Here is a 219,699-nt window from a genome sequence, read left to right on the forward strand (position 1 = left end):
TAGGAATAAATCTAACCAAAGAAGTGAATGACCTATACTCTGAAAACTACAAGTCACTCTTAAGAGAAATTAAAGGGGACACTAAGAAATGGAAACTCATCCCATGCTCGTGGCTAGGAAGAATTAATATTGTCAAAATGGCCATCCTGCCCAAAGCAATATACAGATGTGATGCAATCCCTATGAAACTACCAGCAACATTCTTCAATGAACTGGAACAAATAATTCAAAAATTCATATGGAAACACCAAAGACCCCGAATAGCAAAAGCAATCCTGATAAAGAAGAATAATGTAGGGGGGATCTCACTCCCCAATTTCAAGCTCTACTATAAAGCCACAGTAATCAAGACAATTTGGTACTGGCACAGGAACAGAGCCACAGACCAGTGGAACAGACTAGAGACTCCAGACATTAACCCAAACATATATGGTCAATTAATATTTGATAAAGGAGCCATGGATATACAATGGCGAAATGAGAGTCTCTTCAACAGATGGTGCTGGCAAAACTGGACAGCTACATGTAGGGGAATGAAACTGGACCACTGTCTTATCCCATATACAAAGTAAATTCAAAATGGATCAAAGACCTGAATGTAAGCCATGAAACCATTGAACTCGTGGAAAAAAACACAGGCAAAAATCTCTTGGACATAAATATGAGCGACCTCTTCTTGAACATATCTCCCCGGACAAGGAAAACAACAGCAAAAATGAACAAGTGGGACTATATTAAGCTGAAAAGCTTCTGTACAGCAAAAGACACCATCAAGAGAACAAAAAGGAACCCTCCAGTATGGGAGAATATATTCATAAATGACAGATCCGATAAAGGCTTGACGTCCAAAATATATAAAGAGCTCACACGCCTCAACAAACAAAAATCAAATAATCTAATTTAAAAATGGGCAGAGAAACTGAAGACAGTTCTCCAAAAAAGAAATACAGATGGCCAACAGACACATGAAAAGATGCTCCACATCACTAATTATCAGAGAAATGCAAATTAAAACTACAATGAGGTATCACCTCACACCAGTAAGGATGGCTGCCATCCAAAAGACAAACAACAACCAATGTTGGCAAGACTGTGGAGAAAGGGGAACCCTCCTACACTGCTGGTGGGAATGTAAACTAGTTCAACCATTGTGGAAAGCAGTATGGAGGTTCATCAAAATGCTCAAAACAGACTTACCATTTGACCCAGGAATTCCACTCCTAGGAATTTACCCTAAGAACGCAGCAATCAAGTTTGAGAAAGACCAGTGCACCCCTATGTTTATCGCAGCACTATTTACAATAGCCAAGAATTGGAAACAACCTAAATGTCCATCGGTAGATGAATGGATAAAGAAGATGTGGTACATTTACACAATGGAATACTACTCAGCCATAAGAAGAGGGCAAATCCTACCATTTGCAGCAACATGGATGGAGCTAGAGGGTATTATGCTCAGTGAAATAAGCCAGGCCGAGAAAGACAAGTACCAAATGATTTCACTCATATGTGGAGTATAAGAGCAAAGAAAAACTGAAGGAACAAAACAGCAGCAGACTCACAGAACCCAAGAATGAACTGACAGTTACCAAAGGGAAAGGGCCTGGGGAGGATGGGTGGGAAGGGAGGTATAAGGGCGGGGGAAAAAGAAAGGGGGCATTATGATTAGCATGTATAATATGGCAGGGGGTGCATGGGGAGGGCTGTGCAACACAGAGAAGACAAGTAGTGTTTTTTACAGCATCTTACTACGCTGATGGACAGTGACTGTAATGTGGTTTGTGGGTGGGGACTTGGTGAAGGGGGGAGCCTAGTAAACATAATGCTCTTCATGTAATTGTAGATTAATGATACCAAAATGAAAATTAAAAAAAAAGAAGGCAGATTTAAAAAGGGGGACAAAAACAGAGGAGATAGAGGACAAATAACAAGATGGTAGACTTAAGCCCAAAGACATCAACAATCACATTCAGTATAACTGGTCTAAGCACAGCAACTAAAGCTGAAGTTGTCAGACTAGTTTCTTTTTTTGAAAATAAGACCAAGGCTATTACTACATTCAATAGAGTAGCACACATCTTAAAGAGACTTAAGTACAGTTGACCCTTGAACAACACAGGTGTGAACTACATGGTCCACTTAAATGTATATTTTTTTCAATAAATATATTGGAGAATATTTTGGAGATTTGAAATTATTTGAAAATACATTTTCTTTTCTTGAGCTTACCATATTGTAAGAATACAGTATGTAATTGGAGATGATAAAGTGGAGAGAAGTGGATAATACAAACCATGTTAGCCAACTGTTTATGTTATTAGTATTCTAGTCAACAGTAAGCTATCAGCAGTTAGGCTTTGGGGGAACCAAATATTACATAAGGTTTTCAACCGTGCAGGGGGTTGGTACCCAACATCCACGCTGCTCAAGGATCAACTGTATTCTTCTTTTCAGTTAAATCTTCGGATATTTTTCCAAAATAAAATAATTATAAAAACTAATATGCTGTAATAATACTCAAATAACTACTATTTAATAGTAACACACACACACACAAAAAAAAACTATTTAGGAGACATTTTCTAAGTCTGCCATCAAATGTGCCTCCTACTTCAACCTGGCATTCCTCTAAGTTAGTCTTGTGGAAGTCACACCTGGAGAAGCCTAAACTCACTACTGGCAAGGGGTGTACTTAAGGGACCTTTCTTCTTTCACTCCCACCCCACCCCATACATGTAGTTCACCAGGAAACCATATGGCTCATAGCTTTTAACCACAGAAGGCAGCTAAAACAACTAGGCTAAAGAAATCTCTATGTATAGCCTCATATCTGGACCAACTAAGCCATCAGTTCATATAGGATTCTAAATCAACACATCTGTTAGCTAATTAATTTTTTTGAAGAAGCACTTTAAACTAATACAGTATCACTTAAATGACCAACCTGAGCACACAGCTCATTAGCCAAATGGAGGCTACACTTCTGATGAACAGAAGGCAATCGAATCCACTTGCTGTTAGAAAACAAGCAGTGACAATTTTCATTGCACAAAACACCCTAGTAAGAAGTTTATTCTGTCACCAAAAGGGAGATTCAAAAAGCAGGTATCACTTACTAGAACACTACAAAATGTTCAAGATGCAAAGCCTTGACTAGAGTTACTGACATACAACATAAAGAAATGTTCAAAGAACTCTATTTCGGTAGGCTCGAACCCTGTAAGAGCATTATACCACCTTCCAGTTACAAAATAACCTGTAAATATGCAAATAAAAAATGTCTCAGAAATAGATAAAATTACTATGCAACAGTGGCAAGATTTTAGGATTTTCATTTTATTAAAAGTATAGCAACACAATAGCAGTATCATTTGATAAAAGTAGCCTTACTCATATAAATATACACCACTTATGCAGCATGTTTACATTTTAAACTCTTCCCTTGATAATCCATAGCATTATGTAAAGAACACTACTGTATTCATCTATTAAGATTAAGCAGCGTAACACTTAAATCTTAAACTGAACTACCTATACAACTACATAGTATACCCAAATGTAATCATCTGTGGAAATCATGGGATTCTGTAGATTGTTCCCCAATCATTTTTTACCTACTAGTAACCTAAAACTTATAGAACTCAATCTCAACTGAATTTTCAGTATTTTTCATGAATTTGAACTTACTTATATAATATATAGTTAAGAAATTATTTATTTAGCAAATAAAAATTAATCAAGAATGGAGGGAACTATTATTCCATTCCAATCCTGGGAAAATAAATTTTAGCAGCAAAGTATGTTGTTTCTTAAAAGTTGGCAATGTTCAAAATTAAAAGGTTAGCTAGTTACAAATTTGGAGGTTAGGCAACACAATAAAAACCTACTTTTAAAAACAATGTATTAGGAAATGTTATGGTTAGGAAATGTTATGGTTAAACTAACAATTGTAATAAAGTAACTGCTAGAAATTATAAAAGTATCTTGAAATGGAATGGATAGAAATCCAGATATTTAGTCACTTAATCCAACCAAACTGAATCAGGGATCAAAAATCACTAATAGATTTAGCTTTCTTTTTAAAATAATGTATCAATCTTGAGGCAGAATCACCAATATAAGGATATTTAAGAAAGAAAAATTCATCCACAAACCCAAAATTAAATAAGAAAGTCAATTTTACTTTAAAAGATTATTTTATTACATTATTTTTGACTCCTGCTTTCAGAAATATAATTCAGCCTTTTAAGAGCACTAACTTTTGAAATCTGAAAATAAACAATTTTAAATGAATATTACATTAGTAAATAAACACAAGAAAATACTATGTAGGCAGTGAAAGTTTTAAATATTTAAACACATAAGGAACATAATTTCTTTGTGGAAATGGCTCTACTTCATAACCCACCCAGATAAAATCAAATATTAGCTTAATGAAAATATAGTATGTTAAAGTTATTCAATGCATACCTCCAAAAGGATTCATTTGAATTGCTAATTCAACTACTACAGAAATATTTAAATCTAATATTATTTCTAATTGGTTTTTTAAAAACTTTTAAAAGCCTACTACAATATATTTCAATCCTTAAGTTTGAATATTATCTTCAGTTGAGAGCAGATTTGGATAAAGGTTCTTTTTTTCTAATTTTAAGATAAAGATAGTAACATATACACAGGAATGAATGAGGGCCCTGAAAATGACTAATACCACAAAAGAAATTATTTTCTTGATAAAAGAAAATTCATTCTAAATGCCAGTTATTTTTAATTGAGCATGTCAAAATTTAAGTCTATGACACTTCTGCAAATCAAAATAGCATATATATACTGAACCTCTTGAAAAAAGAATTCTAAAACAAAAAAAACATAAGCTGACTGACTAGTGTTTAAAATTAGATTAGATGGAAAATAATAACTAAGGAGACAGTTGCAGAAGTTAAGGATTTGTATTTGTTTTCTCTCTCGAAAACTGGTTAGTTTATGAAGGACCATCTTATAAACCAGTCCGGTGTGCATTACTGAAAAGCAAGAACAAAAGGAACAACAGAATTTGTCTAGAATGATGAACAGCAACGACAATTTAAGGAACAGAGTGTACTCTCTATATAATCAAGCTAAAAAAAGATAATTACAGACAGTACCAAGTGTAAAACAGCTGTCTTCTTGGCCTTAACTCAAGTTTCCCTGACATCTACCTGGGATGAAAAAGAATGGTCTTAAAGAAAAAACAAAATACCTTGAAAGAAAATAGTAAGCAAATGGTAACATTATCAGCTCAAGTAAACAAAGAGAAAATACGTACTTTTTCATACACATACCCCCCAATACCTCTACAACCCTAGAAATCTTTGTTTTCATGAGCCCATTTAAGAAAATATTTTACTTCCTCCAGATCTCTTGTATTACTACTCATGCCCAACTTTTACAAATCAGTGTGTCTCAAGATTAGTATGATTTTTAAAGCCGAATAAATATCACCAGGAAGAAAAGTAATTAGAAGGACTAAATTAAATATGTTAATTACCAACATTAAAAACCATTATTAAAAGATTCCAGAATATAAGAAACATTCAAGCTTTAAATGATTTTTTTCATAGACACCACACACTCACTCTCCATATCAAAACAATTTCTATGCCAACTAAAACAAAAACAGGATGAAACTAAGATGCTGTTTTGCAATGCACAATATTTTCCTCTAAAACACTTAGCTTTATTAGAGAGAAATGGTACTGAAAATAGCAAAGATTCCAACATTTGCTCTAGTCTACTTACATTTCATAAATAAGACAGGTGTTGATGCAGGACACCCACTCTTTCACAATCTTTCATATGCACCCACTCTTCTATCAGAATAAGCTGTTTACCAGCCAACCGTATGTGGTTGAGTGACTAAAATGACCATCTATACTTTACATAGTAAAGCATTTTCAAAAATTTTAATGTACATAGTGACAAAAAGGGGAGGGAAAAAAACACACTAATTCTGAACACATGAAGAGTAAGTAAGCAGCTTTGTGATCAAACCAGGTTTCATTACTTGAAATAGGGGCAATTCTTTGTATGCTTCACCGAACACTTCAGCTTCAATAGTATTAACATTAAAAGAAAACTCAAGTTGAAACCAAGTAACTGATGTGCTACTCAGTTTTTAAATCTATAAGTAACTCTTCCCATGAGGTAAGGCAACTGAGTAATTTGATTGTATTAGATTGTATTAAAGTAATTATACTTGATTTTTAAATAACATGCTAATTAAACAGTATAACTTTTTTGGAAATGTAACAATAATGAAAAGGATTCTGAAAACAATGAATTATGGCTTTGGGGAAAAATATTAGCAATGTTGTCATTTTACTAATTGCATACTTTCTGCAAAAAGTGAGCCTATAAATTACGGATGACCTGTATTTTAAACTCAATTAAACATATCCTTAAACATAAAAAACAAATAACTTGATGTATTCTCCTTTACATGATCTCCTTTGCACATCATTTACGAGACAATGATTGAGAGGTAATAATTAAGGCCACCCAATGTAGACAACTAAGGAGTTGGCTTTAAGTAAAATAAGAACATGCTTCATTTTCAGTTATCACAGTATAGAACTGATGGTCCCAAAACTGCATTGTTGTTTAAGCTCTAAAGTCATTCTTGAAAACAGGAGTTCCCTTCTCATATTAGGTGAACTATGTAAGCTCTTCTGATATACTGCTTGCACACGTCTCTATGGGAGTGAAAGGAATATCCACTTAAGTTCTGTATGAATTGAGAATGACTGGCACATATAAAATTCTAGAAAACAGTACATACCACATTATAGAAGGCACTAAAGCTTCAGCTTGTGCTCCCATAGCCCATTTTGAAAACCCAGTTTTCTTTTTAAAATGGCACATTTGCCATCTATAGCTGACAACACACACTGCAATATTATTCATAATAAACTAGGAAATATAAAGTTAAAGAAGAAATGCTTACTTTGTGGGGAGACCCAATGGTTCTACACACTGAATACTAATACATTATTAGTATTCAACACAGTTGCTCTTCCTTTTGAAAGAGAATGGTAGCATGCATTGTCAGTTGTTTTTAATCCACTTATTTAAGCAATTTTAATCTGTAAAACTATTTTAAAGAAAAACTGTTGTCCTAAACAAAACAAAAAAAACCACAATAGTGAGAACGTAACACAATCACTGTAAAACCTGTGAAGTAAATGTTAAAATTTCTTACATACTCTGCACTTACAAGGGTGTATATATATTTGCACCAATTTCAAGCACATCATCAATCTATATATTGAAATTTTTAAAAAAAAGTAAAACAATACAAAATTCAGTAACTATAATTTTTTTTTTAAGAGCCTCCAATGCTTATCTCCAGTCTGGACAGTTCAAATTTGGACTTTGATGCCCCATTTATTTGTAATGGTTCTTGGCAAAGACTAACAAACCACATGACAAGTATGTCAGCCACCGTGGAAATGCAAGTTCTAAAAGATGAGGAGTTTGGGTTAACATCTGTCATTTTCACGCCTTATTTCCTTACTCAGTAAACAAGATGGCCACAAAGTCACCTAACAACTAGAAAAGCTGTTAGCTCTTATCTTTATACTCAACTGGATTTTTCCTCTGTTTAACATCTTGGTGAGAGAATTAAAAGCTTTGGATTTTATTCCAGCATGTGTTTAGGAGGTGTGTTTGTCAGGTCCTATACTGCTGCTGTTCTGGTAGACAGGTCTTCATTTGGCTGACAACTCCCGTTTTGCTGTACTTTGTTTTCCTCGGTCCTTGGTGCATCCTTGTCATCTACTTCTTTGCCCACATTAGAATCTGGTTCTTTGTTGTGCTCCTTTTCCTACAATGATATTATAGTATGCACTTAATACCTTTCTCAAGAGTTGCCTACTACTGCATCTGTTATGGCTAAAATATTTATCTTTTGTGAATATAACGATATTATCTCCCACTACTTTTCACCTAAATACAATATGAAAACATATCAGTATATCCTTTGTACTTGTGATATAATGATTTATAAGAAATATGTATTTCATCATTCAGATGAACCGAAATATATTTCTCAGATATATTTGGTCTTCAACCACAGCTGCTAAAAAGGCTTCAGAGCCATAAAGATGGGAATGGTATCCTGTTAATGATGAAAGTGACTTGTTGGACCCAACGCAAGGGTAGGGGCTGGTTGCCAGGAGGACCAAGTGATTAGAGGGTGGGAACCCTCAGTCCACCCTATCTTCCTTCCCCCTGAGTCCCCAGCCACTGCGGAGGGGAAAGGGGTTGGAGGTTGAATCAGCCAGTGGCCAATGACTTAGTCGATCATGACTATGCAATAAAGCCTTCATAAAATCCCAAGGAAACAGTGTTTTGGCCTTTTCCCTTTCCCGGAAAGAATCTATGCTTGGGGAACCAGAATGCTTCCACATGCCAAGAAGCTGAGTCCCAAGTTCCACACGAAACTTTACTGGGGACTTCATCCTATTTATTTATTCATTCACCTAGCTTTTGATTCATATCCTTTATCATATCCTTTAATAAACTGGTAAACATATTTCCCTGAGTTCTGTGAGCTCAAACTTGAGAAGAAGGAGGTTGCTGGACCCTCTAATGTGTAGCCAGGTGACCAAATGTACAGGTAACAGCCTAGAGCTTGCCACTGGCATCTGAAGTAGGGGATGGAGGAGTCTGTCTTGCAGAACTGAACCCTTAACCTGTGAAATCTGATGTTATGTCCAGGCAGATAGTGGCAGAATTGAGTTAAATTCCTGGATACCCTGACGGTGTCTGAGAACTGCTTGGTGTTTGTCTATGTGTGATTGGGGAAAACCCCCCACACTGGAAATGGAGTCCAGAAAACCTAGGAGAGTACTTCTTATAAACAATGGACAAGCCATGGAAATTAAATTTGAATGAAACAGATGAAGAAAAATTCTGAGAAAGCGTTCAATAAATGTTGCTGACTGACTTGATAAAGTGGGCAGATCTGCTGAAAGAGTAAAATGGTTCCCAAAGATGCCAGGACAGATTTGTAATCTTGGGTACCAAAGAAGCAAAAATAAGGGAATATGAAAGAGAAGTCACTCTTCCTCCTAGCAAAGCCTGTTCAGTCCAAAGTCTGACCTCAGCTTGAGGGAGAATTAAATGAGAACATGTGGACAGTGCCTGACACACAGTAAATACTCAAGAGATGTTATTACTGTTTCAAGGACGATAACCCTCTATCAGTAAGCGAATAAATTTAAGATGAAAGCTCCAGAACTCATAATTGATACCCAAATATAAATATAGTTACAGGTATAATAAGGAAATTAACATTAATTCACAAGTACTTAAAATATTTGTTGTGGAATTTGGTTTTCTATTAATTATACTAATTTAACAAACCTAGTATATGTACTACAAAACCAAGTAACAGCATCTATTAAAGTTGCTAAAATATACTGAGGAAAATGCCATCTAGTAGAAATTTTAGTATAAATTCAGATATATCTGTTACCCATAAATGGTCTAACAATTCTTATTGTATGCCACTCCTTTATTCTCTAAAATAAGGAATGCAACTGCTTAAATTTTAACTAGCTCTCATCCTTTCAAAAATTTAGTTTAAAAAACTATCCATTTAATAAACAGTAAAGAATTCCAAAAATGTACAAGACACCGTTACCCTCAAGGAACTTTTAAAAAGTCTAAAACTACTTCTATGCAATAAAGAACAGTCTCAATTATTTATTATTCAAAGTCAAAAAACGGAATGACTGTAGCTTACCTTAAGTGAAGTATTGTTCTTCTCCAACTTTTCCTTCCCATCTCTGTCATTAGAACTCTTCCTTGTAGAGGCTGAACGGAATTCCCTCTCTTTTCTTTCACTGATGTGGTCCCTTTCTTTTTCTCTCTTTTTATCTTTCTTATTTCTGCTATAAGAATATTTGACAATGTAAGTAAGTTCTAAAAAATTAAAGACCTACTAAACTGTTGAAAATACTCCTACCTAGACTAATGCATTGCAAATAAGCATGTCAGTAACCTGGTTTGACCAAGTAACATAAATGGGTCCTACAGCCCTACCTATTCTACCCACTACCCCCATTAATGTTTTTTAAATAGCAGAGGCCACCATGTGTTCAGATAAAACACAATTTGGTATTGTCAATTTATTCATTCTGAAAACACTGATGATTTATCTACTATAATTAGGATAAAATAAAACCAATTATAGTGTGTTATAACCCACCTTTTCAAAGCAAAAAATGAGGAAGCAGAAAGGAATGAAAAGAATAAAGAATCAGCTGTGGCTTCCTGGAAGGGCTGAATTACTACTAGCAAAACTTGGAACTTCAAAGAACCTATTATGTCATGTGCCCTCCTTGTTCACCATGAATTAAAGAGCAAAAGTTAAAAGACAGAATGGATAAGTTCCATTTATAGAAAAAACACACCCTTAAAATTAGAGGAAAAAACCATTCATTTTGTATCAGCGTCTAACAGATAGCTTCTACTCAAAGTAGCTCTAACATGGAACTCTAAACTTTTTTCTCCCAATCATGGAGAGTTTAAAAATAAGCACAATGGTTGGTAGAACAAAGACATTAGGTAACAGACCCAAGTACACATCAAAACTTAGTATAACAAAGGGGGCACCTGAAATCACTGGGGAAAAGACAATCTTTTATAAATAAAAGATCTGGAGACAACTGGACTATTATTTGGGAAGTGATAAAACTGAATCTGTATTTCATTCCACATATGTAATACATTCAAATGGATTCGAAACTTAAATTTTTAAAAATGAAATACTAGAAGAAAATGGTGGTTATTTCAGTTCAGTGTGTGATTGGAAAGATTTATGTTTTTTTTCTTGGAATATAGTTTACATACAATATTATATTGGTTTCAGATGAACAACTTAGTGATTCATCAATTATATGAATTATTAAATACCGATGTCAAGTGTAGTTACCATCTGTTAAGAATTTTTCTCAAATTCCAGATTGATAAATTTGCCTATATAAAACTTTTCCAAGGCAAAACCTACCATTAGAGTACATCCAAAAGGGAAATGACAAACCAAGAAAAATATCTGCAACATATTTGTATGTGTATCTTTATATACAACTCTTAAAAGTCAAAGTAACAACCATATCAAATAGAATAAAATTCTTAGAAATAAATTCAACAGAGGCAACAAAATACCTGCTAAAAGAAATAGACAAATAAATGGAAAGACATCCACAGAGATGGATCAAAGACTCACACTGTTAAGATAACAACAGTATCCAAAGTTATTCTACAGATTCAATGCAATCCCTATCAAAATCCTACTGGCAATGTTAGCAAAAATAGAAAAAAACCCATCCTAAAATTCATATGGAATCTTAAGAGACATTAAACAGCCAAAACAACCTTAAAAAAGGAATAAAGGCAGAAGACTCACAATTCCTGATTATAAAGCTTACTGCAAAGTTACAGTAATCAAAGCAGTGTTATTGGTACTAGCATAAGGACATACAAACCAATCTAACAGAATAGAAAAACACTCTCACATATATAGTTCAAGTGATTTTGGACAAGGATTTTTGGTCATTCAATGGGAAAAAGACCACCTTTTCAACACATGGTGCTAGGAAAACCACATATCCACAAGCAGAAGAATGAAGTTGGACCCTTACCTTATACCATATATAAAAATTACCTCAAAATTGATCAAAGACATAAGTGTACAAGCTAAAACTACAGAACTCTTCAAAGAAAACACAGGGGAAAATCTTCATGACACTGGACTTGGCAATGATTTCTTGGATATGACAACAAGTACAAGCACACACAAAAAAATAGATAAATTTGACTTCATCAAAATTAAACATTTGTGCATTAAAGGATACTATTAAGAAGGTGAAAAATCAACCCACAGAATTGGAGAAAAATATTTGTAAACCATTTATCTGGTAAGGGATTAATATGCAGAATATAAAGAATTCCTACAACTTAACAACAAATAACCCTATTAAAAATGGGCAAAAAATGAGTAGACATTTTTCTCCAAAGAAGATATACAAGTGGTTAATAAGCACATGAAAAGATGTTCAACATCACTAATCATGAGAGATATGAAAATCAAAAACACTCACTCAAATGACTACAATCACAGACAGATAATAACTAAGTGTCAGTAAGTATGTGGATAAACTGGAACCATCATACACTGCTAATAGAAATGTAAAATGGCACAGCCACTGTTTTGGAAAACCAGTTTGGCAGTTCTCACAAAACTAGAATGTTACTGTATTACCACTCTTCAGTATATGCCTGTGAGAAATGCAAACATGTGTCCAAACAAAACTTGTACCTGAATGTCCATAGCAACGTTATTCACAACAGTCAAAAAATGGAAACAATACTAAATGTCCATCAATTAATGAATGGATAAATAAAACACAATTTCATTTATACAATGGATAAAAAGGAAATACTGATCCATGCTACAACATGCATGAACCTTGAAAACATTATATGAGTCCAAGAACCAGATACAAAAGACCACACACATAAATGAGTATGTATATGAAATGTCCAGAACAGGCAACTTGAGACAATAGATAGATTAGCAACTGCCAAGAGCTGTGAGGAGTAACTGCTAATGGGTACAGGCTTTCTTTTGAATTGACAAAAAACGTTCTGAAATTAAGTTAGCAATGACGGTTGCACTACAGTGCGAACATACTAAAAAAACCACTGAAATGAAAATTTTAAAGGGTGAAGTTTATAATATGTGTATTATCCTCAGTTTAGAGGTAGGATTGGGTATAGTCACTGAGTATACACAAAGTATGCATGTGTATATATGCATAGCATGCTGTCTTCTGTGAAGGAGAAATTCAAATGTATGTATATGCTTAAGTTTGCAAAAATAAAGTGATCACTTACAGAGGGTGAATGGGAAGTAAGGCGAAAGAAACAGATGGAGTGACAATGTGAATATATTTTTGTCTAATCTGAGTTCACAACTTAGAGAAGTTTTACTTTCATCAGCCAAATACTTTTTTTTTAATATACAAATATGGTCCACCTCTACATCCTATGCTTTCCATTATTCACACCTAAAAACAAATAAACAAAAAGACAAATAAATAGAGGATCCATGCTGGGAAACATGCTCCTTACACTCCAGCAAGGCTTTTTATAAATTTCTATTTTGTACACCTAGAAAACCAACCAAAAAACTATGACCAATCAGTTAGGTAACAGGCTAAAAAAATAAATATACAGAAATCAATAACCTTCCTATGCTCAATCAGATGACATAAGGAAAGACAGACCTCATTTACAAAAGAAACAAAAAAGTAAACCTAGGAATAAACAGAAAAAATCTGTATGAAATAAACACTGAAACATTCCTGAGAAACACTAAGGATGGCCTGAATAAGGAGATATATTGCATTTCTGGATTTGAAGACTCACCATCATAAAGCTTTATTTATTAATAAATCTATTTATCAATTTTCCCCAATTAACAAATTTAATGCAACTGTAACACAAATTGTCAAGATTTTATTTCTAGAACCTCCACAACTGACTCTTACTATATTCAAATGGAAAAACATACAAGAATGGTCAGAAAGCTCAAAGAGCAATGGAGGTGCAGGAGAGAACAGGCCTTACTACACATTAAAAAACAGTATATAATCTGAGTGATTAAAAGCAAGGGGCACTGGTACTCTAATCATAAAACCAATCCAACAGCACAGAAGGCCCAAAAATAAACCCAAACAGAAAAATTTGGTATATGACAAAGGCAACATACCAAATTAGTGTTAGAAAAACTGAATTTTTTCAATTGAAGTATCACTGATATCTTATATTGGTTTCTTGCTCAACAGCAACCAATACTATTAAATCTTCATCCCCACTAGTACAACTACTGTCAACACAGGAAGATATTACAAAATCATCGACTACGTTCTCCATGCTGTATTACTATCTCAATGACCAGCTGATATTGTGAGAATTTTTGTGCCCCTTTATTCCCCTCATTCTCCCACCCCTCCCCCATGGTAACCACCAGTCACTTCTCAGTGTCTATGAATATACTGACATTTTGTTCATCTTGTTTTGTTTTTAGATTCCACATGTAAATGAAATCATATGGTATTCGTTTTTCCCCACCTGGCTTATTTTGCTGAGCATAATACCCTCTAGGTCCATTCATGTTGTCTCAAATGGCAAGATTTCTTTTACATGGCTGAATATTATTCCACTGTGTATATGCACCACATTCTCTTTATCCATTCATCTGTTGATGGATATTTAGTTTGCTTCCATAACTTGGCTATTGTAAATAATGCAGTGATAAACATAGTAATACATGTATATTTGTGGATCAGAGATTTGGGGTTTTTTGGTAAATTCCTAGATGTATTCTATTTTTCATTTTTTGAGGAACCTCCATACTACTTTCCACGGTGGTTATGCCAATTTACATTCCCACCAACTGTGTAGGTGGGTGCCCTTTTCTCCACATCCTCACCAACACTTATATCTTGTCTTTCAGATGGTGACCATTCTAACTGGTGCATGGTGGTGTATCACTGTGGTTCTAATTTGCATTTATTTCCCTGCTAATTAGTGATGTGGAACATCTTTTCATATGCCTGTTGGCTGTTTTTTTCTTCTTTGGAATAAATATATTTCTTATATTGGTTTCTTGCTCAACAGTAACCCATATTATTGGAAATAATAAACTGGAAAAAGCCACTTTTTAATTGGGTTATTTTTCTGGTGTTGAGACATATGAGTTCTTTATACATTTTGGACATTAACCCCTTATCAGATAAATCATTTTACAAACATGTTCTCCCTTACTGTATGTAGGATGCCTTTTTAAATATTTTTATTAAGGTATTATTGATATACACTCTTATGAAGGTTACATATGAAAAACAATGTGGTTACTACATTCACCCATATTATTGAGTTGCCCCCATACCCCATTGCAGTCATTGTCTATCAGTGTAGTAAGATGCCACAGAGACACTATTTGCCTTCTCTGTGCTACACTGTCTTCCCCATGATCCCCCTCACAATATGTGTGCCAATCAGAATATCCCTCAATCCCCTTCTCCCACCCTCGCCACCCCCTTTCCCCAACCCCTCCCCTTTGGTAACCTAACAGCTAGTCCCATCTTGAAGTCTGTTGGTCTGCTGCTGTTTTGTTTGTAGGATGCCTTTTTGTTCTGCTGATGGTGTCCTTCCCTGTACAGAAGATCTTTAGTTTGATGTAGTCCCATTTGTTCATTTTTTGTTTCCCTTGCCCAAGGAGGTATGTCCAGGAAAAAATTGCTCACGCTTATATTCAAGAGATTTTTGCCTATGTTTTCTTCTAAGAGTTTTATGGTTTCATGTCTTACATTTAGGTCTTTGATCCATTTCGACTTTACTTTTGTGTATGGAGTTAGACAGTAATCCAGTTTCATTCTCTTGCATGTAGCTGTCCAGTTTTCCCAACACAGAAAAACTGAGCTTGTAATAAATGGTACTGAAACAATAGAGAGGCAACTGGAAAAATAAAATAAAATGGGACCCATATGCCACATTGTACATTAGGATAAACTCTTTTTGGATCAAAGATTTAAATGTAAAAAACAAAACCATAAGAGTACAAGAAACAATGAGGGAATTCATTATAACCTTTGTTAACTTTGTAACTCAAAATCTAGAAGTCATGAAAGAAAAAAAGAGAAATTAACATAAAAATCAAAACCTTTGTAAAATCAAGTCCATAAACAATTTCTACAAAGAAATGATAAACTAGGATACTTGAAATCACTGAAGAATAATCTCCATAATACAAGAGAGTCCCAGAAAGAAACAAAATCTAGACTTAAAAACCACACTCCAAAGAAAAATGAGCAAAGTATACAGACAATTTACAGAAAAGGAAATACAAATGGCCTTCAAATACATTAAGAGTTGGTCACGTTCACTCTTAAGAAAATGCAACTAAATTACTATATACTGATACCATTTCTCATCTATGAGACAGACAAAAATCGGCAGCTTCTGCTAGCATCATCTGTTGTAGCTGTAGAGAAACAAGTACTCTCATACATAGCTGGTTAAAGTACAAACTGCTGCCAATTCCTAGGGCAATAGTGGAATTCTTTTTCACTACTACAAAAATATTGTAAAAACCTCTGGCCAAAAAATATCATTTTTGGAAGATTTTCCTGCATACTTTACTTGCACACAATAAAATAATTTAAGTCCAAAGCTATGCATTGCAGCATTTGATAATTTACAATAGGAAAATTAAGAAAACCCATTCTAGTGCAGGCTATTTAAATAAAACAAAGTATTGCCATACGATGAGGTCCATGCAATTATAAAAAAGAATGAAGCCACATTCTCACACAAATATGGGAAGATCTTCTGGTAGTTAAGTGACAAAAATAAGTGTACAACAGCATATTTTTTGCTACCTTCTGTGTAAGATGGGAAAAAAATTATATACTCTCATTTTGTATCTGTATACAAAACTAGAAGTCATTACTTACAGGAACAGAATAGATTTGGGTACATTAAGACCTACTGATGTGTAACTTTTTATACTGTTCTGATTTCTAAACCAGGCAATATTTACATATTAGTCATTCAAAAAAGAAAGTTTAAATAACAAATCAAAGAGAATTTTTTTCTCCTGCTACCTCCTTAGTTTTGGCCTTTTAACCTACCTCCTGGGGGATGGAGACCTAGATGATTTCCTTTTTATGGCTTTTGATGTTCTTGGAGATCTGGAAGAACTCCTGCTCCTCCTCCTACGCCTTTCCCTGAAAGTCAAAGATTTGTCATTTAGAAAAACAGCGATTTTCAATAAAAGGCAATTAAAACAAACAAAAGCACAAGAGTCCTTAATGCTCTAAAGTGAACAGTATTCTTTAGAGACCAGTCTAAATTCATGTCCTTTATAAGCATGTTCTACTACTGAATTTTATTGCAGATCAAATTATGAACCATAGATTTTACAGACTCACAAAAACATCTAAGAGTTCATATTAGAAAGAAAGCATAAGGACTTCCTTTTTTATTTGGTTTACTTGAACAATAATTTCTTTAGTAGTAAAAAATACTCATGGACATTTCATTTCTCTCAAGTTAAGTAGGTTCTTCTTCAGCATCTAAAACATGTTTCACTTATCAGATCCTTTGTCACGTATCTAGCTAAAAGCTGCCCCACTGTAGACTAATTTAACAAGTTAACAGATCCTTTCAAGAAACAGAAGATAAGCCGGCTTGCAAAATGTGAACTTTCTAGACCCAGATATTTAGCGTCTCTAAAAAACAATTTACATTAATTCATTATACAGAGAAATTACTTTACCCTCCAACCTCCTACTATTTCATTACTATTGTTTAAATCACTTAAAATTGATTGTAAAAGTTGTTTGGAAAAAAATATAACAATTAAAAGCTGGGATTTAAATATGACAGTAAGAAATAATTTCCAAATAGATTAACAGTGCTTACTATTATTAAAAAGTATTTTGCTTAACCTATTAGCAAATGATGCATACTCAATATTACAAGTGTAATTACATGTGTAAGGGTGGTCAACTTAGAAACAATGAATTTCACGATATCATACTATAGATGTGGTATGAAAATACATTCATTAAATGATTAATGTATCCAATGATCTATCTCACAAGAAGCTCTGATAATTAGTGGCCATTTAGCATAAAGAAGCAAATTCTCTAGAATTCAAGTTCTCCATACTTACCTAAGTAAGTTAATTCTTAGCTAATGAAACATTTTGTCTACACTTTTTTTTTGTATCATTAATCTACAATTACATGAGGAACATTATGTTTCCTAGGCTCCCCACTTCACCAAGTTCCCCCCACAAACCCCATTACAGTCACTGTTCATCAGCGTAGTAAGATGCTATAGAGTCACTACTTGCCTTCTCCGTGTTGCACAGCCTTCCCCATGCCTTCCCCCCACATTATACATGCTAATCGTAATGCCCCCTTTCTTCCCCCCGCTTATCCCTCCCTTCCTACCCATCCACCCCAGTCCCTTTCCCTTTGATAACTGTTAGTCCATTCCTGGGTTCTATGATTTTGCTGCTGTTTTGTTCCTTCAGTTTTCTCTTTGTTCTTACACTCCACATGTGAGTGAAATCATTTGGTACTTGTCTTTCTCTGACTGGCTTATTTCACTGAGCATAATACCCTCTAGCTCCATCCATGTTGTTGCAAATTGTAGGGTTTGTTTTCTTCTTATGGCTGAATAATATTCCATTGTGTATATGTACCACATCTTCTTTATCCATTCATCTACTGATGGACACTTAGGTTGCTTCCATTTCTTGGCTATTGTAAATACTGCTTTGATAAACATAGGGGTGCATCTGTCTTTTTCAAACTGGGATGTTGCATTCTTAGGATAAATTCCTAGAAGTGGAATTCCCACCAGCAGTGTACGAGGGTTCCCCTTTCTCCACAACTTCACCAACATTTGTTGTTGTTTGTCTTTTTGAAGGTGGTAATCCTTACTGGTGTGAGGTGGTATCTCACTGTGGTTTGAATTTGCAATTCTCTGTTGACTAGCGATGTGGAGCATCTTTTCATGTGTCCGTTGGCCATCTGAATTTCTTCTTTGGAGAACCGTCTCTTCAGCTCCTCTGCCAATTTTAAATTAGATTATTTGCTTTTTGTTTGTTCAGGTGTGTGAGCTCTTTATATATTTTGGATGTCAACCCTTAATCGGATCTGTCATTTATGAATATATTCTCCCATACTATAGGATGCCTTTTTTGTTCTATTGATGGTGTCCTTTGCTGTACAGAAGCTTTTCAGCTTGACATAGTCCCACTTATTCATTTTTTATTTTGTTTCCCTTGCCCAGGGAGATATGCTCATGAAGAAGTCACTCATGTTTATGTCCAAGAGATTTTTGCCTATGTTTTTTTCTAAGAGTTTTATGGTTTCATGACTTACATTCAGGTCTTTGATCCATTTCAAATTTACTTTTGTGTATGGGGTTAAACAATGATCCAGTTTCATTCCCTTACATGTAGCTGTCCAGTTTTGCCAACACCAGCTGTTGAAGAGGCTGTCATTTCCCCATTGGATGTCCATGGCTCCTTTATCGTATATTAATCGACCATATATGTTTGGGTTAATGTCTGGAGTCTCTATTCTGTTCCACTTGTCTGTGGGTCTGTCCTTGTGCCAGTACCAAATTGTCTTCATTACTGTAGCTCTGTAGTAGAGCTTGAAGTTGGAGAGCAAGATGCCCCCTACTTTATTCTTCCTTCCCAGGACTGCTTTGGTTATTCAGGATCTTAGGTGGTTCCATATGAATTTTAGAACTATTTGTGGGGAGAGTGGGCATCCCTGTCTTGTTCCCAGTCTTAGAGAAAAAGCTTTCAGCTTCTCGCTATTCGGTTTGATGTTGGCTCTGGGTTTATCATATATGGCCTTTACTATGTTGAGGTACTTGCACTCTATAACCATTTTGTTGAGGGTTTTTATCATGAATGGATGTTGAATTTTGTCAAATGCCTTTCAGCATCTATGGAGATGATCGTGTGATTTTTGTCCTTTTTGTTTATGTGGTGGATGATGTTAAAGGATTTTCTAATGCTGTAACATCCTTGTATCCCTGAGATGAATCCCACTTGATCATGCTGTATGATCTTCTTGATGTATTTTTGAATTCGGTTTGCTAATGTTTTGTTGAGTATTTTTGCATCTATGTTCATCAGGGATATTGGTCTGTAATTTTCTTTTTTGGTGGGGTCTTTGTCTGGTTTTGGTATTAGGGTGATGCTAGACCCATAGAATGAGTTTGGAAGTATTCCCGCCTCTTCTATTTTTTGGAAAACTTTAAGGAGAATGGGTATTATGTCTTCTCTGTATGTCTGATAAAATTCTGCAGTAAATCCATCTGGCCTGGAGGCTTTGCTCTTGGGTAGTTTTTGATTACTGCTTCAATTTCGTTGCAGGTAATTGGTCCGTTTAGATTTTCTGTTTCTTCCTTGGTCAGTCTTGGAATGTTCTATTTTTCTATGAAGTGGTCCATTTCTTCTAGGTTCTCCAGCTTGTTAGAATATAGATTCTCGTTTTCTCTAATGATTCTTTGTATTTCTGTGGGGTCCATCATGATTTTTCCTTTCTCATTTCTGATTCTGTTGATGTGTGTTCATTGATTCTCTTTTTCTCTTAATAAGTCTTACTTATCTATTTTATTTTCTCAAAGAACCAGCTCTTGGTTTCATTGATTTTTTCTAATGTTTGATTCTTCTCAATTTTATTTATTTCTTCTCTGATCTTTTATTATGTCCCTCCTTCTGCTGACTTTAGGCCTCATTTGTTCTTCTTTTTCCAATTTGATAATTGTGACTTTAGACTATTCATTTGGGATCATTCTTTCTTCTTTAAATAGGCCTGGATTGCTATATACTTTCCTCTTAAAACTGCTTTCGCTGCATCCCACAGAAGTTGGGGCTTTGTGTTGTTGTTGTCATTTGTTTCCATATATTGCCTGATCTCTATTTTGATTTGGTCGTTGATCCATTGATTATTTAGGATCATGTTGTTAAGCCTCCATGTGTCTGTGAGCCTTTTTGCTTTCTTTGTACAATTTATTTCTAGTTTTATACACCTTTGTGGTCTGAGAAGTTGACTGGTAGAATTTCAATCTTTTTGAATTTACTGAGGTTCTTTTTGTGGCCTAGTATGTGGTCTATTTTGGAGAATGTTCCATGTGCACTTGAGAAGAATGTATATCCTGTTGCTTTTGGGTGTAGAGTTCTATAGATGTCTATTAGGTCCATCTGTTCTAGTATGTTGTTCAGTGCCTCTGTGTCCTTACTTATTTTCTGTCTGGTGGATCTGTCCTTTGGAGTGAGTGGTGTGTTGAAGTCTCCTAAAATGAATGTATTGCATTCTATCTCCTCCTTTAATTCTGTTAGTATTTGTTTCACATATGTTGGTGCTCCTGTATTGGGTGCATACATATTTATAATGGTTGTATCCTCTTGTTGGTCTGACCCCTTTATCATTATGTAATGTCCTTCCTTATCTCTTGTTACTTTCTTTGTTCTGAAGTCCATTTCATCTAATACTAGTACTGCAACACCTGCTTTTTTCTCCTTGTTGTTTGCATGAAATATCTTTTTCCATCCCTTCACTTTTGGTCTATGTATGTCTTTGGGTTTGTGGTGAATGTCTTGTAAGCAGCATATAGATGGGTCTTGCTTTTTTATCCATTCTATTACTCTGTGTCTTTTGATTGGTGCATTCAGTCCATTTATATTTACGGTGATTATTGAAAGATATGTACTTATTGCCATTGCAGGCTTTAGATTCATGTTTACCAAAGGTTCAAGGTTATCTTCTTTACTATCTTACTGTCTAACTTAACTTACATATTGAGCTATTATAAACACAGTCTGATGATTCTTTATTTCTCTCCCTTCTTATTCCTCCTCCTACATTCTTTATATGCCAGATGTTTTATTTTGTGCTCTTTTGTGTTTCTTTTGACTGCTTTTGTGGGTAGTGGATTTTATTTTTTGCCTTTAGTTAGTATTTGGTTGGTCTGCTTTCTTTGGTGTGATTTTATTTTCTCTGGTGACATCTGTCTAGCCTTAGGAGTGATTCCATCTAGAGCAGTCCCTCTAAAATACCCTGTAGAGGTGGTTTGTGGGAGGCAAATTCCCTCAACTTTTGCTTCTCTGGGAATTGTTTAATCCCTCCTTCATATTTAAATGATAATCGTGCTGGATACAGTATTCTTGGTTCAAGGCCCTTCTGTTTCATTGCATTAAATATATCATGCCATTCTCTTCTGGCCTGTAAGGTTTCTATTGAGAAGTCTGTTGATAGCCTGATGGGTTTTCCTTTGTAGATGACCTTTTTTCTCTCTCTGGCTGCCTTTAATACTCAGTCCTTGTCTTTGGTCTTTGCCATTTTAATTATTATGTGTCTTGATGTTATCTTCCTTAGGTCCCTTCTGTTTAGAGTTCTGTGTGTTTCCGTGGTCTGAGCGACTATTTCCTCCCCCAGTTTGGGGAAGTTTACAGCAATTATTTCTTCAAATACACTTCCTATCCCTTTTTCTCTCTCTTCTTTTTCTTGTACCCTTATAATGTGGATATTGTTCCATTTGGATTGGTCACACAGTTCTCTTAATATTCTTTCATTCCTGGAGATCCTTTTATGTCTCTCTGTGTCAGCTTCTCTGTGTTCCTGCTCTGATTTCTATTCCATTAACCGTCTCTTGCAAGTCATCCAATCTGCTCTTAACTCCTTCCAAAGATTATTTTATTTCTGTATTCTCCCTCCCAACTTTATCCATTAGCTCTTGCATTTTTCTCTGCAGCCCCATCAGCATGGTTATGACCTTTATTTTGAATTCTGTTTCAGGAATATTGGTTAAGTCTATCTCCCCAGGCTCTTTCTCAGGGGTTGTCTCTGTTAGTTTGGTCTGGATCAAATTCTTCTGCCTTTTCATGGCGATAAGAGTTAGTCGTGGGCAGTTGGCGTGTGTGTCAGCTGGGAGAACAAAGTCCATTCCTGCTTGCCGGTCACCTTCTTCTCCTGTGAGAACGGCAACCCTTAGCGGCTTGTGCTGGGCAGCTGTGCGCCAACGGGGCCTCTAATTGTAGCCCAGGCAGTCGCAGAGGCAGCTCTGCGCGGCTGCTGTGGGCGTGGCCGTTCTCAGGCTGCTACTCCGCTATGGAGGGACAGCTTCTGAGGGGGAATGGGCAGGAGGCTGTTTATCACCGTGAAGGGCCTCAGAGCTGCACTGCCACCCAGGGAGTGAGGGCGCCCAGACTTCCCCCAGGATTCCCAGCTGCTGGGCTGAGTGTGCCAGGATGCTTCTGTTCAGCTGTGAGGCTCCTGTCCATTTAAGACTTTCAAAAAGCACTCACTTTTCATTTGTCCCAGGGGCACCAGCTGTGGGAACCCGCTCACAGGTTTTACTGTTCCGTTTCCTAGTATCCAAGGCACAACACACTGTGTGTCCACACTCCCAGTGCGGATGACTAGGGCTGGGTATTTAGCAGTCCTGGGCTCCCACTCCCTCCCTGCTCCGACTCCTCTCCTGCTAGGGAGCTGGGGTAGGTGGCGCACTCGGGTCCCGCCGGGCCGTGGCTTTTATCTTACCCCCTTCGTGAGGCACTGGGTTCTCGCAGGTGTAGATGTAGCCTGGCTGTTGTACTGTAACTTCTGGTCTCTCTTTTAGGAATAGTTGTATTTGTTGTATTTCCAAAAATATATATGGTTTTGGGAGGAGATTTCTGCTGCCCTACTCACACCGCCATCTTTGCTCCTCTTGCACACTTTTTATTTATAAAAAACTAGATGTGAACATATCTCCCCGGGCAAGGGAAACAAAAGCAAAAATGAGTAAGTGGGACTATATCAAGGTGAAAAGCTTCTGTACAGCAAAGGATAGCATCAATAGAACAAAAAGGTACCCTACAGTATGGGAAAATATATTCATAAATGACAGACCCAATAAAGGGCTGACATCCAAAACATATAAAGAGCTCACGCACCTGAACAAAAAGTAAATGATCCAATTAAAAATGGACAGAGGAGCTGAACAGACAGTTCTTTAAAGAAGAAATTCAGATGGCCAACAGACACATGAAAAGATGCTCCACATCGCTAGTCATCAGAGAAATGCAAATTCAAACCACAATGAGATATCACCTCACACCAGTAAGGATGGCCACCATCCAAAAGCCAAACAACAACTAATGTTGGCGAGGTTGTGGAGAAAGGGGAACCCTCCTACACTGCTGGTGGGAATGTGAATTAGTTCAATCATTGTGGAGAGCAGTATGGAGGTTCCTCAAAAAACTAAAAATAGAAATACCATTTGACCCAGCAATTCCACTTCTAGGAATTTACCCTAAGAATGCAGCAGCCCAGTTTGAAAAAGACAGATGCACCCCTATGTTTATCACAGCACTATTTACAATAGCCAAGAAATGGAAGCAACCTAAGTGTCCATCAGTAGATGAATGGATAAAGAAGATGTGGTACATATACACAATGGAATATTATTCAGCCATAAGAAGAAAACAAATCCTACCATTTGCAACATGGATGGAGCTAGAGGGTATTATGCTCAGTGAAATAAGCCAGTCAGAGAAAGACAGGTACCAAATGATCTCACTCACATGTGGAGTATAAGAACAAAGAAAAACTGAAGGAACAAAACAGCAGCAGGATCACAGAACCCAAGAATGGACTAACAGTTACCAAAGGGAAAGGGAATGGGGAGGATGGGTGGGAAGGGAGGGATCAGGGCAAGGAAAAAGAAAGGGGACATTACGATTAGCATGTATAATGTGGCGGGGGGGCATGGGGAGGGCTGTGCAACACAAAGACAAGTAGTGTCTTCTACAGCATCTTACTACACTGACGGACAGTGACTGTAATGGGGTTTGTGCAGGGGACTTGGTGAAGGGAGGAGCCCAGTAAACATAATGTTCTTCATGTAATTATAGATTAATTATAACAAAAAAAATTTAGATAATGCTCAACTGTTGTAAATATTAAATAAGACCAAAAAAACTCAAGAACTTTGAGAACACAAATCAATTACAACTCCAACTAAGGCTCTCTCTTCCATTACCCAATTTTATTTCTAAGACCGCAAATTAAACTTCCTAATGTGGAAATTAGATAAAGATATTCCATTCAGTGTCATCTGTTATAGCTCAGCACAAGAACCAGAAGTAACTTTTTTTAAGAATGAGAACATCAGTGTATCCCACACTCTAAGTTTACACAAAATGGTTCAGCCTTGATCATCAGGAAGAACTATGCACAGATGGACATCTAATAACTACCAGTTGATGATGATGAGAGCTAAAAAGTGAATTCAACTAAACTTAAAAGAAATCAAAAATTATCTGATGGTGTGAAGGGCAGTCACTAAATGATGACAGAAACACAACACAATGTGTGACACACAATTAATAAAACAGCTGTGTAGTAAGGGCACCTCAAATGATATCCACAGCAAATGAAGCTATATTAATTCTTCAGTTTTTAGGTCAATATGCTGAAATATGGCAGTGATCTGTTTATCTTCAGCCCTACTTTATATACTGCTGCTTGGAACTTTATGCTTCTAAGGTAATTTAAACAGGTACCATGTACTGGTTTAGAGAATTCTCAATTAATCTCAATCTCTAAAAGGAAGAGAAAGGGCTACCATACTTCTGATACTGAAGTGCAGAGCAGATGGAAAATCTCTAAGCTTCAGTTTCCTCATGTTTTAAAACCATGACAACAACAGTCTTCTCTCAGGCTTACTGTGAGAACTAAATCAGGTTAGTTATGAAAAATCTGCTGAGGCATAAAATCTTGCACTCAGTAAAGCACTCAGTAAGCTTCTGCAGTTACCTAACCAAAGACTAGAATCTAGTATTAAGAATAAATTATTAAAACATAAAATTTAAGTAGAATATACAAGTTCCTTTGTCTTAGATATTATTTTCTGTGAGAACCATCCTTAAAATTTTATCTTTGAAATTGCCTAAAACTATTTTTTAATATTTTTAAGATATAGCTTAAAACAAATTAGGAACTTCCACTTATTTATAGTCATGGTATCATCTGGAGTCAAGAATATAGGTTTAGAAAATCTTCAAAGGTCCTCATTTGCAGCTGTTAACTATAGCAACCTGCTGCCACCTGGTGGCAACGTACATGTTAATAAACTGCGGGAATAGTTCTAAAAAAAAAGGCAAAACTTCAAAATTGATGAATTGAAAACCAAATTTCAATGTCATGTACTCAGCAAAATTCAGCAGTAAAAATTAACATAGATGATAAAAAGGACTAACACTGCAAAACTTTAGAAATCACTTCCATATTAAAATTTACCACACCATTCCAAATAAACATAGAAGCCTCAGAGGCCAATTCGTCTGTATTAACAAACAAAAACAAAAACAACCTTGCCCCTGCTATCCCACCTACCAAGAAAATTAGCAAAAGCAGCTACCACTGCCACAACCACCAGGTTAAAACAGTGAATTATAAAGGACAATCAGAACTTCTCAAATAATTCTGCCCAATTTTCATCTCTTCCTCCTCCCTCATAAGTTCAATGCTACATATACAGGAATCCTTCTAAAGAAATGTTCACTCTGTAATAACTAAGGGAAATGTCTAATATTACTGTACTGATTCCACTTGTGCACAGTAATCTTCCCCCCACCCCTCAATTAAAGTTTATATTTTCATTTGTCATCAGTCAATCCTTGGTAAAAATTGTAAGCATTATCAAACCTGCTGGAACTACGGGATCTTCTTGATGCATTGTAACTTCTGGGTGGCGTTCTGGGTTTCTTATCCTTCTTTCTTTTCTCATCTGCCTCTTTGGATCTGTCCTTTTCTCGTTCCTTTTCTTTGTCTGGTTCCTTTTCCTTCTCTTTGTCTCGCTCCTTTTCATGCTCTTTTTCCCGCTCTCTCTCTCTGTCCTTTTCCTTGTCTTTATCCCGGTCCTTTTCCCGTTCTTTATCTCGGTCTTTATCTTTGTTTTTACCCCGTTCCTTTTCTTTTTCACGTTCTTTTTCCCTGTCTCTCTCTTTTTCCCTCTCCTTTTCTCTATCTTTTTCTTTCACTTTTTCCTTCTCCTTGATCTTTTCTCGGGTGTCTTTTCTCTTGTCCCTTTAAAAACAAAACAAAAATAAATAAATTCACAACTAAAATAATTCTAACCACCAAAAAGGACCTCCCTCTCTTTCCTCAACAATTATCAACACAAAACAATTTATAATAGCAATAAGACATTACATATAAATTTCTACTTAACTCAGGTTAAGCAGTTTGGAAACCTCAAGAGTCATAATGATTATAATTAGATTCAAATCAATGACTATCAGTTTTAATTGTTACAAAAAAAAAATCAGAAAAAAGTTTAATTCCTCTCACTAAAAATGTTAACCCACAACAGATTTTTAACAAATGAAGCCATGAAAAATTTACCCTTAATTTATCAAAGACTCACCGTGAATGAGAACGACTCCTTGACTTCCGCCTCTCCCTTGATTTAGAGCGTTTTTTATGTGGGCTCTTAGATCTATGCCTATCTTTTTGTCTTGAGCGTGATCTATTATGGGATCTACTCCTGAAGAAAAACAAATTGTTAGAACATCAAAACTTATTCTTAGAATTTCAATTTTTAAAAATTTAAGATGTCTTTCAAATAATAAAATTTTAAAACCTATCCTGACAAATATTTATATTTAAAAATTATGTTATGTAATGTTAGATTATCTGAAATAAATTTATCTATTTCAAACTTTACCAAGTAGTTCACTGTCCAGAACACAGTAACAGAGCTTTCTGTTTATTTTCTGTCAAACTTACGTTGGTATTTTCAGGTATGGCTTTCTTTTGTTAAATATTATAAGCCTCAATTAGGATAGCAGACTTCTCTATGGCCCAAGTTTTTATACCATAAATTACTTTTAACTCTTGATTTGTATGCAATATGACTGCTTGTGGTTATACTTCTTGACAGGGAGTAGTGGTTATTATATAGTTAAATAGTTTCTATAAATGGCTGTGTGCTGTTTGTTTTAACACATATTTTTTTTTAATGCTTAAGGAAGCAAAATACCATAACAGTGCTAGTGTGACAGGAAAATAAATATTACTCATGAGTTAAAGCTAGACATACCCCAATGTGGGATTGGAAAGGCCTTGATTTTACAGCTATAGAAAGAAATCTTTATTACTGAAATTCTAGCAGGAAAAATAACTTATTTCAATTCTGAAATTCTCTAGGTTCCTTTTCCCCATTGAAATTGCTTATATAATGTGATTTTTTTCAAAATGATGTATCTCAGAAGTATTATATTAGAACAAATGCACACAATTTAAATAACAAAGTGATGAGACTCACCAGCTTTGGAATCAGACAATCTGGCTGACACTCAGCTCTGGCACATACTAGCTGTGAGAAGTCTGGCTAGTCATTTAACCTAAACCTGCGTTTCTTATTCTATAAAGTGGAGCAAGAATCACACCTACATATTCTAGTACTACCATGAGCATTAAGTCAGATAATGTATGGAAAATTGCCTAGCAATCTCTGGCACAGAGTAAATGTTTAAAACTCCTTTAACTCTCACCACCATCATCATCAACAATTAACATAAATAAAATCTTTAAATTATATATTTTTTCCAAGAAGGTCCAGTGAACTTCCATAAGTATGCCTTTACATAATGAAAACTCATCTTGATAGTCATGCTTTCATAAATTAAAACAAATACTTATAGAATATATAGTTAAATGCTTATGGTATGCTATTCAAACCAGAAAAATCTCCAAGCAATCCTCAACTAATAATGACACATGTTTTTTAAACACATTTTTCAGTAGTAAAAATTTTGTTTCTAACAGCTAATTTTCAACTGAACCACTGATCTACTCTATGGCTTTAAAAATTATGCATTAATTTTAAACAATATTTTTAATACAAGAAGATAATTCAGTTTGTTAAACTCTTTATCACTAATAACCTAAGAGATACAAGGGTCAAGTAGGTATTAAAGCAAAATTTAGAACATTTTTAATCCATTCACAGACATCAACATATGGGTCATGATTTAAAAGGCCTTTGTTTCTGTGTACTTACTAAAAAGTCTTAGCATTTGTTCTAGTTAACCTTGTTCAAAATACAAATAACAATTTTGTTTTTGTTGAACAGTGCTTCTCCACCTTAATTTAAGCAAAGAAAACTCTGTTTAAAAATTTAAGCATAGCCCTAATAATTGAAAGTTAATAAAGAGCACTGGTTGTTCAGCTTCCACCTTACCTGGTGGGTCCTCAGAGTTTGAAAGTCACTGCCCAAGAGTAATTACTGTATTTTAATTTTGATGTTAAGTATTTTCACATCTCTATCTTATCTGCTAGTTGCCTACTAAGTTCTCTGAATAAGAATGCTAACAGCTTCCTCAAGAGCAAATCTAATCCAACCAAAGATAAAGGTTGAAGTTACCATTGCTGTCTCATTTTAGCATAATGTGCAAAACTACGTTTATAAATTAAGTTACACATAAAGGACAACTTACTGTTATGTTATGTTGCATCAAAGATCATTTGTAAGTCATTTGTTTCCATTAAAATATTATAAAATATCTTATAGTTCCTATGCTGGTGTGGTAACGGTTACTTAACTTTAATAGGCTAATCATAATACTACCTACCTTTTCTAAGACTGTTCCTATATAAAAAACACATTTAAATATTTGGACAAAGTGGAAACACATCTCCCCAGTCCTAACCAAGGTCACAGTGACAAGAAATTCCTTCTTCCCTCCTAATGTAAGAAGGGGAGGGAATAGGGAAGGGAAAGGAAAGGCTCCAGAAGCATCTGAGAATTCTGAGAAGGTAGAAGAGGGTGAGCCTTTAAGAACTAAAGTTCCTGCAAAGCACATTCCTCCAAGTCTAGTGCAGTCAGAACAGAGCTTAGGGTATTCAAATACAAATAGCAGGAAAGGGAAGCCAAGAAACGACTGCCATCCCCCTCCTCTACTGGGTGTGGGGGAAGGGTGTGAGGGGAATTCCTTCCATGCCAATATCCTATGCCAAGATCCTTAAGTCAAATGTTTTTGAGTAAGAGATTTTTTCCCCTTAAACAGAGCTCAACTTCATTTGTTACTTCTTCATGGACTTATTATTAAAGGCTACATGTGTTTCTATATACTATGTACAAAAATAGCATATGCTTATAAAAGGTACATAAGTATACACACACATACATATGTGGGTGTGAGTACACGTATATCTGTGTGTGCCAAGAACAAGTAATTTCTAATGCTACACAGGTAGACCTACATGAAAATACTCCTGTGAATTAGAACAATAATTAACAAATTTCATTCTAGACCAAATAATCCTTCCCCCACTAACCATTTGAAGGGACAATTCCAAATATGCTTAAAATATTAAAAGCAAAAATGTTGAAGTCAGCAGTTAAATCATGTGCCCCAACACACAGAGCATTACAGAGATTATCAAGGAAACAATGCTGTTAATCATTAAGGTTTGTGTTTTTGCAACCTTAGAAAACCACTAAGGTTTTAGATTTGAAGCATGGCTCTTATAATCAACAGAAGATGAGATCCAGGTCACTGGTCCTTTTTTTCCCCTCAGAAAAGAAGTTATCACTCTTCAACTCAATTCTCAATTCAGTATTCTCTGATCTCTTTTACCTTCACCACACCCTGTCAAGCTATAGAAATATTCACATTCCAGTAACATTTCTATGCCACTTTCTGTCTCCAGTCCTGGCTTGCGCTGCACTGTCATATTTCTTGTACATTAAACAACTTTCTTCACTTGGATCTGAACTTGCCTTACTGAAAGGCTTTGGAAGAGGTAAGACAGGAAAACCACTCCAAAACAGATTTTGCAAACTAAGACTAACACAGAAATATGCACCAGTAAAAGCTAGAGTTTACCAAAGTCAAAGACAGTACTTTCCTATCTCACTGTTTCAATCTCCTGGATCATCACAGAAAAAGATTAAACTGAGCTTGCTGATGAGGTCAACATACAGCACATTGGTTCCTTTTTCCCTCCCCTCAAATCTCCTCCTCTAATACTCCCACACCACACTACATGCACAAGTGTACACTTTGCTTTCTCTTCTCTTTAGATGTATGAGTATGTGTAACATGTAATTAAATCCACTATGCACATTTTCACATTTCAAAGACAACAATAAAAATCACTTTAGACATGACACTTAGGGCCTTTCCAGTCAAGATGGTGTTGCTGGTTTACATTTTGAGGCCCTCTTGGTTCCAAACACAACATGACATATTTAAAAAGAAGAAACTAAAAGAAATTACTTGTTCAAAAATAAGATAAACACAAAAAAATGGAGCTTAGGCACGATACAATAGTTGGAACTAAAGCTGCAAGCTACCCCGTGCTTCAGGTCTCAAAGTGGGTGGAAGAGGCCCTTACACCACAGAGTACCAAGGACTTAAAGTGCCCCATTTGACTCACAGTACTGGAAATAGGTAACTACTTGAGACCAAGATGTGGGGTGGTACTCCTCAGCCCTTGAGTAGACTTGAGGGAAAAAAACAAACAAAAAAAAGCTGCAACTTCAACAATATTCTCAGCATCACTACACATGTTCCCATTTCTCAATATGAAGAAAAAAATTTTCCAAGTTCTGCATTAAAGACAGTTTACTAATAAGAAAAATCAGAGTACCTTATGATAGGAAACCAACTTTTAAAACTGAAAATTGCTTGAAATAATAATTACATAAGTATGTAAAATTTCACTCGTAACTACAGTATTACGATTACAATATTTAATTATTGATTTAATAATAACCATACTTTCTGATGAACATTAATGTAATTTCTAAATACTGATATTTAGACAAAAACTCAGAAAATCTTAAAAATACAAAATCGAAAAAACTAAAATATGACAGTAGAAATTCTCACCTGTTTTTTGACTGTGATCTTTTCCTTCTAGAATGGGATTTTGAGCTAGACCTGGATTTTGAACGAGTGTGGGAACGAGATCGACCGCCTTTTCTTTCATTGCTCTTTCCAGACTCTGGGAGGAAAAAACCACTTTGCAGTGTAAGCTCAGAACAATTAAAGATCCCAGTTAATAATCAGGCACAAGTGGAATGTACCACATATAGTGCAAGGGGCCTACTCTCTGTACATCCTCCTCCTGTGCAATTATCCTTCAGAAACATCCAAGAAAGTCATTGCATAAACTCGTTGAGTGCAGCCACCCTGCAGCAGTACATATAAACCAGATGATTATAAACAGCTGTTCGTAATATTTTGTTGCTGCCATAATGTACGATTATAACATGTCTGTAATTCCTGACAGTGATTTAAATCCTTTCTCCATTTACTTTGCTAGAATTGAAGCTTAAATTCTGAGTGCTAATTTAGGAAATTTTCTCAAAAGTAAACCAACTAGACATTTTTAGACTGGATTTTAAATTTTAATTAGCAACACAAGAGTCTGAGTAGGTGTTCCTTTGTTAAAACAGTCTCTGTACTTTTCCTAAATCATGGGTTCTCCTTTCTATTTTTAAAATAAGCTTTGAAGGAAACTGAATCTGCTTAATCATAATATTTTAAATATGTTTATTCTTGGTTTTGCCTTACAATAACATCTATACTTTGCATTACGCAAATCAGTTTTGAGCTCTGATTTTGCTATTAAAATATAACGAACTGATTAAGACAGGCTAATGTGCCTCAACTCGGCATCATGGGAAAAGACACTAAGTAATAATTCTTTGACCTTAGACACTAGAAAGTCACTTACTCTTTCTTGAGTTTCAGTCTTCTTGTTTGTAAAATGGAGAGACTAAACAAGATAATTTCTAAAATTCCTTCCAGTTCTAAGATTCTATGATCTTAAACTATGACCTATATAACAATGCTATGGCCTTACCTGGTTCAATAGCTGCTGAGATAAATGACTGAGCCTCTCGTACTCGCTTCATTACTTCTTCTAACTCCTTAGCTGCAGCCTGAGGTGTCATCTCAGGGGGTTTTACTATTGCATTGTTGGAGTGATTTATTCTAAATTAAAAACATCAGCATATCACAACACACACCATATTTTACAAAACAGGAGACAAATGTTCATGATACACGTATTTATAAATCTGAGGAAATCTCAAAAACACATTAAGAATGATACAGCTAAATACAGATAACAAAAGCAACCTCAAAGCCACGATTAACCTTATTCCCAACTGCCATCATTTCTTACTAAACAAAACGAAAAATAAGGAGGGAAAAAAAAAAGAAAACCTGAAACCTGACTTAACCTGGACAGACCAGGACATGCTTTTCCATACAGCTTAGCATTATAATAAATTAAAACACTGAAACCAATATTGAAATGAATCATTTCTATTCTAATGTTATGATTTTGTTGATAACCTCTGCACCCTAAGACGACGAAGGGGAAGCTGTATATTATGTACACCATTTTAATCTACCCTGGATCACAGGTGACTCACACACATCTTCAAATGTGGGAGGCATCTGATAATTTAATTAGTTAACTGATTATCCTTTAATCAAAGGGATTTATCCTCAATCTTTCTGACCAAGAATCCTGATCAAACTATGTAGCTAAGGAACTACCTATGAAATCAGATTAAACTGATGCCTCAATGATCTACATGAAATAGGATTACTAGTCTTGAATATTTGAAAGGCTACATCAATTTTTCAGTTGGCAAACAGGATGTGGGCAAACCTTAAAACTCAAAAATGTATGATTTAAAATGTGTTTTAATATTATTTTCTTAATATAAAAACTTAGTATTATTTTCTTCCTGGGATTTTTGGATATATATACCAAAGTTCTTATTATTGTGTTACTGTAAATTCAACCCATGTGTTAAACTGTCCATTGGTCTAGTTATAATGCAAAATCAACCTAACTTGATAAAACTTACAGAGAATGACCTGCAATTGTTATGCAGAGTTTGTAAATCATGTTAACATTAAATCAAACCTTATAAAAAATAGAAAGTAAGAGTCTTCAAATACAACTTTAAAAGCTAAAAATGGTATCTCATGTATTTCATTTATACTTAACACAGTCTTCCTTTCCACAAATTGCCAATACTATTAAAAAGAAAAAAAAAGCCTTAATTACATAAAAAAAATGCTTTCAGATTTTTTCAAAATCATTTAAAATTTTTTTGTTTAGGGTTTCTTACTTCAGTGGCCTGTCTCCAAACATAACTCCATTAAAAGCAAGGGCCCTTGGAACAGAATTTTGGTCTGCAAATTCCACAAAAGCAAACCGAGTTGGTTGAGTCTCATCACCTGCCATCCGCACAAACTTCACTTCTCCAACTTGTTTAAAAAATTCAAGCAGTTGATCAGCTGTTGTTGTCTGAAGAAATTAAGAAACACTTTAATAAAGTATATTTTTAAAAAAATCAGGTAAATATTACTTTATCAATCAATATGATTTTTAAGAAGGGGAAAAGAGTAAGAGGTCAGTTCCTTCTTAAATTAGTTACCTGGGAATTCAAATTGCCAACATAGACTGTTCTCCTAATTTCATCAATTTTGGAAGGATCGACATTTCCCATAAGTGGTGGTTGTGGTATCTCTCCAAGTGCTGCCATGTTGGGGTCTAGGGCTGCTGCTGGTATCGCTCCCAAACTGCTAAGGGAAACACCCAACTATAAAAAGAGAGAGAAAACACATACGTATTAGCTCTTAGTATCGAAAATTACCTGAAAAGAACTGGTAACAAAAATGGGAAGAGACTAGGGACTTCTAACTTTGTGCCAGGTATATGTGTGAATTATTCAGAGTGAGGTCACAGTAGTTTTGAATGTAATCAAAAATACAACCTCTTTCTTATCTGGGTATTTTAACTACTTTTAACTTGCCACAATAACAGAGGGTTAATTCTGGGCATTCACAGTAGTTATGTCCCAGAAAGTCGCCACAAGCACCAAATTATTGAATACTGAATCACTGCTCTAGGGAAAATACAGGGCTATGTTCCTGTGAGCCTCTGGTCAACTGATAAATACATCACCTTGTTTTATGTGCATTTCTGTTTAAAGACACCTTTTCAAATATATATTGTTGACATATTAACACTGAACTTAATGACCAGCAGCACTGTCAACTCATGCCTGAATGAACCTTATCTACCACACGTTATCTTCGCTGCAAAGCACAACACAGCCTTTTAGCCCTTAGGAAAACTAGACAGTACTTTAATACTACACCTGGGGACTAATTTAAACAGTGAAATCACCACACACAAAAAAAAACAAGAAGGCATAAAAGTATGAAAAAGGTGGCTCTAAACAAACCACAAGAAGGACAATTTTTACAGCATTAGAACTAAAACAAGAACTCAGAAATATAGAATTCACAAATAATGAGAATCTACTGTGCCTTGGGCATTCAACAAAACTGTATGAGTGCCTAATCGTTAACAAGAATCACAGCACCTCATTCTTGCCGGGTTGTTAATTACTCCTCATATTAACTCTGTAAGACATAAATATTACTATTATGCCAATTACACAGACAAAAAAAAAAGAGAAGTTAAATAATTTTCCCAAAGCTACTCAGCTGTTGAGTAGCAAAGGAGGATCCCATCATACACAGACTAAAACTGAAACAGGGACAAACTTTCCCTAAGAAAAGAAACTAAAATATTAAACCTTTACTTATACAATGGTAGGAAAAGGACAAAAACTTTTTAATGATGTTTCATAACAGTACTAAATTCAGCTTTTAGTTCAATCGTTAAGAAGCATGTTTTTTTCATGTGAACTTAAACTAGAAAAGATGGGAGATCTCATAATTTGAAAATGAAAAATTCTGCCCAATTAATGTAAAGACCCTCCAAGCACAAAAAAATGTAACTTTCATTTCCATTTATACAATTTAAGAAAATTTTGAGTATTGGCTATATAGTTATACTATTGCGTAACTACGAACACTTAACAAACTGTTCAGTAATACTAATTCCTAAAGGTGAAAATATAAGTTTATGAAACTAGTTTCACAAATGCTTGTAGCAGCAGCTGGTGTATGATTTTTCTAAAACATGTCAAATCCTATCTTACCCCTACATTAAAACTCATCAATGGCTTCTAATTCTTTTAGAATAAACTGTACTGCTTTCCATGGCCTAAGAAGCCCTACAGAACAACTGTCCTATCTAGTCCTCCAATCTGAAAACACATACTACCCTCTCCCTCATTCACTGTTCTTCAACCACACAACTGCCATTCGCTACAAGAAAATTTGAACACAAGTTTTTTCCACCTTAGGGCTTATCACTTGGCATTCCTTCTGCCTAGAAAGCTTCAGGCAGATGAATGCTTCAAGCACTGGATCAATCACCCCCTCCAAGATGATTTCTCTGACCTTATATAAAGCCTCATTTACTCTCTTCCATATTACCGTTTTTTTCTTTCATAGTACTTATTATAATATGGGTATCTTGCTTCTTGGTATCTTTTTTTATTACAATTTCTTTATTAAGGTATTATTGATATACATTCTTATGAAGGTTTCACATGAAAAACAATGTAGTTACTACATTCACCCATATTATCGAGTCCTCCCCTATACCCCACTGCAGTCACTGTCCACCAGTGTAGTAAGATGACACAGAGTCACTACTTGTCTTCTCTGTGATACACTGTTTTCCCCACGATTCCCCCCACACCATGTGTACCAATCATAATACCCCTCAATCCCCTTCTCCCTCCCCCACCCTCCCCTTTGGTAACCGCTAGTCCCTTCTTGAAGTTTCTGATTGTTGCTGTTTTGTTCCTTCAGTTTTGCTTTGTTGTTATACTCCACAAATGAGGGAAATCATTTGATAATTGTCTTTCTCTGCCTGGCTTCTCTCTCTTGATATCTTTTATCAAGTCTGATAGACTTGTTGTTCTCTCACCACTGCAAGTTATCATAGTTGCAGAAAACACTTTAGATCAAAATCGATGCAAAATCTGAGTAAAGGCTACCATCCTATGAGCCTATCCTCTCTCCACATTTTGTTTCTGCAACCAGACTCTTTCTCCACTCCTGTCTTTAATGGAATAAGGTACACAGATGATTGAGGGGTATACCTTAAATTTCTTTTTACTGTGTAACAGAATTATTATATAGTAAGCTAAATCACAAATATGGGCCTTATTATTTGTTAGTTTTGAATGGATTTACAGCATTTAACATGCTTTTCCAGGTATTCCCAGTTGTCAATCCCTTGACCTGTAAACTTCTCCACTGGGAGAAATACATACAAATATAAATCTGGAAATGGCTTTTTCAAATCACCCAATCCAACCCCTTTGTTTTTTTAACTTAAAGATCACTCAATTCTCTTTTAGAAAAGTTTCCTGTCTCTCTTCTTTTGGTGTTACCATTCTTCAGTACCGTGCTATTTAACACAGTAGTCACTAATCACAGACGGCTATTTGAGTTTTAATTAAATAAATTAGTGCTCAATAGCCACCCGCTGCTACTGGCTATATACGCAATCGTACAGGCAGACATTTCCATCATAGCAGAAAGTTCTATTGGATGTGGCTGCTTTCTAACAATACAATTACCCTTCTTCAGATTGGCCTATTTTCTAGCCTGGGTCTAGTATTTAGTTGCCCTTTTAGTCTTTGATGGATTAAAGATAATCTGGACTCCAGATACAATACTTTTGCCTCCTGACATACAAACCCTAGCCTCCCTAAGAATGTGACTTTTAAGTAGGAACCTTATGAAAAGGTTTCACCCTTGTCAGAGTGAGCTTTTTCAATGCCAGGAATGTTCTAGGCAGATGAATAAGTATGAAAGTACGTCCAAAAAACAACAAAACAAGTATGGTTGAAGTAGAGTAAGGCAAGGAAACGAGCAGAAAGAAAGGTCAAAGAGGTAACCAGGAGATATCACAATGGGCCAACTTTCCTGTTTTGTAACTGAAATTCTTCTTCATAAATTAAGTCTTACAATAATAGATATATCTACAGCTGAATTAAGAGGAAACCATTTCCCCTCAAAGCAACAAATTAAGTAATAAAAACTCTATATTGTTGCTAAATAAACCCTAGAGTTTTCAAGACAGCAAGACAGTATTTCCCGGAAAAAAGGTGGTGATACAGGAATATGTTAAAATATATCATAATACACCGAAAATATTCCATAATACACAGAAAGCCCAATGATCAAAAATATTCAATTCAGCAGTACTGTCCCACCATGGAATACAATGAGGTTATGCAAAACTTAAGACCTAAAATTTTGCACTTCAAAGTTTCAGAAACCACTTTTAGGACTTGGATAAATTAACTACAATAATAAAGTTTTATTAGTTCACATCCTAATAATCTATCACAAAGCTAGATATACAAATGTACAAAGCCAGATACACAATGTACCTCAAAGTTGGATACAAGTTTTGTATTTTATCTTGGGATTATATCTGAAGAAAAATGACCCTTCATTAAAGTAAGTGCAACCAGAACCTTTTAAATAAAAACCAAGAGCCCGTAACGCTAAAACACTTTTTAACCTCACCTAGAATTAAATAACAGGCATTAAATTATTATTAAATTGCACAGTTAATGAAAAAACATTTTTGCCATGATTTTACCTTGTTATATTTTCTCAGTATCAGACAAATGCTTCTCTGAGATATTTTTTTCACATTACCAAGGCTGTGGATCATTTCATATTTAATGGATTTAGTCCTCATGAGCCAAGAAATAGTTACCTAGACTCGTCAATTCTCCATTCTATCTAAAATGCTGAGTGTCAATAACTGATTTTCTAAATAACAATGTCTTCTAATGAATCCCCAATTGCTTCTGAAGTAACTCAAAAAGGCAATTTTGTTATTCAGCTGTAACATAACATAAAAAAAAAAAAATTAAGTAGACATTATCAATTCTCTCCATTTAAACAAGGATTGAAAGCAAGTAATTTTCTAATCTCTTTATTCAAATGATTACAAGTTGTTAGCCCTTTTAGAAGAGGGCACATGGCACTTACTGTCGTCAAGGGGTTTGGGGTCGGTATGGGAAGCAAGCCTGCACCAGGCATCAGACTCGTCATGGTTGGAGCAGGAGCCAATAAAGAAAGGGCTTTGGATTCCTCTGGAATTTTACCTGCAGAGGCAAGTTCCAAACATTACAGAAAGCAGAAACACCACACAAACTTTACACTATGATCTTACAATTACCCTTGCACTTAAAAAATAATAATAATAAATGAATCTATCTATCAGAACCGTATAAAGAAATAAATAAGAACTTAAGTCTTTCCTTATATCCTGTTCTACTAGGAAAAGTAAAAGTGAGTAAAACTTCAAAGACTAACAATCTCATTAATGGAATATTATTTTAAAAACTGAATAATGTAGACAATTATTTAACACTTTGAGCTATGGGTCACCTGTACTGGAAACTTAATGTTCATGAACCAAACGATATCAAGCATGGACGCTTTCCCAGGACGGTGTTTTCGCGGTGATCGAAAGTTGTGTTACACATGACAACCGTTCGTGTTGGCTGCATCACTAATAGCACACAGAACATCAGATACAGAAAAGAAGAACATTTTTTAAAGTTTAATCCCCAGAAATGGCAAATAACCAAATTAGTCAAAAAAAAGAAAAAGAAAAAACAAATATGTGCGAATTGAAATTTGTTCCTTTACTGACTGTCCCTATCCTGTTACTAAAACTACCTATTTGTGATGCAAACAATTTTGATAATCTTCCAATAGATTCCATTCAAGTAGACTAAAATACAAAAGCCTACTGCACATAATCAGCTTCAATATAAAAGGAAGCCTACAATCCACTCAGTTAATAAGGCATCTCACCAACATCAGAGATGCCTGTAAGAATCCCATTCCAAAGGATATGCCTTGGGAAACACCTAACATTTTGGGGAATGACTAAAAATAGTTCCCTAGTCTCGGGAAACTTTTTAATCCAATGACTTTTAGAATCGATTTATGTATACTTATCTGAAGAGGGGTAGTTAATGCCTCAGTGTCTTGCTTATAAACATCTTAGTTGCCTATTAACAACAACAAAACACTAAAATAATCTTAGATGCTAAGAAGATTCCCTATAACTAAAAATGAAAAAAGCTTACACGTACAACTTTTTAAAAAGAACTACTCATAATTATGTGGTAGCTAACTACACATTTCTATTATGAAATTTTCAAAAGTATGTTAAAACACAGTATACAAGTCAAAGCTAAATAGGAAATAGCATATGGAGTAAATTTAAAGCATCATGCTGAGCTTTACTGGTAAAAATTCTATTTAAAACAACCAGATGTGCAGGGATAAACCTCTAAACATTATCTGAGTATCTCTAAACGTGATGGAATTCAAGATGGATTTTAAAACTTGGTTTAAATTGTTACACCTCATTTATACAAACAGAAAAATTAACATTGTATTAGCTTTAGCAAATGCCTACTTTTTCTAAAGCTTTCCAACATCTATGCCTGTATTATTTTACTCATTTCAAAAACAATGTTATTTTATTATACAGATTTTTTAACATGCATAAATAAAAAGTAGGTAGGCCTTACTGAAGATATCAAATAACAATAATTTAGTTTATATTATTAGTTATTAGTATTAACACATGTATTTGTATACACATATACTATACTATTTGTATTGCTATCAGACCTGTTTTATAATGAGGTATTATTTTGTAAATGTTTGTAAAACCTGAACACATTTTGATAAATCAACTGAGGTCCTGAGAAGCTACCCTATTTTACACACCTAAAAGACTTAAGAGTTCCACTCCAGTAATGTCCCCAATTTAGTATTATCTGCCAACTGAATAAGCAAAGCTATCCATTCAAGACAGTGTAAAAAGACTAAATAAAAAGGGCATTCAACACAGGCCAAAAGTTGAATATACTTACTATTATAAAGTCTTTCAATTTTGGCTTAGAAAAAGTACCAGTAGGTTGTCTGACTCTCATTGCCTCCTACAGTAATAATGAACTATTATATTGAAGTCTAACTGTAAGCACATTTTTCATATTCTAATTACGATTAAAGATACTTTAAGAAAAAAGTTCTGTTGCTTAATTTCCAAGATAGAATTCTATCAAATTTACCCTCCAAATACTATGAGTGTATACAAGTATAAAACAAATAAGCATTTAACATTTTTCCCAAACTATACTCCTCAAAGACAACTGGCAGTAAAAACATCTCTCAGAGTATTAAAGTACTAGTCCTAATCTCTGAATCCATTTAGAAGCTAGTAATCTCTGAAAATTTTTCAACAAAAAATTCAGAGAAACACACACGCAAATATGTATTCAAGTTTCTCAAATATCCATTCCCCGCTAGGCAACTAAAAGTCTTTATTGAGTCAGGAAAATAGTTTATTTTTTTTAATGACTATCATAAAGTGAGAAAGTCTGTTCTTGTCCTCTACCCCCAGATTGTTACTAAGAAATTTACTTTTTTCCTTGATGATTTTGTATGCCTAAAATACTAGGGGGAAGGATGAAAATTAGAAGCTACCAGTTGGTTTTTATGAGAGATGCCAACTTGGAGGAAAAACTAAAAAACTGCTGCCCTGTGATCAAAAAGTGTTCCTAAGACTTATCAGTGGTTTAGGGTTTCAATAATAAAATGTACCTGATCAGTAGATAAAACACAAATTAAGACTCAAACTGCACTTCATAATACTGTATCCTAATTTACTGTGAAAATTTATCTTTAAGATTGAGCTCTGATAATCACCTCCCAATATACTTTGCAGTGCAATGTTATGAACCTTTAATGGAATACCATTTACAAAGAACTGGAAAACCAGTTCACAAGTTAAAGTGAAAGAGATTTAACAAAACAAAAACAAAAACAAAAACAAAAAAAGGGACAAAATAAAGAAAAAGAAATGAAATTAAAGTAAAACAATAAAAAACAGAGACAGGGCGTCCATCTTCTGCGGTTCAGACTCCGATCTCATTTCCCCAATGAAGGTTTCACTTGACGGCAGGTTTAGTGGCATGGCAAACAATGCCTAACTCAGGCAAGTGTAACAGGTCTGCCTTGGCCAGTCTAGTCATCTAATAGTGCACAAATATCACATAGAGAAAACATACAAAACCAAATTAATAATCAAAATCCATCTACCAGAAAATGTGGACATAAAGTTATGACTGATGATTAGGTTGACACCCTTGTTATGTTTGACCTTATCTTTTTCTAAGTGTTAACATTTATAAAAAGAAATCTGAGATGCACTCTACAAAAAGAGGTTATATTTGGACAAATATAATGACAGTATATTGAAATGGCTGTTTTATTAACAATAGCTAACGCTTTATATATATGTGAACATTACATATCAAACATTACTTATACACCTTAGCTTCGTCTCACAATGTCTGCATTACAAAAACAGCAAAGAGGAAATGAAAAAACTGTCTCAAAATTTTTCTATTGTTTTCTCATTTCCTTCATAATGCTGTTCCTATGACATCAGGAAAGAGTGCAATCAGTGAAGTAAACAGAGTGCTTACAGTAACATAGCACATCTCCTTTTGTAGAACTTACTCCACTGCAACTCTTGCCTTTGATATACTTCAAACTCACTTTGCTGTCTTTCTCAGAATTATATGTTTTTACTTTGCTTGCAGGGCATAATCAGCTCACTGACATTCTTCAGGTTCTAAAATTCATCTCTTCTATTTAGTTTAATGAAAAATATATTTTTAATAACAATTATTTATAGGTTAGTATTCTAAAATACTTACATTGTAATAAAAATGTGTAAATTTTCTTGTTCAGAAGTAGTAAAACTGTCTCAAATATTTAAAATATTAAAAAGCTGTCATAATAAATGTGCATTTATTCATCTCTATCAAGTAAGGAACCTCAATATGCCCAAAACCTTGAACATTTACGACACACCATGATCAGGGCTTCTCATATATATAAAAATTCTATGGGAATACAGCAAGGTTCCAATAAAGCAACACTGAAAATTCAAATTCAAGTAATGAGCTAACAAAAGACAAGATCCTGGGCACCTGGTAGCACAATTTTCTGATGTAATTAATATTCCCATTTAATGTTTTCTACTTGATCTCTTTTCTCCCTTGCAGTTCACTTGGTATGGACTGGTATGGCCTAGGTATGCACAACTAAACCATTAAGCTCTTTCTCGCCTTGCTCTACTAATTTGGGCTTATTGTCCCCTTACAGATCAATAGATAAGGATAGACTTAGCATACCATTAACTTTAATCCATTTTTATTCTCCCTTCCTTACTCAAACTCCCAAGCATGGGAAAAACACAAATTTATACGAAAAAAATTCAGAATATCCTCTTCTGGGACTTCAAAAATAACAGAATGGTACTCACTTCATCCAATTGTTATCTTTTTGACATCCCAGAATAGGCATTCTGAAATAAGCATAAAACTTTGAAAGTGCAGCGAACTGTTTATTATATATTATTTTAGTATTAACCTGGTTTCTAAAGCAGATTTTTAAGTACTACATATGAAAGCTCATTAAATCATTTGAGGTAAATCTTTTATGTTGTAAAAGAAGTTACCACCATTCACCAGTGAAAATATATTTTGAAGACATTTAACTTGGAATAACCCAATTCTAAAATCCAGGACATATGCCATAGTCAGCACTATGAACAGAAGTTAATTAACATATCAGAATTGTCAAATTCGGCACAGCCTATTATATGAGTGGCTCTGCAAATATAAATTACAAAAAAATAAGTATTAGTAATAATTAGTTCCTAAAGCAAATTAAGTCATAAAATTTATTCAATAAATTTGGCCTTGTTCCCATCTTCAACAACTATTTACTTGAAGGCGGCTTTGGAAAATAGCTTTCTGTGATTTTTCTTCAATTATTCTAAAATGTACTATCCTCGTGGATGATCATTTTGTCAGGATATCCATAATTACTTTCAATTAAAGTCTGTAATTGTTTTTAGCAAGAACAAAAAGACCCAAAAATGTCAAATAAGTAAATTCCAGTTGCAGAGCAAACTACACTGAATATGAAATAACAGTCTCAGTAACAAGGCAAATGACCTTAAAAGGATACTTTAAATTATGAATATTTTTCGTATAAATATCACTTAACTCCAATTTGACAAAATGAACAGTTTTTATGTAATATCATTAGTATTGTATACACAAAGGGTAAGTGCTTATTTACATATTTAAAATAATTTCCACTACAAATTTAATATATTTTTTAATTTCAGAAAGCTTTCTTTACAAGTTGCAAATTGAGTACAAAGAGCCAAACCAAACCAGGGAAACCAAGTAATTTATGAATTTTTAAAACATTTATCTACAAAATCTCAAATGTACATAAATAATTAACCATTTTAATATATACTATTAGGTAAAAATTATTTCCTTTTCCAAATTTCATTCTACTTACACACACACACACCCATACTGCCTGCCAATTTCTAAGAAAACCAAAGGTAGTAACAGACAGGACAGAGGTTAAAATAATTGGAAAAGAAAAAGTGAGATACCAACCTTCTGCACATGGAACAACTATCAGAGCTCTGTCAATAAAAACCGTGTTAGTTAGATGCTGGGCCACGCCAACACTTGATGGATCACGAAACTTAACATAACATACTTTGGAAGAAAAAGCAAGAGGTGCGTTGCTGCAAGATAAAAAGAAAAACAATTGCACCAATAAACATTTGCTTGGTTTTGTCATTTTCACTTAAAAGTTCTTTCTTTGATCTTCATATAATCTTACACAAACAAGACTTAAGAATTTTTGTTGTGAATGACCAATAGGACATGATACCAAAACAGTCTTTTAATGGTGATTTGTCTGCAAAGACAGAAGACAATCTAGATAGGCCTATTGTGCTATTTGTAAAAACTTGAAATTTAAAATGAATTTTTTTGAAAGTATCAATAGACAATCTTATAATGGTTAAAAATGCACAACACTTAGTTGCACATACGGCTCAACATTTACCCATATCATAAATGAATGAATTCTTAATCTGAGTGAAATATGAAAACACTATTTAACCCAGAGATGGTCAACCAATGCATCATCACTGACAGGCAAAGTCCCTTTACAAAAGTCCCAATCTTCAAGTCTTCAAATTTTGTAACTACTTCCCAACCTTCCTAATGTGATTCCTTGGGTTTCAGAGATCACTAAAAACTTCACAAGTCTTAGAAACAATCAGGCTGCATGAAATTAAAGTTAAGACCTTTGCATACACTAGACTGCTTCAGACAAGGCAGCATTGTGATTTTTCCAGACAAAGATTTGACAGACAAAATTTTACACATTTTATATGCAAAAGAGAATAGACTCCCGTAAATCCTACTAGAGTCAGTTCAATCTAGGAAGACCTATGCTGGAAAGGAAACAGACACAGCATATATGAAAGCACTTTTCCATACTATGAATTCATCTTGTCAGATTCTAAAATGTACTATCCTCATGGATGATCATTTTGTCGGGATGTTCATAATTACTTTCAATTAAAGTCTGTAATTGTTTTTAGCAAGAACAAAAAGACCCAAACTAAATATATATCTAATACATAAATGTATATACAATCCTTTAAAACATCAAATTTTGACATTAAAACAGAAGAGAGATCACTGAAAAAATATCATATATGCCATGTGCAGTATCAATAATTTAGTTTACAAAACGGATCAAAGAAGTCACCATAATCCTAGACCTACTAAATGGCAAAGATGGGACTTCAAAGTTTAATCATCTAAATCAAAATCTCATCATTCAACTCAACCTTAACTATTCAACTATAATCAAGAATTTTAAAGCCATTTTAATGTACCATTAGTAATTCCACAAATATTCATCATTTTAAAAAATTCTTTAAATCTTTCACATATAGCAATAGATCTGTCTTTACAATGGTTAAATATACATATTTATGCTGTTAACCAAACACTGCGGTAATAAAATATATTTGGATTTAGAACTTGAAATTGTTCATATTATTAATAATTGTCAGGTTAATTGAAGTTGCAAAAATAAAAATAAAACTCTCGACCAAACTCCAGAGGGGTGGAAGATGGCGACGTGAGTAGAGCAGCGGAAATCTCCTCCCAAAATCACATATATCTATGAAAATATAACAAAGACAACCCTTCCTAGAATAAAGACCAGAGGACACAGGACAATATCCAGACCACATCCGCACCTGAGAGAACCCAGCGCCTCGCGAAGGGGGTAAGATACAAGCCCCGACCCCGCGAGAGCCGAGCGCCCCTCCCCCCAGCTCCCGGCGGGAGAAGAGCAGGCAGAGCGGGAGGGAGACGGAGCCCAGGACTGCCGAACACCCAGCCCCCGCCATCCGGGCCAGAGTGCAGGGCGCTCGATACTAGGAAAACAGGGCAGCAAGAACAGTGAGCAGGCACTGGAGGCTAGGCGACAGAGGACATAAGAAAAGCACGAGACCATTTTTTTTTTGCTTTTTTGCTGTTTTGTTTTGGCGAGTGCTTTTTGGAAGTCTTAAAGGGATAGGGACCCCAATAGTAGGGAAACAGGGCAGAAAGACCGGTGAGCAGAGGCCTGAGGCTGGCACCGGAAAATAAAGAAAAACGAACAACCACCTTTTTTTTTTTTTTTTTTAATTAAAACCTTTTTTTTTTTTTTAATTTAATAATTTTTTTTTTCGTTTTTTTTTTTCTGGTGGTCGTTGTTTTGTTTTGGCGGGTGCTTTTTGGAAGTCTTAAAGGGGCAGGGTGGGTCACTTAATCCAGAGGTAGGGAATCCAGGATCTCTGGGCACCCTAACCCCTGGGCTGCAGGGAGCAGGGAGGCCCCTTACGGAGATAAATAGCCTCCCAGCAGCTCCTGCTCCAACGCGACTCCACCATTTTGGAGTAGCTGCCCGAGCCAGGCCACGCCCACAGCAACAGCGGAGATTAACTCCATAGCAGCCGGGCAGGAAGCAGAAACCCTGTCTGCGCGCAGCTGCCCAGCACAAGCCCCTAGAGGTCGCTGTTCTCCCAGGAGAGGAGGGCCACAAACCAACAAGAAAGGAAGTCCTTCCAGCCGTCATTCGTCTCAGCTCTGCAGACTATTCCTATCACCATGAAAAGGCAAAGCTACAGGCTGACAAAGATCACAGAGACAACACCAGAGAAGGAGACAGACCGAACCAGTCTTCCTGAAAAAGAATTCAAAATAAGAATCATAAACATGCTGACAGAGATGCAGAGAAATACGCAAGAGAGATGGGATGAAGTCCGGAAGGAGATCACAGATGCCAGAAAGGAGATCGCAGAAATGAAACAAACTCTGGAAGGGTTTATAAGCAGAATGGATAGAATGCAAGAGGCCATTGATGGAATTGAAATCAGAGAAAAGGAACGCATAGAAGCTGACATAGAGAGAGACAAAAGGATCTCCAGGAATGAAACAATATTAAGAGAACTGTGTGACCAATCCAAAAGGAACAATATCCGTATTATAGGGGTCCCAGAAGAAGAAGAGAGAGGAAAAGAGATGGAAAGTATCTTAGAAGAAATAATTGCTGAAAACTTCCCCACACTGGGGGAGGAAGTAATCGAACAGACCACGGAAATACACAGAACCCCCAACAGAAAGGATCCAAGAAGGGCAACACCAAGAAACATTATAATTAAAACGGCAAAGATCAAGGACAAGGAAAGAGTATTAAAGGCAGCTAGAGAGAAAAAGGTCACCTATAAAGGGAAACCCATCAGGCTAACGTCAGATTTCTCAACAGAAACCCTACAGGCCAGAAGAGAATGGCATGATATATTTAATACAATGAAACAGAAGGGCCTTGAAACAAGGATACTGTATCCAGCACGACTATCATTCAAATATGACGGTGGGATTAAACAATTCCCAGACAAACAAAAGCTGAGGGAATTTGCATTCCACAAACCACCTCTACAGAACATCTTACAGGGACTGCTCTAGATGGGAGCACTCCTAGAAAGAGCACAGCACAAAACACCCAACATATGAAGAATCGAGGAGGAGGAACAAGAAGGGAGAGAAGAAAAGAATCCCCAGACAGTGTATATAACAGCTCAATAAGCGAGCTAAGTTAGGCAGTAAGATACTAAAGAGGCTAACCTTGAACCTTTGGTAACCACGAATTTAAAGCCTGCAATGGCAATAAGTACATATCTTTCAATAGTCACCCTAAATGTTAATGGGTTGAATGCACCAATCAAAAGACACATAGTAACAGAATGGATAAAAAAGCAAGACAAATCTATATGCTGCTTACAAGAAACTCACCTCAAACCCAAAGACATGTACAGACTAAAAGTCAAGGGATGGAAAAACGTATTTCAAGCAAACAACAGTGAGAAGAAAGCAGGGGTTGCAGTACTAATATCAGACAAAATAGACTTCAAAACAAAGAAAGTAACAAGAGATAAAGAAGGACACTACATAATGATAAAGGGCTCAGTCAAACAAGAGGATATAACCATTCTAAATATATATGCACCCAACACAGGAGCACCAGCATATGTGAAACAAATACTAACAGAACTAAAGGGGGATATAGACTGCAATGCATTCATTCTAGGAGACTTCAACACACCACTCACCCCAAAGGATAGATCCACTGGGCAGAAAATAAGTAAGGACACGGAAGCACTGAACAACACAGTAGAGCAGATGGACCTAATAGACATCTATAGAACTCTACATCCAAAAGCAGCGGGATATACATTCTTCTCAAGTGCACATGGAACATTCTCCAGAATAGACCACATACTAGGCCACAAAAAGAGCCTCAGAAAATTCCAAAAGATTGAAATCCTACCAACCAACTTTTCAGACCACAAAGGCATAAAACTAGAAATAAACTGTACAAAGAAAGCAAAGAGGCTCACAAATACATGGAGGCTTAACAACACGCTCCTAAATAATCAATGGATCAATGACCAAATCAAAATGGAGATCCAGCAATATATGGAAACAAATGACAACAACAACACTAAGCCCCAACTTCTGTGGGACACAGCAAAAGCAGTCTTAAGAGGAAAGTATATAGCAATCCAAGCATATTTAAAAAAGGAAGAGCAATCCCAAATGAATGGTCTAATGTCACAATTATCGAAATTGGAAAAAGAAGAACAGATGAGGCCTAAGGTCAGCAGAAGGAGGGACATAATAAAGATCAGAGAAGAAATAAATAAAATTGAGAAGAATAAAACAATAGCAAAAATCAATGAAACCAAGAGCTGGTTCTTCGAGAAAATAAACAAAATAGATAAGCCTCTAGCCAGACTTATTAAGAAGAAAAGAGAGTCAACACAAATCAACAGTATCAAAAACGAGAAAGGAAAAATCATGATGGACCCCACGGAAATGCAAAGAATTATTGGAGAATACTATGAAAACCTATATGCTAACAAGCTGGGAAACCTAGGAGAAATGGACAACTTCCTAGAAAAATATAACCTTCCAAGATTGACCCAGGAAGAAACAGAAAATCTAAACAGACCAATTACCAGCAACGAAATTGAAGCGGTAATCCAAAAACTACCAAAGAACAAAACCCCCGGGCCAGATGGATTTACCTCGGAATTTTATCAGACATACAGGGAAGACATAATACCCATTCTCCTTAAAGTTTTCCAAAAAATAGAGGAGGAGGGGATACTCCCAAACTCATTCTATGAAGCTAACATCACCCTAATACCAAAACCAGGCAAAGACCCCACCAAAAAAGAAAACTACAGACCAATATCCCTGATGAACGTAGATGCAAAAATACTCAACAAAATATTAGCAAACCGAATTCAAAAATACATCAAAAGGATCATACACCATGACCAAGTGGGATTCATCCCAGGGATGCAAGGATGGTACAACATTCGAAAGTCCATCAACATCATCCACCACATCAACAAAAAGAAAGACAAAAACCACATGATCATCTCCATAGATGCTGAAAAAGCATTTGACAAAGTTCAACATCCATTCATGTTAAAAACTCTCAGCAAAATGGGAATAGAGGGCAAGTACCTCAACATAATAAAGGCCATCTATGATAAACCCACAGCCAACATTATATTGAACAGCGAGAAGCTGAAAGCATTTCCGCTGAGATCGGGAACTAGACAGGGATGCCCACTCTCTCCACTGTTATTTAACATAGTACTGGAGGTCCTAGCCACGGCAATCAGACAAAATAAAGAAATACAAGGCATCCAGATTGGTAAAGAAGAAGTTAAACTGTCACTATTTGCAGATGACATGATACTGTACATAAAAAACCCTAAAGACTCCACCCCAAAACTACGAGAACTGATATCGGAATACAGCAAAGTTGCAGGATACAAAATCAACACACAGAAATCTGTGGCTTTCCTATATACTAACAATGAACCAACAGAAAGAGAAATCAGGAAAACAACTCCATTCACAATTGCATCAAAAAAAATAAAATACCTAGGAATAAACCTAACCAAAGAAGTGAAAGACTTATACTCTGAAAACTACAAGTCACTCTTAAGAGAAATTAAAGGGGACACTAACAGATGGAAACTCATCCCATGCTCGTGGCTAGGAAGAATTAATATCGTTAAAATGGCCATCCTGCCCAAAGCAATATACAGATGTGATGCAATCCCTATGAAACTACCAGCAACATTCTTCAATGAACTGGAACAAATAATTCAAAAATTCATATGGAAACACCAAAGACCCCGAATAGCCAAAGCAATCCTGAGAAAGAAGAATAAAGTAGGGGGGATCTCACTCCCCAACTTCAAGCTCTACTATAAAGCCATAGTAATCAAGACAATTTGGTACTGGCACAAGAGCAGAGCCACAGACCAATGGAACAGACTAGAGAATCCAGACATTAACCCAGACATATATGGTCAATTAATATTTGATAAAGGAGCCATGGACATACAATGGCGAAATGACAGTCTCTTCAACAGATGGTGCTGGCAAAACTGGACAGCTACATGTAGGAGAATGAAACTGGACCATTGTCTAACCCCATATACAAAAGTAAACTCAAAATGGATCAAAGACCTGAATGTAAGCCATGAAACCATTAAACTCTTGGAAGAAAACATAGGCAAAAACCTCTTAGACATAAACATGAGTGACCTCTTCTTGAACATATCTCCCCGGGCAAGGAAAACAACAGCAAAAATGAGTAAGTGGGACTATATTAAGCTGAAAAGCTTCTGTACAGCAAAAGACACCATCAATAGAACAAGAAGGATCCCTACAGTATGGGAGAATATATTTGAAAATGACACATCCGATAAAGGCTTGACGTCCAGAATATATAAGGAGCTCACACGCCTCAACAAACAAAAAACAAATAACCCAATTAAAAAATGGGCAGAGGAACTGAACAGACAGTTCTCCAAAAAAGAAATACAGATGGCCAACAGACACATGAAAAGATGCTCCACATCGCTAATTATCAGAGAAATGCAAATTAAAACTACAATGAGGTATCACCTCACACCAGTAAGGATGGCTGCCATCCAAAAGGCAAACAACAACAAATGTTGGCGAGGCTGTGGAGAAAGGGGAACCCTCCTACACTGCTGGTGGGAATGTAAGTTAGTTCAACCATTGTGGAAAGCAGTATGGAGGTACATCAAAATGCTCAAAACAGACTTACCATTTGACCGAGGAATTGCACTCCTAGGAATTTACCCTAAGAACGCAGCAGTCCAGTTTGAGAAAGACAGATGCACCCCTATGTTTATTGCAGCACTATTTACAATAGCCAAGAATTGGAAGCAACCTGAATGTCCATCGATAGATGAATGGATAAAGAAGATGTGGTACATATACACAATGGAATACTACTCAGCCATAAGAAAAGGGCAAATCCAACCATTTGCAGCAACATGGATGGAGCTGGAGGGTATTATGCTCAGTGAAACAAGCCAAGCGGAGAAAGAGAAATACCAAATGATTTCACTTATCTGTGGAATATAAGAACAAAGGAAAAACTGAAGGAACAAAACAGCAGCAGAATCACAGAACTCAAGAATGGACTAACAGGTACCAAAGGGAAAGGGACTGGGGAGGATGGGTGGGTAGGGAGGGATAAGGGGGGGAGAAGTAGGGGGGTATTAAGATTAACATGCATGGGGGGTAGGAGAAAAGGGAGGGCTGTACAACACAGAGAAGGCAAGTAGTGATTCTACAACATTTTGCTATGCTGATGGACAGTGACTGTAAAGGGGTTTATAGGGGAGACCTGGTATAGGGGAGAGCCTAGTAAACATAATATTCGTCATGTAAGTGTAGATTAGTGATAGCAAAAAAAAAAAAAAAGGGCAGTTCCTGTGTGGTAACCTCCAACGAGTTCTACACAAGGGTATAAAGGGCATATAAAAGTGTAGGCAAAGGGTCTGTTTGTGTTTATACAGAGGATCAAAGCCTAATTGGGCTACCCCGAAAATGAACTAAGATACGATATGAAAAAGAACTTCCAACATCTGCACTCTCTGGAAGACTCATGCCAGAAGATGATCATCAAAAAACCCCAACAAAGATCCACGCACTGCTCCAGCTGTAGATGCACTCATCCCACCAGTTCCTGGACTTGCCATGGGAATGAGGAAGGAGATATCTAAGCTGGCCTGTGCACACAGTAAAACAACAAATTTGACTGAATCTATACTGTTGGAACTCAACCAAGAATTTGGAGAAGTGCAAATTGTAGCGCTCCAAAGTCTTACAAGTATAGACTATTTACTGTTAAAAGAACATATGGCATGTGAACAGTCCCCAGGAATGGGTTGTTTTAATTTGTCTGATTTCTCTCAGACTGTTCAAGTTCAGTTGGACAATATCCACCATATCATAGATAAGTTTTCACAAATGCCTAAGGTGCCTAACTGGTTTTCTTGGTTTCACTGCAGATGGCTGGTAATTACAGATATGCTTTGGTTATGTAACTATACTCCTATTATGTTAATGTGTGTGCGCAATTTAAGTAGTAGCTTAAAACCTATATATGCTGAAGTTACTCTACAAGAAGATTTGTCAAAGAAATAATCAATCTTCCCATGTTTTCTTCCGCCTGCTACTTTTATAGCTTTTCTTCTTCCTTCCTAATTACAACCCTTAAATAGAATTAGTGCCTCATATCAAATTTACCGAGTATCATAATTCTTCCAAGTGGTAAAGATACCTCAAGACAAATGCTGGGCATAGAAGCCACAGGGCATAAATATGCAAAGAAGTAAAAAGCTAACCTTTTCAAACAGTAAGGCTTCCCTCTCACTTACCAACTTCACATTTCCCTGTATGGCCCCGGAAGATGACTGGTTAGCCAGAGACGGGTAAGATTCCTCAAGGGAGGAACAACCTAAGACTGGCACAGTCGCAGGGGGGCCATCAGGTGAGAAATTGGGGATCAACAGAGGTGAGGCTCAGAACCTCACCCCCCCTGTTCTGAGAGAAATCTTCTGCATACGTGGATGTTTTATTGCCCTGTTCTAGCTTGGATTAACACATAGTCTACAGGCACGCACCTGATCATCTACATGTGCTCTCTTACAACACTAAACTATGTTTTCTACCTTTATCTTGTATCTACCTACCACTTCAGCATTTTATTAAAAATAATAATGAGAGAAATGTGGTATCCACATATAAATCAAGTATAAAAACCAAATGAGTATTCATATTTGAACTGACTGTTTATAGTTCATAATGCATGAGCAAAACCGAAAGTTTCTGTGATGACTGCCCTTGTACTGTTCACTATGTAACTTATTCATTATGTAAGAATTTGTTCTACATGTAAAAACTTGTTTGTTATGCCTCAGAAGATTGGAGACTGACAAAAATTAGGCTTGGGGTGGAATAATGATTGTGCATGATTGTGCATTGAGCATTGACTCCCCTATACAGAATTTTATTGTTGTTAACAACCATTTGATCAATAAATATGAGAGATGCTCTCACAAAAAAAAAAAAAAAAAAAAAAAGAAGGACAGACTTCCAATGGTAAAATAAATTAGTAACCGGGATGTAATCTATAGCATAAGGAATATAGTCAAGATATTGTAACAGCCTGGTAGGGTGATAGCTGGAACCTAGAATTATGTATATGAATGTTCTACCACTGTGTTGTACACTTGAAACTCATGTAATGTAATACTGTGTGTCAACTACCCTTCAATAAAAAATAATTATTTAAAAAAAAAAAAAAAAAAAAGAACATATGGCATGTGAACAGTCCCCAGGAATGGGTTGTTTTAATTTGTCTGATTTCTCTCAGACTGTTCAAGTTCAGTTGGACAATATCCACCATATCATAGATAAGTTTTCACAAATGCCTAAGGTGCCTAACTGGTTTTCTTGGTTTCACTGCAGATGGCTGGTAATTACAGATATGCTTTGGTTATGTAACTATACTCCTATTATGTTAATGTGTGTGCGCAATTTAAGTAGTAGCTTAAAACCTATACATGCTGAAGTTACTCTACAAGAAGATATGTCAAAGAAATAATCAATCTTCCCATGTTTTCTTCCGCCTGCTACTTCTATAGCTTTTCTTCTTCCTTCCTAATTACAACCCTTAAATAGAATTCGTGCCTCATATCAAATTTACCGAGTATCATAATTCTTCCAAGTGGTAAAGATACCTCAAGACAAATGCTGGGCATAGAAGCCACAGGGCATAAATATGCAAAGAAGTAAAAAGCTAATCTTTTCAAACAGTAAGGCTTCCCTCTCACTTACCAACTTCACATTTCCCTGTATAGCCCCGGAAGATGACTGGTTAGCCAGAGACGGGTAAGATTCCTCAAGGGAGGAACAACCTAAGACTGGCACAGTCGCAGGGGGGCCATCAGGTGAGAAATTGGGGATCAACAGAGGTGAGGCTCAGAACCTCACCCCCCCTGTTCTGAGAGAAATCTTCTGCATACGTGGATGTTTTATTGCCCTGGTCTAGCTTGGATTAACACATAGTCTACAGGCACACACCTGATCATCTACATTTGCTCTCTTACAACACTAAACTATGTTTTCTACCTTTATCTTGTATCTACCTACCACTTCAGCATTTTATTAAAAATAATAATAATAGAGAAATGTGGTATCCACATATAAATCAAGTATAAAAACCAAATGAGTATTCATATTTGAACTGACTCTGTTTATAGTTCATAATGCATGAGCAAAACCGAAAGTTTCTGTGATGACTGCCCTTGTACTGTTCACTATGTAACTTATTCATTATGTAAGAATTTGTTCTACATGTAAGAACTTGTTTGTTATGCCTCAGAAGATTGGAGACTGACGAAAATTAGGCTTGGGGTGGATTAATGATTGTGCATTGAGCATTGACTCCCCTATACAGAATTTTATTGTCGTTAACAACCATTTGATCAATAAATATGAGAGATGCCCTCACAAAAAAAAAAAAAAAAAAAAAAAAAAAAAAGGACAGACTTCCAATGGTAAAATAAATAAGTAACCGGGATGTAATGTATAGCATAAGGAATATAGTCAAGATATTGTAACAGCTTGGTAGGGTGATAGCTGGAACCTAGAATTATGTATATAAATGTTTTACCACTGTGTTGTACACTTGAAACTAATGTAATGTAATAGTGTGTGTCAACTACCCTTCAATAAAAAATAATTATTTAAAAAAAAAATAAAAAATAAAAAATAAATAAAACTCTCATTCTCACCCAACCAAACACAATTCACTCCTGTGTAAATCTATCCAATCACAGCTTCAGGTCAGCGCACTTCAACAGTCCTCCACACTCAACATCTAAGTCCAGTACTTTGTATTAGTCACTGAGGTGAAAACGTTCACATCCAGACTTAACTCACTTGACACTACCACACCACCAATTTAGGCCTCTCCTGAGCTCTACACTCCCAGATCCAAGCACCTGCTGGAATATTACACCCTGATGGTCACAGGCCCCACTCCTTATTGAGTCTAAAATTAAATTCATCATCCTCCTTCCTCACCAATCCTGCCCTTTGTCCTATACTTTATATCTCAGTTAAAGATACAATCACACTACCCAAATCAGAAACCTGAGAAGTCACTAATGTGATCTTCATTAGTTCTGTTGACCAAATATTTCCAAATCTGCTCTGGCTAAATGGTAAAATTCCATTTCTTTGTTCCTTGAAGATAGGTGTGGCCACAAAACTTGCTTTGGCCAATTAAATATGGGCAGAATTGACGTGTCACTACTCACTAGCTTTAAGGGTCATTGCTTGGCTCTTTTCCTTTGCCACAGAGACCAACAACCTTCAAGAGATGGGTAACTGATTATTAACTTCATCCCAGGGTGAGTAACCACAATGAGTAGTTTCCCACCCCACCAGTTCACCAGAAGAAATAATCTTTTTTTATCAAACTACTGAGGTTTGGGAGTTTCCATCTTTGACCCTTCTTCACCCAGTTGGTCATTAAATCCTGTAAAGATTGCTTCCCAACTATTTATCATGTTAATTCTTTCATCATTCTCATTATCCATGCCGTAATTCAGGCCCTCATTATTTCTTACCCGGATTACAATAGTTCCTAACCAATCACACTGCCTCCTTATTAATGGTTTAATTAATTAATCTCAACTCTAAATGATTTTCCACAAAGCTGCCAGAGTGATCTTTCTAAACTCTTAAATTTCATCACGTTCACTGCTTAAATTTCTTCAAAGACACCCTTCTGTTCTTGCTTCATCTTAATGCACCCACAAAACCAGTCATAAAAATGTGTATTTCCAGAACCCGTCCTGAGTATGAGGGCCATCTTTGTACCTGTTTCATTTGGCCATGATGGCCTACTCCCTTTTTGAACAACTGTACTTCTCTTCAAGGCTCAGGTTTCCAAATCTTCTGGAAAGCCATTTGAAAATATCAAAGTGATGAGGAGTCCCTCCTATACGTGCTACAAAGACAGTCTATATATACTTTCGGCACAGGCCTTAACAGTTTCCTGATGTGAAACCTTCAACACATCTTGTAAGCTTCTAGCCAAAACTGATGAACCACGTGCCACAAGGGTCCCTTTCACTGGCTAACCAGCAACCTCTAATTTGAGTAGTTTAACTAAATCAACCTGGAACCATCAGATTTCCTCTTGGGCTGTAGAGTCACTGAGAGTCTGGGCTTAGGCCAGATGCCAGATGAGTGAGTCAAAAACAGTTCTGCAAAGAACGTAAGAGCAGATACCAGAAACAAACTGAGTTTTAATAAAGCCTCTGAGAAGAGGCCAACTGTCCCTTTGGAAGCTGATAACCCTTCTGGTTCCCAGTCCCAGTTCCCAGGAGGACTGGCTGTACTGGAGTCTTTATTTTTCAATTTAGGGAAATCTCCATCTTTTTAATAATTATGTCTCTTCTTGAGCTAGATTGGGTAGTACTGTTTCTGTCCCTTGCAACCAAAAATATCTATGATTACAATGAGTAACTAAAGTTCTAGCAACTGTATTAAGTACATTCTCCTCAAAAGTCTGGTAAGCTACCACTGAAACTCTTATTTCCTGAATTGACAGATCCTTTTGTGACAGAATGGACCTACGTAATCACTGTTGAGAACTAAAAATGCACTTCCAAATATCCCTAACTTGAAACCCACATCACTTCAAAAGTAAAACATTCACAGGAAGAGGAAATGTGAGCCTGGTAGGTAGAGCAACTACATATTAAGAGATGACACCAAGACTTTAAAAGTCCAGGAAATGGTTAAAAGAATGACAGTCTGTTCTGAACAGTGTATCAGAGGAGCATGGATACTAAGCTTGGCCACACCACCGCTTTAAGCAATTTTCTTCACCTTCATCTCCAATTACCTTCCTCATAATAGAGTGTAAAGATCAATTTATATTTAACAGACTTTCATTGTGAATATTGTAGGTTAAAATATGATACAGTGGCACGTCTAAATACAGATGATGAATATCTCAGCAAACAAGTGGGTATTTATAAATCAGTTCCCAAATCATATTAGATCTCTCTAGTACATCTAAGATATTACATATATTTACCTTTTTTAATTAAACAGGATTATCATTTTTAAATGTAATTTTAACGTAGTTTTAATTTTTAAAAGGAGTTTACATACTTCACTTGGTCTAAATGCCTGCCTCTGAAGAAAGTAGCAGTATCCAAATGCAGCAGATTTTACTGACCTCATTTGTTCAATCAAGTTTTGTTTTCTTTCTTAAATACACAACTTCATACAATTGTTTTAGAAAAAAGTCAGAATTTCTCACTGGAAAATTCTGGAGAAATCAAAGAACCAACTTTCTGAGCATCAGTTAAATTTCCGGGGCCCTAACTGGTTATTTTGTTTTTCATTAAACAAGGTGACGGTGCTGTACAATTTTTAAAGTCAATGTGGTAATAGTATGTCCAATATTTTATATTAATATACATCATTTGAGGATCTATCAGAAAGGATATAATCCAAAACATGGACAAAGTATGTATAGTTTTGTATATGGAAATATGACACACAATTGTAACCATTTTCTCAGTACAGATCAAGTGGTATTTTGGATGGCAGTATTCTTCCCTATGTAAAATCTTATCAACTACTGACGGCACTGAATACCAGAAAGCACGCCAATCACTGTTGGCAATCAAAAATACACGTTTTCAAATGCTTCTAGCTAAAAGCTACTGACTTATAATACACATACACACACAAAAGCAACCAATATATCCAATGATGAAATTCAAGAACACACAGGACATAAAGTCTTTAAATATTACTATAAATAAAATGCAGCAGTATCAAAAATGCTTACTGCGGGTTGAGTGAAGAAAGTGTATAAATCCTTTGAATATTCTATATTAAAAGTAAATGCATATCAAAAAAACTGGAGGAAAATACATGGAAATGGAGAGAGGTTTTTGTTAAGAGTGGCTGGATCACAGATGGTGTTCTCTATTTCTCATAAAGCGACTATATGGGTTGTATTAAATTTTTTAACTAAATAAACTTAATTAAGCAGGTGACACATCCTTTCTTATTAGTACTTTTGAAGATCACAGAAGTGAAGAAAACCAGCAAACAAAAAGATCAATACAGGTGTTGATGTTACAAATGTGTGTTAGAAATCAGAATGGGATTGCCTTTCAGGAGTCAGTCACTTGAAGGAGGGCATAGAACGTCGGGGGACTCAGATAATTCTGGCATGGGTGCTGGTTACACAGATATATTCACTTTGTGGTAATTCATTGAACTACACACTTAACGATGTACTTTACTGTTCGCACATTATACCAGAATAAAACGGTTACTGAAAAAACTACAAAGATTTCTTACTACTGTAAAAAGGTTTTAATAACGTTACTCATTTGTTGTGTAAAAAGTTGTAACAAAAATTCATCTGGCAGCACAAAAAATGACAAGTAGAATTTTTAACCTTTAGAATGAATGTTTCACTAATATCTAAAGTTTAGAAACTAAAAAGAAACTAAATCACTACCTTATGCCATAGAATTTAAAATCTGAGTTTTCATATTAGCAACTCAATTCCTTAAATGTTAATGAGAAACTTAAACACCACATTATATTAAAGAGATGTATTTTCAAAAGCTAAGATACTCAAAGCTGCATGTCACAGTCAAAGGTGTATACACTGTAAAAGTACTGACAAAAATGTATCACCTGAATCAATTCATGGAGAAACAGTCTATTTAAACCCCGATTATGAGTCATGTTACAAAGCAGACTACAAAACAAGGTATCAATGTCAAAGACATGAAAAGACTTTTTAAAAAGTGACAACGGCTTAAAGAATACAGACAAATGCAATAGTGGTCTCTGATTATATTCTAGATCAGTAAAAGAAAAAAAATTAATAGGTAAATAGGAACATTTCAATAGGAACTACCTGTTACGCATTATCAATGTTAAAATTATTGGATATGTTCATCGTATTGTGGTAATGCAGAACAATGTTCTAAAGAGAGATATATTTGAGTGTTGAGGGATGAATGGACATGGTGTCTGCAATTATTTTCAAAAGGATAGATAGCAAGAGGGAGGGGTGTGTGTGTAGAGGTGCAGAAGAGGAGACAGAGAAACCAACCGTAACCGTGGCAAATGAGAGCAGGTAAAGGGACCACGGGTGTTATTCCTTCAAATGTTCTGTATGCAGGAAGTATTTCAAAATAAAACGCAGAGGAGAAAAACTTAAAAACTAAAATTAACCCAAAACCAAACTTTATCAGTATCTATGCAGTATCAACGCAATACACTTAAACACAAATCTTAAAACAGGTCCACATGCATCACTATGAAATAAACAAAATGTCAAATTAAAAAAAAAAAACTTCTGCAGCTATTATCCATTCCTTCAAAGGATTTTGACACAATTAACAAAATACTGAGGAATTTAAGGTTCTATGCTCTACCTTAAAAAAAAAGAAGAGTGTAAACAACCCTCACAGCCCTTACAAATCTGGTGTGTAGATGGTATCGTACAAGGGAAACTTCACTTCAAAATACACTTACTTAGGAAGTGTCCGCAAACCGAGAATGCCAGTCGAGATCCGGTTAAAAGTATACAGAAAGGGAGAATCCTGCACCGACTAATACTTTTTCTGAAAGGCTTAGGACAGTGTGACCTTCAAGGAGGAAATTTTAATCTGCTGCCAAAAAGGCTAAAAGACGTGATCTTTAACAAGGATGGATTAACCAGGAAGATGCTAAATTTGTGAACACTGCCCTGAGTAACAAATATGGTCCTAATACCATCTTGTCATCAGCCGCAGGCTTTCTCTTCAGCAATAACAGACTGACCCTAAAGGCCCCAAGGGCTGGGCAGGTTCTCGGGCGCGGTCTCTGCGATTTTCACGTTGCAAAAACGCTACCAGGCGTTCGCCATGAGGGCTATTCCGGGCCCACCTGCGGCCATCTTAAGTTCGGGAAGAAAAAAGGGAAGGGGGCGGGCACTAAATACGTGGACCCGGCGGTGACAACGAGTCCGGGAGGCACGAAAAAAGCCACCTCTCTAAATCTTTTGTAAGGGATCTACCCACAAAGTGCAACTAACAAGGTCGCAGGAGCGCGGCGCCCTAATTAAGCACGGGCACTGCGAAGAGGCCGGGGTCACGTGACGCGCTGCGCGCCCCCGTCCGCGCTCCCCCCGAAGCCTCGGCGCCGAGGTCCCCATGGCGCCCGCGCCCCTCCCCCAGCCGAGCTCCAGCACTTACTCCGGGGGGTAGAGCCGCAGCTCCTCGATTTCTCCTAGGAAGGAAAAAAGCGTCCGCATCTGCTCGCTGGTCACCGCCGACGACAGATTCGTCACCTGAATCACCGCAGTCGGGGTGAGGCCGAAGCCTAGGCCCAAACCGAAGCCGCCACCGCTGTTCATCCCGACCCGCTGCCTGCCGCTGCCTCCCGTTCCCCAACGTCTACCACGCGTCAGCGACGGAGCCGGGAAAGCGGAGAACGCGCGGCCGTGAGCGCGCTCCCGCAGGCGAATTCGCAGCGGCGGGCAGGTCTAGCCGCCTAGTTCACAACTCCCCTGCTCCCCGGGCTGCGCGCGCCAGCCGGAAGCGTCGCCCCGGCAACCAGGCGGGTTCGGGGCGGCTGAGGCCCGGAGCTCTCAGGCTCCTGAGGCTGTGGCGGCTGCTGCCCTGCTCCCCACCGAGATTGTTATCGATCCGCCTCCTAACCCCTCGCCCCGCACCCCACTCCCGGCTCCGTCTCGATGAAATTCTTGTGCTCCTGTCAACCCGGGAGACCCAGCTCTTTCCCCTTTAGCTAGAACCCGGGAACCACGAAGCCTGGCCTGCTGGTGCTGGCCTGAGGAGGAGGGGCTTTCGAGCATCAGAGGTAAATTACAGCGCCTCAGTATTTTACACCGGCAGCTCTCCAGAGCCAGCTATGTAAAAAATTGGCCAACCTACTAATTGTGAAAAACTTGGAAAATATTCTACAGAACGCCTAAGTTCAGATTGAATTATGGAAGGAGGTAGTGAGATTGACAGTTGTGCTGTCGTGACTGGTAATTTATCCGCTCATTCCGCAGGTATTAGTGATGCCAGGGTTCTTGTTCACAAAGCCGAAGAACGAGCTTCACAAACACTCAAGGTAGGAGAGCAAGGTACAGGCTTTTATTTAGAAATAAAGTGAGAGGAAAGAGCTCCTGGCTCACGCCAGGAGGGGACAAGAGAGCCCATAGTGGTGCATTGTCTAGGGGTTTTTTTAAGGCAATTGAGGATTTTTTGAGAACATCAAAACAAGGCTTAGGGGTGTGGACTTGTACCACCTGCCCTGTCCTCAAGGTGGGATGGGTCGTAGTCTGATTGCTAGGGCTGACAGCGGAGCCACGGGTTGTGCTGATACCCTTGCAGAACACTCAAACATTCCAGGCCAAGTTGCCCCTGGACTTTTGACCTTTAACTGATCTCACTGAAGATGTCTATATTTTTACCCTAGAGAATTAGTGTGACCTTTGTTAGGCTGGAGAAAGGAAAAACAAGGACATGCAAACAGAACAGAGAGATGCCATAGGGGGAGAACAGACCAGACCCCAAAGTCCATGCCGTATATGGAAAGGGGACAGCTCTCCCTGAATTCCATCCTGATGTGCCAACTAAGACCCGGATGTCAGCCTCCTCCCTCTTGGAAGGAAAAAAGTTTCTAGTTGACTATTATGTCACCTTTAGCCAATCATACCTCTCAACACCCCCTAGGATAGCTTGCCCACTCCTCCCCCTCCTAACCCCTTATAAGTGCCCCACCTCCCTAACCGTGTGTGACTTCTCTGGCCTCTGGCAAGAAGGCCACAGAACCTCACCCGGGGGTATTTAAATAAATTACCTGGCCCTTTGTTGCCTCTCTTTGCCTGCTTATTTTGGCTAGAATTTATCTTACAACCTTTACTTTGCATAATGCTTAGCACAGAGTTTCAGTAGGGACTTCTTTGCCCATTGTTACATTGCTCTGACTAAATATTCCGCCCTGCTTTTCCCGGAGGCCCTCACCCTACTCTGACTACACCCACAGTCCCTGTCTCATTAGTATGTACTGAGTGTTACGTACCAGGCACTGTTAGACAAGGGCTCATAAAAGGCAGGTAAAGGAGGGCCACACAGAACTTGAAACCTAACGAGACAACAGTAGTATGTGAAACTAGGACAGCTAGCTGTTCCCAAAAGGCCATCCACAGAGCCCAGAGGGGCCCTGTTGCGTGAGAGGCGTTGTGTATTTTCCACCATTCTTGTCCACACTGCAACAAAGAATTGAAGGGCAGAGTATAAGTTTTATTTAAAGTTACTTAGAGAAAAAAGTGCAGGCGATCTCAGAGAGAGAAGCGCCCTGAATGGTTGGGGGTGCCCCCTTTTAAGGATTTTTCAGGAATGACAAAGGGCTGGGGGTGCAGACTTGTTAAGTGATCTCTGAATATTTAGAATTAACACAAGAAATTTACTGCTCTGGTCCCCTCTCAGGATAGCAGATTCCTGATTTAGGAACATATCAATTAAGACTGCCTGCCCAGTGCCCCCAAGGTGGGCTGAGTTATTGTCTGTTCGTTGAGTAAATTAATCTTTCTTCTAACTTCCTGGGTATTAAAATGCAATCTTATCTTTTAAGATGGAATCCATCCTTCCTTTTACTATGCTGTTTATGGCTGGGCCAGCATGCTAAATTAGTTGCCCAGGTTGCAAATTACTTGATTAGGACTGAGAGAGAAAAAACAGCATATACGTAAAGTTAAAAAATAAGCTAGGGGGCTCTCTTGTCCCCTCCTGGCGTGAGCCAGGAGCTCTATTCTCTCACTTTATCTCTAAATAAAAGCCTGTACCTTGCTCTCCTACCTTGACTGTTTGTGAAGCTCATTCTTCAACTCCGCGAACAAGAACCCCGGCATCATGACTAAACTTTGGCACTTTAATAACCCCTTTCATCAAAATAAATAAATAAATAAATAAGCTGGGCCTGCGTGATTAACACAATAAAGACATGGGCTATGCTGAAGTACTCTCCTTTATCTAGGGAATATTCAAACATTCCAGGCCAAGTTACTCCTGGCTTTTTGAGCTTTAACTCATTAACTCTGGGTCTTTTTAGTGGGCTTTCCTGGCCTCAATCTTTTTCCACCCCACTCATATTTATTTTCTTGCCTAACAGCCCCAAGGCCCTTTCAGCAAGATCAACACAATTTCCTAATGCTAAGATTTTCCTGACCTTTTTCACTTTGTTGACTTTTGCACTGGTGGTGTAACACTTGATTAAATTGCTGGCATGCTAGCGGGAATCAAGGCAGTGGTGCCGAACTGTACTAATCAGTGGTATTTTGGATTCTTCACCTCCTTGCACTCATAGCATACAAAATGTTAAGATTTTAAAAATAAGCTGGTTTAACTTAAGAATGCCCTTGTCAAAGGAGTAGAAATTATTCTTTTTATTAAATCTTCACCCTAGCATACCTATGTCTTTTCAGTACGTGTGAAGAAATGTTAAATGCTTCTGCAGCATGGTTGTCCCCAGAAAAAGCACTTGTAAGATTGAGTTTTCACACAAAGCTCCAAATTTTGTAAAGGTTGTATACACCATCTTGGGCTTGACAACTTTTCTGTACTTAAGAATTTTCTGCTAAAATTTTATTAACAAATGTTAATATTAACATTTTTTTTTTACATTATAGGATTCGGGAGATCCTTACAATTGAATGAACAACTATTTTCAAAATAACCAATGCATGCTATCAAAAAAATCAAAAAGTGTCATCAAAGTGTAAGATAGGCCCATGGATTTTAATGTGGCAGAATACAGAAAGTTAATTGATACAGTTTCAGATGCAAACCACATTGCAACTGCACTCTAAGAAACTACCATATGTCAAGTTTGGTGTAGTATCAAAGAATAATATCTAGAATTATCTAGAAAGGCTACAAAAATAGTTTTCCTTTCCCACCTTATCTGTATGACACTGGATTTTCTTCAAATGTTTCAACCAAAACATATCACAACAGATTGAATGCACAAAGAGATATGAGGACCAGCTGTCTTCTGTTAAGCCAGACATTAAAGAGATTTGTAAAATAATGATACTCAAATTATTTTCATTTTATCACAAAAATACATCACTTATATTAACATATATCTGCTTTCTGTCTATACACTTGCCTTTTTGGAAAATTATATATCATAACAGTTGTATAACACATAGTCTTTAGTGTCTGGCTTCTATCACTGAATATGTTTTTGAGGCTCATTCATAATAAAGCATGTATCAGTAATTTATTCCTTTTTAGTGCTGAATTGTATACCCTTGTATGAATATTCCAATATTTTGTTGATTTGTACAATAGTTGATGGACATTTGGGTTGTGTCCAGTTTGGGACAATTATAAATAATGCTACTATGAACATTTGTGTACAAGTCTCATTAACTCCTGAGTGGATATTTAGGAGTGAAACTGCTGGCTCATATGGTAAGTATAACGTTTTAAGAAACTGCCAAACTATTTTCCAAAGAGACTTTGCCATTTAACATTTCCACCAGCAATACCTGAGAGTTGCAGTTGCTCCATGTCTTTACCAACACTTAGCAATGTCATCCTTTTTTCTTATAGCCATTCTGGTGGGTGTGTAATGGTGTCTCATCATGGTTTTAGTTTCCATTTCCCTAATGGCTAATACTGTTGAGCAACTTTTCATATATGTATTAGCCATTCATATAGCTTCTCTGATATGTCTATTTAAATATTCAAATCTTTTGTCCTGTCTCTCTTTATAGAGTTGCAAGTGTTCTTATAATTCTGGATACAAATCTGTTATCAGGCATACAACTTTAAAATATTTCTTCCCAATCTGTAGCTTGTCTTTTCATTCATTTTTTAATAGTGTCTTTATAAGTGTTTTTAAGTATAATTGACATAAAATTATATTAGTTTCAGGTGTACAACATAGTGATTTGATAATCATATACATTAAAATTGCTCACTACAGTAAGTGTAGTTACCATCTGTCACCATACAGTTATTACAATATTATTGACTATGTTCCCTACATTGTACTTTTTATCACCATGACCTCTTTATCACCTCACCTATTTCAATGAAGTTCAAATTATCAATGTTTTCTTTCATATATTGTATTTTTATTGTCATCTAAGAAATCTCTGCCTAACCCAAGGTCACAAAAATTTGTCTCCTGTATTATTTCTCTCAGCAGTGCTCTATACTGTTCTTGCATTTCTTTTTTTAAATGTATGCTAAAGTATTTTATTCTTTCTGGTGTTATTGGGAATAGTATTGTTTTCTTAGTTTCATTTTTGGACCATTCTTTGCTAGTATATAGAAATAAAACTATTTTTGTATATTGTTCATGTTTCCAGAGACCTTGATACACTTGTTCTAGTGGCTTTTGTGTTGATTCCTTTGAATTTCTATATAAAGGATCATGCCATCTATTAACAGGAGCAGTAGTTTTCTTTTTTTCCTTCTAATATATATACCTTTAATTAATTTTTTTTCTTACTACACTGACTAGAGCCTCCACTACAATGTTGAATAGAATTAATGAGAAAAGACATCCTTGTCTTATTCCCAATTCTCAGGGGAAGCAATCAGTCATTCACCATTAAATATGAGATTAGCCCTAGGATTTTTAAAAAGACTCTATACCAGAAGAGAAAAGTCCATTATTTCCCTAGATTCTTAATACTTTTCATCATGAATGGATGTTGGAGTTTTCAAATGCTTTTTCTGCATCTATTGAGACAATCATGTGATATTTCTTTTGATGTGTAATCCCTTTGTATGTTGCTAGATTTGCCTTGCAATATTTTGTTAAGTTTTTTCATATTTATTTTCATGAAGGTAATTGATTCATAGTTTTCTTTTTTCATAGTATGTTTATCTGGCTGGATATGGTGTCAGGATCAAACTACTAATAATGCCCAGCCACCCGGTTTCACTTTTGTGGGAGAATAAATTGTACTGCTTGTTTAGGATCCCTCAGCCAGACACTCAACTAAGTTCCTAATAAGGTCCTAACAAAAGTATTTCAAAGTAAGCACGTACACACAATACAATGCTAAGACCAATATAAACAGAGTTGGATTTTTTCTTTTTTTATACATATGTTTTCGTTAATATACAATCTTATGTTGCTTTCAAATGTACACCATAGTGGTGTAACAGTCCCTGGGATCAACTTACATTGTGATTGCAAATTATTCTGTCCCTTTATCTCCTTTCCTCTACTGCCACCCCTGACCTGCCCATCCAGGTCATCCCCCTTGGGATGTCCCATCCCCCTTGGTAACCACTAGTCACTTCTCAGTGTGTATGCATCTACTGTTTTGTTCCTTTTGCTTTGTTTTTATACGCCACAAAAAAGTGAAATCATATAGTATTTGTCTTACTTTGCCTGGCTTATTTCACTGAGCATAATACCCTCTAGCTCTATCCATGTTGCTGCAAATGGCAGGATTTCTTTTCTTTTTATGGCTAAATAATATTCCATTATGTATGTGTACTACATCTTCTTTATCCATTCATCTACTGACGGACACTTAGGTTGCTTCTATATCTTGGCTATTCCAAACAGTGTGGCAATTAATTATCAGGGAAATGCAAATTAAAACCACAATGAGATATCACCTCACACCAGTTAGGATGGCCAACATCAAAAAGACTAGGAAGACAAAACTATTAGATCTAATATCTGAATTCAGCAAAGTTTCAGGATACAAAATTAATACACAGAATACTGTGCATTCTTATACCCTAACAATGAACTAGCAGAGGGAGAAATCAGAAAAACAATTCCATTCACAATTGCATCAAAAAGAATAAAATACCTAGGAATAAACCTAACCAAGGAAGTGAAAGACATATACTCTGAAAACTACAAGACACTCATGAGAAAAATTAAAGAAGATACCGATAAATGGAAACACATCCCATGCTCATGGATAGGAAGAATTAATATTGCCAAAATGGCCATCCTGCCTAAAGCAATCAGATTCAATGCAATTCCTATCAAAATACCAACAGCATTCTTCAATGAACTAGAGAAAATTATTCTAAAATTCATATGTAGCCACAAAAGACCTCGAATAACCAAAGCAATCCTGAGAAGGAAGAATAAAGCTGGGGGGATTATGTTCCCCAACTTCAATCTCTCCTACAAAGCCATGGTAATCAAGACAATTTGGTACTGGCACAAGAACTGAACAATAGACCAATGGAACAGACTAGAGAACCCAACCATATATGATCAATTAATATACAATAAAGGAGCCATGGACATACAATGGGGAAATGACAGCCTCTTCAACAACTGGTGTTGGCAAAACTGGACAGCTACATGCAAGAGAATGAAACTGGATTATTGTTTAACCCCCTACACAAAAGTAAACTAGAAATGGTTCAAAGACCTGAACGTAAGTCATGAAACCATAAAACTCTTAGAAGGCAACATAGGCAAACATCTCCTGAATCTAAGGATGAGCAACTTCTTCCTGAATGCATCTCCTCAAGCAAAAATGAACACATGGGACTGTATCAAACTAAAAAGCTTCTGTATGGCAAAGGACACCATAAACAGAACAAAAAGGCATCCTACAGTACGGCAGAATATATTTGTAAGTGACATATCTAACAAGGGGTTAACATCCAAAATATATAAAGAACTCACACGCCTCAACACCCAAAAAGCAAATAACCCGATTAAAAAATGGCCAGCGGATCTAAAGAGACAATTCTCCAAAGAAGAAATTCAGATGGCCAACAGACATGTGAAAAGATGCTCCACATCACTAATCATCAGGGAAATGCAAATTAAAACCACAATGAGATATCACCTCACACCAGTAAGGATGGACAGCATAGAAAAGACTAAGAATAACAAATGCTGGTGAGGATGCAGAGAAAGAGAACCCTCCTACACTGCTGGTGGGAATGTAAGCTAGTTCAACCATTGTGGAAAACAATATGGAGGTTCCTCGAAAAAGTAAAAATAGAAATACTATCTGACCCATGAATCCCATTTCTTGGAATTTACCCAAAGAATACAAGTTATCAAATTCAAAAAGACATATGCACCCCTATGTTTATCACAGCACTTTTTACAATAGCTAAGATATGGAAGCAACCTAAGTGTCCATCAGTAAATGAATGAATAAAAAAGAGGTGGTATATATACACAATGGAATACTATTAAGCCATAAGAAAGAAACAAATCCTACCATTTGCAACAACATGGATGGGGCTGGAGGATATTATGCTCAGTGAAATAAGCCAGGCAGAGAAAGTCAAGTGCCAAATGATGTCCCTCATTTGTGGAGTATAACAACGAAGCAAAACAGAAGGAACAAAAACAGCAGCAGACCCACAGACTCCAAGAAGGTACTAGCAGTTAACAAAGGGGAGGGGTGTGGGAGGGCGAAGGGGATTGGGGGGTATTATGTTTAGTACACATGGTGTGAGGGGTCACGGGGAAAACAGTGTAGCACAGAGAAGGCAAATAGTGGATCTGTGACATCTTACTATACTGATGGACAGTAGCTACAATGGGGTATGGGTGGGGACTTGATAATATGGGTAAATGTAGTAACCACATTGTTTTTACATGTGAAACCTTCATGAGAGGGTATATCAATAATACCTTAATAAAAAAATTTTTTAATGGAAGATTATGTACAACTATGTATCATTTTCCTACCAATATATCAAGAAATTTTTTTTAAATATTGAAGGAGGAAAGTTGATGTTCTATATATGCTGACACCTGTAAGGTTGCCTGATGCATCAATAAATAATACTTGAAAAACTTAGCCAGCTAAGTCCAATTCATTTTTAAACCATGAATAGGGTGATTAAGGTAGAGATGTTTCTGCCTTTGTTCCTAAAGATAATGAACATGACCTTGGGTTGTGAAGAAACTGAGGATAGAGAGCAGATGGAATTTTTGGCAAAGAGGAGGCAAGTCTGCTTGTTGACAGCAGGAGCTGGCTAATGTTCTGGCATATGGTGCTGATAATACCTCAATCAATTAAAGAAATGCCATCCAGGATTTGCCAGTCAGAAGATATCTTAACTACTTTTCTTAAAGCCAACAACAGCTTCATTATAACCTCCTCTGGAGCCAAGCAGCCAATTTAGGATTCACTTTGACAGCAGGCTGATGTCAGTTTTCATTGCATGTATGTTATTGCCTGGAAATAACTGCTGATGAGAAGTGTTGCTATTTGTATGATGCTATGCCACTAAATGAGCACCACATGCATAAGTGACTCATCATCCACAAATATTAACTGAACTCAAATATGAAGTGCATTAATATGTACAATTAATCTTTTGTTTTAAAAGCAAATTATGCTGCTATTCAGCGTGGGGCTTCCTGTGAATGCCTATATCCTCATGTCATTTATCACTCTCATTTTATACTCTCTCCCTCAGACTAAAACCCTAAGTCATTGTTATGATGGCCTAACAGACCCTACACATACTTCCCTCATAAGTCTGATCTCTTGATTTCTGTCTTTCTGACTCTCCATATGTGGATGAAGTGTATAATTTAATTGTAGGGAAACAAATGGTGCTTTGTACTATGTTCTAACCTACTGTATACCCAGTACACCAGAGTGGATATAAAAGATTCTTCCATCAACAGTTTTAGAATTGAGGCTAAATAATATTCATGATAGTATGAGAAAATACAAGTTCTTACTTAATTATGTGGTATAAACTTTATCAAATAATAGGAAAGTTCAGAGTTCAGAAAAAGCATGATGAGGACTATCTCCTTATATACAGTTCTCATCAGGACAATAATAGGCTGAAAGCCTCCAAATCTTTATCTCTTTCCTACTACTTTCTCCTGATTAATAGGTGGATATTTCAAAATGCTTCAAACTAAGCAAGTGCAAATCAAAATTTATTATTCCAGATTTTAATTAGTGGCATCACCACCTATTCTCCAACTCCAGCCAGAACTTGGAAATCACCCTTAGTTCCTCCTCCTTAACTACCTCCTCACACTTGTCTGCATCTTATTATTCTGGCACTTTCTAAATATGTCCTAGATAGATCCCCTTCTCTAAACTATTTTCAGTACCTTGGGCTGGTGGCAATGTCATCTCTATTCTGGGTTTTACAACAAGCTTCGAACCATGTCATAAATTCTTAGTTTTCTACCCCAGCCACTGCTACCTCATCCATTTTACAAAGAGCAGAATGATCTTTCTAAAGTTCAGATCAAATAATTTATGTCACTCACTACTGCCCTCAGAATAAAATCCTTTGCATGACATCAATGGTCCTGCTTGTTCTACATCATTTCTGGATGACATTCTGGATATTCTCAAGTCTGGAAAGGAGTGGCATGCTTTCCCTATCACCAAATATAACAAGGCCCACTAGAACCAACATTAATCAGGGAGGTCTTATCCAAGGGAGTGGAGTGGGGCCTGGGAGAGAGGCTTGGGATGTGGCTCTAGGCACAAAGCCAAGGCCAGGTTTTAGGCTTTTGGACAGGCTCCACTCCAGCTCTGTTGGGTAGTGTTAGAGGGGTGATGAGAGCAGAAGTAGAAGCTGAACAATGGCTAGTTGTTACAATCTAAGTCGAACAAGGTTAGCTGTTTAAAATAATACACATATATTATCTCACAATTTCTGTTGGTCAGGAGTCCAGGCATGGCTTGGATGGGAACCCTGCTCAGGGCCCCACAGGTTGCAGTCAATGCAGCTGGGCCGCATCCTCATCTGGAATTTGGGTCGTCTTCCAAGCTCGTGCAGGCTGAGAGCAGAATGTAATTCCTTGCAGTCCTGAAGCTGAAGCGGTCAGCTCCAAGATGTTCCCCTCCAGGGCCAGTCCACAGATGGCTCCTTTTTCAAGGTCAATAGGAGAACATCTCTCTTGCTTCAAGTTTTTCCTTTAGAGAAGGCCTGTTGTCTGTCTGCCTGTCTGTCTTTCTGTCTCCCATCTCTCTATCAATATATCTCTTTAATTCTGTAGTAACTCCATTTTATTGTCCCTTCCTCTCTGATACTAGTTGCAAAAAATACATTATGAAGGGGAATTTTTCCTTTTTTTTTTTGAAACTTGCTGAATGGTTGTTATTATCCATTAACTTACCTACTAATCACTATTACTATCTCTATTTCACAGACTGGGAAATGAGGCACAGGCATGTTAAAGAAATTCCCTAAGGTCACACAAGCAGTACTAGCTAAATGGTAGATCTGGAATTCAAGACACCTGGAGACAGGACAGCGGGGAAGCCTGTCTCCTGCTCATAGTGACCCAGAATGAGAAAGGATGCAGGTGGGGGAGGAGCTGGAGACAGGAGTCAACTTTCTCTATCGAGGTAGACATATGGGTGTCAGGAGAGAGGGCACTGATAATGACGGTGTTTCCTATGAAATGTGACTAGATCTCACTGAAGCCTGCCATTCAAACAGGATCTACATGACAAGAGACAGAGAGCTCGTATCTAGCGTGAGACTCTTGTTAAAATGGAGAAACTGTGAATGCCACCCTTTGGAATGAGGGATTGAATGAAAAACAAAACTCAGTGCATTTTTCCAATGACCTAGAAGAAAAAAAGACATATTTGTGGAATGCAAGGAGTTAGAAAGAACAGCAACTTCTTTGACTTGCAGAAAAAGGAGGCTAATAGGTACAAATGATAAATCTCAGTTTACAAAGTTAAATTCAATGGTAAAAAAATGTAATTTTTTTTGTGTGTGTGTGGTAAAAAACACCTAACATGGTGGAGCCAAGATGGCAGCATGAGTAGAGCAGTGGAAATCTCTTCCCCAAACCATATATATTTTTGAAAATACAACAAATACAACTATCCCTAAAAGAGAGACCAGAAGATACAGGACAACAGCCAGGCTACATCCACACCGGCAAGAACCCAGTGCCTCACAAAGGGGGTAAGATACAAGCCGCAGCCCAGCGGGACCAGAGCACCCCTCACCCCAGCTCTCAACGGGAGGAGAGGAGTCGGAGCGGGGAGGGAGAGGGAGCCCAGGACTGCTAAGCACCCAGCCCTAGCCATCTGCACAGGAGTGCAGACACACAGTGTATGCGTGGGGTGCTGGAAACTAGGGAAACAGGACAGTAAGATCTGTGAGCGGGTCCCTGCAGCCGGCGCCCCTGGGACAAAGAAAAGCAGGTGCTTTCTGAAAGTCTTAAAGGGACAGGAACCCCACAGCTGGACGGAAATGTCCCGGGACACTTAGCCCAGCAGCTGGGAATCCCGGAGAACTCCAGGAGCCCTAACCCCTGGGCGGCAGCGCTGCTCGGAGGCCCCTCACAGAGATAAACAGCTTCCCACCTGTTTCCCCTCAGACACAGCTTCGCCATAGTGGAGAAGCAGCCTGAGGCAGTAGGGCAGAGCTTCTTTCACAGCGACTGGGCAAGAATTAGAAACCCTGTCTGCGCACAGCTGCCCAGCACAAGCCGCTAGGGGTCGCTGTTCTCCCAAGAGAGGAAGGCCACAAACCAACAAGAAGGGACGTTCTCTCAGCCAACACACATGCCAGCTCCCCACAAATACCACTATAGCCATGAAAAGGCTAAAGAATTTGATACAGACCAGACTAACCCAGACATCCTCCTCTGACAAGGACTCTGGGGAGATAGACCTAACCAATATCCCTGAAAAAGACTTCAAAATAAAGGTCATACCCATGCTGACGGAGCTGCAGAGAAATATGCAGGAGCTAAGGGATGACGTCTGGAAGGAGATTACATAAATGAAACAATCTCTGGAAGGATTTATAAACAGAATGGATAAGATGCAAGAGGCCATTGATGGAACAGAAACCAGAGAAAAGGAATGCATAGAAGCTTACACAGAGATAGATAAAAGGATCTCCAGGAATGAATCAATATTAAGAGAACTGTGTGACCAATCCAAACAGAACAATATTCGCATTATAGGAGTATCAGAAGAAGAAGAGAGAGAAAAAGGGATAGAAAGTGTATTTGAAGAAATAATTGCTGAAAACTTCACCAAACTGGGGGAGGAAATAATCGTTCAGACCATGTAAGTATACAGAACTACCAACAGAAGGGACCCACGGAGGACAACACCAAGACACATAATAATTAAAATGGCAAAGATCAAGGACAAGGACAGAATTTTAAAGGCAGCTAGAGAGAGGAAAAAGGTCACCTACAAAAGAAAACCCATCAGGCTATCATCAGACTTCTCAGCAGAAACCTTACAGGCCAGAAGAGAATGGCATGATATATTTAATGCAATGAAACAGAAGGGCTTTGAACCAAGAATACTGTATCCAGCACGACTATCACTTAAATATGAAGGAGGGATTAAACAATTCCCAGACAAGCAAAAGTTGAGGGAATTTGCCGCCCACAAACCACCTCTACAGGGTATTTTAGAGAAACTGCTCTAGATGGGAGCACTCCTAAGGCTAAACAGATGTCACTAGAGAAAATAAAATCACAGCAAGGAAAGCAGACCAACCAAATACTAACTAAAGGCAAAAAATAAAATCAACTACCCACAAAAGCAGTTAAAGGAAACACAAAAGACCACAGAATAAAACACTCAACATATAAAGAATGGAGGAGGAGGAATAAGAAGTGATAGAAATAAAGAGTCACCAGACAGTGTTTATAATAGCTCAATAAGCGAGTTAAGTTAGGCAGTAAGATACTAAAAAACACAACCTTCCAAGACTGACCAAGGAAGAAACACAAAATCTAAACAAACCGATAACCAGCAAAGAAATTGAAGCAGTAATCAAAAATCTACCCAGGAACAAAACCTCTGGGCCAGATGGATTTACCTCGGAATTTTATCAGACATACAGAGAATACATAATACCCATTCTCCTTCAAGTTTTCCAAAACATATGAGAGGAGGGAGTACTTCCAAACTCATTCTATGAAGCCAACATTATCCTAATACCGAAACCAGGCAAAGACCCTACCAAAAAAGAAAATTACAGACCAATATCCCTGATGAACGTAGATGCAAAAATACTCAACAAAACATTAGCAAGACAAATTCAAAAATACATCGAAAGGATCATACACCATGACCAAGTGGGATTCATCCCAGGGAAGCAAGGATGGTACAACATTCGAAAATCCATCAACATCATCCACCACATAAACAAAATGAAAGACAAAAACCACATGATCATCTTCATAGATGCTGAAAAAGCATTCGACAAAATTCAACATCCATTCATGATAAAAACTCTCAGCAAAATGGGTATACAGGGCAAGTACCTCAACATAATAAAGGCCATATTTGATAAGCCCACAGCCAACATCATACTGAACAGCAAGAAGCTGAAAGCTTTTCCTCTGAGATCGGGAACAAGACAGGGATGCCAACTCTCCCCACTGTTATTAAACATAGTACTGGAGGTCCTAGCCACAGTAATTAGACAAAACTAAGAAATACAACCAATCCAAATTGGTAAAGAAGAAGATAAGCTGTCACTATTTGCAGATGACATGATATTGTACATAAAAAACCCTAAAGACTCCACTCCAAAACTACTAGAACTGACATTGGAATACAGCAAAGTTGCAGGATACAAAATTAACACACAGAAATCTGTGGCTTTGCTATTCACTAACAATGAACTAATAGAAAGAGAAATCAGGAAAACAATTCCATTCACAATTGCATCAAAAATAACAAAATACCTAGGAATAAATCTAACCAAGGAAGTGAAAGACCTATACCCTGAAAACTATAAGACACTCATAAGAGAAATTAAAGAGGACACTAACAAATGGAAACTCATCCCATGCTCTTGGCCAGGAAGAATTAATATCGTCAAAATGGCCATCCTGCCCAAAGCAATATACAGATTTGATGCAATCCCTATCAAATTACCAACAACATTCTTCAACAAACTGGAACAAACAGTTCAAAAATTCATATGGAAACACCAAAGACCCCAAATAGCCAAGGCAATCCTGAGAAGGAAGAATAAAGTGGGGGGATCTCGCACCCCAACTTCAAGCTCTACTACAAAGCCACAGTAATCAAGACAATTTGGTACTGGCACAAGAACAGAATAGAAACTCCAGACATTAACCCAAATATATATGGTCAATTAATATTCAATAAAGGAGCCATGGACATACAATGGGGAAATGACAGTCTCTTCAACAGATGGTGCTGGCAAAACTGGACAGCTACATGTAAGAGAATGAAACTGGATCACTGTCTAACCCCATACACAAAAGTCAATTCAAAATGGATCAAAGACCTGAATGTAAGTCATGAAACCATAAAACTCTTAGAAAAAAACATAGGCAAAAATCTCTTGGACATAAACATGAGCGACTTCTTCATGAACAGATCTCCCCGGCCAAGGGAAACAAAAGCAAAAATGAACAAGTGGGACTATATCAAGCTGAAAAGCTTCTGTACAGCAAAGGACACCATCAATAGAACAAAAAGGTACACAACAGTATTGGAGAATATATTCATAAATGACAGATCCAATAAAGGGTTGACATCCAAATTATATAGGAAGAGCTCATGCACCTCAACAAACAAAAAGCAAATAACCCAATTAAAAAATGGGCAGAGGAGTTGAACAGACAGTTCACCAAAGAAGAAATTCAGATGGCCAACAGACACATGAAAAGATGCTCCACATAGCTAGTCATCAGAGAAATGCAAATTCAAACCACAATGAGATATCACCTCACACCAGTAAGGATCGCTACCATCCAAAAGACAAACAACAACTAATGTTGGCGAGGTTGTGGAGAAAGGGGAACCCTCCTACACTGCTGGTGGGAATGTAAATTAGTTCAACCATTGTGGAAAGCAGTATGGAGGTCTCTCAGAAAGCCCAAAATAGACATACCATTTGACCCAGGAATTCCACTTCTAGGAATGTACCCTAAGAATGCAGCATCCCAGTTTGAAAAAGACAGATTCACCCCTATGTTTATCACAGTACTATTTACAATAGCCAAGAAATGGAAGCAATCTAAGTGTCCATCAGTAGATGAATGGATAAAGAAGATGTGGTACATATACACAATGGAATATTATTCAGCCACAAGAAGAAAACAAATCCTACCATTTGCAACAACATGGATGGAGCTAGAGGGTATTATGCTCAGTGAAATAAGCCAGGCCGAGAAAGACAAGTACCAAATGATTTCACTCATATGTGGAGTATAAGAGCAAAGAAAAACTGAAGGAACAAAACAGCAGCAGAATCACAGAACCCAAGAATGGACTAACAGTTACCAAAGGGAAAGGGACTGGGGAGGATGGGTGGGAAGGGAGGGATAAGGGGGGTGGGAAGAAAGGGGGTATTACGATTAGCATGTATAATTAGCATGTGGGGGGGCATGGGGAGGGCTGTGTAACACAGGGAAGACAAGCAGTGATTCTACCCTGATGCACAGTGACTGTAATGGGTGTGTGTGGGGGGTACTTGGTGAAGCAGGGAGCCTAGTAAACATAATGTTCTTCATGTAATTGTAGATTAATGATAACAACAACAAAAAAATCCACAAATGAAAAACCTAAAACAAAACAAAAAACACACCTAAGATTACATTTACTACCTTAACAAATTCTAAGTGTATACTTAAGTAGTTATAGTATATATTGTTGTGCAACAACACATCTGTAGAACTTTTCTGTCTTAACACTGAAAAGCTATACCCACTAAACACTAATCACCCCTCCTTTCTCCCTGCAGCCCTTGTTTAACTACCTTTGTATTTTCTGTTTCTATGATTTTGACTACTTTAGATACTTCAAATGAGTGAAATCATATAGTATTTGCCCTTTTGTACTGACTTATTTCTCTTAACAAGATTTTCTTTGGGTTTATCCAGGGTATAGCATGGATTTCCTTCTTTTGAAAGACTACATAGTATTTCATTGTGTATATAGACCACATTTCTCTATCCATTTATTTGTTGAGAGACATTTGGGTTGCTTCCACATCTCACTATTGTGAATAATGCTGTGATGAACACAGGTGTGCAAATATCTCTTGAAAGTCTGCTTTGAATTCTTTTGGGTATATACCCAGAAGTGGGATTGCTGGACCATATAGTAATTCTATTTTTAAATTTTTGAGGAACCTTTCTACTGTTTTCCATAATGGCTGCACCATTTTACATTCCAACCAAGAGTGAAAGAACATTCCAATTTTTCCACAGCTTCACCAAAGCCTATTTTCTGTTCTTGTGATAGTGGCTACCTCGATGTGGGGTAGTATTTCATTGTGGTTTTGATTCACATTTCCCTAATGATTAGTGATGTGGAGCATCTTTTCATGCGCTTATTGGCCATTGTTATGACTTTGTTAAATTAACATTTTTTAAGTGGAGCACAAATAATGAGCTGAATGTATCACAAGAGAAATTGAAATAGAGAAGTTTATTGCTCACAGGTCCCCGAGGAAGTACACTGTATGCTTTGAGCCCACACAGGGAGATCAAGGCAGAATCTGGGGCACAGGTCTTTATTAGGTCTATGGGTGGACTGTTTTGGGGTTCCTGGTCAATGGCTAGATCAGTCAATTCAAATCAATAGTAAACCCTGCAGGGGTCTTACCTAAGGGGCACATAAGGCATACAGGTGCTGAGAGGCAAGCTGACTGTTGATCACAAGTATTGGGGAAGTCATATCAGGAGTTACATTTGCTTGTGACTCTGCAGCTGCCATCAAGGGCATGCACTTGCCAGTGGGGCTAGTGTCAGTTTAAGGTCCCTGTAGATCTCTTGGCTGAATAAAATGGATGCTGAGGCAGCAATACTACAGAGTAGTCTAGCTAAACTTTTGATGGCCATTTGTATATCTTCTTTGGAGAAATGTCTATTCAAGTCCTTTTCCCACTTAAAAAATCAGACTTTTTGTTGTTGGGTTGTAGAAGCTCCTTATATATTCTGGATGTTAACCCCTTGTCAGATATATGATTTAAGATTATTCTTTTCCCTTCTATACATTACTTTTTCACTCTGTTGATTGTTTCCTTTGAGGTACAGAAGTTTTTTAATTTGATGTAGACCCACTATTTCTTATTTTGTTGCCTCTGCTTTCGGTATCATATCCAAGAAATCCTTGCCAAATCTAATACTCTGAAGGTTTTCCCTGTTTTCTCTAGGAGTTTTATGTCTTATATTTAGATATTTAACTAGAGTTAATTGTTGTATATGGTGTAAGGTAAATGGTCCAACTTCATTCTTTAGCATATGATAAAGTTTTCCAACCACCATTTGTTGAAGAAGACATTTTCCCCATGTGTAGTCCTGGCACCTTTGTCAAAAATCATTTGGCTATATATTAAAGTGTTTATTTCTGGGATTTCTACTCTGCTCCACTGGTTTATATATCCATCTTTATGCCAGTGCTGGATAATCTTAATTACTACTACTTGTGGTATGTTTTGAAATCAGGACATCTGAGGCCTCCAGTTTTATTGTTTTGGCTATTTGGGGTCCCTTGGGATTCCACGTGAATTTTAGGAAGACTTTTCCTATTTCTGTGAAAGTGCTTTGATAGGGGCTACATTGAGTCTGTACATTGTTTTGGGTAGTATGGTTATTTTAGCAATATTGCATCTTCCAAGTCACTAGCATGGAGCATTCTTCCATTTATTTGTATTTTCCTGGATTTCTTTCAGCAATGGTTCATGCTTTTCAGTACAGTCTTTCACTCCTTAGTTTATTCCTAAGTATTCCTTTTTGATGCTTCAGTAAATGGTATTGATTTTTTCATCCTAGAACTTTACAGAAATTGTTAGTCATAATAATTTTTGTGTGTGTAGTGTTTAGGGTTATCAATATATTAAGATTGTCATCAGCAGACAGATGTAGTTTTCCTTCTTTTTTAATTTGGATGTGTTTCATACCTTTTTCTTGTCTTATTGCTCTGGCTAGAACTTAAGACTACTATGTTATGAATAGCAGCAGTGAGAATGTGCATCCTTGCCTTGTTCCTGATCTTTAAGGAGATACTTCAGTCTTTCACCATTGAGTAAATTAGCTGTGGGCTTTTCATATATGGCTTTTATTATGTTGGGGTAATTTGCTTCTATTCTTAGTTTGTTGAGTGTTTTTTTTTTTTTAACTCATGAAAGTGTTGAATTTTGTCAAATTCTTTTTCTGCATCTATTAAGATGACCATGTGATTTTGGTCCATGTTGTTAATGTGTTGTATTACCTTATTTTCATATGTTCAACTGTCCCTCATTCCAAGTATAAGTATATCCCTCATCCCACTTGGTTAGAGTGTATAATCCTCAAATATGTTGAATTTGGTTAGCTTTTTTTTTTTAGAATTTTTGTGTCAGTATTGACCAGTGATATTGGTCTGTAGTTTTTTCTTGTTACATGTTTGGTTTTGGCATAAGAGTAATCCTGGCCCCACAGAATCAGTTTGGGAGTATTCTTGCCTCTTCAGTTCTTTGGAAGAGTTTGAGAAGGATTGGCATTAATTCTTCCTTAAATGTTTAGTAGAATTCTTAGTGAAACCATTTCTCCAGTGAAACTGTCTGGTCCTAAGCTTCACTTGGTTGGGATGTTTTTTGATTACTGATGAATTTCCTTACTAGTTATAGGTCTGTTCAAATTTTCTATTTCTACATCATTCAGCCAGTAGGCTGTTTGTTTCTAGAAATTATCTGTTTCTTCTAGGTATCCAATCTGTTTGCGAATAATCCTTCACAACAATATTATCATGTCTCTTCCTGCATTTCTAATTTAAGCTATTTGAGTCTTCTTTTTTAGTCATAGTTTTGTCAATTTTGATTTTTTTAAAAAACCAACTCTTTTCACTGATTTTTTTTGCATTGTTTTTCTATTCTCTATTTTATTTCTCTCTGCTCTAATCTTTACAATTTCCTTCATTCTGCTAACCTTGAGTTTAGTTTCTTCTTCTTTATCTAGTCCCTTTGGTGTAAGGTTAGGTTGTTGATTTGAGAGCTTTCTTATTCTTTAGGGTGTTTACCACTATAAACTTTCCCTTTAATGCTGATTTTGCTGCATCTCCTAAGTTTTCATATGTTGTATTTTTGTTTCCATTTGCCTTTAGATATTTTCTAAATTCCCATTTGATTTCTTCTTTGACCCATTGGTTGTTTAAGAGTACACTGTTTAATTTGCATATATTTGTGGATTTTCCTGTTTTCCTTCTGCTGTTGATTTCTAGTTTGATTCCAGTGTGGTCAGAGAAGGTACTTTATGTGATTTCAGTCTTCTTAAGTTTGTTAAGACCTATTTTGTGGTCTAACATCTGGTCTATCTTGACAACGTTTTATGTGCACTTGAGAAGAATTTGCATTTAGCTGTTTGGTGGGGTGCTCTGTGTGTTAGGTCTGATTACTCCACAGTTGTTATTCAAGTCCTCTGTTTCCTTATTGATCTTCTGTCTGGTTCTATCCATTACTGAAAACAGTCTCCTACTATTATCATTTTGTTATCTATTTCTCCCTTCTATGTATCAATGTTTGCATCACATATTTGGTAGCTCTAATGTTGGGTGCATATCTGTTTATGATGGTTATATCTTCCTAGTGAACTGACCTTTTTATCATTGTATAATGTCTTCTTCTTTTGTGACACTTTTCATCTTAAAGTTTAGTTTCTCTGATATAGGAAGGGCCACCCTTACTCTCTTTAGGTTTCTCTGCAAAGACTATTATTTTGTATTTTTTCACATTCAGTTTAGGTGTGTCCTTAGACCTAAAGTGAGTCTCTTGTAAACACCATATAGTTGAGTCTTGCTTTTATCCATTCAGCCAGCCCATGTCTTTTAACTGCTGCATTAATCAATTCACATTTAAAGTAACTACTGAGGACTTAGTAATGCCATTTTGTTAATGGTTTTCATTATGTTCTGCAGCTTTTTTATCCCTCCTTCCCTTGCTACCTTCTCTTGTGTTTCATTGATTTTTTTTTTTGTACTAACATTTTGATTCCCATCTCTTTTCTCTTTATGTATATAATCCTTAGATATTTTCTTTGTGGTCACCACTGCAATTAAATAAAATATCTTAAAATCACAGTTATCTAAACTAGCACCTTCAATTGTGTATTAAAAACTCCACTTTCTATCTCTGCCCCCCTTAATGTTATTGATGACACAAATAAGCTCTTTATATTGTATAGCCATTAACATAGATTTATAATTGATTCTCATGCTTTTTTTTCAAATTATTTACCAGTGTTTTTACACACCTACATCAAATACTACAGGGTTCTGTATTTGTCTACATATTTACCTTTACCAGGGAGTTTTATATTTTCATATGGTGTTGTGTTGTTTATTGTCCTTTCACTTCAACTCGAAGGACTCTCTTAAGCATTTTTTTGTGAGCAAGTCTGAACTGCCTCAGCTTTTGTTTATCTGGGAAAGTCTTAATTTCTCCTTTGTTTTGAAAGGTAGTGCTTGGTTGGCAGGGTTTTTTTCTTCCCAGTACCCTGAATATATTATCTTGTTCCCTTATAGCTTGGTAAGATTTCAGCTAAGAAATCTTCTGATAATCTAAAGGGAGTCCCTTATATGTAATGGGTCATAATTCTCTTCCTTTCAAAAGTCATTCATTGTCTATATCTTTTGACAGTTTAATGATGATGTGTCTTGGTAAGTGTTTAGATTTATCCTAGTTGAAGTTCTTTGAGCTTCTTGAATTTGTATGTCCATTCCTTTGTTAGTTTGGGAAGTTTTGGGCTACTATTTCTTTTTTTTTTTTTTAAATAATTATTTTTTATTGAAGGGTAGTTGATGCACACTATTACATTACATTAGTTTCAAGTGTACAACACAGTGGTAGAACATTTATATACATAATTCTAGGTTCCAGCTATCACCCTACCAAGCTGTTACAATATCTTGACTATATTCCTTATGCTATACATTACATCCCGGTTACTTATTTATTTTACCATTGGAAGTCTGTCCTTTTTTTTTTTTTTTTTTTGTGAGGGCATCTCTCATATTTATTGATCAAATGGTTGTTAACAACAATAAAATTCTGTATAGGGGAGTCAATGCTCAATGCACAATCATTAATCCACCCCAAGCCTAATTTTCATCAGTCTCCAATCTTCTGAGGCATAACAAACAAGTTCTTACATGTAGAACAAATTCTTACATAATGAATAAGTTACACAGTGAACAGTACAAGGGCAGTCATCACAGAAACTTTCGGTTTTGCTCATGCATTATGAACTCTAAAGAGTCAGTTCAAATATGAATACTCATTTGGTTTTTATACTTGATTTATATGTGGATACCACATTTCTCTCTTTATTATTATTATTTTTAATAAAATGCTGAAGTGGTAGGTAGATACAAGATAAAGGTAGAAAACATAGTTTAGTGTTGTAAGAGAGCAAATGTAGATGATCAGGTGTGTGCCTGTAGACTATGTGTTAATCCAAGCTAGACCAGGGCAATAAAACACCCACGTATGCAGAAGATTTCTCTCAGAACAGGGGGGGTGAGGTTCCGAGCCTCACCTCTGTTGATCCCCAATTTCTCACCTGATGGCCCCCCTGCGACTGTGCCTGTCTTAGGTTGTTCCTCCCTTGAGGAATCTTACCCGTCTCTGGCTAACCAGTCATCTTCCGGGGCCATACAGGGAAATGTGAAGTTGGTAAGTGAGAGAGAAGCCTTATTGTTTGAAAAGGTTAGCTTTTCACTTCTTTGCATATTTATGCCCTGTGGCTTCTATGCCCAGCATTTGTCTTGAGGTATCTTTACCACTTGGAAGAATTATGATACTCGGTAAATTTGATATGAGGCACGAATTCTATTTAAGGGTTGTAATTAGGAAGGAAGAAGAAAAGCTATAGAAGTAGCAGGCGGAAGAAAACATGGGAAGATTGATTATTTCTTTGACATATCTTCTTGTAGAGTAACTTCAGCATGTATAGGTTTTAAGCTACTACTTAAATTGCGCACACACATTAACATAATAGGAGTATAGTTACATAACCAAAGCATATCTGTAATTACCAGCCATCTCCAGTGAAACCAAGAAAACCAGTTAGGCACCTTAGGCATTTGTGAAAACTTATCTATGATATGGTGGATATTGTCCAACTGAACTTGAACAGTCTGAGAGAAATCAGACAAATTAAAACAACCCATTCCTGGGGACTGTTCACATGCCATATGTTCTTTTAACAGTAAATAGTCTGTACTTGTAAGACTTTGGAGCGCTACAATTTGCACTTCTCCAAATTCTTGGTTGAGTTCCAACAGTATAGATCCAGTCAAATTTGTTGTTTTACTGTGTGCACAGGCCAGCTTAGATATCTCCTTCCTCATTCCCATGGCAAGTCCAGGAACTGGTGGGATGAGTGCATCTACAGCTGGAGCAGTGCGTGGATCTTTGTTGGGGTTTTTTGATGATCATCTTCTGGCATGAGTCTTCCAGAGAGTGCAGATGTTGGAAGTTCTTTTTCATATCGTATCTTAGTTCATTTTCGGGGTAGCCCAATTAGGCTTTGATCCTCTGTATAAACACAAACAGACCCTTTGCCTACACTTTTATATGCCCTTTATACCCTTGTGTAGAACTCGTTGGAGGTTACCACACAGGAACTGCCCTTTTTTTTTTTTTTTGCTATCACTAATCTACACTTACATGACGAATATTATGTTTACTAGGCTCTCCCCTATACCAGGTCTCCCCTATAAACCCCTTTACAGTCACTGTCCATCAGCATAGCAAAATGTTGTAGAATCACTACTTGCCTTCTCTGTGTTGTACAGCCCTCCCTTTTCTCCTACCCCCCATGCATGTTAATCTTAATACCCCCCTACTTCTCCCCCCCTTATCCCTCCCTACCCACCCATCCTCCCCAGTCCCTTTCCCTTTGGTACCTGTTAGTCCATTCTTGAGTTCTGTGATTCTGCTGCTGTTTTGTTCCTTCAGTTTTTCCTTTGTTCTTATATTCCACAGATAAGTGAAATCATTTGGTATTTCTCTTTCTCCGCTTGGCTTGTTTCACTGAGCATAATACCCTCCAGCTCCATCCATGTTGCTGCAAATGGTTGGATTTGCCCTTTTCTTATGGCTGAGTAGTATTCCATTGTGTATATGTACCACATCTTCTTTATCCATTCATCTATCGATGGACATTCAGGTTGCTTCCAATTCTTGGCTATTGTAAATAGTGCTGCAATAAACATAGGGGTGCATCTGTCTTTCTCAAACTGGACTGCTGCGTTCTTAGGGTAAATTCCTAGGAGTGCAATTCCTCGGTCAAATGGTAAGTCTGTTTTGAGCATTTTGATGTACCTCCATACTGCTTTCCACAATGGTTGAACTAACTTACATTCCCACCAGCAGTGTAGGAGGGTTCCCCTTTCTCCACAGCCTCGCCAACATTTGTTGTTGTTTGCCTTTTGGATGGCAGCCATCCTTACTGGTGTGAGGTGATACCTCATTGTAGTTTTAATTTGCATTTCTCTGATAATTAGCGATGTGGAGCATCTTTTCATGTGTCTGTTGGCCATCTGTATTTCTTTTTTGGAGAACTGTCTGTTCAGTTCCTCTGCCCATTTTTTAATTGGGTTATTTGTTTTTTGTTTGTTGAGGCGTGTGAGCTCCTTATATATTCTGGACGTCAAGCCTTTATCGGATGTGTCATTTTCAAATATATTCTCCCATACTGTAGGGATCCTTCTTGTTCTATTGATGGTGTCTTTTGCTGTACAGAAGCTTTTCAGCTTAATATAGTCCCACTTACTCATTTTTGCTGTTGTTTTCCTTGCCCGGGGAGATATGTTCAAGAAGAGGTCACTCATGTTTATGTCTAAGAGGTTTTTGCCTATGTTTTCTTCCAAGAGTTTAATGGTTTCATGGCTTACATTCAGGTCTTTGATCCATTTTGAGTTTACTTTTGTATATGGGGTTAGACAATGGTCCAGTTTCATTCTCCTACATGTAGCTGTCCAGTTTTGCCAGCACCATCTGTTGAAGAGACTGTCATTTCGCCATTGTATGTCCATGGCTCCTTTATCAAATATTAATTGACCATATATGTCTGGGTTAATGTCTGGATTCTCTAGTCTGTTCCATTGGTCTGTGGCTCTGCTCTTGTGCCAGTACCAAATTGTCTTGATTACTATGGCTTTATAGTAGAGCTTGAAGTTGGGGAGTGAGATCCCCCCTACTTTATTCTTCTTTCTCAGGATTGCTTTGGCTATTCGGGGTCTTTGGTGTTTCCATATGAATTTTTGAATTATTTGTTCCAGTTCATTGAAGAATGTTGCTGGTAGTTTCATAGGGATTGCATCACATCTGTATATTGCTTTGGGCAGGATGGCCATTTTAACGATATTAATTCTTCCTAGCCACGAGCATGGGATGAGTTTCCATCTGTTAGTGTCCCCTTTAATTTCTCTTAAGAGTGACTTGTAGTTTTCAGAGTATAAGTCTTTCACTTCTTTGGTTAGGTTTATTCCTAGGTATTTTATTTTTTTTGATGCAATTGTGAATGGAGTTGTTTTCCTGATTTCTCTTTCTGTTGGTTCATTGTTAGTATATAGGAAAGCCACAGATTTCTGTGTGTTGATTTTGTATCCTGCAACTTTGCTGTATTCCGATATCAGTTCTCGTAGTTTTGGGGTGGAGTCTTTAGGGTTTTTTATGTACAGTATCATGTCATCTGCAAATAGTGACAGTTTAACTTCTTCTTTACCAATCTGGATGCCTTGTATTTATTTATTTTGTCTGATTGCCGTGGCTAGGACCTCCAGTACTATGTTAAATAACAGTGGAGAGAGTGGGCATCCCTGTCTAGTTCCCGATCTCAGCGGAAATGCTTTCAGCTTCTCGCTGTTCAATATAATGTTGGCTGTGGGTTTATCATAGATGGCCTTTATTATGTTGAGGTACTTGCCCTCTATTCCCATTTTGCTGAGAGTTTTTAACATGAATGGATGTTGAACTTTGTCAAATGCTTTTTCAGCATCTATGGAGATGATCATGTGGTTTTTGTCTTTCTTTTTGTTGATGTGGTGGATGATGTTGATGGACTTTCGAATGTTGTACCATCCTTGCATCCCTGGGATGAATCCCACTTGGTCATGGTGTATGATCCTTTTGATGTATTTTTGAATTCGGTTTGCTAATATTTTGTTGAGTATTTTTGCATCTACGTTCATCAGGGATATTGGTCTGTAGTTTTCTTTTTTGGTGGGGTCTTTGCCTGGTTTTGGTATTAGGGTGATGTTAGCTTCATAGAATGAGTTTGGGAGTATCCCCTCCTCCTCTATTTTTTGGAAAACTTTAAGGAGAATGGGTATTATGTCTTCCCTGTATGTCTGATAAAATTCCGAGGTAAATCCATCTGGCCCGGGGGTTTTGTTCTTTGGTAGTTTTTGGATTACCGCTTCAATTTCGTTGCTGGTAATTGGTCTGTTTAGATTTTCTGTTTCTTCCTGGGTCAATCTTGGAAGGTTATATTTTTCTAGGAAGTTGTCCATTTCTCCTAGGTTTCCCAGCTTGTTAGCATATAGGTTTTCATAGTATTCTCCAATAATTCTTTGCATTTCCGTGGGGTCCATCATGATTTTTCCTTTCTCGTTTCTGATACTGTTGATTTGTGTTGACTCTCTTTTCTTCTTAATAAGTCTGGCTAGAGGCTTATCTATTTTGTTTATTTTCTCGAAGAACCAGCTCTTGGTTTCATTGATTTTTGCTATTGTTTTATTCTTCTCAATTTTATTTATTTCTTCTCTGATCTTTATTATGTCCCTCCTTCTGCTGACCTTAGGCCTCATCTGTTCTTCTTTTTCCAATTTCGATAATTGTGACATTAGACCATTCATTTGGGATTGCTCTTCCTTTTTTAAATATGCTTGGATTGCTATATACTTTCCTCTTAAGACTGCTTTTGCTGTGTCCCACAGAAGTTGGGGCTTAGTGTTGTTGTTGTCATTTGTTTCCATATATTGCTGGATCTCCATTTTGATTTGGTCATTGATCCATTGATTATTTAGGAGCGTGTTGTTAAGCCTCCATGTATTTGTGAGCCTCTTTGCTTTCTTTGTACAGTTTATTTCTAGTTTTATGCCTTTGTGGTCTGAAAAGTTGGTTGGTAGGATTTCAATCTTTTGGAATTTTCTGAGGCTCTTTTTGTGGCCTAGTATGTGGTCTATTCTGGAGAATGTTCCATGTGCACTTGAGAAGAATGTATATCCCGCTGCTTTTGGATGTAGAGTTCTATAGATGTCTATTAGGTCCATCTGCTCTACTGTGTTGTTCAGTGCTTCCGTGTCCTTACTTATTTTCTGCCCAGTGGATCTATCCTTTGGGGTGAGTGGTGTGTTGAAGTCTCCTAGAATGAATGCATTGCAGTCTATATCCCCCTTTAGTTCTGTTAGTATTTGTTTCACATATGCTGGTGCTCCTGTGTTGGGTGCATATATATTTAGAATGGTTATATCCTCTTGTTTGACTGAGCCCTTTATCATTATGTAGTGTCCTTCTTTATCTCTTGTTACTTTCTTTGTTTTGAAGTCTATTTTGTCTGATATTAGTACTGCAACCCCTGCTTTCTTCTCACTGTTGTTTGCTTGAAATATGTTTTTCCATCCCTTGACTTTTAGTCTGTACATGTCTTTGGGTTTGAGGTGAGTTTCTTGTAAGCAGCATATAGATGGGTCTTGCTTTTTTATCCATTCTGTTACTCTGTGTCTTTTGATTGGTGCATTCAACCCATTAACATTTAGGGTGACTATTGAAAGATATGTACTTATTGCCATTGCAGGCTTTAAATTCGTGGTTACCAAAGGTTCAAGGTTAGCCTCTTTAGTATCTTACTGCCTAACTTAGCTCACTTATTGAGCTTTTATATACACTGTCTGGAGATTCTTTTCTTCTCTCCCTTCTTGTTCCTCCTCCTCGATTCTTCATATGTTGGGTGTTTTGTGCTGTGCTCTTTCTAGGAGTGCTCCCATCTAGAGCAGTCCCTGTAAGATGTTCTGCAGAGGTGGTTTGTGGGAAGCAAATTCCCTCAGCTTTTGTTTGTCTGGGAATTGTTTAATCCCACCGTCATATTTGAATGATAGTCGTGCTGGATACAGTATCCTTGGTTCAAGGCCCTTCTGTTTCATTGTATTAAATATATCATGCCATTCTCTTCTGGCCTGTAGGGTTTCTGTTGAGAAATCTGACGTTTGCCTGATGGGTTTCCCTTTATAGGTGACCTTTTTCTCTCTAGCTGCCTTTAACACTCTTTCCTTGTCCTTGATCTTTGCCTTTTTAATTATTATGTGTCTTGGTGTTGCCCTTCTTGGATCCTTTCTGTTGGGGGTTCTGTGTATTTCCGTGGTCTGTTCGATTACTTCCTCCCCCAGTGTGGGGAAGTTTTCAGCAATTATTTTTTCTAAGATACTTTCCATCTCTTTTCCTCTCTCTTCTTCTTCTGGAACCCCTATAATACGGATATTGTTCCTTTTGGATTGGTCACACAGTTCTCTTAATATTGTTTCATTCCTGGAGATCCTTTTGTCTCTCTCTATGTCAGCTTCTATGCGTTCCTGTCCTCTGATTTCAATTCCATCAATGGCCTCTTGCATTCTATCCATTCTGCTTATAAACCCTTCCAGAGTTTGTTTCATTTCTGCGATCTCCTTTCTGGCATCTGTGATCTCCTTCCGGACTTCATCCCATTTCTCTTGTGTATTTCTCTGCATCTCTGTCAGCATGTTTATGATTCTTATTTTGAATTCTTTTTCAGGGAGACTGGTTAGGTCTGTCTCCTTCTCTGGTGTTGTCTCTGTGATCTTTGTCTGCCTGTAGCTTTGCCTTTTCATGGTGATAGGAATAGTCTGCAGAACTGGGACGAGTGACGGCTGGAAGGACTTCCTTTCTTGTTGGTTTGTGGCCCTCCTCTCCTGGGAGAACAGCGACCTCTAGTGGCTTGTGCTGGGCAGCTGCGCGCAGACAGGGTTTCTGCTTCCTGCCCCGCTGCTATGGAGTTAATCTCCGCTGTTGCTGTGGGCGTGGCCTGGCTCGGGCAGCTACTCCAAAATGGTGGAGTCGCGTTGGAGCAGGAGCTGCTGGGAGGCTATTTATCTCCGTAAGGGGCCTCCCTGCTCCCTGCAGCCCAGGGGTTAGGGTGCCCAGAGATCCCGGATTCCCTACCTCTGGATTAAGTGACCCGCCCTGCCCCTTTAAGACTTCCAAAAAGCACCTGCCAAAACAAAACAACGCCCACCAAAAAAAAAAAGAAAAAAATTTTTTTTTAATTAAAAAAAAAAAAAGTTTTTAATTAAAAAAAAAAAAATTGGTCGTTCGTTTTTCTTTATTCTCTGGTGCCAGCCTCAGGCCTCTGCTCACCGGTCTTTCTGCCCTGTTTCCCTAGTATTGGGGTCCCTATCCCTTTAATACTTCCAAAAAGTGCTCGCCAAAACAAAACAGCAAAAAAGCAAAAAAAAAATGGTCGCGCGCTTTTCTTATGTCCTCTGTTGCCCAGCCTCCAGTGCCTGCTCACTGTTCTTGCTGCCCTGTTTTCCTAGTATCGAGCACCCTGCACTCTGGCCCGGATGGCGGGGGCTGGGTGTTCAGCAGCCCTGGGCTCCGTCTCCCTCCCGCTCTGCCTGCTCTTCTCCCGCCGGGAGCTGGGGGGAGGGGCGCTCGGCTCCCGCGGGGCCGGGGCTTGTATCTTACCCCCTTCACGAGGCGCTGGGTTCTCTCAGGTGCGGATGTGGTCTGGATATTGTCCTGTGTCCTCTGGTGTTTATTCTAGGAAGGGTTGTCTTTGTTATATTTTCATAGATATATGTGGTTTTGGGAGGAGATTTCCGCTGCTCTACTCACGCCGCCATCTTCCGCCCCTCCTCCTACTATTTCTTAAAGTAGCTTCTCTGCCCCTTCATGTCTTTCTCCTCCTCTGGCACTCCAATAATGCATATGTTGTCTTGTTTGATGGGATCCTAGACGTCGCTCAGGCTCTCATCATTTTCCTTTTTGTTCCTCTGCCTCGGTAATTTCAAAATCCTGCCTATGAATTTGATGATTCATTTACCTGGTTAAGTATGCTGTTGAGTCCCTCTAGTGAATTTTCCAATTCAATTATTGTATTCTTCAGTTTCAGAATTTGTTTGGTCCTTCCTTTTTCTATCTCTGTTGATACTTTCATTTTGTTCATGTTTTATTTTTCTGATCTATTTTAGTTGTCTATGATCTCCTTTAATTCATTGAGCATCCTTATAATAGTTTTGAATTCTTTGGTAATTCATATATTAATTCTTGAACCATAGGCTTGAACTGTACAAGTCCACTTTTACATGGATTTCTTTCAATAAATATATTGGAAAAGTTTTTGGAGATTCACAACAATTTGAAAAAACATTTTCTTTTCTCTAGCTTACTTTATATTGTAAGAATACGTCTAACATAAGAAATATCTGTTAACTGTTTATGCTATCAGTAAGGCTTCTAGTCAACAGTAGGCTATATCATTAGTAGTTAAGTTTTTGGGAGTCAAAATTTTACATGTAGAGTGGGTGGGGAGGGAGGGAGAAGGGGATTGAAGGGTATCATGTTTAGTACACATGGTGTGGGGGATCACGGGGAGAACAGTGTAGCACAGAGAAGGCAAATAGTGAATCTGTGGCATCTTACTACACTGATGGACAGTGACTGCATTGGGGTATGGGTAGGGACTTGATAGTATGCTTTTTCATGTGAAACCTTCATAAGAGTGTATATCAATAATACCCTAATAAAAATTTTTTAAAAAAGTTTTACATGTATTTTTGACTGCACAGGGGTCAGTGTCCCTAACTGCTGTGTTGTTCAAGGGTCAACTATATCTCTATTTTCTTAGGATTACTTCGTGGAAATTTCATTTTTTCATTTAAATATACAATGCTTCCTGTTTCTCTGCATGTTCCCCCCCCCTTTCTTTTTGCTGTAATGGTTTCATTTTTTAAATTAAGGTATCTATATGCATTCTTATGAAGGTTTCACATGAAAAACAATGTGGGTACTACATCCACCCATATTATCGAGACCCCCCCATACCCCAATGCAGTCACTGTCCATCAGTGTAGTAAGATGCCACAGACACGATTTGCCTTCTCTGTGCTACACTGTCTTCCCCGTGACCCCCCCATACCATGTGTGCCAATCATGATACTCCACAGTCCCCTTCTCCCTCCCTCCCTCCCCACCCACACTCCCCCACCCCTCCCCTTTGGTGACCGCTAGTCCCTTCTTGGAGTTTGTGAGTCTGCTGCTGTTTTGTTCCTTCAGTTTTCTCTGCATGTTTCTTTTTTGGTATTTCATTGTTTGATGATCAGCCACCTCTTTCAGACTTGCAGTCTAGTTTTATACAGGGATGACTTTCTCCACTCAGCCTGGCGAGAGATTCTGGAAACCTCCCAAGTCTTTTCTGTGGATGTATCCTCTCCAGGCTTGTTATCTCTTAATTGAAAAGGTTTGCTGGTTTCTATTCAGGCATTCTCCCTAGTGTCCGTCTGCAATACTGGGATTCTCTGGGGCTACAATAAGTGGTGGTAATGGAGCTCTACTCAGTGTCTATGGCACTACACACTCTGGTGTACATTGAACTTCTTTGTCTTAGAAACCCCCAACCTTGCTCCTCATTCCTATCAGTGCTTGGATTCAGGCAAGACAGAAACCAGTCCCTCAGGCACCCCCTAAGAGTCAGATATTGGACGAGCATTCCACTTCTTTCCCTCCCTAGAGAGTAAATGGAAGTTGGGGGTTTCCTCCCAATCATACTGCACACTATGAAGGGTTCTGACAAGATAAACCACACCAAGCTTTCCTATCAGGATTTGATATGCCTGGCTTTGAACTTCTCTGGGGTGCAGGAACCATTTCAGTGGTTTCTTGATTTTTCACATAGATGTCTGGTCCGTGTATTGTTGAATCTTTGTCTCCATGGAGGAATGAGGATCTAGGGCTTCCTGTTCCATCATTCTGGGCTTGACCCTTTTTTAAAGGTTTTATCTGATCAGATTGGGTCCATACAGGATAATCTCCTTTTTTACTCAAAGTCGACTGATTTTGATTTCATCCTCAAAACCCCTACTGTGAAAATTAATAAAGGGAGACCTCAGTGGCATGGTGTTGGGAGGCCACCAGGGGGAGCTCTCAGGCCTCACCACTGGTCAGTTGCAGACCCAACCAGAAGAGAGGGACATTGAAAGAAAATACTGCTTTAGCTACCACTGTAATACCCAGCATGGACTAAGGATGGGTTTCCTCCTTCTCCTGCAACCACTCAGCCAGTAAGATACTGTCACAACTCAGCCAATGAGAAGCCACTATTTGGAACTCCGTTTACCCCAGTATTTTTTGTTTGTAACAGTCCTTCCCAAACCTGCCCTTTCCTCAATAAAAGTGTGTTCCTCTCCTTTGTTCTTGGAACTTGCCTATAATTTTGCTGTAGCTTAAATGTACTGAATTGCAATTGTCTGCTATTTCCAAATAAGCCTATTTTTGATGGTGAATCAACTTTTATGTTTCTAAGGTTAACTATACATTTGCCATATCCTATTGATTAGAGCAAGCAACAGGTTCCACCTGTACTCAGGAGATGGGGATTACACAAAGATGATACCAATCATGGAGGCCATGTTAGAACTCTGTCAACCACACTAGTCATACTATAGTTGGGAGTGTGGGTGCCTAGAAAGAGGTTATAGTCTGACCTCAAGTGTTTTCAGGAGCTATACTCAATCTTGGCAGAGAAGTCTTCTGGCCCTGCTTGATGGTGAAAATAGGGCTCTTACTCTGAATTCAGTCAGCCTTTACTCTCATTAATTTAGGGTCTGAGAACGTCTAAAGGTACCGAAGGCAGGATATTGTTGTCATCTAATGATCACATTTGAACATCCTGGTGCTCCTGACCCAAGAGCTTCACCCCACTGTTCCCTAAACATTCTGTCTTGAGCCTTTGTTTGGGGAGAATTAGGGATCATGTGTAGTTGCACAGAACAGAAACCCACTCAAATGAGCTTAAGCAAAAGAGGACTTTAGTGTGGTTGTAGAGGAAACTCCCAGAATCTAAGGATATTAATTGGGCTTTATTGGGGACTGAAACCAATAACTGGAAATCTCCTAATCTCTGTGCAATGGTTCCTTCTGGATCTACTTCGTTCTCTTTTTCAGCTTCTCAAAGCTTACAATTGAAAGTGGCTTTGCTACAATAGAAATTTTAGCCCCCACCTTCCATGTTTACACAAGCCCTGTACCTGTTACTATCTAGAATCACTACTCCAATTCCAAATTCTTGAGAAGGGGAATTTAAAAAAAGAGGTACAATCAGATATGACCAAGGAGGTATTGGCTCACCATGTTGCTCTTGTACGAAGTCTCTTATTAGTTCTATAAAAGTTTTGTTAAACACATAAAAAATTTTTTAGGTAATGTAGTGGTGGTAATGATGGGTATCTTCTTTTTCCCGTTTAGTGGGCATGCTTCTACAATTTCACATGCTTTTAAATTTTCCTTTTGATTTCTTCCTTGACCCATTGGTTGGTCCAGAGTGTTGTTTAATGTCCACACATCTTCCAGTAGTTATTAGCTCAGACATATCTATATACAAGACAGAGACAGACTGTGTATCTATGAGATATTTTATGTAAGCCTCATGATATAACCACAAAGCAAAAGCCTACAGGAGAACCTTTTTATACAAAATATAAAAAGAAGGGAATCGAAGCATACCCTATGGAAAATAATCAATTCTAATTCTAGAGGTACTGGAGCAGTGTTTAATCTAGGGCTAATTCTTCCCTATTACTGAGGCAAGACTCTTCTGTGTACCCTAGCTGCTGCCTGTGAATCATGAGGTTTTCCACACTTGCTGATACAAATTGGCATTTTTACTTTGTATGAGCACAGAACACTGTCACCTGCAAGTGTAGGTCACTGTTACTTCAAACCCTTTCAGGTAACTCTTTACCCTGCCCTGAGGACTTTCCTCATGCACTATGATCAGGACTCAGCTGAATTCACAAAGGGGACTTTGTGCAAATCTCTAGAGTTCTCTCTCTGTGCAGCTCTCTTCTCTTCATTGTTCTGCCCTGCGAACTATACCTCGTTTGGTTTCCCTGAACTCTTGGCTCTACCTCCTCAATTTAGGGAGTCCTCTAGGCTTGCCTGGGTTCCTCCTCCATTACATGGCCTGGAAACTCTGGGATAGTAAGCTGGGAACAATCAGAGGGGATTACCTCTTTTTCTTTTCCCCAATCCTCAGGGATCGCCTGATGTCCAGTATTTTGAAAATCATTATTTCACATATTTTGTCTGTTTTTGGCCATTTCAGGAGACAGGACAATCTGTTGTGGTCAGAATAATCAATGCCAACAGATCTACTCTGAAACGTACATGTAAAAATAAAAATCTACATATACCTGAGCCAATTTTGAAAAACAGGAGCAAAGAGGGAAGACTGATCCTGTAAGACGATTCCGTTATCCCCTGGCCACAAACATCAGCAAGAGTTGGAATTCTTGGGCACCAACTCAGACCTGGTTAATTGAAAGCCCTGGGAGTAGGTGACGTCCTCCAGGTGACTCTGATGTGGTAAAGCTTAAAAATCACTTAAAAAAATAGTAAGATATTTAGGGAGTCTTAGTTACGAAAGTAACACAGTACATAAAAGCAGATACAGAAAAATGTTCATGGAAGAGCTTAGATGATGGGTTTTATTACATTTCCAAATTTGCTCAAAGAAAAAAAAGGTACAGACGTAGGAACAGAAAAATAGACTAAAAGAACACTAGAGATCTCAGAAAGTCTGTGTATGCATAGGTACTTGATATAAAACAAAAATTACATTCCAGATCAGCATGAAAAAGTAGGCTTGTTTAGCAGATGATGTAGAGAAAACATGGAGCTTGATCCCAACTTTACATTATGTACAATGGTGAACTCCAGATGGATTAAAATCTGAATATTAATAGTAAATATGTATAGCTAATAGAAGTAAATATGGGGAAAATAGCTTTTTGACTCAGGAATGGGGAAAACTTAAGCAATGAAGCATAAATGATAGAACTGTCTTCATGTTAAACATTTTTTTTAACCATACACAAAGGTAAACACTGTGCACTGTGAGAAGGTATCTGCAATGTCTAAAATGACAAGAGAGTATTATCTGAAATAGACAAGGAGCTCCTCCAAATCAGTCTTGAAAACATCAGAAAAACTGGCGAAGATGAAAATTACTGAATGGTAAACCTTAATAACTAACAAATATATGTACTTATCAGACACACCAGTAATCAGAGAAATGAAATGTAAACCAACATCACAATTCAATGTTATATTTATTGAACATGCAAAAGTTAAAAAGTCACATAAAATTGCAAATTTGGAGGAATGAGAGCCGTGTCTAGCTATTTAAGAGTATAAACTGGTGCAGACCTGTAAGGTACTTTAGCAGTACTTGTGAAATTAATAATGTGTGACCTAGCAATTGTACTTGTTTTTATCCTAGAGAAACTTTGATGCAGGTTCAAAAAAATGACATGAATGAGGATACTCACCCATGTGGTGTTTATGGCAGCAGAGAGGTGAAGTGGGGGCATCGTAGGCACTCATCACTAGAAAAATCGTTAAGTCAAGGGTAGGGGGATTAAACTGTATCTATAAACATCATATGACAAATCTTTAACCTTGCATTTAAATACATAATTCTAAATATGATTTTTCAGCCTATGAACTCCAACTTAGATTTTTCTGTGAGAACTTAAAGTTACTGATTTTGGAGAAAGTTTAATTCTGCTTGTAGAGATCATCTAGAATTTTATATCCAATTCTTTGTTACTACCAATACTAATTAGGCTTACCTTTGCTCTACATGTGGTTTTGGGCTTATTTCTTGGGTCTCAAATCTATTTTTGAGATTTTTTTTGATTTTATATCCCTTAACACATCTTTGAGAGGCTTTGTGGGAGGTTAATTTTGAGACCTTGAATTCCTGAAACTATTTTGCCTTCTGACTTGAATAACATTAGTTTCGGATATATTGCTTTATTGTATCTAAGGTTACCGATGAAAGTTCTGATGTCAATCTGATAAACCTTCAAGTGCGTGTATATAGTTTTTGTTTGGCTATGAATGGACCTATGTTGCACTTCAGCTCTAGGAAATTTTGAGCATGTTTTCCTCTTTCTGTATCCATACCCTCCTTAATCCCTTTGAACTCTTATTGGATCCATGTTGGAACGTGACTTTTCCTGTCTCATTTCACACTTGTTCATTTACATTATTCTTTGGAATGTAAATCTAAAGAGCTCTGACTTGCTTTTTAGATGTATCCTTCCTACTGTTCAGCACAGCTGTTGAAATTAGTGACAAATTACTTTGTTATAAAAATATTTAAATGCTTTCATAAGTTTATGAATTCAATACTCTCACTTATTCCTGAGAAGATAGTTATAAAATACTTAAGATATTGGTGCTTCACTTCATGGTGTTGCTTTTCTTCAAATGTTTAGTAACAGTTCTCACCTTAGTATGAACTTGTCTTGAGAACTGTACTTGCTTACTGCAAACTCCCTGCCCTACTGGTGGGCCAAGGGTTGGATGTGAACGTGGGCAAGCCATGCTTCCTCACAATGGCTATATGTTTTTTTCTGTCACCCAAGCATCCACACTCATTGCTCCTGCTGAGCTGGGTGCCTACCTGTGCACGGCTTGGCATTAAAAAAAAAGTGGCTGTCCTAAATGATTTTTTTTAAAGGTATCATTGATATACAATCTTATGAAGGTTTCACATGAGCAACATTGTGCTAACCAATTTCTTATGATGGCAGTACCCCAACCATTATTTAGGACTCTTTCTTGACTTTTATCCTGTCTCCACTAGCCAAACTCACTTTTCGTGATAGAATTCTCTGGCCTTATCTGCCCTAGGTCTTTAAAGAATTCCTCAAAATTTATCTATCCAGAACATTCCTTTATTTTCCAAACTTGTGGAGATGAAGTAATACTTTTACCTATTAAAGTATCAAATAATCTTTTCTACCACTTCTAGGGTCATGGATGGGATGCAAAGCTGAAGCATGTGCCAGTGTGTAACCCTGAACAACTTGACCTCATGACAGGTAAACCTGCACATTGTTCCTCCTGTTCTTGGGAAAATGAAGGCTCCTTTGAATACTGACCTAAATGTGAAAGATGTTTTAATATCCATTCTGGGATAGCATTAGTTCTGAGTATTAGGTTTTGTCCACCATGAAGATGGAGAGCCTTATAATCATCCATCCTAAAAAGCCATGCTCTGTGCAGTAATTTTTTCAATTATTGTTTTTATTGAATTTCTCCAGTAAAATTTTTAAGTTTCTGAACAAGGAAATTAAATGGGAAGAAAAGAATATTTTAAAAGATCTTTCTTAAGCTGTACTTTGAGGAAAATTGGCTTAAGGGTCAGTTCAGGAAAAATTAGTATGTTAAGTGTGGACAAATAAAAATAGCTTTTTTGCATCATGTGGGGAGAATGTGGAGAGCCTACTGTTACAGCCTGGATTTCTTCCTTTACCTGTGGTGATATGAGCTTCTCATATTACATCTTGAGGTTGAGAGCTGATCAAGAAGCTAGATGGGCCACATGAAATCCCACGGGAGATCGTAACTGTCCCTAGTTATATTTGGAAAGGAAATCCTAACCGCAGCATCATTTTGTTGGCCTATTACCAAACAATGCTATAGAAAGTTTCAGGAGTACCTTCATTTTTCTCTAAAATGAAACCTAAGGAGATTCTACTGAAGTGTTTTCCCTAAATAAGTTTTCTCAGTTTAGAATGGGCTTCGCAGGTGCTTGGATGTTAGGACTGCAGTTTTGGAGACCATAAATTTTAATTTTGCAAAATGCTTCAGATAGAGATAGCATGGTCTTAAAAAGAAGATAGTATTCTCTTAAGTTTTCCACAATTGTGAATGACTGTGCTTAACTATCCTCTGGGCTTAAAACATTCTGCAAAGGTAAGAAAAAATAAAAACACAGCTTTAGATATAAAATGATCTTGACATGAATGCTTAACTAGAAACAGAGGGGCTGAGCTACTAGAAGGTTTGAGTTGGCTGCCTATGTAATCTGGATTGCCTTTGATAAGAAAAGTGGTAACTCATTGCCTTGTACATCATCAGTTACATGTATTCATTAAAGTTTAGATGAAACATAAAATTTTGATTTCAATGCCTGTGATAATAAATGTTTACTATACATTAAGCTAAAATGTTAAGCTGCTAAGAATTCAAACAGAAAGAAATGAAGAAGATACTCTTTCAAATAGATTTGACTGATCAGCAATCTTGAAATAACTGGAAAACATTTCCTGTCTCAAAGGCTTCCTTCAGAAATAAAAAACACTGACTTCAGATAACACCATACTTCCTCCTTACCTAAAATACAAGGGTGTGGATAGCCAAAATAGCTGCATAGCTTTCTATGACAGTTTTCCTCACCCTGAAATTCATGAAAATAAAACCACACAACTTTAAATGGCATTAGTTTATTACCTATTCACTGTGTTACTTCAAACAATCTAGATATATACAAAAACTTTGAATGTTTTATAAATGCTAATTGATGAAAATATTACAGAGCTGCTAGTGGGATTTTCTTTTAAGCCCAACAAATGAATATTTAGAAGTTTAGTTCTGTTTATGGTAATGTTTATGTTAGAATAATTTTTCAAGTATATACATTCTTGAAGTCCAAAGAGGTCAGAAAAATTTACAAAATAATTACATAGGGAATTTGAGAATTTCATGGCTTCAGATGACTGATGATTCTTTAATCTGTGTAAAACTAGTTTGTACAAATAATTCTATAGTGAATAAACATAAAATTTTCCATGGGTTTAAAATTTTAGGGTGGTCAATTTTAAACACTGTTACTAAAAATAAGATAGTTGTGCTTTTTGATGGTTTGCTACATAATACGTTAAATTTAAATAAAGTCAATTATGGGTTTGGCCTTAATTACAAATTATACAATATGTAAACTAAAAATGATTTATCCATTTCCTTAGATGATTTAAAGTATTAATCTTCTATTCACATTTTGCAACTTTATCATCTCAAAAACAAAAAATTCTAATGAAGAATTCTTAATTTTCTAGTATTTTAGAAGAAAACTATGGCTATTAGTTTAAGTGTAAAACTTATTTTGCTATTAGATTTGTTATATCATGAATCATGTTAATCATCTTGGTAACAAACTTTATTATTCAACTTCATGTGTTACAATTATAGTTTTAAAAATTAACCAGAGTAAAATACTAGTGCACATAACACCTGTTGCACTTGTAATAGTTCAAAGTAATATGCAGACAACTAACCTAAGGTTGGATGGCTGATGAATCAGTGATTCTTTGTGGCTTATTTCCTTTTCCAAAATTACAGTCTGTATATCTGATTCAAGGTAAAGTAGTTGAAAAAGTAAAAATTACCCGTATTTTATGTATTCCTTATTAAAAGCAGAATGTGTGAAAAATTGATTAAAACCAATAAAAATGTGAATGTTTTACAATGCCAAAATATTTTAGAATAAAGTATAAATAAAGGAAACACCACGGCTTGTCTTAAAGAAGCTTTTCGTCATTTTTTTTTTGAGATTACAACACACATACAATAAATGAATTTTATCAAAATACAACACATTTCTTCTACTATATCCATAAAAATCAATTCCTATGTAAATAGTACTGAAAAATCAACTAAAATGAGTTAAAATTTACAAAGAGTTGTTAAAGGGTTTCAATCAATACTAATAAAATTATACAGTACAATAATCAATTGATAACATCTTGAAAGAAGTGCAATATTTGAGTTCACATATTTTTAAAAGTACTGCCTATTTACTCTGACTAGCAGGAAAGGAGTGAGTTCAACTCACTTTGCAAAAATAATGTAGACTGCTATTTTTGCTAGTCCTATAAAAGGATTAATTAAAGCATGATTGAATAAGAAAGCATAACAGATTAGGAATTCCAAAATTATATTTCTTAGTAATTAAAAATGAATTGCAATAACTGAATATTGCTCTAATGAAAGGCTCCAGACTAGCCTTGACTAAAAACAGTTACTGGTCTTCTATGGCACTTTTTTCTGGTCCAAATAACCATGCACTAATTCTTACCATTGCATGTTATTCCAATTTTATTTAATTACACAGACAAAACAAAAACAAATAAAATTAATGGTTTGGATAAACAAAATTAATAAACCTCTATCAAACATTCATTACACTAGGAAGGAACAAAGGCAGTTGGCGGTAAAACACTATTACACGGATACACTTAGAAACCCTTTAAAGACTCTGAAGTATCGAGTTCACATTTAATGTTACCTGTAGGAACAGCCCTTTATTTGAACACCTTTACACACTGAGAGGCCTCAAGGACCCATCTCTTTGCTCTACAGCTTTCCACAGCATTCTCTATCACTGTGCCAATTTCATGAACTTGCTTTGGTTTCCTAGCTCCATGCGTACTGTTTCCCTTTACTTTACTTTACCAAGACAATGTGAGGCCAAAAAAATCAAGAGGCTTTCCTAAATCTTCTTACATTTTCTATTATAGCAAAACAAACTTAAAACTGGCCATTTTAGTTTCATTTGCTGCTTAAAGTGAAAATTATAAATTAAGATTAAAATGGAGCACTAATTATAAAAGAGATTCCAAGTACCACCATTTGCAAAAAATCAAGGGACTTCCATTATCACAGAAAATTCATGAACATGCATGGACAGTAGAGTGAAAAATTTCGTGACTAAAAAATTAAAAATTGAATCACCAGTAGCAAATGTATTGTCAATGGCTATGACAACAACAGATCCTGCAGAGCTCATAAAATGCAATTATTGTCTTTATTTCTTAAGACATTACATTTTTATTGCATTATTCTATTAATAAAAACACATTATAACAGACAGCTGTTTCTTCATTCTTTGCTTCCAGATTGTTAGATGAATTAACTGTTTTAATCTGGCCTTGGAAAGTGAACACACCAGCACCACCTTCACCTACTCACTCTTCAATTCAATGTGCACATAGCAAAATCCAACACTTCAAATCTCTTGCCCACATTTAAAAAAAAGTAGTTTTAGCAGAAAAACGTTAATAGTAGTTGAATAAAAATACGGGCATAAAAGCTATGAAACAGACAGCTCTGCCATCTGTCTCTGGGCTACAATCAAGGCTAGAGCCTTGCACAGTTCAGTCATGTGTATGAAATCCAAAAATAAACCTACAATCTATACAAAAACAACATGTTTGTTTTTGTAGCCTTGATTGCTATGTTTAAAAACCTAACGACATGTTTTATATGTTATGAATTCAACAGTCTCCCCTATATACTGTACAGTGGTTCTTTCCCTATGACCACAAGTTCCATTTCATTAATGTACAAATTTGAACATAATTTTTTGAGTTCTTCTTTATTTATATAAAAATAGTCAAAATATTAATTTCCCCCCAAGTATCTTCCAGTAAATCTTGCTGTCTTCCCCCCTCTTTTATCCACAGTTTTTATGAGGAAACCTCTCGTACAATAATGAGTTCTACTGTGTTCTGGAAAGTTTTTAGCAAGGACACTGCTTGTCCGTGTTCAATATTGATAAAACTGTAGCCATTAGCCTAGAAGAAAGAAGAAATACCATTTTAAGAAAAGGATTTCATAGTAATTTATTTGCATTTGTGCATTTAAATTCCGGCCAAGTAGTCCACAAACCTTGCAGAAAATAAGTATCATTTTGGCAATTTAAAACATCTAGACTCCTGGGCCTTACCCCACATCTATGGAAATAAAATCTCTGAAGGTTTTTAGAGATTCTGAAGGGACTCAGAAACCTGTATCTTGCAGACATTTTCAGATGATTCCTATGTAGCAACATGATGTTAGGAAGCACTTCTCTAAGACAGTGTCTGCCATGGTGTGGTGGGTATGTGCTAATGTGCTACTGAGGTCATCACACAGCAAGGGTAGGAGAGACGCAAGACTTCGCCTTCTCATTGCCTTGGACCAACAGATCAAGAACACTAAGCTTCTTGTAATTGAGGCTAAGCATTTATTGAGATCTTATTGTATACTAGACACACAGTTCTAGGTGCTTCACATGAATTAAATCCTTTAGTTCCCACAACACACAAACATTCTTCTTTCATCTTGTTTTAGAGAAGTTTCCTAAACTTAAAATAAAAACATATATTCAAAAATATCAGTATGATTTTCCAAGATAGAAGGTGCAAATACTTTAAACTATGAATGCACTAGAGAGTAGCCTCTAAGAAATGCCACTGTTTTCATCCATAAATATGTGAAGATAAACATAAAATGCATATTTTCAAATCTGGCGTTTAGTAATTCCTTGATGAGGCAGATGAAATATAAAGGAAATAATAGAAAGATGTATCTTAGTTACCTGAATAATTTTATCACCTGGTTGCAGTAATTTTGAAGCTGGTCCTTCAGGCTGTACCCTTGTCACAAAAATACCCTTTAGCAACAACAAACAAGGTAATTATTTAATTGAAAACAGTATAAGTAACACAGTGCCAACCAACAATCTTTCTTTCACAGTATGCAAATATTTTAAACATGGTACGAATTTTTTCCCTGTCTTTTCCGAATAATATTGTGACAACCCAGTATTATTTTGGTCTCTTGTAATTTTGACTTAAAAGTATAGTGATTTCTGTTTAAATTGCTTAAGTTAATTCTATAGATGTGCTGAAAAGTAAAACAATCAATAATCACTTGAAAATGTGAACATTTAAAACTTTTAGTTAAATTTGTTTTCTTCAAACAATTTGAACTGATCACATTTCAAAACAAAAAGCTGAACAATACAGAAGGGAGTCAAAAGATGATGTCTGTCAAGATTTATATAAACATGTTAGATTTTCACTTATGTGTAAGAGGTATTAAATTATTGAATAAAACTTTATGGGTATTTCAAGGATATATAAACAAGACTCACATCATCATCAGGTCTGAATGGGTTTCCTCTTCCCCCAATACCTCCTGATATGCTAAATCCAAGTTCTGGATCCTTTTCAATTCTCACTCGAATCTAAGTTAATATGAAAATAAAATAAACTATTGTTACTATCTCAGAAAAAGCTATATACAAAGATATCCATATTTAAATATTGCTAAATTATGTTCAATCAATCAAATACAAATATGTAAGGTTTCACCTAAAATAAATATTCAGGCAGACAAAATGAAACTATGACATGGAAAATTATGTTAATGAGTTAGTAAAATAAAGGTGCAGCTGGGATTATAAAGCATAGCTCCTAACTTAATCTATCGCTGCCTTGTGAGGACAGGCAACCAATTAATGTTGACCCTATTTTTTAGAAATCATGGATTTTAATGACATAGAGCATACCCACAAAATATGTACTTTATGGTCAGTTTCCATTTGTAAAACACATAAATCACATAGTATTTCTGTCTATCGTATATTTAAGATATTTAACAGATTCCTGGGTGGTTGTTGGATATTAATTCCTCATTTCCTGAATCTGTACACTTCAAAGGAGCTGGGATTAATGATCAATTGAGAATTTTTTATAACTGAACTATGAAAAAAGATTCCAAGAATTAAACTTTTGTTACAAACCACTCCCTTTCCCCAGAGACTAAACCAAAATGACTAAAGCATTGTTTTCTCTACTTAACTTTCTAATATTATTATTTTATCAATAAACTATCAAAATACATGAAGGTATGATTAGTGACTTTTTAAGTACTTCATTAAATTTAATTCTCACAATAGTTCAAATTTCAAACTCTGAGTGCCAAATAACAATAGCAAATCACAGTATGCCATTCAGGTTTAATGGTGGACTACTTATATTCCTGAGGTGTGCCATCAACTGATTTTGGAAAAACAACATATTAGGGGGGAAAAAAATCACGCCCCAAACACTAAATCCTATGTCAATCAGAATAGGGGGATTAGAGTCAAGTTAAACCACAAAGTTTAACACCTTACAAACTTAACATGAAACCAAACCTTTGAATAGATTGGTAAAAACTATGTTCAAATTCCATATGGATTTACTGCTAGCAATCAAAGCATCTACAAAATATATAAAAAGTTTAATCTCACATTTAAAAAAATATTCTTAGTCATTCTTACCTCTTGCCTTGCCAGTTCATGGCCTTGTCTAGGAGAACAATGGGGCTGTGTATATGGAGGCTGGTGGGCCACTTTCAGCATCAAATAATCAATTAGTTGTTCTCTAGAGGGATACCTTGCCACAGATGCCTGAGGAAGGGGGTGATGTATTTGACTATAATTTGCCTGAGGCCTGAGAGGCTGGCCCATCTGTCCATTACTCAAAGGCATCTAAGAAAAACATGAAGTGTCTTGAAATGACTGATAATAATGTCTTATTACAAATATTTGGATTTTCTTCTTAGATTATTACAAAAGCACCAGAGTTTAACATTTTAAATCATACAATATCATGACACTTAAGCTATTTTCTAATTCCACACTTCTAAAAGAAAAAAGCTATCAATGTCTTAATTATAAAACTGCCTGGGTGCTTGCTAATTAATAGTCACTCTTTAAAGGTTTCAAATGAAAATTATATCCACACTTAAAATTACTTGCTTTTCTGTTCAATATTAACAAACCTATCTTTCTAACAGTAATCAAAAGTTAAATTGGTAGGCAATATACCAAAGTTAAAAAATTTATCTAAGTTCATTAAAAGGTTATCTTTTCCCACACTAAATCTCTAACATATACACAAAGATGCATTTGTTGTTTTCTTCAGAGCAAAAGTAATGAATTCTGTGGTGTAATTCTCCTTATCAGTATTTTCTGCCTTTATTCTTTCTTTCCAAATTAACAAGTCAATTTATCTAGGTAGTAGTAAATTCATTTGTTCCCTGTGTGTGTATACCAGACAGCAATAGGGCAATATTTAAACTCTCTAAATATTAATTCCATAGAATATTAAACCACAAAAATTAAACCTTGACATTCTATTTTACTTTTCAGAAGCTACACAAAAAACATGAGATTATTATTTTCTTGTTAAATTGTTTTAATGCCTTTTGTTTTTTAGAGATTGAATCTGAATTTTAGACTTGAAATCACCTTTTTGAATTATGGCTAATAGCTTATTCTGTTAATGTGAGGTATCAATCTGAAAAATAAGAGGTTACATTTATATTATATATAGTTGCATATAAAGAGATTTTTGTGTAGAAGAGTAAATAAATGTCCTTACACTATTCATCATTTAAAGTTTCATTGTTGATTATTAATAAAAAGGTGACCTCATCCACAAGGAAACTACAGAAAAACTGTGAGGAAAATATTTGAGCCCCATTTCCCTAAAATAATCCAAAAGGAGAAAAGTTTGGGAAAAGATTATGGCAATGTTTCAGAACTATATGCTCTTATGTGAACCTTGCTTAAAGGATACAAACAGTTTGGCTTTGGTGAAGATTTTCAATTAAAAAGAAAAAACGGTCTGTTTCCATTGTCTTATACTTGAGAACTTAATTCTGAAGCCTAGAAACATATATGAATGTTTCACAACAGGGTACAACTCTATTACAAATCTTATATTGTTTAGATAGAAGGAGAATAAATCACTGTATTATTCCTCTTTTTAAGAAAAAACGTGGTTTATTACTTGACCACTATAGATGCGAAGCAATTTATCTGCCGGGGTACTGAAACGGTTTGTGCTGTTATTTATTCCAGAGAGGCACAACTCTGTGGAAAGCACACAACCTTTCTCCACGTTTATACCACTTCCTTATCTGTGCAGATTCAATACCTTTCTCCTGGGAGAACTGTCCAGACAGTATTACTGCTGATCCATTCTTAAGTCTCTCTCACTTAGTTATACCTGACATTCTACGTTAATGTTAAACATATCCATGGAATATGTTAAAGTGGCTCAGGAGAATAAAAAGCATAAAGCAAACTCAGTAACCTAAACCACAAAATTGATATTAAAAAGAAAAGTTGGATGAAAGAGCTTAATTAAAAAAGAAAATAAAAACAGAGAAGGGTAAAACAGATACGTATAGACTTATGTTAAATGGCTGGGATCCTATTTTTATGTAACATATAACTATGCTTCATGAATTATATCTGGTTATACTAAGGGATATGGACTTAGTTATGAGAAATGCAGATAAATATTAAAGAAAAAAATTGTATATCTGACAATGGTGATGGAAAATAAACTCTTAATTAGTGATGCCTTAGTTAGAAAAGTATTAAGAATACAACAATCATCTATTCTACCATATACAAAAGTCAAGGTGATTTCTAATTATATTTAAAGTATTTTCAAAACACCATTAGTAACAGAAAAATATCCTTGAGTGAAGAATTTAAGACAGGTTTATCTTAACTCTCTAAAAGGTTTACTATCAGGAATGCCAAAAAAAGTCTCTGACTCAAATGATAACAGAAGAGGGTGATGCTATAGAAATCCAAAAATAACAATAAAATGGCTCTCCAGTGTGGGAAAAAAATATGGAATAAACTGAGAAATAGCAGACTGAAATTCTATTTCATATTTCTCGATTATTTAAAAAGAAACCCTTACAAATTAATGGGGGAAAGTCATCAGAAATTTATTTTAGTGTTAAAGCCTATGATAATATTTCTACTTCAAAAGTCATAAAACATAGTAAGCTCACAGGTTCTCCTTTATTTATTTCCTGAGCACCTACTTTCATCAAGCTGTCTGGAGGAAGATCTCTGTGACTCAGTGTAGCTGATGAGTAGCTCTGCTGTCCTGAGGTGAATATATCATCTTGACAAGGATCTCCACAGGATGTCTGGGGATGCTTCAAATAAGCGGGAAATAAAAAATAAACTAATAAAGATCTTCAAGATATGAAACCAAAATGACGACACCTGAGAGATTAGGAAAAAATATTGCTAGGTAATGGGAAGCTGAAGAACCAAATCAAACATTACCATCATAGCTGCCATCATTACTGGTATCTTCATGATAGATGCTAACTAAACTTACTGTGGTAATCATCCAACAATTCATTACAATGTATACCTTGGACTAATACTATGTTACATGTCAGTTCTATCACAATATAACTGGAAAAAAATGTTAGTACCTTTAACCATCTTACACAGCAAAGTGCTTATTCTTGTAATGTGTGGGAAGTATGTAAGGAAATATACTGTTTAGCTATCTCTTTGTAAAGGCTTTTAATTTACGGTAATACCTTGCTTTTAATACTTGGGAAAAGATTATGGCAATGTTTCAGAACTATATGCTCTTATGTGAACCTTGCTCGAAGGAACAATAAATTAGTTATCAATCAAAGAGTCCCAAATTGTAAGGGCATATAAAATATACTTCTGTTGAACATTACAAAACAATTTTGGTAAAAAAACTAACTGCTGTTCTTTTATCAGCACAGTACTACCCAGGATTTTTAATGATTATAAATGGTTTTATAAAATGATTCATCTTATAAAATAAATGGTCTTATAAAATTTGTTTTCACTTAATTCCACCACACTAATATTATCTCAGTATTTTCAAAAGCACTGGTTTGGTGAAATGCTTTTACAATGAGCTAAAGTTCATATTTTGTATGTCAAATAATACCCTTCTATTAGTTTGCCTCACTGATAGCTTTAGAGGAAAAACACATTCAACCTTTCATTGTCTCTGAATATTTCTTATAAAAACTGTATAGAGCTGACAACACAGATATTCAAACTACATCAGCATGATGAAAAATAATCTGAAATCTACTTCACTATGATATGCCACAGGATACATATAAACCTAAGGGTTTATAATTTAATCTTAGAAACTCTTTTATCTGCAACAGATCGATCATGTGCAGTAAGCTGCTAGTTCAAACTGCAGCTTAGCATTTTTAATGTGGTTTGATCTAAATTTGTGTATTTATGCAATGAATACTTTATTTGCATTCTCGTTTTGAAATGCGGTTTCAAAATGCGTAATTATCAGCTCAGTTCACAGCCTGAAGTTTAAACTACAGCCTGAGTGTACAACTATGGTTTACTTAGTATTTAAAAGAGTAAGTAAATTATGGATGAAAAAGTAAAATGTAATAGACTCAGAGGCTCTGAACCTAACAGTAACAAGCAAAAATTACCTTTCAAGAATTTGGAAAGAACGGTTGTTCAGATGACTATAGTGATTACTCCCTAATAAAAGCCCCTGGTCTTTATTTGTGGCTTCAGATGGAATAGTATGAGAAACACAGGGCTTAACAGCCATCACTCTTCTCTCTCCCTGTTTGAAACTGACAAGTTATAATTGCTGCCACTATACCATGACATAGAAACAAAGTGATGGCAGGTGACAGGAGGCAGAAAATGAGTGATGCCCAGCCAGAGCAAAGCAAATATATGAGATGTCTGCCCTAGAACGTAACAGAGGAAAGCCAGCAGCATATTAAAATTGGGGTGAGAGGGAGAGAAGACACTCAGGAAAAAGCAAAGGACCCAGAAGTACACACAGTCAATATGAAAATACAGCTACGGGGAGGGAATAAACTAAGATTATTAGAGAAGGAACATCTTTTCAGGATGGAAGGAGGGAGACAGAAAGAAATATTTATTTAGAAGTCATGCTACCACCTCAAGTTGTTACAGACAGAAAAATCTTAAAACAGAGCCATGCTAGAATTCTCTTCTTTCTCCTCCTCTGCCATTCTAATCCCCTACCCTTAACTTTAAAAGAATAAACCTTTCTTCTTCACCACTAATGACTATGCGGTAATGTAGGTAAGAAGAGACTTGGGTTTTGCCTTTTCACTGGTACTTCTTGTTATTTCTCCATCCTCATATTTAATCATATTCAGCAAATTATGATTAAACTTAGTTCCAGGTAGTACTTTTTATTTGCCAACCCTAAGTTACTAAAATGACAATTATTCTCCCCCAAAACCTTCTGTGGATTATATATGGCATAACAGTAAAACCTTGAGTTAGAGAGGGCAAGCTAATTCTATTAAGAGAAACCACTGCTAAGAATAATAATTTTTTAAAAACCTCTCAGTTATTCTGATTCCAACAAAACTTGACTACATCCTTAGCTTATGACCAAAGAAACTGAAGAGATAAAGACCCAATTAGCTTTGCAGAAAGCTTTAGAACTAAGCCATGGAAGAACTGGTTGGTAATCAGGGTATCTAACCCACAGTACAAATTTATTTTCTAGAAATGTTAAAACATTAACATGTGGGGTATTTTTTTCTTCTGTGTACTGAAAGTACTGGTCTACTACAGGTACTCACACGAAAAATGTGCCCACCAGAACCTCTTCCGTCTGCAACACTCAAGGCAAGACTGCCTTGGCTGCTATGCAGATCCCTAGAGCTGCCAGAGTGTAAGCTGCTTACAGCAGTAAAAGTGGAATTAAAGGACCTTGACAGCATGCTCTGAATAAAGAGGGGATAGATTTAACAGAGATTAGTGAAGCATGCAAAATTCACAAGACACGTTATGTACATAGACATATACAAAAGTAACCCCAATACCATGTAGAAATACCATTCAACACTGAATTTTTAGTGACACTGAAAGAAGTTGGCACTATTTACCATATGTTTATGTGGCAACATACATATACACATAAATTACACGTAAATCCAGCCACTCACATGTTTAAACACTAGAGAAGAGAGTACAAACATATAGCTGTTTTTATAATGCTATTTCCTTTGCTCCTAATATATCTTACTAGAAGTTCATTGGAAAATAGGAATTGATTTCATACCCAGATGTGTACATATATTGTAATTTAGAGAACAAATTAATTTCACCATAAAGATAAATTTTACCAACAACCAGTTTCTAAGTCAAAATAGATTTCTAGAGTTTGCTTCATTTTACAGAAATTTTCCATTATTAAGTAGAGCTTAAATATACATTAACATAAAATATATTTGTAAAAATTACCTGGCTCTTGGCCACTGCATTTTCTAATATATATATATATGTATGTGTATATATATTCCACATTTCAATAATGTTTTATATTAGGGAAAATTTTAACATTCAGAGTTTTAGGATATGACATATAAAAGATTCCCACTGTTCTATAATTACCAAGAAAAAATAACAACTAGAAATTGCAGATGTAAAAACTTTCCCCATTCATAAAATAAATAGGCATTGAAGATCATTACATTTTAGGAGTGGCACCCTTCTGCTACTTGAACATGAAGAACCACAGATGGAATCCTTCTACAGTGTGAATTTATATGAACTCGTAATTGCTATCCCAGAGCTGCCTGAAAAATTACCTTAATGCCCTGCCTGACTCTTACTGTTTCTGTGTATTTATTCCCAAGATTAACTACTGTTCTTTCATGTGGATGCTTTTAGTCATGCCCCTGAATGTTGAGGATCTGATGGTCAAACTAGAGAAAAGCCACATTTTAAACATGGGTTGTTACTAGGAGATGCAGAAATGCTGTAACAAGCATTTCTGTTTTGCTCTTAGGGAATATATACCCTTTCCAGATAATGAGTTTATCTCTAACACCAAGAAACATTAACATGGCAAAAAATATCTATAAAATTATGAACATGATTCTGATGGCATGGGAGACATCTGAAAAACTTCCCCAGGGATTTCACAATGCCTACCCTACCTTTGGGTAAGTCCCCAAATCAAAAGTTGCTACTTTGCCCATCTGGGAGTTCTGTAATAATACAGAAATAGCTAAGCAATTGAAGCTTACTTGATTTTTAAACCTTATAGTAGTAGCCCCTTTCTTTCCACCTCAACAACACGCTGCACCTGGAACCCAAACAAAATACATCTCACCTAAAAAAATCTCAAAACTTGATTAAAGTAATCAGCAAACACTGAGAGGAGTAAAAGGAGCTGCAGAGGTGCTCGCAGAGATCTTCTATCATCCTCCACCATTTCATCCAGTGCTTCCAGGTTTGGACTCATGTTGCACTGTGTCCTCACAAGACTTCTCTTGATTTCACTGAACTAATTCTCACCTTAAATTACCAGTGGGCTCACCTGGGAAACTACTGTCATGCACTCTACTAACAAATGAATGGCAAATTTCTAAATATATAAGCAGAGGAGCACAATGAACAATGAGTTGGCTGCTATTGTTTTCTCTTTCTGAAGTCCAGGCACGTCTGTCAGATGGGGAAGCAGTGGGAGAAGAGCCATCTGAGGTATCAGCTACACACAATATAACAATAACCGAACTCATCTCTTCCTCCTCTATGTCCAGTAATGGTCAATGACTTTCCCACCCACCAGTTGTTCAAGGCACCAAACTCGGGCTTAATTCCCTTTCCTCAATGATTGATTGATTATAGGAACAGTCCAGTCAGAAGTAAACTCTTACTAAGTCTATTTCAGAACTGTCTCTTGAAATTGTACCCTTGTCTCAATTCTACTGATGCATTTTTTCATTTCATTTACTTTCTGGACCTCTAAACAGTCTCATAACTCAATCAATTTAACTATAGCTTCTTCCTCCTCAAATCCAGTTCCATACTATCACCAGAAGTTTATTTATGAAACAGCTATGCTACTCCTCTGCTTAAATTTCCAAATTCCTTAGAAAACACTCACCTAGTTCAAAAAGCCTCAACAGTATGTACAATTACAGCTGAAACAAAATGGATAAATGAGAATGAATTTTCCTGTCACTTATATATGCTCAGCTATTTAAAGCTGAAAGGACAACATTGAAAACAGCTAACAATTACAGGTGGAGGTTCAGTGGGATTTGATAAAAGACAGTGATCACGTTTTCAGCATTTCTGAAAATTTTAAACTGAATAATTTTCGAAAATAATGACAAACTGAGGTCATACATAGCTATTTTTAAAGACATATGTTTAGTAAACAGGTAAAATAATTCTTGGGTAAAACTGATTGAGAGGTATGAAAGTAAATCTAAAAGAAAGAATATGCCTTATATACTTGGGCCACAGAATTCTGGCACTAACAGTTTTGTAGGACAATCAAAAATTTTTTTAAATTCCTTTAAAAAAGACATGTACACATAAAGTTATGAACTGATCATGAGTCTAAGTTATTTTACCAACCATTTCACAACTACACTAGGGTCATAGACACCTGAGTTCAAATAGGTCGGAACTGCAATCCAGAAAACTCAAGAGTAAATGCCATGCCAGCAACCATCATGTCAGTGACAGTGTTAGTCATGTAACATGGACTGGGAAAATCTTAAGTCAAATATTTACATTTACAATTCATTTCTTGTTATTCTTTTAACTATAGAGTAAACTGCTACTTTTGTACGTACATTTACATAACAATTATTAATAGATGAGAGGAGATCAGAAAATGCTAAATAGGTACACATGTGTATACATGTATTATTTATAAATGTCTGGCACAATCTAAAAGATACACAAACAAACATATAAAGTAAATGTAAGCCCATTAGAACACACTGGGAATAGTAAGAAGGGAAAGAAGTTTATACTACCATCTCAACCCTCCTGAGTCTACACAAGTCTAAGCTTGGAACTCTATTCTCAGTACCAAAGGAAAACTTCTTAGAATATAAGTTTATATTCAGTAATTCAGAATATCTTGTCTCAGCTTATTTAAAAGATAGTACCAAAATTTTTAAGAAAAATAAATTCATTAGAAGGAAAATGAAAATTTCACATTTAATTACCTTTTCTAACTTTTTGGCCTCAATGTGACGTAGTACTTGTTCTCTCCAATCATGAGGAACTTTACTTTTTCCTGGAGGATCTAATAAAGAATGCTCAGAACCAACCCTTGCATTTGGTCTTTTTGAAGGACTAGTCCGTGAATAATTGAAATCACTAACTGACATAGTTCTCTCTGGTATTTCACTAACAGAGGGTCGAGCACTCTGAGGCCTTGATGCATTTGGACCATCAATGCTGTACGTTCGTGCAGAAAGAGGTCTCTGTGATGCTGACATCACTGGAGTTCTTCCTACTGAATGTAACTCTCTGTATGATAAATAATCTCCTTCAGGGACTTGGGCCCGCCTTGTGGGACCTGACTCACTAAGACTGACAGAGGCTGTAGAGGATGTGCTACTTTGTCGCTGAATTGTACTTCGACTAGCTCCAGGAATGAGTCGGTCACTTGGTGAGATGGCCCACATTTCCCCGTGTCTCCCTGGGCCAAGTCTCTGATGTAAATGGTATCCAGTACTAGCTCGAACATTGTTATGGTTAGAGAAATTCATATTGGCAGAATGCTTAGCATAATTGTGATTTTCTGTGCTCTCTGATCTAAGAAGACGCTGAGGAGGAAAACTGACATGATCTATTTGGGAATTTTGCTTGGCATGCCACAAAGAGTCCTGGACTGCAGCACTGTTACTGTACTGGACATTATACTGTGGAGGACCATACATCTGAGGCACAGACTGTGGGCCACTTGTGAGGCCTCTTATTATATTTGGCTCTTCAGGATTATGATTTGAATCAAACTTAAAAACTGCTTTTGTACCTGTTATCAAATCAGAAGATGAAGAAGAACCAGTAAATACTTGCAATGGATGGTCATACAGAAGTGTAGCAGACTTGCTCCTGACTATATTTTTCCCATCAACAGTAGATGTTACTTTAACTGTTGCACTCGGCTGTTGAGGTCCATTATCACTAAGAATGTCATAGATTTTTAGCCCTCCAGTCTCCATATTAGTTATGCTATGAGATTTCACAACAGATCCAATTGGCCCACTTCTCTGGGGAGAGAGATCTTCAGTGCTCTTGGAAATACCCGTATCAACAGAAGAACTGATGTCATGTGGTTCAGTCCTCTTAGGAGACTGTGGAGTGTCCTCAGAATGTCCATTTACCTTATTTACACATTCCAGATTAGGATACTTGTTTCCATTTTCCAAGTGCTCTGCTTCTTCTTTAGCATTAATGTTTAAAAAGTCTGTTCCAAGAACTACACTCTGTGTCCTTGATCTTTCTACTATCTCTGGTTGAAATGTATCATTAGTTACAAGTTTATTAAGATTCATATTGATACGGTCTAATTTGTAAGGTTCATCAGATGTAGTTTTTGAGTCATCACCTTTTTCAATAAGAACTAATCGCTCTTCAACATTCAAATCATATTGAGGTAAGTTAAAATCTTTCTTATCATGAACTTTGAATTTTTCCTCTGTTGAATGGTTTAAAATATCTCCATTCTGTAAAAGGCTGTTAAAATTTTCATCTTCTTGCCTAAAACAAGGATAGTTTTATCACAAACATCATAAAGCCCAGTTTTCTTAGTAATAGGGAATGTTAATAATTAGTTAATGTGTAGGTACACAAAGTTAAAGAGTTATGGGAGTCACAGATGAAAGGCATTTATCAAGTATATAATATTAAGATACTGTAATAGTCAAACAATATAGATTTATACTAAACAGAGATATGTAAAACATACTAATTAAAATTTATAGCTAATCAAGATGAATTTTCATCAATAGCAATCATTTTGTCACAATATAGTTTAGTAGTCTGGATAAACAATGAAAAAATGAACTTATGTATCTTTTTCTACTGCTACATCTTTTTACAAATGTGATAAACATGGAGAGAAAGCCAGTAACATGCATAGTTGAGTAAAGAGCACAGAATTATTTACAAATAATTCTGAAAGGTCACCTTATTAACCAGTTAATCATATTAACTAAGCAGTTATTATTGCCTCAAATAAGGGAATTGTACATAGCAAAGAACAATTGTTTAAGGGTCTACAAAATATGAAGAAAGATCAAAAGAGAAACTAAATCTAACCACATGACTACACTGTATTTGGCAAATAATTGTGTATGTGCTTTTCTAAAATTATAGGAAATGTTATTTTTACTTGTTGACATAAAAAAGTCCTCTTGTATAAATATTTATGTTTCAACAAATATTCCTTTATAACAGTCTTCCTGCTCAGTAACAGATAATGCTCATTATTAGAAATACAACAAAAAGGTGTAGCTATATCCCTTTCTTAGTCCTTATTTCATTTTACAAAAAACATGGTTTATAAAATACTAAACTAGTTCCCAACATTATTAGTAAGATTTTATTATTCAACAGATTAAGTTAATTATGTTAACATCTAAGAAGTTATAAAAATCATTATTTTATCACACATTTCAGCCTCAATTTCAGAAAATAGATATAAATAATCATTATTACAAACAATACATAAAAAATTCAACTTAAATATATCTGGAATTTAAGAACCATTTAACTTGAAAAAACAGTCAACAATATTGGTACAATAAGCTTTGGGTTCAGTAGTAACCCAAATTTTTCTATTAAGCACTCTGGCTGGTAGATATTTACATGAAGGTAAAAGGGCATAGTCTTACTTTAATAGCCAAAATTCTTGAAAGCTCAAGTAAGAAATTTGTTTTAAACTTAAGCTAAGTTCCAGACTATAGGAATTATGCCTTGTTTCACAGAGTTTGATTTACAAAATTCAGCACTAATTGGAAGTACTGGATGTCCTTTAATGGCATCCCCCAAAACCATTTTGCATTTCTAACTCTAAAAATACCCATTTCAATCTGAATCACTCCAGATAGGCTGAAGTAGTGTTACAGAATACTAGAAATATTGTAAAACTGTTCAAGCTTTTAATGAAGAGAATTTTAAATATTTTCTTCCCTATTTAAAAGACTAAAATGGAAATGTATAAAAGTTAAATAAGCTGGTAATAAAATGGGGAGAAATTATATAATGCCTGAACCATTCCTAAAATACTAATTTGTGAAATCCTTTGTTTTAGTCATATACATTTACTTGTCCTACTATCTCTATTTACTGTACAAACAAATTGTTTCATTAAGATGTCCACAAACCTGATTTTGGAATTAATACCAATATGAGTTTGTTTCACTGGAGAGCAGAGTGAGGTATCTTGACTACTATCAGTATTAAGAGAAACTGAGTCAGACATCCGAGATGGAGAAGAACAGTTGCTGTTATTCTGATTGCTATTGTGTGTTACTTCATCTGATAAAGAATCTGTATCCTTTGTATCATCTGAAACAAAAAAACTCAAGCCGTTGATAAAGTTGCCAAGAATATGTGTGAAATACTTTCCAGTGATGACTAATGGCATTTATATTGTCCTGGTTCAATATACAACGTAGGAATTACATAGATAAGAAAGAAGATGACCAGAAGGACTTCTGAAAATTCAGTCCTACCACAAAGATTTTATATCAATTCATTTCAGTGAATATGCTTCTCCATTCATTTACAATTTTAAAAAGTCATAACAGAAAGTATATAGTACAGTTCATAGCCTTGGTAAACTTATCTGGGGAAGAAATTATTTCATACATATGGAATTCTCATCTATTCTGACAATAAATAAGCAATACAGTCAATCAAAAAACAAAAACCAAACAAATCAAGGAATTTTCACAAGGTCAGTTCTCTTCCTATTAAGTCATTTCAAAGAATTACACATAGTGAGCTCTATGTGAAATGGTTTTGTATGTAACAATGTATATAAACAGAAATAAATAATATTCATATTCCATTATAGGCAGGTAGTATAAAAAGTTGTCTATTTTTTAAAGTAGTGATAAAAAGATAATAATCTTTACAACCCTTAGGCTGTTTTTAACTATCTCAATTCTAGCCAAATGACAGAAATAGTATATATAGACATGGTCATAGGAGAGTACATGAATTAAGGATATTTTTGCTCTTCCAAGTATCTTAGAAGCACAGTTCAAGTAGTCAACAGTTTTCAGTTGAAAACACTGGCACACAGGGCTCTGTAACTTCAACTTAGAAGTATTTGGATCTTAAATTCTTATTTTTAATATATTGCTAAAATAGATGGCACTTAAATTCTTTCCTAGCTATATTCCTCTTCTTCCACCTCCTTATCATTTGGCAACTGAGACAATTAGACAATAGCACTTAAAATATTTAATACAATAGCAACTAGTATTTAACAGATATCACTACCATTACTATTATGAAACTCAAGCTATCAAAGGGCCACCTTGACAAAAAGTTTCATTGATGTCATAAAGGCAAAGGCTGGATAAACATTTGGTGGAAATTATTCATGCAGACATGGTCAGGCACTGGTGGGTAGGAGTGAGGGAAGGATAAAAGAAAGGGATAGAGGGCCTTCAAGTTCCCTTTCATTTCTAAGAGTTCCTGAGATTCTATGTTGTATGACAGAATTGCTGAGGTGGACGCTAAGAAAGGCCTGGGATTAGTAAAATAACAAGCATCTACTATACATCAGGTACTGTGCTAGATCTGAGTCTACTCAATCATCTACTACATTTGATACTCACAAAATCCTTAATTAGCCTCACTGTATGTCAAAAAAGATATGCACACATGGATAAAACTAAGTAGCTGAAGGATTACACTGCAAATGAACGGTAGAAATGGAACGATAATTGGGCTTGTCTTCCTATAAAGTCCATGACCTTGTAAGTAAAATTGCATGAAGCAAGAGAAAAAAAATCTATCAAGATATTTCTTTAAGGAGAGATAAGGAATAGACCTTTCAGAAAGGTATGTTTTTAAAATTGTTTCTAAAAAATATTTTAAATAATTTAATGAAATTCCAAAAAAATTGTAACTTCTACTGAGCCCATTTCTCTTAGTGCTTTCCTTTACATCTAACCTTTTTTGTTACTGCTAAGTGCTACCACTTTTGGCTGGTTAATAGAGCTTTCAATTAATGGTGGTCGCATCTCTGCCATTTTCATCTCTTCATCAGAGGAGAGTTCTTCAGATTCCTAATTTAAAGAAAAAAAAAAATTTACAAAAAAAATCTTGATTTCTTCAAATAAATAAATATTGTCATAAAACTTCAAAGAGAAAAGAATATTTAGAACATGTATGAAATCTATTTAACATAGTAACGACTAAAACTAGTATATGATTTAAGTTTTTCAAGATATGGCAATAAAACTATGACAATTATTAACAATATGCCAGTGTCTATGGGATAATTTTCTGTGGCAGGCCTTATTTCAAGTGTATTAATAATTACTATGTGCCTAGCATTACGTCAAGTGCCAGAAAAATAAAAATAAATAAAATCCAATCCCTGCCACTAAAAACTCTGTTTAGTGAGGGTGGCCCCCCAAAAATATCTCCTTCAATCCTCAATTTATTCCAAAGAATCAGAAGTACTCAGGTGTTCTTCCATTAAAATGAATTAATGGCAATTTTTGCCCAATTTGAAGACACTATGTTATTATTTCCCATGAGTTTTTCTTGAATCTTTGGCAATTGTCCCACACTGTCTACCACTGAGTGCTATTATATAGAAAACAAACAAAAGCAACCTGGCAGCCAACAGATATTAAAAGAAAAATTCTGACATTGTATATACTACATGTATATACAAAACTTCAAAGAGATCTGACCTTCTTAGTAGGTTAAATTATTCCAAGTTAACATGATAATAATAAATAAATACGATGAAAATAAATAAAATATCTTAAAAAGTTGTTTTGTACTATGACTTAGATACTTAGAAGTGCCATAATAAAGATATGGACAGCAAAATGTCCATATCCCAAAAAAAAAAAAAAAAAAAGGATCAGCAAACGAATTTAGTAAAAAGGCCAAATAGTAAGCATTTTACACTTGGCCTCCCATATGGTCTGCTTTAACTACTCCATTCTGCCACTGTGGCACAAAAGTAGCCCCAGAAAATACATAAACAAATGACTATGGCTATGTCCTAGTAAAACAGAATTTCATCTAATTTTTCACATATCATGAAATACTCTACTTCAGATTTTTATCCAACTATTTAATAATATAAAAGCTATTAGCTTGCAAGCCATACAAAGACAAGCAGTAGGCCAGATCTGGGCCATTCTAGGCCACAGTTGCCAACCCCTGTTCAATGCCGTAACTACTACAATGGAAAGAGGTAGACTGCTAATCAGTAGAAGAGGAAAAGAACATAAATTCAGTTTAGTCTTGAAGGGCGTGTTAAGCGGGGAATGACATTCTGAGTAAAAGAAAGCATGGAAATAAGAAAAGGTATGTCAAGTCAGCTCCATGAAATAGAGCTCAGGATAAGTAGCAGGAGAGACAGAAAAAGTAGACTGGACTGCATGGTGAAAGGACACACTCTGAGTCCAAACTCAATTAAATAAGTGCTGGTCATTATTACCAGTTGCCAAGCCAGGATCTCACAAGATCAATTTATCTTTTAAAATGGTAACTCTGGAGTACAAAGAGAAAGAGACTGACAGAAAGGAATCTAGCTGTCCTGAAGAAAAAAGACGTATGTCCTGAGGTAATGGCAGTGATGGCTGGTAAGAGAAAAAGAAATTGACAGAAGTTTTGGAATTAATAGGACTTAACAACAGAATGAATGCTAAGAATGAGAGAACAGGAAAAAGATGGGCCAATGGTCTGTCCTGATCTTGTTACTGCAGCATTTAAATTGCTGACCAGACTTTCCCCTTCATGAAATTACATTATACCTGGGCTCCTGGAAACTCCAGTCTCCTAAATCTCCTCCCCACCTTCTTGTCACCTTTGCTCACAACAATTAATCTTCCTGCAGTTAGCTGTAAGTTTTTCCCTTGGATACTGCATTTTCTTTAAAAATTACGTTTAATGTAGATAATTTTCCAATTTATAATCTAGCCTTGATTTCTCTTGTGAGTTAAAGATCCACATTTCCAACTACCCATTAAATATGACTATATGATGGTCTTGTCAGTTGTTCAAATTCCATATATCCAAAAGCAAACTTGTCCTTGTAAGCCTGTTTATTCTCTTAATGCCCCTTTTTCTGTTAGTGGCATCATCATTCCACTCAGGTATGATAATGTGACTATTCCTTCTCCATTCCTTATAATTAGGGATATTCACACAGTACATCCTTAATATTCTTGCAACTAACTTCCAGTCTCCATTTTCCACCATCATTTCAAAAAGCCCTCACTCACACTAGGAGAATTCAGTAGCTGTTGCTAGATAATTTCCAACATACAGCTCTACCACACATAATGCTCTGCTAAAAAGCCTTCAGCGACTTCCCAAAGAGTATAGAACATTAAATCCAAAGTTTTAGCCTGGCTTTCAAGGGCCTCTTAATCAGGTTCCAATCCATGCTACTAATTTTATTTCATACTACTGTCCCTGACATATTCATCAGATGGAACATGAACTTCTCTACATTTTCCAAACACCATTCTTTTGCTATTATTATTCCTTTCATGTTTCATTCAGTTTTCTTATTTTTGCTAATTGAAATACTTCAAGGTAATGGTTAAGTGACTCCTTCATCTTAAATCATTCTTGGTTCTTTGTAGCCAGAAAATATCTCTTTTCTAAATTTTGTAGCACTTAGTATTTTTATTACTTAGAATTTTTCTTACACACTTAGCACTGTCTAACCTTGATTATATATCCATTTATCCATTCTGCCACTCATTGCTCCAAACTCCGTGCCTTACACACAAGAAAATATAATGAATGAGTAATAAGTTCACTGGGATAAACTTAATAATACCCTTTTCACAGACTATATTAGATTCAGTGAATTATAACAGTACACTGCATGATGTGATCCATTTAAAATACCTTCAAAAGTCATGAGATTTTTCTGTAATAAATACTAGCTCACAGGATAACCTTGAAGATAGATTATGTGCTTTGAACATATTTGAATTTTCAGAAATAAAGATGCTGTTATAAACCCACAGTATCACTATTTCTATACACCAATGCTCTCCTCTCTGGTAGAACCTGATATAATGATGGATGCGCTATAATTGTGTGGGGTTCAACATGGTAGACACTGACTAGCAGATATGGTAACTGAGCATTTGAAACATAGCTAGTATAACTGAGAAGCTTGGTTAAATTTTTCATTTTTAAAACTTGTAAATTTAAATTTTACTCAGTAAATTTTTAATTATACTTAATTTAAATAGCCACTTGTAGCTAGTCAGTACAATAATGGACAATATAGTTATCAATCAAAAACACTTAAGAATTTCATTTTTTAAAATTAGTTTTACCATTTGCTACTATCTCCAGCAAAGGTATGAGAGGAATGTTAAAAATGGTATGACCACTTTTGGAAAACCAGCAATCTTCCAAACATTTAAACATAGAGTTACCACATGATCTAGCAATTTTATTCCTAGGTACATACCCAAGAGAGAAGAAAATATACATCCACTCAAAAGCTTGTACTCAAATATTCATAGCAGCCTTATTCATTATAGACAAAAATGTGGAAAAAACCAAAATGTCCATTATTGAAAATTACAATGGAATATTATTCAGACATAAAAATGTATTGAGACATAAAAAAATGGACTGATACAAGAAAGTAAAGATACATGCCATAATATGGATAACACAGAAATTATGTTAAGTAAAGAAACTAGCTGCAAAACCCCATATGCTGAATGATAGCATTAACACGAAATGTCAAGAGTGGCCAAATCTACAGAGGCAGATAAAATAGGTGACTAGTTGCCTATGGCTCAGAGGGATAGAAAGGTGCGGAGTATCAGCTAAGAGTATGGGTTTCCTTTTTAGGGTAATGAAAATGTTCTCAAAGTGATTGCGGTAAAGGTTGCATAACTCCTAGTGTACTAAAAGCCACTGAATTATACCCTTTATTTAAATGGGTGAATTTAAATGAGTATTTGAGTTATAGCTCAATAAAGCTATATTTTTTAAAAGTTAGTTTTTATTGACCCACTAGTAGAAACTGAAAAAGTCTCAAACATTCAAGAAAAAAAAAAAGCTTCACAATTAATGATAAATGCTTAGTCAAATAATTGAAATATACCTACAGCAACCTTTTTCATTTCTGAGTTACAGAAATAAAAGTAGCTGCTAGTATGTATTTTACAGAATCAGAATAAAAATGCCACAATCTAATTTACACAGCAAACATTTGAGTACAGTGGGTATAAAAATTTAAATTTTCAAGTAATGGATGAGTGATATTATAACAAATAGTATAAATTTTTTCAATGGCAAGTGTATTAACATATTTGCTATCAACATGAGATTTCTCTAATCTTGAATTAGAAACAATATTAAATTCTTATCAGCTGTTATGATCATTCCAGAATAATCTTAAAGCCATACCTCAAAAACATCATCATGATTAACAATGTGCTTCAAGTTCTCGGAGGTTTTCATATTTGCAGTCAGTGGTAGATTCCTAGGACTGACCTCAGCTTCAGGCTCACTCATCTTCTGTATAGAGTTTCCTGTCATAAACTTTTCTCTTTCATCAGTGTTGCTTCTTTCTGGAGTGGTACTTTCTGAAGTCTAAGAATAAAGATATAGAATTCATATTCCTTAAGCTTCATATCTATTCTTATAGTTCAGATGAAATTTTAAAGGTAATTTAACACCTTCCTATTCTGGATAAATCAAAGAAACTTTAAACATGGAAATCTGTAGCATTCACAAAGAAAAATGCTCATTTTGGAAACAGGTGGTCCGGAAAGGTCCATGAGGCGCATTAAACTTTACAATTTACCTGAGGCTACATTTCATCTTAGAGGCTGCAAAGCTGGTGTTCTTGAATGAGTCACTGAGCTCAACATGTTCAAACACAGGATGGTTAGACTGTTTTATTCTCACTGTGGAATGTAGAGTATCTCTAGTAAGGTAGTAAAACTTGTTTCTGTGGTACAATGTGGCAAAAAGTCCATTAAAGGAACACACAGTTTATGGATTTGTGTATGTTTCCCAAACATCCCAAGGAAATGCCAATGGTCTGTCAGTAGCAATTACATTTAAAATAAAAACTGGTAGAGTGGATTAGTATTACCAAGGGGCAAAAAACTATTTTCATAACAGTGAATTTTCTGACATTCATTATCTTATTCTTTGTCTCAAGAAATGATTTTTAAAGGCTGTGTATACACAACTCTTTACCATCTGGACCATCTATGGACACAACTCTGACCATCTGGACCATCTATAGATACCCTGAAGTAGTAATAGTAGCAATTAGGTGGTTCACCAATTAGCACAGCTTTTTGTTCAGAGAGCCAAGACCACCACACTAAATCAGAGTACATTTTAATGTACACAAAAAACCATTTTTATTAATTATAATTTAAAAAGTTAGAGTTTATACAATATAGGTAGGTCACAGGGAAGGCAGTACAACATGGAGAAGACAAGTAGTGACTCTATAGCATCTTACTAATGTGATGGACAGTGACTGCAATGGAGGGGAGGGGGACTTGAGAATATGGGTGAATGGTGAAACCACAATGTTGCTCATGTGAAACCTTCATAAGCTTGTATATCAATGATACCTTAATTAAAAAAAAAAGTTAAAGAGTTTGAAATAGGTTTCAGTCAATTCTTTTAAATTTTCTAACCTTCATGCCCACATCATTATTTACAACTTGCTGATCTTCATGTGGTTTCAAATCTTTTCCTGAGTCTTCATTAGTCTCTTCATCTTTTAATCTGTGTACAATGGTTTGAACAGTTTTGACCATATTCTTGAGCTCATCTGGGTATGGTGTTGGGTATCTCTTTAAATTTCCCTCCTAGAGAAACAGAGTAAGTGAAATTTAAATATTCTAATGTCAATCTCACAATTTTATCTATAATCCATCTTAATTATACTGGATATCTGGCTCATAGTGGCAAATGCAAAGACAAATGATAGGCTATTGAAAGCATTTTAGACTTGAGTAAAGCATGATTGTATCAATAGTCAAAGATTTGATAGTTACAGACTTCAATGTTGTTAAAGCTTTGTTTAGCAGAATTAAATATATTCCATTTGGAGGTATATTGTGTGGATACTGCCAAAACTTGCCACTTGGCTTTGAAACAAATATTTTTCTAGCTAGATATTTATCCCTCACACATAAAACTCCTACATTCTTATACTATGTCTTATGAGCCAGGTGCCAAATACTTCCAAGGTCAGCCTAATTGTCATTTTCTATATTCAATTAGTTTACATGAGAGGAAAATAATTACATGCATTAAGTAACCTATGCTACTTTCTATCGCTGTGACACACATTCTCAATCCCATAAAGAAACAAAATGTTCCTAACAAAGAGTTATTTACCTCTAGAATATATAGCAATAAATTATTTAAAAAAACAATAATCTATTTTTCTCTTATGTTTATATACTCAATGAAAGCTGGCTTATAATCACACAGTTTTATATTGATTTTAAATTCTTTCACATGATATGTACTGACTCAATAAAAGTTTAAGTGCCTAGAGGGCAAGGAATAAAACCAATACTTCTTTGTATCTCCCCAAACTGTATGGTATAGGTATATAGTACCCAATATAGTAGACTAATCTCAAATTTGAAAGAAGAAAGACCTGACTCACCCTGGGAGGTGCCTCCCTTTCATCTTTGTCTTCATCACATTCAAATGCCACTTGAGCCCGCTGTTTCCTCTGTTCCTCCCACAATGAAGGATTAAAACTTTCATTATCAGATATGAACATAACTAGAGAAGAGCAAGCAAAAATAAAAACAAAAAATCCACTATATTTTACTATATTTATGAGAACTATTAATTGCTCATGATTTTCTTTATGAGTTATGCTCATTAAGGAAAGTCAAGATTGGTCAATGCCAGCAGCTATAAATTCTACACTAAAACTAGGCTGTGATTCTAACACTTCTTTAGAGTTATCAATCACATCTTTTCCTCCCTAAAGCTGATTTGTCATTTTGTTACTAGAAGAGTTCCTGAAGAATATTAACAATAAAAAACTATGGATATGTGAATATGTGCAGTTCCCTACCAAAAACAACATGTAATACAAAAATTATTTTATCCAAGTTTTTGCATTTAGAAATAGTCTTCCTAATTCCAACACTGTTTATTACATATCGGGGCACAGAGGAGGTTGAGAGAGAAAGAAAGATATTTTGGTAAAAAAGGATTATTACTAAGTAATTACATCTTTGCGTTAAACATTATATATAATATAGCTTTACTAATAATGCTTGTAATATATTTTATGTATCAAAATGTACAGAAAAATGAGAATTTAACATAAATTCACACATATTCTGCTACCCAATGTAATATTGAAGGTAAAGATTTAAGACTTACAGTTTTCATTTATTAGGCAACTAAACAAAAATCTAAGGCTTAAATAATCCATTTGACCACTATAGGTCACCACATTGAAGTATGTGCAATACAAAATAAAATAAAATCACAACTTGTTTTCTGCCCATTAAGATAAAATGACTTTACCTATTCAAAACAAAAGGGATTAAAAGCACCTAAAGTTAGATAACAAAAAAACTGAAGTTCTTGGAATACCCAAATGTGGTTAAATGGAATTATTTATGCAAAATCAGCATAGTTACCAGTTATTTTTATTCATTTCATGCTTTTCCCCTTCCTTTATCTCATATTCAAATTAAGAATGCCATGAAACCAAATACTGATAATGGGAATGGAGTTTGGGATTCAGCTTTTTCTTTGTTTCCATTACTCTGTTCAAGAATTTCTTCTTTAATCGATTTGTGGAGTTGTCTAATAGTTAATGAATTAAGAGTATTTGTTGTTGTGGAATGTGATTAAAATTCCTGGGATTCCCTACTGATAAACTTTAGTGGTATACTTGGAAAGGCAAGCATAGTCAAGCAGTTTCCAAAAATGTCTATTTCCAGGATTAACAAAATTCCCCTCCCGTCTTTGGCAGTAATTTCAATCATCACCCTAGTGAGAGATCTCTGACTTTTAGATTATGTCAAAGCAATTTTACATCTTAGTTTTTTCAGAACTCCAGATTTTACCCCAACTTTTACCATGCCTCTCATTCTTGTCAACTTCTGGTCATTTACACTTTCTACCCATTAGTATAAATCTCACATCTTTTGAGATTCAGGGCATCAGGTAATAATGTTACTTTTTCTGCATTTCAGATACCACTAGATCTGATCACCCTAGAATATTCACTGAGGACTCCAGTATTTGCCTATAGCCTCTCTCCCCACCTAATACCTGCCAGTATCCTGAATTACGACATGTGACAATTCCATCTCAATACTACAATTTCATAGTTCCATGATGCCCTCAATTCCAATGCTTAAATTCCATCTGCACTTCAGCCATGGTAATACTTAAGACCTTGGATTCTGTAAAACTTTTCCACCTCCTTGACCACTACCATTTGCCCTTCTAAATCATTCACTTCCTTACTGCTGCTGATAAACTTTGTATTTCTTAACCTCATTTCTTTTTCTTCCTGTAAGACCATCCTAGGTTTTATTTCCTTTTCTGTTTGACTTATATTTCATGCTGTATTTTAACTACTCTCACTTTTCTTGATCCCTTTCCTTAAATCATACCTATTCTACAAAAATATGCTACTTCAATCATCTACCTTCTTTGGTCTGGACTGCCAAATCCTATCAGAGAAAAATGATACACCCTTGTTTGGAACCACTACACATTTATGGTATTTATTCCCTCATCTTTGCTCTATCTTCAATGCTGCCCAGGAATCCTTCTGTTTATCTCTAGTCAGTCTTTTCTCCTACTTCTAATCTCTACTTTCCTCAATCTCTAAAGGAAAACTTCTTTTTGACTTAAAACAAACAAACCAAAAGCCCATACTGACAACTGACCCCACCAACATCCTGCTTTTTCTCCAGCAACAAACTTATTGTTATATGGATGTATACTTCCCCTTAAGACTGACTCTTCTAAGCAGGCCCTGTCTTACAAATTTATCCATCATTATCCCTCTACAGATCATGAACTTCTTGAAAGCAAGGATTTTTACCTTTGAATACTTAGATCTAACCCAATGTCTGGTAAGAAGTGATCAGTAAAAAACAGAATGAATTAAATATGAACAAAACATTTACTTCTCTTCGTGTTATAACACTCCAACCCAAGAACATTTTATTTTCTGAGTCATCTATTTCTTAGAGACACTGTGATAAAAGAAAAAGTTTGCCTTACAGTTGAAGAGAAATTCATCTGCCTGACCATACCAATGAGGTATCTGAGTTGGTATTGAGGGTATAGTATGTTATAGTGCTCTCAATACCCACAATGAGATACTTCAAGAAACACATGAACTCTAAGAGGATTCAGATACTGTCAATGCATCTCAGACTTTTTAATTGAAGATTCTTCCACTCTAAAATAAATCTCCAAAATAAAAAATTAAAAGTGGCAAGATTTTATTTTGCTACTTCTACTCTTCATACTGGAAATAAATTTCTTACCTTAACTATGATCTCTTTCAAGAAGAAAGAGTAAGGCAATAAAATGAAATGAAAAAAGAAAAGAGGAGGCCACATGATCTGAATCACGAAAACAGAAAACAGTAAGAAGAGAGATCAACACATGAGTACACACATGATTAGAACAGTTTAGAGCAGGGCTCAGCAAACTTTTTCTGTAAATGGTCAGATAATAAATATGGTAAGCTTTGACAATCAAAAAAACAAAATCAAGGATATTACATAGGTACGTAAAGAATGAGAGAAACCTGTAAGATTTTTGACAAACTGAAACTAATAATTGAGTACCATTTTTTGTAATACAGTTCTATTAATGAGAAGATTGAAATTCTTACTGTTGGAATAAGATTTTACTTAACTGGAGTTCAACATTAGTATTGACTAGCATCAAACTGATGCACATATTCACCTGTAAAACTATTCTTAGTTCATGGGCCACACAAAAACAGGTAGCAGTCCAGATTTGGCCCATAGGCCATATTTTCTCAACTATGTTTATTGGAACAAAAAGTGTTATGACAGTGGATATTTATCTGATTGTTCCCTGGAAGGGCCTTTAATAATCCCACAAGTATTCATTACTCAAATTATATATAATTTATAGTGTATATATACTTCTGAGTAGTTTTTTTTTTTTTTTTTAGATAATTATTTTTTATTGAAGGGTAGTTGACACACAGTATTACATTAGTTTCAGGTGTACAACACAGTGATTCAACATTTATATACATGATAATTCTAGGTACCAGCTATCACCATACCAAGTTGTTAAAATATTTTGACTATATTCCTTATGCTATACATTACATCCCGGTTACTTATTTATTTTACAATTGGAAGTGTGCTTTTTTTTTTTTTTTTTTTGGTGAGGGCATCTCTCATATTTATTGATCAAATGGTTGTTAACAACAATAAAATTCTGTATAGTGGGGTCAATGCTCAATGCACAATCATTAATCCACCCCAAGCCTAATTTTCGTCAGTCTCCAATCTTCTGAAGCATAACGAACAAGTTCTTACACGGAGAACAAATTCTTACATAGTGAATAAGTTACATGGTGAACAGTACAAGGGCAGTCATCACAGAAGCTTTCGATTTTGCTCATGCATTATGAACTATAAACAGTCAGTTCAAATATGAATACTCATTTGATTTTTATACTTGATTTATATGTGGATACCACATTTCGCTTCTGAGTAGTTTTATTCATTATTTTAATTATGTTTGGTTATTTTAGTATGAGTAAATATGAAAGAAAAAACCCGAACATTCTGAAGTCTCTACCTATGTGACAGTAACAAAAGCAGGTAGGCAAGACACTAATAATACATTAATATAATAAAAACATCAAAGATTAAACATATCCTTTGAAGACTTTGGTTCAATCACAAGGGAAAAAATAATTTTATTAGAGAATCTGCCTTTGGAATGACATCTGTATTTCATTCCTTTCTAACATTTTCCAGTTTTTTACTATTTCTCTGAAACAATAAAAGCAGTAAAATAAAGAGTAAGAATGAATTTCCCTAGTTTGCTTTTCCTGTCCTTTAAGATATGGGACAGAAAACCATTAGATCTGCCCTAGTTTCTGTTTTTGTATAGCTTATGGCCTAAGAATGGCTTAAAAACTTTTAAATGGCTAAAAAAAAAAACCCAACCAAAAAATGAGTATTTCGTGACAAATGAAAATTGCATGAAATTTATGTCCATAGAAATTTTATTAGAATACACCCATGCTCATTTGTTTATGTCCTATCTGTGACTGCTGCCATACTAAAATGGCATCATCAAGTAACTGCAACAGAAACTTAAGTGTCTACAAAGCCTAAAATATTTATTAAAAGGCCCTTTATTAAAAAGTTCCCCAACCCATGCAAAAGGACATAAAAGTCTCTTCTCTACACTAAGAATTCATTCCTCTTTCCTCAAATATTTAAGTATTAGCATTCTACCTTTACAGATAAAAGAACAGTTATTTAAATATATTATGTGGCTGATCATCAATACTAATTACAGGATGCTGACTCTTACTTACTATTCTCTATTATCTAGAAACCACCTTCAGAGATGAAGTGGAAAATTTAGATACAAATCCCAGTGACTACAGCAAACAAACAAAAAAAACCTATTGATGTACCCATTTACCATAATTCTCTATACTGCATGAATGGAGACATAAGCCAGAGTTGGTATATTTATACTGAACTTAATTTCAAATGCACAAATAATATATAATATAGAGTACCTGCATAAAACAATACTTCAACATTGAGTGTCTAAAATGAAGTATACTATATTTTGTTATTATACTGCTAAATATGGAGATTGGGGGTGAATTTAAATATGTGGAAGAGAAATCCTGATTATAAACCTATTCTCTAAGCCTTAAATAAAGACCCTCGAATGAATGAAGATATTTACATCTGATATCCCCAAGTCTTAACATCTAATTCAATTCAAAAGCTAAAGTTTTCCTTCACCCAAATCTCATCAAATATACCCAAGAAATAATAACTTACCAAAGCAAATATTTTATTCCTTCTTGCAAAGACCAAGAAATAATTAGCATAGAGAATTAATGAGTTTTATAACTATTTGTCACTAGTTATGGAACAGAAATTAAATGATTTTAGTTTCTGATCGACTTAAGCATTTCAAAGCTGTTTGCTAACCCTGTTAAAATACTGTAAGAATAATAGTCAATTTGATTTTGTCACAGTGTTAAGCACTTTATATTCAGTGTTTCTCATCTTTACAAAAACACTGCAATATAGATTATTATTTAATATAAGGAAACTGCAGCTCAAGCACTTCGGTATATTTTATAAATTAAGATTAATGATTAATTTAGACCTTTTCCTTCAGTGATTTTATACAATAAGCTAATTTATAAATAACTCTGGGCCATAAAGATTTTTCATTGGTTTCAGAAAAATACACACATAAAAATTGTATTTTACATATATGTTACATACACACACACACAACATACATTAGAAACAATTTGTTCCTTAGTATAAAAGGCTTTTTTACCATAACTGCTGAACAGTAATGTTCTTGGGGAATCACATTATTCCCCTTTCTTGGCAAAATGTTAAGAACTTGGAAGTAACATTTATAATCTGAATTGTACAGATTATCCTATTATCTAGTGTGTAGACCCAATGGTAATGCTAAGTCTAAAATGACAGAAGTGAACAAAATATTTCCTGGTTTGATAGTTCTAATTACATAACACTTAACATGCACTCTTAACATTTAGCTAAATATGACTTAAAACAGATCTTTTGAAGTTCACTGTTAAATTTCAAGGAATCAGTTAAGGAAGCATATGGCATACACGTACCTCTAAATTCAGTTACCTGAGATACTGTTTTATTTTCCCATTTTCAGAGAACTTTACTGACCAATTCTCCAAATTCTCTTCAAACTAGTTAGAGTCATTGAGACTTAAAATTTACTTCATACTTTTGCTGTGCTTTTTGTATGATTTTTTTTTTTAAAGAAAAGAGATTCTTAAATTCCTACCATCCTCAGTCCTTGGCTGCTGAGGGAACATGTAGTTAGTAAGCACCATTTTCTGGGTCTCTGTGTCAGTCTCTTTTTGAAGAGGTATCAGGGGTTTGGACTAGGGAAAGAAAATAAATGTTTAATTTTCAATAATCCTAAAGCAAATACATATCCAGCAATTCCTGTAAGTACTCACCATTTTTCTATAAAGTATCAGTGTGTAGGTTATGAAAACAAATATACTTAATAAAACTTTAAGCACTGATTTGGTACCTTATCAAAATCTAATCATCAATAGTTTGAAAATCTCATATACTAAGTATATTCACAGTCCAATAATTACTTATCATAGTGATTTAATAAAGCTATAAAACAAACCTTTCCATTTTTTATTTTGTCCCCTTTAGCATTCCTTGTTGGAAACATGCTTTTATGGCAATGATTTAGAAGTTTAACCTAGTTATCTGCAGGTTTGTTCTAGCTGTAAAGAGAGTACTTAAAACAAACAGTACCTTGTAATCTGCTTCTCTCTTCTCCCCTGTATCTCCTATACCCATTAATGACCCCACAAGTTACTCAGTGGTGGAACTAGAAGCCCCAGTGATTTTGGACCTCACTTTTTCTTAAGAATTTGTTCCTAATTGGTTATATCAAGTGCTTTCAATTTAATTCTTAATATAACTAATACTTTTGCCAACCTACTAACCTAATACCCTACCAACCCAAGGCTTGATTGACTCCAGAAGGGCAAGGAACTACCCAATCCCACAACCCTTTCAATCAATTCTTTGGACTTAACTCTTAGGGAAACTATGCAACTAGCTAACTCCTTCTTATAATCTTACTCCCATTCAAACATTTCCTTCAGACTCCCCTCTTCTTGTTCCACCATAAAGTGTCCTGTATTTCAAGTATCTTCACTGAAGACATTCCATGACCTCCTCAGAAATGGAAATGGGAGATCTACTCCTCCAAAGACAGTGCTTCTCTGGAGCCTTCTCAAATACAAGTTGCTTATTCTGCCAAACCTCACCAACTCTAGATTATGAGGTGGCTTAGTGCTTGCAAATGCTACGAGATCATTACTCCTCTCTCAAGTATAAACAACTGTTCTTTTGTGAAACATTAAACTCTGCCTCTACTATTATCTCCTTTCCTAATATCTGCTGACCTCCTGGCAGGATCCATGTATTCCTGACTCTTTTATGCCAAATCCTTCCATAGTCATGGGTAATTCAACAGATACAAAAAGTATATAGTATAGCCATACTCTTAACCCAGTGATTTCTTAGCTGATGAGGAGCTCAGGAAGGAGGAAGTAAGTCCACTTAGACGGACATATCAAAAATATCTGGGGGGCTTTTAAAAACTCATCATCTCAGAAAAGGTTCTAAAATTTACTGTAGTAATACCTATACAACTCCCTGAATATATTAAAAACTACTGAATTATACACTTTAAGATGGATGAATTGTATGGTATGTGAATTATATTTCAATAAAGTTGCTATAAGAAAATGAAAAGTTCGCAGACTGAGAACTATTTACTGAGCCTCTCCATTCCCTAAATACCTCATTCCATTAATCTTTATTCCTATTTCATTTCAAATACTTATTACCGTCCTCTGTCATAATTCCTCCAAGACAACCTGTAAATTTCTTCCTCTGCAATCTAAATTCACTCATTCAGCAAATATTTACTAAGTGTTCCTTATATGTCAAAGCACTATGACAGAGACTGGTACAGAGTGGTGAGCAAAACATCTCTACTCATTTTGTAGAGTTTACACTGTATGACAGGAGGACAGAGATAAAAAATAGTTAAGTTACAACATAATGTAATTACAGGGTAGAGAAGGTTCAGGGTGCTAAGAGAACATATGGGAGGAGGTATTCACTTGTCACCACCGTGAGTAATTAGGGAAGTGCTCCTGAAAGACTGTCTTCCTGAATGAGGATGAGTGGTCATTACCCAGATGAGGAGGAAGAATGTTCCAAGAAAGCAGAACTCGGGAAATGAAAATGAAGGTGTAAGGGGTAGAGATGAAGCCAGACGATAAGCAAGGTCTTGAAGGATAAATGAGAAGTCATGGAAAGGTTTTAAGAAGGTTAAAGCTAGAACCAGATTAAAGGGATCCCTTAGTTGTACTGTGGTTCGGAATGGAATTAGGGTGATAATGAGATTTGGAGTGGGGGCAACACTGGAGGCAGAGACCTTGTTAGGAAGCTCGCCCAATAGTCTAAGTCAACATTGTCCAATGGAAATACAATGTGAGAAAAAAATGAGAACCATAGATAATTTATAATTTTCTAGCTACGTTTTTAAAAGGCAAAAAAAAAGAGATTGATTTTAATGCACTCAATTTAACTTTATATATTTAAAATACTATAATTTTGATGTGTAATCAATTAAAGTTGTTAATGTGATAATTTACATTCTTTGCCTATAGATATACTCCCTACATGGTCAGTGAGATATCCAGAGCAATTTATTTTCATTATTCATAGTCAAACTACCTTTGCATACCCTCTCACCTACACTTTGTTCTTTTACAGAAAAATGACTTCTTCATCCTTAAGGGAGGCTTTTTTTATAGCTAAATCAGATACACAATTAAATGGGGAGCAAGGAGAAGAGAAAAAGGAATATTATGAATATGAAAAAAATGAATTAGATACTTAATTTCACTAAAATGAGTCATCTGGCATAATTTTCAGGTGTTGATTTATCCACAATAGTGTTATTATACTGGCAGAGTCCTCAAGATAGAGAGCTACACCTCACTCATACCGCAATAACTGACATAGCAAGGGCCCAGCCAAAGTTTTGTGAATTCAGCTGCAAAATTTGAAACCAAGTTTCAATGCAAATATCCAATTAAGAGAGATTTAATAATTAAAGAATTCCATATATATGAATTGATATATTTAATAGATGCCATAATCACTTGTGTTCAAGCTGTCATAAGAGCAAAGGTATCATCATTTTAATATTGTCTTCCCTAATTTGCAGAACAAGCAAATACTACAGTCTGATTCATAAGCATGGACTGACATTAACTCAAGGCTTATTTAGGATATTAATAAGAGTTAAGTGAAAAAAGGATCCTCAATTAAGCAGTTTGGAGAATCCTGAAATGCAGACATGTAGGTTTCTGTATAGTAACACATCAGAATTATTAATATAATCTGAAAGAGGGATATAATACAGTCTCTTAAGCAAATCTGTCGATGGAATTTATGAGTATCCTAAGAGACAATTATATCCCAACTTGGGAAAATACAACTTTAGATAAATTATTATAAGGTATGTTCCCAAGTCATGTATTAAATATTAATTTATTAAAAAGATCAGCAATTGCATATTGTTTTGTTAAAAAACATTTATCAGTAAAACATACCTGAGAATATGGAAAAAAGATCTCCTTGTACTTACAGATAATAAATTAGCCTTTAGTTTGTTCTTCACTTTTTATTTAGGATCTACAAGCTAGTTAATTTGGTGACATTATGTGGGAGATTTCTTAGCCATTAAAGTAGAAGGTTTGTAATAGTTTATACTGTGAGTTCTAAGACTGAGAATTAGATATTTGGAAATTAAACCTAAAATACATTTTGCCCATATTTTTAATAGGTGAATTAAAGCTACTATTTCTAAGCATAAAATAATATTAATTATTATTACTAATTAAACTGTCCAAAAGGAGACTTGCCTAGAGTATTAGGATATATTCATTATCCTGACCTTACTGCCTTGCATGCACTACAATACACTTAAATCAGGCTTTCAACCCACCATTTCAATAAACGACTCTTCTTAAGGTCAGTCATTACCTCTACTTTGACAATCCCAAGTGTCAACTATCAGTTCTCATCTACCTGCCCCTTCAGCAACACTTGACATAGTTACCTTTCTTGAAGCACTTCCCTTAGCTGTCCCTTCAGATAACACACTCCCTGGCTGGCTGGTTCTTCTCTTCTCCTTTTGGGGTCCCTTCCATCCCAATCTTTGGTGTTCTTGTCTTCTCTATCATCTCTGCCTAGTAATCTCACTTCCATGGTACTAAATTCCCTCTTTGTAAAATGTTAACCTCAAAATTTCATCTCCAGCCAAAATCTGAGTTCCAACCTTAGATTTCAACTATTGACTTAATAATTCTACTTTAACATCTAATAGCTACTCAAATTTAAAAATGTCAAAAACCAAACTATTACTTTCAATCTCAAACTTACTCCTCTTCCATTTTCTCTATCTCAGAAAACAGCAACTCCAATATTTCACTTCCTCGAGTTAAAAACTTGTAAGTTCTTACTTCTGGTCTTTCTCTCAAGCTCCACATTCAGTTCATCAGTAAGTCCCTCTGGCAACACCTTTAAAATACATTCCAAATCTGAGCTCTTCTCAATCTTTATTATCACACTAGTTGAAGCCCAGCAAAATCTCCTTTTTAAACTACTGAATCAACCTCCTTACTGAACTTTCTGCTTCCAACACAGCACACCCCAGCCCTACCCAAAGCACCACACTCCATTCCTCACATAGCAGTAGGACAATCTTTTAAAACGTAAATTACATTTTGACATCCCCTGGCAAAAATAGTTCAACACATGTCTAACTCAGAGTAAAATCCCAAATCATTAGCATGGCCTACAGGGTCCTATGTGATCTAGTTCGGGTTTTCTTCTCTGAACTAATTGTATACAGTTCTCTCCCATGCTCACTATATTCCAGTCCTCTGGGCTTTTATTTATTCCTTGGTTACACCGAGTTCATTTCAATATTGGGGCTTTTACTCTTTGTAATATTTAAATACACCCTCCTTACCAAACACACCACCACAGTTTATGCATGGTTCACTTTGAACTTCATTTGAGAATCTGCTCTACTGGCTCCCTTTTTAAGAGAGACACTTTCAAAATCACCATATTTTTTTAAAAGATGTTTACATCAACTCTGCTACAGTTTTAATACCTATCAAGCTTGCCCACTCCCCCTGCTTTTCTTCAACATAGTACTTGAGGTCATAGCTACGGCAACCAGACAACACAAAGAAATAAAAGGCATCCAGATTAGTAAGGAAGAAGTCAAACTGTCACTGTTTGCAGATGACATGATATTGTACATAAAGAACCCTAAAGAATCCACTCCAAAACTACCAGATTTGATATCTGAATTCAGCAAAGTTGTGGATACAAAATTAATACAGAGAAATCTGTTGCATTCCTATACACTAATGATGAACTAGCAGAAAAAGAAATCAGGAAAACAATTCCATTCACAATTGCATCAAAAAGAATAAAATACCTAAGAATAAACCTAACCAAGGAAGTGAAAGACTTATACCCTGAAAACTACAAGACACTCTTGAGAGAAATTAAAGAAGACACTAATAAATGGAAATTCATCCCATTCTCTTGGGTAGGAAGAATTAATATTGTCAAAATGGCCACCCTGCCTACAACAATCTAGATTCAGTGCAATCCCTATCAAAATACCGACAGCATTCTCCAATGAACTGGAACAAATAGTTCTAAAATTCATACGGAACCACAAAAGACCCCAAATAGCCAAAGCAATCCTGAGAAGGAAGAATAAAGCAGGGGGGATCTTGTTCCCAACTTGAAGCTCCACTACAAAGCCACAGTAATCAAGACAATTTGGTACTGGCACAAGAACAGACCCATAGACCATTGGAACAGAACAGAATCCAGATATTAACCCAAGCATATATGGTCAATTAATATATGATAAAGAAGCCATGGACATACAATGGGGAAATGACAGCCTCTTCAACAGCTGGTGTTGGCAAAACTAGACAGCTACATGTAAGAGAAAAAAACTGGATTACTGTCTAACTCTGTACACAAAAGTAAACTTGAAATGGATCAAAGACCTAAATGTAAGTCATGAAACCATAAAATTCTTAGAAGATAACAGGCAAAACTCTCTTGAATATAAACATGAGCAACTTTTTCATAAAGGTATCTCCCCGGGCAAGGGAAACAAAAGCAAAAATGAACAAGTGGAACTATATCAAACTAAAAAGTTTTTGTACAGCAAAGGACACCATTGGTAGAACAAAAAGACATCCTACAGTATGGGAGAATATATTCAGAAATGACATATCCAATAAGGGGTTGACATCCAAAATATATAAAGAACTCACATGCATCAACACCCAAAAAGCAAATAACCCAATTAAAAAATGGGCAGAGGATATGAAGAGATACTTCTCCAAAGAAGAAGTTCAGATGGCCAACAGACACATGAAAAGATGCTCCACATCACTAATCATCAGGAAAATGAAAATTAAAACCACAAAGAGATATCACCTCACACCAGTAAGGATGGCCAGCATCGAAAAGACTAAGAACAACAAATGCTGGCAAGGATGTGGAGAAAGGGGAACCCACCTACACTGCTGGTGGGAATGTAAGCTAGTTCTATCATTGTGGAAAGCAATATGGAGGTTCCTCAAAAAACTAAAAATAGAAATACCATTTGGCCTGGGAATCCCACTCCTTGGAATTTACCCTAAGAATACAACTTCTCAGACTCAAAAAGACATATGCACCCCTATGTTTATCACAGCACTATTTACAATAGCCAAGATATGGAAGCAACCTAAGTGTCCATCAGTAGATGAATGGATAAAGAAGAGGTGGTACATATACACAATGGAATATTATTCAGCCATAAGAAGAAAACAAATCCTACCATTTGCAAGAATATGGATGGAGCTACAGGGTATTATGCTCAGTGAAATAAGCCAGGTGGAGAAAGACAAGTACCAAATTATTTCACTCATATGTGGAGTATAAGAACAAAGAAAAACTGAAGGAACAAAACAGCAGCAGAATCACAGAAGCAAAGAATGGACTAACAGTTACCAAAGGGAAAGGGTCTAGGGAGGATGGGTGGGAAGGGAGGGATAAGGGTGGGGAAAAACAAAGGGGGCATTAGATTAGCATGCATAATGTATGGAGGGAGCATGGGGAGGGCTGTGCAACACAGTGAAAACAAGTAGTGATTCTATAGCATCTTACTGTGCTGATGGACAGTGACTGTAATGGGGTGTGTGTGGGGGGGACCTAGTGAAGGGGGGAGCCTAGTAAACATAATGTTTTTCATGTAATTGTAGATTAATGATAACAAAATAAAAAAAAAAACAGCAGCAGATCCACAGAACCCAAGAATAGACTAACAGTTACCAAAGGGAAAGGGACCAGGGTGGGGGGAAGAGAAGGGAGAGATAATGGGAATAAGGGGCATTACAATTAGCACACATAACATAGGGAGGGGGGCACGGGGGGGAAGGCAGTATAGCACATAGAAGATAAGTAGTGACTCTACAGCATCTTACTATGCTGATGGACTGTAATGAGGTATGAGGTGGGGAATTGATAATGGGTGGAATCTAGTAAACATAATGTTTCTCATGTGATTGTATATTAAAGATACCAAAATGAAAAAAAAATACCTATCAAGCTTTGGTTTTTTTTTGTAGCTCTGAAACATTATTACATAGTTACTTGTTTGTCTCTGTCTCCCTCAAAATGTAAGCTTGGTGAGAATGTAAAAAGATTCTATATGCTCTATCAGTGTGTCTCCATCTCCTTCAGTAGTTTATGGCCTAGTGTAAGATTTCAATAAATGTTTGTCAAAGAAAGAAAAATCCAAGAAATAATTCTAAATTCCTTAGAAACATTTCTTTAAGATTTGTGAAAACATACAATTAGAAGTATAATTTTAAATAATTATCAAATTTCTACAGATGTATACCATAGGGGATGACTATAAAAACTCTAAAAGTCAGATAATACTGAGTCTGATTTCTTAATCTCTATATCTGTTTACAGATTAAGAAGCAATTAGACAAGTCCAGTAAGATGCATTGTTTATGAATTGTACATATTTCACAAATTATCTGAATTGATGTATTTTCTAAGATTTGCCTTATATATGTAAAATACATTTTACATGTGCACCAGAATATAACTGCTCTTATATGATTTTATGTCAATTAGAATGTATAACCACACAGTTCAATTTGAATTCCGGTAATTTTCAAAATAAGAATGCCCACCTGATTATCGGAGAGCCACATAGCAGTCAACTGCTGTAGCTTTGTAAAACTAAAGGGCAAATTTTTTAATCTATAAGGAAAAAACAAGAATAAAATTAAAATGAGAAATATTAAAATATGATAGCAAAATCTAATGGGTCTTCTAAACAATACTGTATTTCCACATTAAAATAGGAGAAAAGTCATTAATTCTGGAGAAAATCCTTTATAGGTCTTTGAATAGAACATAATAGAAATTGTAATCCAGTTTTACATAACATAATTTTAAAAATATAATTATTTGAATCAATTCAGCTAGGGGAAGAAATAAATTATCTAATAACCTCAAAAAAAAAAAAAACTAAGAAAAAAATGTTAGCTATCCCTCCCTTTATGCAAAGATAAGGATACATTAAACAAAAGCCCATAAAATTGCTTTGGATATTTTATTTGTATTTAGAAGTACTTAGAAGTTACGGGAAGTACTGTTAGGGACAGCTTGTCATAAAAAGTACACTATTTTATAATTAACTGTGAGCCAGCACTTTCAAGAAGACTATTTTAACATTGCAATGAGTAAAAATATAAAGTAATATATATATTCATTAGAATGTTTCATTAGAATAGCACCCTATTAAAATGGAATGTCTACTTAAACCTATCATATGCCTATGTACTCTTCTATACTTATCTTCCATGGCAATTTGTTGAAACCTAGGGTTCTAGTATTGTAGTACTAACTATGAGCTGAAATTGGGATTTAATTAAGAAAAAACAAAGGGCAGTGATCTTCTTAAATAAATCGAACAGTCAGAATAACTTGATTGGTCAGAAAACTCGGCCTTTTTATATTATATTAAAGTTCTACCTTACAAGAGTCACCTGAAATCTGAATTTTAATTCTCTCCTCCATAAAATAGTAATACCTCTTGCATTACTTCACAGAGCTGTTTTGAATACTTTTTAAGATATTATGAAAACAAAATGTAAAAATGCTCTACCAATGTTCTTTTATCATTATTGGTATCTTTACCTCCAGGAAAATTAAAGACAATCTGTTCTTAACTTAAACACTGTTCCAATGGAGCATACATAATCATCTACCTGCTCTGTACCTTGGCTGTGTTGTCCAAACTATGTGGGTGGGCACCTAATCACACTTTTGCCCATAAAAATATGAGGAGGAGATTAGATTAAAAGATGCTTCAATCAATAGCAATATTGTGAAGATCTGACTTTAGGACTAAAGTAAGTTATCTAGTAAAGGTTGTATAGCTGAAACTGACACAAAATGAACCATGACAAATAGCACTGCATGATAATTAACATCAGGTAAAAGACCATTTTTTTCAGATGAAAGTTCTATTTAAAAAAATAATAATAGAACATATGAAAAGAACGTATATTGGATTTTCTCTCACATATAATGAAACTAATTTCATCCAATCAATGCCGTCTGTAAACCAATTGATGAATATATTATTACTAACCTATTGTCACTTAAATTGATGACTTTTAATTTTTGCATATCACCCATTTCCTCTGGAAGTGTCTCAAGTTTATTGGAATGGAGAAACAGCACAGTTATGCTTTTCCAGCTTCCAATCTGAAAGAGAAACATAGAATTGTGGATCATTAACTTGGTCTAATGCTTAACAGATGTAAGAAAAACATCATCTTCAAAAGTTATGGAAAAACTCATTTAAAAAAGGAATTATATCTTCCCTTTGCAATTATTAATTTTAATGTATGAAGAAAAGCATTTAAGTATCTCTTATAAGTCAATATAGCTATTATTCAGAGAACAAGAAACAGTTACAAATTATTTCTGAAATAAAATAAAACCGCACTGGGTAACTATAATAAATAATTATAAAAAACAAAAATTCAAAACAAATTTTTTAAAAAAGTACCTCGGGGGGTAACTGCTGTAAGTAATTATGATCAGCAGCAAAGGTTCTTATATTAGTAAGCTGCCCAACAGATGAAGGCAAAGCTTCAATTTCATTGAAGCTACAATCCAGTTCTTCTATTGATACTAACCTTTAATTAAAAAAGAAAACATATTATTAAAAACAGGTTTTCTATGTACAACCCAAAACATAAGAACACATGAACATTTGAACCTAACTTGAACAAACCCAGCAAAACTCTTTTTCCACTAAGATGAACTTACCCAAATGAAAAAAGGCTTATCCTTACTGTAAATATATACAACCTGTAACCAACTATTTACATATTTATGGGATCTTGTTTAGATGTACTGATGCAATTATCTGAAAATATATATGGCATTTAGTTCTATTGATTCACAAAAATCTTACCCTCCTATAGAGTCTGGTAGACATATTAGTTGGTTTTCATCTACTTTAAGAGTTGTTACATTCTTCAATGAACCTATTGAGGGAAGATAAAACATAGAAATTTCCAATTTGAACTAGAAGCATGTCAACGAACAGTCAATGTGAGCACATATGACATGAATCATAAAGAACTTTCTCAACCTATCTAAAAGAAATATGACCCCAACTCTATCACTCTCTATTCACTTTAACATTAGTGTATATTTACTTATTTAACCCCCTACTAAAATGTAAGCTTCATAAGAGTAGGGACTTGTCTGTTTTATGCACTTTTGTAGCCTTGATCCTTAACTCAATGCCATGACACAGCGAGAGCACACAGTACAAACTTGTGGTATTAACGGATTAAAGAAAGGGTAGTATGAAAGTAGCTTTCACAGGTGTATAACAAAAACTCTATATACACTAAATATCAAAACAATAAACGTGGAGTTTAAGTTAAAATTAAAAGTGTTGAATAAATTATACTAGAATTTGCAACATGTAACCTGAGCTAAAACAACTTCATAACTCAACTGAAAAAGAGGTAAAAACATTTTTTGGATATTATATTTAAACATACTGAAGATGCCAAGATTTAAATTTTTTGTTCTTTTATCAAAATAACTCAATTCCCTTGACATCTTTGGACAAGCAACTACAAAAATACAGACTCTCATAGGATTTACTAAATCAGTCTGTTTTCTTGTCTGAGTCTAAAATCAAGAAGACTGAAAAAAGGTAAGGATTGTGATTAAGAGTTAAACCAAGTTTGGATAAATCTCTTTCTAAGGAATTTAAATTTTATTACAGTGATACAAATGACATTTCTGTAACAAAAACACAGTAAAGTTAACAAAGGAGTAAACTGTGTAACTGATATCAGAAAAAAACTGATCCATGACTGTGGCAGCACAGTGAAAACATAACATTATATATAAAATTTGATATATGGGAGCTCTGAAATAAGCAGTGGCAAAAACTTAAGTTCTCAGAGTCTACATTAGTTAAAATTAGTTATATGAATTAGAAAGCAATACAAACCAATCGTCTCCGGCAGTTGTTGAAGTGAATTGCTTGATAATAGCAGGTCTTGAAGGTTTTCACATGCTGAAATTCCCTCTTCAACCATTTCAATATTATTTTTAGAAACATCCAAGTATGTGAGCTGCTTCAAATTACCAATAAACTATAAGTAAAAGAAGAAATTCTAATGACTCTGTCAACATTAATTTGTTAATAATTAACATAATACCGAGTTATAATTCATAATTATAATTATGTTTATAACATTGTAACTAAATCTTTATATGAGACAGAAGACTTAACTTTTAAAAATACATCATTAGTAATATGAGGCTAAGAGTTCCCACTAATTTTAGCCCTGCAGTGTGACAATACACATATAGATTTCTTTGGGCACTTAGGTGTCCATCATCGGCTAGGGAGGTGGCACATACAGGCATTCCTATGGCTTCTTTAGGTCTGGGAACAAACAAAATGTCACCTGATGAAACAGAAACTACATGGAAGATCACGCACTGAAGCAATTCCCTGGGCAAACTAAATTAGGATGTAAAGTCAGTTGCAACTACAGGAAAGGGCACACTCCATGATACTACAAATATATATAAATATATAAAATGATACAAAAATTAAGACTGTTTTATAAAAGAAACTACTTTACAGAAGTTTATTATGGAAAATTTCTGATTTTAATCAGCAATGTATCGATAGCTTAAAAAATATAACTTACTTCTGTCTAACAGTATTAAAAATTAAATAACCATCCATTTTTAAAGTAATTTGAATGTACACAATTCATAAAACTGCAAGGATAGATTAGCTATTAAGCCATTTAAAATCTGATATACATACCCCTGGAATAAAAGTCAGCCTATTACCATCCATCCAAAATTCTTTTAATCCACTTAGTTGTTCAAGTACTTCAGGCTGTTTGGATAAGGGGGAGGGAAGAATCCAACAGTTTATTTGAGTGTCTTTATTTAGTAAAAGAAGCTTCTGGGCAATTTCTAATGATAACTTTTAGCCAAAAACATTAAATAATGCAGGGGGGAGGAGAGCAGAGCCAAGACTTGAGCCTTTCCAGTCTATTATAGTTATTACAGTAATATTACTAAAGGAGAACTCAAAGATAGACATTCCATAACAGATTACATAGAACTCACTTAAGCTTTTGAATACATAATAGGCTTAAGTATTTACACAATTAATAAAGAAATAAAGTAAGACCCACTGCTTACAAGAGTACATTAAAAAGATTCTCTCAATCATTATCTGTAAAAAAGACATAGCCTTCCAGGAAAACCACAAAGATATTTCCTGGTGATTAAGATGAAGGAAAGAAAAGAAGGAAACAAGGCAACATACATCTTAAATGTCCAGTAACAGGAGAAAGGTAGTGAACCAAGGCATAATCACATGATAAGCATATTCTACTATTTTAAACTCCTAGCACTTACATGGTGGAATACTGTTTATAATATGACATTGAGGATAAAAAATAAATCAAAGAGTTGTAGTGGACATTGATATTCAGGAAAAACTTGATCTTGAGCATTCACTCTTGGAGGCTCTTTGGAATATATCCTTCTGTCATCCCACAAACCTGTGTCCAATCATTGACAGTGATGGCATAGAGTACCATCACATCCGAATGCCATAACAACTTCACTGCTACATAAAAGGGATGCCATTAAGATTTCTGAACATAAAAATATAGATAAGAATTGTAGGTATAACTTGGATTAAAAGAATTCTCCTTTTGTGCTTCACCTGTTAAAATTCTCACAGTTAAGTTTTTATAAAATGGGTAATAGTGGAAGACTGAAATAATACAAAAATTAATGTTTTTAATGCTTCTCCAATTCATTAACAATAATTAAGAATTTTCTAAGTTAATATGGACAGAGACTAATACATATAAAACAAATACCAAGAGAGTACTTTAGCTAGATAATTTAGGAAGCATAGAATATGTACTTTTTCACAAGAAGTAAAAACTTCCACAACACACAATAAAACACATTATAAACCATCTTCAATTAAATTATCATAAAGAATATGAAAGTGAGGATTTTAGAAAAAACATGAGCCAAAATCACCATGCTCCTCCACTGACTTTAGCTGAAGAACTATTTATGGAGTAGCGAATGTACAATACAGTTCCCACAGGCTATCATGCAGCTAGCAATGCTGAGAAATTCTTGTTCTATTTCATTTGAAATCTAGATCAATTAAAAAAAAAAGCTTGTAAACATAATGTAAAAATTTTAACGATGATGTTACTCAGATTAATGAATTCCTCTTCAAAAAAAAATCTAACTTTTTCTCTGAGTTCTCTTGGAGGACTAAAGACAAAAACTACTTATAACTCCTTTCCTTTTTGATTCAGTATCATACTACACTTTGCTTACAAAGCAAAGACACAATCCAGAGATCTCATTACCAACTCAAAAATAACAGTTGTTTCAATGTTTTCCCTTTAACTATTAAGTAAAATTATAGAGAAGTACTTTATCATTGAATAAAATCCTAAGTAATACACTGTTATTTTTGACTCAGAAGTACTTTTCCTGATGCAGTCTAGTTGATAAAACTTCATTTTTCCTTTATATTCTCCCAAATTGTCTATCTCCTGAAAGCCTAAAACTTTTAATTACCCTTTCCATGTATTTCTTGTTAATTTTACATCTTACCCTCACTCCTGAAACATCCAAACCAGATGTTTCTGTCTGGTTATTTTTCACTGTTAAGAACTTTCATATCCTGTCTCTCAAAAATACGTGTATATCTTCAGTTAATTTTATACTCTAAAAATGCAGAGAAATAAACATGTTAATTTTTACATTTTCTTGATCAAATAGAAGACTTAGGGAAAGGGACGCTGGTGAGAACTTACCACTTCTGTGAATTCATTACTCCCCAAATCCAGTCTTTCCAGCTGGGTCAGTCTGTTCATAGTTCTATGCATAATGGATTAATAAAGAAGTACACAAAAATATCAGTTACATGGAAGCTTTCAAAATTAATAGAGTATAACATTCTTAATGCAATATGATGCTCAGATTTCTTATGTTCACAAAATAAAAATAATTTTAGAAGAAAAGTCATTAATTCTAATTGAAATGAAGTAATTAATTATTCTCTAATTCTGGATTCTCAACAGGTTTCATTTTCTATTCTTAAGAAGTACTTGCAGTACATTCAAACCCACAGACCAGAATACGAGTAATAGGTTTTCACTTCTCTCACAGAATAAATTTTCACATAATATAAATCAACTAATGAATTAGACTGTTTGGCAGCTACATAGTAATTACTACCATTTTTCAAGACTAGTCACATATTTATAAAACTTCAAGGTACCTGATTCTGAAAATTAATATTCAAAATTCCAAGGACAGTAAACATTACATTACTCCCCATGTTTTCAAGTTAAATTCACTACAATTCAAAATAAAGTTTTAAAAGGATCAAATATAATTAGTGAGGCTATTTATTTTAAATTAAAGCTATAATACTCTTAACTCCCAACCTAACTACATTTCTCTGCAAACATAGAGAAAAATGTACAAACTGATTTCATAATGAGTTAAACTAATCTGTGCTTTTATCTCTAATGAAGACATTTTAAAAACTAAACTAATTGCTAACTAATCCAAACACATCTTTATACACTTAAATTGCTGTTTTTAGAAAAACCTGTTATTTAATAGATTGAGATGCTACTAGCTACCCAGAGAAGGAGCTCTACATTAAAATTATTTTAGGATATGACAAAATGAAAGCAAAATACATTTATTATATTATCAATATATTATTATGTTAATAGTTCAGAAATTAACATCATTAAAAACAACTAAGCTCCTTAAATTACAACACATGAACACAGATTATTTCTATCTTCTCAGGAAATACAAATAGGTAATATATAAAACTCAAAACATTTCTCTTTTATTAAAAAAAAAAACTAACACATATCATAATTGGTATGCTATGTTACTGACCTAACATTAAAGGAAGCTGATTTTTCCCAACCCTTCCATTTTAAATATGCCATTCTATCAACACTCCTTTAATTTAATTTATCTCACAACACCAATTTTTCTCAAAGCTTTTTATTTAACCTAGATTTACTGCATACCTATTCTCAGGTACTATGAGGTACTATAATTCTACTTCCCTTACTCATATCTGTCTTTGTACAGAAAACCTGTAAGTCAGTTCTAGTTTGTTTTGTAACAAAGCAAAGGATGTTTCAGGATTGTTCTTAAGAAAAATTAGGTGCTATGATATTAAATTCCCATGTCCATGATACTATAGCAGGTTGGCATTTGAGAAAAGTAAAGAGAGATGTAAGGAGGGGTGAAGATTGAAAGATAAAAACAATCTTATTTTTCTTAATTCAATATTCTTATAATGACAAGATAACAAAGAAAACTCACATGCAGCAATTAAACACTATATCAACAAAGTTAAGTTATAAAAGAAGGTACAAAAAGAAAAGCAATGCATTGGTTAATTTCAATTACAAATGACACCCTTAGAAAGTTAAGTTTTAAAACTGACTGAGGAAAATGTGAACGCAAATCTGTAACAAAAAGAGGAAATACCAAGTAAAGTCCTATAAGTGTCTCCACCTCAACTTGCTATGGCTAATCCTGGCAACTTTGGTCTTACTCATATACCTCATAAATCTATCTAAGACACAAAATTTTATCTTCTTATTTTCATTGCATTTCCAAGTCTTTTCAAACAGGTTCCTGTGTTAAAAAGAGAGTAGAAATAATATCCTTTAAATTGCTTCTTGTCTATCACTAAAATTCCTTTGTATTTAACTCATTTTTATCTTCTCCTGTCTTAGATGAAAAATACACATCCTTTGTGTTCTTGGTACCATGCCTTCCAGTATTAAGAGGGTATTAAATTTCATTTAATTACATATCTAAAACAGCTTTCCCATTGCTCTAATCTTTGATCATAAAAAGGTCCACTTGCACAACCTGAATACACATGACTTTCTTAATATCTAAAACTATGGTCTTTTTATGGTTTGAGGCTTCAGAGATTTTAATCATAAATCTCAGGAAGAATTCAGTGAAGAATTATATTTGCAAATACACTGCCAGAGCCCAATTTGAATCAAATAAAGAGTTAAAATAATGAGTTAAAATAAGTGAATTGTATACGATATCAGACAGACCATATTAGCTATTTCAGTAAAGAATTTAATCTTGATTATTCAAACCTCTTAGAAAGCAGTCAAGTTTTGAGCTAAGGAGTCATCAATGGTAGTATCAAAACTGTAAAACATTTAAGCCTTTTTGAATTTTAATACAGACCAGAATTCCCATTTTAATTTATACTCACAATCATCACCTAAACTTCAACACTGTCCACACTGAACAATTACTCAGCTAATACATCTGTCTTTTGAGAATCAAAATTAAATATGCTCTTTGTCCTCAAAGACTTATAACCATGGTGGGAAGAGGAGGATAAAAATCCATGTTTACGTTGGTCAGGTATGTACTTAAAAAATTAATATAAATAATATAGTAATATAAATGCCATAGAATTTGAGTAAACAGAACTCAACTATTTCCTAGGGAATTGGAGATGGATGCTTCCTCTAAGACAAAATTAACTTGACAAATCATTACAACAGGAGTCAGCAAAGTTTTCTGTGAAGGGCCAGAAACAGTAAATATTTTAGTGTCTGACATAGCTACTTGATTCTACCACTGTAGAGCAAATGGAGCCATAGACAATATATAATAAATGAATGTGGTTCCAATGAAACTTCATTTACAAAGACAGGCAATGGGACAGATTCAACCATAGACTGTAGTTTGCCAATTCGTAAACTGTAAAAATGCAGCAATGAATTCAAGATGTTTTCAGACATTTCTTTAATAAACAAACAGACTGCAGAGCATTTTGAGCTTGTAGATGTCTTTTAGTTTGATCTTCATACTTGCTTGCTATTGGATGGCCATCTCTTCTTGGTGTTAGCTAACCAGTAGGGGGCTCTCACCCCATTTCTAATTTACAATGGACTACAAAACCAGGCTAAGTCCTTAGAACTATAGTTTATCAGGCTTTACATGAAGACCCTGTGGACCACACTAATGAGTTCTATTATAAGAGCTCTAGTATATGAACTGTGACCTCTATTTAGGACATCGGTGGGCTTTATATACTTACTATTTCGACTTTGTCACACAAGATTGAGTTCCAGAGGGCTATGAAATCACTCTTAAATGCCACAAGATGCATACTTTTTTATATTGAACACTAAAATACGATGACCACAAATGTTAGTTAGTCTTAAGATTTGTGATCATATTTTAAATATTGAGAAGTTAATATTTCTCTAAGGACTTGAGAATTAAAAATTCTGAGCTAAATATTAGAAAGAATAACTCCTTTACTTACTTTGGCAACATTTTCAACTGGTTTTCTCTAAGTTCTAGTATCTGGAGTTTAGTTAATCTGTAAAATAAAACAAATTAAGCATCTATGATAAAGACAAAGAATTTAATTAATAAATTAATGTCATTCTAAAGTTTCAAAGCAACCAATATTTACTATGTAATTACAATGTACAGAATATTGTATATAAATCTACACAAAAATTACACAGGAATACAAAGAAATACAAAGGAAGAAAAGACCTATTCCTCAGAATTAGCAGAGGGTGGGAGAGAAAAGTTAACACTGCTAGACAAATTTAAGGCAAAAAATGATTGTGCCTAATTATCAATCCTAGAGCATTTCATGTCTTTTTGTGAAAATACTTCCCCAAATTATTAGCCATTAGATTAGAGAACAATAATTCAACTCTATAGAGTTCAGCTCTGAGAGAAAAAAACAAGGGAACAATGGGACATGGAAAAGGAGAAACCCTCTGGCAGGTCAGTATTGCACATTCCAATAAAATCAGACAGGAAACGATCAGATGAGGTAATCCAGAGGTGCTACTAACACTACAGTGGCAACCACACCACAATACATAAATCTATCAAACCAACATGTATACCTTAAACTTACACAATGTTATGTGTCAAATGTATTTCAATTAAAAAAAAAAAGTGGCCCAAATGCCAGATACAGAAACCTAACAAGTACACTAATTTTATATAAACACACACACACACACACACACACACACACACCCAAGTGTGATGATGTGGCTCCCAAAGGATAGTCACTGGGCTGTAACAGCACTCAGTATTCTTTTTCTTCTTTATTAAAATATAAATTGACATACAATATTATATTAGTTTCAGGTGTAAAACATAATGTTTTTCATATATACAGTGTGACATGATCACCACAGTAAATATAGCTAACATCCACCACCATACAGTTACAAAAATGGTTTTTCCTTGTGATGAGAACTTTTAAGATTTACTGTCTTAGCAACTTTCAAATATACAATACAGTATTATTAACTAGTCACCATGCTATACACTACATCCCCATGACTTATTTTATAATTGGAAGTTTGTACCTTCTAAGTCCCTTCACCCATTTTACACATGCCCCCACCCCTGGCAACCATCAGTCTTTTTCTCTGTACCTATGACTTGGGGTCTTTTTTTTTTTTTTATAAGATTTTACACATTGGTGAGATCATATGCTATTTGTCTTGAATTATTTTTAGGCAAAAATATTCTTTTTAGACCAAAAAAAAAAGATGACTACAAAATTAATATGTACTTGGATAGCATTTTCTCTAGTAATAATCAATTTGATAAAATAACTTGATACCTATTTTTCATCCTTTCATTGATTGTTAAAAAAAATTACACAGGGACTATAATATGACAAGAACTGCTCTGTGTTCAGATATTGGTGGGTGGACCCCAGAAACACATTTTCTTTTCTCCAGTTTTGATTCTAGTGGAGAAGACAGATAAACCAATAATTGTATCATTTTTAAATGTGATATATGTTAAGAATAAAGCATTCTGTATCTCAAATTTACTCACTACTTTTGCAAAGTTAAAAAAAACAATTCAAGTCTAAATAAACCCATTCAAAGTAACAAGTTCTGAAGAAACTATAAAAACCACAGTGCTTGGAAATAATTACAAAAGAGCCTATGAAACTATTATTAATAGTATTATTAAAGCAACTTGTAGTTTTGTAAACTTTACAAGAGCTAACAAGAAAAAAGAAGAAACTTTAACTTACCTGCCAAAATTAGCTGGCAAGAACTCAAGGAAAGCATCATTTAGATATAACTGGGTTAGGTTTAACAGCTGAGAGAACCCATCAGGAAGTCTATATAAAATATACCAGAATTTAATTAAATTCATATACAGAACTTTAGTCTCTTATTAAAATCTCAAAGAATCTGTCCAACACATGTTCTGTACAGGTAATAGTCACCTCTTTACTTTTATGAGTGATCCTCAAATTAAGATTTGCCTTTTGCAATTACCTATTTCAATGTTTATATATTCATCTTTGTAAAAAGGAAGTGAGGCAATATTTGTCTCAGTAAGATAAAATCTGCACAAAGCAGTCAACTATGAATGAGCCACAATAAATAGAAAAGGATTCAGGACAAATTATAATCAGCCGGCACTCTTGAAATTTGCCTTATCTAACATTAATCCAAAGAACTAGATAAGAAATTCTAAGCCTTGACAGCATTTATTGACTTCTTGGGCTGGTAATTCTTTCTTGTGAGGAGACTGTCTTCTGCATTGAGGATGTTTAACAGTAACTCTGGTCTCTACCCACTGGAACCCAGTAGCATGACCTACCACAGCAGGTTGTGAAAACCAAACTGTCTCCAGAATTTATTGAATAACCGTTGGGGGCAAAATCATCCCCATTTATGAACCACTAGTTTACTTTCAATTTCAACATTTGGTCCCCAAATAATCAAATGAAAATTATAGAATTTTATAATGAGCAAGTGAGAAGAAATAATACAAAACGCTCAACATTTTAATGCCACATAAGAACCTATATGTACTAGCTTTACTTTTATTCCTTTGGCTTACAAAAGAAATTAGAGATCTAGAAATAAGATGCCAGTGCATTATTTTCAGATGAAGATAAAATATCTTTACATGTTTATCCTGGATTTTATAAAAGTACAAAATTCTCTTGCAAAGACACATCAGTCTTTGACTCATCTTTTTTCTCCCCTATGTCACCTTCCTCCATCTTCCACAACATGTGAAGCAACAGTATGGAGAAACTCTTTAAATACAGTATTGTAATATGTGAAAGCTGGTTGCAACTCCCAACTTAGCTATATACTAAGTTATCCTTCACTCCACGCATCCTTTGCTTCACCATTTCATTTCTGCAAATTTTAACAGCTTTGGTGCCCACTAAGTATTCTGTTTGTAGCCATCACCATCTTAAAAGAATATATATGACCTCTAGTATATGGTGCAATCAAACCAATCACATGGTTTTTCTTTTTTTGTTGTTTTTATCTTCTTGACCTTTCAGTTTCTTTTACTGTTTTCAAAGGTTTGAGTGTGCCACCCTCCTGATTTGTAGGTGAAGACAATCTTATGCTGTGCAAATAATGTTGAGTGAGGAGGATTTTCATCTCATTCTAACATAAACTATCTGTGACACTTGGAGCAAAACACTGGTTATCCATTTGGATGTCAACTTTATCATTGTAAATTCTGGGCTTAGAAAAATTATAATAGAAGGATTACTTAAAAAGTTTCTTTTTAATCTAAAACTGAAATTTTGTACAGACTTATGATTGACATTAACAATTCATTAAAATATAGAAAGTAATAGTTTACTATTTCATTGTTGTTTTGTTCAGAAATGTAACATAATTCAACAGAGAAAAACTTACTTGGAAATAGGGTTTACACTGGCCTCCACAACTGTCAAAACTTTACAGTTTTTTATGTTTTCTGGAAACTCTTGTATTCCTAGAAAATGAACAAATAGTGATCAAATTAAAACGAACCATTACAAAGGGCAAAACAATAACAACAAAAGTAATAATTAATGTATACCTAGCAGATTTGAAATTAACCAACAAAGAAAAATCCAGACAAATCAATACTACCAACACCAACCAAACAAAACAAACTCCACAATAATTTCTCTTCTCTTTCTCATCTTTTATTCATTTATCTCTTTATAACTACTAAACATCTTCATTAGTTTTACCTTCCATTCCTTCTCTTAGCTCTTCTGTAAATTAGTGCTTTCTCTATGTGATGATGTTAAGGACACAAAATGTAGAACACTCAGCATTCCTTCTGTTGTTCTCAGTAAAAAGAGGAATTTTTTTTTTTAATGCTGGGCTCCAGATTGAGCTGGTCCCTAATATATATAAAATAAAGCTGAAAGCAAAGCTGAAGATAGAATAGGTGGAAAATCTACATCAGAAATGCCGCAGACATGCCTGCAGGTGTTTATAGACCAATACCGCTGTAAAATACCATATATATGCTGTGACAAGTCAAATCAAAGAGGCTGAGGATATGACAAAAAAAAAATTTTTTTAAGTTGGGGGGTAAACAGTTTGAAGATACAGATCTTGGTGAATGGATAAAGAAGATGCAGTACATATACACAATGGAATATTATTCAGCCATAAGAAGAAAACAAATCCTACCATTTGCAACAACATGGATGGAGATAGACGGTATTATGCTCGGTGAAATAAGCCAGGCAGAGAAACACAAGTACCAAATGATTTCACTCATTTGTGGAGTATAACAACAAAGCAAAACAGAAGGAACAAAACAGCAGCAGACTCACAGACTCCAAGGGACTAGTGGTTACCAAAGGGAAGAAGAGGATTAAGGGCATTATGATTAGCACACATAATGTAGGGGGTCACGGGGAAGGCAGTATAGCACAGAAAAGATAAGCAGTGACTCTATAGAATCTTACTATGCTGATGGACAGTGACTGCAGTGTGGTGTGGTGGGGGGACTTGATAATATGGGTGAATGTAGTAACCACAATGTTGCTCATGTGAAACCTTCATAAGAGTGTATATCAATGATACCTTAAAATAAAAAGATACAGATCTTGGAGAAAATCAAGCACTAATAGATACCACACCAGAGGAATTAACAGAAGACAGCTTGATGAGTTAAGTGATTCCAAACTAGTGCCAGGCGATGAGAAAGAAGATGCAGAAATGCCAGAAAACAAACTGACATTTATAATGGCAGAAGGGTTCCAATTATTTGAGACTACTTTTGACTTCTTTTATGACACAAACCTTTCAATGATACCTGCACTGAAACTAAACCATTCAATTTCTGGTGGTTCCTGTTCCACCAGATTGGTGAAAAGATTGGTACGGTACAGAAATATTTTTAGAGTAATGAAAAAGTAAAAAAGACAGAAATTACTATTTCCATCAAGTTACACCAAGTAGGCCTGCCCCTCCAGCCTCCTTTTCCACCTCTTCTGCATCAGCCACCCCCAGGAAAGCAAGACCAACGCCTCTCTTCCTCAGCCTATGCAACATGGCAAGGATGGACCACTGTAATGACCCACTCCCACTTCAGGAACAGTAAATATGTGCACAGCTAACCAATTACCTGCTTTGTATGTGTCTTCATGTGAAAACCTAGGAACTGTATGGCAATAACCGTATGAGTCATTTTTGTGTTATCATCATCATTGCCTAAGTATCATCATGTAGAAACATCATGTGCGAGACTTGTAAGGGAGCAGAGAGCCTACCCTGCATAGGAACAAGGTGAGTGATATTATAAAATAAGTATTATAAAATAAACTATGGAATGAAATAATATGTTCCTTTTCTATTTTATAACTCTGTTTTCAAAGAATTATATTACTGTACATTATGCTTCTATTGTAAATGGAGAAACTGCATATCAGCCTATCATTCAGTAAGTATTTTTTTAATCTAACAACATTTCCAATACTGTATTATGAATATGACTATAATACTACATGCCATAAAAATTTTACAACAGTTCATTCACTGGTGTATAGGCTAGGATACCAAAAGCAATCATCCTGCTGCATCTTCTTCAAATACATGAATCATACCTATAAATATGAATTTCTTTTCCACATTTTCATTTTCCATGTCTAGTGTTAGTAATATGAGTATCTACAGTGTTTTGTATCATGTAGAACAATACTAATATAGGTACTAAAAGACAATTCACCTTGCAAACAATGTCACTGATGGTACTAATACATACAGTAACTGTAAATGTATTTTCTCTTCCTTATTTTCTAAACATTTTTTCTCTAGCTTACTTTATCATAAGAATATAGTATATAATACATATACAAAATATGTGTTAGTTCACTGTTAATGTTACAGTAAGGCTTCTGGCCAACAGTAGACTATCAGTAGTTTGATTTTTAGAATCAAAAATTATATGTGGATTCTCGAGAACCAAGATGGTGGCATGAGTAGAGCAGCGGAAATCTCCTCCCAAAACCATATATATTTTTGAAAATACAACAAATACAACTAATCCTAAGAGAGAGACCAGAAGACACAGGACAACAGCCAGACTACATCCACACCCACGAGAACCCAGCGCCTTGCGAAGGGGGTAAGATAGAAGCCCCAGCCCGGCGGGACCCAAGTGCCCCTCACCCCAGCTCCCGGCGGGAGGAGAGGAGTCAGAGCAGGGAGGGAGAGGGAGCCCAGGACTGCTGAACACCCAGCCCTAGCCATCCGCACTGGAGTGCAGACACACAGTGCGTGCGTGGGGTGCTGGAAACTACGGAAACAGGACAGTAAGACCTGTGAGTGGGTCCCCACAGCCGGCGCACCCGGGACATTGAAAAGCTAGTGCTTTTTGAAAGTCTAAAAGGGACAGGGACCCCACAGTTGGACAGAAGCACCCTGGGACACTTAGCCCAGCAGCTACAAATTCTGGGGAACTCTGGGTGCCCAAACCCCTGCAGCGCAGCTCAGAGGCCCCTCATGGAGATAAACAGCCTCCCACCTGTTCCCTCTCCGATGCGGCTCCACCATATTGGAACAGCAGCCAGAGGCAAGCCACGCCCACAGCAACAGCGGAGATAAACTCCATAGCGGCCAGGTAAGAATCAGAAGCTCCGTCTGCACGCAGCTGCCCAGAACAAGCTGCTAGAGGCCGCTGTTCTCCCAGGAGAGGAAGGGCATAAACTGGCAAGAAGGGACTTTCTCTTACCCAACACATGCACCAGCTCACCACAAATACATCTATCACCATGAAAAGGCAGAATAAATTGATACAGACCAAGATCACAGAGGCAAACCCTGAGAAGGAGATAGACCTAACCAGTCTTCCTGAAAAAGAATTAAAAATAAAGCTCATAACCATGCTGATGGAGCTGCAGAGAAATATGCAAGAGCTAAGGGATGAAGTCCAGAGGGAGATTACAGATGTCTGGAGGGAGATTACAGAAATGAAACAATCTCTGGAAGGATTTATAAACAGAATGGATAAGATGCAAGAGGCCATTGATGGAACAGAAACCAGAGAACAGGAACACATAGAAGCTGATGCAGAGAGAGATAAAAGGATCTCCAGGAATGAAACAGTATTAAGAGAACTGTGTGACCAACCCAAAAGGAACAATATCCACATTATAGGGGTACCAGAAGAAGAAGAAGAGAGAAAAAGGAATAGAAAGAATATTTGAAGAAGTAATTGCTGAAAACTTCCCCAAACTGGGGGAGGAAATAATCGATCAGAACATGGAAGTGTACAGAACTCCCAACAGAAAGGATCCAAGGAGGACAACACCAAGACACATAATAATTAAAATGGCAAAGATCAAGGACAAGGACAGAGTTTTAAAGGCAGCTAGAGAGAGGAAAAAGGTCACCTACAAAGGAAAACCCATCAGGCTATCATCAGACTTCTCAACAGAAACCTTACAGGCCAGAAGAGAATGGCATGATATATTTAATGCAATGAAACAGAAGGGCCTTGAACCAAGAATACTGTATCCAGCACAACTATGAAAATATGAAGGAGGGATTAAACAATTCCCAGACAAGCAAAGGTGAGGGAATTTGCCTCCCACAAACCACCTCTACAGGGTATTTTAGAGGGACTGCTCTAGATGGGAACACTTCTAAGACTAAATAGATGTCACCAAAGAAAATAAAATCATAGCAAAGAAAGCAGACCAACCAAATACTAACTAAAGGCAAATAATAAAATCAACTACCCACAAAAGCAGTGAAAGGAAGCACAAAAGAGCACAGAATAAAACAACCAACATATAAAGAATGGAGGAGGAGGAATAAGAAGGGAGAAAAATAAAGAATGACTAGACAGTGTTTAAAATAGCTCAGTAAGTGAGTTAAGTTAGACAGAAGATACTAAAGAAGCTAACCTTGAACCTTTGGCAACCACGAATCTTAAGCCTGCAATGGCAATAAGTACATATCTTTCAATAATCACCCTAAATGTAAATGGACTGAATGCACCAATCAAAAGACACAGAATAATAGAATGGATAAAAAAGCAAGACCCATCTCTATGCTGCTTACAAGAGACTCACCTCAAACCCAAAGACTATAGGAACAAAGAAAGACTGAAGGAACAAAACAGCAGCAGAATCATAGAACCTAAGAATGGACTAACAGTTACCAAAGGGAAAGGGACTGGGGAGAAAGGGAGGGAAGGGAGGGATAAGGGTGGGGAAAAAGAAAGGGGACATTAGCATGTGTAATGTAGGGGGGGTGGCATGGGGAGGGCTGTGCAACACAGAGAAGACAAGTAGTGATTCTACAGCATCTTACTACGCTGATGGACAGTATGTAATGGGGTTTGTGGGGGGATTTGGTGAAGGGGGAACCCTAGTAAACATAATATTCTTCATGTAATTGTAGATTAATGACAACAAAATAACTTAATTAATTTAAAAAAATTATATGTGGATTATCAACTGCACAGGGAGTCAGTGCGCCTAAGTCCCATGTGTTCTAGGATCAACTGTGTAACACTGGCCGGTAATCGTCAAAACTGTCAAGGTCAAAAAAGACAAAGAAAGACTATGGAACTACCCAGAGAAGAGGAGACCCAAGAGACCTGACCTGTGGTAAAGACACAAACTTAGTACATACACACACACACATGCACAAAAGTACAACTCGGGAAATCTGAGTAAGATTAGAGGTTATATCAATGTCAATATCTATACTGTTTCACAATGTCGCAACATGTTATCATCAAGGCTAACTAGGTAAGAGAACCCAGGACCACCTTGCAATGAATTTTTCTTACAACTGCATGGGAATCTTCTATCTCAAAGAATTTTCACACTTAAAAATAGTCTGGGCTCAATGATACTTAAAGAAAGGTTTTAATGTCATTTATGTTACTACAAATTCAATTTCTCTGATACTTTCAAGATAATTCACTTTTTCAATTTCAGTTTGAGGAACTTCTGCTGGAAATTTATGGAATGCATGTAAATCTTTGAATCAGTAAATCAAACATTGATGGATATATAATGATATTAAGAAATTACTGTTAGCTGTTATTTTTTTGTTAAGTGTGATAAGAGAATGATTTCATCTTGAAATACTTATGAAAGAGGTTGTCTGTGATTTGCTTTAAAATAATAAGTAGCAGCAAAGTAGGAGGTATAGATGAAACTACAACCTGTCAATATGTACTGAGGCTGATTGACAGGCACATTCGGTTTATTACATCATTCTCTCTATTTCTGTAAATGCTTGAAATACTCCACTCTAAGTATCCACTGTCAGTCAATACAAATAAACTCAGGGATAACAGGACTAACAGAACAGGACTTTAAAAAAAGCAGCTATTGTATTTAAAGGGAAAAAGGATGAACAAAATGATGGAGAAAAAATGGTTACATGTAAGAAAGAAATGAAAACTACAAATGGAAAACACAGCACCTGAATGAAAAATCCACGGGATAAGATTAAAAGATTAGATACTGGGGGGAAATTTTCAGTGAGCCAGAAAATACAGCAACAGAAAATAGCCAATCTGAAACATAGGGGGAAAATACAATGAACAAAACCCAGTGATAATGGGACAGTAACAATAGGCTAACATATATTTACCTATTTTTAGAAGTTTGTTTACCAGCCACCACTAAGAATACATGCTCTTTGAAGGGAGAACCTTTACCTCTCTTGTTCCCTACTGGAACAGGACATGGCACATTGTTATCAACACCACCAGATACTTCCAAATTCTTTTCCAGGGTGGCAAAACCAATTTCTATACTACAACGGCTCGTTATACATATTCTTGTCAATATATGATGTTGTCTTTACTTTTTGTCAGTAGGGTGGTATAAAATTTTACAGGGCCTAAAGGTAAATGGTAATACAGGACTTCCAGGCTAGATGTGGGAGACATGGAAAAAGGAGTTTTAGATTATTATGAAAAAAGTGCTATGAACATTTGTTTAAAAAAAAAAACCCATGCTATGGACATTCATTTCATTTCTCTTGGATAAACATCAAAGAATGGTGTTACTCAGTTATCTGCCTATTGATGTGGTGGATTGTATCAATTAATTTCCAAATCTCAAAGCAGTCTTGAATTGATCTCAACTTGGTTGTGTTGTATAATTCTTATCATACATTAAAAAAAAATAAAACAGTCTATATTTAGAGGGAGGGGTGGGGAAAGACATTCCATACTGTTCTCATTAGTACTCCATTTTAAAACTTGGCTAGGTATCTCATTTCTTTGGCTTTTATTAAAGTCTATAAAGTATCTTGAAATAATCTATATAAAAGATATTATCCCATGAACTATATGTTTAGTACAGGATAACGTCTACCTAAGGAGAAAAAGACCAAAGACTACAGAATGTTCTATTCATCTAACATTTTATATGGAGAAAGAATAATTTCAAGAGTTCTACAAGTTTTATATTAATGGAAAGTAATGGCTTGTATCATCTTCCACAAATAACATATACTTCATATTTTGCAAATTTTAAAGTACTTTTTCCCATAGCATGAGGTTTGTAAAAAGTAACCAATCCATATGTGGAGTTAGTAATTCTAATCATCTTCAGCTTTCAGATATATAGTAGTAATTTTGCCCTAAGCAAGTAGTTTTGAAATACTCACTGGTTTTCTGCTTTTACAAATGGCCAGCGATGTATTTATTATGACTTCAATTTCTACCATATATACGCCTAGGTACCAAATCTGTATCTCTGATTCCCTCCCCTTCCCTTAACTCCAAGTAAGAATCTTCAAATGTCCCTTAGGTATTTTTCAGGTACCTCAAACACATGTTCCCAGTGGAAATTAGCTATCCTATCTATCGTTCAGCAAATATGTACCAACTATACATAAAGTGTCAGACACTGTGCTATGGACTGTAGATATTAAGACGTGGTCCCCTTTTACGAGGAGCTGCAATATAATAAGATAAACAAATGTTTTCATTCCTTCCTTCTTCAGCATCTGAACCTTTCTCTTTCAGATCTCTCAATGTTGGGTTGCCACCAGGGTTCATTCTTTAGGCCTCTTTTCTTTCACACTTATGCCTTCGTATATCTTATCTCAGGCTTTATATACACCATCTACATGCTGTCAATTCCCACAGATGTAAAGCTAGCACAGTTCCCTCTTGACTGAAAATTCTAGACCCCTGTGAACAACTAGTATCTTATCTCAAATGTTACATGTCCAAAACTGAGCTCCTTATTTTTCCATTAAAAATTACAACTCCCACATATGTCACCATCTAGGCTATTAGCAGTTCTATCCTTCAACTTTCAAAGACCAATACCACCGAAGTCATCCTGGTCTCTTATCTCACATCCCACCTCCAATCCATCATGAAATCTTGTTGAATCAACCTTCCAGTCTGTCCACATCTCACTACTTCACCACTATCACCAGAGATGACTGAAAATGCACCTAGTCACCATTCACCCTTGTACCTACAGTACTCTTACACATACCCAAAGTAAACCTTTAAAATACAAGTCAAATCATGCTCTGAATGATCTGCTCAGAACTTTCCAAATGACTCCATTTCACTGAGAGTAAATAAAGCACATACAAATGCCTGCAAGACTCTACATTATCTGCTGCTCCAAATCCTTACCTCTCTGATCTCTACTCCTGTCACTCTACCATCTTGCTGTTTTAGCTGCCCTGTACTTCTGTTTCTAATACATATGCTATGGACACTCACACCTTACAAACTTTACGTTCGTTGGCTTTCTCAGTACACCTACCCTCAATACTTTGTGATAGCTAGTCTCCACAGGTGGCTCATTTTGTTCTTATACATAAAGTATGCAGAGAGTAGATTTTATCGTGAAGTACTTCTTAATTCTCTAGCAATTTCAGCTACCTGCTCCTTTTTCATTATCACTTGACTTCAATAGTGTTCCTTCTTTGTCATAAACTCTTTCCATTAGAATTTGACTCTGTTGCTCAAGCTTACTAAAATAAAGCATTAGATATTAAAAAACATGGCTATCCACTTGTATTATTCTTATTAAGTTAGAGAACTCTCTTTTCTGCTGAAAAAGAGAAAATATCCGTAACATCTAAGAACTGGCCTGGTACTATCAGCTACTCTTTGGTCTTACTATGAACTAGGCGCCTGGCATTCAAAGGGAAGCCTTGTTAATTCTCTTGTTGAAGTAAATGATTTCACTAAATGATACCAGAGTATCAACATCAGACCAGGACATTATTTTACCATGACACATCAAGACAAAAGCAAATTTGTAATCGTGTCTGAACAAAGACAAAATATGAATAATATTTAAGTCACAAAATACCAATAACCCCTTCTCTCAATTAATGAATGACTGCTATTTCTTTACTGATTACAACTTTGGCCTTGCTCTAATATGCCCTCCCTATAGATAATTTATTAAGATTCCTAATCAAAGAATTATCCCTACTTCCTGACAGCATCCCATACACAGCAAACCTCATATTCTTGAATCCTCTGCAAAATCACCAAACAAAAGCCCAAATCCTACAATAAGTTCTTTTTTTCTTTTACAGGGGAAAGCACGAATGCAGTCCCCCACTACCACAAATTATGCAGTTGAGTTTTCCACATTTGGGGAAATCGCAGGGGGTCACCACATCCGGAGTGCAATGGATAAGCCTTGCCCTGGGAAAACCACCTTCGTGATTATGATATCTCCCCTGCCAGGTAGGTATAATTAAGTTCTTTTTAAACACCCTCTGAGACTCCCTGAGATCCCCATGGTATGGGTAGCGATCTATCTTTGGAGGGCATCAATGCTCCATTGCAGATTATAAGTTAACAGCGGTTCCTACATGGTTTCTGCACTTTAAAGGCTATGGTAATAAATAGTACAGAATACAACACTGAGTGCCAGTCAAAACAGCCTAAACCAGAAATTGCAAACTCAAATCATTATACTGGCCAGGGGATAACAGCTGTATTATTTAGACCAGATATTACCCAATGAGTGGTAAGGCACAATGAGAGCAATCCCAGTTAAAGCCTACACTAACACACTTGGCAGTGACAACTGATTATTGGTCTAATTATTAATTTTTAAGTTCCAGGTCAGTTTAACACATGGTTTTTCATCTTTCATCATTTTAGAAAAACTAATTTAGCAATTTTAGAAATTTTAGCCATTTTAGAAATTTTAAAACACAAAAGAGAAAAATACAGTGACTTCCCCAGCAGTATGAAACTTATCCTACAATCAATTTAACTTCCTTAAGCTTAAAGTGAAGAGGCTTTTCTAGCAGTTTGTCCCCACTCATCAGACTTTCTCAGGTTCAAAGAACTGCTTTCTGTTTTTACCACAAACTTTCAATTCTTCCTGGGCTTTTTGACTCAATTAAAAAGAAAGGCCTTATTTAGGCCCTCTATCAGATAGAAATAACTAAGCTATTCTTCCCAGTTTCTTTGCCTTCTAATTTCTGGCTTTTTATTCAGTGTACTCAAACAGAAGAATTAACAACTAAAGAGACTTCATTTCTCTTATCTCCCCTCCCCAGCTTTCTCTATCAGCTAGTTTGGCTGAATATTTTAATCATCATCCCTATTAGTCTTCTCAAGAAGACAGGTTAGTGATGTGAAGACAACAGATGATAATTTCTCTAACACCAGTTGCTATTTGCAATGGCTTAGGACAGAGGCCTGGTGAACTTTTTATTTCTTTAAAAAACTGACAATAAAGCAAAACTTTAGACATGGAAAGGAAGAGCAAATTAAAATTTATAAATTAACACCAGAATATAATATAGAATAAATCAGAATATCATAGAATTATAAAATTATCATGAATATAAAAGATAAAAAAATGAATGCCTTTTGAAATAAAGACAAATTTGTTAATACCTCAACTTTATATACCTCCTATTCGGAGACTGGTTTACAATGTGGGTGGCAGTCTCATGAGGTAGGCAGGGAAGTGATAAGATAATATACAGATTGAGAATTAGATTAATTCCCCAATATAACAGGGCCAATAAACAGAGAAGTAATGATTACAATCCAATTCTTATTCCTAAGTTAAGTGTTTTAATCACTAAACCATATTACCTGGTGAGTTGAAAAACACCGGAAGAATTATGTAAAGATCAAAAACAAAGAATACCTAAAAGGAAAAATCCTAAAACAAGTGTTTTTAAATAAATACAGCCTGATGAAACACAGAAATAAAGTATGCCACAGTGTTTCCAGCCTCCTTCCAAGCATGACATATAGCTAATGAATGTGGAAACAATATCTGGCATATTAAGATATAGTAGAATATTGTTAGATTGAACTGATCCAGACACTTAAAAGGAGTACTAGAGCTCAGATGCAAAATTAGAGTATTTTATTCAAGATTTAACATGATTAGATATTATAACAAGAGAAAAAATTTTGGAGTAATTCAGTTTTCTCACTCAGAATGTAAGATGAAACTCATCCATTTCTAATATAGTGGTCATCTGAATACTACATAGAATTTTACTAACTTCAAAATCTGATAAATACTACTTTCATTCAGTACTAACTCTTCTTTTAAGCAAGTTATTACTTAATCAAACATGCAACTAACAAAATTCCAATTTCTCATTACCAACCACACCAAATGACAGTATGCATGCTATATTCTTGTTTTCAATAACATGGACTTCTAAAAGTATACAATTTAGCATTAAATATTATAGGTTAATTAAAATTATCTCCGCTCTCAAGAGTATATGGGTTAATGACATTGTTATAACGATGAATATCAGATTTGGAATGGAGGTTACTAGAGTTTTTATTAAAATAATAGTTCTGACACTCTCATAGTTTCTTGTCTCTCTTCAGCTACCTGTGTTCACCATTAATGAAGTGCAGTTTCATGGAGGTATCAGTTTAAGATTAAAAGAAGGAAAAAACAAGGAAACAAGTGAACATTAAGGGACTGATTCTGCCATTTAAAAAAAAAATGAGGTCTTTTCTATGTGAAATCACACAGAAAGAAAAGAATAGATAAATCAATTTAACTTTTAGTCAAAGTAAGTTGTAAGGTATTGCCAGCAGTAACTAATGCTTTTTTCATCCTGGGCAGAATACTTAGGTGCTTATCCTAAATCTTTTGATAGAAAGATTTTATAGAAATTATCTCGAACTCCTCAAAACCCTCACATGCTGACTGAATAGTATAAAGCAGGTTTTCAAAATAAGCAACAAGGACTTGCTGAAGCTAGAACGAAAAAAAAAAAAAAAGAGAGAGAGAGAGAAACATTACTGTCCCATAGGACTTAACTCAAATACATTATTCTTTAAGAAGGTGCATGAAAGTCTAAGATATTGATTTAATGATGTTGCAGGGCCATAAATGCATCATTCTCAATTTAGAGTAATAAATCTGGGGTTAATGCATTTTTAGGAGGATGTATGCCATCACGTTCATTATTGAGCCAAATAATATTTTCATGCCATGAAGACCAGTAGCATGGTTTACTAGCCTTTCCCAGTTACACACAATTTTACCAATAATACCCAGATTATTTCAGGTCTCTTTCCATATACCTTAATAGCTCCTATTTTTTTAAATTAAGGTGTTGTTGATATACACTCTTATGAAGGTTTCACATACTACATTCACCCATATTATCGAGTCCTCCCCCATGCCCCATTGCAGTCACTGTCCATCAATGTAGTATAACATCTCCTATTTTAAAAGATCAAAAAGTAGAAAGATACCCTTATGAGACAGAAGGTTATATGTAATGACTTGTAATGTTATAACAATCTAAAAATCTGTAATACTGTGGGGTTGACTTAACTATCAGCATATGTAGAGCTGCAATGGTAATACATTAAGTTCATTTACTTTGGCATTTATCAAACAATACTTGCTACTCTACTAAGCACCAGGAATGGAAACAAGTTTCAAACTGTTATAAAAAGAAATTTTGAGCTAAGGAAATCTACTTAACCTAAATAAAATCATAAAGGGAAAAGTCACACAAATCAAAAACCAACTTTTCAAAAATGGCAATGTCACGAGAAACACAAAAAGGTGAGCAAACTGTTCCTGATTTTTAAAGGCCAGAGAGACAAAATTGAATGTCATATTTGATGTTCAATTTGAGGAGAAAAGGGGGGCCAAATATCTAAAAAGGGCATTGTGGGGTAAAATTGCAGTTTTTCCGGAACCCCCACATGATCTTAGTGTATTTAAATATCAAATAGGTGTTTCTTCTCACAGCCTGTGGGACAAGACATGGAGAAAGGATGTTCTTTTCTCCCCTCCATAGCGTAACTGATGTGGCCCCTGTCAGTCAGGATCTGCCCACAGGGTTTCTCCCAAAAGGGGAGGATGGAGAGGCAATCTCTGCGCTGGGACTTGGGGGGCAATGAGGGGAGACAGGGAGCGAGAATGGCGGCCACAGAGAAGGAACCAAGTTGGGCCTCATTACAAGCAATAAACATGTTTCTCCCAATCTAGTCTTTCCTTAGACTGATTTAGGTCGCACTGGTTTATTCACCCTGGACTGGGGACACCGATTCCCCCCAGAGCTACAGGCATAATTAGACAACAGGGAAAATGTGATGTCAAATTTCTTTAAAGTGATGACACTGTAGTTATGTACAAGAATTTCCTGTTCCTGGGAAATGCTTATTCTAATATTTGATAGTGATGTTCAGGTCTGCAACTTAGAATTTAATTAGATTTGACAAAGAGGCATTTTATATAAACAAAAACATGTAAGTATCTTCTTCCTAAACATATTTAAATTCATATCTATCTTAAAGAAAAATATGGCAAAATTAACAATGGGTGAATCCATGGGTGTCCTTTCTTATGTAGGCTTTTAATTTGGGCATGACACTTTTGAAATAAGTTGGAGAAAAATCAGGTTATCTTTATAAATGAATCCAGTCTAAATAACTAAATTAAAAATTTTTAATTTAAAACACAAGTTTTCCATCTACAACAGCAAGGTTTTAACCCTGAAATTAAATGACTATGTAACAAAAGGTTGAAAAAAATTATAGGTTTAAACCTAAAATTTACTGGCTACTGACAACTGAAACCCAGCAGGGCACTTCATGTGAACCTAGCATGAATCCGAATACATTATTGAACATCCTTAAAAAGGACTTACTCTTTGAAAACAAAAGTACTAATTTTATCATTTTTCTATAAAATGTTTGATATAGATTGCCCACAATTAAGGTTCAGCAAATGAAGGCATACAATAAGCTTATATACATATTTATTTTATTTAAAATAACTTTGTATGGAGATGGGTAGACACAGGCGTTAATTCATTTGCCAAAGTTAACTGATAATTGTGAAAAGAGGATGACTCTTTTAATCAGTACTAAGGTGGTTTTCACTAAGTCCTGAAATGCAGCACTGATGTATCAGAAGCATTACTGCAGTATACTCACACGATCCGGCCAAAAAGTAACTTTGCAACCAGAGGTTATGGAGTATGAGTACTAGGTAATTTGTTGGTGCTAATTGCACTAGCTTTCTGTTAGGAAAGAGTATAAAACCTATATGTGATTTATTCCCACTAAGATGTTTAAACATTTTAACAGTAAAGTATTAACAAAGGGTCACGTGGTGGAAACTGCTCAGGCTGAGAGTGGGGGTGGGGAAATTGATAAGGGCCTGGCAATACCTGTTTGAGTTTTTTTAAACCTACCAATAAGATTAAGACATGTAAAGGAAAGATATAACGGGCTTAGGCGACGTCCGGGGAAAACTGTGAACCCTGTAGTACTCAGCCAGTGAGGAACCAGGGGAGGGACTTGTGCACTAGGAGATAAATTATTGGCGCCAAATTCTCTAGGTGTGCCTGCCCACCAGACACCCGATTTTGCAAGACCATCATTAAAGCCTCGCTCGGCTGTTCTCTTTGTCTTCGTGTCCACTTATTGAATTTGGACCAGTGAGTGTGTTTCTCACACTTTCTGAGACTTGTTTTATAAACACTTTCTCCAAACATAAAAAACTATTTTAATATGACTAAGTATTGAGTGTTTGTTGGAAGTTTTCTGTATTTTGCACAGCATTTACAACTTATCCTTTGTGATTTCTTTTTCTTTTTTATTAATCATGAAAGAAATATATCCTCATTCTAAATTTTTCAAGTGTCTACTTCTCCTTCCCTCAAAGGTAAGTGCTTAACACTTCGGAATATGGCTTCCACTTCTTCATTGTATATCAAACTAAACAGCTAAATCAAGACTATATCCCCCAGGAGAACAATGACTATGTCCTTTTACCCCTCATCATTAATTGTAATCTTAGCTTTGAATAATGTACTTGGCACTGACTGATTTCTCAACAAGTATTTGTTGATGTTCAATTCATTTATAAGGTTGCCAACATTTTTTTTAACCTTTAACCCTACAGTGTGAATATTTCACATCACAATACATTCCATTCATGTGGAGATTTCAAACTGTATAATCAACAACGGACATTACAGTTCTTACTAGTTTCTCATCGTTATAAACAAGAGGGTAGTGAATATAAAAACAAATAAACTTAAGAATATATAAATATGAATTTTAGGTTTAAAGGCATTTTAATTAAAGGCCATTTAAAGTTTTTTACATGTACTCTCTGGGCTTCAGTTAAGCTAGCATAGATCATTTATATATGTAAGCTTAATGTATATGAAAGCTAATATTAATACCTAGTTTTACAATTTTATTTGTTAAAAAGACAATAGATATCTTAGTAGTATAACATGTTACCATATCCAAAAAGTCAGGGGAAAAAAATCTTACCATTTTTGCTGACATCCAGTTCCCTGAGATTAATGAGATTTGCAATAGATGCTGGTAATGTTGTTAAATCATTGTCTGGCAAACTCAGCTTGTGTAAAGACTGACAGTTAAAAAGTTGCTATTGAAACAAAGGAGGAAAGGATTTTGATTATTTCTGAAGTTTCCTTAAATATTTTAAATTAACCTTTATACAAATAAATATCATTAGTCTTATTAAAACTGAATGAGTTATACCTACAAATACCAGGGAAGATCTTTTTATTATTTTATGCTATTATAGATCTGAACACAACTGAACTACTCGGAATGACTTATATCCTTACACTTCTGCCCTGAGCAAAATGCACTTAATGAGAAATAAGTATATGGTTGTTTTTGTTGAGGTAGTAAAAAAATAACTGGCTGTTAAATATGGTCAACTTTGGAGCTTGTATTTCAAGCATCCTTATTCTAAAATGAAAATTCATAATAATTACATTTAAATAAATATAATTGATTTAAAATTACTCAAAATACAGAGCTTTGATTTGGAAGGACAAAAATAAAGGGAACAAATACATTATTATGCTAAAATCAAAATAATGAAATGTGACCTAAAATATATTTAACTGAAATCAGTAGGTAAACAGGTAACCTGTAAGTTCCATACCAAAAAAAAAAAACCTATAAAGAGCACAAGATTTTTAGGGCAGTGAAAATACCCTGAATGATACTGTAGTGATGGATACATGTCATTATACATTTGTCCAACCCCACAGAATGTACAACAGTGAACCACAATAGAAATTATGGAGTTTGAGTGACTATGATTTTTCAACATAAGTTCATCAATTTTCACAGACATACCACTCTGGTGGGAGATATCGATAATGGTGGAGGCAGTACTTAGATGGGGTCAGTGCAGGTATATGGGAAATCCCTGTACCTTCTTAATTTTGCTGTGATTCTAAAACTGTTCTAAAAAAGTAAAGTCTAGGGAAAAACTCAAATGTTGTCAGGATGGCACTGAAAGGTCTTATTAAAGAAGACCGTTCTTCCAAAAACAGAAAATCATTAGGTATTGTAACTGATTCAGTTATTTGCACCATCATAGCAAGCCTCTCTCATTTCAACAGTCCCCAGACTGAGACCCTACTTGTGATTATTAGGAAAAGGGACTAATCTTAGTCTTCCATGTTCTCTAGAACTAGCTATGAAAGAACTTGCTAAAGAACTTGCTGAAGAACGATATACAAAAAAACAGCAAATTACAAAGCACCCTATCACAACCTAGGGAAGTATTCATAAACATGCAATCTGCAACCTTTAATATTTTACCCACAGCCACATACAGATTTCTTTAAAAGACAAACTTGGATGGCACCTGCTTTCAAACTGTTTTCACTACTGGCCACCTAAAGGAAAGTGTTTTCAAAACACTGCCATCCAGTATGTATACACACACACAAACACAGACACACACACCCCACCCCAAAACAAACATTTCACATAACAATGAATACATGCATACACTCTTATTTTCTATTATAGTATTATAGTTAGGGTTAATACAGGATGCCTGATTAAACTTGGATTTCATATAAACAATGAATCATATTTAGTAAAATTGTCTTATGCAATATATAGAACATACTTTTACTGAACAATTATTCATTAGTTATCTGAAAATTATAATTTAACTGGGTGTCCTGTATTTTTATTTTCTCAATCTGCCAGTTTAAATTACAGTTTGTTGTTTTGGAAATGCCACACCTACTAGACTGATTTTTATGAACCACCAATAAGTTTCCACTCACAGTTTGAAAAAACTGCTCTTTGGGTGGTGAAATGTTCTAAAAATTAAGTTAAAGCTATTGTAACTTCTCCATTAAAAAAAAAACTAAATAATATTGAGTAGAGAAAGAAGAAGGATTAGGATTTAAGCAAAAAAAAAAGTAACCACTGAAAAATTTTAGCAAAATGTGAGAGGATGTTTCATGACAATAAATCACTTTCTCCTTCTAGTTGTTCCTACAAATCAGAAATGTTAAGTCCTCCAAAACCTTTCCAAACAAAATGAAGTAGGGCAAACAGAATACTACCTCTAAAAAGCTACTGAACAACAAAATTACAATGTGATAACTAAAAGAACTGATCCTTAATTATGAAAATATATATCAATGTCTTATGAAAAACAAAATAAAACATTAATTTCAAATCTTTGTCTAGTAAAATCCTTTGGCTGCAGAAGTCTGTATAGTCATATATATCTTGGTGGCTGTAACAAAACTGAAACTAAAAACAAAATTTTGTTATTTGTACAAATATTCAAGCAATTAACTTGAAGAGATAAAGGTTAAAAATTCTATTTTAGAAAAATCTGAATTGTGCTGCATGCCCTAAAATTAAATTAAATGAACAAACAAATGAAAATGGAACCACTGCACATATACATATTGGCAGCATTATGGCAACATTAGGCAAGTCTTATTTCTAGGCATAAAAATAACCAAAGGCAATTCTTGAAAGACAGTATTAGCATACCTTTGGAAGCTCTTCAATCTGATTAGCATCTAAATAGAGCTCCTCCAAAGTTTTTTCAAAAGTAAAAATCTCTTTGGGAACCTGCTCCAAACTGCAATGAGAATAATCAAGAGTGGTGACAGTCTCCTCTTCGCCTCGTAGACACCGACAGGGCACCAACCGCACAAACAAACTTCGTTTCGTAGTCATTTTTAGACACTGCAATATTCAAATAAAAGTAAATTTAGTTAAAACACACATATTGTAACTAACAATTTTTCAAAACAAATTATTCCAACTCATTTACCACAATTTTTATATCACAGATAAATACCTCCTCTCAACATACATCCAATGGAATACATTTAACATTGCTTTTTACTATTCAGTATATATACACTGAATTTCAAGTTGAACTCAAGCACTTTCGTACTTTACAAAATGATCCACTAAGTAACCATTTATGTGCTTCTACTAGAACCATGCTTTAGGAGTCCATCCTCAGCAAGAAAAAGCCTAACACAACAAATATATTTCTTTAATTTCTGACTAAGAGCTGTTTCTTAATTAAGAAGTTGACTGTATGAGGTTTTGAGTAGGAAGTGGGAATGCAAAAATATTTTTAGTTCTTCCTACCCAACCCTTTAACTTTTCTTTAACTCTCCCACATCAAAATTCTAATCTATGCCAAGTATATTTTATTTCAATTAAGAATTGATCTTTCAATTTTTCTAAAGAGCTTGCAGGTCTTATATTTGTTTAAGGTTACACACTAGAGAATAAACTTGCTTCAATAAAGTATGAACTTCATTATTTCAAACTAACTGGGGGAAAAGTTCAATACTAAATTAGTGAAAATTCTCAAGGTGAATTTTAGTAAGAACACCATGTACTTACATAGGTTAATTCCAACTAGGCTAAGATTTTTTCAGCAAAGAAAAAAGCCTACTCCAATAAATAAGAGTAACTGATAACAAATGTTATCAATAAATTTTTGCCCCAGGAAGAAGACTCTATTAGAGTATTATTACTTCTTACCAGGACCAAGACTAAGTTGAAGCCAGTGAGGCAAGTGCTTGAGGCACAAAATGTAAGAAGGCACCAAGAAAACTCAGTAATCAAGTCAAATTATCTTAATGTGTTATTTTTAAAAAAATTTAAAAATCACTGAAAAACAATCCATTTATGAACAAAATAACCAATTTTTACATAAAGACAGGATTAGTATTAGTTATTTCTTCTGCCTCAGGCTTCAACATAGCTCTGCATGGCACTGCTTCTGACTCTTCTAATTCAAGTTCTATGATATACTTAAAAGTGACAGACAAGAGGATAAGTGTTCCACTGCAATCTTTTTAAAAACCTGACTATTCTTACTCAGTCACCATGTGCCAGACACTGTGCTAAGTTCTTCAGATAAACTATATGCATATTCTCATTTCATCTACTATATATTTCTAAGACATGTACTGTCATCCCTATTTTTCCATAAAGAAATTGATTCTGTGCCTTTATTGCATTACACTGCTTCTCAATATATGATGATATATTTGAACTCAGGTTCTCTAAACGATTCAAATATCAAGAGGTTCTTACTACAGACTTCTCCAAGGTTTACAAAAACAAACTACTAATGGGGTTTAGGACACACCACTCCAAAATACATCACCTTGGCATATTCAGTATTTTAAACTGAAGGAGTTTTGAGAAGACAGCAGAAGCAGGAAGGCCACTCAGACTTTCCCCCTCTGCCCTTCTCTCCTGAAAGATGTCACAAAACCCTGAGAAGTGCCCTCCCTACACCTGCAGGAAGGAATCAACCTTCTGTCTGAAGACAAAGGGAGAAGAATCCTAAGAAACGGGCCTTGTTAATCTCCCAGTTTACTACACTTACCACATAGTCTTTGACCTATCATATTTTCACACAACTATCCACTCTTCACCAAAGCTAGCATTAAAATACCACGGTTTAATGGTTTCTTTTGGTCTTCATTTCCTTATGAAGACTCCTGTGTCACTTAAAACTTACAATAAATAAATTTGAGTGCTTCTGTATTTCTCCTGTATGTGTCTTTCTTAGTTTGGTTTTCAGACCCAGCCCAGGGACCCTGGAAGAGTTGAAGCAAAGTTTTTCCTCCCTTATACTATGGTGTCAAAAATCCAATGTTTCTATCTAAAATCTTTGTCTCATGAGGATATAAAGTACAGCATGGTGACTACAGTCAAGAATAATATATTGCACATTTCCAAGTTGCTAGAGAATAGATCTTAAAAATTTTCATCACAAGAGAAAACACTGTAACTATTGGTGATAGATGTTAACTAGACATAGTGTGGTGATCATTTTGCAATCTATTGCACACCTGAAACTAATATAAAGTTATATGTTAATTATACTTCAATAAAGCTACATGAAAATCTGTCAACAAATATCCATAAAAGTTGAGGCACAAAATGTAAGAAGGTTATTACACAAAATGTAATGAATGCTTATTAATAACCTATATATATATATATATGAAGGTATTATATAGATAAGAATAAGCAATTTACTGATTTAATAAGAGTTTAATTGTTAAGGGGGATTTAGCTTTTACTTGTGTGTTTATAAGATAACAAAAAAGATTCTAAAAATCGGTATGAAATTTCTTGTTCAAGAGATTCCAAGATTTCAACTGATGAGTTAGGGGGACACTAAGAACAGTGGGAAAAAACTCCATCTGCTCTGTTCAACACAGTAGGCCACTAGACACACATGCCATTTAACTTTAAAATACAAGTTAAATAAAATAAAAAATCTAGTTTATTAGTCACACCACTTTTTAAATGTTCAGTAGTCACATCATATGTGGTTACTGGCTCAAGTTCTATGAGACACTGCTGGTATGATGTCTGGCCTAAAAAATCCATTTCTCAGATTTTTTATAGTGAATTGGGAGTATAATTCTTATCTGAGAATAAAGGACATGAAATGTTATTACCAAATGTATGTGACTAATATGTGAGTATATTTACTTTTGATGTTAATATTTGTGCAGGACAACTGAGGTATAAGGCAAGTTACAGGGCAGAATAATTATTAATGAAGGTAAAACAACTTCAAAGATTTTTCTATATACTGCTAATCATAAATAAAATAGATCATATTACAGACAGATGGTCAGAAATCAGAAATTCTCAGGAAAGACAATGAATTCAAAAAAGGAAGATGAGATGCTTAGCACTAGGCAGCTGCAAGAAGTTTCTATCTCAAATGGAAACTTCTGTGGACAGAAGCTGAGAACAGTTTAGGCCTCAGATTAAGTTCCATGGGCCTCAAGCCAAAACAAAAATGGACCGACCCCAATTTTGCAGACTAAAAACTGCTTATTGGTAAGAAGGAAGGGGGGCTTTAATTACTGAGGGCATAGGAATAAAGTATCATATGAAAGAGAAATAAACGAGTTAACAACACCCGAACAGATTCTCCCTTACACAAAGGACAAGGAAGTAACCAAAGGGAGAACCCCGGCCTGGTCTGAACAGGAAGTGGTCAACATGGGAACTGCCAATGAGAATTTCAGTGTTGTGATAAAAAACAGCCACTTTATAAATCAGACTTAATATGGTAGACATAAAAACATTCTACTCAAATGGAGGAAAAGGATTCAACTAAGAAAAAAATCCATAAAAGTAAGGCAAACGCTTTTTAAGAAAAGACATTAAAGCTACTTACGACTTGGTTGAATTTATTTCCCTGATGTTTCTTAATTGAGCCAACATTCTATGGGAACCAAAAGAAAGAAAGAAAATTAACAATGAAAATAGACCTTTATGACTTTAAAGAATATTCCTTCCAACTTATTTACTGCAAAACAGAATTCTCAAAAATTCAAGAGTATAAACTTATACAAATTTGCTAACTTCTAAATTAATGGCTAGCTTCTTAACCAGTCACTGAATTGCCTTTAATACACTTGTAAACTATTGAGCCCCCTCATCTATATCAAATAATCTTTCTACCATTAAAATCCTGTTTATTTGAACGTACCAAAAAATAATAAAGCTTTTCCAAGCAAATAAACTCTAATCACCAATTAAATTTAACAGTTTTTGATGTTCCACGTGGCAGAAGCTGTTAATTGCTTATCACATTCTGTTCCCTCTCTTTCCAGAACTGAACTTCTGTGTGGTAATGGGCCCAGTTAAACGGCCACATTAAGACTTTCCAAAATGGGTAAACAGGATAGATGACACTGTTAAAATCAATGACATTTACTTAGAAGTCAGTTTTGGAGTGGAATGGGGAATCGGTTTTGGGAAAACACTTGCTTTCCTTATCCAGGGACAGAGGTAAAAATGCCAACCAACTGCTGCAACAACCAGCCTATGACCACAAGTCAACAAGCTAAGGATTAAAAACAAACCAATAAGGCTGACAGAGTAGAACGACAAAACAAGCTGGGGGCCCACCTCTAAAAGCCCTGCTGAACACTGGAACCAATGCTACCTGCTGCCTACTTATGGGTTTCTTGGCACGTAAGAAAACACTAATCCCCATTTGCTTCTTAAACCATTTCTAGGTTTTCTGTTCCTGTAGCCAACACATTCCAAAGTGAGATAGAAAAAAATGAAAACAGCAGCATTAATATAAAGTGTACACACACACATTTTTCTTACAAATTTAGTGATATTTATAAATACGTATTTCAGGACACCACACACAAAAAACCCACAAAAAAAGAAAACTACAGACCAATATCCTGTATGAACATAGATGCAAAAATACTCAGCAAAATGTTAGCAAACTGAATTCAAAAATACATCAAAAAGATCATCCATCATGATCAAGTAGGATTTACTCCAGGGACGCAAGGATGGTACAACATTAGAAAATCCATCAACATCATCCACAACATCAAAAAAAAGGACAAAAACTGTATGATCATCTCCATAGATGCTGAATAGCACTAGATAAAATTCAACATCCATTCATGATAAAAACTCTCAACAAAATGGGTATGGAGGGCAAGTACCTCAACATAATCAAGGCCATACATGACAAACCCCAGCTAACATCATACTTAACAGCAAGAAGCTGAAAGCTTTTCCTTTAAGATCGGGAACAAGACAAGGATGTCCAATCTCCCCATTTTTATTCAACATAGTACTGGAGGTCCTAGCCACGGCAATTAGACGGCACAAAGAAATAAAAGGCATCCAGATTGGCAAGGAAAAAGTTAAATTGTCCCTGTTTGCAGATGACATGAATCCACTCCAAAACTACTAGATCTAATACCTGAATTCATCAAAGTTGTGGGATACAAAATTAATACACACAAATCTGTTGCATTCCTATACACTAACGATGAACTGCCAGAAAGAGAAATCAGGAAAACAATTCCATTCACAGTTGCATCAAAAAGAATAAAATAGCTAGGAATAAACCTAACCAAGGAAGTGAAAGACCTATACTCTGAAAACTACAAGACACTCATGAGAGAAATTAAAGAAGATACCAATAAATGAAAAAACATCCCGGGCTCACAGATAGGAAGAATTAATATTGTCAAAATGGCCATCCTGCCTAAGGCAATCTATAGATTCAATGCAATCCCTATCAAAATATCAACAGCATTCTTCAATGAATTAGAGCAAATAATTCTAAAATTCATATGGAACCACAAAAGGCCCCAAAAAGCCAAAGCAACTCTGAGAAGATAATAAAGCTGGGGGGATTATGCTCCCTGACTTCCAGCTCTCCTACAAAGCCACAGTAATCAAGACAATTTGGTACTGGCACAAGAACAGACCCATAGACCAATGGAACAGAATAGAGAGCCCAGATATAAACCCAAGAATATAGGGTCAATTAATATACAATAAAGGAGCCATGGACAAACAGTGGGGAAATGACAGCCTCATCAACAACTGGTGTTGGCAAAACCGGACAGTTACATGCAAGAGAATGAAACTGGATTATTGTTTAAACCCATATATAAAAGTAAACTCAAAATGGAGCAAAGACCTGAATGTAAGTCATGAAACCATAAAACTTATATAAGATAACATAGGCAAAAATTTCCTGAATATAAACATGAGCAACTTTTTTCTGAATGCATCTCTTCGAGCAAGGGAAACAACAGCAAAAATGAACACATGGGACTACATCAAACTTAAAAGCTTCTGTACAGCAAAGGACACCATCAACAGAACAAAAAGGCATCCTACAGTATAGGAGATATATCTGTAAATGACAAACCGGACAAGGGGTTAACATCCAAAATATATAAAGAACTTACATGCCTCAACACCCAAAAAACAAACAAACCGATTAAAAAATGGGCAGAGGATATAAACAGACAACTCTCCAAAGAAAAAATTCAGATGGTAAACAGGCACATGAAAACATGCTCCACATCACTAATTATCAGGGAAAAGCAAATAAAAAACACGATGAGATATCACCTCACACCAGTTAGGATGACCAGTATAGAAAAGACTAAGAACAACAAATGCTGGCGAGGATGTGGGGAAAGGGGATCCCTCCTACACTGCTGGTGGGAATGTAAGCTAATTCAACCATTGTTAAAACCAATATGGAGGTTCCTCAAAAAACTAAAAATAGAAATACCATTTGATCCAGGAATTCCACTCACTGGAATTTACCCAAAGAATACAAGTTCTCAAATTCAAAAAGACACATGCACCCCTATGTTTATTGCAGCACTATTTGCAATAGCTAAGATATGGAAGCAACCTAAGTGTCCATCAGTAGATGAATGGATAAAGAAGATGTGGTACATATGCATAATGGAATACTACTCAGCCATAAGAAAAAAACAAATTCTACAATTGGCAACAACATGGATAGAATTGGAGGATATTATGCTCAATGAAATAAGCCAGAGAAAGACTAGTACCAAATGATGTCCCTCATTTGTGGAGTATAACAATGAAGCAAAACTGGAGGAACAAAACAGCAACAGACTCACAGACTCCAAGAAGGGACTAGCAGTTACCAAAGGGAAGGCGGTGGGGGAAGGAGGGTGGGGAGGGAGGGAGAAGGGGATTCAGGGGTATTATGATTGGCACAAATGGTATAGGGGGGATCAGGGGAGGACAGTGTAGCACAAAGAAGGCAAATAGTGATTCTGTGGCATCTTACTACACTGATGGTCAGTGACTGCAATGGGGTATTGGGGGGACACGATAACTGGGGTGGATGTAATAACCACATTTTTTTTTCATGTGAAACCTTCATAAGAATGTACATCAATAATACCTCAATAAAATAAATAAATATGTATTTCAGAATTTTAGAGTTGCCCTAACTTTATTGGGTTGTTCATCACTATACTCAATGTAAAGTTTAGAATTACTGAGTTAACCTTCATCCCAAATTCTACATGCAACTAATTTGTATAGCAAGCAAAGATGGACAGTAAATTTGTCATTCAACGTACCCATATGTGATAGCCTCATAGAATGGAACTGCTAATACTGGCTAAAATAGAATAAAACTATAGAGGAGCAGGTTGGAGAGAAGAGAGATGAGAGGTTTGTGGTTAGAAACTTTAGTTTAAAATACCTTAAAATGTCCTAGTGAGATCCTGAGTAGACAGGTGGATTTGGGTATTCAGAGATGTGAGGAGATACTAGCCGAGGACATAAATTTGGAAGTCTTCTGCTTAGAAATGATTTTTAAAACAGTAAAATTAGATGAAAGAATCAAGGACGTGAGTGTAGACAGAAAAGAGAATTTGTCCAATGACTGAGCCATGAAATACAAAAATAGGTCAAAAGGAGAACTAGAATCAACAAGAGACACTGAAGAAAAGCAGTGATTCAAGAGAAACACTGGAGAAGTATGGTAACCTAACATCCATGTGAAAAAAAATGTTTCAAGGAGGTAGTTCTTAACTATGTTAATGAGGACTTAGAATTGCCACTGTGCAATGTAAAGGTAATGGATTATCTTGACAAGATCAGTTATTGTGGAGTGGTAGAAACAAGGCTGTTTGATGGGCATTCAAGAAAATAAAAGGATGACTTGATGGCAAATACAGACAACTCAGATCGCTTGGCTATAATGAACATTTGAAAAACAGAGCATGTATTTTGAAGTTCTGTTAGAAAGTGAATGCGTTTACAGTTCTTATATCTTCTTGATGGATTGATCCTTTTATCATGCTAATAATCCTTATCTTGAAGTATATCTTGACTGATAACACTATAGCCATAGGAGCTTTCTTTTGGTGTTAATATGGTGTATCTTTTTCTATTACTTTTAGCCAAATTTCTCTTTATATTTAAAGTGCTTATTTGTATGAAGCACATGAAGTCTTGCTGTTTCATCCAATCCGACAATTTCTACATGTTGATGGTAAGCTTAGATCATTTACATTTAATACAGTAATTGGTGTGGCTTAATTTAAGTCTATTATATTACCATTATCCATTTGTTCTTTGTTCCTTTTCTTATTTTTTTCCATGTTATCTCATTTTATAGAATTTTAGCTATACTTTAAGTTTGCTCGAGGAATATACATTCTTAATTCAACTTAGTCCACCTTCAAATAATATAACCTCTTCACATATGATCTAAGAAATGCAAAAAAAGTTTAACATTTTATTCTCTCCCACATTTTATGCTGTCATATATTTTACTTCTACTATTTTAAAGCCCACATTTTTTTGCTTTACACTAGCACTATAATCTATTAACAGTACATCACACAAACATGAAAAGGGAGGGAAAGGAGGAATTGGGTCTTTGTGACAATGCCAAAAGGAAATCTAATAAAAGCCAACATTCATTCTTGACAAAAATCTCAGTGAACTAAAACCAACCACAAGCATCATGGTCAAGAAAATAGAGACATTCTCACTGAAATTAAAAAAAAAAAAATCAGCCCTATCAAGCAAGTAAAGAAGGCAACCCACAAAATGGGAGAAAATATCTGTAAATCATATACCTAATAAGGGACTTGTATCCAAAAAATATATAGAACTCTTAAAACTCAACAATAGAAAGATAAATAATAAAACTTAAAAATGGGCAAAGGATTTGAATGGGCATTTGTCCAATGATATACTAAGGGACAATAAGCACATGAAAAGATGCTCAACATCATTAATCAATAGGGAAATACAAATCAAAACCACAATGAGATAAAATTGCACACCCATCAGGAATGGCTATAATCAAAAAGACAAAAAACTGTCAGAGATGGTATGGAGTAGTTGGAACCCTCATACACTGCAGATGGAAATGTAAATTGCTTTAGTCACTTTTGGAAAACAGTTCGGCAGTTTTTTCAAACACTTAAATACACTTACCATATGATCCATCAATTCCACTCCTAGCTATGTAAACAAGAGGATTAAAAATACATGCTCTCATAAAAACTTGTAACTAATGTTCACAGCAGCAAAAGAGTAGAAACAATTCAATATCATCAACTAATGAATAGGTAAACAAAATAAAAGGCAATATTCCATATAATGAACTATTACTCAGCTATGAAAAGAGATGAACTAGATACAACATGGATGAACTCTGGAAACCTGCTATAGTAAAGAAGCCCAAAAGGCCACATGTGATATGATTCCATCTTTATGAAATATCCTGAATTGCCAAATTTAAAGGAACAGAAAGCAGATTAGTGGTTGCTAGGGTCTAAGGCCAGAGGGCAGTAGGAGTGACTGCTGATATATTTGGGTCTTTTGGGGGTGATGGGTTTTTTTTGGACTTAGGAAGTGTGGATGGGTGCATAGTCTTGTAAGTATACTAAAAATTACTGAATTGTACACTCTTAAACAGGTGAATTTTACTGTATGTGAATTATAGCTCAGTTTTTTAAAATCTTTCAAAAATGCCACTATTATGCCACTAAAATGTCACTGGTTAATGCCACTATTATGTATTAATACAACAGATTCCAAACTGATTTCCCAATGCAATTCAGTCAGTACCTGACATCTTCCTTAAAATTATTTTACCTTCCTTTAAAACCTTAAAATAGTCACTTATACCTAAAAAGCCATAATCTAATTTACCTTTGTACAACTTAACTACTGAGTCAAATTGTTTGCTCAGGAGACGTCTTCTACCTACTCCTACTCCTTCTTCTACTCCTAATTCCATCTGCCCCTTCAACATCTTCAACATGCTAATTACTCTTGAGTTCAAAGTGGCATTTTAGGTGAAACTGTCCGTAAATAAAATGTTTTCATGCAGTGTGTACACTGCCCTAGAAACTGAGCCAAACCTGTTGAAAGCATGACCTGATTTGAGAATCCTGGACACAAGTGCCATAGTGCTTGAAATGCCACCGTTATTTATTTACTTTGGCCACTCTCCAAACAACCACTATTAAAATGTAAATCAACCTGGCAAAGACAAACCCCTTATTTCTTAAGGTGAATTTCTTTATATTTTTCCTATGTTCAAGAGAAGAGAGGCCACAGAGGAGGAACCTCATGAAAAGAACAGGAAAAGGTAGGAATCAGAAAAAAAAAAAAAAAAATGCAGGGGGAGACAGATGCCAGTTTGAAATCCTCATTTTTCTGTAAAGCTCATGTAGTTTGCTTTGGGGTTAACTTAACCTGGGTATGACTACAAACATGATAAACCCTCCTGGGAAACCACATCAATCTCAATACCTTGTAACAGAGGATATTTAAAGCTTACTTATTAATATATAAATAAAACCTAAAAATAGTACCACTCAATGAAAGTCTTATCTATAAGAGCTTTTACTATTAGCAGGATTCAGATTAACATTTTAGGTATGATATCTATAATCCTATTAAGCCATCCCAAATATCTCTTGGGGCTGAAGAGTCATTTTTTTTTTTTTACTTTGGTATCATTAATCTACAATTACATGAGGAACTTTATGGTTACTAGACTCCCCCCATCACCAAGGCCCCCCCACAAACCCCATTACAGTCACTGTCCATCAGCGAAGTAAGATGCTGTAGAATCACTACTTCTCTTCTCTGGGCTGTACAGCATTTCCCGTGCCCCCGCCCACATTATACATGCTAATTGTAATGCCCCTTTCTTATTCCCCCCCCCCTTTATCCCTCCATTTCCACACATCCTCCACAGTCTCTTTCCCTTTGGTAACTGTTAGTCCATTCTTCGGTTCTGTGAGTCTGCTACTGTTTTGTTACTTCAGTTTTTTTCTTTGTTCTTACACTTCACACATGAGTGAAATCATTTGGTACTTGTGTTTTTCTCCCTGGCTTATTTCACTGAGCATAATACCCTCTAGCTCCATCCATGTTGTTGCAAATGATAAGATTTGTTTTCTTCTCATGGCTAAATAATATTCCATTGTGTACATGTACCACCTCTTCTTTATCCATTCATCTACTGATGGACACTTAGGTTGCTTCCATATCTTGGCTATTGTAAATAGTGCTGTGATAAACAGAGTGGTGCATATGTCTTTTTCAAACTGGGATGCTGCATTCTTAGGGTAAATTCCTAGAAGTGGGATTCCTAGGTCAAATGGTATTTCTATTTTGAGCTTTTTGAGGAACCTCCATACTGCTTTCCACAATGGTTGAACTAGTTTACATTCCCACCAGCAGTGTAGGAGGGTTCCCCTTTCTCCACAACCTCGCCAACATTAGTTGTTGTTTGTCTTTTGGATGGTGGCAATTCTTCCGCTGTGAGGTGATACCACATTGTGGTTTTAATTTGCATTTCTCTTATGACTAGTGATGTGGAGCATCTTTTCATGTGTCTGTTGGCCATCTGAATTTCTTCTTTGGAGAAGTGTCAGTTCAGATCCTCTGCCCATTTTTTAATTGGATTATTTGCTTTTTGTTTGTTGAGGTGCATGAGTTCTTTATATATTTTGGATGTCAAGCCTTTATCGGAGATGTCATTTATGAATATATTCTCCCACAAGGTAGGATGCCTTTTTGTTTTATTGGTGGTGTCCTTTGCTGCACAGAAGCTTTTCTGCTTGATACAGTTCCACTTCTTCATTTTCGCTTTTGTTTCTCTTGCCTGGGGAGATATGTTCATGAAGAAGTCACTCATGTTTATGTCCAAGAGATTTTTGCCTGAATTTTTTTCTAAGAGTTTTATGGTTTCATGACTTACATTCAGGTCTTTGATCCATTTTGAATTTACTTTTGTGTATGGGGTTAGACAGTGATCAAGTTTCATTCTCTTACATGTAGCTGTCCAGTTTTGCCAACACCAGCTGTTGAAGAGGCTGTCATTTCCCCATTGTATGTCCACGGCTCCTTTATCATATATTAATTGACCTTATATTTTTGGGTTAATACCTGGACTCTCTATTCTGTTCCAGTGGTCTGTGGGTCTGTTCTTGTGCCAGTACCAAATTGTCTTGATTACTGTGGCTTTGTAGTAGGGCTTGAAGTTGGGAAGTGAGATGCCCCCTGCTTTATTCTTCCTTCACAGGATTGCTTTGGCTATTCGGGGTCTTTTGTGGTTCCATATGTATTTTTAAACTTTTTGTTCCAGTTCGTTGAAGAATGCTGTTGGTATTTTGATAGGCATTGCATTGAATCTGTAGATTGCTTTAGGCAGGATGGCCATTTTGACAATACTAATTCTTCCTAGCCAAGAGCATGGAATGAGTTTCCATTTGTTAGTGTCCTCTTTAATTTTTCTTAAGAGTGTCTTGTAGTTTTCAGGGTATAGGTCTTTCACTTCCTTGGTTAGGTTTATTCCTAGGTATTTTGTTATTTTTGATGCAGTTGTGAATGGAATTGTTTTCCTGATTTCTCTTTGTGTTAGTTCATCGTTAGTGTATAGGACAGCAACAGGTTTCTGTGTATTAACTTTGTATCCTGCAACTTTGCTGAAGTCCAATATTAGAAGTTTTGGAATGGAGTCTTTAGGGTTTTTCATGTACAATGTCACGTCATCTGCAAATAGTGACAGTTTGACTTCTTCTTTACTAATTTGGATGCCTTGTATTTCTTTGTTTTGTCTAATTGCCATGGCTAGGACCTCCAGTACTATGTTGAATAACAGTGGGGAGAGTGGGTATCCCTGTCTTGTTCCTGATCTCAGAGGAAAAGCTTTCAGCTTCTTGCTGCTCAGCATGATGTTGGCTATGGGTTTGTCATATATGGCCTTTATTATACTGAGGTACTTGCCCTGTATACCCATTTTGTTGAGAGTTTTTATCATGAATGGATGTTGAATTTTGTCAAATGCTTTTTCAGCATCTATGGAAATGATCATGTGGTTTCTGTCCTTCTTTTTGTTGTGGATGGATATGTTGGATGGATTTTCATGTGGTGGATGATGTTGATGGATTTTCAAATGTTGTACCATCCTTGCATCCCTGGGATGAATCCCACTTGATCATAGTGTATGATCCTCTTGATGTATTTTTGCTAACATTTTGTTGAGTATTTTTGCATCTACGTTCATCAGGGATATTGGTCTGTGATTTTCTTTCATGGTGGAGTCTTTGCCTGGTTTTGGTATTAGGGTGATGTTGGCTTTATAGAATGAATTTGGAAGTATTCCCTCCTCTTGTGTTTTTTGGAAAACTTTAAGGAGAATGGGTATTATGTCTTCTCTGTATGTCTGGTAAAATTCAGCGGTGAATCCATCTGGACCAGGGTTTTGTTCTTGGGAGTTTTTTGATTACCGCTTTAATTTCATTTAATTTAACTGGTCTGTTTAGATTTTCTGTTTCTTCCTTGGTCAGTTTTGGAAGGTTATATTTCTCTAGGAAGTTGTCTATTTCTTCTAGATTTTCCAGCTTGTTAGCATATAGATTTTGATAGTATCCTCTAATAATTCTTTGTATTTCTGTGGGTCCGTTGTGATTTTTACTTTCTCATTTCTGATTCTGTTGATGTGTGTAGATTCTCTTTTTCTCTTAGTAAGTGTGGCTATTGGTTTATCTATTTTCTTTATTTTCTCATAGAACCAGCTCTTGGTTCCATTGATTTTTTTCTATTGTTTTATTCTTCTCAATTTTATTTATTTCTTCTCTGATCTTTATTATGACCCTCCTTCTGCTGGGGGAATGACTGGCAGGCTGCTTATCACCATGAGGGGCTTCAGAGCTGTGCTGCCACCCAGGGGGTTAGGGTACCTGGAGTTTCCCAGGATTCCCACCTCTTGGACTGAGTGTGCCAGGGCGATTCCATCCAGCTGTGGGGTCCCTATCCCTTTAAGACTTTCAAAAAGCCCTCACTTACCTTTTGTCCCAGGGAGCCTGTTGCGGGGACCTGCTCTCAGATTTTGCTTTTCCGTTTCTCTAATATCCAGCACACCACGCACTGTGTGTCTGCACTCCTGGTGCGGATTACTAGAGCTGGTTGTTTAGCAGTCCTGGGCTTCCACTCCCTCCCTGCTCCGACTCCTTTCCTCCCGCCGGGGAGCTGGGGTGGGGGAGCGCTAGGGTCCCGCTGGACTGCGGCTTGTATCTTACCCCCTTCGTGAGATGCTGAGTTCTCGCAGATATAGATGTAGCCTGGCTGTTGTACTGTATCCACTGGTCTCTCTTTTAGGAATAGCTGTATTTTTTAAAAAAATCTATGGTTTTGGGAGGAGATTTCCACTGCCCTACTCACGTTGCCATCTCGACTCCTCTCCTGAAGACTCATTTTTAAGCAAAACTGCACCATATATGTAGAGAACAGTAGAAGAAAATTAAAAATTTAAGCTTCTCATAAACATTTCTATTTTTTTTTGACCACATCATGTAGTCAACTATTTACTGACCACCTTATATATAACAGCTCTTATAGGAGGTGCTGTGGGAACATCAAGTATAACATATAGTTCTCTGACTTGAAAGGGTTCAAAATTATAAAAAGGATATAAAACAAATTCATTTTTAAAAGTCAGACTAAGAGCAACAGTTCAAGCAGCAGATGGTTAAGAATTTGCTAGACAGCAATGAATAAACATTCTGGTAATATGTCTAAAAAACAGAAAACTATTATCTTTGTATTATTACATAGAAGAACAATGCTTGGGCTCTGAAGAAATCCCATGTGCTAGTAAGAAATCACTACAGTAGAGAATATATAATTTAAAACATTGTCTTACTGTAGTGCAAATTTATGAACTACTCCACTTAACCAAAGTGAAATTAGGAACTCCTACCTATTGACAATTCTAAAGTTATAAGAAATGGCTATGTCCTAAAGTCAGAATTTAAATTAAGGCTTGGGATTAACTCTCGCTCTTCAATGATACAAAATAAAAATAAAAGTGGTATTTACTGGTTGCTACTCTGTGCTAGATTCTCTGCTAAATGCTTACATGTACTATCTCATTTATTTCTCAGACTAATCCTGTAAAGTAGGTTCATTAACCCCATTTGACAGAAGATGGAACTGTGTTGCCTAATTAGTTTGTATTAGGAAGGTGTCCATATAGAAGTCCTGGGCTCAGCCCTGTTGGCTAGAGTCTCATCAGAAGACAACCCGTGCACCCACTCTTCGTAGAAATCTCTCACCTATACATAAATCCCCTTGGGCTTACCTAATTTATAAAGCATGGAATTAGCCTTGATTATTTTCAAACATTACTTCTGAAAATATTTTTGTTAAGTAACAAAGTTCTTTAAAATTCTCTGTGGAAAAGTAGGAAAAGGTCAGAGCATCTAAGAACTACCAGGTGTTTTGTTCCAAGTTCATTCACATTCATTGAATTCCGACATGCTCTAAATCAGGTATTTTATGCACATTTAAATGTAAACAAAGGTCATGGGACAACTAAGAGGTAAGTATTAAGACTCCCAAGTTCCGTAACATCAATGATTCCTGAGTGTAAGGACAACTTAGGTCCAAAATGTTGAGGGCTGTTATGATAACAGTTACACTTTCAATGCTCCTGCTCAGAAAACGCACACATGGGTTTGGGAATCTTCATCAATAAAACCCCATGGCCTAAGGATGGGAACCATTCTAAAATTCCATTCTAAAATTGATGACAGGAAAAAATGACATGACAGAATCCTTTAAGAACACCTTCCCAATTCACACTGACCCCTTCTTTCTCTGAGAAAAGGCAACCACAAACCCACAAAATACCTCCATGCAATTTAAAAAATACAGTCCTAATGGCAACACAATAGAGCAAAGACAGTTTTTTCAATAAGGTGTGCCAGAACAACTAGATATCCACATGCAGAAAAATGACTAGACACAGACAATACAACCCTAAAAAAAATGAACTCAAAATGGATCAGAGGCCTAAATGTAAAACCGAAAAGTATAAAACTCTAGAAAATAGCATAGGAAAAAATGTAGATGACTTTAAATATGGTGACGATCTTTTAGACACAACACCAAAGGCATGATCCATGAGAGAAACAATTGATAACCTGGATTCATTAAAATTAAATTTCTGCTCTGCAAAAGACAAAGTCAAGAGAATGAGAAAACAAGACACAGACTGGCAGAAAATATTTGCAGAAGACACATCTAATGAAGGACTGTTGTGCAAAACACACAAAGATCTCTGAAAACTCAAAAGTAAGAAAACACACTATCCAATTTAAAAATGGGCCAAACATCTTAACACTCAGCTCACCAAAGATGACACACAAAGATCCTCCACATCATATGTCATCAGGGAAATACAAATTACAACAAAAAAATGAGATACCACTGCAAACCTGTAAGAATGGCTAAAAGCTGGAACACTGACAACACCAAATGCTGGTAAGGATGTGAAATGCTTACTCAGTGCTGGTAGAAATGAGTAACAGTACATAGCCACTTTGGAAGAGTTTGGCAGTTTCTTGAAAACTGAGCATCTCCTCAATCATATTGTCTAGCCATTAGTGCTCCTTGGTATTTACCCAAAGGACTGGAAACATATGCACAAAAAAACCTGCCCACAGACGTTTATAGCTTTATTCATAATTACCACTAATTAGAAGCAACCAAGATGTCCTTCAGTAGATGAATGGATAAACTGTAGTACTTCCAGACAATCAAATATTCAGAGCTAAGAAGAAATGAGCTATCATGAGATGAAAAGACATGGAGGAACCTTAAATACATATTGCAAAGTAAAAGGAAAGCTGTTCTAAAAAAGGCTACAAACATACATCCTATTCCAACTATGTGACCAGCTGGAAAAGGCAAAACTATGGAGACAGTTACTAGATCAGAGGTTTCCAGAGGTTAGGGTGCAGCAGGGTGAATAAGCAGAGCAAAGAAGATTTTTAGGGCAGTGAAACTACTCTGTATATGGATACATGTCATTATGTATTTGTCCAAACCCACAGAATGTACACCAAGAGTGAACCCTAAAGTAAGACACAGACTTTATGTGATAATAGTGTCAATGTAGGTTTGTTAATTGCAACAAATGAACCACTCGAGTGAGGAATGGTGATAATGTGAGAGGCTATGTATATGTAGGTATATGGGAATACCTGTACCTTATGCTCAATCTTGCTGTGAACCTAAAACTGCTCTGAAAAATCAAGCCTATTAAAAAAAAAAAAAGGACACCTAGCCCTGATATCTTATTTATCATGAGAAAAGAAATGGCTATAGAGAATACAGTCAATGATTCTATAACATCTTTCCATGCTGACAGATAGTAACTGCACTAAAGGGGGTGAGGATTTAATAATGTGGGTAACTGTTGAACCACTGTGTTGTATGTGTATCTGAAACCATTGTAAGATTGTACATCAACAATACTTCAATTAAAAAAAAGAAAGAAATTATATTAACTGGAAGGATGACAATTTCTGTCAGTGGCACTCATTCCAACAGTCAATCATTTAGTGTTAAATAATAATATCTTACTTACTAAGCCACCTCTTTCAATTCCTGAGAAGATTTTTTTTAAGTTTACCCAGTCAAGCAAACGGGGACACAATGCTGCCCAAAATCTGACATCTCCTAGGACTATGAGGATTTTTTAAAGTTTCAGACATGTGACTGATTATACTAATGGAAATCTTAGAAATCTCTTAAGTCTAAATCATCTCTATCATATTCTTTGGTGTTTTTAGTGGTATCAGTAAAACATTTGCATTAGGTGCCAGGAACAGATCTAAAACTACCTCCTGAGGAAACTACAAGTTTTATAATAACACATATCTCTAGAGAAAGAATGCCTCTAGTCAGACATTATTTGTCTCAATTTTCTTAATAAAATAAACCTACCACTTCCTCAACTATTTCCAGAGTAGCAATAAACAGAATAGAATTCTGATATGCCATTTCTTCATTGAAAAGCAAAGTCCTGAAATCTATTATCCAGCTAGCAAAAGCCCAAATAAGAACAATTGTTGAAGAAGTATTAAAAATGCTCTACTACCCTTGTCCATTTTACATCAAGTTAGAGTACCCAAAAAAAAGCTATTATTTTGAAGCACATTAGTGTACCTTTAGATATAATCTATCTTTACTGAGTTTTTTGTATGCTATACCCATCTTTTTATTTTAAAAAAACACTATGAAAAAAGCTTAATAAGAGCCCTAGAATATGTGCTTTTAAGTAGCTGTCATCAACACTGTCCATTCATTCATTCATCACTCAATAGCTCTCACACAAGGGAATTCACATTTTAGAAATTATTTATAATTTAATACAAGGAAAATCTTTGTCTCCTCTGATAAATATATCAGATATATTTGTTATCAGATAAATATATTTAGGGTAATGAGAACCTTGGCTCGGAGGAGCTTAGCTGAATCTGATATTCTATCACAACAATGAAGGTAAATTACTCACAAGTTATAAATTTCTGCATTCCTTTTCTTGGATCCGATTTTCTATTTCTATAAACTACAGTATTCACACCCTACTAAAAGTCACCTTGTATCTTACTCTTAAGAAGAAATTTTAAAAACAATAGTCAAATTGAACATATAGCACTCTTATTTAAATAATTTATCATATGGTTAAAGAAGTAAAATTAATTTAAAAAAAAAAAAGCTACCCTTGAGGTATCATTTGAGAAGATCCCTAAACAGACCCCCAAAAAAGCTGAAAGTTGTACAGCACACTATTTGATTAAGAGGCTGAATGGTACAATGGATGCAAGCAAAAGAATTCCTATGGGCCTCAGTTTCTTCATTTACCAGAATAAAAGTAGGGCTACTTACAGACTAGGAATAGAATCAAGTAGGACTTTATACATTTGTTCTTGTCCTTTCCCTTGAGCCTAGAACAGTTCTCAGCACAAGACAGGTGCCTAACTGCTGTTATTTTATATATAACTTCTAAAGCTAGGAGAGAATATAACCTAGATTCTATATTGTCCTCCAGAAATCTGTCTCAAATCCTTGCTCCTACATGGGAAGCACGCACCATAGTGGGAAGGAACTGTGCTCTATACGTTCATACACAGAAACATCTTCACCTTGCATACAATTCAAAGAAATAAACACTCTACACTGAAACCTTTTCACCTTGGATACAAATTAAAGAATTAAACAGTTTACTCTGAAGAAAGTGCCCAATACTAGTTCAATGCATGGTAAAAGATAGTAGGTAAAAAGGTGGACAGAAAGTTAAAGAGAACTGGTTTGCCTTTTTATAGGAAATGCTATACTCAGCCCAATGAGGTCTAAATTAATTTAAGAAGCATATACTGAGAATTTTTCATTATGTGTTGAATACTATGCTATGGAAAAACAGATAGAAACACTGTAGAATCCCATCAATAAACTACAGCACAGCTACATAAAAGAAAATTACATAACCATTAAAATGGTATCTTTTTATGCATATATGGAAAACTACTCATAAGAAAAAGAGAACAAAGCTAGGAACAATTCTTTTTAAAACAAAAAGTATATAATCTGGAGGGGCTAAGATGGCAGCGTCAGTAGGGCAGAGGAAATCTCCTCCCCAAAACCATAGATACTTTTGAAAATACAACAAATACAACTATTCCTAAAAGAGAGACCAGTGGATACAGTACAACAGCCAGGCTACATCTACATTTGCGAGAACTCAATATCACATGAAGGGGGTAAGATACAAAGCCATGACCTGGCAGAACCCGAGCACTCCCCTCACCCAAGCTCCCCGGTGGGAGGAAAGGAGTCGGAGCAGGGAGGGAGTGGAAGCCCAGGACCGCTAAACAACCAGCCTAGTAATCCGCACCAGGAGCACAGACACACATTGCATGGTGTGCTGGATATTAGAGAAAGAGAAGGGTAGGGTCCGAGACAGAGACTGCGAGTGGGTCCCCACAGCCGGCTCCCCTGGGACAAGAGAAAAGCGGGCAGTTTTTAAAAGTCTTAAAGGGACAGGGGGGGTCAACAGCTGAACAAAATCGTCCCAGCACACTCAGCCCAACAGGCTGGGAATCTTGAGGAACTTCAGGCCCCCTAACCCCCTGGGGGATAAAGCAGCCGCGAAGCCCCTCATGATGATAAGCAGCCTGCCATTTGTTCCCCCGGGCAGCGCTACAAGCAAAGCAGCTTAACTGCCACAGCTGTGGAGCATCCAGAGAGGGCTCTGCCCACAGCAACCACAAAGAGTCTCCTCCCAGCCAGCAACTAACCAGGACAGGCAGCGGAAGCTGGAACAAGGTCCAGACGGCACGAAGGGGCACCTTTCTTGCAGGAGAACACACCCGGCAAGGCTGCGAAGCCCCCGCAGCACTCTAGGCTAGCCTGACAGTGGCCCTGCCCACAGCAGCTCAGGAGATTATCCCAGAGACTGCATCCGATGTGCAGGTGACTGGCACAGGCAGCAGAGAAGGGCAAGGCAACCAACAAGCAGGAAGGGACTTTGTTCTCCCAGCTGACACATGTGCCACCTGCCTGCAACCACTTCTATTGCCATGAAATGGCAAAAGGATTTGGTTCAGTCAAAAATCACTGAGACAACCCAAGACAGGGCCTGGTCAGATAGATATAACCAATCTTCTTGAAAAACAATTCAAAATAAAAGTCATAATCATGCTGATGGACCTGCAGAAAAATATGCAAGAGCTAAGGGATGAAGTCCGGAGGGAGATAACAGAAATGAAACAAACAATAGAAGAGCTTAACAGCAGACTGGACGAGGTGAAAGAGACTGTTAATGGAATAGAAATCAGAGAACAGGAATACAGAGAAGTTGCGGCAGAGAGAGAAAAAAGGATCTCCAGAAATGAAAGAATATTAAGAGAACTGTGTGACCAATCCAAACAGAACAATATTCACATTATAGGGGTACCAGAAGAAGAAGAGAGAGAAAGAGGGATAGAAAGTGTCTTTGAAGAAATAATTGCTGAAAACTTCCCCAAGCTAGGGAAGGAAAAAGTCTCTCAGACCATAGAAGCCTACACATCTCAGAACACAAGGAACCCAGGGAAGACAACACAAAGACATACAGTAATTAAAATGGCAAAGATCAAAGACAAGAACAGAGTATTAAAGGCAGACAGAAAGAGAAAAAGATTACCTACAAAAGAAAACCCATCAGGCTATCATCAGACTTCTCAAGAGAAACCTTACAGGCCACAAGAGAATGGCATGATATATATAATTCAATGAAACAGAAGGGCCTTGAACCAAGAATACTATATCCAGCATGATTATCATTTAAATTTGAAGAAGGGATTAAACAATTTCCAGATAAGCAAAAGTTGAGGGAATTTGCCTCCAACAAACCACCTCTACAGGGTATTTTAAAGGGACTGCTCTAGATGGAAGCACTCCTAAGGCTAAATAGATGTCACCAGAGAAAATAAAATCACACCAAAGATAGCAGACCAACCAAATACTAACTAAAAGTAAAAAATGAAATCTACTATCCACAAAAACAGTCAAATGAAACACAAAAGAGTACAGAATAAAACACCTAACATATAAAGAATGGAGGAAGAAGAATAAGAAGGTAGCAAAATGAAGAATCATCACTGTGTTTATAATAGCTTAATAAGACAGTTAAGTTAGATGATTAGATAGTGAAGAAGCTACCCTTGAGCCTTTGGTAATGATGAATCTAAAGCCTGCAATGGCAATAAGTATATATCTATCAATAATCACCCTAAATGTAAATGGACTGAATGCACCAATCAAATGACACAGAGTAATAGAATGGATAAAAAAGCAATACCCATTTATACGCTGCTTACAAGAAACTCACTTTAAAACCAAAGATACACACAGACTAAAAGAGAAGGGATGGAAAAACATATTTCACACAAACAATAGGGAGAAAAAAACAGGTGTTACAGTACTTGTATCAGACAAAATAGACTTCAAAACAAAGAAAGTAACAAGAGATAAAGAAAGACATTACATAATGATAAAGGGGTCAGTCCAACAAGAGGATATAACCATTACAAATATATATGCACCCAATAAAGGAGCACCGACATATGTGAAACAAATACTAACAGAATTAAAGGAGGAAATAGAAGGCAATGCATTCATTTCAGGAGACTTCAACACACCACTCAGTCCAAAGAACAGATCCACCAGACAGAAAATAAGTAAGGACACAGAGGCACTGAACAACATACTAGAACAGATGGACTTAACAGACATCTACAGAACTCTACACCCAAAAGCAGCAGGATACACATTCTTCTCAAGTGCACTTGGAACATTTTTCAGAATAGATCACATATTAGGCCACAAAAAAGAACCTCAGTAAATTCAGAAAGACTGAAATTCTACCAACTTCTCAGATCACAAAGGTATAAAACTAGAAATAAATTGTACAAAGAAAACAAAAAGACTCACAAACACGGACGCTTAAAAACCTGTTCCTAAATGATCAATGGATCAGTGACCAAATTAAAATAGAGATCAAGCAATACATGTAGACAAATGACAACAACAGCACAAAGCCCCAACTTCTGCGGGACGCGGCAAAGGCAGTTATAAGAGGAAAGTATATTACAATCCAGGTCTATTTAAAGAAGGAAGAACAATCCCAAATGAATAGTCTGAAGTCACAATTATTGAAATTGGAAAAAAAGAACAAATGAGGCCCAAGGTTAGCAGAAGGAGGGACATAATAAAGATCAAAGAAGAAATAAATAAAATTGAGAAGAATAAAGCAATAGAAAAAATCAATGAAACCAAGAGCTGGTTCTATGAGAAAATAAAGAAAACAGATAAACCTATAGCCAGACTTACTAAGAGAAAAAGAGAATTTACACACATCAACATAATCAGAAATAAGAAAGGAAAAATCACAACAGACCCCACAGATTTTTGCCCCAAAGGCAAAATCTCTTGGACATAAACATAAGCAACTTCTTCATGAACATATCCCCCCGGGGAAGGAAAACAAAAGCAAAATTCAACAAGTGGGACTACATTAAACTGAAAAGCTTCTGTATAGCAAAGGACATCATCAATAGAACAAAAAGACATCCTACAGTATGGGAGAATATATTCATAAATGACATATCTGATAAAGGGTTGACATCCAAAATATATAAAGAGCTCATACACCTCAACAAACAAAAAGCAAATAATCCAATTAAAAAATGGGCAGAGGAGCTGAACAGACACTTCTCCAAAGAAGAAATTCAGATGGCCAACAGACACATGAAAAGATGCTCCATATCACTAGTCATCAGAGAAATGCAAATTAAAACCACAATGAGATATCACCTCACACCAGTAAGGATTGCTACCATCCAAAAGACAAACAACAACTAATGTTGGCGAGGTTGTGGAGAAAGGGGAACCCTCCTACACTGCTGGTGGGAATGTAAATTAGTTCAACCATTGTGGAAAGCAGTATGAAGGTCCCTCAGAAAGCCCAAAATAGACATACCATTTGACCCAGGAATTTCACTTCTTGGAATGTACCCTAAGAATGCAGGAGCCCAGTTTGAAAAAGACAGATGCACCCCTATGCTTATCACAGCACTATTTATAATAGCCAGTAAATGGAAGCAACCTAAATGTCCATCAGTAGATGAATGGATAAAGAAGATGTGGTCCATATACACAATGGAATATTATTCAGCCATAAGAAGAAAACAAATCCTACCATTTGAAACAACATGGATGGAGCTAGAGGGTATTATGCTCAGTGAAATAAGCCAGGCAGAAAAAGACAAGTATCACATGATTTCACTCATATGTGGAGTATAAGAACAAAGGAAAAACTGAAGGAACAAAACAGCAGCAGACTCACAGAACCGAAGAATGGACTAACAGTTAACAAAGGGAAAGGGACTGGGGAGGATGGGTGGGAAGGGAAGGAACAAGGGGGGAAAAGGAGCATTACCATCAGCAGACATAATGTGTGGGTGGGGGGCACAGGGAGGGCTGTACAACACAGAGAAGACAGGTAGTGATTACATAGCATCTTGCTATGCTGATGGACAGTGACTGTAATGGGGTATGTGGGGGGGACTTGATGATGTTGCTCATGTAATTGTAGATTAATGATACCAAAAAAAAAAGTATATAACCTCATGCATATAACACAAGCTTAAGGGTAGAAAGAAACACAACAAAATATTAATAATATTACCTCAAGCAGGTGGAACTGCATGTTATTTTTTTTTATTGTCTATTTTGTACTACCTTTCTTTCCATTAAAAAAAAAACCTACATACATAAATATTTCCAACTGATTTTCAATCAAGATGCAAACCAATAAAACAGAGGAAGAATGAAGCCTTTTAAGGAAATGGTGCTGGGGCAGAGAAGACAAGTAATGTTTTGCTAGCATCCTATTACACTGATAGACAGTGACTGCAATGGTGGGGGGTGAGGACTTGATAACATGGGTGAATGTTGAAACCACAATGTTGTTCATGTGAAACCTTCATAAGATGGTATATCAAGGATACCTTAAGAAAAGAAGGAAAGAAGGGGAGGGGAGGGGAGGGGAGGAGAGGGGAAGGGAGAGGAGAGGAGAGGAGAGGAAACAGAAGAAAAGAGAAAAATGAAAAGAAAAGAGAATAAATGGTGCTGGGGCAAGTGACCATCCACAGGCCAAAAAAAAGAACCTTGTCCCGAACCTCACATTTTATACAAAAATTAACTGAAAATGGATAACAGAGTGAAATGTAAAACAACAAAAAGTTCAGAGAAATACATAGGAGAAAATTTTCAGGATAGAGGAATAGGCAGAGTCTTAGACTTAAAAGCATAATCCATTGAGAAAGACTGATAAATAGAACCTCATGAAATTAAAAACTATTGTACTGTAAAAGAATACTATTAAAAGAATGAAAAGATGAGCTATAGTATGGAAGAAGATATTTACAAACTACACATCAAAGAAAGGATCAGTAGATCAGTATTTAGAATATATAAACAACTCTCAAACTCAACAAAAAAATATTAGAAAATGGGCAAAAGACATGAACAGATATTGCACTGAAAATATATAGACAGTAAATAAGCACATAAAAGATGTTCAACATCATTAGCCACTAGGGAAACGCAAAGTAAAAGTATAACAAGACAGCACTACATACCACACATACATATATACATACATACATAAGGCTAAAATGAAAAACAAAAAGAAAACATAGCAGCAGTTACACCACCAAATCCTGGGAAGGATGTGGAAAAACTGGATCTCTCATATACTACAGTGAGAATGCAAACTGGCATGGCCACTTTGGAAAATACTGACAGTTTCTTATAAAACTAAACTATACAACACAGCAATTATACTCTTAGCCATTTATCCCAGAAAAATGGGAACTTATCTTCATACAAAAACCTGTACATGAATGCTCACAGCAGCTTTATTCATAGGAGCCAAAAAACTGGACACAACTTAGATATCCTTCAATATGAAACAGTTAAATAAACTGGTAGTACATCCATACTGTGAAGCACCACTAACCAATAACAATAAATGAACTATTACTGTAAGCAAACTTTGATGAATTTCCAGGGAATTGACAAAAGCCAACCCCCAAAGTTATGTACTATATGATTCAATATATACAGTTTTGAAAAGACAAAAAGGGAGGGAGATGAGCATAGTAGTAATAAAAGGGCAATGTGGATTCTTGTGATGATGGAACTACTCTGTTATTTTGACTGTCAATTTCAATATCCTGGTGATATACTGTAATTCTGCAAGATGTTGCCTCAAAGGGAACACAGGTAAAAAGTAGAAATCTCACTGAAGTATTTCTTAAGACTGCATGTGAATCCACAATTATCTCTAAATAATAGGTTTAATTCCAAAGAGAAGCCTGAAGTGAAACACTTATAAACTGGGGAAGGAGAAAAGAATGCTAGCACTTTTATTTAAAAAAGAAAAAATTTGGCTAACCAAAATATCTAAGAATTAGAAAACTACCAAAAATTTATGTATTTAAGTTTTAAATTAAATAGCTAAGCATTTTTAAACATTATCAATCCAAACTAAAACTCTTAGAAGAAAACATGGGCAACAGTTCCATGACATTGGATTTGGCAATGAATTTTTGGCTATGACACCTAAAGCAGGGGCAACGATGGAAAAATTAAGATATCCTAGATTTCATATAAAAATTTGTGCACCAAGTCACTAGCATGAGTAAAAAGGCAACCTATATAAATGGGAGAAGATATTTGCATAATATGTATCTGATAATATATTAATATCCAGAATACAGAGAACTCCTAAATCTCAACAAAACAATCTGACTCAAAAATGTGTAAAGGGCTTGAATAGACATTTCTCCAAAGATACACAAAGAAGGTACATAAAAGTATGTATGGCCAATAAGCGCATGAAACGATGTTCAGTATCACTGTCATTAGGGAAACGTAAATCAAAACTACAATAAGATACCACATCACTCCCATTAGGATGGCTACTACCCAAAAACAAACAAAACACACCAGACAAATGAGGTTGGTGAGGAAGTGCTGAAATCAGACCCTTGTGCACTGTAGCTGGAACCATGTGAAATAGTACAACTACTGTGGAAAACAATACAGCAATTTTTTAAGAAATTAAAAATAAAATTATCAGCTGGGGTGGGTGGGTAGGGAGGCCCAAAATTCTCAATCATATTGTAAGTTGGTCATAGGGATGGTAGTGCAGCATGGAGAACACAGTTAATAACTGTGGAACTTCTTCCTATGTTGACACTGGGGGTGAGGATTCAATAATATGGGTAACTGCTGAACCACTGTGTTGTATAGCTAAAACCAATATAATACTGTATATATACTGTACTTCAATAAAGAAAATATTAATATAAAGTAAAATAAAATAAAATTAGCATATGACCCAGCAACTCTATATCTGGGTATATACCCAAAATAACTAAAAGCAGGACCTCAGGGAGATATGTGTACACCCATGCAGCATTATTCACAAAAACTAAAATGTAGAAGCAACCCATGAATAGTTAAGCAAAATGTGGAATATACAAATTCACCGTAAAAAGGGGCATATTCATCCATACTACAACACGGATGAGCTTTGAGGACATTATTACTAAGTAAAGTAAGTCAGATACAAAAAGACCAATATTATGATTCCATTTATATGAGACACTTAAAATAGTCAAAATCATACAGACAGAAAGTGGAATGGTAGCTGCCGGTAGCTGGGAGGAAGGCGTAAGGAATGAGGAGTCACTGTTTCATGCAGAGAGCTGCAGTTCTCCAGGATGCAAAGAGCTCTGGAGATGGTGGTGATGGATGCACAACAATACACACTTAGGACCACTGAACTGTATGGCTAGAAATGACTGTGACAGTCAAATTTTATGTGTTTTACCACAAGTAAAGTTTGTTTTTAAGTTGTAAGTTCAAAGAAGGGAAAACTTCTTAAATATCTGAGAACACTTCAGTAGAAACAATGGCACTTGAGTTGAGCTTTCAGGATGAGTAAAATGTGTAGAAAAAGGTTGAGGAGGAGTTGCAGAATAATGACTAAAAAATTTGTTTGTTTCAGAAAAGAAACAGGTTGACATTTAAATTTTAATTTTCCAGAAACTGTGGACATGACCCAAAGTTTATCACTTCCTTAAAAATCAGTTTTCAAACATTTAACATAGGTAATTTTACCATTTATGTAACATTATTCCTATAGATGTGCCAGTAAAAAAGTAATTTGATCTTCTCAAGTAGTAATACAAGTACCTGACACAACACTCCCAAATCCTTCCTCCCATTCCTTTAACACTACTGTCATTAATTTCACTTATCCAAAACTACCACCACTGAATACATGCTGCTATTATTAGCAACAATGGAGGATACATGTCCTTATACATTTGTCAAAACCCAAAGAACGTACACCACAAAGAGCAAACCCATAATGTAAACTGTGAGTTAATTATCAAGATTAGCTTGCCAACTGTAACAAATGTACCACAGTTAATAACAGGGGAATGGTTGGGGGTGGTAGTTAGTAGAGTAAATGGGAACTGTATACTTTCTCCTCCATTTTTCTGTAAAACTGAAAATACTAAAAAAATAGAGTCTATTTTTAAAAATCTGAGGTTACAAATTACATACTGCTTTAGGACAAATCTTTTCATGGAAATTTGTGGCTCAAATATTGATGCTAACATTTTTTTGTGAGCTGAGCTATATATTCCAGGTATTTCTAAAATTAAAAACAATCATCTACAACAAATTGGCACCTGCCAAAGAGAAAGAAAAGTGTATTAACCCAAGGTTTCTTCATTTATGTGAACCCAGAGGTTTTTTTCTTTAACACCTATTAAAATAATTAAAAATTAAAATATTAAAATATAAAAAGGTGCTATTCTAGCTTCCAGTTAACAGTTCTAGAAAAAAAAGTATAGTTCTGGAGATTTAATACACAGCATTGTGACTAATTACAGTTAACAACACTGGATTATATACTTTAAAGTTGCTAAGACAGTAGATCTTAAATGTTCTCACCACAAAAAAGAAAAGGTAGCTAAGTGATATGATGCAGGTGGTAGCTAACCCAAAAGTGGTAATCATATTGCAATATATGTGTATCAAATCAACACACTGTACACCTTAAACTTACATCAGCTATATCTCAATAAAGTTGGGGGTTGGGGGAGATGAGAACTGAAAGGCACAAAATAAAATAAACATCAGGTATATTTTTAAAAAGGGGCTATTCTATTCTAAAGAAATTGTATACTTCAAAACATACCTAGGAAAATGCTGGTATTAAGGGAAAACCAGCAGAGTCAGGAAATCTGGGTTTATTTTTCTAATCTCATTTATGTCACTAACAAACTAAATGACCTCTACGAATTCACTTCCCCCTCTGGGCCAATAATTTCCTCTTCTGTTAATTAAAAAGAAAAGCAAGGGTGTTTACCTACACTAGACTATTACCACATTAGTCACTTTCAGTAATAAAATCCATTAACTATGAAGAAAACATCGGCATTCTGGGGAACATATCTTTGATTTACACCAAATTATCTATTAAATATAAGTTAGGATAAGATCAAGGTCAGTGAAATTAATTGACAAAAACAAACAAAACAAAACCCTGAGGATGTAGATAGTGGCAAAGATCTTTTGGGAAACATTTATTAAATGTATAAACTATGTAAGCAGAGAGTATACTATTATAATCAAACAAAGGACTTTATTGATATTTTAATGATATATGTAATTATTACTGTGCATCACATACAGTTCAAGAATAATGTTTATAATTAGTATTATTTTTCTCAGAGATAACCAAGCAGCTAAGGAACAACAAGGTTCCAGAAGCCATTCTCAACACAAAGACACCTTCAAGAGACAGTTAAGGAGCAAAATATTAGTAGAAGGGATCAACTTCTACTTAAATCAACCCAAGGATTCTTGCTTCTCTAACAAACTAGTCAATTTAACAAATTTTCTTTTTCCCTTTCCCATTCCCACAGCCAGACATGCTAGAGGAAGCAAGTGCAGTAGGATTAAGAGGAAGTTCCTGGGCAGCAATAATTATTCCCTATCCCCTTATTAAGATTCAATTAATCAGACTGCTATCCTAATGTTGGAGGATGATTTCAAGCAATGAAAGGAAAAATTTTGTCATTAAAGAGATGGGTTGTTAAGTACTTACTAGAATGCATATTAAATTATAAAATTATTTGAATATACAAGTTAGTCAATATATTTATGATCAATTAAAACTAAAAGGTACTATTACTAATGTATCTGTAACTATATACCTAGAAGATCCATGCATATCATCTAAAAAATCAGCAATTTTAAAAAATCTTCAGTAGAATGTAGTCTATAATAAACATATAAAAAATCAATCTTCTTCCTCTATTTAAACATTCAGAGAATACAACTAATGAACTGGCCACATTCATAACAGCAGCAGCTCTCAGCCTTACTCGATTATGGCTTTGAAAATAAACTTAACAGAAAATATACACATTTCTTAATAACAAGAAATATGGATGCTAATAAGAAACATAGATATGCAAAAACAAAATAATAAAACTCCACTAAAGGACATAAACTACTAAATAAATGGAACACATCTTCCTATAGAGATACGCTCTTATAAAAATATCAATTACTACAGCATCTTACTACGCTGATGGACAGTGACTGTAATGGGGGTTGTGGGGGGGACTTGGTGAAGGGGGTAACCTAGTAAACATAATGTTCCTCATGTAATTGTAGATTAATGATACCAAAAAAAAAAAATCAATTACTTCCTAAATCTACAAATCCAAAGCATTCTCAATCCACATACCAACAAGAATACTTTAAGAACTTAACAAGAATGATTCAAGTCCACCCAGAAAATTCTTTTAAACGTAGAGTCATAAACCAAAACTCCCAGTTATTAAGCATACTATTATTGGCCTGGGGGTGGGGGGGATAGGGGGGATGAAGGAGTGTCAAGATAGCACAGTATTATCATAACAAAAAACAAAGATAAAATCTTGACATAGACTAAGCATATTTGGGAATTTACTATTTGATATAGGATTTTAGATGTTAAAAAATGAGTTATTCAACAAATGGTTAAAAATCTAGAAAGAAAAATATCTAGATGATTATTTCACTCCTTAATCTAAAATAAGAAAACTTATGCTATCATTTTTATAATGTTGGCACAAATCCTTTCTAAGAATATTAAACCCAAAAGTGCATAAAGACTAATTTGGCTGCATTAAAATTTAAACTTCTACTTGACAAGCACCATAACCAAAGCATATACATGCAGCAAACCAATTAAACCCACGTAGAGCACAAAAGCACACAAATACGTAATATTCCTAAAAGAATTCTTACATTTATCTTGTCAACATCACAATCAATAGATTTAAATCCAACCAATCTGACTCCAAAGCCCATATATATATGTGTTTACATACAGGCATACCTTGTTTTATTACACTTCGCTTTATTGTGCTTCACAGATACTGCTTTTTTTTTACGAATGGAAAGTTTGCAGCAACCCTGTGTTGACCAAGTCTATTGACACTGTTTCTCCAACATCATTTGTTCACTTCGTGCCTCTGTTGTATTTTGGTTATTCTCACAATATTTCAAACCTTTTTATTACTATTATACTTGTTATGGTGATCTGTGATCAGTGATCTTTGATGTTACTTTTGTAATTGTTTTGGGGTGCCATGGACCACACCCATATAAAATGGCAAACAGTGAATAAGTATGGTGTGTGTTCTGACTGGTCCACCCATAGGCTGTCCCCAGTTTCTTTCCCCTCTCATCAGGCTTCCCTAGTTCCTGAAACACAATACTGAAATTAGAGACCACTCTAGGGATACTAATTGGCGTTAAGTATTCAATGTTCAAGTAAAAGGAAGAGTCGAACAGCTCACTTCAAATCAAAAGCTAGAAATGATTAAGCTTAGTGAAGGAGACTTTCAAATGCTGAGACAGGACAAAAGCAAGATCTTTTGTGCCAAATGGTTAGCCATATGGTCAGTGCAAAGGAAAAGTTCTCAAAGGAAACTAAAAATTGTTATCAAACAAATGATAAGGCAAAACAGCCTCATAAATGATATGGAGAAAATTTTACTGATATGAATAGAAGATCAATCAAATCAACCACAATATTCCCCTAAATCAAAGCCTAATCCAGAGCAAAGCCCTAATTCTCTTTAATTCTATGAACACTGAGAAAGGTGAGGAAGCTGCAGAAAAAAAGGTTTGAAGCTAGCAGAATTTGATTCATGAAGTATAAGGAAAGAAGCCATCTCCATAACATAACAGTGCAAGGTGAAAAAGCAACTAACTAGTGCTGGCGTAGAAGCTGCAGCAACTTTTGCAGAAGATTTGGCTGAGATCATTAATGAAGGTGGCTACATACACAACAGATTTTCAATGTGGTCAAAACAACATTATATTGGAAGAAAATGTCATCTAGGCCTTCCATGGCTAGAAAGAGGTCAATGCATGATTCTAAGCTTCAAAATACAGGATGACTCTCTTAATAGGTGCTAACACAGCTGGTGGCTTTAAGTTGAAGCACATGTTCATGGACTATTCTGAAAATCCTAGAACACTTAAGAATGATGCTAAATCTACTCTGCCTGTGCTCTATAAATGGAACAAAGCCTAGATAACAGCACATCTGTTTACAACATGAACAGATGAAGGCCACTCCTCAAGCCTACTACTCAGAAAAAAGGATTCCTTTCAAAATATTACTGTTTAGTGACAATTTCTGCTAACCCAAGAGCTCTCATGCAGATGCACAATGAAAACCCTGTTGTTTTCATGCATGCCAACATACAACATCCATTCTGCAGCCCCTGGATCAAGGAGTCATTTTTACTTTTAAGTCTTATTACTTAAGAAATACATTACATGATGCTATAGCTGCCATAGACAGTAATTCCTCTGATGGGTCTGAGCAAGTAAACCAAAAACTTTCTGGGAAGGAATATTTGCCATTCTAGATACCATTAAGACATTCACAATTCATGGGGTGAGGTCAAAACATCAACATTAACAGGAATTTGAAAGAAGCTGACTCCAGCCCTTCTAGATGACTTTGAGGGTTTCAAGACTTCAGTTCAGGAAGTAACTGCAGATGTGGTGGAAACAGTAAAACTAGAATTAAAAGTGGATCCTGAAGGTGTGGCTGAATTGCTGCAATCTGATGATAAAAGTTGAACAGATGAGAAGTTGTTAAGCAAAGAAAGTGGTATTATGCGATAAATCTACTCCTGGTGAAGATGCTGTGAAGATGTTGAAATGAAAACAAAGAGTTTAGATTTAGAATATTACATAAACTTAACTGAAGCAGCAGCAGAAGGGTTTCAGAGGATTGACTCCAATCTTGAAAGAAGTCCTACTGTTGGTAAAATGCTGTCAAACCGCATCACATGCTACAAAGAACTTATGAAAGGAAGAGTCCGTCAATGTGACAAACTTCACTGTTGTCTTATTTTAAGAAATTGCCACAGTTACCCACCCCCCACACCCTTCAGCAACCACCACCTTGTAATCAGTCAATAGTCAATCAACATTGAGGAAAGACCCTCTGCTAGCAAAAAATATTACAACAGAACTGAAAGCTCAGTTGATGGTTAGCATTTTTGGCAATAAAGTACTTTTTAATTAAGGTACTGACATTTTTTTTAGACAATGCTATTGCACACTTAATAGACTACAATACAGTGTAAACATAACTTTTATATATACTGGGAAATAAAAAAATTCATTTCACTCACTTTTGCAATTTCCGCTTTACTCAAGTAGTCTAGAACTAAACCCACACTATCTCCTATACTATATTACATTGCCTATGTCAGATTTGCACAAGTATTTTAAGACAGCTAATACCCAGTCTGTTCAAGAAAGAACAGGAAGGCACTCACATATTAACTGGTGGAAGGGTAAACTGATATAAAATTTCTTCAGAGGAAATTTGAGGCTACTATCAATTTTAACTACACATGGCAAATGCACTTTGGATATTTATCTACCACAAAAGATTTATATAATAGTGTAAAAAATCATGTGCCAAGATTGCAAAAATAAACCTATATTCTATAGAACTTTTATATATAACAACCTTGTAACAATCCTAATTAATGTTTACATACCTACTATATCCCCTCTTCCATACAAATAAAATATATCTCCCAATTTTTATTTGACAGTACTTTATATGCAGATACATAAGCACTGATATGTCAGAATATATATATAAATGTTCAGAAAAATACGCAATACACTGATAAGAGTAACTCTGGGAGTTGGGATTATGGAAAATTTTCAACTTCTCTATCATAAATTTCTGTATTTGAATTTTTATAATAAAAAAAAATCAAGGTAATTGTGTTATCCCTTTGCCTATCAAAGCTCCTTTACTACTTGTACTTTAACTCAGCCTTCCTAGCCTACACTAACTATGTCACTCTATAGATACTTAAAAGATAAGAATTGATAGAAATAGTATTGATTTCAATAACAAAGGTCAAGAAGATAAAGAAAATGACTCCCAGACTATCTGGCTTGGGAATGGTTTTCAAAAGAAAGAGCAGACAGGATGCTATGTTGATTATCAGGTATCTCTGACACATCCAACTGCATCTAGCACACAGTCTCTGCCATTCTGCAGTTAGCCCCAGGACAATAAACAAAATCTTCTGATGTCCCCAGAGATCAACAGGGCACCCAAAGAATCCAGTTGCTGCTGCCAGGATCCTTATCTTTTCCTAGAAGTCGGAGAGTCAATCTAAATTCTAGTAACAAAAAGATGCCTCTTAATTCGCTTCCAAAATCTCCAGGGAAGGGGAAGTGAAACCAACTTATTCTAGGCTGGACGACAGCCTTGGCAAGAAGATTCATTTTTATATTACAGGTTTCTTGTACTGGCCCTAAACAAACAAAACAACCTCATCTCACCCCACCCCCCAAGATTCTAGAATTGGTCTAAGGTTTGAAATTCCAAGGACACCATTATCAGGAAGCTAAATACATGCACCAAACTTCGGGATCATACAAAATAACCTTAATATGGGAAAACACAGTTGCATCAAAATCACTGTACTCATACTAAAATCAAGCTCCAATTACCTCCACAGCAACTTAGTCAACATAGACATTAAAGTACTGATCCTTTCCATCTATCTTTTACACAATAACCTGTGATTACTGAGGAATGAATGTTTCGCCTTAGTGTATTTTACCATATGTTACATTTTAGAATTTTATCCCATCCTTAGAAACACTTTGGAAATTAACAGTACACACAGACTTTTGGCTGAAAATGTCTGCCTGAACAAATGTTTACCTCATCTCCCTCACCAAAAAAGAACAGAAACAAAGCTACTTCTATCAGAAAGTTACAAAACGGAAAGGAAAAACACTAGAATGAACCTGTAGTGCTGGATTAGAATTGGAATTATCACTGCAAAACCATTCTGTATTTACTGAAATAAATACAGATGTAAATGTTAATGTGTACATGTGTGTGCACAAAAATATCCCCTAGCTTTCTAGATTATAAAGACCTGGGAGCAGTTACATGCCAGGAGCAATGAGCACAAGAAGTGCACAGATCTTGGTTTCTATGTACCATTTAACATTAAAATAACTGGTGAAAGTCTGAAGGTATTGTGCTAAATTCAATTAGGGAGAGTTATGTCAAAAAGAAAAGAAAAGAAGCCATCTGGAAGGAGTTCTCACAAGCCAAATCAAAACAATTTGAGCATCAAAATAAATGACAATGGATTATGACTCAATGAATATAATAACCATGAATATATGTAGATATAAAAATGCATAAATCAAAAGCTGATAAAGAACAAAATATTTACAGTTTCAAAGTACCTATTTCACAACTATTTATTAATTATAAATGAAGATTTCCTTGACATAGGAGGTGTCTGGCAGTTAAAACCGTAATCATATAATAAATGACATCAGTAATGAGACAACTGAAACTGCCTGCTACCTGATAAGATGCAGTGAGAACACAGCATCACTTCATGATAACCATGTCAAAGACCTAATCATAAAAATATAAACCTGATTGTGAAAATTTTAATCAAAGATCCAATCATAAAAATATAGAAGACACATAAATTAAGGGGTATTCTACAAAATAACTAGATCTGTAATCTTCAAAAGTGTCAAGGCCTGAAAGACAGATGTCCAGATTAAAGGAGATTTAAAGAGACATGACAACGAAATGTAATGCATGATTCTAAACTGGATCTTTATGCTCTAAAAGACATTGGGACAATGGATCAGATGTAGATGTTAGTAATGTGTTCTTGTTAACTTCCTAATTTTGATCATTACTTATATGTCATTGTGTAGGAGAATGCCCTTGTTTGTAGGAAGTAAATATTAAAGTATTCAGGGGTGATGGGGAATCAGGTGGGCAACATACTATCAAAAAGTTCTTTGTGCTACACTTCCAACTTTTCTGAATATTTGTCATTGTTACAAGCTTCAAAATACAGAAAAAAATTACAAAAAAATCTGTAACTGAAAAACCTGGGCAGGGGAAGGCGTGGGGAGGTACAGAATACAAAGCTGGGTGGAGAGAGATAACAACAAAACCCAACACAACTGAGGAACAGATACACAAGACAAGCATAAAGCGGCATCTCCAAAAAGGATAAATGTTCTAAGCAAGAAGAAGTGGGAGAAGTGTGTCCCGGGCAGTCAGCCCGATACTGAAAGCACAGTGAGACAGCTGCATGGGGAAGGAGTCCGGCACAGCTCTCCGGACTGCGGAAGATCTGACACTTGGGGAGTATAGCTGTGAAAATAGGGGAACACTATCCCCTGAGGGGCAGGAAATGTGTAAGACAGCAAGCTACCCACATACCCTAAGAAGAAACCCATTAGCTACATATACCAAAGCCAGAACAAAGATTAATTTGGGCTGGGGAAAAACACTTAAAATGACCAATATAGTAAAATCTGGACCATAACATTAAATTTAAACAATGATAAATCTATCATTTGAGGGAAAATCAAAAGCATAATGGATATACCAAGTATAGTAAGATCAAATTTTCTATACTGTTAATAGAGAAAACAGAAGACAATGTAAAAATTGTATCAGATATTCAAGAGGTTACACGTAGACCAAAAATACAACTAAAAAATTTAAATCAACTCCTATGAAAAAGCAAGAGTTTCTGTCCTCCTCCTCTTCTCCCCAGAAGAAGTAATTGAAAAGCACTGAAGCCCAAAGTGGTGAGTTAAAAGATTAAATCTCAGGAATTTCCTAATTTAATACCAGAAGACAAAAAAAAAAAAAAAAAAGTCATAGATAGGAAGTGACAAAAGTTCCATAAACCTCACCTAAGTTCTCAAAGTATGTTCCATGGGCCTTTAGTCCTGAGACACTTTCAAGAATCTTCAAGGTCAAAACTATTTTCATAATCATTTGCCCTTTCCCATCACAAGAACAGCAATGGTGCAAAAGCAGTTGTGGGTAAAACTGCTAGCACCTCAGCACAAACAAAAGCAGTGGTGTTAATCTACACCAGCACCACTACATAGTCCCAGCTTTCTCTTTAAATGCCACTTTCACGTAAGGATATCTTGAATGATGCAGTAAAAAATAATTTTATTAAATCTCAACTCTTTAATGCATCTTTTTCATATTCTTGGTGAAGGAATGGCAATCTGGAGGAAAAGCACAAGTGTAATTACTGTGAGTTATGTACTAAACTAGCCTTTTTTTCATGAAACACATTTTGACTTGAAAGAATGACAAACTGGTTATAGAGACAGTAATTTGGTAGACATTTTCTTAAAATGAAAAAAAAAAAAGTCAGCCTGTAACTTCAAAGGTAAAACACCAACAGTATTTGTTACCAATGATCAATATTTGAATTTCAAAGTTAAAATGTAGAATCATGGAAAACTTGTATCTGATACTCTGAACTGGACAGCTTCACAACAGTGAAGATTTTTCTGATGAGATTAGTGATACTAACTTTCTTTTTTTTTTGCTTTTGTTCACTACTGCATAATCAAATGTGTCAAATTTGGGGAAACTGTGTTAACTCAATCAACCAGTTTCCCAAACTACTAAATACATTGTGCAACAAAATCATAAACAGATAAAATATTCATTTAAGTGCAAGATAAACCAATGAATTTTCAGGTAACAAGAAATGAAAAACTCATTAATATGGTTGCAGATTCAACATGTAGTCAACCTTTAAAAAACTGACACTTGTCAAACTGTGGTGTGGTATCAAAGAATCTCCACAATTACCTAAAAAGGCTATGAAAATACTCCTCCGTTTTCCAACCACATAACTGAATAATGCTGGATTTTCTTCATCTACTTCAACCAAAATAAGTAAGACTGAATGTAGAAGCAGATATGAGAATCAAGCTGTTTTCTATTCAACCACAGAGAAATGCAAAAAATATACAACAATGCCACTCCTTTTGCTGAAGATTTGCTTCAGAAAATATTTTTTTATTATTAAAACAATGTCATGTTAACATGTAATGGTTTGTTGTTATTTCTAATTGTTTAAAATTTTTAATATGGGAAATACAACAAATATAACCCTTATAAACCTAAGCTCTGTGGGGTCCTCAGTAATTTGTAAGAGTATAAAGGGCTCCTAAGACCAAAAAGTTTGTAACAGTTGCCCTAGGGCTATTACTATTACTTGTAATTATACTACGTTTTAATAGACTGAATCTTCCTAAGAACAAATGAAATGTTATAAGGCACTCTGTCCTAAAAGCAAGTTGTCTGAGATTACTCTATTTTCTAAGTTATTCAGTATTCTTTCCATTTATCTATTCCCTCACTGTATATGACCTATATAGTGACAGGTCAAAAGTTCAAATTGTTGTCAATGTGTCTTTCTCACTCCAAGTACACCAAAAAGCCAGGAAACAGCTCACTATATATATACTAAAGTAAATGGGCTCTGAATAAGGATGTCCCTATGAACGAAGTCACCAGACTTCATTATATCTGTTTTGATTACTTAAAATGTCTTTCTGATTATTTCCTAGCTTTTCTACTACATTCTATAAATCTAACATCATAGAGAGAAAACCTCCAGATGAACACTGTCTTCTTTTATTAACTTAATTTTTAGATATTCTTTTCTATTGGCTTACATACTATCATTTATAAAGCCTGGCAAGGCCCTCACCCAATGGTACCTGGCACAAGACTTGAAGTGACAAGAATAAAGTAATATAATTCCAGTGTGCTTATTTCATAAAAACAGGTAAGGAAGTCAATTTCAAAATTTTAGGGATACTGACGGACAACACACCGAACTTGAGAGGTAGGACAAAAAGGAAAGGAATAAAATGGACGAGAAAGGTACAGCGATAAAAGCTTGTGTGTTTTAGGAGGCCAAAAGCATAATAAAATAAGAGGGATAGAAGGCTACAGAGTCTTAACACAAGAATATATAACAACCTGATCTTAACAGAGGTAATTCTGGGGATATTAAAGGAAAAACATAAATAAAAACAAAATATATCGATGAATATCAGGTTAAAATACTGACATGTAAATTGAGTTGGAATGCAAAAGAGATATTCAGAATTAAGTGGGGTTGATCAAATAAACGTTTTCTACTCATGTTTTGAACAGTTTTTTTAGGTGATAAACATGGACTAAAAGATTAGAAGAGATGGAAGGGCAAAATATAATAAATAATAGCTGAACATGGAGAAAATAGGGGAAGTAAACAAAGCTAACTATAAAAAGAAACCTAAGGAGTTAGAAGAGAAAGCTGAATAGCTAGATTTCTTTTACAATTAGGAATCATAAGAGAAGAAAGCTAAAAGGTATATCTGGAAAATGGATGTAGTGCAGTTCAAGAGTTAGTAATGATTAGGCACCGAGAAGGAAAAAAACAAATAATGTGGAGTAACTGAAAGGTTAAGTGGAAGGCAGAAGTACTGAGCTTATTTCCTTAGAAAATTCAAAAATATGTATTACAGAGCATAATTCACATATAGATTTTAAGTGGAAAGAGCAAATGGCACGCATTAAAAACTGAACAATCTACTGTGAATGGCTAAACACGGGTACAATCTATGTTGTCGGGAAAGAAAAACAGAATGACATCTTCAGGACTTTGTGACACAGGTGTTCCCGCAAAAGAACAAAGCATGCAACAGAGGAATAGATGGGCAAGGCAGGGTCAAAATGAAATCGCAAGCAACAAGATTATGTTTAAAGAAAATCTAGGTAAGTAGCAATTACAAACAGGAACACTGCTTTGCTACCCAACATCATTAAAATTTTGAAGGATCCCAAATACTTTGTATACACTGCAATAATCTATTTCTAAACCAAAAACAGCTTAAACGCTAAATCATGTTATCTATAAGCAATTCTTTTAAATAAATGCTGAACTATGCACCTGATTTTCTCTACATTTGTGTTTCTTAAAGTAAGGTATTGTTTACTACCAAGAGCTCAATACCAGTATCTCTAAAATAACTGCATTTTAGAGATTTACCAATGATACACATAAAACGTCTCTACTGTTATCACTTCATTAAGAAACAACACGCAATAAATATTTGAACCTTATAAGCTTTTCATTCATGAGGTTTGCAATAGCCTGATCTCAAACAGCAGGCAGACTTCATAATATTTTAATAAATTAGTTAAGAATTATGTTTACCACCATTAAAAACACCAAAGTAACTTCCACAAACAGTGCCATTAAATGTTCATTTTACGCAATTTAAGCACTTCAGAAGTATCCTAGATTTGCCAATTTAATCTAAGAAAACCCACAAAATATTAAGAATACCCAAAATCTAAAATCATTTAAAAATACTTTAACTGATTATCATCTTTTTTAACCCTTTTTAAACCACTGCCACATTTTAAACAAGGTTTTGAAAATACAGTTTGACAACAGTGTAAATTCATTTTCATTAAAAGTTTATTAAGTTAATTCAGTGATAAACTAACAAAATTCTAAGTAAGCCACAAAGTAGATTTTGCCTTGCTGAGAGGAAAAAAAGAATCACATCTAACTACAAAGGTGTACATCTCACTTTTAAAAATGTGTCTGGTGTAAACATTCTGTTTTCCTCAAGAAAGAAAAAACCAGGAACTACATCTAAAAACAGTAATTTAAATCGTTGTTTTTGAGTGCTACAATACTTCTTATATTCAAAATTGACTAATGCAAAGAAGTATCTGCACAAAGTGATAACTGTATAAGACTTGCTCTATTAAGGCTTTGTTGCTCTAAGGCCAAGTATAAGCCATATAAGGAAACTGAAGTTCAATGCCATTTATTTTGTTCCGCTCTTTCAGATGCCCAAGAATAACCTTTTCATTGCCTGATGATATGTTCCAAAATCATCAAGTAGATCAGTTATGCACTTTAAATTCCTGATAAAGTGACTTTGACTTAACAGGAATTACTTGATAGCTTACAAGTCTTATCAACAATTTTTTAAAAAGAGAGAAAGAAAAAAAGACCACCAGACTAAGCTCCAGGGAACAAAAATAAAACACACAGTAATAAAGTTAAAAGATTCCCATTCTGAAATGTACTCAATGAAGTAACAAAGAATAACCTGTGAAATAATTTGATTATGCTCTTTAAAATCTATCTTTTCTTTGCTCTAAAGAAAGCCAACTGTTTTTCTTGGGGTAGCATGGGCAAACTGAATATCCATTTATATTTAAAATATACCTACCAACAGATACTGTATTTAGTATTTATTCAAAAGCACGGTAATGTCTCTCACGGCCCTTTACCACAAAAGTACTGAAGAGGAAAACAAACTTAAGGCGCACACTAAAACACCAGTAAAGAAACGGTTTGCTTGCTGCAACCAAAACTTGTTTGATCTGTAAAGACAGCCGATTGGTTCAGAAGTGTTTATAATGTCTCCCATGCTTCAGTAATTCCTGCCCCCACAAATAGGTACCTAACACTTATCAGGCAGAACCAGCCAAAACATTTGGGCCAACACAAAAATGTAAATACTACACTATTCAAAAAGTACAGCTGTTTATCACAATCAAGGTGATTCCCATGAAAATCATTTTAAGCATTTCATTTCTCTTCCTATATACTGTTATGAAATTGCAGAGAAGTCCTAACAAATCGAACTACTTTCAGGTATCTTTGTTTCTTAATTACAACTCTCTCTTTATCCGTAACACCTCCCTCCCTCCTTTTTCTTCTTACTAGGTCAGTTACAAGAAAAAATCTAGCAGATACTTGCTTTCAATTAATTAACCAAACAATCATTATACGGTTCTAAAGGTCTGAAAGGAACGAGTTACTAGAGAAATATATTACACACCTAGCAAAACGACTAATGGCTAAGTCTTTTTGTTTATAAAATCCCACGAAATACAGTTGTAAGGGTTGGGACTAAAAACATTTCTATGTACGATCAACGCAAAACCCAAACAACAGCTAACAGAATAAATAAATGAGGCAGCCATCTCGACGACAGCAAATCGCTCCCTGCAGCGACCTAACTTTCTTCCAAAACAAAAGTTGCCAGGTTCAGCAACTTAATAAAAAATATACATTGTACATGTTCCGGGAAACTACAACTTCTGGACCTTGTGCTGAACAAAGGCATTCTTTCTGGCGATTGTTTAAAACTTTTCGTCCCACCACATTCTTAACAACCTCTCCTAAACCAGAGTCCAGATAGTAGTAGAAAGGGGGAAATCAATTGTTAGGCACCTTAAAAGCTATCCAGTTCGACAAGAGAAAAGGGGAATTTAGGGCAACTTGAGGAAAAGTGAAAAACACTGAGGTATCCTCTCTTTCCTGGCCCAAGAACTCTGTAACTTCTAGGCGCTTTTCGTGAACTTTACCTTTCGGTCGGTCAGTGTCTCAGGGCAGTTTTCTCAAGGCTTCGCCTGACATGATTTACTTCCCTCCATTACTCACTCAGGATCCTGCCGAGTTTCTCCCTCCGGTGAGAGCGGACGTGGAGTGACCTCCCGCAGTAGGAAGGGTAGGTTGCTCAGGTGGGGGCTGGGAAGCGGGCTGGCTTCCTGGCCGCGAGTTTTTGCTGGACTTTCCTAGCCCCAACCACGATCTCCACCGAAAAAAACTTTTCACTCGTGACACCGCCCGGAATTACCGTGCGAAACTCACTTCCTGCCTCGGCGAGCAGCAGGATCCAGCTCCGTCCAGGGGAACCCGGAAAACCAGCGCGGCGCGGAGGGGGAGGGGGCGTCAGCAGAAAGCCGCGCCGCCCGCACCCCCGGCGGCGGCGGAACCCGGCCGGCGGGGGCGAAGATGCCGCCGCGGGGCTGGGCGAGCCTTGGCCGCGCTAGGCCGCCGCCCCCAGAGCCGGGCGGCGCGGTTATTGTCTCGAGAGCGGCTGCCGCGCCCTTCGCCCGAGCCGCCGCGGCCGCCCCGAGCCGCAGCCGGAGCCGAGGGGCCGGGCAGGCTCGATGGCGGGCGCCTCGCCGGGCCGTCCGTCCCTCCCCGTCTTCCCTCGAACCCTCTTCTCCTCCCTCTGCCGTTTTCCCGCCGCCGTGCCTTCGCTCCCCTCCTCGTTTCACTCCGCGGCGGCGGCCGCTCCCCCGGGAAGCGCGGGGGGTGGCAGCAGGCAGCGGCTGCGCCGGCTCACGAGCTTGCGGGGCCGCGGCAGGGGCCGAGGCTGCGTCCCGCGCCGCCGCGCCACATCCACCCGAGCGAGAGGTGGCGAGGGGAGGAGGGAGGGAGGGAGGGTGAGACAGGAGGAGGAAGGGTTGGGGCGGCGGGGAGTTACTGCCTCACCGGCCGCAGCGGCAACAGCGCCACCGCCCCGGCGGCGACGGGGGAAGAGGCGGCGCGCGGCGGCTCCACGGCGGGGGCGGGGCGGCCTCCCGCGGTTCTGCCTCCACCGCCAGCAGTCGGGCTGGAGGCCGGCGCGAGCCAGTCACTGCTCGCGGGGATGGTGCGGCCGACGTCGGCGGCGGCGGGCCGGGAGGAGGGGCCGGCGGCGGCCGGGGCTCGCGTGAGGCCGGGTACGGCCCGAGCCCGTGGTGGTCTCCCTGCGGTTCCCCAGCTGCTCGAGGAGAGGGGTGCTGAGCACGCCGGCCCCGGCTGCCCCCAGCCCAGTAGGGAAGACGGAGAGCGCCTAGGCTTCCGCGGCCCTGGCCGATTGCGTTTCTTCGTAAGGCAGTAATCAGTGCGAAGGGTTCACGTCCAGCCGCGGTTGTAAGGCTGCAGGTATCTTTTTCAACTGCAGCCCTCCAACTTCCTCTAATGGCACGCTCAGTTTGCAGAAACCGCAGCGGCAGCTTGGCTGAGCTTCCCACGCCGGCCCTTGCTCGGAGACTGCTCGCACAGCAACGCAGCTGGGGCTCCTCCAAGTCTCAGCCTCACCGCGGGGAGACCAAGCTGACGCCGGGAGGGGGAGAACGGCCCGCGAAATTGCCTCAAGATAGTGCCTTTGTTAGAGGAGACATTGAATACACTCTGAAGGCGACGTAGGCTTCCAACCTCAGCGGTTTCGGTGGTGCAGTGGTTGAATTGCGCTGGCGCTAAAAATTCAACCTGGCAGGGGTTGCGTTTATTGCGGAAAGTCTCTGTAGCATTCTGTCAACACATACGGCATAAAACGCCTCAACCATAACGTTGTACAGTTTTTGCAGTTACTGCCTCAAGTATGTGATCAGACAAGACGGCCTTGTCTGACCCCGGGAAGGAACGTAATAGGGAATAAACCATTCCCCGCCCCCAGTCTCTACTGTACTTAACCGTGTACAGTGATGGTAATTAGTCTCTGAGTCCCTGAAGTCATTGCTTCAGTTCTTCCATCTGTATTTCAGAGATAATTATTTATTTCCAAGTTTGAATAAAGACCTGTATGCCCTACAGATGATTTTGGGCTTGCATCCAAAGGAAGGAGTTCATAAGCTCCTCAAAGAATTATTTACCAAAGTGAGTTGTACGCTAGTGACAAACACTTGAAATAACTCCAGAGATATTCAGGACATTCTATTAGAGGTGGGAGCATTTTAACTACTTCCAGAAATGCTGGAATTAACACAGCTAGTTACTTAGCGTAGAGCAAAAGTTGAAGATTCACAGAGAGTTCTAAAGTGTTAACTTAAGGCTTACTGAGTCCTGAACTGGAGGTAAGGGAGCATTAAGCTAGAAGCTAGGAAACAAAACGGCAGCCAGATACACTAGTCATCCATTTTACCTGAACAATTTTAGCCATTGTATAAAATCTAAAGTTGGCATATTGTATAAGTTATTTTTAATCATCACAAGAAAGATTCCCCAGTCCGCTTTCAAAAACTGGTTTGAGTCTGCCCAGACTCAGTGGTATAGCCCTAAACTGAAAGGGTCACTCTTCTAAAGCATCCCAGGATGGAGTATCTCCCATGCCAGCGGGAGGGAGAGTGCTGAATTCTAGGATTCCAATGTTGCTTTTAGTCTCAGGTTGATTCAAGTCCCCTTTAAAGGTGGCATAAATTCAAGTAACCCTAACCTGCACTACCAACCTAAATAAACAGGGACAAGACCAGGCCCTTGGTGAGGACCTGTCCTGGCCCTTGCCTTTTTCTCAACTTAAACTCATACTGGGGACTGATCTGGCTGATTACCATTTAGGCTAGAAAAGTCTTTACAGCCCCAAAGCTCCTCCAACTCACCTGGAATTTTGCCAGTGGAGTATAATCCCTTTGAGTAGTTTATTGCTCTAGCACAAAGCCATAATCCTGGGAAAGGTAATCTTTTAAGCTTTATTAGTTGTTTTTACCTAATTCATCAGATTGTTTCCCCAAAGCAGCTTGTGATGGGAGGAAATACAGAGGTAACATATGCTGATCCTGAGTAGGCAGAAGACAGAGATGTGGTTCATTATTTGGAGCAATATATGGAGGTAGAGAAGTATAGACAATAAAGTGACCCCCATTTGGTTGTTAAATAAGTCCTACTTACTCTCCTGTAAGAATGAAACACTGGCCTTAAAAGAATGGATGAAAGGATACACTTACCAGTATTACCTTTTTTGATAAGTATTTCTTTAATAATCCCTTTTAAACTATCTTTACAGGAATTCTGCATTTATGCTCATACAGAAGGGTGAAATAACAGCTATATGATCAGTGTATTCAATAATCAGAAACGGTGATTCATCTTTGTTATTCATCATTGACTACTTATTTCTAACTCATATGAACAGCATAGATGCAGCCCAGACTCCTATTTGTCCTCTTTTTACAAGGTATTCCTGTTCGGTGCTTTACAGATTAGATTTCATTTGAAAATCCTCCTACAATTGAACTAAGATGGACTTAATGTTTTAATTATTAATAAAAGGAGAACTAAAACCCCAAGTTCAACTAGGCTGCCTAATTGGGATTCTGTAATAATTGACTAAGCTCCAGGACCACCTTAGAGAGTAAGCTAATAAATATTTGCTGATAGTATAGCTTGATCTTCCCCATTGTGATTCTCTAAATAATTCTCTGAGAAAGGCAGGGAATTCTTTGGGATTCCCCTTCCCAATGACCAGGCTCAGAAAAGGAATTACTGTCTACTGGAGATAAGCCAAGTATCTGAAGGAAAGCCTTAAGGCCTTAAGCATGCCAGAGAAGGCACGTAGCATCCATCAGAAAAAAGTGCCTCAGCAGATGGCCCGTCCACCGTTTTAAAAAGGGACCCCTGTCATTTCCCTATACCAGCCAAGCAGCGAACACGCTATGGAGAAAAAGTGAACAGAGGGCAAGGAAAAGTTTAGGTTAATCATTCTTTTCTCCCTTTTCTTAAACACTTAATAAGAATTGGTAACCTAAAGCCAAAGTTTTTACACAGAAGTATTTGGGAAAAATTAATCTTTGGGCTAGAATAGAGTTCGATTTTTTGAAAAGTCTAGAAGCATTAGATCAATTAGATCAAAATGATTAAAACATTACTTTTTAATAGGGAGTAACTTCCATATTTTCACTTCCGTCTTAGCCCCTGGATAGAAAGGGCAGGAGGTTAGGGTGGCAAGTATGTGGGGAAAAAGACTCTTGGGCTCAAAAGAGGCAGTACATGCAGAAAACAAAATTAAGTACTTTATAGTACTTTGGGAATGGAGTCATCCCTCCCATAATGTTTCTGCCTTTCAGACATTTTCAGTAATATTTTTTGAATCACAGGGAAGTCTACCTCTATTTGTGCAAAGCTTTATGAAAAGTTTTGAAGGTTTTTTTCACCCCTAGTATGTGCTTGATAATCTTTTTTTTCTATCCTAAACATTGTGTAGCCTATTTAAAAATCTAAATTCCTTTCAGATGTCATAGGAATTTTTTTAAAGTGCAGAGAAAATAATGCATGGTGATTATGTGTGTGATCTCTGAAACAAGACTGCTTGAATTAGAAACTTAGTTATTTGGGCAAGTTGCTGAATGTCTATCAACTTGGGCTTCCTCATCGCTGGAGTGGGGACTATCATGCTAACTGCCTCACAGATGATTGGGAGGACTACATGGGACAGTGTTCACAAAGTGCTCAGCTCAGAGGTTGGCCGACTCAAAAGTGTTAGCTATTACTAGTAGTGCACTTTAAACTGCACTGATGTGTATCACACTTCCATCATTTCTAAGGAGACCTTATAGCGTATCATCACAATGAGAACAGTTTTGAGAGTGAAAGCAGACATTAATAATTACACAAGGACAGCAAATGTAAAGCCAGGATTGTCCTGGGCCAACTGAGGCAAATAGTCACCCTAATAATTTCCAACTTCATTACTTTCTTCTCATCCATTTCCCCTCTCACATCTTCCCTGGTATGAATCATAATAACATTATAAAATAATAACTATTTCAATCATATAACAGGCATACTTCTTTCTAAAGTATTAAATAGTATTTAATAAATAGTATTAAATAATAGTATTAAATTAAATCGTAACAAAAGAAAAGATTAAATGTCTAATGTTTAAACAGTTAATATGCCTCTCAATAAATTGTCTAAATGATTCAGAAAAGCACATGTAACAAATATATTCAATAAATTCTTCATTTTTAACATAAAAAAAAGAAAAGGTTAAATACTGCTGCTTAGTGCCCTTCAATGAAGACTTTTCACTTAAGAATATTATTTTTCTTTGGGTTGCAAAACTGCTATTTTCCTACATAAGCCTGCACTTGACTTTACATTTTTTCCTATAATATTTTGTTTTAAAAAAAACCGTTGAGCCTCTAATATGCCATGAAAATAGCCAATACATGGGTATTAAGCATAATTTGAAGTATAGTAAGAAGCTAAATGCCCTGTTCTAAAATGCCAACTCTGTTACCTAAAACTTTTTTTTTAGTTAAGCAGCATATCATTCCTACTTCAAAGTAGGAGTAAATCATCCCTATTTCATTGATAATGACCATATCATAGTCAGGGTACTGGATAAATCTCACCCAAATCTGGTTTAATCAGACTTTGGAAAATGATTTCTCAGTTGGATTTTCTGAAATAATTCTGGATATACTTTAACACTCATACTTCCCTTGGGAAGAAATTTGTTTTCTGGTAGTTGATTGCAAATTTGCTTCAAAAATGCTGACCTAAATAATGACATATTTTTAAATGTTCATCTCTATTCTGCTTTCCCTGTCCAGTCCTTCTGTTTGTATGACATTAGTGTCAACCATCAGATCAGTCATAAAAGATTTAGTTTCCTTAGTGTTTAGTTCTTCCAATTTTCCTCTAAAACAGATGCTCCCTTTCTACCTCTAGAAACTCCCTATGAGGTTTTTTGTTTTATATAGTTTTTATACAAAACTTTATATAGTGTATTTTTCATATTTCTTGCTATGCAGCATACCAAACTGTTAATAGAAATGTCACTTTCCTTCCAAAGGGTTGTATTTCTTTACATAGAAATAAATATGTACAGAAGAAATAATTTTTAAGTATTATATAATTTTCAACATTATATTTCTTTTCATTCCTGGTATTTTATTTCATTTACCTTATTCTAGCCACCCTACCACATAGATAACTGATATTTGTATTTTGTCATCTGTAGTAATGATACTTAGCCAATAAATTCTTTCTCATTAATATTGTCATCACTCACAAAAGTTCTGGCACCAGCATTAGACTTTACTAGCTAGCGACCTTGGACAAATTATTTAATTTCTCTGTGCAATAGTTCATGATCTATAAAATGGAAAAATAAGCCCTGTCTTATCTACCTCATAGGGTTATCATGGGCACCAAATGAGATAATGAATATGAAAGCACACTATAAACTCTATATAAAAGAAAGCTATCCTTTTTTCCTCTTACGTCAGTAGTAATACATTTCATTATTATTATCAATAAAATATGAGCTATATTCACTGTCTATTGACTTAATGGCTCTAGAGAAGAACACTTTAGATTACATATTAAATTCAGTGTCTATTCTCTGTAAA

The 219,699-nt window shown here is 35.9% G+C and overlaps 2 protein-coding genes and 1 non-coding gene across 13 annotated transcripts; all 3 read right to left on the reverse strand.

Annotated features, from left to right (window-relative positions):
- Positions 1 to 4,177: 4,177 nt before the first annotated feature.
- SREK1 (splicing regulatory glutamic acid and lysine rich protein 1) lies at positions 4,178 to 61,124 on the reverse strand. 5 transcript variants are annotated; one of them, XM_036887684.2, is made up of 12 exons: positions 60,822 to 61,124; positions 44,152 to 44,285; positions 38,621 to 38,736; positions 34,114 to 34,278; positions 33,805 to 33,983; positions 32,517 to 32,647; positions 31,538 to 31,652; positions 27,064 to 27,183; positions 26,343 to 26,723; positions 16,746 to 16,841; positions 9,788 to 9,932; positions 4,178 to 7,861 (listed from the first exon to the last, which is right to left on the reverse strand). In XM_036887684.2, exons 1-12 carry the CDS (start codon positions 60,980 to 60,982, stop codon positions 7,715 to 7,717), a joined length of 1,890 nt encoding a protein of 629 aa, XP_036743579.2. In that variant the 5' UTR covers positions 60,983 to 61,124; the 3' UTR covers positions 4,178 to 7,714. The 5 variants fall into 5 exon arrangements, with proteins under 5 accessions (XP_036743579.2, XP_036743578.2, XP_036743580.2 ...); XM_036887683.2 differs by having other exon boundaries at positions 9,788 to 9,935; XM_036887685.2 differs by lacking the exon at positions 60,822 to 61,124 and adding an exon at positions 60,121 to 60,696 and having other exon boundaries at positions 9,788 to 9,935.
- Positions 61,125 to 99,780: 38,656 nt separating this feature from the next.
- Positions 99,781 to 213,506, reverse strand: ERBIN (erbb2 interacting protein). 7 transcript variants are annotated; one of them, XM_057494736.1, is made up of 27 exons: positions 213,446 to 213,506; positions 174,223 to 174,270; positions 170,529 to 170,726; positions 168,006 to 168,123; positions 152,639 to 152,717; positions 150,991 to 151,080; positions 149,227 to 149,283; positions 145,688 to 145,751; positions 143,644 to 143,718; positions 142,810 to 142,954; positions 141,748 to 141,820; positions 141,337 to 141,466; positions 140,914 to 141,029; positions 139,445 to 139,514; positions 131,377 to 131,476; positions 124,955 to 125,076; positions 123,969 to 124,142; positions 122,713 to 122,898; positions 118,247 to 118,361; positions 116,442 to 116,625; positions 113,271 to 114,813; positions 109,875 to 110,018; positions 107,304 to 107,420; positions 104,731 to 104,940; positions 103,558 to 103,650; positions 103,000 to 103,074; positions 99,781 to 102,214 (listed from the first exon to the last, which is right to left on the reverse strand). In XM_057494736.1, exons 3-27 carry the CDS (start codon positions 170,715 to 170,717, stop codon positions 102,107 to 102,109), a joined length of 4,377 nt encoding a protein of 1,458 aa, XP_057350719.1. In that variant the 5' UTR covers positions 170,718 to 170,726; positions 174,223 to 174,270; positions 213,446 to 213,506; the 3' UTR covers positions 99,781 to 102,106. The 7 variants fall into 7 exon arrangements, with proteins under 7 accessions (XP_057350719.1, XP_036743565.2, XP_036743566.2 ...); XM_036887670.2 differs by having other exon boundaries at positions 213,160 to 213,496; XM_036887671.2 differs by lacking the exon at positions 213,446 to 213,506 and adding an exon at positions 174,581 to 175,156.
- Positions 161,780 to 161,944, reverse strand: LOC118913753 (U1 spliceosomal RNA). Its single transcript, XR_005025319.2, has one exon. It is a non-coding gene; the product is annotated as a U1 spliceosomal RNA (small nuclear RNA).
- Positions 213,507 to 219,699: the final 6,193 nt, after the last annotated feature.

Source organism: Manis pentadactyla, chromosome 2, assembly GCF_030020395.1.
Source record: "Manis pentadactyla isolate mManPen7 chromosome 2, mManPen7.hap1, whole genome shotgun sequence".
Taxonomy (NCBI): domain Eukaryota; kingdom Metazoa; phylum Chordata; class Mammalia; order Pholidota; family Manidae; genus Manis; species Manis pentadactyla.

What these genes read in the sequence shown, in the direction of transcription:
- SREK1 (XM_036887683.2), bottom strand. Translation starts at nt 60,982, where the DNA reads ATGAACAGCGGTGGCGGCTTCGGTTTGGGCCTAGGCTTCGGCCTCACC. An exon ending in CCCCAAACCCCTTGACGACA is followed by an intron (nt 34,279 to 38,620) that starts GTAAGTGCCATG and finishes CTCTTTTTATAG; the next exon opens with TTGGGTGTTTCCCTTAGCAG. An exon ending in AGGTCTCCATCCCCCAGGAG is followed by an intron (nt 9,936 to 16,745) that starts GTAGGTTAAAAG and finishes ATATTCTTATAG; the next exon opens with CAGAAATAAGAAAGATAAAA.
- ERBIN (XM_057494736.1), bottom strand. Translation starts at nt 170,717, where the DNA reads ATGACTACGAAACGAAGTTTGTTTGTGCGGTTGGTGCCCTGTCGGTGT. An exon ending in CTACCAGACTCTATAGGAGG is followed by an intron (nt 141,467 to 141,747) that starts GTAAGATTTTTG and finishes TTTTAATTAAAG; the next exon opens with GTTAGTATCAATAGAAGAAC. An exon ending in AAAGGGAGGCACCTCCCAGG is followed by an intron (nt 124,143 to 124,954) that starts GTGAGTCAGGTC and finishes CTGTTTCTCTAG; the next exon opens with GAGGGAAATTTAAAGAGATA.